General features: G+C 40.1%; 7 protein-coding genes and 1 non-coding gene across 14 annotated transcripts; 3 read left to right on the top strand and 5 right to left on the bottom strand.

Moving 5' to 3' along the window:
* Positions 1 to 5,642: 5,642 nt before the first annotated feature.
* Positions 5,643 to 16,735, bottom strand: LOC121357263 (translation initiation factor IF-2-like). Of its 3 annotated transcripts, none has more exons than XM_041474421.1 (3): positions 15,970 to 16,735; positions 15,696 to 15,866; positions 5,643 to 6,190 (listed from the first exon to the last, which is right to left on the bottom strand). In XM_041474421.1, exons 1-2 carry the CDS (start codon positions 16,733 to 16,735, stop codon positions 15,823 to 15,825), a joined length of 810 nt encoding a protein of 269 aa, XP_041330355.1. In that variant the 3' UTR covers positions 5,643 to 6,190; positions 15,696 to 15,822. The 3 variants fall into 3 exon arrangements, with proteins under 3 accessions (XP_041330355.1, XP_041330357.1, XP_041330356.1); XM_041474423.1 differs by lacking the exon at positions 5,643 to 6,190 and adding an exon at positions 7,442 to 7,551; XM_041474422.1 differs by lacking the exon at positions 5,643 to 6,190 and adding an exon at positions 14,790 to 15,306.
* CDK17 (cyclin dependent kinase 17) lies at positions 16,514 to 105,274 on the top strand. 4 transcript variants are annotated; one of them, XM_041474417.1, is made up of 18 exons: positions 16,514 to 16,925; positions 51,870 to 52,018; positions 56,578 to 56,616; positions 63,986 to 64,150; positions 70,169 to 70,302; positions 87,116 to 87,241; positions 91,187 to 91,243; positions 93,212 to 93,326; positions 93,858 to 93,952; positions 94,598 to 94,660; positions 97,339 to 97,462; positions 98,454 to 98,574; positions 98,983 to 99,080; positions 99,352 to 99,457; positions 100,235 to 100,277; positions 101,127 to 101,217; positions 101,452 to 101,529; positions 101,952 to 105,274. In XM_041474417.1, exons 2-18 carry the CDS (start codon positions 51,901 to 51,903, stop codon positions 101,987 to 101,989), a joined length of 1,611 nt encoding a protein of 536 aa, XP_041330351.1. In that variant the 5' UTR covers positions 16,514 to 16,925; positions 51,870 to 51,900; the 3' UTR covers positions 101,990 to 105,274. The 4 variants fall into 4 exon arrangements, with proteins under 4 accessions (XP_041330351.1, XP_041330354.1, XP_041330353.1 ...); XM_041474419.1 differs by lacking the exon at positions 16,514 to 16,925 and adding an exon at positions 16,971 to 17,662; XM_041474418.1 differs by lacking the exon at positions 16,514 to 16,925 and adding an exon at positions 25,707 to 25,776.
* Positions 105,275 to 107,932: 2,658 nt separating this feature from the next.
* Positions 107,933 to 145,024, bottom strand: ELK3 (ETS transcription factor ELK3). Its single transcript, XM_041474330.1, has 5 exons — positions 144,610 to 145,024; positions 127,527 to 127,735; positions 118,454 to 119,245; positions 113,442 to 113,564; positions 107,933 to 110,828 (listed from the first exon to the last, which is right to left on the bottom strand). Exons 2-5 carry the CDS (start codon positions 127,731 to 127,733, stop codon positions 110,730 to 110,732), a joined length of 1,221 nt encoding a protein of 406 aa, XP_041330264.1. The 5' UTR covers positions 127,734 to 127,735; positions 144,610 to 145,024; the 3' UTR covers positions 107,933 to 110,729.
* Positions 145,025 to 188,565: 43,541 nt separating this feature from the next.
* Positions 188,566 to 188,637, bottom strand: TRNAD-GUC. The gene has a single exon. It is a non-coding gene; the product is annotated as a tRNA-Asp (tRNA).
* Positions 188,638 to 188,823: 186 nt separating this feature from the next.
* Positions 188,824 to 204,130, top strand: LTA4H (leukotriene A4 hydrolase). The gene is made up of 19 exons (XM_041474429.1): positions 188,824 to 189,050; positions 190,198 to 190,328; positions 192,437 to 192,557; positions 193,022 to 193,090; positions 193,749 to 193,853; positions 196,130 to 196,182; positions 196,820 to 196,892; positions 197,209 to 197,349; positions 197,571 to 197,594; positions 198,482 to 198,552; positions 198,666 to 198,777; positions 199,657 to 199,801; positions 199,879 to 199,982; positions 200,334 to 200,404; positions 200,637 to 200,691; positions 201,526 to 201,621; positions 202,142 to 202,224; positions 202,931 to 203,035; positions 203,315 to 204,130. The coding sequence occupies exons 1-19, from the start codon at positions 188,904 to 188,906 to the stop codon at positions 203,433 to 203,435; spliced, it is 1,827 nt and encodes a 608-aa protein (XP_041330363.1). The 5' UTR covers positions 188,824 to 188,903; the 3' UTR covers positions 203,436 to 204,130.
* A 2,174-nt stretch (positions 204,131 to 206,304) lies between these two features.
* Positions 206,305 to 217,505, top strand: HAL (histidine ammonia-lyase). The gene is made up of 20 exons (XM_041474437.1): positions 206,305 to 206,566; positions 206,999 to 207,059; positions 207,229 to 207,256; positions 207,557 to 207,631; positions 207,736 to 207,808; positions 207,893 to 207,959; positions 208,145 to 208,182; positions 208,267 to 208,392; positions 208,651 to 208,790; positions 210,237 to 210,284; positions 210,874 to 211,021; positions 211,106 to 211,201; positions 211,317 to 211,375; positions 212,154 to 212,234; positions 212,915 to 212,980; positions 213,066 to 213,231; positions 215,350 to 215,484; positions 216,073 to 216,181; positions 216,275 to 216,344; positions 216,778 to 217,505. Exons 1-20 carry the CDS (start codon positions 206,320 to 206,322, stop codon positions 216,925 to 216,927), a joined length of 1,983 nt encoding a protein of 660 aa, XP_041330371.1. The 5' UTR covers positions 206,305 to 206,319; the 3' UTR covers positions 216,928 to 217,505.
* On the bottom strand, positions 215,349 to 228,662 carry AMDHD1 (amidohydrolase domain containing 1). 2 transcript variants are annotated; one of them, XM_041474439.1, is made up of 9 exons: positions 228,345 to 228,662; positions 227,696 to 227,802; positions 226,363 to 226,427; positions 225,502 to 225,779; positions 222,600 to 222,825; positions 221,560 to 221,684; positions 220,614 to 220,707; positions 220,057 to 220,217; positions 215,349 to 215,442 (listed from the first exon to the last, which is right to left on the bottom strand). In XM_041474439.1, exons 1-9 carry the CDS (start codon positions 228,485 to 228,487, stop codon positions 215,397 to 215,399), a joined length of 1,245 nt encoding a protein of 414 aa, XP_041330373.1. In that variant the 5' UTR covers positions 228,488 to 228,662; the 3' UTR covers positions 215,349 to 215,396. The 2 variants fall into 2 exon arrangements, with proteins under 2 accessions (XP_041330373.1, XP_041330372.1); XM_041474438.1 differs by lacking the exon at positions 215,349 to 215,442 and adding an exon at positions 219,424 to 219,680.
* A 5,664-nt stretch (positions 228,663 to 234,326) lies between these two features.
* On the bottom strand, positions 234,327 to 235,915 carry SNRPF (small nuclear ribonucleoprotein polypeptide F). The gene is made up of 4 exons (XM_041474354.1): positions 235,765 to 235,915; positions 235,428 to 235,568; positions 235,043 to 235,107; positions 234,327 to 234,441 (listed from the first exon to the last, which is right to left on the bottom strand). Exons 1-4 carry the CDS (start codon positions 235,765 to 235,767, stop codon positions 234,375 to 234,377), a joined length of 276 nt encoding a protein of 91 aa, XP_041330288.1. The 5' UTR covers positions 235,768 to 235,915; the 3' UTR covers positions 234,327 to 234,374.
* Between the last annotated feature and the right edge of the window lie 26,118 nt (positions 235,916 to 262,033).

Raw genomic sequence — 262,033 nt, forward strand, 5'->3', positions numbered from 1 at the left:
TAGGTAGAAATGATCCTGGGGAAATTACACTATTGTTTGTATATATAACTCCTGAGTAGCCAAATGCATCCTTATCATGACTCCTTCTCTGTTGTGCATTTGGTCTGGGAGTACTCACAGGATCAAAATAGACTCTTCTAGGAATAAACTATTGGCAACAAAAGGACACCTAAAATAAGCTCGTTATGCCCTTCAGTATTTTTAGATAAATGCATTTCTGTTCAGGCCTTTTCTTACTGCATTACAGTATGAATTTTGAAACTTTTTGACACCATTACTTCCATTTTCCATTCTTACTAGTTTCGCACTTGCTTGCAAGAATATTTCACTCCAAGGTCAAACTATCTGCTGATTGAGGTTTTTTCAAGCAGCTGACAGAAATTGTTTTGGACAATAGCCTGACCTTGGACTAGGAGATTTAGCAGCCTGGAGGGCAACAGTAGAAAATGACACAATGTGGAAGAGTAGTTTTGTTTTTTGTTATTAAACATTGCTTATTCAAGGAAGTAGAAAAAAATCTTTGTTTTTACATAGTTATTTGGATTTTTCATATTATTCAATACTTAAAAAAATATTCTATGTAATTATATTTTCTAGTTAATTCTTTAATAATATAAACAATTTGGATTTTTATATGTATTATTTCTAATAATGATATATGTAATTATGCAATTGTGAACTTTTATCTTAATACTTTAGAATTTTAGAAAATTAAGAACAAGTCATTGTTTTGCATATTAGATACATGTGAAAACTAAAACTGTAATCTTTACCCTTTTGCTCCCTCAGAATTTCAAATTAACAAAAGTGAACAATTATTTTTTCTCTACATGATGACACCTTAGGAAAAACAGAAATTGATGTTAGCACTTTACCATGTTTAATTAATGCAGTTATAAAAAGTGGCTAGATCTTGGCCTCGCAAATGTAGATGAAACCTTGGTAGCAAGTTTTGAAAATTTTACTAAAATGCTTTCAGGTGGACATATGGCTCTTCATCTGTTAGATATGGATTCATTAAAATAGCTGGTTTTTTACTCAGTGGATCCACTTGATATACTCTGGCATATTTATTACATTTAGAGACAAAATCATGGTATTTACCTTCGTAGAATCAAAGTAAATGGGTAGATTGTAGTCCTTCTTCTGTATTGTTAGCAATAGACTTGCTTCATATATTATCCTTAAAGAAGAAAATTTTGTTATGCTGTGCCTATATAATTCCATTATAAGGTTGACAGAATGGCTCCTTGAAGAAGGCAGAACTCCTCTGAAGTAAAGCATTATACATCCATCTAAGTTAGCACAGAAAATAACTTAGATATAATTTTGTCATCAGAAACATAATCACTAGATTTAAAAATTGAAATATTCCATGATAATTTGGAGGTGCATCTACATTAGCAGTTTGATTGTGATAAAGAGCAGACTTTTGTACTATTGTTCTTACAGAATGATCTTGAGTGCACAGGCTGGAGTCGCTCTGAATGAACCTAAGCTGAAGTGTGCACTCCACGAGCACATCTGACATCCTCCATCTGATAACAGACATTCAGTCTCCAGAAACAGACTAGGTAAAATCCCCAAAATGTGCATTATGTGAATATCTGGTCCCTGTGACTAGTTGTTTCACAGTACAGATCTGCTCTGATTACACTGTTTTTCTTTTATAGCCATAGACTACATTGCTAATTGGGAAAAAAAAATCTTTTGAAGCAGGATGAAAACCAATTATGTCATTTCTGGAGAGTTGTTTTTTAAAATATCTATACTTGAAGACAGCCTAAGACACCACTGCTATCTTCACTTTGTTGACAGAGGAGAGGGAAATTCTTACAAACTTTAAGCCACAAGTTAAACATTTTTTACTTGTTGCAGAACTACATCTTCTGTTTGTCTGCAGGAGGTGAAGATTTTCCTCAAGTGTCTCCTCAGTACCATTAACATGGAGGACAAAACTGCAGTGATTACAAATACCTTAGAAAACATGCCAGTGCATTGTGTAGGTACCATATCAGTTTCCACGTTAAAGTTTACAAATAGGGCCTTATGGCCTATTTTGTTCATCTCATTATTTTAGTTAAGAAAAAAGGATGACTTCATTAAGCTCTGCTACAAAAAATGTTCTCATCCTTTTCTTTACATCTTTGGTTTATTTCTTTAAAGTTATAAACTTAATGGATCATGTACTTTCCTTGCAGCCTCCATGTTTTCTAGACTACCCTCCATAGGCCATCTACATGGCAATGCTGTCCCTCAGCCAGAGACCACTGTGTCTGTGCAGCTTGGCTGGCAGGCAGCAGATCAGGCACTGACTGTAGGACTCAGTGTGATGGCTCTGTTCACACTGTTTCATTACAATCATTTTCAGAGGCTGAGATAACAGAGAGCCTGCCCTTAGCATGCAGCAGATATGCATGGTCCCTCAAGAAAACACATAATAACTTCCTTAAAACACATACTAAGATGCATGTCTGAGAGTAATGTTTATCCTACTGTAATAGTGTTCCTCCTGTTTGTTCAGCTGTCCCAGCAATACCTGCCAAGCCCTTTTCAGCATTTATATTATCTATAGTTTGTAGGAGTCTGATCATTCAGGGACAGTGAAAATAGGTGTGTTTTCAGGAAAGCATAAGAAGAAAAGAAAATTAGTTGATCAGAGCCATGATGCCAAATGCCCATTTCAGTGAGAGGTCAGATGACTCTCTTGCCAGTTCTGACCTGACACCAGATGCAGCATCTGAGCCAGCTCTAATCAGGCTTAGCCACTTGGCATAGCACTGATCACTGTGGAAATACCAAAACAATGTAAGTACAGCAGGATGTACCAGAACAGTCTGTTTCCAGACTCAGTGTATCTGGGACCATGCTGTGCATTTCTGATCGGGTGCTACTTTGCCTACTGTGGATGCACATTTAATGGCCAATATTCACAGGTGCACAGGTGCACAGAGTGAAGGATCTGGGAATGTACAGGCATGGAGATGACAGGAGGGCAGAGACTATTGTTAATGGGATGCAGAAACTGTGATTTGCCTTGGAAAGCTCAAGGGCTGTAAGATGTGGCATTTGGCATACAGGGGGAAGGAAGCATAGTAGATGATAGTACAACTTCTGTTATAGTTGTACAGGATGGAAAAGAGCATGTGACTGATACTCTCTTTTCAAGGCAGAAGAGGAGGGAGCCCAGACAGAGTACAGATATTCACAGAAAGCACAAGAGGCAAGAAGGCAAAGACAGAACAAAGGAGTGAAGGGACATGAAAGGAAAATGGTCTGCAGCATCCTAAGTGCCTGTGATATTTAAGAGTCCTCCAGAGGCCACTCTTCCCTTAAGAGGAAAAAAAATCATGCCTTTAACACTGGTGGCCGTAGGTCTCTCAAGTACATCTCCAGAGGTTGCTCAGGATAGTGACAGTCTGGACAGAAGATGAAAATACATGAAAAATTAAAAATAATACCTTCTTCAGAATCCTTCCTGAAAGAGATACTTTCACTTTCATATACGTTTGTTGTTGTCAGGGGTTTTGGGCCAAGAAAAGGATAAAGTTAGCTGTGGCAACTTTAGTCCCTAGCCTCTATTTCTCAGATCTAAAGTTGAATAAACTTACCTTTGATAACAGCAACACTGACTAGTATGTAGCTCCAGCTCCACGCCTCATAGTGATGCTGGCTGCCTTCAGACATTAAAAGGGGAGTTCCAGGCTCATTTTCTAGAGAAAAAAGTCTTCATTCTCAAGGTGTTTTTTTGGTGTTTTGGTGGGGAGGGGGATCTGGGAAGGAGCTGGTTGATTGGTTTGGGGATTTTTTTTTCTTATCTTTGGAAAAGCTTTTGCACTTGGAAGAGCAGTTTTTTAAAAACAAAAATTAAGACTTCTAGAAGAGGCAAGTGTGGTGGCTAACCTTACTGTTCCTTCAGTTTCCATTATCTGAGCTGTTCTTTGGAGCAGTAACTGAAATAGAAGGCAGAGAGTGGGAGTGCTGAATGGGAAGGTGAAGGGCCCTGGCAGATCTCTGCAGTGCAGGTGGAGCTCCCTCAAGCCTCTGACTTACATTTTCTGAGTCAGAGAATTAAGGGTTGATGGTGGCAATTATGTATGCTGGGTACAACAGAGATCTGAGATAAAGAGATAATGGTCCTGCTTATAATAAGAGAAAGGCAGTAGCTGAGAGCAATAGAAGAAGAAAGCAAGAAGAAAAGAAAAACATTAAGTGGGAGTCGGTCAAGGCATATATTTTAGCAATGGTGCTGGAATTTCAGGTCTTTAAACTCCTTCGACAGGTGATACTTCCTCCTTGGGACTCTGGAGCTATTAATATGGAAGTGAGACATTAAAAAGGAGAGAGACAGTCTGGCGCTTTGACCCTGAGAAGTTTGCAGACAGGGAGCTGTGGGAACCTTCCTCAAGGAACAGTGTTTTGCCCTGAGGCTACAAGTGCTGGAACGTATTTTCAGGGTTGTTCCTAAGCAGAGGGACCTTGGGAGGTTCAGACCAAAATGATCTTCTCTCCATAAGTGAGCTGTAAGAGGTCCCAGTGTGTTTTGGAAGGCTTGAAGATGTTGCTGTTTGTAAGTGTCATAGGATGACTTTTCAGGTTCACCCTGTTGGAGCCTGGGTGATTTGATAACACCTACACTACACTTCTCTTACAGCCCAGGGATGTCTGTGTACTTTATTAACTTTCTCAGTAATACATTTGTTACACAGCTTTGGCCTGGTGGCTGCATTTTGTGTTAATTTTTTTTTCATTATTTTATTTTACTTTTCTATTTTTTTTTTTTAATTTGCCATCTAATGTGAGGTGATTACTGCATTTTAATAACTGAAATTATTGTAGCATTTTGGAAGTAAACAGTTGATATCAGTAGTTAGGCTGAATCCAATTCCCTTTAAAGGCCAGTTACCCAATGACAGGTCACCTGTGGAGTTAAAGAATATTGTTGATATTATATATATAGCTATATATATAGCTTGAAGCTATTCAACACTATAGTGTTCAATGAGTAGATAATTTGTTAAACTTCAATACTAATAGTTCCTCAGGTATCATTATTATATAAATTCACTTTTTGTGGTTTTTTCTGTTCTGTGAATTCCTGTAGCACCTCTATTATAATAATTTGGTACATCTCTATCATTTACTTTGATTGTTATTTTCAAGTGGTAATACCTCAAAAGCAGACACAATTAGATTACTGAATAATGCAAACCACAAGAGATATTTATAGAGAGGAAAAATAAAATACAAGCTAATGACTAGTTCAACCTTCACTAAATACAAAATGTAACAATTATGGTAAGGTTTCCAAGTTCCTTAAGTGTCCTGTGTTGTCTAAGGCCTTTTTATCAACCTTAGAGCTATGCAGCCCTTGCATTTAATGTGCACAATAACTTTTCAGAGGAAAGGAAATTTTGGCATTTACAGGTGCATATGCATTAGGTAAAACAATCCCCAGTAAGTGGTGAGGAAAGTTCTCCAGATAATTTCCACCTCAGTAGGACCTGCAGGACTTAGAAATGCACTGACTTCTGAATGCCCTTGTAAAAGTCACTGTGATGTCAGAAAAAAATTTTATTTTATCTCTACTCAATTTACCCTGCTCAGCACCTCAGGCAGTTTTCTTTAGCAGTTATTTGACATCCACACTATCATTAGTGCACCCTATCAGGATATTCTAGTGCAAAGCACTAAAAAGCATCACGGTAAATGATTGCATCACTCCAGAAGACATTATCACTATAATTTAAAAAACTATTCACAGTGCCTGCCACATGAGTATGTCTTAACAGAATAAACTGATGCAAAACAAATACCTTAATTTTACTTCTCTAGTTTTTGAGAAACAGGAAATACAAAAGGAAATTAGAACATCCAGCACTCTTGGTAATAATTATCATAGGCATTTGAAAAACAGGCACACAGAAAAGGATATGTGCAGAGTCAGAGACTGCAGTGACCTCCCACACTGCCAAGTTCTTTAGAACTACTGAAATTATAAACAAAGTAAAAGCTCTTCTTTCCCAAACAGCCGCCTCGATGTCACTTGTTTCCACATTCCGGCTTCTGTCGTTGCAGCCCACACTTTCTCTGTTGCTAAGTGCTTTAGGCTTCTGCAATATGTTCCAGCAGCTCCCTGTTTCTCTCATATCTCCAAACTATCATCTGAGAGCAGAATGTCTAGGTTTATCTGACATGGCAAGAAAAAAAAAAAAGATTAAACTGTACAAATTACAGATTCTTAAAGAACACTAAAATTTTCCATATGAAAAAATATCTCCATAAACTTGCATGTAATTTCATAACATTTTGTTAGAACATGTTTTCAATTCACAGTAGGATATGTGAGGGATGAGGGCACATTATGGCTCCTGGGAGCAGCTGTAACTAAATCTTGACTGTAAGTGACAATAGCAGTACAGAGCACCGGGTACTTGCAGACGCTTATATCAGTGTTGCCACTGAGCTATGCAAATAAAGAACTTCATAAATGAATGAAAATCATAGGAAAAGTGGGGGGGAAAAAAGACAATACAACAGTTAAGAATTTATATAATTTTATAATTATATTGGTAAATGTAGACTGTTACATCTTTCATAATTCTGGCTTAAACACTGGTTTCTTCTACCCTTACAGCAGGCACATAGTAGTTTCCACTCAGGAGAGAATGACACTGTCACCATTATTCACCCAGCTATGTCTGCCTTTTTTGTTTTGGTGAGTAGGCATCTTACTGAGTGCAGTTTTCAGCCTATGTGCCTTTACCCATCCTGGAGTACAATTCCACAGCTCTCTCTGTATCCTTGGCTACAGTACCAGCATACCTACAATTGTGATTGCTGGCAGGTTTTGTTTTATGTCTTTCATTCAAGTTAAGATGAGCAACATTAGCTCTTTAATAGTGATTAGAGAGCTGTCTTTAGTGATTAAAGGGCTAACATATATAATTAAGTTGTGTGGGCATCCCTATTGCCAGATACAAGAAATGTTCTAGGTACATTTTTAGGTTAAATTTGGCATTTCCCAAAGCCAGCTCAAGGTACAGGAAAAAATAAGCAGTATTTTCAGAAGAAAGTAATTCAGCACATAAGGACTGGATTGGTAGAATGAAATAGTTGACACTAAGGCACCTCATTTTTTCCATCATATATGTTTTGGGGGTTTATTCTAGATTATATTTAGCCTGGTCACTAGAGCCAAACACCTCCGCTATACATGTGTTTCAAAGCTTTCTGAGAAGAAGTGTTAGGTATGTGCTAGAGGACCTTGTGATGATGCAGCTCACACGCTATTTTGGAACCTCTTGTCCCCATTAGCGCTAGGGTGCATGTGGAGCAGGTTGGAAGCAGAGCTTCTGTTTTCATTTCTTCTTGAAGGAATTTGGTTTGTATGCACCAAAACTATTTTGAGAACTGAAACACCACATGGTAAGTGGAGACAATGACAAGATTTTCCTCCAAACCACACTGTTGCTTTGAAACGAATTGCTAATGTGGACACAGCCTTCTTGGACAGCTGATGAGGGAGCAATCTGCAGGTTCTGCTAGGGCCTAGGAGAGAAGATGAGCTGCTTTAGACTGAATCCCTTCCCTCCACATAGACCACCTTTCAACATCACTGCAGGCCTTCTTGCTCTTCTCTCAGCACTCTGTGTTATTCTTTTTCCCACATCCATTCCCATGCTGGAAAAGGTCCCTGGCCTGCCCCATTCCCACCCATGTGAAGGTACAGGAAGTGACCTGTGGCTGCAGAAATTATGCAAGCTGTAGAATGAGGACCAACAGCTGCCTGAGACATGAGCATGGAGATGCCATAGCCAAAGAGAAGTGAGAAAAGAGTATCTCTAGGGTTAGGTGGGCATACATAGGTTGGTAGAGAGGGGGGTCAAAGCCCCCATGACTTCCAAAGCTCTGCTGCTTTTTTTTTTTTTTTACTTCATCCTCCTAAAAAATAACTGGCACTTCACAGTACCCTAACATTTCCCTGAAACATAAAAAAAGACCCCTCCCAGTGTCCCCATTTCATATTCCGAAATAGTTCGCTTGCTACTGCTGCAAATTTAGATTAACCACACAAATACAAAATTTCTAAAACCATGTTTCAGCAAGATGCTTTCCCTCTGCCTCCCCACACAGAGGGTAAGAGAAATTCTTGTTAAATCTGTCTGGTTTCTCTGGGTTCCTGGGCCTCTTTTTTGCCTCCAGACATGTTCTTTTAATAACTGTGTGCTGAAACAAGAGGTGTCTTGCCTCTGCCTTCATTCCCTCAGTTAGTCTGTGCCTGAGACCAAAGCTGATAACTACTCTTTTCCTTAATCAAAACCTGGGATAGGATGTTCTGTTATTTGACATCTTAAAAGCTTCTTGTGGAAGGCTGGGGTTCGCACACCCTCCACTCTACCCTAGTGTTAAATGGTCTGGTTTATTTTGAAGCAGAGAAGAGTACCAGTCAAGGCAGGGAATATGCAGCAAATAACGACTACAAAGCAGTGTAGGAATCATCTGAAAAGCATGTTTCATCCCATACCACCCAGACAAATTAATGGCACAGCCTCCACCAACCATGTAAGGAGCGACACACAGCCCCTGCATCACTCTACTTCCCACTTCTTTTCCCCTGAAGCACTGGTTAAACTAAGCAGATTTTACAAGGTAGTCATGTGCTCCACTTGCTAATAATCAGCTCAGTGTAAATATCAACACATTGCTGCAGAGAAGCTCAAATGTCATTGTAACCGTTCCCTTGGATTACTTCAGCTTTGTGAGGGACAGAGAGAACAAAGGTGCCAGAGGACAAACAGGCACCCTACAGCAAGCACAGGAAAAGCAGGAAGGAGAGAGGCAACACAATGAGAAGAGAGCTGGTAAAGCTAGAGTCATCTGGAGTCTAGAAAAGTAGTGTCCTACAGAGCAGCTACAGATCCACACAAGGTGATACCAGCAAAAAAAAAAAAAAATTCAAAATTTTTCTATGTAGAAGGACCTGGGACAGAAAAAACCCAAAACAAACAAACAGGGGCGATAGTAAAATAGTTTTGAATTTAGCTGACAAGGACCAAAAGCAAGAAGTGTTCACACACTTCATCAACTAGCATCCAATTAAAACAAAACCAAAAAAATAAAGCCCCAGCTGTAAGGGACAGCCATCTGTCATCTTTGCTGACATGCTCCTATCAAGGGCAAAGAGCAAGAGGCAGAAATGACCTATGTCTCATATTTAAGGAGATCAACCTAGGAAGCACTGAGATGTTGTATTGCAGTGCTGTGCTTTCTGCTAATTCCAGAAAGAGACTCTCACCTTCCCTTCTAACTAGAAATGGCTCTTTAAGGGCAGTATATACAGATGCAGTGTATTCCCTGAACTCTATTCTTGTTACGTTACTAAGATACAACTGTTTCTATGGAGAGCTTATTGGTGGACAAAATAAACTGTTTTGATGAATTATAAAAAAGGTAAATTAATTTTTCAAAACAAGATAATAAGATTAAAGCACACCAATATGGAATTTTGAGTACATAGTTACCTCCTCTTTTTTTTTCTTTTATTTTTTTTAATTTCTAGTAGACATTTATCCTAAATTCTGTATGGTCTATAAATTTATATAAATTACTATCTGTCCTGCAAAATACTTAACTAATTCTAAAGCCATGCATGTTGTTTGAGCTATAAAATCTCCACCTGAATTTTTGTTTGTTTTTAAAAGGTAAGTATAATTGTGCAGTATAAGTATCTGCATGGCCAGGAATATGCCACGTTGTGAAGAAAAGAGCCTTGAAATGAAGAACGGTAAAGAAGGAAAGAACAAATGAGTGTGTTAAATAAAGCTCACCATTTAACTTTAACATGGTTCTGGGTAACAGCTAGACTCTACAAATGACAACTAATAGATATGTGAGGGCATTCCTGCTTTTTTGGGGGGAGGTTGTTGAGGTCTTTTTGGGTTTTTTTTTTTATAGCTCTATTATTTTATACTGTGCTGAAACAGAACTTGAAATATGCTGTGCTTGACTTAGAGAATAGTTTAGTTGATCAATCAGCAATTTGGCAAAGCAAGCAGCTACACAAAAAGAAATTGGTGAGGAATTCCACACTTAAATCAATTGGAATTTATGAGTTACCTCTTCTTTTCTTATCCTTGTATCTTTAGAAATTGTTAACCTCATTTGAAGATGCACTTTGGTATTTTCAGTGTCAGAACAATTCTATAGGTTACATATCAGTTTAATCAATTGTCTTATCAACCTTAAATGCACACGTAGCTATGTAAAATTTCTCACTGGTACCTAAGAGGAAGCATTTCTTCCAATGAGCAGATAGGAGCTGCCATCTATATTCTTCTGGTTTTATGCCACACTTTTTTCTCTCTTACTTGGATGGAGTCTTGCAAATTTAGTACCAACATATAAATACACACATGGCTGCCTAAAGTAGGATTCATAGAACAGCAAAAATTAGTTAAGAAAAGCCTGACTGACCTAGCTGTTGCAATTTAAAAAGTTATTACAGACCTCAGCACTTTGTCCCTCCCATGTGCCAGAGGGTATCCTCCCTAGGAGGTGTGTCAGAAGAAACTACAGGCATCTGACTCACCTGCCTCTATGTCCTCACTGGTGGTTAATGCTACTTGCCACACTATACAGGGAAATAGGTATGGTTCTGTCTCCTCTCCCTCAGGGTGTAACAACTTTCTGCAGAAGGGTAGGGCAACTAGCTGGGGCAGTTAAAAAAATAACATCTTATTCTACCTATCTCCCCTGCATAGTTAGTGTTGTTAAGATTACAAAATGCCTTTGGCCTAGACTCACAGATAAAGCCCTACATCTACTTCCTTCCTTATTTCCTGAATTTACTTTCTGTTTCTTCTCTCTTGTATTCTCTTTCATCCATCCCAGCTCTCCTCCCATCCCCCTTATCTATCTGTAGTGCTTGTTTTGCAAAGCCTATCTCCTACTGACATCTCAAAAGCTGCCATGATAAATTTCAAAGCAGTCAGCCAACCAGCTGCCAGTGCACAAAAAACTCCAAAATGTAGTTGATCTGAGCATGCACATGGATCTCTAGAATATATAAGAAAGTCTCTGCACATGAACAATACATCATGTACTCTTGACCTGTGGCATGCAGAAAGCAAAGTGTGCAGTACTCAGTTCTCGCTGAGGTAGCCTATGTTTCCCTCAGCTCATTTCATTCTATTCCCAGATTTCCTGTGTCTCATTTTATTTCCAGCATTCACTATGCACACTGGTTCCATTTTCACGTGCCTTTTCTGATACTCCTCATATTCTCTACATTGGATTTTAGTTCTGCTCCCACTTCTTTTATTCCCGTGTCTCTCTACACCTTCCTGTCCAGAAATAAAAACAGAAATTTGAGAATGATCTGGTTTCATCTTCACTGGAACAGCTACCATCTTTGCTAGAACAAACTTAAGTTTTATGTAACAGTATTACAGGAAAGTAATCAGCTGTTATGACTGAAAGCAATATCATTTAAGTCCCAAAACACTCTGGGGAGAGCAACCATTACAATAAGGAAAGACCAAGATGTTTGACACCTATAGTCTTGTAACTGCAGGAGTCTCTGTGTATTTTGTGCTTTAATTTCAAATCCACTAAGTAGTTTGAATTGGCAATGATACAAAGGTTCTGAGACTCACTGATGGCATTTCTAATCAATTCAGTGAATAGTGACTGCAAATTTCTATGAAGCAATTAACTTGCCATGAAGAAGCTATTCGGTCTGAGACACTGAACCTGCATGAAAGAAACAGAGAAGAATAGGAGCCTTTTCCCCTGCCATTTCAGCTTTCTGTTTCACAAAGGGAGAATTGTATCTCTGAATGGTACCTGAAAGGGACAAGCAGCAGAGGTGTGCACATACAAGTGACCAATTTTCATTACCTGCAGATCTTCATTGTTTTGCTCAAATTCTTTTCCCCACCTTTAGTCTCCAACACAAAATGTAAACAAAATGTTAAGAATAAAATAATCTTTCTTTCACTAGGCTAGAGTTTTATAGTGATGTATTGTCCAAGGCACAAACCTAATTTTTAGACAATTACAGAAAATACGTCACCATTTTCTATCTGAGCATAGTAATTGACCTAGTTGAAGTAGGGTTAATATCTTTTGTTTTGAAAAGCAGGATGTCCTGTCTTTCAGAGCAGTAGTAGAAAAATAAAGGAGTGTCTAGTGTTTGTTTGCAAACCCAGGCAGAACTGTACAAAAAGAGTCTGTCTCCATGCTATTAACTTCATTCTACAAGGACTAAGCTGACTCTTGCTGAAGTCAATGGAAAGACTTCATTTACATTAGCTGGAGGAATCTCCATCTGGAAGCAGAAAACAGTCAAGAAAAAACAAGCAATTAAACTAGATTTTCCACTTAAGCAGTGCTCCAGATCAAAAAAATATACACAACTGGTAGATACTTTGTATGTACAAATACCACAAATGCCAGATATAAATAAAAGCATCAATTCTGATATTGTAAAGATACTGAAATCATTAGCTACATGACTGATAAATATTCTTCAAAATTTAGAGATGCAAGGTGTGAAGAAATGAGAAACAATATTTAAGTAGCATTGTGACAGGATATTGTGATGTTACATATAGGAACTAAAAGGTTTAGTAATATAAAGGAAGAAAACAGTGACAATATGTCATATGTATATGTCATGTCATATATTACACATATTTACATGCTAAAAAATTGTAATAGAGATAGGAACTAAGCACAGGTAATGTGCTTAGTCTTCTAGTAATTTCTACAGCAGTTAATCAGTCTCCAAACACCTGGATAGCTATGCAAATGAAAATCTCAAGTGTAGATAATGAACACCCCACTATTTTCACTTTGATAACTCTTTCCTGCTTGCCAAAAACAAGGTTTACAAGAACAAATAGTAACTTTCCACAATGTGCTTATGTGAAATATAGACAGCTAAAGCAAATTGCAACTAAAACAATGACCAGCTATCAGTTACAGAAATCATGGCAGAAATGGCTACAGCTCTTCTTAGCAGAAGTATAGCCCTTTTGCTTCTTTCAAGGGGTACCTCCTTCGTGTTACTACTTCCTGCTTCCATTCATCAGAAAGGAAGGGGTTTGGTTGTCCAGTGAGGTAATAGAATTGTACTGTATTTAGCCTAGAGGCCTTGTACTAAATCAAAGTAACCTGGAAAATGCTTTATATGAATATCAGCCTGATGTAAGAAAGCAAGAAATTATCTTAATTTGATTACTTTAAATGGATTCGAGCTTTGCATAGGTGGAAGACAATTATTTCAGAAAGGAGTGCTGCACAGACTAACATATAAATAGCTCGTGCTGTGAGGAGAACAATAGCCCTGTTTCTTTTCTCAGAGCACAGATACAATTAGTTAGAGGATATTGCATTCTTCAGAAATTTTTGGCATCCAATAGAAAAAAACAATTGCATTTCAAAACAGAATATTGTATTTGGAAATCATTTCCTCTTTTAATAACCTGCCAAGGCTTTCAGTCCTTCCCCTGCAAACGAACACATCCCTTGTAGTTTAGCACAATGCTTTCCCACACTGCTGCTGATTGCGAGGTCGCTGACTCCTGATGCAGTGACACAGAATCCTGAGCTTGCCTCTTGGCAGGGAAGTAACTGCTTTCCACATACATTGTGTTAAAAATGCATGTTTCTGTAGGGTTTCCATCTACCGTTACATGAACTCCACTGATTTAACTCCCATACTTTTACTGCCACAAAATAACTACATACTTTTCTTGAAGAAATGTAGAGGTAAAGCCAAAATGTTCATTTTCAAAGCAGAAAATCTCAGTCCCCTGACAGCACTGTATTCCTACTGCTGGATTTAGATTCTGATGGCTGATGTAAATTTCATCAGATTGTCCAGTGGCAATAATTCATTCCATGAAACCTGGGTGTATTCCATTCTAGCTGGATTAGAGAGAAGACCTATTGCACTCACCAGCCAATCCATCTTAAAACCAGTTTAAAATATTAATCATCATGGCTAGCTAGATGGAAATATGATTGATTGCTACATAATCCACTAAATAATAAAACAAATCAATAGCTATAGTTATAAAACTAGACCCATGGGATAAATCAATCAAAACCAGTGCCTACATTTCAAACTTAAGTCTATCACTCTGTCTTCCTTCTGCACTGTCTTTTGCCCAGATGTGAAAATCTTCATCTGAGGTCATGAGGTAGTGGCACATACAAAGGCCAAATGGGTATCAAGTGTTCTACCATTACAAATTCTTCCCTCTTAAAAATTCATAATTCTCTCCATTATAAGTGGAAACCCCTAAAATACTCTAATTACGCTGCAATCAGTGTTGACCCCTTATTTCTTGGGTGACTCATCCTAACTGCTCATTTTTTAAGTTTCATCCTTTATTTGCCATAATTACTTTTCCTGTAATAACAGAAGTATCAACAGCAGACTTTTGAATCAAGTAAAATGAGCATATTTTACTGATACTTTTAATATATAAAAACATGGCTTCATAAACTTCCAACCCACGTTCTCTCTGTACTTCATAGGTAGAACAGCATTTACTTGGATGTGCTGGAATAAATGGACATGCTGCACTCGTTACTGTGCTGTCTCAGAAGCTTGTTTTAAAAATCATGCACATAATAAACTTGCACACTATCATTTCTAATGTTACTACGTACCCAAAATAGCCTTCAAATTGAATAAGATAAAACAAAACATACATCATCTAGTTAGCATTCAAAGATCAGGAGAACTGGTAGGTCTAGCAGGAACTGGTAGGTCCTGAGCTTTAAAGGAGATCTGTAAGGGGTATCTTTGCATTACCAGAAAGTTCAAAGCTTGAGTGTCTGCTTTCTCTGTGTTATTAAAAATCCCACAAGTTTTGCAAATGTAAGGTAGCTATCCTACATCTTGAAAACATGCAAAAACACCGTGGTAATCATGTTTAGTCTGTATAAACAGAACGTTTGTTTCTGAGTCATATTTACTTCTTTTTATTGTAAACCGATTTCACTAGAAATTTACATCAGCATGGGCAACGCGAATTTCTGTGCATTTAAGAAGTGGTTTCATGCTTGCACTCCTTTTTTAGGCAAGAGCAATTGACTTCTGTTTACTGGGAAACATACTTGTCTGTATTCTGGTTTGCTTGTGCTGTTGGAAGGGTCAACAGAGCTGGAAGCAGGGGAATTTTCGGCTGGCACTGCTCCTGCAAAGGCAGCTCCCTCTTGGCCCTACTGTGGAGAAGGCCTAGCTTGAATAAGCTGCACACGGAGTTCCTCAAGCTCAGGGGCTTGCTTCTGCAAATTAAAATGTACTCTAGCCTCCACCTAGACACAGCATAGTACAGACCTGCCTGCAGAATGAAGCAGTTTTGGCCTCACTCAGCATTCACGGGAATGTGAGGAAGCTAAGACCCATAACCCTGGGCTGCATGAAGATGGAAAAGGCTCCATGACACCGAATTTGAACTGACAAAAGCAAGACAGCAGGTAGGCAGCAAGGATCAGCAGATGTCCAAAGGGAAAAAAAGCAAACCATTTTCCAAATTCTGGCCCAAGTTTACCTATGCCCTGGTACTTTAATTCAAAACCATGTCGCTAAAATCAGCTCAGACTTGGCCTTCCTGACAGATCTTGTTCTTTGTGATGGAAATGTGAAAAAACATAGCGCAGAGCAGCTGGCTCACCTTCTAGGTCTCCTTCACAAAGCCTAAGAAATTCAGGGCTGGAAAGGGCTGAGAAGTGAGGAAACACAGACTGGATCGCTGAGGGGAGAAGGATTCTAAGCGCAGGAAGGCAGCGCGGCTGGCGCTGTCAGAGCGACCACAAGGAGGACAAGGGGGATGGTGCGGGCACCGCTGAACGCACGAGACAAAGGAAAGAAAACACAAGAATAAATACGGAAAACATGAGTTAGAAATTGATCAAAAGAGACACCCAGCTTCCCTTAACTTTGCTTACTAATGTGCCAGCCGCAGGAAGGGGGAGCAGGGGGACGCCTCAGAGATGAGCTAAATCCCCCTGCAAACCCAAGAGGAAACGCTGCCAAGGAACCGGTAAAAATGAAGCGAGCAAACGCCACTTTTCTACCCTGCCCTACACGAAACGGCTCGGGGAGACCCCTCGGACGGCCAGCAGCACGCAGGGCCCCGGCTCGGCTTCCCGGGAGCCTCTGCCGACGAGACCCACTTCCTCCCGCGGGAGGAGGCGGCCGCGCACGGCCGCTGGAGGACCGGCGAACGGCAGCAGCGCCCCACTCGGCTCGGCGCGGCCGGGCTCCCCCGCAGCGGGGAGGGCGGCCCAGAGAAGCGCTGCGGCAGCCCCCGCTCCCCGCGCCGCCGCTCGGGGCATTCCCCGCGCTCCGCCCTGACCCCCCCGCTCCCCGCGCAGCCGCCGGCTCAGCCGGGGCCGCCTCGGCCGCCAGGTGTCGCCGGCGCACGGGCGTCCCCGCGGCCCCTCCTGCGCCCGGAGCCGGCGGGGCTGGCTCAGTGCGAGCGGGCGGAGGCGTCAGCCCGCAGCGGGGACGCGCAGCCCAGCCCGGCTCGCCTCGGCTCGCCCCTTCCTCGCACACCCCCGCGGCCCGACTCGGCTGACGCTCTCGGCACCGCCAGCGGCCGGCCGGGCGGCTCCCGAGCACGGCCTGCGGCCGCTCTCCGCTGGCGGCGGCGGGGAGCCGCGGCGAGGAGAAAGCTGCCGCTGCGGCGGCGGCGGCGGGGGGAGCAGCCATGTTGGAGCGGGGAATAAAGTGACTTTCCTCGGGGAGGGAGCGCGGCCGGCGGTCCGGCGAAGGCTCTCGGGCGGCGAGGGGAGGGGGGGTTCGGCTCCCGGCGGCCGGATACCGCTCCTAGGCGGAGGAGAAGGGGAAGGAGAAGGGGCAAAGGAACCGCCCCCGGACCCGCGAAGCTCCGGCGCTGCTGGTGAGTTGTGGCTGCTCATTGTCTCCCGGCCCAGGGGTGCGGGTCCGGCTCGCGGCGGGGTGTTGGCTCTCGGCCTGCGGTGCGTGGGACGTCGCGGGGGGTGAGGTGACAGCGCGGCCCCGGAGCAGGCGGGAAGTGATGGTGGTCGTGGGAGAGCTCCCCGCGAGAGGGCCGGGGGCTGCCGGAGAGCCCCGGGCGCGGGGAGCGCCGCTCGGCGCCCCCGGGCAGGGTCGGGCCGGGCTGCGGGGGATTTCCGCTGCCCGGTGGCGGCTGGGAGCGGCTCCGCGGGGGCTGGGGGGCAGCTCCGAGAGGCTGAGCCCTCTGCGAGGGGGGCCGAGCGAAGCCGGGCCGGAGGGGTGAGCCGGGGATGGCAGCCCCTGAGCACTGCCGGATTTTTTGGTGATCCTGCGTTCGTCACCGTCCTTTCCCCGCCGCCTCCTCCTCTTCAAGCGAGGCAGCGTTCTCCTGACAGCTCTTCTGCTCGCAGCCTCCGCACGTATGACACATCGCTCCTATTGCAGGTCTCCCCCCACACGCACACCCGAAATATGTAGGTTTTAGTGCGTGGCATAAGAGTTCTTCTGCTCTGAGCTTTGAGCTAGAAGGTGACAGGATACGTGAACATTGTCTGACCCTGAACTTCTGTGAACTCCTCCTTCCCCTTCCTCGCTCCCATATGTAATGGCTTGAGACCAGTGAGAGCAAAATGGTTCTCTCGAAAGGACGGGGAAAATCAGGTGGGATCATGTATATTTTATATTTCTTGCAAATGTATTACGCCCACCCGTGCCAATACCATGTTCATATGAGTGGATTAGCTGTTGCGCTAGAAGAATGCTGACCTTGATCCCCTTTGTCTCTCCTGCAGCAATTTTGGTAGCTGGCTCTAGTTGTTTTAAACTCATTGCTGTCTTTGGCACTTTGCTAATGGTTGTTAACAGTGTTATGAGTGTTATGAGCAAAACGGGGCTGACTTATAATCCAAACTCAGTGATATAAAAAGCATTCATTTCTTTTTTTCCTTTTTTTTTTTTTATTTTGGTGAATAATTTCTTTTGTAATTTAACAGAAGATCAATAGCAACTTGTAGGTATCACGGTATAGATACAAGAGCAAGCCTGGTTTGACGTTCTTCCATTACTTCTCTCCCCCCAACACTTTTTTATTGTATTAATTGAACTGGAAACCATATCACCAAAGGTTAAATACTGAGAAAAAAACACTCATTAAATTAGACTTAGTACCAAATTCAGATTTGTTTTTCAAATTAGAATTGGAAAAAAAAGTAGGTGATCTGGTATTTTATGTGCTTAAGATGTTAAAGAAATTGCCATATTGCTTTGTTATAAGAAATCTGTATATTCACACACAGCTCTTGTTATTTACATCTGCCCTTCCGTAAGTGACATGAGAGAGGCTTGTTTTGAATAATTAATGTAGAAGAAACAGATACGAAAACATAAAATCACATGTCTGAATACATGGTGAAAATTTTCCTTTAAAATTGTTTGTGCTTGAAAGAACAGGCTGAATTTAATTCTCCAACATAGATAAACCATTGTAATGTTAACTTGGCATTAAAAGGGCCACTTAAATTGGAAAGATGAAAGCTTTTTTTTTTTTTTTTTGCTGGCATAATTTAAATACTGCTTTGACAATAAAGAGTCTGACTTACAAAAATCTTTAGGAAGGATAACGCAATGAGGTTCATACCTTTTATTTGCATATTGTGCTGTGTAGCTGTGTGTTTACCCAGGATGGAGCTCTACACAAATCATGAGGTGGGTTCTGCCTACATCCGTACTGAAGAGTTTGCAAATTAGAGCCCATGTTGTCTGAAGCAAATTATAGTTTGAATGTGGGGAGTCATTTATTTTGGGCTTGGCTAAGAATGTCGTGCATTAATTGATCTTTTTAATATGTAAAATGCCACTAGCGTGTAGTGAAATACCTAATTTATAATTGCAAATATAATTTAAATTGAGAAACAGATCATGGCTGTGTATTTCCCCTGAATGGCTCTGGCTTCAATTTCTGCCTAACACTGCAGTGTGTAAATATGGTATAGCTTATGACAGGGATGTTAAGATGCTCATTCTGCATGTGTTACTGTCACAATGTGGAGCTCTTACAGTAAAAGGATGCAGAATATTTTGAATGGCCTAGTAACATACAAATCTTGTAATTTCTTAAATTACTACCTGCTGCTAGGGGAAAAAAAAAAAAAAGAATGTTATACTCATCTTAATAAGTTTCTGTCCAGCAATATGTTTGAGTAATTGCCCCTAAAAAGTGCAGTTGGGAAAGGCTTTGTTGAAGTCTTGTTCATTGAACAGTCTACGTTAAAATCTTTCCGTGAGTTTGCTCTTGACCCTCTTTTCGTGTTAAGTGGAAGCTGTTGATATTCGCCGTACAAATAATTTTTTATTTTTTTGTCCAAGAAAGCTAATGAGCTGTATTTTAAAAAGTTGTATGTACTAGTTGTGTCTTTATTGAATGCGTTATGTGTTATAATGTGAAAATGGACAAGATCATGTCTAAAAATCAAGATCAATTATTATAAAGCTTTTCTAGCATAAACTCACTAAATGTGGCTTACAGTTCTTAAGTTATCTTAACTTTTTACCTGCATGCTTTCTAATGCTTACTCTTTTTTTATTTCTTCAGCAAGCCTTTTGTAGCTATTGAGGCAGCTGGACACCACTGTGATCGTAGCAGTTCAGAACTTTATATAATACACTACAGCTTCAGCATGTAAAAATGCTTCTAAAATGCCAAGTGTTTATATGACAATTATGGTTCGCATCTAAAGAACAAACTAAAGGAGTGTATTGTTGGCCATCACTGCCTTATTTTGCAATGCACATAATTACAGCAATGGCTTTTGCCTTCTTAGTCTAAGAACTGGGATTTGGGGTTTTTTTTGGTGCCTGTTCACATACTGATGTAGCAACTTGGATGATAGAGGTAAAAGTATTTTCTATTTACTTATTTTAATCATTAGACAACAATTTGCTTGTTACAATAAGTCTAGGCCTAGGGGCCTTTTAAAACTTCCTGAATATTTTATATTCTGTTATTTATTCCTTTTGGGCCCTGATAATGTTTTTCCCCATGAAACAGAGCATTCTCCAGGAACACCCAGTAGTGGTGTGGGATGATTTTTTTTTTTTTCCTGTGTATTTTATGAAGAGTCATGATGCACTTTTGACAGCTTTTATCTGATAAAGAGTGAAAGTTAATGCTTGTTTGGATAAATGACTTTTTATAATTCTATACTGAATACAAATTCATAGATACTCATTCTTTACTAACTTGATGGATTGGCAATTCTTCCAGAGTTGTTGGTTTCCTGAACTTCTTTGAGCAGTGATGTCAACTGTCAAGAGTTTAGTAGAACTGGCTCGTTAGAACATGTACCAACAGCAGTTTGAACCACTGATAGTCATGAGGAATAGACAAGACCTGTACTTGAGCTGATTTGCCAACTTGGAACACAAGAACGTTGGAAAAGGAAAGAGTTCTTATAATTCTGTGATCGTGTAATATAGAAAACAATGAACATAATAAGTGCATAAATCAGGTAATTTTTGTTGAATCAGCTTTTGACACATCAGTCCTTGGATAGTAAGGCTTTAGCCACATCCTTGGAGACCATTATAGTCTGTACCTGGCTGTGTTATAAAACATCATGGACACATTGATACTGGAAATTGTTGCAGCCATGCTTTACGGGATATTTGGGCTTTTGTGGTGTAGTGCTTGCTTTTAAAGGATTAGAAATGTCATTCACTAGGAAACATCAGTTTATCAGGGGTGCTGTGCCTAAGCATGGATGGCGGAAAAAAAATAAATGTGATAAAGTAGCATTTGTAAGTGCATCAGTAGAGGAAACAGCTGTCAAGTCACATTTTAATTTTTCACATAGTAAGACAGAATTAGGCAAAATGATTTTAAGAAGACAGAAAAATACCAACTTTATAATGTTTTTAACTAAATGCTGAAAGGCTTCTCTGAATTTCAGGACAATTTTCTGCTTGCTTATTTCAGGAATACATTGAAAATGCAGTAAACTGAAGGACAGTTGTATCTTATGTTTTGATTATGACCTTTTTATATTCTTTTTTTATTTATAATCTCTGGAACAACTAGTTTTGCGTATATTATGATTATAATCATAATATATCAGGGCTGTGTTACTATACCAGAACAAAGAAATGACATGTCTTTCAGTTGCACTCCTAGCTACAGTTCTTGCCTATCTTTGATTTTAGGTTCAACTTCTTAGAGATTTTGCATAAGTGAAAATGTTACTCTGTGCCCTCCAATCATATTTCATTTAATTATTATCTGTACCTCATAATTGTACTCTCTTCTCTGACTGCTGCTGTTTTTAAAGGTTTGGTAGAGTTTCACAACGGTCTCTGATTTTTAACATCTGCATTTTGTCAGCTTCAGTAAGGACAGTTGGAAGTATCCTGGACTTTGAATTTGTGTTAAAGTTGTCAGAATCATGACATTCTCTTCTTTGCTTGGTTGATTAGAGCATTTTGCAGGCATGTAGCTGTACTGAGACAGTAATATCATAGTCAACTGTCCTAACCTGTATAGTCTTTCAGAAATGTCTTTTCTCAAGTATTTCTGACTTCCTGTCATCTTACAATATGGAAGTGTCTTTGTTTAGATGTTGTTCAGGTATGTGCAAGGTGTCTTTATACAGCAGTCATTGAAGTTAACATTTTATGAGGTTTGCAGTTACTTGGTGTTCACTGAAATAAGTATCTTTGCAAAATATGGATTACTAAGAATTATCAAAGGGGGATATTAGTCATCAGCAAAACCATTGTCCTCTAATTGGGAGAAAACTGGATTAAAAAGTTACGGTCTATAGGCTAGTTTACAAAAAGTGTAAAGAAGCCAGTTTACAAAAATAAAGAAATTGACACTGAGATCAATTAATATGATTGATAAGAAAGGCCAAAGTCTGTGATGAGGAAGGCCTATGCTGTCACCAGCTATTACAATTAGGTGTATTTGAGGATGAAATTGTATTCTAAGAGAGCCATTAGCCAATTAGAAAAGCTGAAGAAAATGTAAGCATTTGATATTCTTAGAATAAGTTGATGTTCATTAAATACTGCTATATTCATAAGTAAACCAGCTGATAGTCGTATGTGGTTCTCTGAGGCATTTCCTGAGTGAACCTGAAGGTGTTGAACAGCTGGCACTGAAGTTGTGAGGTAGGAGTTGTACAAGTTGGTAAGGCACTTTCTGGAGTGGAAATGCTGGTCATATCTCTCAGTATGTTTCAGAACACTGAGAAATTATGTGATTTTAGCACAACTAAGGTTTCTTTCAGTGGTTTTAGGAGCTAGTTATAAACATAGTAATGGGTATTGGTAGAGCAGGAGGTTAAGCAAAGAAAACAACTGTTGCTCAGCATATATTTATAGAGGACCAATCTTGTGAAACTAACGTCTGGTTCTCTTGATAAGATTAAATACTTCACGTGGTAGGTGGTTGATATTGCAGACAGGCGTCACTGAAACTTTTTACTTGGCTCTTACGTGGCATTTGGATTATGGAACTAAAATGATAGATCAAGTGACAATATATGAAATGGTTTAAAACCCACTGGATAATGTGATTCAAGTGGTTGCCTATAAATAGTTGCAGTTACGTAACTGTGTGTGATGAGGGCTCCTCATCGTCAAAGTGTCAAAGTACGTTGGTGAAGAAGCTCTGGGAAACCTGCTCAGTGTCAGCTGTTGGGCATTTCCACTAATAAAGTGAAAGTCTGTGAAAATTGCTCATTATTTCTGTAGCTCCAGAAAATTGGGAAAACAATAGATGCTGAAGAATGGGTCATTAGGGCAGGATGGATGATTGGAAAAGTGGCAGCTTCCTGTTTGTTTACTTTATGTGGTATTTTATATCAGGCTTTAAAAGATTGAATAAGTGTATTAACTTTTAAAATAAAATAGTTATGTTTGATAAGTAAATTAAACATATGCAGCTATTAATATTAGCTGTTAGTTTGGGTATTTTTTCTGTAAAGGTTTGGAATAGTTCCTCTTGTATAATACAGAACAGATATTAGGGGTTGATCTGCATTCAGTATGTGGGGTTTAGGGAGAGCTTTTATTTTGAAAATATAGTAATCAATAATATAATTAGTAGTACACAGGAGGAGGGAAAACAGTTATGAAGTAATTATATGTTATATTTCATCAGTTTTGTGTATGTCTTGAAACGAAGTTGAGTTTCTCAGTGTATCTTTCATAAATATTCTCTGTAGGCCAAAAAAGATGTGGCTGTATGTAATTTAACTGGGAAAAATGAAAAGGGATTTTTTCGGTCTGTCATTGGTTTATTTCCAGTGCATCTTCCTCTGTCCTTTTTCTTTGTCGAGATCTGGTTGTTATAAACAGCAGTAAGTTACCTACGTGTGCAGGGAGCTTATTGCCTGCTTAGCTGCTGTTTAGTCTTAAAGCTGTCTCATAAATATTGTACTAAATGGTTCAAGCATCTGCTTCTAAAGCAGGGGTCTATTTCATAATTCACCTTATTTATGTTTGCTCTGAAACCCAAATATAAAACTGAAGACTTCCAATATGACTATGAGAGACAAAGCCTGGGCTGCTGCTGCCCGTGAATTAACTTATTTGCTCCACAGAACAGTTCATCTTGGCATAACTCTGGCGCTCCCACTCAAAGCTGCAGTGATTTTCCTCTTTGCTGGCTGCTGCTCTCATCCCCACATTCCTGCCTTTGTACCAGCAGGTGTCTTGTGACTCTGTCAGGGAGCCCGTGCAGGTTACCTTGTGTGTTTGGCTTCAATGTTACTTTCATGTTTACAGGTAAATAATAGTCACTTTCTGCAGCATCAATGGAAAAACAGCAGTTTGTCATTATTTATTTTTTTAAATATCCTGAGCAGATGGGAGGGGAAACTTCCTGTGTACAGAGAGGAAAGGAGGTGCTCGGCTGCTAAATATATCAATCATATATTCTGCATTAAAGTCTTTTAAAAATCATGTTTAAAACAGCAGCTCAGAAACTTACTTTGGTACTGGGTAAGAAGGCACAGCGTGGAAACAATTACTGATACATCTTATAAAATATATTCTTTTTAGTATGAGTACATGTTTGAGATGAGAGTTATGAAATGAAATAGGATTTTTGGTGTAGAAATCATTATTGTTGGATGAAAGACATCTAAGGAAACTAAAAATTACATTTTTTTTCTTGCAAATAATATTTAAAAACTGAACTAAATAAGCTGAAAACGAACTACAGTAGGAGTTTGAAAATATTTGGAAGATGCAACAATAAAAAGATTACTTAACTATAGTATTCATATTTTAAAATGGGCCTAGTAGTAGAGTTGTGCAGGGTTCTTGTTTTGTTTCTGAAGATTTGAACCTCGGGAGAGATGAGATCGTTGGCATCACTGAAGCCACAGTTTGGATTTAAATCACTGAAATTTATAGTGAAATTTACAGTCACAGTGGTCTTGAGGATAATGACCTGTATAATACTCAGAAAAGCAATTTTAGAGGCAGTTCAAAAAATGTGAGATTTTCCATAATGTTTCGTTACCTTTGTACATGTGATTCAGTAGGTTATGGCAAAGAAGAAAAATATTTTGAAGCTTATGCTATTTACCTTCAGGATTAAACAAGATAAACAGCTTAACAGTGTTCCCATTTGCACAAGTCACAGTATTTTTAAACCTGCTGCTTGTAATTCTGGGTTGTTTATCAGGGAATACAGTTAACCTAAATGTCTTTTGGAGGCTTGTTTCTGATACATCTCAGTATAATTCTGAAAATCAAAAATGTTTGATCCATAAGCCAAAAAATAGCTTTAAAATGTATTTAGTCAGAAGGTGGCCTTTGGTTATTAAGCATAGTCTTTTTTTTTTTTTTCCTCTTGTAGGCTGCATGGGAGAAACGACATAATGGTGTATAGTAATTAGTTTCTTCAGTAGTTATATGCCTTTCTTCTTGAATTGTGCAATTTTAGTATTTTAGAAGCAATACAAAGCTGATTATGAGTTCTGAAGATAGGGATTTGATATGCTTTGGTAGTCATCTTAGTTACTAATACTTAGTATTTTAAAATGTGTTTGAGTATGGTTTGTGTATAAAGTGTTCAGTGCTGTTAATTAAGTGTTCTGAGCCTTTTTTCTTTAAAGGGACTTTTTTTTTTTTTTAATTGCTCCTGTAGGTCTTACATAATAAGTTTTGGCTTCCTGGTAGTTGTGAATATTTCTGGTAGTGGAAGAGGTAGACAATAGTTGAAGGATTTAAGTCATTAGTTGGTTGTCGCTGTTTAAAGTTAATTTGGGCATGAATGGATAGCTAGTGATAATTTTCACCTCTAGCTGCATCTTAGTAAAATACCTATATTCTTCTTAATCATCTGTTTCTAGTAGTGGGTAGATAAAACCTGAAATTTTTTTCAGCAAATATTCACATCTAAAATATGAATTATGCCAGATTGACTGATTTGCATTGTGCCTTCTTTTTAAATGCGTGTCTCTGTAACCAGTAGAGAGAAATGGTTCAGAGGGTAATCCAAAGATTTTAATGCAGGGCCACCTCTCTTTCCACATTTACCTTGGAGGGAGCCCATGAGAACCATTGTTTTTGTAATGCGGCATTACAGTTTGAGTTGAATTAAGCGCTTATTTCCAAATCGTTTTTGTTGCATCAGTGAACTGAAGAGGTTTTCACACCTGTCTGCATTACAAAGTTGATGGTGAAGAAAGAAGAGAGAGACTGGCTGGGGGATGGAGCCAAGCATGTTCTTACTGGTGGGAAACTGTAAGATGTCTCCAGCATTGGTATGATCTCTTAAGTGCTTCAGGTACCTAAAGATGATCAGTGTCAACTCACACCCCCTTCCGCCTCCCCCACTTATGCATTTAGGTCTTTCACTATGTAAGCAGTAAAACATGCAGATTTTTCTTTATTCATCACTCCTGCTGGCAAGTGTTTAGCATTTCAAAATTCTAGTCATGTGAGTAGTAGTGATAGTATATTTTAATATTGAAATAGGTTCCCGAATGAACTGTGTTAATGCTATGTCTTCTGGCAATTTCAGAAACTAGGATTGCAAGAAGAAATAAAAATGATCTGGTTTTTTGTAGCAGGAGAACCTTGTTCTTTGAATATGTGTGCTCTGTGATAAAGTAAGACAAGTAAAGATTTGAGCATATCTTACACCTGCAGTTGATGTTCATTCTTGACTTTTAAATTATACTATACTGCATTAAGTTAATGGTAAATTTACATCTTCACATGATTGGATTGTCATATCTGCTTTTGGTAACTGGAATTGTATCTTAGTTCGGAGTTTGTTGTTTGTTTTGTGTTTTTACTTGAAAGATAGGGTGTGAAATTTTCTTCTGGTTAAATTTTGAGAATGATTTCCTTGGATTGTTTGAAATTATATGCCAAGTTCTATGCTAGTTTAGATAACTTGTTGAAGATATTTTAAAATGTAACTAACAGGTTTTGTGTAGTGACATTAGACATGAAAAGTAGTGCATCACTAGCTAAAAAAGTATGTAGGGATGGGTTATGTCAATTTTTTGTTGTTTAGTTTGAGGCTTCTTTAAGATACTTTAAGATCTTAAGGGTATATGTGCTGAGAATGCTTTGAAAATCAGCCTTATTGGAGTTGTCTGCAGAGACCTGTCAATAGAAATAATACCCTGACAATGTCTGAAAACCTAGTAGCATAGATGTTAGTAAATATTTCCAAGAAGAAACTACAAGAGAAGCAAAGACAGTGTACGTATAGAATACTGCTAAGCCACCTTTATACTAACAGAATGGCCTAGTTTTTCCTGTTTCTATGGTTAGATGTTATCTTGCTCTCAGTCTGTTTATACCAATGTAAATGAATCTAACCTGGATTATTTCATCTACATTAATGCTTTTATGTCTCAGTGTAGTTAATTGCATGGGGCCTCTTCAGTCATATCTCATACAGAATTAACATAATATGTAACCTCACTGTTTCCAGCCTGATCTAAAACACAGACTTGGAAAACAGCCCCGTTAACTGTCTTATATAGGGAATATTTCCTCTTACCTACATTTGATATGCAAGGCTTCCAATAGTAGGCTGTTAAAAAACCCACCACAAAGGTCTTTGTCACTGAAGGAGGAAAAAAGCCTGAAACGTCTGATAAAGCACAGGAAGCAAAATTGTTGACAGAGAAAATTCCTTTTCAGTATAGTCATTTTTATGAGAAGTGCCACTCCCCAAAGGTAATATATTTAACTGTTAGTGGATCCTCATGACATAATAGATTTTTTTTTTCCTCTTATAATCAAAGGTTTGAAAGGGATTAAGAAAACTACGTGGGTTAATTTTCTTCCAAATTTTTTTGTGATGTTTGGCTCTGTTACTTGTGCTATGTTCTAGACTATAAATGTTTGCCTCTCTGTGATGATAAGAGGCTTTGGAAAAATAACATGTTCTGTTTTGTGCAGAAGTGGGAGACATTTATGATGGTCTTCTTATTTAACTCCTGTCAAAGCTCCTTCTACAGTGTGCACAAACCTTGCTTTTTCTGCTAGGCAGTAATATTCCAGTTGGATTGACTTATCATGGTTCTGTGTCAGAAAGTCTAGGAAGCTTTTTGATTAAGCAGTCTGAAATACAGAAAAGCTGCACTGTTTTACAGCATAGAGATACCATCTTTATTTTTAATAATATCCCTTTGCCCGCTTCAGATGAGTAGCTCTGTTGTATTTTTGAACCAAACCTTAGGGTTAGCAGTGGTTTTATTGGGTAGCAGAGGGGACAGAAGGTGTCAGAAATGGGGGAAGGAGTGCTTAACCAGGATCAAAAGAGAACTTTTCAGGTAGGGCATGATGTTCCGTGCACTCATCCAGAATCGGGTATTACTGGAGTGTGTTCACCCAGGTTTTCCTTACTCTTTTCTGGGTTTGGATACATATGTTGCACAGAAATTTATTTACTTAAATAAATCCATGAGATGAGCCATACAAATTTGTACTGTTATAATAAAGATGGAAACTTGTACCTTCTAATGAGGGGAAAGCTATGTGTGAAAACAGTACAAGATTGTCCTGCAGAATTACTTAATTCCGTGTCATTTGGAAGTGCTACTTAGGGACAGTCTAGCTATTACATTGAAGGGGGTTTTATCTTGAATTTTGCTTTTTAAATGGTGTTCTATCTAAATGTTAATTTCAAACCAAGTAAAAGGAGGAAATATGATTTATATTAAATGTTTATTAAATTAATAGAATAGAGAAAGGCAGATGGATAGAAAGACATTCTCACCTTGTAGAAGCAGAAAGTATTTAACATTATAGTAGGCATTAGTAGGCCTTTGTATGTTTCACATAAGGAGTCTGAAAGTAACTCCAGTAAATGTGGATTTTGGATTTTGGACTATTGAAAATCCTATTTATGATGTATTTGGAAGTGTCCTTACTTGAAAGGTGCAATGACAGTTTCAGGTATTTTCTTAGTGAAACTTTCATGCATATTGAGAGGAGGAGGCTTAAAGTTGCAATTTTATGCCTAGGTGAAATTTTTATATAGCAAATGAGATGTAAAGAAAGGCAACCACATATTCTTCACACATGCAAGAGCATGTTCTGTCAGCAGTTTCTGCAGTTACTTTTGTTGCACACTTCATGATTAGTTAATGTGTGTTGGGCATGTTATAAATGCATGTCTGGCATATCAGAATATGATTTATACTGTGTAAATCGTAAATACTTCATTCAGTATTTTTGCTGCTCATTACCCAGAATTGTCTAGCAGCACTTGAGAGAGTAAATGAATTCTCCTAAGGCCTAAATGCTGTCATCAGCAATATCTCCATGTTTACATTCTCAGCTGCATGGACCACTTTTTGAAATTACCTGCTGTGCGAATAAAGAATATTAAAGTCATTGTCACACTAAAGTAGAAGTTTAATGCAAGCACTAAATAAATTTAAAATACTGTTCTTTTCTGAAAGAAACTGATGTCTCAAATTTAGATATCCAGTCTCAAAACAGCAGTATTAACCATCTAATTGGGTTAAAGAGAAAGTTGCTTTTAAACAGCTTTTGGTCATTAGCAAAATCAATTCTTTATTTTAAAGGGGGGAAGTGAACTTTCTTTGTATGAAATGTTGAACAATGCTAAAATTAACGTCATCTGTACCATGTTTAACAAAATGCTGCACCTTAATTTAGTATCGTTTAAGAGAATAGCAATATCTTCTAGATGATTTTATTTATACAGTCAGATCGACAAAAATAATCTGAATTAAAATCCAAGTTTGAGTCTTTTTCACAAGAGGTTGTGTCTCTCCAGGAGTACAGGTATCTGGGAGTGGTATTCCTGTCCTGGAGGGTATGAGACTGACTGGGTCAGGGCATGGTGGGGACCAGGCTCTTTATAGCCTGGCTGTGCCATGGAGAGTGATGTGGCTACCATGGCTTCCCTTCTGTCATCTCATTTAACTCTCAAATAACTCATAACATGAGCTATTTGCTGCAGAGCTCTTTCCTGTATATGCTCATTGACTTAAGCACTAATGTGTCAGACTGCTGTTCATCACACCTATACATTCCAAAAATGGCACATTTTCAATTTGTCCTCCAAGATGCTCTGCAGAGTGCATGCAGTATTCTACAAAACAAGGGGAAATCCTTAGGTGTTTTAGTTGACTTGGTGATTAAATTAGGTAATTCTCACAGAGGATACTTTGACTCTGGTCATAAATGAAGTGAAAACCTGTTCATTACAAGCCTTATTAATAAAAACATTTATTCTACCTTTACACCTCATGCATAATCTCATCTTGTTTTAATAAATGTCAGCTAGTGTTGTACATAATTAAACTGTTTGAACCATTTCTCAATTATCATAATAAATTGTGAAATAAACTATGTCAATACTTTAAGTCATATCCAGAAAAGCTGGGTTTTGGGCCTATTGTGCCGTCTTAAGGAAATACATTCAATAAGAATTTTTGGTGGTGGTTTGTAAAACATGCATTGTGCGAGAAATCAAGCTTCAGAAGTACATTGAGCTGTAGATAGAGTAATACTGGTTTGATAGTAACAGACTCTGATCCCTATTCTTGCTTTTGTTTTATTGTGAAGTACCAGGGGTTCAGCATGGTATTTACAACTGGACTTGTCTGTTCACCTGAGAATGGAAAGTTTTGCTTTAGGTGTCTTGCCAGTGTCTGTGACAGGCAGTGTCTGTTTCAATTCTTTGCCACCTCTTAACTGTAAAGAAAATATAGTAATATTTATTTCAAAGGGCTGATACAAGCTATTTCAAGTGTTTATAAATCCTCAGGTTTGGCTTACAAAATTTTTTTGTTCTCTGCATATGCCAGCTGCAGCAGGATGCCACACATGTAGCTTAGTTACTAATCTTTGGATTCGGGGGTTTTATCTCAAAAGTCTTCTACCAAATGAAGGTTTACTACTGCTTTTTGATATTTTACATCATCTTTCTGGGGTACTCATGAGCCTTTATAAGGTTAATTTTCTTTATATTGGAATTTCTAATAAAGTAAAATTATTTCCTGCTTGTCTTTTGTACTTGTTTATAACTTTGTCATCTTTCAGTAATAAGCAAGAGTTAGTCTAGTGTGGAAGTAAGCAATATACCTGGTTTGTGTTGTTCTGTTGTAATAGATTTCCACAGCATGTATACGGTATGTGTAGCAAGAATAGGCTTGAGAGTTGGTTCCAACTTTACTTTGTAAATCAGATCTGAATATTTAAAATTCAAATTTAATGATAAATACATATTTCAAAAGCAAATTAATGGTACTTGTGTTAACCCTGTAGAGGGGAGATTCTTTGATAGAATTATAGAGTTTTTCATTTTAAAGTGGTTAGAGTGATAAAGAAGTGTGGAAGGTGGATGTGGGGGAAAGGGCAGCTCATATAGATCAGTCAGTCTTATTCCTAGGGCATTGTGGCTCTGTGTGTGGCACTGACTTGTGAACCCTGCTGGGTTTTTTTTCTGTGGATATTTAATTTGAGACAAGTAGCTAATTTTAATTTTTTGTTAAATCCAAAGCTTAAAGCTTTTTCTAGTAGGTTATCAGGTAGTTGTATGTTTAGTTACTTTACTTTGGAAGTTAACTATGTGACTTTTTAAATTGTTCCTTGTTGAAGGGGGAAGTTGCTCTTCAGGCATAGCTTTATCAGCTGCAGTATAAATGTATCTGCATGAGTGCTGTCCTCTACATGCATCAGAGATCTGCAAGCTGCATGTAATTAGGTTTGCAGGCTCAGTATTTTTTCCTAGTCTCTCATACTTAGTGAAGTTCTTCAAGCTTGCTGCAGGTACAGATTAATTCTCAGGAGGGTAATTGATCTATACCTACAGAATTTGTTGTATATGGGAGTCATACTGTCTTTGTTCCAAGGACCTGATTAAAGTTCATCATGGAAGCATATAATGGGGAATTAGGTGGTGAGAAAAGAGGTCCCTCTATGCTTGCTTTGTTTCAGATTTACTTTGGTAATGTTTGACTGTCTTTGCTTTTATGCTGTCAAAATTTCATTATTTGGATCTTTCCCAATGTTTTTATTCAAGTGATAGGAAACAGAAGGGAAGGAACTAATTGGGTTGAGTCTAGGAAACATGCTCTGAATACACGTACAGCATTTGTGCTTTCTTATCCAGATTTCCAGCATGTGAGATGTGTGATGGCAGAGGCATCATAGGGAGTCCAAAATGTATTTTCATCCCTACTGCCACTAAAGCAAAGTGTGTGTATTTCTCCTTGGTGAGGTTCTCTCAAATTCTTCTTTATGAAGAGGATCTTGTCTTGTTAGTTCATGAGTAATGGCTACCTCCTACTATCTCTTTTGTCAGCAGAGGGTGGGATTTCCTCCTACACACAGGGAAAAAAGAAAATTAGAAAGTGATAGAAGCTAAAATCAAAGTAAATGTGAGAACAAATAGGCCAGATTAATCACTGATTCTGGAAGACGGCAGTTTTTTCTTTAGGTGAGAAAATCACTCTCTTCTTGGTAGTGCTATCTTCAGGGGGCCAGGCAACACTTCTGTTGCTGGGCAGAGGGTACGTGCATGTATTGATGTTACACATTTGATTAAGGCATAATGGAAAACTACCTGCAGTTCTGAAGCACCTGATACCTTGGTTGCTTCATTGCAAGAGGCTAAGGCACTTAAAAACTTAGTAAAATCCTAAACTGTGAAAGCTTATAATTCTATTTGTGCCTCAGCATAATTGCGAGGGCAGTATAGGTGGCAACAATTTAAACAAAAGCACGAGGGGAAATAGTTTGTGGTGGATTGTATATATTTTTCATTGTTTTCTGTGTACTGCAGTCACTGCAGCAGTGATACCTGAGCTGGCCATGGAGTAATTGGTTATGCACATTGCTACTGGAAGAAGCCTTTCATTGGAAGTGGTTGCAGAAGATATTATAAAACTTTCTATGAAGTCTTAAAAGCCGCCTCCCTCCATGACTTGAAGTATTTTATTCCCTGCAGGTTAAAAACCTTTCACTTTTCAATGTTCCATTTAACTTCAGCATTTTGAGACTGGAGTCAATGGGTTTTTTCAACAATTAGTCTGTTTCATGATCTGTGACAGTAAGTGGTCAGTTTATTTCCCCCTCACCCCAACTATTTGTTATACGTTTTGACATACAGTCTAAATACACAGTAAAAATAGTCCATGTCACGCTGAAGTTGAGATGTTTGCTGAGGCTGTGCAAAACAAGGGCTTGTTTTAAAACTGTGTATTTTGTTAGATTGTCAGAGCCTGCTATCATATTACAAGTTTTCAAATCTAAAATGAAAGTATTCCACTGTCAGTCCTGAAATATGCAGTATCAAAATGTTACATGAGGAGAAATATTGGACAATCCTTTTGATACACCTTTCTCTCCACTGTTGTTACACTAGTAGGGTTTTTTTCTTGTGGGGGCAGACATCTTAAAACATCCTTATTAGGGAACTGTATGAGCTTAAGTGGTCACGATCTCCATTTGAATCATTGCTGAGAGTTATGTTAGAAAACAGTGTGGCATTGCTGACACTTTATTCTACTGAATGAGAAAATTGCTTACAACTTCTTGCCTGTAAACCAAGCCTTTTTTTTATTGTCTTCCGCCTCCCCCCCAGTCTGGAAAGCCAAGTAATTGGTTTTCAGGAAGCCACTTCTGCGTTTTTCTTCATTTATTTGTTAGCTTGTTATTTTGTTTTTCTCTAGACAACAGTGTCCACAAGCATAATGAGTTTTAGCTTTAGTTGACTTTGATATTGGCAGTCTAATGGCAAGATTTAGATGTAAGTTTATATAGAAAAGACAAAAAATACCAAAAATTGAGAGGGAAGAAAAAGTACTCCTTTTTGTCTTGTTTTTGGGGTATTTTTTTGGGGTTTTTTTTGTTTTGTTTGTTTTTTTGTTGTTGTTGGGGTTTTTTTGTTGTTTTTTTGTTTTGTTTTGGGTTTTTTTGGGAGGGGGTTTTGTATTTATTTAGATTCAGAAAACTCATATTTTTAAGGTTAAGGTGAAATATTAACACATTTCTGTTGATTTTCCTGTCTATATGATAATTATTGATTCTTGGGAATGAAGACTTGGGCTGAACTAATTTTGTTAGCTGATAAATTGATTCAATATTTCAGATTTGCTAAGTTACAATTTGTTAGATTTGCAAGTTGCATATTTTCACCAGAAAAACTAAATCAAATGTGATTTTTATTTTTCAAAAAAATTTGATTGTGTATATCTTTGCTAGGATCTCTGTTAATTTCTTCAGCTCTTTTTTACAATAACTTACCTGACTCAAGTTTGGGAACTTCAGAAAAATTATATGATTTCTTACATGTTTCCTATGTATCATGAAAAGGGTAAGATTTCCTACGTAATTCGCTTAGCATCTCTCAACGTTAAAAATAGATCTGTGAAATTCTTCCCATTTTTTGGCAAGTTTTCATTTGTAATTGTGCTATTTTGGTTACTTTTATTTCTAATAAAAATTTATAGCTGATATTTAAACAAACTAGGCTAGCATGAAAGTGGGAATTTTTAAAATCAAAGCTAAAAGTGGGAAAAAAGGCTAAAAATATTTGTCAAGATTTAAGCAGTAACGAGAGAGTAGTCAATTTCTGACGCTTTCGGTAAGAGCCTGTCACAGATTAGTATTTTGTTCTTTTTATTTCAAATCTTCATTGTAGCTTTGCTTATTTGACTACATCTATTTCTTTATATCCAGAAAGGTTACCTTCCTTGGTTCAGGAGAACTTAATCCCTCGCCTATCTGGTGCAATCAGAAATAAGCTTTGACACACAAGGAAGAGTAAGCTAAACAGCAGAAATGCATATTAAAGTACTCTTACATAAGGAGGGTATTTTTAAATGATGCTGGCTTAGTGGTATGGATTTTTTAAAGGCACTCATGGTACTGTAAACACATGCAGTTAAAAAACAAGACTGTCTTAAGCATGAGAATTTTTCTGTAGAGATCATGGAGGGCTGAGAGACTAAATCCATTGTCAGTCTTCTTCATTTTACTTGAAAGGTTGGAGGGTTATTCACTGGGGTTTTTTGTTGTAGTTGTTACTTCACAGCCAGATTCAACTTGCACACAAGTTTCAAGAGCCTTCACAATTTCCTTTTTTGATGCTTTTATTAAAATATAAAAAAAAAAAAGGAGAGACAAAGATGAAGACACAAAAAAACTTTGCTACCTCTAAGGTATACTCTAGATTCTGAAAATACTTTTCTGAGTGGTGTCCATCATAATGGAATCCAGATCAAACTAGGAGCACCTGTAAAAAGCATTTATTTTCTTCCTTTGTTATAACAGCAAGATGTGAACTTCAGCTGTGTCCTTAGGCTGCATCCAAAGGAGTGTGGCCAGCAGGACAAGGAAGGGGATTCTGCCTCTGCTGTGCTCTGGTGAGACTTCCCCTGCAGTGTTGCATCCAGCTCTAGGGTCCCAGCACAGGAAGGACACGGAGCTGTTGGAGGGAGTCCAGAGGAGGGACACCAAGCTGATCAAAGGGATGGGGCAGCTCTCCTGCGAGGAAAGGCTGAGAGAATTGGGATTGTTCAGCCTGGAAAAGAGGTTCTAAGGTGACCTGATTGCAGCCTTCCAGTACCTGAAGGGAGACATCAGGAAAGATGGAGAGATGTTTCCAAGGGCATGTAGTGACAGGTCAAGGGGGAATGGATTAAAATTGATAATAGTTTTAGATGAGATATGGGGATGAAAGTCTTTACTGTGGGGAGGGGTAGTTACTGGAACAGCTTGCCCAGAGCAGCTGTGAATGCCTCATTCCTAGAAGCGTTCAAAGTCAGGCTGGATGGGGCTTTGAGCAGCCTGGTCTAGTGAAAGGTATCCATTCCTGTGGCAGAGGAGTTGGAACTAGATAATTTTTAAGGTCTCTTCCAATCCAAACAATTGTAAGATTCATAGAATCATAGAATTGCTTGTTCTGTAGTTCTGAATATGTCTTTAATATTTGTCAATCCTATTAAAAAATAATAATAGATTATATAATGGGGGAAAAGACGGGAAAACTGGATTCTAAAAGGACATTCATATTTTATGCTTTGATGTTGGACAAGTAGCTGAATTTGTAGCTAGGTAAGCAATCCTGAAAATTGTCAGGAAAATGAGTATGTTTTTGTAGTGTTGAGTTATTGACCACTTTATACTGTTCTTTGTTTGATTTTGGTCTATTTTGAATGTGTTTCATGTTGCAGTTCCTGGAAAACTTTGATCCTAGCATTGGATCCCAATTTGTTTACTGGATGACTTAAATGATCCCTGCAGGGAACTGAAGATTGATACATACATTTATCCAGAGCAAATCCTTCTTTGAAGATTAGTTTATGGATACGTTGTTTACATTATTTTCTTTCCAGAAGTACTGTTTTGGTGGCATACATTTCAACAGTGGGCATCTAAGTACAGTGAATTTACAATTTTTTTCATACTAATATTTTTCTTGTTAAATTTATCCATTTGTGGCAAAATGGTGCAACTGTCCACTTCCAGGGATCAAGTAGTTGGTTAATGTGTCTATACTGCTACATATTTTTTCTATCTATTGTTTAGCCATACCTACTCTTATCTATTAGGATCAAATACTGCAAATGTTTCAAGTAACTGTACCTTCAGTAATAATGCATTTATGTCCAAGTAGTCTTGTTCCTTTGCTGAAGTTAAAATAGTTTTATAGAATGTGAAGCATTGTGAAAGTAAACAAAAAAATCATCAGTGATGGCCATACAGCCCTTTACTGAGTGTATTACCTTTCATAGTCAAGAAGAATCAATCTTGATTCCAAAAAATGAATTCCAGTATGTATACTTAAGCAGTGTGCTGTTGTACAACTGTTAGTGTATTCATATGTATATAATATTTTATGGAGTCAAACAAAAATTCCTTGCTGGTTGGTATCTTATTGTATCCGAAATTTTAGTTGTAGTTGCTTCAAAACCAGTTATAAATATGCATTGGGACAAGACTGAAATTATGGAAAATATCAAATGTTCCTTTCAAATTGGCTGAGTCATATTTGTCTCAGCTTTTCTCTTTTTGTTATTTTAAATTGAAGGAACTGTTTTGCAGCATACAAGACAATTAGAAATAATAACATACTTCAGTATTTTTACTTTGAGTAGTTTCTACTCCATGAAATTTAAGTTTGCCATCTAAACTAAAGGACTGGACAACAGATGGCAGAGTAATGTCTGGCTAGTGATCTACTTCATAGTTAAAAAGAGTGCATTAATTTTACAAGCAAGGAAGTCTAGTTTTAAAAACAGACTAGAAGAATTAATTTTTCAGAGCAAACTGTTTAAGAGCAAAATAATACATGATATTAAAACTGAGTAACTTTCAAGTGCTATGCCTTTGCTTTAAAATATATCTGAATTACCAAAACCAGTAGATTTATTTGCAGTACACATGGAAAATTTTACCTAGACAATGTAAGTAAGAGGTTTGCATACTTCTGTGCTTCTTACTCTGTGTAAGATTAGATTTTGGTTTTGTGCTGGCATCGTTATAAATCACAGCTCTGTCTTTTGCTCTTTCTGAAAAAGAACAAAATTGTTGTTGGTTTACCTGCAGGAGATGAGTTACAATTTTGTTAAAAAACCATTTTGAATATTACCTTATTTCTGAATAAAACAAGATTCCTCTTTGGGTTTTTAAGACTTTTGATAAATCTTTTTAGACTTTATTCTTTACTTCAATTTCCCAAGGCCTGACTTCTTGTTTCATCACATTTTGGGCTTTCCACCATTTTTGAGGATGGAATAAATGAAGACCATACCAAACTGGAGCTTGCTTAATATATTTGTGTCTCTGAGGAATGAGATCAGTTTCTGTGGTATCAGTAATCATCATTCCTTTGACTAAATGTTCAAATTATTTTTAGGAGATAATAACACTGCATTGACTTAAGGCTTCCTGTGCACAGTAAAGAAAACTAGAGATCTTTGAAGGACTGGAAATCTTGTGCGCCATTCCCTTTTATAGATTAAAACCTGACATAGGCACTTTAGGGTTCACTGATTAGATGAGGCAAACCATTAACATATTTTTCAATAGCATGAAGATATATTTTCACTTTTATTCTCTCTTGCATTATTTTTATAAGAAGGCTTCACAACTACAAACTAGCCTAGACTTTGTCCTTAAGTCTTTTGTGCCCTTCTTAGGAGTGATTTCTGAAGGAACAACCTCTTGAGGCTGGACACTTCATAGAGCTCTGACTCATTTTGTAAAGTTAAATAAAAAGCAAAAACTATGACACTGTTAGAGTAAAGAGGAAAATGGTTTCTTGACTGAACAATGCTTGTTCCTATGCAAGACAAAGGCTTAGTTTCAAGATGGTCTTGGTTCTTAAGCTTAGAAGTGATTATTGAACTTTTTTTTTTTTCTTAAAAACACTTGAGAAATGGGAAAGTAAAGATTTAGAAAACAGAATTTCATATTTTACAATAAAATTTCATGACCTGATGGAAACGTTTGAAAAGTTCCATTTGCAAATGAAATTTAAAGCAAGGCTTTTAGTCTGACGTGGTTTAGGTTTGTCTGATGGTTCTCAGGGAAGTTGATGGGAATTTTAATGACTTCAGTGGGAGAGTAATTAAGTCAACAATAGAAATAAAAAAGAGGAAAAAATTTTACTCGGTGGCAGAGAAGATTTTTTAAAACAACATACAAAATAAGAATGTGAACCCATAAGTGGACTTCTTGCAAATCCTTGTTTTTTTGATGTGTGAAATAAGGCTGCTTAGGGAGCCATAGGGTTTTGTGGTTTCTGTTTTACTCTGGAAAGCTGTCAGTACAGCTCTCTCTTTGTGGGCTCCTGTACCTCAGCTGCCAGCTGCACCTCCAGCAATAGTGGATTTGTTCATTACTCTCCCTGCAGGATCACCCATCGGTGCAAACTTGATCCAGATCAAGTGTAAGCAAATAATAACACTTCTGTTGACTTGATCAGAGCATGCAACAATGCTGCTTTTCAGCTTTGTGGTGGCTGTAGTAGCACAGTTGATCCTCTGTTCACCGTAGGTTTGAAACGGAGTTACGCTTGGAGTGTTTTGAACAAATTCATACAGAAAAGCTGGAAAACTCTAGTGCTATGCATCATGTGAATGTGTGGGCTTTTGATCTAGTAATTAAGCAGCCTAATACCCAGTTTACTGTCTTGAAATGTAGATCAGATCTTTGTCATTTTATGTCTTTATTGGTGAGAGAACTTGTTGCATACAGCTTACTCTAGTTCTTTCTCGCACTGCTTTTTGATACCTTATGAGGCTTCTCTCCACTTTCTCCTCACTTATCATTTCAGTCTGCATCTGTCTGTCGTTCATTGCCCGCTGCAGTTCCTTGCTCAAACTTCATTCTCCAGTGCTATAGTTGCTTTACCATGGAAGCATCAATATATGTTAAGCTTTAGAACTTGTTTTATTGCAGTTTTCTTAATTGTAGATTCCAGAGTAACTTTCCTAAAAATAAAAATTTGTGTGTACTGCTTCACAGTCTTTTTTAGTAAATGTTTAAATATTGGTATGATACTAACAATGAAAGTAGGTGATTCTTTTTTTCTTTTCCCTAAGACTGCATAGTGATAGGACATAATTTCTCTTCAGTAGCTTATATGCTGTGGTGGAATTGAAGATTGATAAACTGAAAAGACAATTGAAGTAGTTTATATATAAATTATAATGTGGACTGCAAAAAAGTACAGGTTGAGCTGTTAAGGTGGATGTCACAATGAGGTTAAGATTGTGTTGAGAACATTATAATCTGTGCAGTTCTTTTATGTTTACTTGGTTGCTTGCAACCTTCAAAGATTTTTGTTTGAGATTTTGCTCGGTTTCTTTTGTTTGGTTGGTTTCAGTAACAGTATACCAAGATTTTATTTTTTTTTATGTATATATATAATTATTTCTCGGAATTTTTTTTTTTTAGCAAGCCCTGTTTAATTTAGCAAATCTGGTCTTGTTTTTTGGGAATCATCTTCACTTTCATTAACTAGAGTATATTTTGTATTTTTTGTATCAAGCAAAGGTGATTATGCTTCTGCTGCAATTCATCGGACAGAAGGAACTTCATGCCTGCCACATGTGCTGCCATTATCAAATTTCTCCTACTGCTCTTTTCTTAATAAAACTAATGAATTCAGAAGGGAAATACTTCATAACCACATAACTATTTGTGTCTATTTTATCTTTATTCATGGTAAATAGCTTCATTTTGGACCCTATTTCCAACAGTAGCGGTAGCTAAGTTGTGAAGGTCCAAAGCTCTCTTGATTTTCTAGGATCATAGAATGGTTTGGGTTGGATGGGACCTTAAGGATCATCTAGTTCCAGCCCATGTGCCATGGGAAGGAACACCTTCTACTAGACCAGATTGCTCAAGGCCCTGTCCCACCTGGCCTTGAACGCTTCCAGAGGTGGTCCACAATTTCTCTGGACGACCACTGCCTCACCACCCTTAAAGAATTTCTTTGGACTGTTTAATCTAAATCTACCCTTCTTCAGCTATAAGGTCATTCTCCCTTGTCCTATCAATACACGCCACTGTTAAAAGTCACTTTCCAGCTCTCTTGTAGGTCACTTTTATGTACTGGAAGGCAGTAGACAGAAAATTCAGTTTATTTCCCTGTAGCATGGTTGCTATGACCCAGCCTTCCCTAAAACCACTCTTTCTTTGTAACTAGCAAGGTTTGCTTACTGTTAGTAAATACAAGCGTGAAATTTCCTAATTGTGCATGTATATTTTGTTTCTCTGTGAAACAGACCTATAGTTTTCTTCAGTAAACAGTTGTAGTGCCTCTACTAATGGAAGCCTCTGCCTTTTTGGTTTACCATTCAGCTGATGAGAAGTTTCATTCTCAAGTCTTGTTACAAAAATGTATTAAAAATATAGAGTCCAGGGAGATAAAAAATTAAGACTCACTCACAACAGTGCTGGCAGATTTTTATTCTTAAGTTTTCATCAGAATGTAAGAGTGAAATAATTGCATAATTAGAATCTTAAAGGCTTGGGCATTTTTAGTTAAGAAACCTTCTTTAAGAGCAAGTGTAGTTAGTTTTTCTTAATTAAAACACATAGATTGCTTTATTTACTTTAAAGATAGATGTGGTTATTAGGTGTTGTGCTGAAACTGTATTTAAGATGCACAACTTAAATTTCACTGTGGTAGCACCTGATTATTTTATGCTTTACTAACGAGACAGATGGCTGGTTCTTCTGAAGGTCTTGTCTTCTGTTAAATAGTAATGTAGACTAATTTTAAAGAGAGTAAAACTATAAATCTGAATTACAAGTACTACAAGTGAAAAGTAGAAGCTTCTTGGGCTGTTTGATTTCAAGATCATGGATCCTAGTTACCAAAAGGAAATAAACTGCAGTGGGAAGATTTCTGGGTACTCTTCAGCATGCTTTGGTATGTTGAAAGGCAGCATACCTGGGTGGTAATGCAAATACAAGCATTCCCTTAGAATGCATGTAATATTATTTTAAAGAATATTTTGGCAAAAGGATACTGTTTTCCAAGGCTGGTGAACTGTGTAATTCAAGATCAGCTCAAGTACTGGACATAGAAATAGTCGTTTGGTGAAAGAGTAGCATGTTCCAAACTTTTAAAGCAGCAGGCCCTCTGTTATATCAGTCAAAACATGATCTTTTACTCTATGAGATGACAGATGACATTAGTTGGACTTTGTATATTGAGAGTAAGTACTATATATTTAAGGGTTGAATACAGGGGGAAAAACCAACCAAGGTGTTCCAAAAGAGGCTAAGGAACAAAGAATCAAGTAGATTAAAAAAAAATAAAATTACTAAAGTAACATCTGTTGCTCTTACACATCTGTTGCTCTTGCCTTATTAGATTTGAATGTTAGTGCCGCTGTAGCGTGGATTGTCTTTGTGTCTCTTCTTCCCAGCATATAGATTGCAGAAAGAAAAAGCATTATGGGAACAAAATTGCTGAAAGAATGTAGTAGGAGAGAGAGGAAGGAATTGACCATCTCTGTCATTGTAGAATGGTAGTGGTCCAAATTGTCCTTGATCCTGTTGTGATAGGATAATGGATAATGGTTTTAAACTAAAAGAATTCAGATTTAGAATTGGATTAGATTATTAAATTCAGATTAGAATTTCAGAATCTTTTAAAGTAAAAGATTCAGACTGGATAAAAGAAAGAAATTTTTTGTGCTGAGAGTGGTCAAACACTGGAGCAGTTTGCCTGGGAGGTGGTAGATGCTCCATCCCTGGAAATGCACCGTCAGGTTGGTCAGGGCTCTGAGCAGCTTGGTCCAGTTGAAAACATCTCTCTTTATTGCAGGGATGTTAGCCTGGGTGACCTTTGCGGGTCTCTTCCAACCCGAGCCATTCTGTGATTCTTGCTCAACTGGACTAGTTTGAGAGTTATGCCATCTGGTGACATTATAATAACAGGGTTCTTTTTCCCTCCTGTAGAGTTTTACAGCAAAACTGCTCCAGTACTTCTCCAAGTGAAACATTTATTTTCAGTACTGATTTTTATTAGAGTATAAAATTATATGATACTGAAGTAAGATTCTGTAGGGAATTTTAGTCTATGTATTAAAATCTAGAGATTTTAAATTCAAAAATTTAAATTCACCTTTTTATAAAACATTTTCTGTTGGTGAGACAAATCTTAGAGTTTGGAAGCTTTATCCAGATCATTGACAGTAATAGCAGTATCAGCCTCTGCAACGCAATTAACACCCAGAATGGAAAGTAGTTTGCTATGCAAGGGTTTGGCTCACTGTTTGGCCTTGCCAGGATGAGACTCTGTAAGCATTAGGCTCTAACAGCAGAAGAATGATAGTGTTTATAGTTTGGAAGAAATTATTTTGAACATGAATATAAAATTTCACTGCTTTCTTCTGCCTGAGAAACAAAAGAGGGCAAATGTATCTGCCTAGCACAAATATATATTTGGAATATATATATTTGGATATACAGTATTCTGTATATCCTGTTTGATTATTTGACTGTTTCTTAACAGAAATTTTGTAGTAAAATATACATCTGTCCTTACTCTGCCTTTAAAATGTAGCTTACAGGAGGATCCTACGGAATTTCTGCTTTTGTTGATGGTATCAGTTGCTTGCCTGGCATTAGTTGCAGCTATTTTACCTTTTTATAATTATATTAAATTTGAAGACTACATGTCCTTCAGGTTGTGTTTCCTAACTATTCTGGTCAGGTTTAAGGTTATTGACTGGCATTAATACTTGTTACTTTCCAAGGTTTCCTATGTACTAATGCTGTTTTACTGGTCTGACATTTACTTGCAGATACACAATTTTCTATTTTAGTGGTTGCTGTTTGTCTCCTTTACTGAGTCAAGGTGGAAGTATTGTCACTGACTCAGTTCTGTATAACCTTTTGTTGTTTCTTAATCTTCCTCTGGTCTCTGTTCAAGGTCCAGAAGCCTTGCTTGGATCCCTTCAGGTAGGGAATTGTTTATACTGAAAGGAGGTAATGTGAAGTTTGAGCAAGCGTCCTTTGATGTGCTGGACTGTTTGCTCAGTCTGGGAGGGGAGTGGCCTCTCAAGCTGATTAACTGGAGTCGCCCAGATTACGTACTGGTAATTTCATTGTTCTGCTTAGTTTCAGAATCTGGGAACCTTTTTCTGGACAGCCTCAGTTACTTGGAGGAAGAGGAATATGCAAGATTGTGTGTAAAAGACATGCAGGGAAGAATGATCTGCTCTGGCAAAGAAAAGGAACATCAAGTGATACCAAGAGATCTTTAATCTTAATATCTGTTAGTCTGCATGTAGAGTTCTTGTTCTTTAGCCAACAGTGACAGTTCTGACAGCTTGATGTATGGCAGTCTCATTTTTTTGTATGTTTAAATTAAGTCATACCTTTTTTTTTTTCTTTTCCTTGGCTTCTTGAATCCCGAAAAATATCTGTTGTGAGGCTGTCACCTGTTGTAACTTAATTTGGGAGCAGTATGTTGGTGCAGGAGCAAGACAGAAGAGTCTGCATGTGGTTATTGTGGTGGGAGTCACAGTGGCCAGAACTTGTTGCAGAGGAAGAAGGCACTTCTGCTTTACTTTATTTCCTATCCATTTGTTCTTTTCCCCTGTCATCTTCCCTTAACAGCATTTGCTGCTGTCCTTTATTTTGTTCACAGATTGCTTTTATTTCAGATCCCAGGTTTTGTTTAGCTAAGCTAAATAGGCTTTAGGCAAAACTGCAGTTTTTCAGGCTATTTTTCTGGTACACCACCGTTCTATCATAGTGCTCCCTGAAAGGACAGTCTTACCTTGGATTTGATGTGCACTAATGATCAGTACTCTACTTCTATGGAGGTACTAAATTGGCTTAAGCAGCCGCATGCTTTCCTCTCTTGCTTTGTAGGGCATACTGCCACCACCTTGTTGCCAACACAGCTATTTACAAAGCTGCCTGGCAAAACATATGTTAAAACTTTCTTTCCCAGGTTGTCATCTAGACAATCAATTGCATTAGGAGTAGTGCCTTACATGTTTTGTATCCTTGGCAGTGAATACTGAAATGATCCGTATTCGGATGTGCATATTCGGTTGACCATTAAATGACAGCATGAACACTTCAGACAGACATTTGTCTGAATGCTATAAGAGAACAAATTAGTGCCGTGCTGGGAGAATCTTGACTGCTATGTAAAAATCAATGCAGCAGGGAAATACTGTAATTTACTAACTGTTCAGAGATTTTCTGTTACTGAGGAATCTCTGAAGTTGTACTGATGACAGGATTGGAGAAGGGAAGAAAAGACAATAATTCGTAAGTTTTTCAAAAATACCAAATCAGAGAAGTTTATAGGTTTGGGTAAAAGATGTTCATGTATTCATACAATTTTTTGAACCATAGTTCAAAGATTATTTATTGCAAGAATGAGTTTATTTACTGTTCCTGGAATTACCTTTGAAATACCTCAGTGGAGCTATTAAACTTACTCAGCCTGACTATAAGAAACTTTTAGCTGTTGTGTCTGTCAGTACTTACTTTCTTAGTTGTGGTGAAGTTATTCTATTTCTCTGTTATTTCGGGACTAGTAGATATATACTATTGACAGTATTATTATCATCAGAAATCTCTAGAAGAACAGAGTACAGAAGAGACTGATAAATCTTAGGCATTAAATGTCGCAAAAGTGTCCATTTTATCATACAATTGTTTTTCTTAATGTCGTGTTTTGTATCTCTATGTAATGCCTTCAGTGTATCAGATCTTCTATGTGGCCTGTTTTCTGTTAGAAAAATAGGTGTATATGTCATCAATACTATAGAATGTGTTCTGTACCATGATGCTTATCGGTCTTTAATTCACTAAGTGAAAACTCTTCCTCTGTTGCTATATCATTCTTCCTTAAGAAAAAATAATTCAAAAACAAACACTCAATTACTGTGAAAGAGTTTGGTTTTCCTAGCTTGGTTGTGGTTTTTTTGGTTTTTTTTGTCTTCTACATGTACTCAAAAGTGTAAGAGAAATGCATCCAAAGTTGTATGATTTTAAACTGTTCATGGTTCTTTGATACTATTCTTAGGCATAGAGCTGTACATGCAGTAGTTATGGAAGGGTTTGATTTGACATTTGCCTGATTGTCTTTACTGTCAGGACTTTCTGAGTTGATTGATGGGGTTTTTTTTGTGTTCACACTATACAGAACCTGTATAGAGGTTCAACAAGTAATAAACAAAAAGTTTGACATTTTGAAGAAAAATTGTGAGCTTGAAAACTAATTTTTTATATCAGTCTTCATTTTGTGTTCAGTCTTAACAATTACAATTTTTTTTTCCCGGGATGAGTTCTCACTTGGTGGTTAGTTTCCTTCATAAGGTTTCCTCAACGCCTTCCTCAGTGCAGTTAATTTCTGTTCTAGGAGAAAAAGGCCAAACTGGTTTTTTGTCTTGCTTAGAAACTTGTAGCCTTGTTCTTTGTTCATCCAAACAGGTGTGTCTTTAGTTTTTATCTCAAATTATACTACTCTGATGTCTTTGTCTCTTAGTGCGTGATTCAAGAACCTCAAAATAAGTTGAAAGCTTTTCATTGCCTTAGGTCTTGGGCTGTAAGTAAAACTTTTTTGTTAGCACGATAAGAAACAAATGTTGAAGGCTCTGGTGTGGGAGTTCAGATGCTTAGAGGACTGGTGGTTCTGGGCTGAGAGCTGCTGGATTTTGGGAGAAGGTTCCTTGGTGTGAGATCGTTTGATTTGGTGCCTGAACTGTGATGAAAAAAAAAAAAAACAAAGCAGCCTTGAAAGATGTGCCTTTTATTGACACAATTGCTCAGGCTCACAAAAGATTGCAGATGCTTTTCAGTCTTAGAACCAACATTGTCTTCTTGAACCTAGAAGGAATTCAGTGTTCTTCCAAAGACTTGCTTGTTTGCAAGACTGGGGAAGATTGTCTCAGAAGTGATAGTGCAATGTTGTCAATCTATTGCTAAAATAATCTGAGTATTAAGGAGCAGCAAGCTTTGTGTGCACAACTCTTTTTTAAAAATTTTTCTTTTTTTTTCCTGAGTGCTCTATTAAGACTTTATGATTATTAATCAAAGCTTAAAAAATTACAGATATTGCTTTTGGTTTCCAGTGCTCATTACATCTTTTGAAATCTGAAGTTCTGTGACTGGTAGTATTTATGTTACATCCATGTAACCTTTTAGTTTTTGCCTTCCCCTTCAATAGAAAAGAGCCTTTCAGTTTATGGGTCTGACAGCAAGTGTAGAAGCTTTGCCAGTCAGCTCATTTGTTTTCTTGGCTTAAATGTCAGCCAATTTAACCAGACTCATACTGTGTTTTTTCACTTGGCAGTTGAGAGAACAGAGCCTTTGATAATTAACAAGGAGTTATTAATCAGTATGACATATCTAATCCATGGAGATCTATCAAATTGTACATCTCTGTTGATTTTGCTGTTTCATATTGCTTGAATCTAGGTGGGGGCGAATACATCTCTACATTCTAAAGAATGTAAACTTGCTGTGGCTACCTAAGTAAATCTTTTTGAGTCCAGAGCATAGGGTATGAAAGAAGGACTGTAAAATTTGATCTTTTGGGCAAATTTGGTGGTTTTCAGAGTTTTAAATTCAGTACCAGTAGCATAGTTAAATATCCCTGTCCAATATATATATATTTTTTTACTTAAAAGATTAATTTAAAACAAGATACAAACCCCTTGTACTAATTTGTGTCCTTCATTATTCTTTAAGGGCAAAGGGATTGGGGGTGAGGGGCGTGAAGATAAGGAAAAGTATTCTTATTCAAAATTAAATTAGGACAGGATAATTTCCGTATGTTTCCTCTCTTTGGAGTGGTTCTTCCAGTTGATGATCTAGATCAGGAGCTGAATATAGATGCTCTCATTCACTTAGGGAGGAGCCTACTTGCCTATATTAACTAGTAAGACTATCTTCAGATAAGAAGTTAACCTTTGTAAATACCTTTGTACCTCCAATTTTGAGTAATTGTTTGCCTGTGATTCTGTAAGTACAGAAAAAAGGGCTTCACTGGGAAAGTTTAGTTCCATATCGAATATTGTTCATAAAGAAAAAAGCTGTGAGGGTCCTTTTGCCCTTTTTGCACTGGGGAGGTCAGACTAAGCTGAGGTATTTGACTTCTCAGTTTTCTTTCATCTGTAATAAAGGCCTTGTTTGTCAGGTGGCGCTTATATCTGTACAGTGTCAGTTCTTTGACTCAGTGCAGCATAAAGCTAGTAAATTTTTAAGTAACTGTGCTCCTGACAAGAGAGTCTAGTTGCTTCCAAAGGCCAAGTGTGGAAAAATGCTATAGAAATTTTTTTTTTTTGCTGATGTGAAGAAATGTGAGTTGAGACAGATGCAAAAAAATAGATGCAATGACTAAAATTTTCTTTTTGTAATCCATTCTTGTAGAGTAGAATTGTGATTGTAAGGAGGTACATCTGTACTATATGTGAATTTTATGAGTGCTCAAACTGGTTGTTTGTTTTTTTGGATAAATTATCCATATATTTCTCATCAGTGTAATTAATAGTTTCCCCTGTATTTGATGTGCAACATACTGATGTCAATGGTTATGTTTATTTTTTAAATTCATGTAGTTTGAGAACAGTTTAACATAGTGGAAAGCTGGTTTTCTTTTTAGAATAAGGGGACAGTATCCTTTACAGGTGTTTCCTATTTCTGTTTGTAATTAATACTGTTTGCAGCACTCTTGAGTTTTTCAGGCCTCTCTTTCTGACACAAGGAGTTCATATATAGTTCTGTTACCTGTTTTCTTTGATGTCTTGTGCCTGGGCTTTAGTTTGCTAACACATCTGTAAGGGTTGTGCTGCATCCATGCTGTTGCTCAGGCTGTTAGGGTTTCTGATCCTCTCATTTCCTCCCACTTCAGCTGCTGTCTTAGAGGTGAGTTTTCCAGAACAAGAACTGCCTTTAGATGTTTGGAAAATACCCTTTGTCTTGTAAAGCAGCCTGTAAAAACAGTCTGGCTGCAGCTTCAGTGTCTATCTAAGTGGAAAAGTAATTTTAAAATGCTTAATCTCTATGTAGATGGACCTCAATGCAATATAACTTAGGAAAAAGAAGAGTCAGCACTTAGACTGATCCAAAGCTAATTGAAGTTGAAGGACAGGTTCCCTTTGATTTCAAAAGGGCTTTGAAACACCAAAATCTTAGTGAGCTTTTGGGTATTTGTGGCCCTTGTGAAATAAACTGACTGAAATTTAAGTGTTAAATAGCTTTATTGGTTTTGAAAATTTTAACTGAATTACAAGGATTAAGAACACATAGTAATTGTGTATGATGATCTTAATGCATTACTTTTTTATCTTCCAAGAAACAAAGAGTCTGGGAAATTGAAGGAGCTGGAAGGGCTTTTGAGAATCTTAGCCATTGGCACTGTAAGACCTCTGAGTTTTGGTGACTGTATGAGTGCAGAATGTAGCTGAGTTACTGCTTTGGAAGCAAAGTGCTTTCATGTCTGTCTGCAGTACAGCTTGGGTATTGTGAACATATGTATGTGCTAAATGAGAAGTGCTGTCCTTCAGGCATCGTGGGAAGGATTGGTGTGAATCAGAGAAAGTGAACCAAAACACACCTGCACAAATCTAATCTTACCTGGATCATTTTAAAAAACTGAGATTGTTTTTAGAACTGTATTATAAAGATCACTTTTGAAAGGTGTTGGGTTCAAGACGGGTTTAAGACTAGTGAAGTGAACTGAGTTAATGACTGTGAATGTTGGAAAATAGAAGAGGTAGATTTTAGCATTGTTTTCAAGGATTAACCTACATTACTTTTAAAGACAAATAGAACAGTTTTTTCAGGGTTAGACTGCAGATTGTTTGTAAGAAGCAGCAGTTCCTTTAATATAGTGTTGCTTCCTTTATTTCATATCAGTATAAGGATTGAACAAATATGTCTCTGCCAGCTTTTGTAGGTTGTATCAGATAGTGTCATATCAGATTGCGTGTCCTCATTCTGTCTGCAGAAGACTAGAATTTGCATTAGTTGTATTCAAGTGTATGCATCTATCTACTGTGACATCTGAAATACTTGATTTGGGTATGACTTACTCAGAGTAGAGAATAGTCAAGCCTGTGGGTGCTGTTCTAGAACTAAATATAGGAATAACTGTATTCTTTTCACAGTCATTAAGAATTTGGGGAAACATTGCTTCTACATGTATATTACTAATCAAGTAACTTCATTTTGGATTTAAACTAGATTTACTGTTAAAGGGAGATAAGAAGTTTGCATCTGCTATTAACTGAAAGTGAAAATGAGTATGAGACAATTTGGACTTTTCTGTGAAAGTGCTGTAATTTTAGAGAAACAGTGTTAGTTTTGGATTGTACGGATCATATTTTCAAAGCTCTGTTCCCTGATGTCTTGTCTTAAACTTGCAAGATTGAGCAGGTTCTGCAACTTTGGCCATGAGAATAAAGAAGTTGAAAAGAGGACATTTCTAAGTGCTAGATAGTAGTCAGTACTTCCCCTTTTTTTTTTTTCTTTTCAATTCTGAACTAGCAAGAATACTGGTGCCTTAAGGGAGAAAGATTTGGTTTCATATGGGTGAGCATCTTTTCCTTTAAAAAACTGACATACATTTCAGTAGAAGAAAACATTCCGTCACATGTGGATTCCCACTCCTTATTCCTTTTTACTGTTAAATTATTTGAGAATCAAGCCATGGATTAATTCTGAATGTTAGCAGAAATGGTACTTCATTATTCTATGAAAGTGTGCCATAACAGCAGAAATGTTGTAATTATAGTTAACAAAATACTTTGAGATTTTTTTTAATAGCTTGAGATTTAGAATGTTTCCTGGATTTTCTAATCCATATATCTGATAATTTATATGTAATATTCTTCAGCAGTAGACCTTCTTTTTGATTAAAAAATTGTGTAGGTTTAAGTGCTTGCAGGATCAAAAGCCAGGAACAGCCTGTTTCCATTTAAAGGCACCTGTTTTTTCAGTTACTGCCCAAGTGGAAAATTGGAAAGAAATTGTTGTGCTGTCAGCTAGCTTTAGGGCATTACATAGCTAAAAATTGCATGTATCCTTTTTTTGAGAATAACACATGTAGGAAGATGCAGGTTTCAAAAAACATCATGGGAGAACTGAGTAAAACTACACATAAATGATGTGTCCTTCCAATTTTTGTACAAAATTGGCCTTTTTGCAGAAACATGGGCAGTGTCTTTTGAAGGAGTTTGAATGCAGGAATAAAACTGTTTCAAGTAAGATCTTTGTAGCCTGGTTCTGAACAGGAAAAGTTCCCTTTGGATTGCTATCTGACTGCAGTTTCTTAACAATAAGAATATCTTGCTTTTGACTTAGAGAGAGTAAAATTATTCATACTCAGGTGTGGATTTATTGCGCATACAGCAATGCATTAAAGGGGCAATTTAGACACTGCTGGCTTAACTGTATCTACAGCAGTATATTTTATTTCCTATGTATCTCTACCTAGTGCCTGACTAATTCTGCTTTATAGTAGCTGTGATTGTCTAAGATGTTAGTTAACCTGTTTTGTAATCCACCTCTTTCCCCTTGGATGCAGCTGTTGCTTTGCCAGTGATTTTACTGTTCGTCTCAGACTTTGGAGCTCGTATCCCAAAGGTCTTCTTTTATCCACCCCTAATGTGTTACTTGCTGTCCTAAACAATCTAATCTTGTGAAAGTTTAGCCTATGTAAGCTTTCTGCTACCACCAGCAGCCACTTTCAGATTTGTTCTACCAATTTGTTCTCCTTTTTATTATGAAGCAGCTTAAAAAAAAGTTTGTTGAAATGTGTATGCTGAATGGGATGCTGTCAATATAAAATTGTATTCACAATTTGTTATTAAATGTGGATCTTTGGCGTACTACTTGTTGCATTTTTCTGTTTAAATGAGAACATTAAGGAAAATTTGACTTTGTGTGTGAATTATGAATTTTGGAAGGCAAAGAAGCTCATGGGAGTGGGGAAAATATGTGAGCGTTTCAGACTTCAGTATGCTGTGCTTGTGTTGAACACTGCATATGTGATTCTTGGAGTCTATGAGCAGATGAACAAGTTATTGAGAAATAACATCAAGGGTGAACTGTCCATATGGAGTAAGGAAAGAGTAAGGAGAACTGTTACGCAAGGGCACACGTATGGCACACCACAAAGTTCACTTAACAGCTCAGACTTGTGGCATGTTTATTGACCTGGACCTTTGTTGTTATGGTTTGTTGCTTACAACTCTCCAGGGACAAAGTGCCTTCTGCTTTGTTCCTAGTTCCATCCTACTGCTTGGCTCTCAACAGAAACATCCATTCTAGCCATTGTTAACACACCCTGGCTGTCCTACTTCTCTAGGTGGGATGGGATTGAGAACTTCTTTTGTGTTTAAGACTTTCAGCATTGTCCCCTTCTTCTGTTTGTGAAAAGGGTAAAATATAGAGGAATTTAGTAAGCTTTCATAATAAAAAAATTTGGCTGAAAAAGAGAAAAGGTTAGTGTCCTTCTGCTTAGTGGGATTTGTGAAAGACACTGTGGAGGAGGCCACAGAGCACACACTGATCTAATTTTCAGATGAATGTTTCCTTTATTATTGGACTGTAAAATTGGTTATGAAGTTAGCTGTTTGTTGGTTGGTTTTTTTTAAACCCAAACAAACCCAAAGGTTCTTTTTTATCCAAATAAAAATAAAAAATGCAAAAGTGTATGGACATCAACCTCTCAAAGCATTCATCTTCAGTCCAATAAAGTAATCTTGCTTCAAGGATGTTGTTTTAAGTATAACTTGCATATTGTCCAAGTTTTCTGCAAGCCTTCCTGCGTTTTTATGTCAGTCAGTTAAACTTCATTTTCTGATTAACTAATTTTTTCTCACTTTTTGTTATTTATTTTTGTTTTCAGGCTTCCTTAAGCCAGACTCAATATCGATAGAATGAAAAAATTTAAGAGAAGACTTTCCTTAACCTTGCGAGGAAGCCAGACCATTGATGAATCGCTGTCTGAGCTAGCAGAACAAATGACAATTGAAGAAAACAGCAGCAAAGATAACGGTAAGCATGTCTTTCACTTTGTAGAAAATGCAAGAATTTTGTCAGGCTCTGATACTCAAGTGAGCAATGCTGGGGTTTATTTCAATTTTCACATTTCCAGGGATTTTCTCCTTAACTTTTTTTTTTTCTTATATTCCACTATCCTAGTTCTTTCAACAGGTTGATATGGTATTACATATTGGTTTGGTTTGCTTTGGTATTGAGCTGTTATGCATTTATTGAAAGCTACCTAAATTTATCTTTTTATGTCATGTGCACCAAGGCTTATAGATGCTCTTGCAGTATATTGAAATCCATTGTATGGATTTCGTGGGTCTCACATCAGCTTCATATGGCTTCAAATTCAGTCTCTTCTCAAAATCATTTAGTAATACTATTGACTAATTGCTTAAGCATTTCATATAAAACTGTTTACCTTACATTGGTGATGCAGTGCAGTAGTCTAAATTCTGTCATCTGTTCTTGTCTCTCAGAAGTACTTCTCTTCACCAATATGAGGGTAACTAGAAACATTCAGGATAACCAGCTTGTCTCTGTATTCTTACATAAGTCTTTGGCTGATCCCATAAATGTGTTGGCTTCTGTAAAGTCCACGTTAGTGACGATGCCGCTTTTGGACGCAATCTGCAGTAGTAATGAGTGGAAGAGGTTTTGTTGCTTGTTCTGTTTCCCAGGCTGCAGCATTTAAGTCATATTTCATCTTCAGTGCTGATTAGTGTTATTTTTTGCTTTGCTGGTATCTAAGATTTTTTTGTTTATCAAGAGATCCGAATTTTATTTTTGCCCCACTTCACAACAATAAAGGATTCTGAATTTTCCCATTGAAAACTGACAGGGCCAGGAAATTTGAGCAGAGGTAGAGACAATGGAATTTGCCCTGCAGATTTTTAAAACTCTGTTCAAGGTACACTGCATACCAAGATTTTGGAAGCAGAATTTACCTTTGGCAAAACAAAGCTAATAACATTTTTCATTTTTACCTTTAATCTGTGGTATATTCATTGCTGTTGTCCTGTTTTTAATATGGGCCATGCCTAGTAATTTGGGAGACAAGGTTTATTACAACTTTTTGTATGTTGATGTAACAGGTCTACTCTGCAGCAACAATTGCAGTATTTTTGCACTGATATCTCTTAAGTCGTTTTTGAGACACTGAGCTTGTCCCACATGATTTCACTTGTATTCGCCTTTGTTGCTGATGCATATTTTTTCAGACCTGTGTATACTTCTGCAAGATTGATTTCATTATGTAAATAAGTGCAAAGAATGTTACTTTCACGCTGAGAAATGAGCATAAAAAAATTTTTACCAGCATCAGTGAGTGTACTGAACTGGGTTGCTGAATTGATTCATTGAAACTGAATCCAGGAAGAATAAAAGGATTTTACCTTAAACTGGACCATGTGTGTCAACTCGAGGGACAGAGAACACAATATCTTGTTTACAGAAGCATGAGCTTATGCCATCTTAAACCATCTATAAAACCATTTGCAGCTTGTAATATTTATCTTGTAATATAATCCCAAAGAGTAATGTTGTATGTCTGCATGCTTGTCACCAAACTGTGATGAGCTTATCTTGTCAGTAGATTAAAGTGTTAAAATAAGTAAAAAATACAATTCAAGAAAATGTTCCTAATTGCAAGTTACTTTTAGTGCTCTTTTTATTTTACTTTCCATGGTAATTCATTGGCCAAAGGGAATCTTGCATTTTAAAATTATGATAATGATACATGCTATGCTTATACATGCAGAACATTGTTGATGCCTTAGTACAGTCTTCTTGGATACACTCAAGGTGTTGTAGAACCTCTTGAAAGAAGACAAAGAATATAAACTGTACTTTGCTATGCCTAATCTTTAACTCATCATTTCATGTCATTAAAAAAAGTTTTACTTACACTTGCTACCTTTTTTCAGATTTTTCCAGAATGCAGTTATTAGTACTTGTTCTATCTTTGATCTTGCAGATGTGAACAGGATACTACATTGTGGATTTTTGTTGTCCTTTGTTTTTCCTTTCCAACCCTACTTTTCTTAGAAAGTAGGGTTGGAAAATGCTTGTTGCTCTAGCTAGTCTTGCTTTTCTAAAGGATGCTCTGGCTTTCCCACAGATGAAGATATTTTGGAAAGAGTATTTTTCAGACAGACCACAGGGATTGGGCTTTGGGTAACAATGATTGTTGAAAAAACAGCCAAGAAATTATTTTTCTCTTTTGGTGAAAGATCAGTTTAGTAAAGAGCATTGCCCGGAAAAAATCTTTCAGTGGGCATTTTAAAAAATTTGCTTACAAAGGAGTGCTTTAATGAGAAAGGTTTTCATTGGCGTCTTACAAAATCACGGTTCTAAAAAGCCCGCACTAACTGTAATTACCCAACTGAGACACATGAGAGGATGTAGTCTCTTGAAGAATATTTTATAAGTGATAGCTGCATTAAGATCTTGAAAGTGCATCCTTTACTGTGGTGGTGCTGATCTCAGGAGGCAGGAGTAACCATCTCCTTAGTTCTGCTTTTAAGAATAAACAGCTCCTTTACCCTGTGGAACAGAGAAACAAATGTGCCCAGTTAAAAGGCTTTGAATCTGTTCCTAAAGAAACTTAAAAAGCACTGTCTAGTAAATCAAAGGCATGCCAGTACATTAATCTACGGAGAGTCAGAGTCAAGGATACAAATAATCTTCAGAAAGTGGTTCTTCATATATGCTTTATTTTCAAACATTACATGATGAACTTGGGAAGTAAGAGTTGAAGGGGATTGAAACTGTACATTTCGGGTCAGAAGGCAAGACTAGATCCTGAACACCGAAGGCCTTTACAGCAGAATTTAATTCCATTGTTATTGTCCAATTCTTTTGTTTTAAATTTTCCTTTCTAGCAAATCGCTCATCTTGTCTCCTGTCATTCCATGCTGATGGCTGTGTTTGCTGAGGGTTATTATTTTATACATGTTAGTTTTTTTCCTTCCTGGGAAACAGCTGTGTTACTGGGTTATGGAGATCATAGAGACCATGTCCATAGAAAACCACATGTGTTCTGACCTAGAATCCAGACTTCCCTCCATCTGATTTATATCCTGTGAAATACTTATATATATGAAAATGGATACAAATAAGTATATAGACTTATATATATATATAGATATATTCTGTAAAAATCTTTATTATGAGTTGCAGTTCAGCACTGCCATTCCAGATGTAGATCACTTGTACATAGTATTAGGGACCTTTCCTTATGGTCACCTTTTTGCAAGAACCTGTGTTGTTCAGCCCCCTGCCAAATGTTTTTTCTTCCAAAACAATTGCCTGTGATTTCAAGTTAACTCTAGCTCCCATCCAGAGGCCCACCTTGTCATTAGCTCCAGCTTTGAGTGGGTTGTTTCAAGACTCAAAGAACAGTACTCCTAATGCAGAACAAATTGTCCCATTTGTAGTTCACAGCCATAAAAATAGATCCATAACTTTTGATGTCTTTGCAGTGCATTGGTGCCACTGAATCAGCTCCCCTTTTGTATGCAGCCTCATTTAATACACAGCCTCCTTCATCGTGTGATGTCAGTACAATCTCAGTATGCATCACTCATCCATGAGCAGCAAAATGGGATTAGCAGGGCTCAACCCATATTGTTCAATGCAGTAGCACAGAGCTGTTGCACTGAATATGGAATAACCATTGGAATTGGGTTTTTTGGAACACAATCAAATTATTTAGTGACCAGAAACCTGTATATAATTTAATCTTTCATACAAATTATGTTCATCATAATTGGCTTCTGGGTGAGTAAGCACTGCCAAATCAGGTCATAAACCATAAAAATAGAGGGACCAGTGAAATACCTAATAATATATCTGAAGCCTTATGAACTGTGGACTGTGTGAAGTATACTTCGGGCTAGTCTTTCATCTAAGGACAAAAGCTTTTCTTCGTCTCTGGTGTTTCAACATGTAAAACCAATTAGGTGGATTTGTTGTTTATTTTTATTATTTTTCATTAACAATGCTTGCTTTTTTAATTCTAGATTTTACCTTAATATATGTATTGCAATTAATATTAACAATATTAAATGGCAATTTGTAGGAGTTGACAACTAAATTTGCCCATGCAATTTTTCTTTGGCAATGGCATACTAATGAAATTTGGCTAGAAGTAACATCCAAATCATGCATATTTAATGCCTAATTAAGTGTAAAATTTATGCTAATACTTCAAACGCATATGATCTCTAGTGAAAGCAAAAAATGTGGCTGTATTGGCTAATATTATGAAATGCACTATCACAAGCTCCAAGCATGCTTTTAAGAATAATTGCAAGACGCATTCCAAAATACAGCCACAGCTCTTGCATTAATTTGCAAGTAACTTGGAAAGCATTCTACTTTGTTGGTTTTTTTGGTACAGATAAATACACATGTGCATAATAAAAAAAGGTGACGTTCTGATAGAAATGGCTACATGAATTTGTAAAATAATACTTATCTCCATTTGGTCTCTTTTAGCTCAGTGATGTGATCATAGGATCCAGTCTCATGAACACTTGCATAATTTTTTTGTAATTTTACAGGTGTGAGTAATAATGGAAGGATCAGCTACGGTAAAGTGCGTAAGTGTTTTTTAGGTTTAAGGCATTAATGACTAGTTAATACTCTGATAAGAAGGATAAATGTTTATAAAAATTAACACATCGCGATACTGTCTCAGAACATCCAAATGCCTTTGTAGTTTTAATCATTTCATGTCATCTTCAACAGAGCTGAGAAATTCCCATTCCATCTGCTATGTGTAATTCCTTGAGTGTGGAAGGAAAACAGTGTGTTGCAACATATTTTCAAGACAGTGTTCTTGAATTGAAAATATGAGCACAGAAATGCTTACTGGTAATAAATTGGTAAAATTTCTCTGTTGATGTTGGAGGAAAGTATCAGTATGAAGATGTGGGTGGGTAGAGGGAGAAGAAATGTCCCGAACTGCTAGAGCTCATTCTAAGAGCTACAGATTACTGTGAGTAATTGGTAGCTGTCACAGCTAAACGCTGATCCTTGTACTGTCCCTTACACTGTACTGGCAATGTTTTGATTATAGTCTGTATGTACCCTTCTGTGCTGTGGTCTGCATCCTTTTTTGTTATTACTGTTCAGTATGGTTTCTCCATCCCACGTATGCTGCACAACATAGTGTTCTTTCTTCCCTTCTGTTTTAATTTGCTTCTTCCCACAATACCTAGAGGCTCTGTTCATATGTGGAAGTGCTTATAAAGTGAAATGAGCATGAAAATTCAGTGCCTGAAAGCATGCTGCAGAGACCCATAGTCTTGGAGGGCTGTGTGGGGGCTTTGTCCACTCATAAATGTTTCCTTAGAAGGAGAATACAAGTTTGGCAGGGAACATAATGTTTAGACGCAGAAGTGGACTCTCTAAATACACCAGATTCCTGTTAGTGTAGGCTCACTGATGAATATGCAGAGATGTTTTTCAAATGCTATTCAGGTGGAGTCGTTAAGTACAGAAAAGTAAAATACAGATAACTAGGCAACACTGTTTCTGAAAGTAGGGCAAAAAGGAGCCAGATCCTCTGTTCTCTCGTTTGGTTGGCAGCCTGGTCTCACAGATGTTTGCATTGGGAGTTGTCTGTGTGAATGCAAGGATAGAGGCCAGGGGTACTTGTATCTTGGCTGTGGTATTGACTTGCATTGAATTAAATTGTAGTTGAAACATTTTCCTGAAGGATTTGGTGTAGTGTGATGCCTTTTGCAGTTACAGTTTTAAACTGATGGTGTGTTATGCCTAATATGATTTGAGGTACAGAACTACCATGCTTACGTTCCAGTGTAGGTTCTGATGACCAAAAATATTATCTGAGAATTATCTTCTGAGCAGTATGAAATAAATAAATCTTCAAGGCAGGGTTTTGGTTTTGAATATATTTCACTTGATTGTGATCTTTATTGTTTTCATACCCAGACTGAAGGCAAAACCTCACTTTGCATGAAGTAACTTTGAAAGGCTTTCTATAATGTTTTTTAGATGTCTTGATCTCATTCTTTGCCTTGCGTATTTGTAGTTTGTTTTTGTAGTTCAAGCAGGCAGAAAAATTTCTGTCCTTTCTGTTGTGCAGGTGAAGAACTTTTGTTCTGGAATGACTGCTGTACTCAAATGGATTAATTTGAGCAATGGGAGTAATCCCTTGAAGTTTTGCCAAGTTTTTAAATTGTAATATTCAATAGTTTGATAATTTCATCTTTTTGTTTAATGAAAAATACTGGTTTAAATGGTATTGAGTGGGTGCTCTGTTTTTAGAGTGACTTAATATTTTCCTGGGTATCACATAACAGAATCCAAGGAAACAACCCTGTAAAATAATCTATAAATACACAGTATTTGTAGTGTTCCTCATCCAGCTCCTGGAGAGTACATATATAGCAAGCATATTGCTGCTTTGGGTTATTTAAATGTAGCTTCTATGGAAGCTGTCACCTGCAATCAACTAATTTTACTGAGTGGGTCTGACTGCCTTACAACAGTGTAATTAAATATTATACCATGCAGCATGCCAATTCTATAATATCAGAAATTCCCCTACTTACATTCTAGATCTTTTAAAGAAAAAAAGGGCTTCTTGACAACAGTTTCTTCAGCAGTTTGTTCAAAATATTTTATATTTCAAGTCCAAAAAAAATCAGGTTTTATTATGTAAAAACTGAATAATCATTAGCAGAGCCTAACATTCAGATCAGGTAAAGGAATGTGTAGTAGATGATGCTGAAATATGAGTAAGTTACATGACAGTAGCGTTTGAGGAGCCTACCTAAATAGTTTTAAGAGATTGTGATGATGCATTGAAAGCTTCATGAATGCAAAGCTGTTCAGAGAATGAATATTGAATTTCACATGTGTAGATTTTTACACTTTTCCGTTCCCTATCAAATTGGAAATTATTTAAAAAAAAAAAACAAAAACCCTTGGAAGTTTTCTGGAGCAAGAGTGAGGTCAAGGTGATGGAAAGAAAGTGCATTGAGTCCTGTCCTATAAAATCCAGTAGTGGATTCTCGAGACACTTAGTGAGATTTTGTTGCACTTGAGCCAGTCCAAAGTCAAGTTACAGCTAAAAGTGTCAAGTGAGGTTCTGCTTCATCCTTCTGCCAGCAGCTGTGCTCTATATACCCCATAGTGATCTAGTTCAAAAACCTAAACCAAAATTACATTACTTTCTTGTTGGGGGGCAGGGAGAAGAACCTTGATCCACATTTTTGGTAGAAGCAGTGACTTGTGGCAGGCACAAAGATTCATTCTTACTTAGAGTATGGAACATGCCTGAATTCAATCCCCATTCTGTACCAAAATCAGTAATCATACATGCTAAGTCTCCAGTATCTCTTACTTTGATTAGAAAATCTCCACATGTGTATTTTAACTTTATTTATGTGAATTTAAAATACATATTTATATGCTTTACATGTCCAGAATGGATAGTGATTGTGGAATCAAACATTTTTTTGCAGACATACTCAGCTCTGTCATGTTTGATTTAAGGGAAAATGTCACCTTGTATGGCTGGTAATATAATTCTTTATTAAAGCTAGTGTAAGAAAATACCATTGCAAAATTTAGGCAGTGAAATCTGAAAAACAGCTTGGTCTCTTTGTCACATAGTAGTGATACTCATGGGCCATAAAAAAAGAAAGACTTAGTTGAGTATGTGATAATATATATTCATAAGAAGTGTTTTAAAATGCATTTACATTCCTAATGAAAACACTTTCTCTCTTTAATCCACCAGCTGACTGACGTGTGACAGTATGTCAGTTGCTGAAGCTGTGCAAAGAAATGCCAGGCAATTCTGCAGGCTCTCTGGAGCTCAGCTTAAGTAAATCCAGTTAAGTAAATCCAGCACAGGAAAGAAAGTGGTAGTGTGGGTCTTTATTATCATAGATGGATGAGGAAAAGAAACATTGTGGATTAATTGAAAAATTGCTTAACTCAGTAATAATTTCAGGTCAAGGTTTTTGGTTAATTTAAATTGCAGTTAAAGGGAAAAGAGGAGGCATCTTTATAAAATTGTTGGGTGTAGTTAATTCCTTGGACAGGTTTCTTGGTTATATACACTGCTGTTCTACTTGACTCTGCCAGGTTTCATTATTATGAAGTAAGAAAAAATCAGTTCCACTTACATTGAAACATATATTTATGCCACTTCACAATTGAATTATTTCAGTGGTTCATTTGAGTTGTTTTCTGTTTTTGTATGTTTGTTAGCAGTGGTGTTGGCATTATTTCAAACTTAGTAAAGCAGTGGTACCTCACGGGGTACAATGTTTTCTTAAAAAAGGTGTGTGTATTCCAAAACATTTAATGATCTAGCAACTCTTCAACCATTATTAAGCCAGGCTGATTGTATTTTGAACAGTACTTTCTTTGAACACTGCTGTTGTATTTATTTTGGGTTATGGCAATAGCAATGAAGGTTTGAACGACAGAATGTGAGAAGTACAAGAAAATTATCCAAGTTGTATAAAGAGTTAGCTTAGCACTCACCAAACTTGAACATCAAGTAGTACAAGAGTGCACAGTCACCATTGCTCAATTTTAACCCTTGCTGAAGGTGCACACTTAAGCAAGATAAAATGGACGTGGCATTTAAAATAAGGGGTGTGCATTTTTGTAGATATAAAACTAATGTGGATATGTGGATGTTCTTTTTTAAAGGGTGTCTATTGCAAGAATTGTTCAGGGACAATGAAAAGAAAACTGGCATCCTGTACATTAGTATATTAACAAATATTCTCATTGAGAATGTTTTTTAACTTCTTTCACACTTAAAGAATAGATTTGCATGATAGCTTAGTAGGCTGCCTAAGAAATGAAAGCGTTGAAATGGTATTCCTTGGAAGATGAGTCTAAGATTACATGATGTTGTAGCCAAAATAAGAAGAGAATATAATAACAGCTGACAAAATACAGTTTAAGAAGAACCACTAAGAGAAGTCTCTGTTTCAGCTTGTTTTCCATATCAGTTTGGAGCTATGCATTATAGAGTAGGGTGAGGAAAGAGAGCTGGACATAAACAGTTAATAAGACCCTTACTGGAGTGGTTGTGCCAGTGACAGCCAACACAAGAGAAGTGCCCAGGTGCTGCAGAAGTCTTGTGCTGTAAGGACAGCTGGAGTTCTGCCTGTCTGTTCTCCAGTCTCTGAGGATGACATTTGAGGACAAGTACAAAGTACAGCATCATTTCCCCAGTGTACTGTATCAGTTTCTAGCTCAGAGACTTACTGAACTAGGCAAGTCTCTGTGTGGTTAGTAACCCTGAGCAGATTGCTTGTTCAGTCTCCCTTTTACTCTTGCAAGTTTGGGTAGTTTTAGCATCCTGTGGCGGGGACTTTCCACAGAAGAATCATTCTGTGTGCAGTATGCAACCTGCCATGGCTGGCTTTTTCACTCTTGTGCTGAAGGAGGTGCTGGATGCAGCGGATTCCTAGGTGCCCTCTTCAGCCCTTCAGTGAGTTTGTGGGTTATGTCATGCTTCTGCTGTTGTAATCTACATGAGAGAGGAATACCAGATTTGTGCATGATCTCAAAATGCAGTAGATCCACACACTTGCACAGTGAATTTTTTAGTGTTTTTTTTTCCTCGCCTTTTAATTTCCATCATTCATTTTGCCTGTAGCTGAGTATTAAACCAACAGCAGCATGAGGTTACTGAGTTATATTTACCGAGTACAGTGACACTGAAATAAGGTATGTTTATGAGTTTTATATAGGGGAAACATTTTTTAAAGATGAATCAAAGCTACAATCACAGAAATAAAAGAAGCAGTTTTTATAGGTATATGTAGTAAAGGCATATAACTTTTACAGTTTAGACACATTTTATTCAAGGCCAGACAGTTGACTAAACTTGCATCTTAAAGCTGCCATGTTGTAGTTTAAATACAGTGATTCGACATGTTAATAATTCTGGAAAAAATGGATGTGAACTAAATGAAATTGTAACTTCAAAAGAAGTACTTGTGAGTCTTTGGGGAGAGAGAGGGAGTTGAGTAGCTTTTTAAAAAGCACTTTTTTAACTCTTGTATCTCATAAATGCATGAAAACTGTAATAAACAGTTTCGTACATTAATTTCTAGCAAAGGTTTGCTTGATCATTTTCAATATTTGCTCCAGCTCTTGGCTATTACTGTCACATTTGCAGGGAGGAGGTAACATAATGCAGAATTCATGCAACTGTTTCTTTAGAAGCTCCTAGCATACAGCAATGCACACTGAATTGTTTATAACAAATATACTTTCCAAAATGTAAGCCCATGTGTTATACTGTCATATGCTGTGCAATCCCTCCTTTTTGTAAATTAACATGTATCAGGATTTTAAACCCCCCTTATAAACAAGTAGTATTAATACTTGTCTTAGTCAGAAATATAGTGTCATGTGGATGTTTCTGTAACCTTCACTTCATTGTCTGCCAGTGGTTCTGCCTGTCCTACTACTTGACCTAAATTGTTATTGCAAAGTTTTATAATGCACTCCATAATTTAGTATGGTACTTAGGACAGTAAAGGAAGGTAATAGTTGCCTATGATGACAAAAGTTATTTCTGTATAATTGGACCTTATATCAACCATTTATCTTTCATTTTTATATAAATTTATTTATTAATGTGATCTCTATTTATCCTTATATTTGAGCTGAACTTTACATATGTTAGGATATTTTAGGAATTTTGTTTTAGACTGAAAAATACATACAAATTTACCACTGCCCTGAGGAAAACAGATTTCTTTTCAATAATCATCTCTGTGCATCACACTGTCATGTTAGTAATGAACATAAAACTCAATTTCTACATAGATATTCAATGTATTCATAAATTCTGGCCTCTTTTGCATACTGCGCAGTTCATGAAAGCAGATTGCTTTTAGCATGAGTAGACAAAAGCCATAACATACAAGGTACTATTCATTTGTTCACCACTGCATGTAAACTCAATGTGAGGTGTTTAGACTAGAAACTTAATCAAATTCAATTCAAATTAACAAGAAAGTTGGAAAGCAAAAAGCAGACGTTAACTTATCCAAAGGAGTAGTTGTGCTGAATGTGAGCCTGTTTCCTGTCATGTGGAAGCAGTAATAGATCAATTAAAAATTGATCAAGAATTTGCTGCCTGCTGCCCTAGGATAAATCTGTTGTTAAAGGCATGCAGCAAAGAAGCTGGTACCACTCTTAAGTCAAAAGAGATTACAAGAGAAAGGAGCATTTGGGACAGAGATATGCAGAGGTTTGTAAATGAGATTGAAAAATTTCTAACACTTCATTCTTTTAGGAAGTGCTTATTGATGATAATAACTTTTTTTAAAAAAAAAATCTCTGTGAACCATCTGAAACACAAACCAGTAGAAAGCCACAACAAAAAATTGAATGCTTAATTTTTTCGATACCCTGTAAGTTAATAACCTGGATTATGGCATGACAGCTCTGGGAGGTATAGACAGGTATGATTATTTCTAAAGAGCTCCAGTGGCAAGGCTTTGGTATTAGTGACCCACAAGAATTTTGAGAGGGAGAATATTTTCGAAGGCTTATAGTTGGGTTTGCTCATCATAGTTGATCTAACAGCTGTCCTGTTTAAAAGTAAAGATGAAACATTGTGCAGTAAGACAGAAGAAAATAATAACAGTGTTCTGGTTTTATTGACATTCTAAGACTGTATATTCAGGGCATTTACTCGTCCAGCATCAGAGTGACAGGATTTAGTAAAATTAAGTTTGGGCAACACTTAATGCCATGTTTTGTACTTGTTTGTCAATAGAGAAATGGCCATAGTATGGTGGTCTGCTGTTAGCATGAAAGATAATTTTACCAGACTGGTGATTTCCTGTTTACTAACTGTTTTTCTTCTTTCTTTTTTTTTCTTCTGGCATGTTCCTGACAATCCTCCTTACTTGTGGCAATGAATATTTTGATCCTTGTGAACTGTAGAGCCCATTGTGAAGAATGGCAGGCCTCCAACGTCTCACAGCATGCACTCATTTCTCCACCAATACACGGGATCTTTCAAGAAGCCCCCTTTACGGAGACCACACAGCGTCATAGGGGGCAGCCTCGGCTCTTTCATGGCAATGCCCAGAAATGGGAGCAGATTAGGTAATTTACTACATTGTTTGTTTCAAAGAATTTTTCTGTGAAAAATAATGTTGGTATTGATTCATAGCAAGAGGTACAGATACTGCTTTAGTAAATGCCTGAGTGTGCAGTAATTTTTTCTGGAGTTCAAGAAATTTGTTCTTAAAGCACTGAATGTCTATTAAGATCTTCAGGAAGAAAGCAATTCGAAGAGAACACAGAAAACACCCATGAATTTTTTACAACTTTAAAAGTTACAAAAGTAACAAAATATTCTTTCTGAATACTTTGCAAGGAACCCATGTATCCACCTCAGTTAAGCACTGGCAAGAAGTACAATAACTGTACTATGAATAAAACAGAGGGTAATCATCGTATATGTGGAATTTTAAAAGAACTGCTGTATTATATTTCATTATTTTAGAAAAATTTTTTTTTTCAGTGACAAATTAAGGCAACTCAGCTGTAATTGTCTTTTTGTTGTGGTCCTGAGCTATATTTGTGCTTATTTGCTTCCATGAAGCAAATAAGTTATGAAATATTTTTTCTTCTTCAAGTAATTTGTCATGTTGCTGCCTCCAGTCACCATTAATGTTTTATCCTGCTTTTATGTTTTTTTAAATTATGCTTAATTAATTAATACTGGAAAATGAGAGCAAGTCGCAGCTTAATTAGAGTTTTTATTATTTTTTCAATCTCCTGCCCTCCTTTAGAAGTGTGATAAACTGATCTTTGAGATTAGGCTATGAATCTTCAAGGTAGTAGTCAAACGGCTTATATGCTCCTTTGGTGTAATACCACTCATCATGTTCAAAAAATCCATTTTTACTGCTTGAGTTACCATTCCACCTGAAACAAGATGTATATCCTTTTGACTTTACTCTAGCAGCTGTTGCTATCACACAAGAAAACAGGTTTTAAGTGTGCATGGTTTGACTACTGTATCAGTTTCTGATTTCACTCAAATACTGTAAACAGTATTTGCTTTTTCATTTTTGCCAAACCAAGCTCTAGTTAAGTTGCCAAGAATCTAGCAGAAAGAGAGAGTTTAAAAAAAATTTGTGTAGTTAGAGAAATGTGTTTATCTGAATATGTAGTCTTTATAGTTTATTTATTAAACTAGATATATGTAAACTAAGTACAGGAGCAGCAAAGATGTGTTTGAGTACAGAGTTGCCTGTACTGTCTCATTTGTGTTGCCCTTAACAACAGTTTGTAATTTTTTAAGTAGTATGGAATAGATGTACATGTAGAGTGTATAATGGAATCACAGGATGGTTTGGGTTGGAAGGGGCCTCAAAGATCACCTAGTTCCAACCTCTCTGCCATGGGCAGGGACACTTTCCACTGGGCCTGGTTGCTCTGTATGTCTATGTTAAACACATCTCTTCGCTTTGGGAAAGATAATGCCTTTTTTTAAAGTCCTTATTTGATGGAAATACAAGCTACTTGTGCATGTTATCTAGTGGTAAAAAACAAGTACAAGTATATGCAATCATAATTCCTTTTTCTGCTCCTTTTTCACATCTTTCTTTCTTTTGTTCCTGCCGTATGGGAATGGTTATTGCTCATCAGGAAGCTGAGGTTTTCCCTGTTGGGATAATGACATCAGAAACAAAATAGTCAAATATGCTACACTGCATGAGACTTCCCTTTGCTTTCTTCATCCACCCTCTTTTCTTTACAGTTTTTCCTCTATCATGTAGGTAGAAAAGTGGTATCAGAAATATATCCTTGAAATACAAAGTCATGGGAGGTAAAGGATGGTCATTTTGTTAAAGAAAGCCAGGTTAAATTGAGACCTGCCTGTTTGAGTGAGACTATCACTATAAAAATTGATTGAGAGGCCCAGGAGGAATTTGGAGTTTCATTTGCTTTTTGAGCATTGAACTTGAGTTTCTGCAGTTGTGATAATGTGTAAAATGCCAAAATACTTTAAAAATAATTTGTACTTGAAAATTCTCTGTTAGCTTTATGTTTTGTAAAATGCTGTGTAAGGGAAAAAATTTTGAGCTATGCTGTTAAAAAAATTTTTAGCAATTTTTAAATTCAGTATTCAGTTACCAGGATGATTTTAAATAATAGAGGTGATTTTCAGACTCTAGGTGATTCTACAGTCTGGTACCTCTGGAAACATCTAGCTGCTGCAGTCCATGATGAAGCCAGAGGAAATAAACTTTTTTTGGACCTGACCTGGCTGAATGCAGAATGAATCCAACTGTCCTTGTTCCATATTTATATTAACGTCACCTCTGGAGAGGCTTCTGAACATGCAGAGCTAGCTGTAGCTGGCCCTGCTGGTGAACTGCAGTAACAGCCAGGAGAGAGTTAATCCTTGCTTTTGCCAGTTGTGTTGATAAAGTTATGGAGAATTCATAGTGCAGTAATGGTAATGGCAAAGGCAATTTCTCACTCTGGTCTTCCTCAATTTGAATTATATTATCACTGAAATGAATCATACGGTGTAGCCACTGCATAGAAAAGTATGCCTTGGAAAAGTGCACCGTGGAAGAAATCCGTTATGCAAGTCACATGATTATTTCTGTAATAATTTGAAGTAAGGTGGAAAGATCATGCAGTCTGACTCAGTACTAATTAGTGACTTTGATTATGGCTCACTTGGAAGAGTTCTCATTTGCTGCACCACAGGTCCCCTGTATTAATTTCTTCTGTGGTGCGTTCCTCACAGCAAAAATGAGGACAGCCTTTTCCTTTAAATGTACTTCTGTAGTTTCCCTGTTATATTGTAGTCATCTACACCTAGCTTTTCATTACATGGCCATTCTGGATATTTAATAAGATATGTGGGGTACATTAAAATAAATACCTATATAAGTGAATGGCTTGGTATTGCAGTGAAAGCAATTCAATACATTATTGAATGATTAAAACCTCTGAAGGCTATGCAAGCAAGCTTTCATGCAGGTAAACTTGTCTATAGAAAGGCTTAGAGAAATTAGGGAAATATTTGCATGGTTTTCATCATTTCTTATTTAAGCATCATTGTGCACCTGTGTAAAAATGATTAAAATGTCTGGGTTAATGCCTTAGTCTGGGGTTTATGCCATTAAAATAATGAACATAAGGCTCTACTAATGCCTTTTTAATTGAATCAAATAAAAGGATGCATTTATATCAGATGACAGTACAGTCAAGTTATTTTTAAAAAGCTTAAAATTGTATCTGTTTAGAAAATAATTAAAACATCTGCAAACCCTTATAGATAGGAGCAGTTAGGTATTTAGCCCATTGGAAATGCCTGTGCTTAATGATAGATTTTTGCTTGCTGCAGCCAGTACCCTGCATAAACCTTCTTGGTTCTGGATATATAGCTTATCCAGACTTACCAGAATTAATCATATCACAGGAGTATTCAAATCATCATCTTATGTAAGTCTAAAATAATGCATTTTTAGACTTCAACGGTACAGACCCTCTTTGTCTTCACATTCCTGATTTATAAAGAAAAGAATCTCCTTGCAGCTACATTATCTGTCCCAGGTATATGGGTTTGTAGTACTGGTTCTTGAAATAGTGCTTAGTTGTGGGTTATTACATAGGCAATCTTCTAGTAGAAGAAGAATGATCTTTGTCAGCTAGGGTGCTCTATGTAGTTCTGAGCGTTGCATTTCCAATTGTCTTTTTTTACTAGTAATTTCATAATACAAATGCTTTTATAAATTAAATGTCAAAAATATGACGGTATCAGTCTCATAATTTCTTTATTGAAAGTGTCAGTCTCTCTAAAAAAGAAATATGTAATTGCACCATGGCTTAAAATGCAATACTGCTTTAATTCTGTTGGATTTTATTTTCTGAGATTGCTGAGATAACTGTGCCTTGCCTAGCTTCCATAAAGAAAGTAGACTTTGGGTCCCAACCAGTGGGCTGGTTTTAACATGAGGATAGATAGATTTGGGAACAATTTTCAGTAGCTGTTACACTTCATTTTACTAACAGAATCTAAAGAGCTGTAATTGCTAAATTGGATTACATGACCTCTCAGAAAAGTATTTTAAAAGAGGGTTTTTTTTGTAAAGAAACACTATGCTGAGTGTGCTATTATACCAGATATAACAGTGCTGGCATAACAGCTTGGCTGCAAGTAGTGTTTTCAGTAATGCTTTTATATTAATAAAATAAATTTTCCACAGTTTGTTAGAGATTTTTAAAAAGATAGCTGTCAAGTCACTACAGAGAATAAGACATTTCTTAGAGACTTAGAAAAAGTGAGTCACATTTTTTCTGCTTAGCTTCAAAGCTAAGGCTGATCTTTAGGAACCACTTTCTGAAAATTTTTTCCTGTGGGTCGGATTGCCCTGCTTTTAGAAGCACTCGTGAGTATTTAGCTTGTTTGAAATCATAAGTTTGCTTATTATATAAGGAGTGCCAGTTAATTTTTTTTTTTTTAATTTAGTCCAAATCTGAGTATGACTTGCAGGGAAAATTCTCATTCAGTGTGGATTTTTAATAGAAAGCCGATATAAATCTGCATCATTGCTGGAAAATTTGCTTTGTGCGTGAGATGCATGCTTTGTTTGTGTTTAATTACAGTATTCTGAGTTAAAATATGTGTTGCTAATAAACTACAAATTAATCTTTCTTTTTATATCCATTCTGTTTTCCATAAAAGGAAATTGTTTGTACTGAGGAAGAATTTGTTCCTTTGAAGTGTGCATGATTCTATGTGTGCCAAGCTAGACAAATATTTTAGAAGATGTGCAGATAACAAAACATAGCCCTAATGGTGCTTTTTTTTCCCAGAAAATCCAAAATTCTTGCTTGTTGATGGTGGTGGAACTTGCCATTTCTCTTTTTTGGGGGCTTTTTAAATTTGCTGTGCTGCTTTGCAAATGTTAAATACTTTCAGGTGTGTTGGTGGTAAGGCTGAATTGATCTCTGTGTGTTTAGTTAATATTATAATTTTTTAGGGATAGAGTTCTGGGATTTTTTAGTTGTTCCTCAGGTTCTTTTACGCCTTGTAGAAGATAATGATTTCCAACAAGGATCAGGAAACAGCAGGGAAACTGGTGTCTTTTGAAGAACCTACTTTATATGTATTTCATTTCTGGAGTAATTTTGGAGTTCGGGTAGTTTGACGTTGATGATGGAGCATTACTCATAGTGAATTGCTTGTATGACCACTTTTCCATGTGTGCTTTTGCAAATCATTTGGCTCTTTATGCTATAATGACACTGCCTTGATTTTCTTTTGTTCACTACAGTGTTTGTCTCCAAAGTCTAAAAAATCCTTTGGTTCTTCAAAGCAATGTATATATGTATGTGTACATAAAATATACATAAGATTTATGTGCATGAATCTTAATGATTGTGTAAAAATTAACAATTTCAGTTGACATGAAGGTCCTGCATCACATAACTCAAGCAGTTAGGTAAATTCCTTCATAAGGTCACCCATTTCACTTAATGGCTCTTAAAAGTCAAGTCTTTTACTGAATGCACTTGTATGTTGTGGACCTTGATTTAGATGGTTATAATATATCTGCCTTCACACATGGATGCCAGGGGATTTTCTGTTTGAAGCTTCTGTATTTGCCATTTCTGAAAATACTACTCTACCTCTTGGTAGGACTTTAAAGCTTTCTGAAGATTATACATTTGTACCAGCATTAGGTAGTCTGATTTGAAAATGTTAATTATTCTCAGCAATGTTGCATATCGAAGAACAGCTAGAAGAGAAGTGGTACTGAGGGATTTTAGGAACTGAAGCCGGGAGGGGGAGTTGGCTTTTTAGAATTACAGCTGGGGTTGGTATGTCTGCCTGTGGTTTTGGAAAATGGAGTTTTGCTGCAGTTCAAGTAAGTTTGTATGGAATTCCTACAAAGTGATCCTGTTCATTTTGTGGTTATTACCGAGTCATAAAAAGTATGTATCAAGACTGCCATTGCTGTGATGAGTCTTTGACTTCGCTGTGTAACTCAATGCACAGTAATGATTCAATTCTTTTCCATCTGTAAAAAAAGAGCTGTTTGAGGCATTGCTGTTTAACAATTTCCAATTATTTGGATTATTTTTAAGATATTGTTCATGAAAATTTGAAAATGGGGTCAGATGGGGAAAGTGACCAAGCTTCTGGAACGTCATCTGATGAAGTTCAGTCTCCCACAGGAGTTTGTCTCAGAAACCGGATACACAGACGAATCTCAATGGAGGTAATTCACTTTTCATACAAGGACCATTTATTTGACAATAGAGTTGGGGGTTGCTTTAATTGTTTGTTGTCACTGATTGTCTTCTCAATTAACTTTAACCAACCATTCTGCCATATATTTCATGCAGAGAGCATTATTTTCATACTATTTAAATTTGTCTGCATTTGTCACACAGAAGGATGGTTATCTTGCACTGTTTATGTAATTTTGTTAATTTTGAAAATACAAATATATTTTGAAACTTGAATTTTTGGGAGGAATTTCTTAAGTGTAGCATTTGAGCAGCTTTCTGTTGCATTGTGTGCGAGCCACTGAATGCATTCAAGATGATACATGGTTTAGACATTTTTTACTTAACACTGTTTTTCTAGTCTTTGCAAAACTAATGCTACAGCAGAAGCAATGGTCTTGACTGCTTCAGCCTTTTCCTCTCTTCCTGTTTTTTTTTCATGAACGGAACTTTACAGGATGGTAAACAAAAGGAGGAAAAGTACCTTATGAATAACTGTGCACATAATTTCCTTTATTTATGGGTGTCATTATGAATACTAGCCACCCTTGTGCTTGCTTTGTTGTCATTTCCCTTGGTGAACTAAAACAGAACACTTCCCTTTTTCTAGAGTGTATAAAAGTTACAGTTATAATGACGTCTTTGTTACAGAAGTGCGTAGAATTTTTTAGTTGCTGCTTTATAGTGTACATAGCAATAAGCATAGCTTAAGCTGTAAGATTCTCCATTCAAGGTTCATAGCAAATACTGGATTGGGAAACTGATTTGGATAAGTTACAGTAGGGAGTCCATGCCAAAAATGTTTTATTTGTGAGGCGTTCCGTTATGCTTGGAATTCCAAGCATATAGTGCAGATGTTATTTCAAAAATGTGTGAATTCGTTGTATTAATTATTTAGATAGTTTCTTGCACCTGGGAGGTTTTGTATTCAAATTCTTAAATTTCTATGTTATTTGTTCTCCTGGCTTTGCTTGCTGAAGTTTACTTGCTGAAGTGAGAGCAAAGGTGGTTTTACTGGTTTATGCAGGATACTTAAATTAGGGAAAAAACTAATTTGTGAAAACCTGCTTATCAGAATGTATGCTGGAGAAACTAAAAACCAAGGAAATTACTTAAAAGGATTATTTACTTTTTGTTCATTGTCTGTTTCTTCTCCATTTTGATATGCATATTTAGAACAGGAAAAATAAAAGAAATTAATGATTCATAATGAAACTAACAAACTGAAATGGAAATCCGTCAAGTCTTCCAGAGAGGGCTAAGAACCTTTAAAGGATTCTTTTTGTATTGGAATTCAAGAACTCCAAAAGAAATTAGTAAAGATCTCAGGAATAGTAAAGGTCAAGGAATTCCTGTGTAATTTTTCAGAATTTTTTTTTCAACTAAAAGCATCTTTTCATTTGCCTCTTCAATTTTAAAACAATTCTAATATTACTGTTTAAGAGGCTTTGGGAAGCTTTTAAGTTTTGTTTATGCAATGCTGATTTTCTCACTTTCCTCCAAATTCCAAATGCTTGCTTCTGACTGTTGAAATTAGCATTATTTCTTCATTGACTTGCTCAGCCAATGAGAGAGCAAATGGTTTTTTGGCGTCTATTCATCTATATTCTGTAAGAATTGTAATGTTTCCCTCACTGTTAGTATTGATACAGTGACTTTAGATTCCATGCTGTTGTGTGCAAACAAACTCAGTTCTGAATTTTAAGAATAAGATACGGTTTTGGTGGACTTAAGTTTGCTTTTTAGAAGTACTTTGTAGCAGATTAGGTTGGACTTGTACCTGTTTGTGCATTCCAGAGGGAGGAAAATGCAACAATCTCATAGCTTTGGTTAAAATACCTTTCTAATGATAATCTTTTCAGTCAACTTTCTCATTTCCTAAGTGAAAAGGCTTTACGTATTTACATTGTCTGCCTGTATTTTCCTCCTTCTGTTTATCCCATGGGTCATTTTCTGTCAGTTTTGACAGATGGCTAGAAATCTCAGATTCTGATTCTCTATTAATTTCTATGAAAAAATCTTTGCACTGGGAGACATTGCTAATGTATCAACTGCTAGTTAAAAACCACAATATCCATCGTGTTTTGAAAGATGTAAATCTACAGAAGACCCAGTTTTACTCATTTTGCTCTTTCTGGAATGGGATCACTTGCTTCCTTGACCTTTGAGGGAACCAAAGCAAGGTTTCTTTCCTCTTGTAAAGAGTTTTGCTTCTATGCCTTGTGGGATTTGTGCCGTGGAGCTGGCTGATTCGGTAGTAACAATGTGAATATATAAAGAGAAAGAAGCAATCTGTGTTGTGAAGTGAGTTTCTATTATTTCAGTTTTATTTTGATGGCGATCAGTTGTCTCTAGACATTGGGTAGCCTGAGGACGTACTCCCTTTATAGCCATTTATAATGACTTATAGCTGTATGCTTATACATTACAGGTTGGAGTAAATTAGTACATGTGTGACAGAATGTTTTTGCTGTAGTCTGCTGAAGTCATTAGCCCCAGCTGAAATCCAGTGTAGAATGTATTTGATTAAACATCCACAGTTGGATAACGGCGATAAAGCAATATTCGTTGTTCCTCCTCACTAAGATGAATGTGCCTGTCACACTATGGCTGGTCCTTTCTTGGGTTTAGTTTGACCAATATTTGCTGTATTTATTGTGGTTTCGTACATTATTTCTTGGTTATATAAGTTTGGTTATTTCTGCTGAGATGACAGAAGTCCTAATTCGTTTTGAAGATAACTAATCAGGTAAAGTTGAAACTTTGACACATCCTTTTTAGTTACAAGAATTTTGTGTATATAACCAAATTTTTTATGCTCAGCTTGAACTTCCTCTAGAACTCCGAAAATTAGCAACCCAATCAGATTTTATTAAATGCTTGCTAAAAAATTGCATACTGTACTCAAAGTGCTAATTAGCAAAAAAAAAAAAAAATTCCTGACACATTTTGTCCATTAGAATACACATTCTGATTTTAGTGCCCATCCACACTGCAGTTAAATAATGCATAGCTACAAATAAAATGTTGTCAAAGACCTGACGTATTCTCTGCTTCAGAATATATAAAAGATTCTGTTGGGAAATAAAACTTGATCTTTCCAAAATTTTCATATAGAGAAATACAAAATAGAGAGTGGAGAGAGAATTGAAAAATGTGTTTGTTAAAGCAGAATCTCCATAGCAATAGAAAGCAGAAATTTCATAACATTAAATTGTCCTGCTTTAGATAGGAAATCATCATACTGCAATGTAACCTAAGTATGAAACATGTTAAATATGAAGTGGTGATAGTGCAATGAGAAAGAACCCTGCTCTGCAGTGAAAAGTCTTCTGGGGTGAAAACTTTCCATGCACAGTCACAGCCATGGAAATACCAGCTTTCAGTCTGTTATATCCACCCCCCCATTCCCCCATCAGTTACAATTTAGGCCAGCGTGACAGAGAGATGATAATGTGGTTGCTTCTGAATTCAACAATGCTGCAGTTGTGGTTCGAGATTGGGGTTTTTTTTAATTATTGTTCCTTGTTATCATGTGCTTAGAAGACAGAGAAAATACCAGAGTCTCATTGTGTTGCCTAGATAAAGTTTATTTTGCTTGTAATCCACAGGCTACAAATTGTTGGTTAAAGCAGTTGCTTTTTCATTTTCTTTCTCCTTCCTGCCACTCGTTCAGGCGGGAACCATGCTGACAGTAGGTGTGAAGAGCTTGGCTTCTAACAGCTGTTAGGTTTTAATTTAAATGTCTTCTACTCTCCTGCTAATATTAATGATTGTGTACTAAGATTTGTTTTGTCAAAAAAAAAAAAAAGGATAGAATAATTTTTTTTGTGTCAATGATACAGTTTAAGAATATCTACATGTATATCTCTATTTTAAGTTTAGGTGCTTTCGTCATGCAATGAGAAACATTTTTCCAGATCATGGAACTATAGCTCAAAGCATTTTTTGTTTGATTTTGCTGGAAAAGAAGTAATGAATTATTATAAATAAAGAAGTAATGCATTAATGTAAAATCACGTTACAAGCTGTAAGTGTTCACTGGGGGCCCTGTGCCCATGCAGTGGATAGTGAGTGCATCATTAAGAGCTGTGGTGGATAAAAAATAAGGAGAAACAGTCTGTGCAAATTGAAACATCTGTTTCCCTTTCCCAGAAGTCCAAGGTCTGTTAGCTGTCTTAGCATGTGAACTGGCAGAGGGCCATAACCTACTGTTCACCAGCCTGTTTCCCAGATATTTTATCCTGAGAAACAGTTCTTATCCATCTGACTGTCACATTAGTGACAGAAGTGTGTTCCAGATCAGACTGCTCCTACCACACTGCTATAGGGGATAATTCTCACCTGAGAGGATTAGTTGCAGGGTTAGTACTTGTAGCTGAACAGAAGGAAATACAAAGGCTACAAATTGATGCTGTAGGCAGGTGTGTGTTGTGATGGTCACCTTCCAAAAGTGAGAATGTAGATGAAAAATAAGGTTTTTTTGAGCTTCACTCTTTACCAGGGTATAACTGCTTAGGGGGTCTTGACACACAGCCTGAGTAACTCAATGTGCTGTTGGTCCACCTGGGCAAGCGTACCTTCTTCTAAGAAAAATACACAAAATTAATTGATGTTTCAGCTGATAAAAGTGTTAAGAATTTGTTCATAGGCTTCAGATTAGAATGTGGTTTGTAGGTCCCCATTCTCACGTGCAGATAGGGCACTCTCAGCTCCATTCAATTGTTTAAATGCTTGAACTGCAGACTGGATGCAGTACTGATCCAGCCTTTTGGTCATGGGCAGTACAGTATTTTCTTCTGCCATTAGTTTTGGAAGGAGGAAGCCACTTTATCCAAGATAGCCTGAGCATTCAGCCCTAGGTACCTGGCCATCCAGGAGCCTTCCTTGTATATCAAGCAGGCATTACTACTTGTAGCCTTCTCTGAGCAAAGTTTCTTCCTTCCCCCTTCCTTCTGTGCTTGGCAGCAGCAGAGCTCTCTGTGCCATATTTACTGGGCTTTGTCTAACTTGCTTCTCTCTGACTCCTGAGAAGCAGTAGCTTTTCTTCTGATTGTCACGTCTATGAATCTAAGCACGTGATCACCTACCAGAAGATTTCGGTACTAGACAGAAAAAAAACAGAAGCTGAAGACAATCAGGAATTCTTTTGCTTTTCAGTGGTCACCGCACTATCTCCATTCAGTCCTGCTTGTATCATTTTTCTCAACCTTTTTCAAGGTTACTCTAGAAAATGTGTTACCCTTTTTGTAAACTCCTGCTTTCACATCTCCATGACCTTTGATGGTTTCAGAAGGCCCCTTCTAGAAACCCAGGTGCATATTCTAAATTACTAGTATGGTTTTGATTAAGCTGATGGACCTCCTTTTGATCTGTTCAATTGGCAGACTCATTTCTTTTACAGAACACTGACGCTACAACAAGTAAAAGAATTTCAGCTTAGGCAACAGATGAGTTTAACATGCTTTTTACTAGACTTTTTCAAAGGGTAACTACCTTTGTTATCAGCAGTTAATGCTTTTTTTTGGCCCTTTTGTTGGGAACCTGTGTCATTCTGGTGCTAAAGTTCTTGCATTCCACTTGCAAATACTCCTTTAGAAAAGTTACTGCACTAAGCAGTGTTCTTTCTGTAAGGATGGATTATATGCTTTTTTGGTTTTGTGTCTTGGTGTCTTGGGTTCCATTTAGGAATATCACATTGGATGTGTTCAGTCATCTATAAAACACATCTCTCATAATCAGAGAAGTGCATCAGATGAAAACTCAGTAATGGGGTGCAGTTTCATACCATGTACTCCACCACACTTTAATCCAGGAAGGTCAGATTTCTCATTTTCATATTCATATTTTTAATTAGCCACTTTTTTCATGGGACTTACTTTTTGGTACTTAAAGCGTTGTTGATGATGTAAATGCTAGTGTTAGTAATTAATACTACACAGAACTGTTTTAAAGGTCCAGGTTTGTGTTTTTGCAGTGGTGTGTTCTGTTTCTCTTTTTCCTGCCTCTTGGCCTCGTTTTTCTTACAACCTGGTAACCTACAGTACCTTTTTTCCTTTCAGCGCAGTTTCTCTTGTTACTGTGTTACAGAAACTGATGAAAACATACAGAAATCTATGTTTAAAAATCAGGAAGGTGTAGTAGTAAGTGAGGCAGAGCTTGCTTTCTTAGCTTCTGTTCCTGCGCAGCACCTGCAGCAGAGTCACACAGCCACCGACCCTGAACTCCAGCAGGGTTGATACTGAGGCTAATGCTACGGAGTGGTACCTTGATAGGTGGTCATTTAGCAGGCAGACAAAATCAGACATGATATCTTCATGGTTGTTACTGTTTTTTACATTCTTCCTTATATTCTCTAAGTTCACTTTGTGACAAGCTTTCTGATGGAATAAAATAATAACCAAAACAAACAAACAAAAGAAAAACCACACCAAAACCAAAGAGAAAAACCAACCAAAAAAAAAAAAAAAAACAGAAGAAGAATTTTCAAGTGTTTCTCTTATAATCTGTCACAAATTTCCTGTGTATTTATATACTTGCTGAAAGGAAAGTTAATGTCTCACATTTGATTTTCATTTCTCCTTTCTCATATTTTTCAAAACTGGTTTTCTGACACATGTATTTGTTTTGTTTGGTTTCATTGGATGTGAATAGAAGCTCCTGGAAGGCAGTTTGTGAACACTGTATTTGTCCTGAACAGTTTAAACCTTTCTCTGTAAAACTAATGGTAAAGTAAATAAAATAACAACCTGTGGGTTTTTTTTTAAAAATGTGCGAAAGAGCAGGTTTTTTTCAGCTAGTTGGTAGCCTAAACAGCATATCCATGAAATGGAAGTTCTCACTGAAAGTATTTTGACAAAGAAAGTGTTCAGAATTCGTATTTTTGCCTGCTTTAAAAAACCTATTGGCCTGTAATTCTAATTAGGTGCCTTCAAAAATAGTAATTGTTGCAAATACTACTGAAAAGACGCTTAGCACATTTCCTAAGTTTTTCATGGTGCTAAAATAAATAAAAACAAAGATATCTGTTTGCAATACTGGTTTCTATTATTTTAATTTTTATATTTATTATATTTCTGTAATTTTATTTTTCTCATTTTTATATTATTTATTTTACATTCTTATTTGAGGGCCATAGCTACTGTAGATATTGGCAATAACCTTCTTCAGCTACTGGCAGTCAAGTCCTTGCTTTGTTGATTGGTGATAGTAGATATTCTGGGAAAATGTGACACCTAGTCCCAAACCAGAGATTTAACCCTAGAATTTGTAATAATAATAATAATAATATTTCACTTATTGCACTTGGCTCCTTGTCTTTGCCTGGCATGTCAAAATCCAATCTGACAAGCTGTGTTATGTTGGGCAGGAGGCAGACAACATGCATTGTCTGTGGTCACTGGTATTTCTTCTGAGTCTGAAATGGCCTGTGGGCTCAGTCTCATGATAAAATCCCTGAAAGTGCTTTCTGTACTCGATTGGCATATTTGGAAAAAAACCTTTTGATTTAATTGATTAATGAATTCCACTGTATTTAGGGTCAATTCTGTCCCAAATGTAAAAAAGCCCCTTGGTTCAGTACTCAAAATTGATGCTTTCTTAAATTGTGCTGCATTTCAACAGACTTGCTGAAAACCCGCATGGATTTGTGGTGTGAGATCTAGCAGTGATCCTTTGTAGATGGATCTTAAGATTGTATTTTCATTATTGCTGCTAACAGAAGAAGTTTTTTGATTACCCTTTCCTCAAATTCAGCAGAAAAGTAATTGAATAATTGTGGTTTAATGTTTCCAGTAAAATTGTAACAATAACAACTTTCAAGTATAAAGGAAAAATCTAATATTCATATAGAAATCACGCTGCTAACGCAGAAAAAAATGCACTTTATGCATCATAATGAAATTATAGCTAAACCTGTCAGTTGTGTGGGGGAATGATGATGGCTTTATATACATATAAGGAATACCAGTATAGATAACTCATCCCAGCTGTTAAAATAGTCTTTTTGGCTACAGCAATTGAAGCCTATTTATAAAGGTATTAAAATAGAGTGCTGCAAGGATGCTATAGGTTTCTTTTGGTGCATGTGTATGCTGGTGTTTTTCTTAGAGACCTTGAAGGTCTACAGAGCTGTAACCAAATAATAGTTTTTTACAAAAATGTTCTCTGGTTTGGGGTTGGTTTTTTGGGGTTTTTTATATATTTATTTTTGCCTCTAGCAGTCTTTTATGTCATAATTCTGTAGAGGATCCAGTTGGCTTCAACTGCGCTGTCATTTGAAAAAAATGCACTGAAGTTTGATAAGGCGACCTTCAGAAAAAAACTCCACATGGTATCTGATACTAAAATGATTCAGTAAATACATGTTTAAGAGTTGTATATTAGAATGTTTAAATTCTTACTGGCACAAGCTAATGTCTTAAAATGAATTTGTTTGCTTTGTGTACCGTGAGGTAGCACATAATACGCATTCTTAGTTAAAATATGCAAGGAAAGAATAGTGTAAAAATTCAGTTGGTTTTGGAGGTTCTTTTACAGTAGGCATGTAGTGAAGTTGAATTGTGTTGCACAGAGGGTTATATGATGCAGTATCTTAGATGTCATTAAGCATTCTCCAGTGAACAAAAGCACAATGAGTTACTAGTGAGCAGCCTGTGGTTGCAGCTGAGATGTCTCACTGGTGCTCACTAAAGCTGGTGAGAAGACTAATTCAGACCCATGCTTATAAAAAGAGCATTTTCATTTGATCTACAGTGAATTGTTTGGCCTTCAGACTGATGTCTGTAGACTTAGAAGAACAATTGTTTTTCCTTTGTGGGGCTGTAACAAAATTTCATGGATGGAATTTAGCAGAATCAGCTCTTAAAAGATAAACTAAAATTTAAGGGAGGAGTGACCAGCAAGTTGTCTGTTGCCATGTAGTAAGTACATACCTAAGTAATGGTTGGTCTGGAAATGTAGCTCACCAATAAACGGAATAGCCAAAGCAATAAGGATTGGTGTATCATGATTGCAGCTTGGCAGTATAGTTTGTGTCATCCAGTGACAGAGACAGCTTCCTACTCCCCTTGGCTCCTTACCTTGTATCAGTGAATTATTAGTTCCTTTGTTTGGAAGGGGTAGTTATGAGACTTTCTTGCACCCAGCCCTTTCTCCTCCGAAAGCAATGGGAACATCTGGCCACAGGCAATGAAATAATGGCTTTGGAGATACTCAGCTGCTAGGTTTGCAAAATTAAACGTTCAGTAAGAGAGAACTGAGGCTGATGTTTATCAAGGCTTTCCCTTCAAGTTTTTCTGACAGGACACACAAACCTTCCTTCTCTTGCTGCAGTTGCAGTTGTGAGTGTGGTAACAGTCTGAAATGGCCTATCAGTTCAAAGATCAGCAGCACTAGTAGTCCAGTAGGTACAAGAGAGACTTACTGTTGGAGCAAGAAAGGAGCGCTCTGCAAACTGGCACATTTGTTACAGGTTAAAAATAAAAGTAGTCTGGTTTTCATTTTTTGCTTTTTGTAGTGTAGTTAAAATTGGACTGGGAAGACCTCAACAAAGCCTTCCTTGGGGCAATTTTCTGGTTATGTATTTTTTGTGTTTAACGATATTTTTTTCTGTTTCATCATAAATATTAGTGTTTCTTTTCTAAATGTGCTATGTAAGTCAAAGACATAATGACTTGCCAGAAGACAGACAAACTTCACATAAAAAATGTGAATGTTTCAAGTTACTTCTTTTTAGAGCAGTTTTAATATGTAAAGTTCAGAAATTGTCTATCCTGAGTTAGAATCATCTTTATCAACTTCAGTGAAATTAACTGAAATGTATAGTGCATCTTGGCCAAAAAAAAAGGTGAATTAACAAAACCCACAAGTTTTTTTGCTATGATACCTGATTTAAAGTGGAAGGTGTTAACAGTGTTCTTTCCACAAATAAAAATAAGTTTATTTTTTTGACAGGGTTGAAGAGGAGTGAAAATTATCTGTTGGTCAGGAATTAGACTTCCTGGAAAGTGTCACAGTGTGGCACTACGTAGTATTAAATGTTCAAGTCAGGCAATTATAAAAGGCAGTAGAGCTGGTAAGTGTGTATTATGGAAATAGGAAAAGAGGACAGGTAGCTAAGGAAAAAGTTGACAGTCAGAGGTGAAAAACAGAATGAGGTAACAAAATTCTAGTATTAAAGTCTTGTGAATGATTTACTATGGGTGGCAAGTGAAGAAGCTGATGTTTGCAGTAGTATTTTAGGCCATCCAGAAGATGACCAGAGGTAGTGAAATAAAAAAAATTAGGATTTTTGGAATTTACTTATATGTGTGGAAAACAGGCCAAGTTTGGGGGCAGGGTTGTATTTTGTTTGTTTGTTGTTCATTTAGAAGACAGGTTTGTTTACGTAAAATGTCAAATTCCTCAGCTCACAGAACCTGCACAATTTAAGTTGGAATTCCTGCCTCCTTTTCTTGTGCCTAAGCATAAGTAGTCAGTGGTAGACAGAACTTCCACATCAAGTTACAGCAACACAGTTGGATGTTAGCCAGATGAAAGAAAAGGCTGGACAAAGTGTGGCTCTTCTTAGAGCATTTGCTGTGGCTGGCATTAGAGATAGATGACAAAGATAAACACAAGTTAGGGTAGTTTATCTCCACGGAAAACAAAGTGGTGTTATTGTCACAAGTGCTTACATGTTTATCTGCCATGAGGCACAGTAGGACAGATGTGAAACTCACTTCAGACAAATTATAAAAATAGATGCATTTCTCTGCCAGTAATACCAGTAGTAAAGCAAAACTGAGAATAAGCATTGCATATGAGGGTAGAAAATGTGGTTTTAAGTTTAGAAGGAGGAGGAAAATGCCACAAGCATTCCAGTTCCCCTAACAAATCAAATGGTGGCTGAATATGTTCTCCAGAGTATAATCTGGAACTGGATCAAAAAATAGCTCATTAAATAACAAACAGTTAACCATAGGTATGTGATCATTTAGAGTAGCACATTTATTGAATACTGATGTATTTTTTTGCAAGTTGCCCCTAAAGCTAAGCATAAAAGAATTAACTAGAAAATGCTATGAATTGACAAAAGCTTTTTCATAAATTAGACCTCATTTGGAAAAATAAATCTTAAGTGAAATACAAGAAAATAATATAGTTTTAATTCTCTAAAAGATTATTTGTTTTACCTGAAGTATTTTGTTGCCCCTAAAAGCTAAGGTTTTGCATTCCAGTAAACCCTTGCTTCTTAAGAGTTATAAGTAGTGTACCCAGATTCTCTCTCTTAAGAGTTGATGGTCTGTGTACACCGCTTACAGATCTGTTGTTCTTAAAAAAGGATATATAAAATAACATAGGGAGTTGCTCTAATTTACTACCTTCAAAAATTTAGAAGATTTATGAAGGGATGCAAAATTAGTGTTAAAAAAGGACTTTTAACTTTGTAGTGTTGACAGTCTCAAAGAGCATAGGGAAAATTCAGTGCTGCCATTAATTTTACATCTTTCCTTGTGACTTCTTTAAACAGCATTGTAGCAAGGTATTTTATACCTTGGTTTAAGTTTTTTAGTTTTTTCTTTTCTATGGGAAGTGCTAGCAGGTCATTATATTCAGTTGATCATTGAAATAAGTGTGAACAAAGTCCTCTGTCCAGAAAGTCTCTCATTGCTTCACAGAATTCCACAGAGATTTAAGACAATTGGAAATTCTTAAAAATCTCTTTCCTGCTGTTGCTGGCCCTCCAGCCTGGTGTGACACCAAAACAGCAGCAAGCCATGTGGTTTAGAGGAGCAGGTTTTGCTGCTGGTGAAGCAGCCATGGCAGGGTTGCCTGGGGTGGCTGCAGGAGCAGCAGAGGGAGCGGAGATGGCAACTTCATGGAACGGGCAGGCCCAGGCTTCCTACACCAAGGCCAGACTCGCCCTAAAGGCTGCTCAGCACCAGCAGGGAAACAGGTTCATTCCCCTGGGCTTGACAGCTGACCCAGCTGGCCAAAGGGCTATTCTGTGCCATCTGGCATGGCACTCGGCAAAAAATAAAAGCTGGAGCAGGAGGGAGGAAGGAGGACATTTGTGGCTGTGGCATTTGTCTTCCACTTCTTGAGCCATGTGCATGCTGAAGCCCGGCTTTCTGGGAAGCCGTTGGACACCTGCGTGCTGAGAGGAGCCTGTGAATCAGTTCCTTTTCCCATTCTGCTAGGGCATGCAGCTTTTGCTTTCCGTGTTAAACTGCTGTTACCTACACTCACAAGTCTCCTCGCCATCCTTCAGTCTTCTCTGCGTTTCGTGGGAGCAGAAAGTGAGCGCTCCACTGGGTGAAGACTGGTCACCAGGGTCGGCCCACAGTGGGAGAGCAGGTGTCCTGCTGCCGTTGTTGGATGACCAGGCTGCCCGAGTGTCAGCAGGCTGCCTGGTCTTGAGCAGTTAAGGCTCAAAATTGGTGGGTGTGTGGTAGGTTCTTGCTTTTCTTTTAACATTATCTCAGTTAATTTAACTGGGTTTTTCAACTGTGTCAGACTGATGTAATTTTAGTTTCCAGTTTTTCTATTTAGCCACTAGGAAACGTTCTGCTTATTCCTCTCATGCACATCTAATGAATCCCCTTTCGTGTTACTGTATAGCATTTAATTATAATTGCTTGCTTTTCCCAAGAGGTGGTTGCTTCAATTATTGCAAAAACTGGGAGAAATTAAGCGGGTACAGACAAATACAATATAATAATTTCCTTCTTTCAGGTATTTGGGTTTGTAGTCTAAATTACTTTCTTCTATTTTGTCTATTTTAGGGAGTTAGGTAAAGGAAAATTGTAATACAAAGAAGACTTATTATATGTAATTCCATAATCTTTCAAATATTGGTGTCATAAAAGGTTTCTGGCTGGTAGATAGCAATTTTAATGTATGGTTTTAAAAAGGCAATCTTGGCTTGGTTGACATTGTGACATAGCCAAATAAGCATGAGTTTTGGAAGTATTGTAGTGTAAATCATTAGGAGGAAAAATCTATAAACTACCTACTGCAGTTTCCATGAAATCATTATGGTTTTCTCACAGAAAAGAGCCTTTCTTTGGCTCAAGAAAGTTAAGGAGAATAGGTACTGTTTTGATTTTATTTATAGCATGGCAAAAATTTAGGCTTTCAGCACTTAGTACTCTTTTTTTTTTTTTTTCTGAGGGGAGAAAAAAAGAGCAGTTGCTGTCATATATTGTCTACTACATTACAAATGTGGGGAAATAAATATTACAAACATCAGGCATTCTAATTCTAAAAAAATGTCTCCTTTTTAAGTTGGAGTGTGTTGATCAGGGTTTTTTTAAAGAAAGACATTGCAGAGGATGGAGATGAGGGTTGTTGTTTTATGTAAAAGTGGATTACTGGTTTTGGGGGTTTACCCAAATTGGAACAGATTTTGGCCTTTGCAGCAGTAAGTACTTGGACTCAGACTGTACTACCTGCTGTGGAGCACCAAATGGAAGTGTGCAGCTGAAGGTCTTGGTTTATAACTGAGGATGTCACATGAATCTCTGAAGTAAAGTCATAGGGCCTGTTGCAAAAATGGCATAGGCAGAGGTTTTGAGAATGAAGGAATAGAAATTCTTTGAGAATGAAGGAATAGGAATTCACTAATAGAATTACATCTACCTCGCAACATCATATTTTCCATGTCTAAAATATTTGTATCTTGTTTCTTTGATAGCTGGGCTTCAAAGTAAGGGATTCTTTGCAACTGTGTGGAATCTTAGACTTGCTTTGTTTCCCTCGCATTCCATGTGAAAAGGTGCATGTTCACTGATGGCAGGCACAGTGCACACTAAATGGCATTATTTTCAAATAGCCATTGCAGCCCTAAAGGCTTCCTTTGCTTCCTTCTTCTTATATACCCATCAACTTTGTATGCTTGAGAATGCTTCTTTGGAGGCTATGAAGGTGAGTTTGAAGCACCAATTCAGCTGTGCCAGCCATGAGTGCTGTGAGTGGAGAGAGCATGCATATGGAGAGCTCTGGGACACTATCAGGTCAGTATTTCTTGAGGCTTTGAGTTGAGGTCCGTAACTTCAACATCCCTGTAAACATTTTCTGTTAAAATCCCTATAAACACTCCTGTTAACAAGGACAGTGGGACTATGTCACAGTGAGAGCACTAGAACAGGTTTCTGTGCCACAAGAGTTAGTAGGTAAGAGTAGGTAAAAGCTATTTTGTCACAGAGATTATAGTATAGTGGTGGTATCTGTTTAGTTCAGGAAGTTACATTGAAAAACTCAGCTCACTTTTATTTTCTTTTGTTCTTTTGGTGTTTTTCAAATTGTTCTTGAGCCATCAGAATAAAAGCAAAAAGCCACTATATTGGCCCAGTGCTGATGTGGGATTACATTAGGAAGGTGAGATAGAGACTGATGCTGATCCTTTTCCTGTCATCCCTGTCTTGTTCCAGCAGTTTCATGGTTTTACTCTCCAAGAGATGTCAAAGCTGCTTTCTTTAAGTCAACATGGCATGCCTTCCTTTGTGCTTAACTGTTGTGAACAGCTACCAGAATTTTCTGAAGAATGCTGTAGATTATAGGATATATTGGGCTTTTTTCCGTGACCTGAAACCCTCTTCAGTGGGAGAGAGGCATTAGCAGAGCCTGGCAAAAAGAAGGAAAATACTGTAGTGGAAAATACTAAAAGGAAAAGGAACTGTTTTACTCTAGGGAATGCCTACAGGTCCTATTTGTTGCTTCTACCACTCTCCCAAAAACCACACAGGCAGTTTTACAATTGCCAGTGTTTTAAAAAATTTAAAATATGCAAGTTGAAAATGAGTTAATAAACCAGAAAGTATGCCAGAATGGAGCCATACTCTGTTTTCTTTTAATTTAGTTTCAAAATGTTGGTCAAAGCTGCCGTTCTGTGAACAGCACTTTTTTTGTTTAAAGACAGTTTAAAAATTCTGTACTAGGTAAAAAATTGACACCGATTTTTCCAGTTGTGCAAAGAAGCTCATGTTGGGCAGCAAAGCAGAAGCTAACAGGCTTTGTGCTCTGTACCTAAGGACGTGTGAGAAGCAAAAGGAGAGCAGGAGGATCAGCTGCCAGAAATTCGTGCTTTGCTGGCCTCTATTCAAAAATTTCTGCCTGTATGGGGTAGCCATCGTGAATAGCATATGTAAATCATCCAGGGAGATATATATTAGCACTTCAGTCCTGCCTGAGATTCAAGTGATTCCCAAATTACCTAGGTATTTCAAAGTCTGTCTCTTTAACGGCTGTTTTCTGCTCAGCCTTTGCTCCAGGTATGTGTACAGGTCATGTATATACACGGTTCAAATACATTCTCATCACTGAAAGCTTAGCAAGTTGTTCACCAAGATCTCAAGTCTTGAAAAGTCTGAAGATCCAGTTCTTTGTCAACCTAAGCCAATTTAGCTGCCGGCTTCCCGGGCTTGTCCTGCTGTGCCTCCCTTGCCCTGCATTCAGGCTGTGAGCTTGTCTGACCTTACACTGAACCTGGTTGGAGCACAAAGCTGGCAGGAAGCTATGCACTTTGCCTGAGAGTTTCTTGATTATTTAGCATGCTGAAATAGTTCAAAGCTGCTGCAGACATGAGTAGAAGCACATGGTCAAGCCTGAGGGGAACCAAACAGGGATGTAGCTGCCAACATTTGTGTTAGCTCAGGATGCCCAGCTGGAGGTGATAGGTAAGACACAAGAGTACCTTCAAGAAGGGTTTACTGCCCCCAGGTCTTTATTGATTAAATCTCAGGTCTACCAGCAGAAATACAGAGTTACTCTTGTGCTGGAGAAAAGTGTGAAAACAGTGGTGCCTCCAGAGATGTCCTCAGCTTCAGGGTATGATCTCTGGGGGTGGATTGTGCACTTTGATGTTGAGCATGACTTTCTTTACTTGGATAAACTACCTACACTGAAAAACAATTCCTGCTGTTTCAGAAATGACTTACTTACATTTCTTGTGAGTCTCGTGAGATGGTGACTGGCCATTTTGAGACAATATTTAATATTTGTGTTTCTTGCCATGTTTGAGATTTAAGCCAAACTGAAAATAAAAACAATGTGCAGAAACAAATCTTCTTTCACCCCCTCCCATTTGGTAAAAAAATGAAGTGATTTTGTTTCCCTCTTGTCTTAGAAATAATGTATGTTTTTGCTGGAAAACTTTACTAGGGAAAAACAGAAAGTGATGCAGAGAAAATAGCTTTCATGTAATAGCATTTTCATTTTAGAAAGATCCTGTAGTAAAGAGTCACAAATATACGAATATAATAATGTAATATTTTAACATCATTTTTACATAATTTACAAATTACATAAATTTAAAAATGCAATAATATTTGTAATAATTGGCTCTAATAATGAAGTGATTCTGTTTTGTTAGACTGGAAAAAATAGACTAAGTTTGTAGCTTTTTTGGAGTTGAGAGAAAGAGAGGGTGATACATTTTGAATTATGGAAACCTCTTCTTATACTAAAGTAACTGCTGTATGAAAAGAAATGCATCCACAAGTCTCTGAATTCTTAGTTTCTGATATTCCAGGTCTCTATAACTATTTGAGTAAACTCAATACATTTACCCACAATGTAGTTATTTGCATTTTAATATTTCATTCCTCTGTCAGAGTAATAAGTTTGCACAGGTTTTTTAACCTGTTATGTAAGCAAGTTGAGGTATTTTAAGAAGAGAATATGCTTTTAAAACCATTTTTGTGAGATTATTTTTCATTGTATAAATATTTCAGTTTTCTATAGTAACATTGCAGATGTTACATGTTTTGGGAAATTCTGAATTCGACTTGTCCCTTCTCTTTCTAACATTATTTGCTGCAGGATTTGAACAAGCGCTTGTCGCTGCCTGCTGACATCCGGATACCCGATGGCTACCTGGAGAAGCTGCAGATTAACAGCCCGCCCTTCGACCAGCCCATGAGCCGGCGTTCTCGTCGGGCATCCCTAGTAAGTGTGATGCGCCTGCCTTTCTAGCCAGCCTCTCAGGGCTTCAGAATCCACTGAACACACAGCCCAGTATTCCATAGGTGTATTTCAGCTTCATTTCCGCTTGGACTTTTTATTCCTGATCATCAGCATGTATTTGTCAAAATCCAGTTAAGAACTTCACATTTTGAATAATTTTTCTTCTGCTAACTCTTTGCTCTCGTATTTCTCAGTGAAGGTCTTGGCCTATTAAAATCAGTGGCTAAACTCAACTCCCAAAGTACATGCTTAAATCCTTCTGCTTTTTAGAGCAGGGATGATCTGTTTGAGCAAATAGGCCACACAGTCTTAGGTCAAGGCTGGGTCCCCTCGTGATTTGGTAGGAAGGCCCTAAGCAGCATAATATAAAGGCAGGTCCTCCTCACTGCTCTTTTTGCATTTGTTAGCAATTTTTTTCTCAGAATTGCTGTGAAGACAATTGTGGGTGTTTTGTGAAGTGGTTTTTTTTTTTTTTTTGGGTTTTTTTTTTTTTTTTTTTTTTTTGGGGTTTTTGTTTTTTTGTTTTTTTGTTTTCTTTTTTAAAGCACATGTTATTTCTTAAAAGAATGAAGGAATAAATTCACACATACCTTTCTGGATTAATGGTTACTTGAAAAAATAAGTCTTTTCCTTGGAGGTGACAGAATGAGTATTCCTATACTATAATTAGAGTATAAGTGCTAGAAAACTTGGATATTTGTACATATAAATCATGCACATCCCTGGAATAATAAAAAAACATTGTCTCATTTTTTTAAAAATTGATGTGTTTCAGTCATAGTTTCAGCTATCAGTGTTCTTTAGTGTTGAGATCTTAAAGAACTGCTAGACTGGTACTGACATACTGAGTAAATTCATTGGTGACAAATTCGTCACAGAAATTCTGAATAGGTTTATGAAGTGCACATTGTTGTTTCCTTGATTTAATTACTTATTTACTGAAAAAGAAATAGGAAAGTGCATATAGTGAAATAGGTTTATTGACTGTAAAATATCTTTATTCATTGTGAATAAGGTATATAACAAAGCAGTGTTTGAGTATTTTACCCTGAAAGAAAAAAAAATAGTGTGCTGGACTAATAAAGCTCTGATCTGCATGCCACCTTTTGCAAAAACAGTATTTTAAAAATAGAAAATATTTGAGTGAATCTCTGGAAGTAATGATAATGTGTCAGGCTTAAATACTTGTGCCAGAATTTTGTTGCTCATTCACCACTTAGTTGCTGCTGTAGCATGGAACTGAGGAATAGACTTCCCTAAACCTCTCTTCAGATGCTGGGCACAATACCTTTTCAGTAGAACCTTGCCAGTATAGTTAAGTATTTGGGAGAAGTTTTCCTGTAAATCTGAATTCCCTTGCTCATTTAACGGTGACCCCTGAGAGCAGTTGAAGTTCTCTCTTCTTTACCTCTGAGAAGACTGACAGAAAAACAGTGCCCTCTAATGAATGTGGTGTGTGCTTGGAATCAGCTTCCCATCACAAGGTTGTTTTGTTTCGCCTTTTAAAATTATTTCATTTTTAAAGGCTTTAAAGTCCAAAATGAAACCTGCCAGCACTGCTGTGGAATGCAGGTATGCATTTGCTATGATTTCAAGCTAAGCTTTCAAAAATGAAAGCCAAGGACTCACTGTTCTTAAACTGTTGTTGCCTGCTAGCAGTGTTCTACTTACAATAGATGAGTATTGTGCTCTGCTTCAAAGGCATGTCTCTTTTCAAGACTTAATAGGGATCAAAGGGAAAAGGCTATCAAAAGTACCAGGTGAGGACTTGTTATACTTTAGGTTTGGTGTTTTTCTTTGAAATACAAGCGAAAAATTAGTTTTTACAGTGATTCCTTTTTCTGTATACATGTACAGTATTGCATGCACAGTCACTAGAAGTAAAAGACCATAAATACTGTGCATCAGTCTTTCTGTGTAAGGCAAGATAGATGCATATTGCAGAAAAAGATGAAACAGTTCCAAAAGTATTTTGAACTAAAAATGAAATTGATCTTAGTTTGAGGAATTTAAACCTTTTTTTTCTTAATAGTGACAAGGAACCAAGATGTGATCAAAAATTTAAACACATTGTAAAGCAGATCTTGAAGAATATCTGTCTTCTGTATGTAGGAAATACTGTATGATTTTTCCTATTAAACAGATAATAAGTTTGTGAGTCTTAATGAAAAACACTGAGGTTTCTTAGAAATCTGGCTTTTAAATTCCAGACTGTCTGGTGGTAGCAAGACCAATGGCTATGAATTCTTCTTTAGTTTCTCCAATAAACTAAGCCGCCTGTCTTTTTAATTCTAATACCATCTAATACTCACTTCAAGATATATTTGTTTAACTAGGTCAAAATGCACTTTGGAAACATAATATTTATTTTGCTAACATTGTACCTATATCAGTGGTATGTTTAAAATCTCACGGCAGCTACAAGGGTAGCAAATATCAACTTTGATTGTATTTTGAGATAAAGGGTTTGTCTTTGACAAGCTCCTAAATGTGTGTGATGCTAAAGTCTCCTTATACAGTTCTAAAACATTTCGGTTCTAACACTAGTTTAATGAAGCAGAATTGCTCTTAATGTTATATGAATGTAATTATGCACCCATTTTTTCCCCCTAGATATATGAAGACAAGATCTTACTCTTAGTTCAGATGTATTTTCATACATTTGTTCTGAAAACAAAGTATTAATTAAACATTTCTTCTCATCATATTATATTGTTCTCAAATCTTAATATAGTCAACCGTATTTATGTTACCTTGTGTTACCATGAAATAGTAGAAAATTTTAAAATCCATCAGATTTTTAGGAGCAAATCAGCGTGTGACCTCTGGATCTAGGTGCTGAAGACAGCTTAGGGTCAAAGGATTGTTCCTTGGAAAGAAATAGCCAGTGAAGAGCTATGAAATGAAGGGAGAGGGTGCTGCTGGGGAGAAAACCTGGCTCTTGTTGCAGTGTGTGTTCAGTTGTCAGTAAAGCATGACCCCGTGAAGCCTGTAAGTTTGGGGGTTTGGCAGGGTACAGGCTATATGTGTTCTGTAAATTGTTTCAAGAATTCACATTTGCATGTTTACTTTTAGCATTCAGGAGTTTCAGCACTGCAGGAACAATAGAAAGCTTTGGTGTAATTCACAGTGGTCTTAGGAGAAAATAATTGTAAGAGATAACTGTGTTATATGAGAGTAGCAGTGGATTTGAACAGGAAAAGAGTAATGATCTTACAGTGTTCAGAAGTAAATGTGTTACATAAGCAGGCACACCCTTCTGGCTTGCATTGAAGAGCTAAGTTGGTGACAGAAAAAGAGAGGATGAATAAATAAATCCAAGTAAAGTACACAAAGATTTGGAGTTAACAGGTTAACAGGTACGAATTGCAAACTGCTGAGACAAAGCTGAAGCTTGCTGAGGAATGATGCTTAGGGATTTTCTTGCTGAAGTTTCAGTCCAAAAGGCATTGGCAAGTCAGAATGGAAGAGGAAACTTGAAGCTAAGATCTTGAATGTAGCAAACAAATAAGATTGCTTTGAAAAAATCAGCAGCATGGTTATGCTGAGCTAGAGAAAGGATGGCCTAGTTTGAGATTACTTCCATGCTTTAAGCTGTAACAACCTCAGTAGTAGTAATCACATCAGAAGAGCGGAGAAAACCCAAGTAGGAGGTGGGTTAAAGTGGGATTTTGGTCTAAGCGTAACTCAGTTCACAATCCCTCCAGGATACGCAGTAGACTGGCCAACAGGCTGAGCACTGGGCTTGGATGCTGGGATGCATTTATATCAAAATGTGCTAATTTGTTTTCAAAATACTGGAGTTGTGTAGTGTTAGTCAAGTATTGTCAGGTAATTTTCTGAAATTAAATTTAGCTTGTTCATTAAATGATGTACAAATGAAGTGTTTGGTTTCAGTGATCAATTTACCATTTCTTTTCATTGCAGTCAGAAATTGGATTTGGAAAAATGGAAACCTATATCAAGTTAGAAAAGCTTGGAGAGGTACGTATAGCTTTCTTTTGGAATGATGACAATGTCCTATGTAAAATTTTGTGCAAGTTTAACTGAAATTTTCCAGATCCTGAAAATACCTGTTAAATTTACTTTTTCAGTAAACCAAACATATTCAACATGTGTAACAATGTCACAATTATACAAATGTTTATGCATAAAAAGCAAGCAAAAGAAAAAATAAAGCAGGAAAGCTGTCAGAGCTGGGGAAGAGCAAGACTCCATTAGCAAGTGTGCTGTGACCACCTTCTGTAGGCTGGCTTTTTTTCCAGATAGACAAAATCATTCTCTTGATGGTAACAGTGTGTTTTTGATGATAACACTAAGTCTGGTGTCCTCTTGCCATGACTTAGCTGTTGGAACATTCATGATGGATTAGAGACCAGTGCTTGGAAGGTGCAGGCAGTAGCAGTGTGCATGTTCTGGTAAAGACGCCTTCACACCTGAGCTGGGCAGCCAGCCAGGTGCTGCCAAGGGAAGTACATAACACTTGGAGGGGGCAGCAGCTTTCCCCCTCCAGTCATCCTCTGACTTCCAGAGAAACAGTTCCGTTCAGGAGGGACCAAGCGTCATTCCTGTCCGGTTTGATTGAGGTTGACCAACAGAATTGAGAATGGACAAGGGGCACTGAAATGGGATGCAGTGAACATTGCAGAAAGAAGCAGGGCTGGTCAGCATCTCTGCTGTGAATATTGCAGTCAGTCCTCCATTTAAAACATTTTAATTTCCTGTTATCAAATCTGAGCCTGCCTGAAGCAACGTGAAGCCTATTCCTGTTGTCCTATCACTTGTTACCTGGGAGGAGAGGCTGATGCCCACTTTTCTGTAACCTCCTTTCAGGCATTTGTAGAGAGCAGTAAGATCCCCTGGAGCTTCCTTTTCTTCAGGCTGAATGCCCCCAGCTCCCTTAGCTTCACCTTATAGGACTTGTGCTCCAGACCCTTCACCAGCTCCATTACCCTTCCCTGGACACTCCAGCACATCAGTGTCCTTCTTGCAGTGAGGGGCCCAGGACTGGGCACAGCATTCATTCGAGGAGTCACCTCACAAGTACTGAGCACTGTCACTTCCCTGGCCCTGCTGACCACACTGTTGCTGACACAGGCCAGGGTGCCATTGTCCCTTTTAGCCACCAGGGCACACGCTGGCTCATGTTCAGCTGCTGTCAGCCAGCACCCCCAGATCTTTTTCTTCCGATCATCTTCCCAGTCACTTCCCCAAGCCCACAGCACTGCCTGGGATTGTTGTGACCCAAGTGCAGGACCTGGTGCTCAGTCTTCTTATACCTCATAAAGTTGTCGTCAGCCCATGGATCCAACCTGTGCAGATCCTCTGCAGAGTCTTACAGTACCATAGTGATCCAGGGCAGATTCTGCACCTTCGTTGCTTTTTCGTGGCATTTGCAGGGATTAATTTTGCCTACTGTACTGTCAGCATTTTTTGTCTTAATTTAATATGCTTCTAGAGTTTTGTATCCCTTGCTGTCTGAAAATGTATAATGAAGACAAGAAGCTGTCCAAAGGAGTTACATATTTTCTTTGAGTTTGTGGAAAACTATGTCTGCAGCCTTTGGAAACATAACTGCAGCATAGTGTAGAGATACCCGAGCTAGGTATCTGTAGTGAGATAGAGACTTTGAGGAGTGTAAATGATCCCAGCAGTGAACTTAGTGAACTTAGTGCTACCTGATCTGACTTCTTTGGTAGCTCTGTGGTATTTAGGTTTCCATGTAATTTTCAGAGCAGTTAGGCATATACATCCCTTGTGGTTTCTGTGAGTTCTGTGCTTAAAAGAACACTTCTGTACTTTTACATATGTCAAAAGAATATAATGTAAAAACTGTTCATATCCAGAATGAAATCTATTAGATCCTCAATCAGAATTTAATATTTTCTTATTTAACTAATGTTTTGATAAAGGAACAACTTGTAAAAATTCCCTTCTTTTTCCATTTTATAGGGTACTTATGCCACAGTTTATAAGGGGAGGAGTAAATTGACAGAGAATCTGGTAGCTCTGAAAGAAATCCGCCTGGAACATGAAGAGGGAGCACCATGCACAGCCATAAGAGAAGGTTGTAACTTTTTTTTTAGTTCTTAGAATTTCAGATGCTTCTGGATTTCTTTTTGACCAAATCACCATCAGTACTTGGAAATACATAGGCTACATGGGACATTAGTGAAATTGCTATTAATACTGATGAGGAAAGTTACAGTTCAGGCATATTCAGAGTTTTGTTTCAAATTTATTTACTTTTTTGGGGGTGGTTGTGATCTCAAATGCAGTATTACATGTGGATGATTAAATACTTAATTAGACTGCTGTTAGTGAGTAACTTTCAGGAACTCAGAATACATTTTACAGAATTACTTCTGTCTGAATTGTATAGTTTAAGAAATACAAGCTTGTTACTCAAGTGTGTGTTTGTTGTTTTGATTAAATACCTTTTTTATTAACTTGATCTGTATGAGTTTTATGTTCTTAAAAATAGCTCTTTAATTTAAGAACCTCAGATAGCTTATATGGATAGTCTTAACTAGAAGTTGCATTTATTCCTCATGTGTTTTGCACTTACTTATTTTGTTCTTCCTGTTCTCTCTTGCAGTGTCATTATTAAAAGATCTGAAACATGCAAATATTGTTACGTTACATGATATTGTGCACACAGACAAGTCTTTGACTCTTGTTTTTGAATACCTGGTAAGTGCTTAAACAATTAATGAGCTTTACATTTGATTTATTGTTTCTAAGAAGCAGAAACACAGCAAAATTCTGTACTCTTTTTTAAACTTCTAGGACTATTTGAGTTTTCTCCTGCATTTACAGTCGTTCAACTAAAAATGAGAACAGTGTATTCAGTTCTTAAATGGCTGTAAATTAGTAAATACTGTTGTGATATTTTCAGAGTTTCCTTAATAGCAGATACTGGTGGTCTGCCTGATCAGACTGTCTGCTTGTCCAAAATCATGACCTGTATAAAATGGTAATCACACTATTTTCCAATGATATTTTTCTGTTCCTATGATATTATTCTGTTGTGACATAGCTGACTTCCATTATAATTGGAGAATATACCAATTCTGTAAAATACTGTGTCTCACATAGATGGAGGAGAAGGCAATGGCAAGTAGTGTTGCCTGAGACAGTACAGCTTGCTGGGAAAAGGGTATTTCTGTCCTCTGGAAAACCATGGGTATTTGTCTCCAGGCTTTAGGGTTTTTATCATTTAGTGTCTTCTGCAGAAATCTCTTTTTTTGGTGAATCGTTTCAGTTCCAACAATAAGTAATATTTGTGTGATTTGTTGTGCACAATTTTACTGAACCATGATGATGGTGTTTTGATAGGACAAGGACCTGAAGCAGTACATGGATGACTGTGGTAACATCATGAGTATGCACAATGTAAAGGTGAGTGTTTTGAGTGACAGTGGCCACCTTCCAGCTTTGTCCTAAGAATTTCAGAGAACTTTATAATCAGGATCTAGAAGGTTTAGTCTCTTTAAAAATAAAATAAAGAAACTTAACTTCCTTTTTAGCCTGGCAGCTACATTGACATCAGATGATGTCTTTGTTTTAAATGTTTAAAACATTGAAAAGAAGAGATTATATAATTTCATGTGTTTTAATTCAATTTGAAGTTCCATATCTAAAATTTTAAAATTCCTAAAAAAAAATACATTCATAACTCTTTTGACTTATTGTCCTTCCATTATTTTATGCTCTTTTACTAAGTCTTTAATTTGATATAGCCTCAGATTTTTATATGGACACTGAGGAAAATGTGGCCTCAATCATGAATGTGTTTTTGGGTGCCACTGCCCACCACATGAGTAAGAAATCAAAAATATGTGTTTAAGAATGAGTAATTTTCATCTTTCCATTAGTAAGAAAATGGAAATAAATTTTTCCTTAGGGCCTGATTTGCTTTTTCTTCTAGTTATGGTTGTGGCCAGGTCAAGTGACTCAAGTCTCCAATCTGGCCTGCTGAAACTAAGTCAGGGTCAGGTGCTATTTCTCTTGTAAAAACCAGACTTTTATTTGGAAAACTGGCAGAACTCTTAGTGTTCTTTAATACTTAGGGCTTTAGAAACAAGCTTCCAAACAGAGTACAGTACTGTTGTGAAATGAGTGATTTGGCACACAGGCTAGATATTGATTACTGTTTGGAGACCTTTCCCTTTCATTCTGTTGTCACATTACTGTAAGTACCTCCAGGGAAAGACATCTGCCCATAACCTGCTCTGTTGCTTCCTCTGAGAGTCTGTAAAGGGAAATTCTTTCATTTGTTTCTACTTCAGAGAGACAACCAAAAATCATAATTACGCTTGTGTTTTTAATCATCTGCAAGTTCATAACCAGTGCTTTAAGCTTAAAAAAATAAGGGAAAGCTGTAAGTGGGAACCTGACTTTTATAAGTGCAGTTAGCGAACAAGCCAGAATCTGAGCTAAGCAGAGGAATTGTTTTTCCTTGTTTGCCTGTGGTGTAAGATATGCTCAGAGATCAAATTTATATGGTCAGTACCTTTGGCACTGGGAAACCAGAACAGCTGCTTAGCTGCGGTAGCTTACCTTACAATAACTGTGGGGGTTTGAGTCATCATTAACGTTTGAGAGACCTCCCTGACATCACTTCCTCACACCCCTCGGCTAATTTTAGGTTTCTGTGTTTTGACAAAATGAAGGTGTGTGTGATCTCTGTAGGTATTAGTGTTTTAACCAAAATTTTGAGCTAATAGGTGGCATCCTGTGCGTTTCCAAAAGGATCCCCGCCAACTGTGGTGAAGCTTCACAATTTCTGTAATCTGCTTTGCATTCTCAATTAATCCTTGCAATCCCAGTGTACATTAGGGAGGGCCATTTACTTCTGTTCAAGTCGTGCTAATAAAACTTGGAACTGACTACCCCTGCAACAGTATAGGCCTGAGTAGATGGAACAAGACTTGTTGCTTCTCATTCTGCTCTTCAGAAAGGAAAGCAAAGAGAAAGAAATTAATCCCAGTTCCTATTTTTCTAGCACAGATGAATCCCATGTCAGCACACTGAGAACAGATGGATGTAACTACACCTGCTGTGTATTTGTCCAGTTTATGAAAAAGAATTTGGTAGTATCACTTGGTGCAAAAATAAATGGATTTATCAGAATATGATCATATAAAAACATTTCAGTGTTTTTCCTCAGAAGTCCTGTTACATGATGAATTTGTCACATTGCTTTCTGCAATGCTTCGTATTTTTTCATTGCACATTCGATTACTAATGCTGACTGAGTACTGCTGTGTGGTAAATGCCAGCAATAGCTACCCAAAAGTCCCATGTTTGAGATTAGACCTTTATACATACAGAAACTGCAAAGTATTAGTCCTTAATGCAGTGATGCATTAAACTTGCTTGGCTGCCCACTGCTAAACCTTTCTTTGCCCGATACTAATTTTATATCTGTATATGTGCACCATTGACATGCATGACTGAAGTTGTTTGCTTGGCTTGCTATTCCAGAGGATTAAAATAAACCTATGTGTGTCAAGGTGAGGGGATGAATATAAATACCAGAGGCAGTTGGGCTGCTTTAATAATCCTCATTTACCCATTTCTCTATCTTCTCTAAGCTTGTGAATCTATGTGTATTTTTCCAGTAGCGTGCCAAGACATTCTTTACGTAGTTCAGCACAGTTGGATGGAAACGCTGCTGAGCTGCATTTCCAGAAGGGGCTCTGTGGCCAAAGGCAACTTGAGTATGTAGTCAGAGACAGTTATCTTTAAAGACATTAGTGTGGGGAAGAGCAGTGGTAAATAAACATAAAATTAAAAATAAACAGCCCTGTGTTTGTCTTCAGTTAAACAGAACAAATTACTCTCAATGTCTTTGTTGTAAAGTATGATGTTAAGGCAGTGCATTAGCATAAAATGATTTTAAATCTCAGAACAATAATGATGATGTCCAGAATTTGCTCATAAGGAAAGTAACTCACTTTTTAGAGAAGTCATTTTGTCCTGCTTGCAATACATAACTCTCCATTGCCCAACTAGTCATGCAATGTGTAGATTACAATTTTTTGTCTAATTTATATAAATGTTGTCTTTTGTAGCTATTTTTATATCAGATTCTTCGTGGTTTGGCGTACTGTCATAGGAGAAAGGTGTTACATCGAGATTTGAAGCCACAAAATCTACTAATTAATGAGAAAGGAGAACTGAAGCTTGCAGACTTTGGTATGGCCTGAAATTACTCTGTAATAACTATTCTTTTCTCTCAGCAAAGGAAAATAAGTTTTCCTTAAAAGTAGAAATGAGTGGATTGGGTCTGTAGTGAATTTGGATGTTCTCAAGTGGACAATGAAGGTCAGCCTTTTACAGAGCATAAGTAATCAGTGTAATCCCTCTGTAGGTAACACTGGCTCTCCACTTGCAATTTGGAAGTAGTCTTACAGCTTCCTGTGAAACTGATAGTTAGTCAGATCCTTAAGGTGGAGCTCATGTTGCTTCTCCTAACACTCCACAGTCACTCTATAGCAGGGTAACCATACCAGGAGAGAGGAAGGGTTTGTTCATGTGCTAAATTGTCAGGTGTTGCACTATCACTGATACACCAAATGCCTTGGGATTTACAGTAGAAGGGGGCATCCACATTTCCCTGTTACCTTCTGTGTCTGGAAGATCCTTTGAAAGTTGTGCTCTGTGCCTCTGATTTTACCCCTTCTGTGTGAATGAAAGTTGCTCAGAAGATTGCATCTAACATGATAGACCTGAATTTTATTGAAGATATTGCTGACAAATTGACAATGCTAGGATGGAAAACCCCTGCTGATGCAACACTGGTTTGGTCTGTTTCCACCATTTGGTTAATAGTTTGTTAGGCCTTCTGCCTTTTGCGATGTAATTTTCCAGAAACAGTGCAGAAGGTTTTCACAACAGGGAGGTGTCATATCAATCTAATGCTATTTAATGAAATATACAGGATTAGTCCAGGTTTTGATCTGTTTACCTTTCTCCTCTGCTTAAAAATGCTGACCGTGAGATTGCCATAAATACTAAAAGGCAATAGAAATCTCTTCATTAGGGCATTAAATAACATTAAGAGATGGCAAGTATAATAATGATGGTATTTAGCAAGTATAATGAGGTCCTAAAAATAGTTTGTCAATTTCATACAAAAAGAATTTCAGCAAGCTGTGCATGACTCTTCATTTCCCTTTTTATCAAGGATTGGCAAGAGCGAAGTCTGTTCCTACAAAGACTTATTCCAATGAAGTTGTCACATTATGGTACAGACCACCTGATGTTCTCCTTGGATCTTCAGAGTATTCAACTCAAATTGACATGTGGTTTGTATAGCTTTATCTAACTCAAATTTTTGTTCTGAGTCAAGCTGAAAAAATGTCAGCTTTGCTGTTAAACAGTAACATTCAAATACACAGCCTTTGAATTTTTGCATTTAGGGAAAAAAGCAAGTCTTCTTCTCCTAATGACAGGGTAACATGGTATTTTACCGTGAACTTTAACAAAATTCATTAACTCAACATCTGAAGGAAGAGGATATAATATAGCTATGACACAGGTTTTATTTAGTCTTTGACAGCTGTTCTGTTAATATAAATCTTTCTAAATATTTTAATAGTAGTGTGTGGCTAACAACCAATAATTTGTTTTAATTGAAGAATAATCTCGGAAGCCTTTACATGCTGAAATTAAAAGATTATTTCTGCTTTATCTTTTTCTCTGTCTTTATAAAGGGGCGTCGGATGCATATTTTTTGAAATGGCATCAGGAAGACCTCTTTTTCCTGGTTCAACTGTTGAAGATGAACTGCACTTAATTTTCAGACTTCTTGGTAAATGGATACTTTTAGTAATGTTAATGTTAACGCACAAGATTTGTATGAGAACTTTGGATCTTTATCTCAGAACAGTAGTATATATTGCATTGTAATCAAGGTGATAAGAAATTATTCAGCTGACTGTACAGCTGAGTTTGCACAACATAGGCATATTGAATGGGTTTTTTCCCTTTTCTCCTTTAAATTACAGGATTAAATGCTTTTTTATGTCAAAGTTGTTTGTTTACATTTTTGGAGTTGAATTTGTTACTGTTTCTGAATGCAGGAACTCCATGTCAGGAAACATGGCCAGGCATTTCTTCCAGTGATGAATTTAGAAACTACAACTTTCCTAAGTATAAACCACAACCTCTCATCAACCATGCACCAAGGTACTTTGTGTTTTATTAATAGAACATATGCATCCCTGTGGCTTTGCATATTCCTAAGTGGGAATGCATTTCCGAGTACAATCTGCCACTGAATGGTCTAAAACTATTCATCAGTTGTGTTAGTGTGGGCAGATGATAATGGAAAGCAGAACCTGGTACTATGTGATTACTTCCTCTAATACCATTCTAGGTACCACAGCTCCTTAATGACCTGTGGAACGATAAACTCCGATTAATGGTGTCTCCACAGCTGGAGAATTCACACAGCATTTCCTGAAGAACACAAATTCTCTTCTGGTTATATACTAGATCCAGGCCATTTGTTAAAATGGTTTCCTTGAGCAGTTTTTTGTAATGATTTTAAAACCATAATGAGGAAGGTGAAGGGTCTGTGCAGTTATTATAAATAAACTTAATAACAAAGACGTTTGTTGTCTACTTTGAGGAAGATCTAACATTGTATCCCTCTAGTAAATGAGTAGTATTAATCTTAAACAATTTAAAATATTCAAATAAATTATCCAGGTCAATCTAGTAAATGACAATCCGAACTAAGGATTTGTGTGTCTCCAGTCTTTTCCAAATAGTCTTGTTCTGAGATGTTAGGACTCATATGTATTCACATTACCATGAATTAATGTTGTTTAGGTGAAAGCATTTCTATGTTTAGATACAATTTTCACGTTTGATATAATTTAATTCAGTTCCTCTGCAGTTTTACTTTCGTAAATGCAATTCAATAACTGTTTTAACTTTTAAAAATGTCTTTATTTTTAGGCTAGACACGGAAGGAATTGAATTGATAGCGAAGTTCCTTCAAGTAAGATGTGTTTTGTGGCGTTGCTTCATAAAAGCGCAAGTTTCAAGTTGTAATATATGACATACAAAACGTATTAGAAACCAAAGTGTTTAGTTCTGTCTCAGAGTGGAATGTGCAGCTAAGTCTGTAGTGGATGACAGATGTGATAAGTCTGTAGTGTGAGAATTAAAAAACTAATGCTTGCTGGTTTTTTTCCCCCAGAACTGATTTCTTATCTTACTGCCTTTTGTAAAAATAGAATTATTCTATGTTAGCCCTGAAAAAACTAAATCTCTTGTGAAATATGGTATTAAACCAGAACTTTTAAATACAAATGCTAAATTTCTTTAATGATTAACTGAGCTTGGTGCTAGAGAATGAGTTAGTAAGGTGTAATATTACGCCTTGATCAGTCAAAGCTGAAGTGGTATGTAGCTTTTATCTTTAAATCTGTATTAAAAATGAGCTGGAAGCAAGATGCCAACTCCTGCATCTCTGAGTAGATGCAGCACTAACTTATTTGTGTGCAGCTTTTTAAACATCTGCACCCTTGCCTAGAATTGCACAGATGCCAAGCAGGAGGTACCTAATCATTGTACCATTCATAAATAAAGATTAGGTGTAGTTTTGACCTGTATCCAATTGCAGAAGTTATTTTTACTATTTTAGCAATCTTGTTATGTGTTGACAGTACTGATTTTGATAAACCATTAGATAGTCATGTGTGAAATGAAAGTAATGAAAAAAATTGTCCTAGTGAATTATGGGAAATGTTGAGCAGATAGAACTCTTTCTCCCTTTGATGAAATCACTTGATGCAAAGAGATTTTTAATGGAAACCAACACACTTGTATGCTTTTCTATTAATAGTATGAATCAAAGAAGAGAATTTCAGCAGAAGAGGCCATGAAACATGCATACTTCAGAAGTCTCGGAACAAGAATACACACTCTGCCTGAAAGTAAGAGGAGCAGTAAAGTAGCAGAGTACTGTTAAGATAGTGCATTAAAAATAAGTACATTGTGAAAGGAAAAGCCTTCTAATGTATTAAAGAAGTCTGATATCTAGTGGCTTAAATATTTGTGAATTGGAATTTATTTTTTTTTATCTAAACTATATAATTAAGAATATAATTTTGGTCAATAAAACATAGTTTTACATTTGTATATGAATTAATTTCTTTGTTACATTCCAGGTGTTTCAATATTCAGTCTAAAAGAGATTCAATTGCAAAAAGACCCTGGCTTTCGAAATTCCACTTACCCAGAGACCGGTATGGAAAGCTTGATATTTTCTCATGCTTGCTAAACGAATGCTGTGCCAGAGGCATTTGGAATTGAAAAATGCTTTGTTAAATTGATTTATGTGAATATACTGAAAAATAAAATCCAGAATTATTTACTGAGATTCCTGTAGAGACACACAAGCTAAGTGCACAGAAAAATGTGAGTTTTACTAGGGACGGGCAGAGACTGTGAAGGTGAGAACATTTTGGAGTTTCATGCCAGTACTGTATGGGGGTTAGAAGTGGCCAAGTGAAAAACCAATGCAGTGAGTGCAGTTGAAAGAAAGATGCTGATGCTGATTGAAGCACAAGGGGTGTTGCCTTGAAGAAGGATGAAGATGTGGATAATAACTTAATGCTCCATTGTGCAAATGCTTCGGTTTCTTACCATGGTCCATGTTGTGTTGCAGGACATGGGAAGAACAGAAGGCAGAGCATGCTTTTCTAAAGGGGGCAGTGCAGAGTCAAGCCCAAGCCTATCCTGTCGATCAAGGACTCGGATCCAAAGGCAGTGCTTTCTGTTGGTGGACTTGGAATCGCAGTTTGTCTACACTGTCCTCTTAACAGTGGAGTCTTTTTATTTCCAACCTGCAAATTATGTTTTTATATTTGTTGTCACAGTGTGACAATTTTTTGTACAGTTGGTTTTAAGGTCTCCTCTGCCACTAGAGCCAGTAGGTTACAGCTGTTGATGTAACTGTAGCTGCAATTTTTGTGCAGGACTGAGAAACACAGTGCATTATTTATTGCGGAATCATTGCTGCTAAATAACTACTGTCTGTATAGTTAACACAACAGTTCCATGCCTGAAGAAGTTGCAATGGCTTTATAATATGTGAATGCATCTGTTTCTCTTGATAAAATGTTCTACTGCTGCGGGGTTTTTTTGTATTTCTTAAACTGCAGTGTTTCCTGGAATGTAAACATAGCTTTGCTTGGCTATAGGTGAGCCATCTTTAATGCTCTAAGTTCTTGGCACTTAATTCCTTATTTAACATTGGAAGTATGTGTTGAAATAGTTGAAAAATTATAATGCATATTATGTTTTTGAAAAGCACATAGTGTGAAGGTTGATTCAAACAAGTGAAAAGTAACTTTGATTTGCTCTCAGATCCTATGTTACTTATTGATAAATTAGAGCATGGAGGCTGGACGTTTTGTCAGGCTTACTCCAGCATAACATATTTGCACATTGTTGTGCATATGGGGCCTGCAGAAACAATAACTTTTTTACCTTCTTTTTAACTTAGAAATACAAATAGTAAAAGGACAATTCATATATGTTGGACCCTGGCTTACTTTTCATTACAGAGGAACAGGACAACTAATTACACAAATATGGGAATAATGTCACACTTTTCCTACTTTGTTCCTCTCCCATTTATGCATTATTCACTTGAAATCAACTGGAAAGATGCAAGTTTGTACTTGAGAAGAACTCACTATGCTACAGAGCTTTTACAATGGGAACTTAGAGAGTTTTTCAGATCTTAGATGTTACCTGTTTTCCAGAGATAGTAAACATATTACTACTATGCTTATGCATCTCAGTGAGTATCATAAGTACACCTTTGGTGATGGTTACAGTATTTTTAAGCATTTTGTGTTCACCTTTATGAACCTATTTGTTTAGTGCATCTTAAAGAGACTGTAAATCTTTATTGGTATATTTTGAAATGGTCATGTAAATCTTTGGCTGGTATATCATGAAAATAGTCATAGGTAACTTAATTTTTCCTGACATTCACTGTAAAACGTTCAGGGGTCCTACCATTTCTGTTCAGGAAATCTTGTAGTTTATTGTTATTTAACAGTATTAAGTGAATTTTTGTATATTTCATTTTAACTTTATTTGTGAATAGTGATTGTGGCATGTTTGGGGGTGTTTTATTAATATTTCATTGATACTAGTAAATTTGAATTGGGATTTTTTTTTTTTAATTTTATTTTCTGGAAGAGAGAAATTCATGTGTAACGGTGACTATTGGACCACTACTGCTTTTCAGCATTTGTAAACCGGTTTTACGTTAAATCTTGTAGACCTAACAAACTGCTGTTATTTCTAACTGACCGACCTGTATTAATATTGTACTTTTGAAAGTATAAATATTATGTGGAATTCTTTGGTTTTGTTTTGAAATTTATAATAACAAAAGCCCTGTGTTGTTAAAAATACAGACTAAGTGAACTTGCGGTTCTTGGGGCATTGTTGGCAGCATTTAGCGAGGTCCGTGTGCTGTGCGAGCCCCCAGGGTCACCTCTGGCCGCTCCTTTGGTGCAGAGGCAGTGGCAGTGACGTGGCTCATCCGTGGCTGAGGCTGCTCAGGACCATCTCAGTGGCGTGGTCCAGTCTCACTGCTGGTGAGCCAGCCCTGCGTGTCACACGGCCTGGGAGCGCAACGTCAGGCTCGGACGCGCGCGGAGCTCCCCTGATCCCAGTGCGAGCGCTACGGGTGTGGCAGAGGCACCGCTGGCACTGATGAAAAACCTTGTCCTGAAATAGTTGTTATATATATTTTTATAGTTGCTATGGATCTGATCTAGATTTTATACCGATGAACTTTGTAGGAAATACGTTGTAGACGTGACAGTGTTGAAGAAAGAAGTGTCAGAAAAACATCTTTTTTTACAGAAGTAGTGAAGATAGACTAAGTGTTCACTGTGGATAAATGTGGGATTTAGCATTTCTAGAACAGTAGTACTCCATAGGTCATAAAAGAACGAGTAATAATGTGACACTAATGAGTAAAGGACTTAAAGGTTTACCTGGTAAAATGAAGTGCATTAATAAACTTAGAAAGGGATCAGACGCAGCTAACAAAAGGATGTTCCATTTTAAGTAGGAGTTCAGCTTTTTTGTTACAGATTAAAAGATCTTCCGTAAAATTAAAGCAGTCTGTTTATAAAGAAATTTTTTCTAAGGACCTACAAGTGAATCTGTGTTGTTCATTAGGAGGTAGCTTTAAAGAACATATTTAAGAAACTTGGCATCTGTTGTCAAGCCAGTTTGAGGCTTTTTAAAATTGTCTGTTACTGAAATTCGTGCATCAGCAGAGACAGTTCTGTGGCAGTTGCCTGTTTGGGGCAGTAATCAGCAAGTCTGAGGTTGCTGGGCATCTCTGACATTCTTTCTATGGAATTCTGTGCTCTGCCTCCCATCTGGCAGAGTCAGGTACTACGGACTTGGTTTCACTGTCCCCAAAAACTGTAGGAGTGTTGGCCTTTTTGGGAGAAGACCTCAAGAGTGTCAAAAACCAAGCAGAGAGTCGCTAAAAATTGATGACTTTCAGCATTTGGTGTGACCACCTTTGCTTGACGATGAGTGATGAGTTAATGAGAAATGGCCTGCATGTCGTGGCTGATTTTAGGTAGTTACTTTTAGGAGATAACTGGTGTGTCCTGCCTAGCCCAGGGTAGGGCTGGCAAGGTGTGGGTGTAGGTGTGTGTCAGAGTCAGGTGGGCTGGAAGCCAGGGCAGAGGCAGGTGCTGGTGAGGTGCTTGCATTCACGTGCAGGTGAAGGTTGAAGGGGAGAGAGGGTGGGTGGAGGATGGGGATGGACAGGAAGGGTGGGAGATGGAAGGGGCAAACCAACAGCTCAGCAATGCTCTAGTGGAACGTGCTTCTCAACATGGCTGTGTTATTTTTGTGCTGCTTTACCACAGCATTAAGTAGCCAGAGTGTATCCCTGAATTGGGCAATAAAAGTTAAAATAAACAATTATTAAAGAATCAACATACTTTGTATTTGCAAATCATTTGAAAAACTGCAAGGTAGCATTCTTTGAGCTGCTTGCTTGTTGTTTGTGTGTGAGTTTTGCAGTGTAATAAAGGTACATTGTTTCTGTTCTACAATGTTAAAATGGAATTAAGGTTAAGAATACATTCTGTTGTTGAGGACAAAATATATTGAAGGTATGTTGTAAATATCCGCAGGCTAAGTATCATAAACCCGGGAAATACTCGGAATTAAGGTCAGACTTTAAAAAATCCGAACAAATCAGGGTATGGAAATAGAGAGCTACAACACATGATGACACTGAAGAGAAATCAGAACTTACCTTGCCTGTGACATGATTGTTTTGTCTGATGAACAGAGTTGAAGTAATTCTTGCACCTTGTTAGCAAATTTCAGTACGTTATTTACCTTCAGAAATTTTGGCTTTAAAACAAATGTAACATCTCTGTGAAGTGCCTTAATTTTGAGAAGGAACTTGAATGCTTACTTTATGCCGTTTGGGGGTTTTTATATTTTCAGAGATGGGGCTGTTAAAGATTTAATGCTCTCATTTGGCCTTTGTGCACATCCATGTATGTCACCAGTATCCATGTCATACCAGTTGAGGAGACTGGCAAGGTAACAAGTACCGTTAGGAAACATAAAGGAAGTATGTAGCAGCTGGAAAATTGTAGGTAAACTCTGTACGGGTGGGATGATCATGGAAAGTATAAAAGCCAAGCAGGTACATGGGCTTTGAAATTTCTGCCATGCACCTTCTTTCATCTGTGGAGCTCAGCTGCACAAAAATCATAGTCCTGTTCTCAGCCATAGTGGGAACCTGTTGTCAGAACTGGGATTAGAGTTCATATATTCTAGATTGGTTTTTTTAATCTATTGTACGTGACTTCTACTGAGCGGTCCCTGTCTAACTAACTGAGTAAAATTGATGTCAGCCGAAAGCATGCACAATTTCCGATTATTTTTGCATGTTTTCTGAAATCCCTTAAACTCTGTTCTGTAACTTTAGAGCAAACTAAAACTGAATGCACACATACACACGTACTACTGTGGTAAAGAACTGCTGAATTTCTTGTGCTGGCTGCATCCTCCAAGCTCAAAGAAGCAGGCCTGCCTGAGCGCATCACTTTCACGGTCCTCCTAATGAAATATGAGTCTTACTTGGCTCAGATGCCCTGCCTTGGAATACATTTTTCCCCAGAGAGCTGTGAAGTTCCTTCATTTGTTGCAGTGGGATCTTTCTGCTGATGGAATTACCACGGCTGTGGATTGCAAACCAGGGAAAATGCTCTTCCCTGTCTCTTCTCCAATGTGCTCCTCTAGAGCGCCTCCCTCCAAGCCTTGCATGGTAACGTCGGCGCTGTCACCTGCCCCTCCTCTTTCACACCCTGAGCTTGTTTTTTTCAAAGACTGTTTTTTCCTTTCTTTGCTGTCTTGTTATTTGATATGCAGGAGGGATAGCTGGCCTGGAGCTGTGTTAGGAATAATTAAGTTTACATTTATGCATTTGCGCTTCTTGCAGAATGAATGTGAACTGATGGGAATCTTTCACAAAAGAACTCCAGCACATCCTAGAATCCTCTCTCCTAGGAATCTTTCTTCAAATACCAGCCCCTGCCTACATCAAGGCAGGCCATGATGCTGATTGCTTCAGAGTCCTTGCTTGAGGTTCATTCTGCTTTTTTCATTTAAATAAATTCACACTGCTTCTCATTCGTGCTGTCAGTCTCTTTGCCCTCAAGAAATAGGTTTGTACTCCATCTGTGCCGAGCACTCGCGCATTAATTGGTAAGAGCAGTTACAGTTTGGGGCTAAAACAGATTTTAAAAGTTGTAGTTTTCTGATGACTTTGGAGGGTTATGCTTAAATCTGAGGCCTGTGTTTGTTTATCCTACAGGATATACAGACAGTCTGAAGATCAGAAGGGAATAGAAATGCCCTTACATAAAAGACTACCTGTACTTACTGTGCCTTTTCTAAATTCATTTGGGTGTCATGATGGCTTCTGAAGATGTTTCCCATAGGCACGAGATCACACAGCCTTTTTATGCAGAGGGTTGTTCTGTTAAAATTAACCCTGTAGTCTTGTTGGAAAGGACCACCTTCCCTTTAAACAGAAACCTTATTGACAGTTCTTCACTTCTGTGGTAGGTATTTCCAGATGGGTAATGAGCCTGTCTGCTGAGACCAGACAAAACAAATCATTCTTTCTTGACATCATGGATGTGTGTCAGGTCTTTTGCTATAGTTTATCACCTATCACTGTTTTCTCCACCTTGGAAGTTTTCTTTAGAACTGAAGCTACTTACCTGTGCCAAGTCCAAAGGTGTGTACAAGCTCTTGGCACAGCTGCCCTGTTGCAGAGGCCCTTCTGGAGGATACCTGCTTTCCTGAAGAAACAAGGTGCAGGTAAGCCAAACATACCCTAATTGTGCACCCAGCCTGTGTAGTAACTGGGAACTTCTTGTGTATTGCTGAAGCACGAATGAAGTGCAAATCTTGTAATAAATCCCCCAAGTATGATCAAATTGTAATTACTACCAAGAATATTGAAAAGACAATAACTCCCATTTTGTTGCCCGAGATTGTTGGCTTTGAGCTCTCCCTGCCACAGAAATATTGACACTGCCACAGTATTTATTTAAAAACATTTATTTGATTTTTCTCTACACTTAAAAAGATACCTGTTAATAAAATTCAGTAATTACCAATAGAGTATTTTCTTCAAAGCATAAGGCATAACAGTCAAGTGTTTCTTGTAAGTGTTAGACTTGAGAGGCTGGACTGTATTTGTATAAATACCTCCCAATAGCAAAAATTGTTCCACATTATTGACCAATCTAGAAGGCAGATTTTGACAGCCTATTTATTTCAGCTGAAAAGACAACTAGCAGAAGATGTGTTCTCTTGCTATTTTTATTCTCTCAGAGATGAGAAGACAGCACTTCTTCCCACTTTCTGTCTTCCATTGTTTTACTGGATTCTCTCAGATCCTTTCCAGTAATTTTTTCAAATAGGATTTTGTCCCAGAATTATTGTTTTCTGCTGTCTTTAAAAAAGGTCCAAAATCATTTAAGGGCTGGATGGTGGGAGGGAAGCTGTGGGTGTGTTGAGCCTTTTGAGAAGAAAAAAAATCTGTCTTAGGAAAACCTTGGAAGAAATAAAATCATAGGAATCTGGGTACTTCTAAGAATCTCTTCTCTGTCACATACTCCCTCCTCTCATGGTCACTGTTTTGTTTTTTTTTGCAGTGTAATGTTCCATATTAGTATGTTTTCATCTTTTTAAACTCGTACTCAGTGTCGGGTTCTCCCATTAGCCACAGTGGCACAGTGGTACAAGTGGTCCAAGACAAGTCTCTGTGCTGCTGTTCATGCCTTACAGGTGTACGTAGATATTCATGGGTTTTTAAAAATGAGGCAGGAGTCAGCTCTCTATGTGAAATAATTGCCTCTCTGTAACTTACTGAAAAATATTCCATGTACCTGGGAGGAATGCACTGGAAGAGAAATGTTCAGTCTGCAAGCCCTTGTGATTTATTTCCACTAACCTCGTCAATCCCATCAGTTACACGCTGCCCTTTGTTCCGACCTATTCTGATTTTACTGTGTATAAAATTTGCATTCACTCATAAATTTAGCGTAGGTTCATCCTCTCTTTTTGACTCCGTGGGGTGGCACATCTTGAGCTCTTGAAACGCTGAGTCGAGCAAATGATGTCCCAAGTGCTTCATTGTTCTCCTCATGTCTGGCATTCAATTGCTGTCTTTATCAGCTGGTACCTACAGGCTACAGCAGGTTTTTATCACTGCAAGGGGAACTGTTGAGTAGTTTTTGGTTGTGCAACCCAGGAGCCTGAGGAAAATTCCTGCTGTCTTTTGTCAACCACCTCTGCCCCAAAAATGGTTTTTCAACATCAGAACTGCATTAATAAAATGTTTATTTAGCACCTTTAAGGTTGAAGGATCCAAAAGCACTTTACAAATAACTACACACATCATCACTGAAATGCATCCAAGCAGAAAATCAGCAGACAACTCACTGCATACATTTCAAAGAGAACAGACCGTGGCCAGCTGCTTGGCCAGAAAGCAAAGTTGAGGTTTGAATGACCTGTCACAAACAGGGATCGGATTTGGGGTTGGCTTTTAAGATCTCATCTGAAAAACCGACACGGTAAAGCTGCATTCAAGCCAATTTAGCCACATCAGGAAACTGAAAATTTGCATCAGCCCTGCCAGGATTAGAGTCTGTGGTGCCAGGGAGTCTGGCCTAGTCCCAACCTGACATTTAGATGACTAAACCATCCCCTCAAGGTAGAGGACATACCGAGTAAATTCAAGTTGCAAGTATACAGTAACACAGCGCTGTTTTTTCATCCAGAATTCAGCTGTTTATACATAAACATCCCACATGTAGAGTCTCTGCCTCTTTGCAAGCACCAGGCATCAATTTACAGACCTGTAACTTTTCCAGCTTTGGGGGAAGGGGAAATGTGACCTTCAGAGTTTGAATAGCTACAATAGTCTTTCCAGGGAAGTAGTAGAAGGCACTTGGCACAGCTGAACAAAGCACCTGGAAATTATCGGGAATGATCCTCATTCCTTGGGAGGACAAAGATTACCTGCACTCTTTCCAGACATAATGCTGACAGTTCATAAGAAGTATAGGCCAAATAAATTCTGAGCAAGGTCTCCTTTTCTACAGAAGTACTCTCAAATCCTGGAAACATCTGATGAACGTACACAGCCCAGTTCATCCTTGTTGCAACTTGACAGAAGAACTTGGGCATGAAAGTGTAAATGTGGCTTTGTTACTCTGAACTACATCTCCTGGCTGTAACAAGGATTATGTTTTCCACTTCAGCAAAGGAAAATTATAAGGCTATTTTTATACAATTTGAAAGCACTTAATATAAAGTTACATTAATACACTGCATCATATGGCCTATCTGTGGAGAAAATACTGAAATACTACCATAGGGCTGTTCAATACTATTTTTTTTTCTTTCAACTTTTTATCTTAATACTAGAAAATATATAAATCATTTACATGACTTTATGCAAAAGAAGGCACAGCCGGTTATAGTTTACACAAGCGCAATGCATAATATGCAGAAAAAGGGATTAAAAAGAAGCTTCACATCCCTAATAGATACATTGTTGCAATCCATTAAGAAAAGTACTTCATCAACAACAGAAGTGTTCAACACTTGAGAGCTATGATATAAAAAAATTATAATTCATTTAATGCATAACAGATTTATATATACTTTTATATATAAACACTGTTGAAAAATGCTAACATAATAAAAGTAGATTATCCATGTAATGAAAAGTGCAAACCAAAGTAATAAAGGGTTTCACAATGTCCTTCTCATGACACAGGAAAAACTAGCCCATAGGAATGAAGTGTTAAATCCACCAATACATCCTTGGTGTGATGAGGCATCATCAGGATTTCTGAGCATTTGGAGAAAGCAGTATTGGTGAAGAGGCTCTGTCCAGACTGGGGAGTGGCACTGGTATGTGACCATTTAGCAGAGTTGGAAACTGTAAGAGGCCAAAAGGTAGAAATGAGTGTTCATCTCAAAACATTCAGCCCAAGAAGCCACCTGGCTTTAGCATTAGCAACTGGCTCCAGATGGCTTCAAGAGTTGTGATGTCTATACAGTAAGACATCTACCAAATGCCTGCATCAGCTGTTAGGAATGCAAGATAGAGGACAAAACCTGAATAATCTGTAAATGCACGAGGATATAAAAATCTGTTATTGGCTATTTTTTATATAAAAGTTCACGTAATACATTTATCATCACCCTGGAAAAGTAAACACTACAAAACAATCTTTGCCGTCCATTCTGTTTCCAAAAATATTTTTTCAGTCTACACATTATTAATTACAATACATTGGTTTTGTCTTTCTTTTATGCAGGAAAGAGTTTGGCAAAAGTGAAACTTCAGATGTAGTTTTAGGGCAGAAAAAGTACAACTGGGGATACAAAGTTTGGGGAAAATTACTCTCAAGTAATTACAGTTTCTGTATTTACTCAGAAACTACAAACTAGCTACACCATTCAGCATGCAAAGCAGAACGTGTAGTCATTTATTGTCACCTGCTGCTTCAGAAGTGCTGTGCAAAAAACTTATCCACTACAGAAGCTGTATAGTCGTAGTTCATGATGGCATGGTGACTGCACCTTGCCTGCAGGGTGGGTATTGACTAGTTCTTAACATCTGACCTGAGAAAAAGTAAAGCAAGTAGGTGGTATAAACTTGCTGCAGCATGAGGCAGGAATTATCCCAGTGGTAGATACTGATCTGGCCTCGAGGCCCAGCTCCATGAGCTCTGCTGGGTTTCTGCTGGCTTGAAGACAGAGCTGAACAACTTCAAGCATCTGGTGTATTTTTGCCCCTTATCAGATCAGTCCTTGGACAGCCAGCTGTGGTGTGACCACGCCCTCCACATGCATATAATGACGTGCTCCTAACAAGTTTCCTCTTCCACCCAGATGGTACTTGGTGATACCTGTCTTCCACCACTCCGCGTAAAGCCGGGCCGGGCAGCGCGGTGCTGCAGGGCACCATGCTCCTGGTGGGGCCCAAACTGGCTGATGCCTCTGCTTTAACCACACCAAACCCCAGGAAATACTTCCATCACTTCTGCCAAGATTCATTAAAATGCAGAACCTGATTACAAGCTCTTCCCTGGGTATGCATGGAGTGTGGGCTGGCCTGTGCAGGCAGCCTGAGGAGAGCTTTACCCTGACGCCTACACTGGCTGACCCATCAGTTCTAGGTGGGCTTGGCCAGAATTCAGCTGTGGTTTTCGTTTCCTGTTTCTGTTAAAACAAGGCTTTGTGCTCTACAACATGTCATCATGGCCTTTGCTTGAATCAAACATCATTTATAAGGCCCTTTGGGTCTCTCAGCAGGGAAAGCCAAGGCCACTCCTCTCTTTCAGTTCCCCCAGGGAACGGCCAACGTGTCAAGCTCATTCCAGGTCTCGGCACAGGCACTTCTCAGGTGAAATGTCTGGCTGTTTCTAACCGTGTGTGCAAATCTAAGGTCCAATAGGGATTAATGAGCTTCTTGAAAACACAAATAAGGAGTCCTGAGCTCCATGTGCAGCTGGAGTTAGAAAGACTGACTATCCCAGTACCTGAGCCACTACTTGAGCTGAAGCCCAGCTCTGAATTTGAGCAGTCAGCCTTCCTGTAGGTTCAGAGACTAATACAGGGTCCCTGTCTAGCAGTAGCCTTCTCCTCTGTTAGTGCTGGCCCTCCACAGCTGTCAGGGTGTTCATTCCAAGGGTGTCCATTCCAGGGGTGTCCTTGCGCCTTCAGCTGTGCAGATGGCCACTGGGTTCCTTGCCAATCAGCAGATCAACATAATTCCTTCTGTGACTTAATGAATCAGCTGTTCTGCAGCAGCTACAGCTGGAGCTGCAAATACCCACTGTCTTCTTCCTGAGCTTCAAGCAAATGCTGCAGCTGACTGCTGTGGCCATTGTGGGTTATTTAGTAACTTTTGTATTTACCACATCTCTATAAAACTTTGAGAATTTTATTCTGCCAACACTCAGGAGAGAGTGGGCACAATGCTGCCTTTCTGCTGTTACATATGGCAAGGTCATGCTCAGAGGTGTGTCCTTGGTTGAGGACACATGGGTAATTGGCAGGAGAACTGGAAATAGAGCCTCCAGGTTCAGAGAGCCTTGTCTCTCTGAGTGAGAAGTAGCTCATTAGGACAAAGGATAAACCTACACCCACCTCACTGGGTGAAAACCAAACTGTCTTGGTTTTCCCAGAGTCCGTGTTCCAGCCCTCTCCTGGCAGGTCACTGAGTGGTCTGCACTCTTCCTGCAGCTCTGAGCTCTGTTACCTGCTTTCTCCAGGTCCAGCATTTACTTCTCTTTCCTTCACATGTGTGAAGGAAATATATGTGTGCTTTCTGCAGCAGACACTGCCCTGCAGGTTCTGACTGTGCTGCCAAGAATTGGAAGAGGGTACAAGAAAGCAGACCTCTGTAAAAGTGCCTGTTAATGCCTGTATTTTCTTGATCTGTTTGAAAAGCTCCAGATTGATGTGAAGAGATGTTCCCACCATGTCTCTTCCATATGTGTGCGTTTAGCAATGAATGAACCTGTGCATTGGGAAGACCTACCTGGAACAGAGTGTTTGGTCCCTGCAGCCTGGCAGGACTCAGGGGAGCAACAGGACTCAGGCTGCTCCAGAAGTGAATGCTGGACAGCAGCGGGCTGGGGGTCAGCAATAATCCATTGGGGGTCTGCAAGACAAAAAACACTCCATGATGCACAACTCAGAGTTACAGCACCATGCAGCACTCACCACCCCTAAAGCCTTACACAGCAGCTACTGGCTGTATTTTCCAGTGAATGCATACAGCGTGATACACAGCGTGTATATACATACAGATACACAGCGTGGTCAGCAGCAGCAGCCCATCCAGCCCTGCATCCTGTCTCTGGATACCTGCACATTTTGTATTCCTTCATATGCAAATTGATTTAATTTCTGTTTGCTTAATGAGATGCACAGTTATTGAACCACACTCATGCAACTATGTAACATAGAGAATAATACCTTGTGTGCCCCAGTGCCTGCCAACACCACCTAGTCTCCTTCAAAATCAGTTTTTACCTTTCGAAGGGCAGCAGTTCCTTGACCTGACTGCAGCTTTTGAAGCATTACTACAATTGTGTGTGGAGCTGGAAGAATCACTGCTGGCCTTTGACATTCACTCCCCTGATGGCACCTCTTTGTAATGGAAGAGGGTTCAACAGGGAGAGAGTCAGGTGTATGGGCTGGGTGCCCAGGGGGACAGCAGAGAGCACAGCTAATTGTTTGAGAAGAACCAAAATGGCAAGAACCTAGAATCCAAGGCTTTTCCCAGCTCAGAGGTGCCTCCTTTCAGTGCCACGAGGCACAAGAATTGCTGGGATTGCCCACAGCATTCTTAAAGCACAATTAGAGGGGAGGTAGCGTTAGAGCACATGCAAATCTTCATTCAGATGAAGAATTATGTTAATTATTCTGTATCCAGAATATCTTTTATCATGCCAAAAAAAGAACATGTGACACTTTTGAAAAAAGTATTTGGCATAATGAGTTAATCTTGCCAGTAATCTTGATGCCAATTATCAAAATCAGTCCTATTTAGCAAAGCACTTAATGGAATTTGAGTACACACTTAGCAAGCAAGCATGTGCTTTGCAGTCTCAGTGCTCTGCTGAACTGGGGCATCCTTTTGTCCTGATTTTAAAATATGTAAAGAGAAGACCAAAGACAGAGAGTACCTGCATCTCCCTGTAGCAACCAGCAGGTCATGTATTCTGGTGCTCCCCACCAGGCCAGAAATACAAACTCCCACGCAGGGCAATTGCAGCCGGGGGTCTCCCTTAGCAGCTGCTGACAGCAGGGCCCATCACCCCCGCTCTCTGGCAGACCCTGCAGGCAGCAGGCTCACCCAGGCACTGCCATGGCTCCCGTGCATTTGGGGTGTCAGATTCCTCTGCCGAGCGGTGCCCGAGGCATCGGCTGCGGTGTTTGGGGCTCAGTGCAGGCGCGCGGGAACACAGACCTGCTGTGACGGGACTGCACTGCAGCTCACAACAGGGTCAAACTGCTCGTTTGGCACCAGCACAAGAGACGGGAAAGACAAGGAGCAGCAAATATTAGTTATCCTCGTGATTCTGAAAGGCTCGTTAATACAAAGACCTTGGCTGCTCTTGAATGGTTTTGCTAAGGAATCTCAGATGAAGTGGGTTTCGTGGAGAAATGTGCAGGGAAAGGACCCTGCCACCTTCACTGTGCTGTTTTTGGATCAAAAACACCAAACCCCATGGCAGAATAAATAAGTATTACCCCAAGGAGTAATAAACCTGTGCTATCACCTGGAAAGCAAAAGGTGGTGATGCAGTAAATCAGCTGGTCACAGGAGTACTCCAGTCAGGGTTGGGATATATCTGCATGCCAACAAAAGGGGCAAAGAGTGGATGGAGGCCTGGCAAGGAGAATATGTCAGTCTTGATCTCATCAAGTGACAGCGCTTGTCAAAAAACCACTTGACAAGTGAGCACTTGTCAAGAGTCCTTTACAAACACGCTCTTCCCAGGGGCATGGTGCTTTCATGGGGAAGGAAATCAGCAGCACCAGCAAGAGCCTCTTTCCTGTGCCACATTTCAAGCTGATGCTGCATTGGCAGGCGGATACTGGTGGAGATTTATGAGACTGACAACACACTGATTTAGGTCAGGATAAATACTCAGATCTACTTACAGAAGAGCCTACTAACCTTAAAACCAAAGATATAAGTAGCTAGACCCAACAACATTCAACTAAGGACACAGTACTGTGGCAACTGTACCAAGAACTCCCGTGGTTAGCCTCCATTCTTTATTTTTTCCTCTAAGAAGTTGCAGTTATCCAGAACTCCAAGTGCAGTTCTTGAGGGGGTCTTCTGAAAATAATGAGTAAGACTTGGAAATGTTTATTCCTTCGTAGATGCAGCCAAAGCAAGTCCTCAGAGACACCTGAAAAACTGAGTTGCCCTCCATTCATCCCTGGAAGCACGCTAACATGCCTAAAACAGTGCTAAGCAAAAGCTCATATCCTTTGATGAGCAGGGCACTAATGTCTGCAAGTTCTGCCAGAACCAAGAGCCAGCCAAATGAAGCCTCCAAATCTGTTTAATATTTAATGCAAAAAGAGCACAGGGCATCCCAGGCTTGTTCTCAGTATTGCCATCAGCCAAGTATCAAAACCACCCAGAGGAAACCTAAGTGTAAACACCACCACAGGACAGGCTATCCCTAAATTACACGCAGAAATTGATGTGTCACTTCATTTTCTGCCCACATGCAGCCATGCATCTGGTATTAGATGTGGAACCCATTGGGAAGTGCCTACTGTGAAACATCATCGTAATCTAAGCACAGTTTAAATAGAAATAATTCATTGCACAGAGAGGAATATGTTAAGCACTGATGCTCATGGTTCCTGACTTCTGTGACAATGTGTGTAAGTACAATCTTGTCACTTCTAGCTGTTAGAAAGCACACAAGTGCTGTCACACATGCATTTCTGTTCTAATATTGATTGTGTGTATCAAGTGCCCTTTCACAGCATTCCACCTGAGGATAATCCTCATGACCAGCAGGCACAGTGGAAAGCCATTTGAAATATCCTCTCAGGCAGCAGGACCTTCTCAGAACATACATCATTCCTGGAGCAGACATCCTGTTCTGCACCTGCCCCTGGCAGCAGGTATTTCACACTGGGATCTGGTAAAGCAGAGAATGTTTGAGATATGATGCATGTTCTTCCTTGGATAATGGGATGAGCAGCAGATTTCCTGTCTAAATTATGGCTTTAGCTATTCTGCATTGTGATATTACAGGTATATGAATAGAGCTGCTATGTAGTTTTTATTTTATATTCACTAGGATGAGTGTTTAGGATGCAGGGTGCTTCTTATCCATACTAGAAAAAGAAGGCTAAAGGAGAGGATAAAAGCTATGTTGCTATATAGTCAAAAGTTTAAATAATTAGACCCAGAAACTACCCTACACAGATGCCATATGCCTCTTCTGTGATAGGACAATCTGTGAAAAAGATTTGTGATGGCTTTAAGTTGGGTAACATCACAGCCTTAGCTATCCCTCCTGCTAAAGCAGTGCCACAATCCTCAATATAATTCCTTTCTACATCTTTCAGGGCAGGAAGTACACCAGTTCATAGGTGCATGGGAAAGTTAAATATACAAAGAAATAATTACAAAACCAGGAAACAAATCTCTGTTCATCCTGTGGTTTGGGGGCAGCAGCAGATTAAAGTGGGTTTGAAATAACTCACACTTTGTGTCTGTTTGGCATCTGATATTGTCAGATATGCTCCCTACGAAAAAAATACTGTGGTTATACCACAGTTAGAGGTTGTAAGTTTGTCAATGCATCTCAGTTTTGGTTTGCCACACTTCTTCCTGCCAAACATAACTTCACTTAAAGGCTTTATGATGTCAAAAATGGCAGCCCACAAACTGCTCTTCTTGGTGGCACAGCTTTGTATCTTGGTGGCTTACAGGTGTGCCTGAGCTGCACAGACTCGCTCTGCAGCCAGCTGACAAGCTCAGGAGAGCAAGTGCTGTGCTGGCTGAGAGCACTTGCCAACACTCCCTTCTGCCAGGCCCTTGTGCCGTGCAGGCACACAGTGCTGCCCACATCAAACACCTCCAACGCCTTCCAACAGGGAAGAGGTGATGGGATTCTGGATACCATGGGTCTTCTAGGCAGTCTGAAGTGAGAGAGGGCTTGTAACACACCTTTGTCCTCATTTATTTATTGCCCAGTTTGCTACATTCAATGCCAGTATTTGCATCAACTGATACTTCAGGGCTGGGGATCTTGGGAGATATTCTACATTGAGATAATTTTATTCTTGGATTTTTTTTGGTCTAATTTTGAGGTGGTATTGTAAGACAAAACTCACCAATGAACATACTGAGTCGTATGTATATGATTTTACTCTTCTGCTCTGAACTTCTAGGCTTTTTTTCACAGACTAGCTTGGAAATGAGAACTCGCTGCTGACATTACCACAAATATGTTATTAAAAAGAACAAAATAACCTTCTGGTTATTCAGTAGTTCTCTGCTGAAGGGAAGCTCTGGCAAGTATTCTGTGAATTTGTACAACTTCAGAAATTAAAACTGACTTCAGAGCCTGTCTTAGAAACCACTTAATTTGCTCTGTATTTGGAAATTAACAAAAAGGGCACACTGAATGGATGCAACACCTAGTAGAGAAATCTAACCAAGCATCTTACATTATCAAGTTGTGACTTAAAAAACCCCTGTGGTTTTCTTTTTGGCTTTTTCCTGTTTGTTTTGTAGATCTGGAGGCTGGTTTGAACTGATAAACAATTCACTAATGGTTGCCCATCTCCTTATTCTTTCAGGCAGTCTGTGAACTGTGATGGCTCTTCCCACTCAATTAGGAACAAACCCCAGGAGAAACCTACTTTCCACCCCTTGTTCAGAGCACTGCTGTGTATCCCTCTTTCCTGTATGTTGGGGTTTTTTCCCACCAGATGGTGACAGACCCACAGAACTAACACTTGGCCACAATGAGGGAATGCCTGGAGACAGGCAGGTCTTACCTGTGCAGTGAAGAAAGCTGGAGTCAGGGATCCCGAAGGAAGCGCGGGGCTGTTGAGGGCGATGGAACCGATGTCAGTGCTGGAGAGAATCATAGGTGGGGCAGAGATTTCCAAGCCTTTGGGTTTTTTAGCCTTTGGGGGAAGAGATGGGGATTTGGCCTTGGAGCCTGAGGAGAGGTTCAGAGGCTCAAGGGAATCTGAGTCGTGGCAACTGGAGTCAAGGAAGAAGCTCTTGTGCTCTGTAGGGAGGGGTGAGGTGGGCGACAGAGACGGTGATCTGGAGGAGGACGATGATGGAGATGAAATGCTGGCACTGTTGGGTAGCATTAAGGAAGATATTTTAGCTGATACTGAAGAGTTGAGGAAAGCAGAGGCAGTTGCTGTTTCAGAAGTAGAAGGCAACGACACCACGGGCCTCGTAACTTGTTTGTCTGTTTTGTTTGTCACAAATCTGATAACAGTTCGGACTTCTTCAACTGGTGTGTTTCCTTCTGACTTCTCCAGTTTTTCTGTTTTGATGGTCTTGTAAGGGTCTGGCTGGTTCTGCAGAGAGTTGATAGTGAAAGAGGAGTACAGGCCAGAGTGGATATATTCATTACGGCTTGTGCTTTTCAGTGCTGACAAGCTGTGCTTGTGCTGATCCCTGCCCTCCAAAGGCATCTTACAGTCGCTGTCCTGCAGCAAAAGGCTCTCTCTGCTGATTTCCACAGCATGTGGATCCATTTTTAAAATCTCAGGAAAAGAGACAAACTTGTATACAAATTTTTGTCCGATCACTTTCTTGATGATGTTCTGCAAATACAAAGAAGGTGCTAGAAAGATCAGCGTTTCAGAGGCACCCAGTACTGCACACACAAGGGCACTGCTCCCTCATAAAGCTATGCAGGTCGTTTTGTGGGCCTCCAAATGCTGATCACCCTTGGCTTATTCCAATACCTCTCTCTGCTCAGCCAGGGAGTTCACTCCTCGCTCCTCATGGTTTCCAACAAAACCATCATCATTTGGTGACAAAGACCTACTGGTGGCCTCTTTGACTTCTGCTTCCCCTGAAGCAGCTTGGGAATAATTTCTTTCCAGTAAAAGCAATTCTGCTGCCTTGTGGATTCAAGCCATGCCACCACTTGCATTCTGCAATAAATGCTAACTCCTTCATTCATGCCTCCTAAAACTGACACCAACACCTGAGGATGAAGTACTCTCAGAATGCCTGCAAGGGACAAATCCACCTCAGCCTCCTGGCACCAGCTATTTACCCCATGTTCCTTACCACATGAGGAAAGGACTGAGCTAAACTTACAGTGACTGTCTTTCTGTCAATGATCATGAGCTTACGTCTGTGAAAAATGCAACCCCTTGCAGGGGCTGGAAATGTACTTGTGTCCTGCAATATCCCATGCACCATCTCCAGGCTGGCATTAGGCCCAGGATGCTCAGTGGTGCTGGCAGAAGGCTTTCATCAGTCTAAACTGACTGTGGAAATTAATTACTGAAAGAGTCACAAACCTCTCAAAGGTTTGTAGAACTGTTTTGTTTTGTTTTAAGTGTCCCTTTATGTAAAGAACTGATTCCTTTTGAGACTTTTTAAGAGCATCCTGTTTCTAGTCCTAGTGCTCCTCCTGCAAACCCAGGCTGGCTGCCTGCTCTAACACAATTCCTAAGGATATGTGAGCTCCTCCACAAAGGCATTTCATGGCACAGCCTGGCTTAGGGACTGGAACATTTACCACCCTAAGCCAAGTGCTGCAGAACAAAACAATATATATATCCTGAGGTTTTCGTGCTAATTTCTCTCTTCTTGAAACCCCTGGTGGAGAGTTTGTTAAGTCGCCTCTGAAAAACCCTTTCCAAGAGGCTTCCCTTTAGTCCAGCACATCTGCTGTACCTCCAGCTGGTATTCTGCAGACATCTGCTTTGCTGTACATATGGGAATGTAAATATTTACAAATTTCCTAAAAATCTAATTGGTTTTTCATTCTACCACAGTTTCTGACACCAATAGTGGAAACATTTGTTAAACTGACTGAAAATGAAAGAGAAAATTAAGGAAAAGGAAAAGAGACATCATATTTCTCTATATATAGAAAACAAGTAGTGCTGGGTGCTTGTACTGCCTGCACTACACCTTGCTCAGTCACAAAAGCAAGGATCATTTTGTGAAAGAAGAATCTGCAGATTCTTCTATCAGAATATCAGAACCTCTTCTCTCTTTCAGCTGAGCTACTTCACTCTGTAATTCATCTGTCTGAATGTCTTGGCATTTAATTCAGGCACCTTCTTGAATACAAAACTAACCCCACAAAGAACCCTGGGATGCAGCTTTGCATACAGGTCAGGAGCTGTGGCACAAATAGAGAATGTTGTTTCCCAAGATGATAACAGGGATCTGTAGCAAAGAGAAGAATTAAATTCAGCAAGTTCAGACTAAAGGCATAAACTGCCCTCTTTCATGCTAAATTGTACACACATCTACCCACCTGGCAGATGCTGCAGTGTCCTTTTTTGGCCTCCAGAGGTTCAGGACAAACAGTTAGCCCACAGAACCTCAATCTGCATGAGCTTTAATTCCTATGGCTTTGGGCTTGGCCTAGATTTTTTTTTTTTTTCATTGCTAATTAGGTGCAACATTGGATGATTGCACTTTTTCTGCACTCTTGATATTGCATTCTCTTTCCAAAGAGCAAAATCTCCAACTACTCACATATGAAAAAAAAAAAAAAAAACACCATCCCAACTGGATTTTTTTTTCTTTCTTTTCTATATATATATATATTTATATTTTAATTTAAAATAATGCCTCCCCTCTGCTCCTGGCTACTTTGAATTATTATTAAATCAAGCACTAGCAACTGAGATTCTCCTTGGAAAATGTGACTCCCAGAAGAACAAGATTCAATTTATTTAAGGATTGCACTTTTACATTGATGCAGGCTTGAAACGGGGGAACATTACTATAAAAAGCAACTGAACGGACTGGTGAGTTTATACTTCCTTTGTTATTATTAAATACAGTTATATTTTAAGAACATTGCAGTGCTGCTCCTCCAACTCTGTCAGCCTGCAGCAAAGGCCCACTTAACGATGGCTGGAGATGAAAAGATTCAAGTGCAGATCCCTCAAGCACTCTGCAGGCTTCTCTTAAATGTGTAGCCTGAGGAAATCTCCACCGGCATGCAAGAGAAAATAAGGACAGAAATTAATGAAGTGCCTCAGAAAGGCACTGACTTTTCCATATTCTTTTGACAAATAATTGAAGGTAAAAAGCAGCATATTTTTACCATCACCACAGTGATCTGTCAGAATCATTCTGAGCTATGACAGTTCAAACCACAGAAGACAGTGACAGGCAGCACAACAAGCAGTTTGAAAGGGCAAAGAATTGTGCCTTCCTGCATCTGCAGGAAGACTAGACCACTTGCTTGGTAGCAGGAAAGTAATTGTATGTGAACATTTAGCCCTCTTTTATTGTTGTTGCTTGAATTTTCTGTGTAAATTCCCTCATGAACAGGCTTGCAATGAGTGCTAGTGGCTACTGGCCAGGGCTGCAGGGAGCCAGGGTAGGACTAGGTCCATGCAGCTGCTGCAGAGAAGAAATGAGCAACAGGGACAAGAGCAGGGGCTGAAGTCCAAGAGCTTAAAAAAAAACTTACCAATAGACAGCACTCTCTGACACTCAGAGAGAGGGCAGGCAGCAGGGAATGCCCCTCTTCTATTGTCTTCCTGAACACTTTCCACTTCCTCTCCTCTGCCCCAGAGTACAAAACGGTGACTGCAGCAAACGTGCCCACCCCAGCCTGCCCTGTTGAGAAGTGCTTGGAAAGCTGCAGCACCTGCTGCCTGCTCCAGCACAGCGGCCGTGCTAGGGAGCTCTGGCTCATTCACACCCCAGCACTTCAGGAACTCGCTTTATGAGCCCTTCCAGAAGCAGCCTCACCCAAGAGCTCTGAATCACCAGCTGCAGGGACGGTTCTCCTCTGTTGTCCCTGCAGCTTCAACTAGACTATACTGGGGAGGGGTTGTGGCAACTATGCATATGCACCACTAAAATCAACCATGTGTTCATGTCTTGTTTTTATCGGCTCTGACTCCTGCTCAGTGTTTGAGCCATTTACAGCAAACTAGGATGACCGAAGCATTTTAGTGGCTTGGCCCAAACCTCTTTGCTAGCAAGTTTGCTGGCTGCAGGAGCCACTTGGGAGACTGATCTGGGAGACAGGATTCACTTCCTAGTCAAATTTCAGACTAAAGAGGGATCTCAGGAGCAGGAAAACCATTTTTCCCTCTTTCCAGGAAGTGACCTATAATCAGGATGCCCGAGATGTCAAAATTTATGACAGAGCAGAATGAACTTGTCTGTAGGCACTAAACATCCCTGGTCAGAAAAGAAGAAAGACCAGAGCTGTACCTGCTGCTCCTATGTCCCACCTGGATGTGTTGCAAGTTCTCTGGCTCTAAGAGTACTGAGGGGTGTAACACATGTAAGAACACAGGTTATGAATTCCTCCCAGAACTCTATCCAGGCTGCTTCCAGCTACTGGGACACCTACCCAGACAGAGGGCTGCTCACACTCCAGTGTCTGAAGTACATATGCTGGCAGGAGGTACCTGTGGCATGATGGTCTGCTCTGAAAAATGGGAGTGTGTCCTCATCAGCATGTGCAGGCAGGCAGATTCTGCCAGCATCACAGGTTATGCAGTAATGCTTTGTACACTGTGTGTGCAGAAGCCAGATTCTGTAACATTTTTGATGCAGGCACAGGTGCTACTGCACTGTGCACTTGTACTGACCTTCGGAAGATCAAGGCTCCCATTTAGCAGGATTTCAGTCTTTCTTCACTTACCTCCAGCTGGAAGATAAAGGCTATTTCTCTGGCTAGCACCTAAGACCAGGTTCTCCACTCTCTTTACTGCGGGTTACTGAACATCCCTTTCCTCTCACATCAAACATGAACAATTTTATGTTTCTTTTTGAGGCAGGTGTTCTTGGGCTTTCTCCTCTACCCATCACCTCTTACTGAGTATCAAATCCTTTACTCCCATCTTTCAGTATGGATAGCACTATATAACCATTTATGCCATTTCAGCCAAGCACCTTCTTGACTTCCACAAATCACTCTTGGATGAAGCTCCTTCCAGTTTTCTATAAAGGTTCTTTCTAATGTCCCTTAAAGTATTTCCTTGTAACACCTCTGACCTGCACCACTACATAATGTATAGTTGGTACTCCAGCACAATCACACTGCTGTTGTTTCATTGTAGGATTCTTTTTCCCCTGAGATGTCTTACAGAAGACCTTTCCAAAAGTAAAATAATATTTTTCATTATCCTGAAGTATATCCTCATTTATATCCTGAAGTTCAGAAAGCACCCAAGCAAGGGACCTGCGCCCAAAACAATTCTTCCATGCTTCCACCCTACTTCCATGCTTCCACCTACACTTGGACATTAAAAATACAAACTAGTAACCAGGTTACAGGGTTTGACCTGTTATGGGAGGGAGTGAATGCACTGGCACCTCTGAATCCTGAGAGCACCTGAGAAGCCCTGTCCCTGCACTGCAATGAGCACAAAGCAGCCCATATTATTTTAATACTATAAATCATACTGCTAAACCATCTAAACAAGTGGGCAGCCATTAACTGAAACTAAAACTGAAAGAGACTGAATAGCACTCACTGAGTAAAGCCTCGGGCCACGTACTGTTCAGAGAAGATGCAAAAATATTCTCTGCTGCTCATCACAACATTATGTGACTGTGTAATTAAAAATGCAGCATAACTCATGCAAACATTGGCATTATCCAGGGAACTGTGACTCTTTTATTTCCTAACTTCTGAGGACTTGAATTCAACAACTTCTACATCCTATTAATGTCAGTATCAGCATGTAATTTCTTGGATTCACCCTCCTTCCCTCAGAAAAAAAACCTCACGGGAAAAAATCACTAGCTTCTCTCTTGTGGTGTCATCGTGAAATATTCATAGGGACTTTCAGTAGTCTTGAAACCCCTGGTGACTTCCAAAAGATATGTGCCATTACAGCTACCATAAAAACAAAATAACTGGATAACCTGAGGAAAAAAAGAAACTTACTAACCCTACTTTCATAGGTATTTTACTTCAAGCTGAACTGCTCTGTATGGGAATAGTGCTCAAGCATTTCCTAGCCTGAAAGCATTACAAGAGATTTCTGACAGGCAAAAGTGTGTGACATGATGAACACAAACCATAGGTAGAGGGCAGGATGCCTTTCCTCAGTGTTATCTGTCATCTGTGCTGCTGCTCTGTTGAGGCAATAGGGGAAATGCATTAAATAAAATAAGGGGGAGGGGGGAAGAATTTGGGGAACAAATGAAACAGGAAATGGAGTCTTCAGATTATCTACAAACATTTAGAAACTATAATCATGGCAGCAAATTATAATCAAGACATGCCATACTTTACATTTCCTGGGGTGCCTTTTATGTGAATTTAACATAAATCTAGCCATCAGCCTCAAACAGCATGTCATGCTTGCTTTCAAAGCCAGGCTAAGAAACTTGTCCTAATTGTGTTATTTTTCTCCAGTACTGGAATTAATTTACTTTTAAGTTCAGATGAATCAGATGATGAATTTTAACAAGCCAGTGTTCCCCCCAGCAAAAGGCAGAGCTCATAAACCCCCATTTATCCAGCAATCAGACTTTATTTCTCCATGGTGAATAATTTCAAAGATAGACCATGAAACATTAGTTCAGTGTCAACTGTATGCAGTAAGAGCAGAGGGCAGTCCAAGAACGGAAGGTCCAGCCCATGTGCCACCATAATTTCTATAAAATCACTGACCCTTGTCTCAAACTCACATGCTGCCAGATCACTTAGGTTATAGGAAGATAAATTCCTGTCAATAATTCCATAGTGCAAGTGAAGTCTTGTCCAGAGTTCTGCCTCATCCTTCCTGCTGCCACTCCCCCATTTGCAGCTCAGTGTTTGTCACATTTGTTCAGTGTGCATCCCATTTGCCCCAGCACCCCCAGCTGCCAACACATCCATCATTGCACACAAGCAGAGAGGGGACAAGGATCTCAGAAGGCTCCTTAAAGCTACCTCAGAGTCTAGACTGCTTTTAGGTTTATCTCACAAATTGGTGAATGGTCTAAAGGAAAAGAGCACTAAAGGCTGAGAGAGGCTTTTTCACCTCCCTAGTCCTTCCCCTTTTGTTCTGCAGGGGGGAAGGAAGAATGTCAAGGAGCCCTTCCTCCCTTTCTTGACTTCTTCCCCCCTGTGCTATGCAGTATAGACTGAACTGAAGGCAGAGGAAGCGTTCAGGACTGAACCCACTGCTGAGCACACCCTGCCACTCCACAAGGATTCACTGTCTGTTATCTTACACCATTCTCTCTCACACTTCGAAACCTGCAGCCAGTTGCTCTGTCCCTCTGCACTCTCCCAATAATCCAGCTTTCTCCAGTGCCTGGAACCTACATGTCATGAAACACTATATCCACAGAGTGAGAAGCTCCCACTTTTTTGTTCTAAAGGAGTTACTCTTTTAATTTAAATAGAAATAGCCATAGGTTTGGGTTGGGGTTCAAACCCTGATTGCAGTACATGGGGAAGAAAGAACTTATCCTTCTTTCATCTAGGAGCTATGACCTCCACTGCAGAACACCTGAAAAAATGGACATAATCCCTGTGCCACACTTAGATAAAACTGTCAGACAGAAGACCATCTCTACAAACAGCAAGCAGCTGCCTCAGCCAGAACCGTGATGAAGAAACTCTACAGCCACTCTGGCAGATGCTGCTTGAGCAGAGACAAAACAGATGACAAAGGTGTGTGTGTGTGTGCTAGGGGCAGGGAACTGAAAACAGAACAGGGGTTAAAAAAAAAAGGTTAAGGGATAAAAGAAGCAAGAGAGTCTCAGGTAAGGAGCCATTATATTCTATTACTTCAAAGAGATCAGAGAGATCTCAAAGCATAAGTGCTACAAATATCTTGTTCCTTGTTTTGAAGCAATGTCTGTTCAGTCACTAACAGCATATTTGGGCTCTGCCCGGCTATGCTCTTCATGCACCAGTAGGCACTCTGTCTCCATTGATCCCAGTCAAGATTATAACCAGAGGGGCTGGAGTCAAATAATGAAGCAAGCTTCCCCATGCTGAGCAGAAGCCTTTTTAGCACTTAGCTAAGGGGATGCATCACACCAACTGCTCGGAACAGGCACTGCACTGTCCTCACCGAATCCTTTCAGGCCTTCTCCGTCAGGCCACCTTTGAAACATATCAAGTGGGAAAATCTGACTTCTAGTGGACAAAACACTAACATCTCTAAATCTGAAACTGAAATGTTTTTCAGGAGAAGAAGCCCCTGTGGGTCATGGAAAGTCTGATCATCCAATTGTTCATTGTTAATTTGCAGTCACCATGGTTTTTGATCGCTGTGTTAGATTGACTGCATAGCACTGTGCCCTGCAAGAATTAGTGCACTACAAATAATAGGTGACAACAGCACTCTAAGGTCAGTCCAGAAACAGTATCTACTTTCCTCTGCCTTGTGCAGGCAGCAAACATGGCCTAATTGTGCTGAACACTGGCATAACTCACTGTATAATCTCATCTCACCCCTCTTCCTGAAAATCAAGAGGAAAACAGGCCACTAAGCACAGCTATGACGTTCTTCTTTTTAATATACAAAACCTATAACAGTCTTTTTTAAATTAATATTTAATCTTCAATAATTTAGGAAAGAGTAAAACCTAATAAATTGGAATTTATATATCTTATTGAAAAATATCCATTTAAGGAGAACTAATCCTGAGAAGATTTAATATCGATTAGTAAAAACAATATAATACTTATCAAAAATGTGCGAGGAAACAGTTTGGAAACTCCTTGAATTTACTGGAGTCTAAAATCAAGAAATGTGAATACACAAGAATTGTGTTCCATAATATTTGTATATTTGTGTTCTACAATCTTTTCCTTCTAGTATCTTGACTAGTTAGAGGAACTTCTAAGTAGCTTCCACAGAGAGGAGAAATATTATCTGGTAGCATTTCTATTGTCTTAGTCTGCATGAGAATAACAAAATTTACCTTGTCATAATAGTATCTGAGCGCCCGGCTCAGCTTGTCATAATTCATATTAGTTTTGTTTTTTCTGAGTCCCCACAGCTTAGCCACTTCTTCTGCCTTGAGTAGCTTGAATTCGCCATCATTAGACGTCCAGCAAATGAGGTGCTCGTGTTTCTGGTCTAGCAGCAACTGCAAAAGGAACTGCCACAGAGTGATTGCACTCTCCATACCTAGAAGGGACAAAGGAGAGAAATGTTTTTCAAACAAGTGTGAAAAACATTTGGGAGCAGGTGTTCCACCCAACGCTCATTTCAGTAATAAGTTCTTTACAGGAGTCATCCTACATAATTGAGAAAAGGAAGCTACCACATCATTCATAAGCAAACATCCACAAGACCTACAGGTCTTCCACTGCTTTTCCAGTATTCTTCCCACTGCTGTTCTCTGAAGGGTCACATAAAATAGAGGAAGCATTTAGAAAAGCACTGCCCACAAAGTTCACATTATACAAGGTCACTGCCAGTTCTGGCATCTTGCATTCATTGTAAGCAATCACTCCTCAAAGGAACACATAAGGCAGGGACAAAAGGACTTAATATGACTATCCACTGAAATGATACTTATAACCTGCTGTTTACTGTCAGGAGGAGTTTACTGGACTTCTTCAGATACGTCACTGTGAAAAAGGGGAGGACAAGAGAAGACCAGAGCAATTGCCTTTGATTACAGGACAAGAAGCTACATTCCTCCCACCACCAGACAGCCTGTGCCTATTTTGTTTTTTTCCAGGGCCTCAAATTAATCTTACTGCTTCTGTTTGCCAATTCAAATAGCTCAAAAGACATTCTTCATTTTTTAGAAAAGCTGGAAGTTCAGTACACTTAAGCACAGTAAAGTAAGTGATGTTTACCCAGAACCTCTCTTTAACAGGGATCTTTTCTTTCATTATTGTACATACTACTGAGAATTAGGAATATTTTTAACAGTGCCTGAGTCTCACATCTGAGGTTGGTTGAATTTTTTTTCTCTGCTAAAGGTTTTTTAAGTATCGTTTTCCTCTGCTAACTGCCTGTGCTACTGAGCCCTCCCTAGAAGAGGCCTTTTGTTCAGGCACTGCAATAAAAGGATAAACTGAAGGCTGGCTGTATTCCAACTCAGCACAGGTATATACACATAAAAATTGGGAGCATTACAGCTGCTAACAACTTGTCATTTTAATGCACTCAGCACAGGTATATACACAACTTAAAAATTGGGAGCATTACAGCTGCTAACAACTTGTCATTTTAATGAAGATGCAGCTCAAGTTGACCTTTTAAACTACAGAATCATTAAATGAGATTTTCACCCACTTTCAAAAACATTCCCAGCCTTAGCATGTTAACACTGGATCAAATAATCTTTTTGGCCTCTTCTGATTCTTAACTTGGATGTGTTGTGTCACAGAGATTTATTGCTGGTATTGATTAATTTACTATGGTGCTAATGGGACTAATTACTACCTGACTTACCTCTGTGCATGAAACAATAGGTATTTTTGTCTTTATCTAGACAAGCTCACGATTTTTAGCATCCTCGTTCATTTTGTTTCCCAATACACTGTTGTTTGTGCCCTAGCAGGTGACACGGACAGGATGGCAGGCTTGCTGCCTGCCGCTTCCCGGGATGTGCGTACCACAAGAGGGCACAAGACTTCCAGCTATCCCCGGCAGGGAACGGGACACAGGGACGCTGCGGGAACAGCTGCCTCTTCAGGTCTGCCCCAGCAGGAAGGAAATCACCGTGCATAAGGCTCACGAGTATAAAGAAAAACAAATTGCATGAACTACACTAGTGTAAAGCAAGTTAATGGTACTAGAGAACGCCGTCAATAGTTGTGTGGAAAAACAGGGTTTGGAGCTATGTTTTGGTCCAAGTAATTTTTTAAGTAAGCTGGCCAACAAGGGTTGGCAGAATCAATGACGATTTTACTATCTCTTCAAAATCCTCATTTCTCTAATTAACTGAGAGTCCCGTCTGAAGGACAAAGACAAAACCACTGATGCCCAGCTGAGTGACACCATGACTACGCAGCACTTTCAGAGGTCATTTGAGGCTCCTAGGACTGTTAGGGATGCTGGAAACAGAACTGCCTATATGGAAGGTCTGGCACTTTCAAACTGGCACTTTTTGCATTTGCTTCATCGCAATTTTATACAAATGCTTTTCCACATAAAATAAGGCAAGAAAAAAATTTCAGAGCTAGGATTAAATATACCTGACAGTTATTCGCTTTACAGCCTGTAAAAGTTCCTTTAAACTACACCCTCTTTGCAGACATTAGCATCTTTAACAGATTATTTATCTATAACTTCATAGATAATAAAGTGTCCCTATTAATCTGGTATCATAAATATACAGATACACATCATATATGTATATACTTTCTAATACTTGTAAGTTTTGCAATTTACTTTGCAAAAAATGTGTATTTATATACAATCATATTCCTCTTAAATAATTCTATTTTCTCTACATCACATATTTTGCAGCCATACCCTGCATTATTTCAACTTGCATCATACAACTCTTCCTAACAAGAAATCACAAACAGAACTTTTGTTGCTCTGGAAAATTTTAAGTACCATATAAATATCTTTCTTCAAAATTGTACTAAAATGTATCCCATGCTACAAAGACCTGTCAGCAGAACTTCAGCTGAGGAAAGTAAAGAGGGTTCAGAATTATAGAAGAACCAATACAAACTTCACCACCATATCATCACCCAAAACAGTGTAATACCCCCGAGAAACAATTCTCTCACCCAGATCTTAAACTACAGGTTCAGCACTCATGGCTCTGAAGAGAGGTTAGGTGGAACTCAACACCAAGCAAAGAACATTTTGCTGCAGCCTGCTCCATCCCCATTCACCTCTGCCCATGAAAACTCACAGAGTAATCTACAGCTAACTTTGTACGACACTTTCCATTATGAATCTGTTTTCTGCTGTGTATCATCTGTAAAATGTAAATAGTTTTGGATTCCATTTTATCTACTCAAGGTGCACTCAAGGTGACTCAGCCATAGGCATAATGTAAAATGTATGAACAGCACAAGCCTGGGCAAGAGAATCCTACAGGAACACTCACTCCACAAACCAGAGGTCCCGGTGAGCAAGGAGGGGTGACTCCCATCGGGTTATTACAGAAAAGGTTACTGCCACCTTTTTGGAAGTGGCTCAGTTATTCCAGCTGAGATCCATGGATAATCTCTGGGGGTCACTTCAGGTGCTGGACCCAGGGCAGATGGCTGTGGTGGGATTAGATTTAGGCAGCTCCTCACAACCTATCTTGCCTGACCACAAACTCTCCCAAGCCTGAGGCTCTGAACAGGCTTTATAAAGGACCTGTGTACCTCAGACTTCAGCATCAATGTGCTCAGTTGGTACATGGATAAATCTTCTACTGGTATGACCCAAGTCTGCCCCTACAGAAATGAGATTAAAACAGCTCAATGCTGCATTGTGCCTCATCCCTCCATCTGCCACTGAGTTCCTGTATCAAGCTTCCCATACTGCTTGTACAGCAACTCTGTGTATGATTCCTACATGAGGCAAATCATGCTAATTACATTTTCAGCTGATCATTAATTATATGGTCCTACACTTCTAACCACCCAACTTGAGGTGTGCAGGTCCGAGCTGCACTGAATATTCACAGCTGTAACTACCTATAACAGAAGCCTTGGTGTAAGTATATATGGTGAAGTAAAATCTCAGATTTCTTGAATTTGGTAAACTGGTATCAATCTCATTTCCGTTCTGTAAAATGTGATTTGCAGGGAAACAGTTGTAGGAGGATCCTCTGCCTGGACTCCTCTCTGAGAAGGAGTTTGGAAAGCAAAGGGGTCCCTTCTGCACCCCATGACTCAGAGGGAAGGCTTCTCTAACAAACTTTGTCTGAAGCTCCCATTCTGCCCATGGCAAATTCCCATTCTGCCCACAACAATAGAAAAATCTAAGACTCTGCAGTGACAGGATTTTTTTAAGTGATACAAAATATGTAATTTCCAAACAGGCCAACAGAAGTATTAACCTGCCTTTCTCAATGGGAACTGTTTTGAATTCCACAAGGTACTAACTGTCCCCTTGGGAGGACAGAATGGCCACACAGGGCTTAACTTGTGCCTCATTTGAGTGGTCAAGCAAGAGAATAACTACAGATGTATTGGATTTATTAGAAGACATGTAATTCAACCAAAAACCTGGTACCTGTATTAAAAGTCATAATAAATTATGACTGTGAGGAGTTGGAGATCTTCAGAAAACATTGTATTTCATGTATGTATTCTCTAAATCTTTTGAATTTTTACTGACTCAAAGGGAATTCAGTGTCTTGCCTTACTTTGACAGAAAGGGTTGTTAGGATGTGGTCACTTCCTACAGTGACCACATTTCATTCAACTCTTTATTAATATTAAATAGTAATAATAAATATTCCTCTTACTTCTGTGCTCAGTACAAGATTTGAATGCAGAGCAATAAATAATACATGGAACCACATACTGAATTACATGGATTAGCAGAAAAAATAGTTTTATAAAACCCCTTATTTAGATAGGCACATGTATCAATGGTACAGCATGAGAAACAGAACCTATGTTAGAAACATATATCCTGTGTCATGGAAAGCCTAATCAAAATTCATACAGACAAAAGAGTCAATTTTTTAATCCATTAACTCTGACATATCTGATTTTGCCATCTTATTTAAATGGCAATTTTTAAAATTTTTTAAATATCTGTACAATGCATTTGACAGTCAAAGATGCTTTCTAAGCTATGAAACAAAATTTGCTAGTTTGACCTGACTTAGATAGCCTAGTAATTTTACTTTCTGATCACTTCCATTACTGCTGATGCAAATAATCACAAGCATAGTTAGAAGAAATTATACTTGGAAATGCTGTGTTAAACAGCAAAATGGTATTTCAGGACTGAAAATTTTTCTGAAAATCCATTTCTCTGGCAGCTGTGACAGGGAACCACACTGACACCATCTGCATTAGCAATTTACATTCGTTGCAATGTGCTTCAACCCATACAAACCCTAGCAAATGCAAGGTCAGTGTGATACAACATGCCCTCCATACACCAAATTTTAAGTTTAGGTCTGATGCCAGAAGGCAGCAAATCAGAGTATCTGTGCTGATAATTCTGCTCCTATTTCAACCAAACTGAGGGACTAACAGACGTGACTAAACCTGGAGCAGCAGCAGAGTCAACACCATAAGCTCTCCCTGAAGAGGACAATGGAAATGGACAGAGACATCCATAGAGCAAAGTGTCTCATCTGAGAGATATTCCTGTCAAGGGTCTACCCAAATTCCTCACTTAGGCAAAGGGCCTACATGCCAAATACTCTCTCTTCCTTTAGCATATGAGGACTGGCTTCAACCAGCATGAAAATAACACTATAAAAACATTACACAAGTTACACTAGAAATAGTAAAGACGTGATCATATATGTGCTGATGAGCTGTATAAGCTTTTTCATTTTTTAACAACACAATACAAATGAAATTCCATGTGATAAAATGTCAGTCAGTAAGGTAGCATTAAGATCCAAAAATCCAGTTATTAACCTGCTGGACAAAATAAAACAAATAAGCAAGGCATCTTAAGTCGAAGCAGTAGAACACCAGGAGGCTCAGAGACAAATCTAGCTAACCAAAATCTCAGTATCGGAAAGATTTATGACACGAACTGTGAGATAAGCAGGACAGTCCTGGAAGCATCAAGTTTTGTAGGACTCTTGCATAGGAAAAGCCACATAAAAAGCTGGAAAGCAGCTCTGTAGCAATTCAGGACTTCTGCAGAGGTCCTTAGCTTTCACACAACTATGTTACAGCTGTAACACAGCTCTGCTCTCCCAAGTAGTCCAGGTTTCCTACTTGGATTTTTTTCTCCATGTTAGCTCCCCTACAGCCTTTCTAAAATAGAGAGAAACTGCTGATCCTGTACAATCAACATTGATTGAACAAGTTTTGAAGGCTAAAAGTAGGAATGCCTCCAGGCACTAGGATCAAAACCAGTCCCTTTTGCTTTAGAGGGTCTGCAAAGGAACAACATCTGGGAGCCTGAGCTATAAACCAGGTCGGGGGACTTGGGGCAGAGGAGGCACAGCTGAGTGGGACAGACTGGCTGGGGTGCCCAGAGGCTGAAAAAAACCAGCTGGTGACCAATTAAATCAGGAAGACATAAAAGGTGTTAGCCAGCATTACGCCATGTAGGTAGTCACACAAAGATGGTGATCAGACATGTACATGAAAAGGATTAAGAGGCTGAGTCAGGGCAGGGAAATTAATTTCCCTTAGCATATGAAGAAACTTCTGATTCCTTCTGTAGCCAAAGCAGCTGCAGAACATCCAGCTCCTTTTTGTATGCCCCATCACAGCAGGCACACACCTCCACTTACATTTCCCTTACAGGCACGTGTGTGCTTTTGCAAGCACACAGCATTTCTCAGTAACAGATGCCTTTTTTTACCATTTCAGCTACTCTAGAAAACGTGTGTACAATTTTTGTACGTCCATTTTCTGCTTTTGTATCCTAATTCTGTCCAGCACGTTTCTCCGAGCAGCGTGACGTGGGGCATTGTTAGTTTCTCATTCACGTTAGCATTTGGCTTCCTTTATTTCTGCAGGTTGCAGCCAGGAAACTGGAAAATGGGCCACAGGAAACCTGGCCTCCTACATCTGTCCCAGTTTGTAATAGCAGCTCTGGTTTTATTTTTCTAAGTGTCTCAGGTTCATTTTAACCCTTGAGATGACTGCTGTAATGCCATGTGCAAGAATGTGACTGTTTTGCCATTATTTTTTAACCACCATTTCTCAATAATAGAAATGGAGATTTTTTTACTTAACTAAATTAATTTTAAAGTCCATTAATACTTAGAAAATAAACAGTTACAAACTGATTTTTAAAAAAACTCTTGCTGGAAATTGGCCAAACAATTCCATATATAAATTCCATGCTATATAAGATGTCAAAGAGTATATGCGGACAAAAACACAGAACAAGTTAGTGTCTATATCCTAAACACAGTTCTAAAGTGAATGTCAATATGAAAAGTTTAAGAGCTTATAAATCCTCTAGGACAATTTTTCTGGTTTTCATTTTAGTTTCTATTAAAAAATTGTAGCACATGTGTTTTTTTGTCTAATTACAGAAGCAAGAGTGTCAGTAAACAAAAGGAACTTTCCTAAAATAATTTAAAAATTAGTCAGCCATAACATTTTTCACTGAAAATTCATCTGTATAACTATGACTATATCATGAGAGGTTAAAGACAATTGCCAAATCTGCCCAAATGTTTGCTCAGAACTATTTGAAAGAAAAAGCTGAGTCAGTCCTAACACTTTATTTCTCAACAGAGATGCTTCAAGGGTGATAAATAGGATGTGGTTGGTGAGGAGTTAGTGATTCTGCCAGAAAAGAGGAAAAACAAATATCAATTTGTTTACTCAGAAAGCTTTCATATATTCATTAAAGGAGATCTTACTGCTAATTTAATTTGGCTTGAAAAAATAAGCTCTGAACTAACTGTGTAAATATACCTGGTTTTATTTGATGCAGAACTTTCTCTATTAAAGGTAATAAATCAAACTAGATGTGCAATCCATACCCAGGACACTTTAGGGAACCGACTGTGTGTATGATACAGAATGCTGGTAATTTTTCCACATCCAGCAACCAGGACATTTCCTGTCAGAGCATCCTCCAAGTCCTTCCATTGTGTTGAAACTGCAAAAACTTTCTAAATCAGGACTTCCTCCTATTATATTTTAGAGGCGTCTTTCTGGGAAATACAGATTCAAGCAAAAAAAAAAAAAAAAAAAAGGAATTCCTGCAGCACCACCCAGTGGAAACATTAGAGAAAGCCACAGGGGTGCCCCAGCGCACAAGTTCCAATTTACTGCAAAACTACAGTAATATTGCCACACAAACACAGACTGGTTTAAGGATGTGCCAAAAAAACACAGAGATCTAATTTAAAAGATTATTTACAGTAAAAATTTACAAGGTCTCCTTCTCAAGCAAGAATACCCACTGTTATGGCCGAGCATGTTTAAAAAAAATAAACAGTCTCCTGTGGTTAAGAGCAACACAAAAGAGACAGCAGCAAATTCTCGCAAAATATTAAGGGATAACATCGAGTTCCACCACAGAGAAGAAAGCACTCACACATATGTCCAGTAATGCTTCAAGTAGGTATGTTTGGTAATACAGTGTTTGCAGTTTTTAATTTTTTTACCTAAGTCAAAGAAAAGCGGAGGCAGATGTCCAAAGGAAGAAAGTTCTGCAATCTCCAAACTAATAAAACAAAGGACTGGTTGCCTGCCAAGCAGAGGTGTGATGACACCGCCTCTACAACACGAGTGTTTTCACATTTTCTGTAAGGATGCAGTTCAAGAAAGAGTTTTAATCCCACTGGAGTAAAAGCCCTTAGCAGGAGGAAACATGGCTAGCTGCTTCCCTGTGAAGGCTTAAAAAATAACCTGCTCAATTATTTCTAAAGCTAGCCATAAACAAAACTACATAAATCTGTAATGGCTCCAACCCTTCACCTTGGGACAGACATAAAATGAGTGCAGACTCCTCACACTGCTTTCTGTCTGCTCATGTGGTGCACATCTGTGGCACGCTGGCAACATGCTACACTGCAATCTGAGGGACTCCTGCTTTCAAAACCAGTCCTATATGTTTATTTTTCCCATATGACTTCCTCTTATAGTTTTGTCAGCATCAGACACAGTAGGACACAGATCATGATTACCTGACTGTCCTATATAAAATTTCTGATGCTTCCAGAGCTGAAGAAGGCAGAGGTTCCAACCTCCAGGAACAGCAGCTATTCTGAAAGTTTACTTAATATATCAAGAGATGATTACTCCCAAATGTAAACGCTTTATCTGTATTTCCTTCTTTAAACGAAGTATTAAAATTTTCCATTTTGCAACAACAGACCTAATTCTTTGTAACTTATTCAGTGGCTCTAAAATGTTAAATTGTGTACTATTACTATCTGCTGTCTCAAATGCTGCTTTAATACATTTCATATTCAGATGTTTAAACTAATCTCCCCCTTGCCACTGATTTTTCCTAGACTAAAACTCAGATAAAAAAGCAGGTCTTTTTCACGCTGTGAGCAGAGAGGAAACTGGCCAAAAGGACAGGAAACAGTCCTTGGAGTTCTGTTAGGGAAAACCAAGGTGGCTGGCAATTTTCATGAAACCTGAAGCACAGCAAGATCATTGTAGCATAGACTGGCAGTCAGACTTGCCTTACCATGCAAACTGGATTTTCAGAATTTGCTGGATTAGCAAAATGAGCCATTGAACTATTAAATAACATTCAGGCTTACCTGCATATTGTCATCTTGCAAGGGGAGTCAGTTACAGCATTATACCAAAAATGGTGTAAAACAATTCAGCAGATAGTAACCTACAAATATGGAATCATTTTACTTGGACAGTTTCTTCCCAAAACATTAGCCCTATTGCAGTAGGTTTTGGAGCACAAGCCAGAGTGTAAGTTCCTTAGCCACAAAAAATGAGCAACGAGTCACAGCACTAGTCAAGGTCTATATTTTTATTATCTCATAGTAAAAACATAAATTAAGAACTATTCTTACACATAAAAATCTCAAAGATCTGCTATTCTTCTCAGTGCTAATGAAACTTCTGTGTGTTTATCATGCACTAAGCTAAACCAAAACCCAAGTAAAATATTTTAATCTTCTGACATTATTCACTTGCCTACTACACCAACAAGGCCCTGCACATCACACCTACATGTGTCACCTAACTTCATTCGTTAAACACTGGAATACCCCACAGAATGTATCGTAGAGTACCTGAGATCTCAGCCAGGAGAAGATCTGTTTGTCACTCCCCTGTATTGTGTCCTGTGTGCTTAAACTAATTTGCACATCTGCTGCAAACTATGAATGAGAGGGAAATGAGACACTATTTCAATGATTACAGCAAACTTTGCTGTATGCAGAGTGCTCAGATTGCACATGTTTAGAAGTGACATCAATGCACTAACTGGTTTGTCAATGTCTCTGCTGCTCAGAGTCACTGTTTCGACTTGTGTCCTATTGAATTCTGTATAAGATTACACATTTAAATAAAATGCAAAGACTCTATTCCCTCTTCTCAGCTTGGATGAGACTGCACAGTCAGCATTATTGTGCCCTGCTCCCAGGGAATCAAACTGCTCTGTTCTGTAAGGGTTTTTATCACTGAAGTGGCAGTACTGAAGGAGTCTGCAGTCATACTTTCTATGCCAGCCCCATTCCACACTCACAGTTTGCTAAACTGACCACACACGCCACTTACTCTGAGTCTGCTCTGAGTCACCAGACTTCACAGAGGTCTATATCCAGAATCTAAACCCACATTCCCATCTCAGCTATGTTAGTGTAGCATGAAAGAAATTCTCTGAAGGTAGTCAACTTTCTCCACATTTAACTAAATGAGCTGCAAAAGGAATTTGTTCTTATTTTCTAAATGCTTTTTAAAGATTGTTTCTTCACATGAATTACTGTTAATCGCTGGGAAGAGAGAATGGTGGTACTTCAGTCTACAATTTTTTTTGTTTGTGCTGTATTGTGACTTGATACAGCAAAGGCCATTCAACACTACCACAACATAAACATTTAAAAACAATAACACACATTAGCATCCTTCTCAAAAAGCCTAAACTGAAACACATATCTGATCAATTTTCATTAAAAAAACAACAACAAAAAAGAAGAAATATACAGAGACGTAGTAAAGAGGTGCTGTCACCACATTAGAGGCAAATGGATGCGGAATAGAAATCTGTTTTCCAGATGAACTATCAGTCGTGTTGCAAAATAAGGATGGGAAACTTACAGGAGGACATTTGATTAAAAACATTTAGATCCTTTAGATGAAGGATATAATCCAAGTCTACGCTTTTGTGTACAACTGCAAAGGCATGTTTTACACAAACATTTTTGCTCATTCACTAATGTTTTCAGAAAAAGACCCATCATGTAAAATAGTATTAATGGGACTTTGGACTTAATACTTAAGTTAGAGCCTAGAAATCTTTTACCAATTTTGCATGGTTGGCAATATTAATAAAAATTATGTATTATTCATTACATAATTTAATAACAATGACAAATAAAAGACAATGTGTGAGACATGAGTTTTCCCCTCATAGTACTTCAAATGATCTTCAAGTTAGGAGCCACTAACAAAGATAAGAAAATTGTATACTTTAAAGCTCAAAAAACTAAGACAGTATTGCTTGCACAAGAGCCAAAACACATTAATGTAGTAAACTGGTATCTGCAAAGATCATCCAAGTTACATTCTGAATCTTCAAATACTGGGTAGTAAATTGGAAAGCAGAGACACAGACGTGACTGAAATGACTCTCTGAAACAGGTCTGGGGTAGCCATGGAATGGGCAGTATCATTCACAGTACATCCTGACACTGCAAAATTCAGAGCTGTGGAAGATTAGGAGGACCCTTCACAGAGCAAGCAAGAGCCACTGCAGTGCCTTAGTGACATTTAACATGCAGCTAGGCTTAGTGCATTAACAGAAGTGCTGACACACTCAAAAGTAAATACATGCCTAAGTGCTTTAAAAAAATCAAAACAAAGTAAGTTTGTGGCTTCCTACAGAGACTCTTGTCCTGAAGATCCTGAGCTGTATCTAACTGCTCAGATGTGGACAGATCACATGCTATAGTCTTCAAAAACGTTTCTTTACACAGTTGATTGATGTTTATGTTGAAAGTCCATAGGTGCCATGTCAATAACTGCCACATACAGTTGAACAGTTCCCAACACTTGGCCCATGAATGTGGGGTCAGTGGCCCTTCCTCCTGCCAGTGAGGCAGAAGCACTGCAGCACCACCACTGTGTGCACAACCGCTCAGAAATAACCATGGATCCACAGATACAAGAAGGACAAACCCACTGCTGAAGACAATCACAGCAATGCTACCTGAGCAAGCAGCTGAAAATCAGACATGGTGGTGAGAACTCCATAAGAGTAAAAAAATCCCCTATGATTTTCAGCTGAGTTGTACCTGCCTAAGGCATGGCAAAATTAGCCGCCTACATTCTTAGCTGCCATATAACTTTAAAATGTTACTTAAATATTTATTTGTCTGGTATAATATGAGATACTACCCAGGAATTGCACCTATCAAGAAGATCAACAGCTCCAGGGTACATTTTGGTAGTGCAAAAAAACTACCACAGTATTAATAAAAAAATTAAAACGCAGAGCTGACTGTACAATTGTTAACTGGCATTGAATCAGCTGCCAAGTAGTGTTTTCGTTATATTTTTGTATCCATGCTTGTGGGCAGGTGTTTTCTTTAGTTCTTGCTTTTGGAAAAGCAGAACGTCTCCTTCAAAGAGCTTTTGAATTAAAATCCACTCTTAACAACAAACCCATAAGAACCTGAAATCTGATATAATTGCTGGCACATAAAATCACAATATGTTAAAGAAAGTTTTAAGGACAAGGATGAATTTCTTTTTCTGAAGTGCATAGCTGAGAGGCACTTCATGCTTCATCTGCTTTGTTTCCATCCACGTAGCCTTGTATTTTGGGTGCTGTGAGGTGGACTTCCTGTGCCTACACCTTGACATTCTCCTCAAAATCATGACTAAATCTTTAATCATTCATTATTCAACAAAATACTTCAACATGAGAACGGACACATTCGGTCTTTCAAGAGCTCTCAACAGCCTCCAGAATACTCATTGATTCATTTAACAAGCCACAGATGAAGTAAACATCTGTCTAATGATTCAAGATGATGAGATTCCCTATTGTGGGAAACACCGAGGAGAAAGCCACGGTGAATCAATCCAAGGATACACGGCACAACACGACTTCCGCAGGCCCGTCAGTGACAGCCTGTGGCATGAGCCATTGGGTGTGGTTACCAAGCACAGACAGCAGCTCAAAACCAACAGTGCTCTTTGAAACTGGCCCAGGATAACTGTCCTATAATCAGTGCCACGGCTCCAAAATGGATTCCAGCAGCAGCATCCAGGCATGCCATGCACTGGAGCCACCTCCACCAGAAGAAAGCCATGGACTGATAAATCACCTCACTGCACAAAGGAGTCCAGTCTGCCATATCTTTATGGGAAGTAGTAGCTAATTTATCAGTTCTTTATTATCTTAGATTATTTGGCATTATGGCAGAGAACCACTCAGAGAGATAATGGTAACTACATGAATTTACAAATTTTAAATGATGTCACCGACACACTAGTTAAAATCCTTTTTAATAAATACATGCATCACAAGTAACTATGTATTGGCGCTCCCGCCCTTATCCCACACTCCCTTATCTTTAGTTGCCGAATGTCTGTTTGGTACCTATTTCTTTTTTCTGAAGCAAAATGTTGTCATGTGATTGCATTCCCAAGGCTAAGGTTTGTATTTTCTGTACAGCTCATGGACCCCCATGTCTGTGTTGCACATAGCTACCTTCCTACATGCAAACATATGAGCCTCAGAGCAAGCAACAAGCTCTGTGCACCTTGGTGAACCTGAAAATTTACTTTCATTCTGTGCCAAGTCTTTCAGAACCAATTTTTGACCAATATTTGTGTTCACTCGACCAGTAATAGCTGCCCCTAAGAATAACTCTGTCATGAATACCTCCATCCCAAGAAGGGCACCACAAGAAGAAGGCAAAGTTTACATAATTGGATTTTATGCACAGCAAACGGGAAACACTTCAGTCTTTGGAATGATATACTTGATTTCTTCCCGTGGCTTAAGTTTAATGAAATAACATTAAGTAGCAGGAGCAAAGAACCACTGTGAATCAGTAAGCCCTGAAAACCAATAATGAATAAAACAAAATACACTTTTGTTTCTACATATGAAAGTGTCCATGTGTGTGGAGTTATAAACAGTTACAAGGAAGGCTGTAGCTGAGTTTCTCCCCTGAGTCTGAGTTGCTTATTTCAGCTGTTGCATCTAGGTGGAGTCGGTGATATCAGAAAGGATATAAGCCTGTGGGTTTTTTTCTTTTTAGGAACAACTCACAGAGTTGATTAGGAAAAATCAGGATGTAAGCAATGATTGTAATACTGAGCAGACAATATATACTCCTAATACATTTTTAGACCGGTGAAGAATAAAATTCTATGTACAATAAAAGCATCTTTACTACTTTTTTTATTATTTGAGTGGAAACTATAATGCATTACATAATATTTGGATTTCTTTTCTAGTCCAGACTTGTTGTGTTTTTAACACATCTATGGATAACTTCTCATTCAGCCTTTCAAATTCACAGAACACACAACACAAAGTACACTATTACTACATCTGTTTTCCTGAGGGCATCAAGATGTTTCACACTTATCTCGAACAAACACAACGTACAAAATTTATATATTGTGGATGAACTACATATATGTATGTGTATGTAAGTATGTATGAATGTGTGTGCTTCATCTACTCCGATTCAGTAGACAGGACACAAAATTCCAGGCATATTTAACACAATAAGTGAACAATTTATTGTCCATATTTCAGAGAGAGATAGTGAGAGCCAGGAAACACTCCTCAGTAAGTTTTGGTGCTGTACACCACACTAACTGCTCCATAACGTATTCAACAGGTTTTTGAATGCTATGTCCAGTATTGCACTTCTTTCTCTAAAACTGAGGATTTTACAAAAGAAATAGACCTCCAAAACTGAAAAATAATCCCTCGCTTCCTGATGGCTGCATTTGATTGAGACAGAGATTAGGCATTGTCTGGTTTGTACACTATTCTAAAAATTCTTCACTGCCCCGCTAGAAAATCAAGAGACATCTGTGTCTGGAGATTGTGTCACTAATCCACTAATAGAAGTCCTCTGTGAAGTGATGTTAATGAAGAACTTTTCTGTGCCACTTGGACATAGGAAGTGCAGGAAACACTGCAGATCCTCAGAGGTAAACACGTGATATACTGCAAGCACTGTTTTTCTGCATAATATTTGCAAATTAGTTTAATGCTATCACATGATAATTCAAGTAAGTAGCTAAGTGTTACTTCCTAATGCATACAATTTTATTCTCATTTATTGACAATTCCTTTAGCTAAAATCCACTTGCAAGCAAGAATCCATTTTCTTTGTTTGCTCCACCGCAAAAAGTTGTTGCTTCTAATTTAAAGATTGGTGGGGCATGGCAAAAATCTTTGTCATTCTGAACACAGACTTCTTTCATGACCATTACGAAAGCAAATCATCATAAAGTAATTACACAAACCACTAAATCAAAACTGGTATGTATAAAATCACTTGAAAACTACATACGTAAAGCACCACCACAGGAAGGCTATGTGGGTGAATATATTTTTCAAATATGGCCATCACCTCAGTATCTTGCCTCAAAATTTTTTAACTTTGCAATTACATGCAATTGTCAGACATGCATAGAACATGTTTGTCATATCAGAGACATCTTGCTACCCCATTTATATGCTTCACCCTATGGAAATATTTATGCATAAATTAATCTGAAATAATTGAAAAGTCTGTATGAGCAAAATACGAGACGAATCACGACTTTCGGCTTGAAATGAAATGCAGCGATTGACTTTTGGAGTCCTCATGACCTAAAAGATGCTACATTATATAAAATTGTCATAGCACTACACTCCTAAGTAAATAAAGATGTAACTTGTCTCCCTTTCAACTGCAACGTTAGAAAGGCTGACAGGGCTTCACAAAACCCTCCTGTGTTAGGGAACGGAAACTCCTAATGAGATTAGTTGGTGTGTGTGCAGACATTACTTAGCCATGACTAAATGGGCTCTCTTCCTGCAGCCAGTGGAAAATTCAGGGAACTTTTTCCCCCTGCAGCATCAGAGTCCCTCTAACCTTCAGCAAAGCCAGATCCAACAACAACTCTCCACTTTCTCTCCCTTTCTCCCTCTCTCTCTCTCTTTTTTTTTTTTTTTTTCCTTTCCCTTACAAACATTTTTTGTGTTTTTCTTTTTTTCATTTGGTGGTGGAAACTATCCACGTCGGCCAAGGGGGTCTGGGGGCAGGGGGTGGCTAAGAAAAGAGGGTGGGGGGAGGTCCGGGGAGAAGGCAGAAGACTACAAAGGAAACAGTAAAAAGGAGCAAATACATAAACCTGAGAGGAAAAAACCACAGAGTTTCTTTGTGAGCTGCAGTGACTCATTTTCAAGATGTTGTCTGCTGCCAGTTTCAAACCGGAAGCGCATGGCAATTAGTCTTGCTGTTTCCAGACAAGCCAGAAACTCTCCCGACACTTTTTTTTTTTTTCTTTTTTTAAAGCCCCTTCTGCAGTTTCTGCAGGAGCCTTCCCTTCCCTCCCCCCGCGCCCTCCACGGCCCCGCTCGGCCTCGCAGCGCCGCCGGGGACCCCGCGGCGCCCCCGCCGCCCTCACAGGCAGCGGGCGGCCCCCGCCGCCCCGAGCGCCGTACCCGGGATGCCGCTGGGAGGGGGCGGCCCCCCGGCACCGCCAGCCGGCACCGCCGGGGAGCAGGACGCGAAACGCCCCGGCACCGCCGAGGGGCTGCGGGCGGAGCGGGGTCCCGGGGTTCCCCTTGACCCCCGGCGCCTCCTTCCCGGCCCTGCCGCTCCTCACCCTCCGGCTCCTTCTCCCGCATCTGCCCCCCCCCCGCCACCGTCCGTCCCCTCACCTGCACCCGCAGTTCCCGGGAGGCGGCAGGGCCCCCGGGGAAACCCTCCACCGGGCCGGGGGGCCCCTGCGGCGGCGGGAGCCTCCTCGGGCATCCCGCCCCCCCGGCGGCCGCCCTCTGCCTCGTTACCGCCGCGCTGCCCGGGCCCGACCCCGGGGCAGGACCCCTGGGCTCCCCGGCCCCGTGCGGGGCTCCGAGCCCCCTCCCCGCGGTGCCCGGCACCTCACCTCCCTCCCGCGGGCTGTCCCCGCTGCCACCGCACCGGCGAGCGGAGCGCGGCCCCGCAGCAGCCGCCGGCCTCCCCTTCTCCTGCCCGCAGCCCCCCGAAACTTTGCGGGAGCCGGGGCGGGCGCAGCAGCACTTGTACCTACCCAGCGGCTGAGAGACTTTTCCGCTCTCTCCTGGTAGTCTAGAGGGAGCTGAGTAAAATTCCCTGATTCTCCATGCTGACAGTCTTCTGCAGGCTCTCTGTTGCTCTAGTAATGAGATCCTGATTTTGTTTTCCCTTTTTCCTTTTTTTTTTTCTTTTCCCCTCGGGCCGGTGTGTGTGTGTGTGTGTGTGTGTGAGCGCCTGCCCGTGAGAGGGAGCGAGCAGGAAGCCGGGGCAGTCAGACAGCGGCCCGGCTCACTTCCTCTCCCGCACTATTCCCCGGGCGGTTTGCAGTCTGTGTAAACAGCCTTTTCCTCCCCGCGCCCCTCGCTCTGGCCGCCGATGTGCAGCATGGCTGTAACACAAGACACACGCATAGTACAGCGGGCAGCGGTGACTCCGCCGGCTCGCAGGGAGCTCCGCGACTCCCCCGACCGCCACCCCTTCCTGTGCTACACCCCCAGGGAGGAGCTTCCCGCCGGCCGCCCCGGCTGCTCGGGCCAAAATGCACCCGCGTTTCCCCGGGGGACACCGGGGAGATGCTTATGAACCCCGTACGAGCGGTGCTTCGCCGTCCCGGAGGATGGTGACGGCTTTGGCCCTGGAGAGACGGCCGCCCTCGTCCCACCGTGCTGGGGCTGAGGTCACCGTGGAGGGGAGCGTTGGGCACCTCTGGTGGGGTCACTGCGGGCTGAGGGGCTGGTGGGATGCCGTAGCTCACTGGATGCTCGCTGGCCACCCTGCCAAGCTGAACCTCGAAGGGACGGCAAAGTACAGAAGCGGAGCAACACGGTACGACAACTTAAATCGAGGGAAATAACGTTAAAAATCAAGGAGCACTCAAATCATAACATCACGGAATAACGGGTTTGTTTGGTTTGGAAGGGACCTTTGATGGTCGTCCTGTCCAATTCCCTAGCAATGAGCATCATCAACTTGATCAGGTTGTTCAGAGCTACTGCTCCAACCTAACTTTGAATGTTTCCAGGAATGGAGCACCTCCACGTCTCTGAACAACCTGTGCCAGTGTCTTACCACTGGTATTGTAGAAAACATCTTCCTTATATCCAGTCTGAACCTATCCTCTTTTAGTTTAAAATTATTTCCCCTTTTCCTATTGCAAATCATCAAATACAAGCTGCATCTTGGAACTCCGCATCATATCTCAAGAGTCAGACCAGTGGTAGTTAGGTGACTGAGGTTTAGGTTTTGACCTTCAAGCTCAGATATAAACTGTTTGGTTTAATTTATTAAAAGGGACACATTTCCAGTATTAGGAGTTTATGTAAATTTTGTGTATTCTTGTGTCTCGTATATCAGCATTTCTAACTTTATTTGGAAATTTTCAGAGTGAGTGACATTATCTTCTGTCTGCTAGAACATCAGTGATGTTCAAGGCATAATACTTCAAAACCAAAACCGCTATTTCTTTTAATAGTAATGAGATTTATCATTCCAGCACTGTAACTGCTATTCAGACTGTTTTTGATGAGCACTGACATAGAAGCTGTGATTATTTTTTATCACTCTACTGGTTTGTTGCTTGCAATGTCATTGGGAACACAAGTATGTTTTGATGGAGTCAAAGAGATTGTCACAGTTGGCCACTAAGCAACAGTCAATAGCATCTGAACAGAGGTATAGGATCAAATTCAGTCTCTTGAGGAAGTCCATCAGGTTTCTTCCTTCTTCTCTTCTAACATGCCATAGAGAAGCAAGAATAACTTGGTACCAGCCCACCAAATAATGGAACTTTATTATTTTTCTTAAATCATTCCTTTCTAGAAGTAATTTTGAATTTCAGAATAGAGATATGAGGTCTGATAAATCATCATTTTGTGTTTTCTAAATAAAGAAGCATTAAGATCTTTAATTTCAGATAGTATATTTCCTAGATTAAGTGTACAGTGGATAAAGTCCTTGCTGTTAGCACTAGTTTAAATTATGAGGATTTTTAGGGAACTACAGCTGAAGACCCAGTTTTGCAAACAGGGCAGTCAGAGAAGTTTTTATGGTATCAAAATGAAGTGCTGGACTGACAGCTAGGAGTACCAGTATTCACCTTCTACATTTATCTTTTATTGTCTTTCTGACCAAGAGGGGAAGCAGATATACCACAGTTGCCTTGATCAGGTATTGGTGTGGAGATCTGAAAGAACAAACTCTCAAAAACAGTACAAGTCCTTTTCTTCTACAAATAACACTATGTCTCTAGAAACGTCTAAAACTTTTTTTTCCTCCAATTTCCTATGCTGTAACTGTTTACAGCACCATTTTTTTGTGGTTTTTTGCAACACAAATCTTTTTTTTTTTTTTTGTCTAATGAGGTAGAAACCTAAATAGGGCTGCCATGCTGGAGGTCAGATGACTACTGGATGAGGGCTCTTCATAATCACCCTACAAAAGCTGGAGTAAGAAGTGCGGAACTCATTTAACAGAATGAAGACACCAGGATGTGTTGGAAAAGAAGCAATTCAGAAAGCTCTGCAGGAAGTGGAAGAAAATGGGAGCTTTTGGCCAGGGCTACTGATCGTAGCACTATGGATGTCATAGGAAAAGTATTTTTGGAAGCTACATCTATGTCTTGATAAAAACACAGTGCTTTACAAATTATTGCTGAAACTCTCCTCTGCAATATCTGCCTGACTTGATTAATCTACACTTTGAGTTAACCTTAAGAATTATCTGATGCAAAAATACAAGATGATGAATGAGAAAAACAGTGTGTTTGTGTTGTGTAGGAGCTTTCTTCTGTTTTTCAAAAAACCTGTCAGTTGACATAGTTATTAAAATGCTGGTTATATTTTTAGCAGAGTCACTAGTCAGCTTCTGTGTCTCATTTCACATCCATTCATCAGCACATGATATCATTACAACTGTTAACTGTGAAGCCTTAGTTCTGTCCTCAAGCTATGAAGATCTGAGGGTTTAGCTTTGGAAATTGTTGTTCCTTGCTCAGATTTGGTCCAGACAGCAGCTGTTGTACTCATAAAGGACTAAGTTTAACTGAGACGGCTCCCCTTCGACCAGTAAGGCAGGTTACTGCTGCTGAGAGTCCTAATCTGATGGGTTCAGACAATCCTTGAACAAACATATGCACCCAGGATGTCTCTGTTTACCTAGAGACAGAGTGATTTGTAAAGGAGCCTGTATTTATAAACCACTCCTGCTGAAAAAATTGCCCCAAAGCATTCCTAAGAATAGTGACTATAATTCTGCCTCATTTTATTAGATTACATCAATTAAGAAACCAGGCTTTGTCTGTCTTTTCAGATTGTTTCTCCTGCATTTTTAAACTGCTCATAAATCTCATGTGCTGCTGTAATTAAACAATCTAAGAGAAGGAAACAAAAAAGTACAGGTAGATTTGCTGTCCTCTAGATCTCTGTTTAAAGCTCTTCAGGCTGAGACTCATAAATGGGTTGGTCTAGGTTTTAGTGTAATTTCAATCTGAGCCTTGAGTCCCTCCATAATTAAATTATTAAATTAAATTATATAATTGTAATGTCACTTTTTGGTATACTATTTCCCTTAAGTGTACGTAGATGCTTATAATCGCATGTAATTATCAAGAACAAAGTTGAAAGCAGTTGGAAATAATTGTTGTTTCATTTAATATTTTAAGTGCTAATATATTTAATGAATGCATACATTGTTTCATCTTCTCTAATAATTTTTTTATTTCTTTCTAGATTACAGGCTCTGCAGTGAAGAGGCAGATTTGTGTCTGCCTTTAGGACAATGAACACAATATTTCTGTGGGAGAAACACTCCTAACCATTCTCCTCTCCTATTTTCTAGCAATTCTACCTTGAATAACCACCTGACAGGTTACAGGAGAATGTCCAGGGAATTTTGGAAACTGGGTAAATGAAAACTAATTGCCTGAGCTAAAATGACAATCTAATTCATGTAAGATTCTTGGTTGCCATTCACAACATATTATTTAAATATCTTGCAAATGTTGCATCCATACTGATGAATGTGATGAAAGTTGCTCCAGGAGCTTTGGCTTTTCTCTTTCACACTCTCCTGTAGCTGAACCAGCACAAGTTTTAGAGCCAACAGCTTCATTATTGCAAAAAGCCCTGGGGGATCCACACTGCTCACAAAATGGTCAGGTCCTGAGTTTTATCTCATCTCACTGGCAACTTCCCTGGCAAGAAAAGTGCCGTGTGCAATGCCGTAGCTCCAGCATATAACACTGACTCTAAATCCATGGAAACTCAAGGGACCAGGTTGCACAGTGCTTCCCACAAGCATTTCTTCCCGGGCTTTTTGCTGGGCTATCCACAGTAAAATTGTGAACTTTAGAAGAGGGATGGCAGATGCCAATAGAACTGTGTTTGCTCTTGAGAAACTTCTTGTTCAAAGTTGGTTCAGATTAGTGGGAAAAAATTGCATGTTGCCATCAAAAGCTTCTAAACTTAATGTCACATTTTCTGAAACAAAGAAATTCTGCAAGTTTTAACCTAAAATATTTCCTGTCAGAGGCAGGAGAAGGGGAAAGTGCTTCTTCACACCATGAAACAAGTATACTGTACAGATGGTAGGACTTTGGCAGGGAAGCAGGAGCCTCTTCTGCCTTCCCAGGGACTTCTTTTTCCCTTAGGGAGCATGTTCTAGTCTCTCGTGACTGTCTGTGAATAAGATTTGTTGTTGAGTTGCAGTTAGAAATCTGCCTTCAGTCTTAAGAGAATGATGTTTTAGAGACCCCAAGGTTTTCCTCATCTCCCCTATCCAGCCCCGGAAGGCTGTGGTGCTTGATCAGGAAGGAGTGTTTGAGGGAAATGACTGCTTTTACACTCCTCTTCCTCTGGCACATTTTGCTTTCCTGAATGTTTTGCTTTCCCTGTGTGCTGTGGAAGACAGCACATGACCCAACATGTTTCAAGTAAAAGCATCATTGCGTGTACAATTTCATTAGGTTTGCCTTCTTAGTGAAAGGTTTATAAGGAATTACATCTTGTGTGCAGTATAATTGCCGATGATGGTTTTTTTGTCGTTTAAGGAATGTGGTGTCACTCTGTATTGAAGGAGCCTAGAGCATCTAATGAGCAACCCATGAAAACAGCGAAAGAGGATTCCATGAATCTCTGACTAACCATGAAGTCTAATCTAACTGCAAAGATTAACTATTTCAGGTTTCTCTCAAATGTTCCAATCTGTTCTACAGCAATTCCTTTTCCAAGCTAATTAATTAAAGGTCTGAGCTGGAACTATAGCTGGATTTTATTGGTCTCTTCCCCCTGCCATTTCCCATCTGTCTATTTTATCCTAACCTAATCTCTAAATATAAGTGATCCAAGGTAATTGTACTGACAAATATCACCATAGCATCTGAACATAATTAAACTGCTTTTACTGTTCTCAAATGCCTTTGGTCAAGTGGAGCACGACTCACTGCCACTTCTGCTTAGCCCACACTAATTCTAAAATTTTTAAATGGTGAATGAAATCAAACATATTTTACCTTCAACATGTGACCTTAGTTTTTATGTTTCCCAGTATGACACACATTTTGGGACACAGGCCTACTTAAAAATTTTCAGATAGGTGAAAATGACAATATTTTTTCTCTTCTAATTACTGTGTATTTTATTATAATGTTCCAATTAATGTATTTATTTTATTTTATAGTTACAAAGTTAATTATGCATGTTCTTGGTGATGTGCATTTTTTAATAAAATAACTGATGTTTTCTTAAAGCCCTTCCTGTTCTCATACTCTATAGCCATAATTATAAACCTCATATAAAAGACACTTTGGAAAAGCAAAGTCTTCAAAATGTTCAGTTTTTAGAAGTCAAAACTAACCCTTTAGCCAGTCATTGGTGCAGACCATAAAGTACACAGATTATCTGTTTCTTATGGGAAATGACGGCTATTAGCATAATTGTAGCTCCATTCTGCTTGCTAGAAAATCCTTTTTTCTAAGTCATGTTACACAAAAAAGTATTTCAAAATTAATGTGTCTTAGTACCTTTACTTTGCATGTTCATGTGCACTCCTTTTTCTTGAATGGTAATGGAGAAAGATTTTGGAAAATAATTCAAGGCATGTAATTTAGGACCCTGGTATGAATGATCCAGAGGAGCCTACTTCTCCCTGCTGACCATGCAGGAATCCTGGGAAGCTTCTCTAGATAACTCAGCCACCCTAACTGTGTGCTTAGGGTTAGAAGACATAGGTATGTCTTTGTTTCATATTCTGCCTTCTGTACAGCTAAAATGTGGAATCACTTTTCAGCTGCTAATGAGGAGATTTTATTTCCTATACATTTTAACTACAAGTACGAAAGGTTTTCAGTGTAGACAAACTCACACCTAAGTAATTTTAAAGTGACAGCATTTTGATCCCTCTAAAAACTCACGTGAAGTAGGCTTGCAATGCAAACTTGATCTTGTTCCTCAAAAAAATTTCCAGTTTATACATCTTTTATATACTCCCTTGCTGTGTAATAGAACATGACTACTGTCCTACCTGTACCTGAAACAGGCAAACTGAAAAGCTGATACCCATTATCCCAGCTGATACCCTATCATCACATGCTTGTGGTAGTTGATGTTCTAAGAGAAATGAGGATGTGCAACCAAATCTACTGTTGTGTGAATATTGCCTTGGCTCTTTTGTGCTCCTGACTGGGCGCTGTCCAAAGATGCCACATTTATATGGAAAGTTATTTTGATGCAAACCACAGGCTCCTTCATAGCCAGACTTAGCAAAAGGCCATAAACACAAGCTGAAGTCCATTATTACTAAACAAATTCTTAGGAGCTTACCATGTGCTCTGTGTTTTGCTTAACAAGAAATGTCTTCAAGCAACAACATGTTGAGGAATGCATTTAAGGCAGGTGGCTCAGGGTGCAGCTGCAGTAGGGCTGCGGGTTGAGCTCTGGGTGGCTGGAGCCCCAGGCAGGGGGCTGTGAAGTGCATAACAAAGGGCCCAGGCACCTGTGGCGCAGGACCAGATGCTCAGAGATGCGGCAGAAACCGAAGACCCTCAGACTTGCTGGCGCTTAGGCCGTGAGCAGATAAAAGCAAAGGGGCTCCTTTTCTGGGGTCCCTCCTCAGAGACGCCAGATCAGGTAGGTGTTTTGTTAATTAGTTATTGCACCAAGATGAAATTATTTTAAGGATCGTCTGAGACTCTGCTCAAGGAAACGTGGGGTTGAGCTGGTGCGCGTGTGGAGAGCGCGGCTGGGAAGGGGCTTCAGTCCCAGCGCAGGAGCTATGAGTGTGACTGCCAGAGTGGCGCCTGGATGCTCACACAGGGACATTCCTTTTTGTACAAGCCCATGGGAACAGCTAACATGGATGTATCCCACCACTGGCACATCCCACCTTGGCTGCTGTGATAGGACAGGTCTTTGGCTAAACCTTCCCAAACATATTTCAGCCACCTGCAACACTAGATTGAAGCATGCTCTTAAGCTTTGCTGAAGAAAGATCTTCCATCCTTCTGTAAAAGGTGTAGAAGTTATTTTAGGTTTCTTTTGGCTGTGGTGGATTCCAGAGGTCTGTTGAGGAAGTGTTCTTCAGGGGTACTTTGGTTAAATACCAAGTTTCTTCAAAGTTCTACATAGATTGTATTATAAACTTGTTAGTCTGACACTTGCTCATTCTGTTAAAAGGAGGATGCTATCCCAAATAGATTATTGCATATGTTACTCTTATAAAGTTTTCACAATTCATCTTAAAAATTGCTTTGAGATATTATTGCAATTAATATAATAAGAGAAATTGTAAAAATACTTAGACATAGAAATGTGTAGTAAACTATGCTGTAATGTAACTGTCCTTAAACATTTAAAAATAAAAAGGAAATGTTATAAAGTGTTAGTAAATTTTTTGGATACTGTTTATGTTTGAACTTTTCTCTGTTTTCCTGTAGAAACTTCCGTATCCTCTTCCTGTGTCCCTACAAAGTTTTGTACAATGCAGAACAAGAAATGCTACAGGGATTGTGCTCCACCTTTCTCCTTCCTGCTGGGATATCCTTTCTGTAGAGAAATGTAAAGTATGTAATATTCAAGTAAAAAATGTTATATAATTCTTTATCTCAGTAATTTTCTGTAATCTACAACATATCAAGCTGAGTGGCAGAAGTGCACCGCTATTTTTATGTTTTATGACATATGAATTTGTCAGTCAAAGGTAGCTAAAATCTATTACAAAGTTTCTTGTTTTCCAGAGTCTTATCAAGGGTTCATGTCTAAGCCAAACAAGACAAGGGTGGGTTGGGTTTTTCTCTTCATTGTTTCGACTGAATTAACAGGAAGGGGGGAGTGCTTTACCTGTCTGACACTGGAGCAATATTCATTAGCTCCCACTTTTCACTTGTCTGTCTGTCCAGACTGTCTGCATCCTTGGGGGAATTGTAGGGGAATTTCCTAACTCCCAGTAATAAATAAAGAAATTAGTAAAGGCCTTTATCCAAGTTCCAGCTCTAATTCATTCTAAAAGTTAATACTTAAAATAAAATAAAGGAACTGGACTTTAAAAGTGTAGGCAATGCTAATGGATGATGTTCCTGAGCAGTCAGCATAGGCTTTAACCATTTTACTCTTCCTCTGCATGTTGGAAGCCTGTTTTATAACCCTATGCACATATAAATGCAGATGTATATATTTGTGTTTCTCATTTGTATTATTCAGCAGTTGTTTCCTACCCATAGCAATAAGGCATGTTGCTGGGTATGATGATTGAAGAGAATTATTCCATCATCTGACAGGCAGGGAAGATCAGAAAACAAGCATTTTAACTGAAGTACATGTATGCTAAATAATAAAAAAATCCATGGGGCTGCCAAGCTAAAAACAATGTAAAAAGGCATAAACTTTAAAAGATATGTTGAGGTTTCAGACAATTTGTCGAAACACATAGCAAACAGTAAGTAGATGGTTTACAATTTACTTTTAAAATAATCCAGAACAAAACTCCTGCCTCTGCATGGATAAGATCTGCTGAGTTAAGTTCCCTATAGTTTTTTATTTTCCCTCTACCTTTTCTGATAATGTTTATATTTTATTGGGGTGGTTATCTTTCTTTTTGTGCTAAATACAAAAACCAAACAGAAAAAAGGGAAATGTTTTGACTTGCAGGAAATAATTAGCATGAAGAGCAAAATAACAATGCAACCAGCAAAATTCATTATTTCATGTTTGTGTCCTCACTGATTACCACATGATTAAGAAGTATACATCAATTTAACCTTTATTTTATTTATCATACCTATTTATATGATAATGTTCTTGTCTGGTCTTTACTTCTATAAAAATTATGCCTTTAATAATAGGCAATTTAGCACAAGGATAATACATGGCAAGGAATGGTCCCTAAAAAACCCTTGTGTTTAAAACTGATAAAATGAAACTGTAAATTAGGGAGTGGGTTTTTTTCTAATCAAATCACAAGATCACAGTTAGCAGTGGGAAGTGTAGTTTTGCATGTAGCAAATATTTATGATTGTGTTAGAGCATTCTGCTTCTGTGGTTAATGGATTTGATTCCAACTCCTGTTCTGCTCAGGCTCCCTCTTGTCTAAATTAACAGAACACTACTGAAATCATTGGTGTTACTCTGAATTTTCATTGGGCTAATTATGAAAAATTTCAGAGCCCTGTTGATGTTTCAGAAATAAATACTGGCTTCCCAATCCCAAAGAGACTGAAATAACTTTAACCCATTTTTTTAAAAAATTAGTCTTCTCTGAACACAGACCATGCAAGTGCGAGTTAGAGAACCAATGTGTGTGACTGATTTGCATACAGTTTGCATGGCGTCTGTCAGCTCTCCCTGCTAGCAGGCTCTCCCAGGTTTCCCACTTCGGCCAAACTGACCAACTTTAGATTCATAGAATCATAGAATGGTTTGAGTTGGAGGGGACCTAAAGATCATGTGGTTCCAATTTCCTGCCAAAGGCAGGGACACCTCCCACTAGACCACGTTGCTCAAAGCCCCATCCAGCCTGGCCTTGAACACTTCCAGGGATGGGGCATCCACAGCTTCTCTGGGCAACCTGTGCTAGTGTCTTACTGCCCTCACAGTAAATTCTTAGTAAAGAATCTTTTTCTAACATCTAATCTAAAGCTACTTTCTGTTTGAAGCCATTCCCCCTTGTCCTGTCACTGCAGCTGTGAACAAAGATTACCTCTCTAGCTTCCCCAAAGGCCCCCTTTAGAGAGTGAAAAGTTGTTATGAGGTCTCCTCCACTCAATCTTTTCTTCTCCAGACTGCACAGCCCCAATTTTCTCAGCCTATCTTCATAGGGAAGGTGTTCTGGTCCCCTTATCATCTTCTTTCCTTCCTCTGGACTTTCTCCAACAATTCATGTTCTTCTTATGTGAGAGGCCCAGAGCTGTGTGCAGCACTTCAGATGAGGTCTCACCACAGTGGAGCAGAGGGGCAGAATCACCTTCCCTCACCTGCTGGCCATGCTCCTTTTGATGCAGTCCAGGATTCCATTGGCTTTCTGGGCTGCAAGTTCACAATACTCAGTCATGCTGAGTTTTTTGGCAGCCATCATCCTCCTCTGCAGGGCTGCTCTCAATCATTTCTCCATGCAACCTGCAGTTTCTCTGGGATTGCCCCAACACACCTAGAGATTGGGTAGAGATGAACATTACTTTAAACTCCACAAAAAATCTGTGAAAATTAGCTTTTAGGAAGAAGACCCTGTTAATGCTACAATCAGGAGGAAGTGTAACTGAACTCAACAAGTCACAGACACCAATGAGTCCACATGATGATAAGGTATAAATGCCTTCATCATGAGTAGAGTCAATTGGAGTTTGCACTTATTAGGCAACAAAGAACTCCAGTCAGAAAAGGTAAAGCCATATGAAGCCAGACTTCACTTTCTCTTCCTTTCTGGAACAACTTGGTTTTTTGCACAGCTCCACAGAGATATAAATTCCTCTCTTCTTGTCTAACCCACACAAGAGGCTACTAGGCAAGACCAGACTGTCCTCAGGACCAGTGTTAGGCCAGTTAAACATAGACAGTCTTTAACCACCCTCTTCTTTGGTCTCTCTGGCTGTCCTGATAATCTTGGTTTGCCTATCAGAGCCTCAGGAAACCATATATCAGAGAGTTTACATAATTTTGTTCTGCTCTCTGGATTAACCCCAAAACCAGTGCAAACTGATCAATATCTTCCCCTAGAGGTTGCAGGCATCTTTTTTCCTTGAGAGCACCAGTGTAAAATCCCATCGTGATTCTAATGAGAAAAAAGTTTTATTTAAAATAGGTGAAAACTTGAAGAAATGTGTATTTTACCCTAATTTATTAGTTACATTTCTGATCAGTTTTATTAGATGAGACAGATAAGACCTGGGCTCCATGGAAATAGAAAGGGGCTGCTCTAGTGGAAAACTCATTAAAGGTAAAGAACAGTGTCTTGAATGTTTAATAGCTATTTCAGAGGCTGCATTTTCAGGTGTGTTTGTTTGTTTGAACCTCATTATAAGCATTCCTGAACAATTATTTCTTCACTCCAGAAAAACTGTTTCATTTCATTCAATTAAAAAAAAAAATGTGTGTGTTTCTGTGAGGAGCTTATTGAGGTAAAGACACAAAGAAAAGATGAGTGCCCTGTGTAGTTCTGAAAACTGTGAAGTCAGAATCATGACCTGTGTCTCCTGTGCAAGGTGTCCAAGTTGGGCATTTACCATGATGCTGAGAGAGTTCCTTTCCCCTTCCCTGTGCTTTCCCAATTAGTATGGTCAGCACGACCTCCATGCACTCAAGTGCCACTTCATTAAATCATGGCTCTAAGTCATATTTAGAGCAGGGCTACATCTGCCCCTTCAAGTTCCACAGTCTTCACTTCTCTCCCACAGCACAAACCTTCCTTTGAGGTCTGATACTTTCCCTGCTAGAGCAGAACAGCTGCCAAGTGAGTTTATGTTTGTGAAAAAACAAAAATGAGTCACAGGCAGAAGATTAATTTAATAATCTAGAAACAGATGCCCTCAAGGATGTGTGGTATAGAAGAGGAAACAGCAACTTCTATGATGCCTGTCTTTCTTCCAGCAAGAATCACCTCTGTCTTTCCTCACTGCAGCTTTGCTAGCTACTTTTAAGGTAGGACTTGTAGCTTAGAGATGTCTACACACAAAACAAATCTGGAATTGTAGCATTTTGGCCCTTCTTAATGAGTTTTTCCTCTCACAAGACTGCTTCATTTCCGTGGAACTGTACGGAAACAGAGGTGGTGTCTTTTTTCCAAGATGCTTGTTTGATGGCCTCTCTTCAAAGTTCTGCCTAATGTTTGAGTGGGTTCAAACAGGAAACTGAGATGTTCTGGGTCTCTTGGCAAGGGTTCCAGGAAGTGATGAGCAGTTATTGATAATGGTCCTTTGCTTCAGAAAAGGAGAACTTAGCTGTTTTAAGGTCTTTGCCGAATTGTGAGAGTATTTTTTATCTTTCAGGGGATATTACCTTGCATTGATTTGCATTGTCAACCTTCTCAGGTCTGGAGAAAAAGGTACATCATCTGTCTGGAAAATATCTGTTTGAGAAGGTAGAGCCCCAGATGTTGAAGCTAAGGCTTCTGGTGTTATCTGGGGGTTTTTTTCGGTGAAATTGCTTAGAAAAGGATAGGCAAACTCTGCAGGTAAAATATCAATCACACTGTCACTCTGCAACAGGTATTTGCCATTTGAGTGACTTCAAGCAAGACTTACACTGAGTCATCTGTCTGCAGATGACAAGGAGTCGTCTGTCTGTGAGATGAGGATGGGATTCTTCCAGAGCGTAGAAGAGAAAAAATAACAGGTGGAAAGGAGACTAAAGACATCTCATCTAGTATCACCAGCATCCTCAAATGCAGAATGAAAAATGTCTACTCCAGAGAGCTGTAAAGCAAACAGGGGAGGGGAGGGGAGGGGAGGGGAGAGGAGATTTAAACTGTGTTCAGTTATATTTAACAGTTTACACTACGTATACAAATATACTCATTTGAGACTTGTACCATCAAATATTTGTGAGTTATACACCCAGTGGATATTCTATGGGTTCACTAACATTAATGCTCATGCACAGGGTTGCTCTGTACTGATTGTGCTATTGTATGAGATTACAGTGCATTACTGCATCCAACATTAGAGGTTGCAGAAAATTATTGGTCTGTCAGATATGAACTGAAGAAATTTTAGAAATGTCTTTTTTGGGCTGTCATCATTGCTTAGGAAGTTTCATAAAGACCTTGTACTGGTGTCCTAATTTTAAAAGTTTGGGTTTTTGTTTTTTTTTTTTGTTTTTTTTTTTTTGTCAATGGTACTAATAAGATTTCTGCAAGTAAAATGATAACTGTTGTCACTTTTTTTTCCATTTTTTGACATCTTGCATATTATAAACGAAATTAATTTGAAGAATTAGAATCTGTACCTGTGTGCACAACATCTCACATATCTTAAAATTATGAAGAAGAAAATCAACCAAATCTCTGTTTTCTGTCAGACACATACTTGAGATTTTTGAGTGAGCCTGTATTTTGAACATCAAAATTCACTGAGAATGAGGATTCATTTCCTAGAGGGAATAAGAATTGTAGCTGTTTGTGCTAAGTGTTCAACAGATACGAATGAAGCCTCTAACCCCACAATTTTTCAGGTGTGGCTTTTACTGTTCTTCCTCAAAATAGTGAGAAAAAGAACAGTTTGTGTTATTATATTAAATTGATTAACTTACAGAACTGCCTGGGATGAATTTTCTCTTTAGGAGTTCAGTAGTACATCTTTCTAAACCTTTCAGCCTGGAAACAACTCACACACTGCAAGGGAGTCTATGTGGTGTTACTGTCTGGAAACTTCAAAGTACCCTCGGCCTCTGATTTATAGAAAATAAACAAACATCCTTTTAAGTAGCATGCTGATCAGCTGCAGAAATTATTTACTACAGCCTGTTTAGGGTAAGAATTTAGGAAATTCCTGATGAAGATAGCGGATCATCTTTTGAAGTGTCATCTTTCCAATTTTTTTTCAGCTATCATGCAGAGAATACCCTTCCCTAGGTAGGATTATTTTATTTGCTCTCCCCCAGTCCCATCAGCATTTATTTGGCTCGTCCAAATCCTCAGTCACTTTGCTCTTTTCATTTATTTTGGGTTTTTAGGCCTATGACGCTGTATTTTCACCTTACTTTTCACTTTTCCAAGTGAGTTGTTTCCATATTTTGAGGATACGTTAAAAAAAAAAAAAAGTATTACAGGTCTGGCTTTTATTTTATTTTATATTCATATTTAGGTTTTTTCACATGTGCAAGTATTCTGAGGGAATACTTGGGGGTTTCTTTTTTCATTAAAAAATATCTCCAATTCTGTTCCTGTGGATTTTAAATATTTTCATGTTCAGTTATCTGCAAAATAAAATTAATCTTCAACTCAATATTTTTTCAAAATAAAAAAGACTGGCTTTAGGAGGCAGACAGGAAGTTATGCCTTTTTGACCCAAAGAACTAAGAGGAAGGTTGGGAGGAAGATGATAAAGAAAAAGCAAAGGAGAATACAATTTGTATGCACTGGTCATGGATGTCAAAAGTTTTGAATTATCCCAGTAGGAGGTACTTGGGGAGCAATCCCAGGCAGAATGTGGAAACATGTTGTAGTGCACCACACTTTATTGACTTTTTCTCCTTGTTCCCTGGAAATGTAACTTGGATATAGCTATTTCCAGACACCTCACAGAAGACTGGGTCTTTGTGATCCTTTCAACTGGTTATTTGTGAAATCAATGTTTATGGGGACAGATTACTCCTGCACAGTATTGTCAATCTAGGAAGTGTACATTACTGTGGAAGTGAAAGCCTCAGCTATGCAAATACTTGGGATCATGATTTCTTTTCTGTGCCTTTGTTTTTTTCTCTTTCTTATTTCATACTTTTTTTCTTTTTTCTTTTCTTTTTTTTTTTTTTCCCTCCCTGTATTCTCTGGTTTGTGGGTTTTTATCTTTTGTTTTTGATCTGTTTATCCTAAACTATTTATATTTATGCTTTTTTACATCCCCCAGCCCTCCTCATAATTTTTCAGTGCCTATGGGAAAGGAAAATGGGGCAAAGCTTGTCTTTTTCCATTCTGCAGATGAAAATCCAGAGGTTGCACACAGAGAGATTCAGAGAGATAGGGGAAGGAGTGCTGTTGCTATGGGAGTCTTCTTTGCTTCCTCTCTTCTGCAAGAGCTTATCCTTAGTGAGTCCAGGGGACTCGAGACAGGAAAAGGCTCTGAAATTCTTGCCAGAAGTAGAAAACAGGTAACTTGATCCTCCTTTTATCCCACAGAAACCTGAGGACAAATGCGTGTGCCCAGTAAGTGTGACAGCAAGGCAAGAAATTAGAAACAGTCCCGTGGATAAGCAGGCTAAAAGAGAAGAATGGGCAGAGATGCCAGGACTGCAAATTTGACATCTCCTTGGCATGTCAAAGGACAGGGAAAGGCAAAGAATTGTGCTGACCCCCTGTTGCAACATGTACAGGGGGATGGTGACATAAAGCCAAAATGTACAGGTGGATGGTGAGAAAAATTTTTCCCAGAGCCAGGGAGCTGAGTCTCACTGTCAGTGTGCCCCAGTGCTCCTCCTGGCCTGGGGCAGCTGAATGCAGAGTCCTCCTGGGACCTTGGATCAGGCAGAAGGGTGTAACTAGTAAAGCAAAGTGGTAAATGTAGATGGACATTTCTGGTAAACTTGGCAATATTTTCAAAGTCTATGTCGTGACAGTTTATGCTTTGCCATAGATACGTGTCAAACTCATCTTTGATTTGCACTGTGCAGCAGCTAATGATTTGCTTGTACTAGCAAATCCTTAGCTTCTGCATAGTGCAAAGCTCATCTTTAATTAAAAGATAATCCACACATACTGAACATTTGAATTTGTGACCCTTACAGTTATTAAAACAAACATTCTTACATCTGTTGTGTTCGAGTGTTATTGGAGCTTTTGTTTTCAGGCACTTACACCAGGCAAATCTGAGCTTAATAAATGTCTGAAGACTGATGAAATTGTGATAGAGAGGAATTTGGTTCAGTCTCTTCAAAATCAGGATATAGATGGGTGTAATAGCCCTACTTCATATTTGCATGGAGAGATGTACACGAGTTTCTCTTATATTTAATTACTTCATTGTTTTTATAATATTTGACAACTTTTACATACACTTGTCCTCTTAATATCTTCCCAGTACATCTAAAAATCAGTAAGATGTAAAGCTGCTGATAATCTGAATTGCGTGTTTCCACTTAAAATCTGCATTCCTTTTTGAGATCTTTTGATTTTTTTTCTTTAGAAATGTCCCACCACATTTCCAGTATACCTGTACTTAATGCTCTTTCATTTCCTTTGTCTAGCACAAGATGCTGTTATTCCACAAAGTCCCATGGAGAGTAGGGGGAAACAAAGAGAGAGAAAAAAATGTTAATTTAGGAAGTAAATCACTCAGTGCTTTATCCCAGCATCCTGTCCTCCTACTGCTTTTCATATGACCTTTTTCACTGCTCAGAATTCATTACTATTGTAAAAACCATGGTTATGTTTCTTTAAAATTTTCAAGAAATCCATGCCCTGTTTTAAAATAGATGGCATTCACAAATGACAAATCATGCTCTCTTTGAAATCCTTTTCCTTCAGGAGCAAGTCCAGAAGTTTGCTAATTAGACCCACAAAACCAAAACACCACAGCAATAATGCTGTGCAGAAGGAAAGGAGAAGACATCATTATCACTCTTTTATTTACCATTTCACTTCAGGACAGCACAGGAACCCTAATCAGCTCACAACTACGTTGTGTCAGGTGTTGTACACTATAAACAGCAGTTCCAGCTTCAGGAAATGTGAAATTTGTGAATATATTTATATCCAGGTTTGTGACCTCCTGGTAACTCCTTTCATGGTTACCTGTACAAACATTAGTGTAGGAATCCAGAAATGTTTGCTGCAGGATACAAACACCTGTGGTTTTCTTCGGGCTGGAGCCCAGTATAGTTTCACTTCCATAGAGTAATAGCACCTTAGTGTAAACAGAGTGGAAAAAAACCCAAGACACTTTGTGCTCTTTAAATTAAAGATGCTTTATACATAGATATGCTTACTGAAAGGCGTTCCAATGAGGCATAATTACGTGGGTATCTTTGTAATATACCTGGGTCAATGCTAGTGTTAGAAAGTTCTTATTCTGTGGGTCAGCACTGCTGCTGTTTGCAGCCTGACCTGCCAGTCTGTAATGAATCAACCTGCAGAAGAGCCAGACTAACCTGTATCTGTCTCAGCTTTCTTAATTGCAGACCGCAAGCACTGATAGAACCTAACATGTTTGCTCAGTCTAGACTGAGCAGGGAAATGAAGGAGCACATTGAATGTGCCCTTTGGGAGCACCTTCAGATCCTTTTAAGGAGGTAAAGTCTACATATGGCATCAGAAATTCAGACTGCATACAAAAGCAACACGTGCTAATAAATGACTCCTTAAAAGAATTTAAATTAATACCAAATAATCAGATTTGTGTGTGTTAAAGTTTGGGAACACATTTAGCATCTCTGGAAAGTGCTGGCTAGACTGTCCACCACAAATACGAGCAGCAGGTGAGACACTTCCACCTCCCTTGTCCTGTCCTGGAGGGGACAGGTGGTTTGCTTGCTGAAATGAAACCAGAGCTGCAAAGGGTGGAATCAGTGACACACCAAGTCATCCTGTCCCCAGTGTCCCTTCCTGCACCTCCAGCTGCTGCAAGCAGAGGCATGCAGGAAGAGCCATCCCAGCTGACTGGCCAACAGAGGTGAACCCACGACCTGAACCTGTGATCACATCACCACCACGAGGAATGTTCAGGCAGACAGGCAGGAATGTGAGCCCACTCCTCCAGAGAATAGGGTGAGAAGAGCCCTCTGGGCTGCGGTGGGACAGGGCTGTGGCTTCTCTCTGCTGGGAAGCTGGGCACTCCATTTTACTACAGCTACATTAAAAATGGCAGCCAAGGCCAAGTGCTGGGATATATTCACAATCCAGGCAGTGGAAAGTGTGCTGCCTTGTGGAATGAGGCGTGCCTGGAGCTGAGGTTGCTCATGGTTTTGCCTGGCATCCAACTTGGGCACATATTTTGGGCATGGAGACACACCTGTCCTTTTTCCTGTGATTTCCACAGGGGGACCTTGAAGGTCTTTCAAAGAGTCCTCAGAGCAGTTGTTTCAGGGCAGCACCAGCAGCTGTGGGAAAGCACCTTGATGGGAGCATTCCACTCAAAGCAGGAAGCCTGGAAGAAGGATCTTTGCAGCCCTGGTGCGCCCATCTGTGCCAGCCACCAGCACTAGCCACTATGGGGCCCCTCATGCTGCAGTGAAGCTGGAAGCCAAAGGAAGGAATTCCTGACTTGTCCTGAATCCAAAAATCTGAGATTTTAAATAAAAATAAAAAAAAACTTTAAAAAGCAGTTAGCTACTCTCAATTGAGTTAATAATTGATGCATTTTCCAGGCTTGTCTCGTCTGCCAGAGAAGAGGAAGCAATGTCCCTGAAAAACTTCAATTTTCACGTGTTACCTTGGCCCATGGGGTTACAGAAACAGCCTTCCACCTGGGATAACCCAGGGCTGCTCATCCTGTGAAAACACGAGCAGCCAACTCCCCTGTGTCCCTCTCCAGCGCCTGGGCTCCATAGGCATCACTCTGGAGGAGGCTTTAAAGGGTTACCAGGCTCTGAGAGGGAAGGGTGGGGAGCGGAAGGAGCAGGAAGGCGCAGGGGAACCGCAGTTCTCTTACAATCATCAGATCAAGTCACAGGGTGGAGGAGGATTTTCCAGATCCTCTGACCTTAAGGTTGGGGAGTGAAAGGAAGAGGAAGCACATTTGCACAGATCCTCTGTCAGAGCTTCCTCAGGGAGGGGCTCGGCCCTTCTGGCCCTTTGCTACATGCAGGGCCATGCACACACATACGCACAGCTAAATAAACATGGGAGTGAAGTTCAAAGTAGGCCCATGAGAGAAAACATAATCTGTGGGAACCTGTAATTAACCCTTGTGCTCACCAGCCCATCATATCTTAAACATTCAGTGTGTAACCAGACATAAAAGAAGATTTTTGCTGGGTAGCGGGAGCACCTTGCAGGCTTATGAGCCATTAAGCCTGACTATGCCTTTGGGCAGGAACTTGAGCAGAAAAGTAGGGAAACTGAGGCATAAAGCATAAATTAATTGCTAGGATCACCTGGAAGTCCTGTGGTGGAGTTAGACAGGTGGCAGAAACCCCATAGTTCCCCACCACCAACTTTGTGCCTGATTCAATGCCTGTTGAAAACACAAGGAGATTTTTATTGACTTTGATATGTTTGGCTTAATCTCTTCAGCCACAAAGACATGATCATTTGTATTTCATTAGTACTTTGTGCCTGATTCAATGTCTGTTGAAAACACGAGATTTTTATTGACTTTAATATGTTTGGCTTAATCTCTTCAGCCACAAAGACATGATCATTTGTATTTCATTAGGCACCTGTCCTGCAGATATCTGAATCCTCATCATGGGTTTCTAAGACAGTAAGACATACTAGAAATAGGCCTGAGAAAATATTTTTTTCTCAAAAAGTGATTGTCAAAAACAGCAATTCAAAGGCTTGTTAATAATACAACCAAATCTCTCCTATGTTTTTCTCCTTTTTCTCCTCTTGGTCATGTTTTATTTTTTTTCCCCGCTTCATTTTGTTTTCAAGCTACAGGAAGTTTTAGTATGGACCATTTTAGATTAGATGCAGGATTCAGTGGGTGAGACCTTCCCTTCAGCAGATTTCAAAAATGTTATCACTGTGAAGAGGCTGTCAGAGCTGCAAAATTGACCAGTAGTTTTTGTTTCCTAATTCTAAATAATTCCCCTCCTGAAGAACATTAAAAAGAATAACCAAGCATGCAAGCAATTAATCTTCTTACAGTGGCAGATGAGCTGCCCAAAGTGTGAAATTCAGTAAGAGCTCTTTTCGACAAGTATATTTTTTCTGTTGCACACACCACAATTGTGTGTGAGTGTCTGCAGCAGTGTGGTCTGCTGGAAAATGAGCCAGCTGAAGGCAGCTGAAATGTTTTCTGGACTCACTAAGGTAGCTTGTCAAGGGTAGCAGCCATGCTGCCATCTCCACTGATTCTGTGGCTGGATTTTCATCTTAAGTGGGAAGGCAGTTCAATGTCCTTCGCTGTTAGTCTGATCACTTCTCAGCACTTGTTCATTGGTTGTCAGTCTTTTTTTGACACCTCTAAGCCATTTTTTCCCTATCCACCTGTACTCCTGCATCGCTTTCTTTTATTGCTCCTATGATGGTGGTACATAAAAATAATGAAACTCTTCTAATGACCACACATTTTAATCTTTTGGCACTGGGTGATGTTTACACAGCATTCTGTTCACCATAACAGGGAAGAAACAGACCCTTTAAACAGCGATTTACAAACCCTTCAATCTGTCATTTTTATATCCAAGAATCACTGGGTCTGACAAATGAGCCAACACATCTGAACATTGGTACATTCTGTATTTTTGATGTTTCTTTTCTTCCAATCATCAGCTTTGATTTAGACTATGTATTTTTTCCTCATTCGTTTGAGTACTTCACTCCTGTGAAACAGATAGTGATATCTGTCGACTATTACCTTCTGGAAGTGTAAACTTTATTCCTGCAAGCTAAAAAAAATGGCAAAACCCAGTTCTGATTACATATCACCTCTTCCCATTAGAAAAAATGCACAACTTGCACAGATAAGGGGACCTAGACAGAAGGAGGGCATTTAATGCTGTCTCCTTCAGAGACAACTAAAATCTCTTGCCTTTCTGGTTGAGAGCTGAAAGGGCTTTGCCATTAGGAGGTCTGCTGGTACTGAAACCCAGGTGCCAGCACACCCTGCTCACAAGTGGATTTCTGTGAGACATGGTATAAATACAGCACTTGAAATCCTGGTGAGTGGCCTCTTCCAGGTCATCCCCATCCAGCCCTATCTTGCAGGAAGTCTCCAGGGTGTTCAGTACAGGTCTCCTTCAGGAGGCTCCAGAGTGAGGAAAAAATGGCAGGAATTGGCTGTCTTAGACTGAACTCAATGCATGAATGGTGACATTCACACAATCTTTCTGGAATATGCAGCACAAAAATTCAGCATCATCTCCCAATGTATCATTAATCAAGATGGCATCAAGGCATCGTCCCAGTGCCTTGATGCCATCTTGATAAATGTTACACATATGACCTAAGTATCTATTATTGAATGTTGACCTATTTAGACTCCTGGATTCTTCTGAATAACCCCAATATTCAAGACAGCTAAAACTTCATGTTCACTTTGTAGCTGCTGAGAAAATTGTAACCCTGTTAAATCCTGCCAGCTGGACTTCTGGACACAGTGTCAGAATATCTTTAGCACCAGCAATTCATCCAGTAGCTGCAATTTGTTGTAGGTGTACCTGTACTTCCACACTGGTAAAAAAGCTCCCTTTAGTCCTTCCTGACCAGGTCATGCCTTTCTGTCTGTAACATCACCTGGCTTTAAAATTTGCATCCTCTTGGAGCACCAATGTTATTTCCAAGAGGAGGAAAGAGCCAGGACTAGATTAAACCATAGCCCTTACTACACCAGAGACAGGAACAACTGCAGGGCTTGCAGGAGGAAACCAAAGGCAAATCTAATTTCTTTAACTCAGCATTCCTTTAGTGGCATTTTGGGCATATAACAGGAAATTTCAAGCAGTAATACCCCATTGCCTACTCCAAAGCTTAGTCCTACGGGTGAGGGGAGGAGGAGGACAGATAGTCTCTTTTTTCTGGAGGCTGGTATCCCTCCTGCCTTCTCCTGGGGAGGCTTTCCTGAACCTGGTGTCACAGGCTGTCCCATCAGCAGCCTCTGCAATCATGCTGGATTTCCTCTCCCATCTCCATTCCCACCTGGAAGGGGGCACAGCAGGATGGGATTCCCACAGGAGGACTATGTGATGTGAATGATCTACTGTGAAAAGCAAGAACTTAAATTTTTAAATGCAAAGCTAAAATGAGCTCGGTGCTTTCTCCACAAGGTGAGGAAGAAAAGATTCCAACTTGTCAGTTGCATGTTTTTGCTCTGCCTTGTGTGAATAGAGTAGTCATATTGGTCTTGCTCAAAGGCTCCCAAGAGAGGCCAAAACTAAGTTACAACCAATTTTTACATTTCAGGAAGGACAGGTGGTCTTTCAAGCAAAAGAATAAACAGTGCTGCTGTTCCCATCTTGAGCTGCCACTGGAGCAACATGGCAATGTCTTTTCATAAACCATCCTCTCTTTACTTACTAAATGGACCAGTGCTCTCACAGGAAATCAGACAGCTTGTGCATTGGGCTCTGTGAAGCTTGCACACCTACCCTATCTTGTCACCTGGCAAAAGCACTCCACTGAATATGATCACAGTTCCTCTGCATGGGGTCCTTTACTTTCTGCCAGTTCATGAAGTTTTTAATGCTATGCAGGCAGATATTTGAGGCAAAATCCCATATCACATTTTAGAAATTATTTGTTTGCCACTCCAGGGTCAGATGTCTGCTGCTACCTGAGCATTTTGAGTTACAAAAAGTGGTGGACATGGCTTAGAGGCCTTGTGTTCTTAAATAATTAGCAAAAATACTATTATGGTATTGAAATTTTTTTTTTTTTTTGCAATGCTTTCTGCTTTCCACTTGATTTCATATGACCTATCTCAGAAGGGTACAGAGCAATCTTCTAATTGTGAGGTAAAATTCTAATAGTATGGTCAAATCTTCTAGTAGTCCAAGCTCTGTCATAGTGGTGTCATAGTACAATCAGTTATAGCTATCAATCTGGATATCTGAGATAAGCCTTAACATCTATTTGGGCATAATTTCTGAGAGGAAGAGGGAAGTGTCTGGGGAAATCCATCTCTGTGAATCCTCATTGCTCCTAGATTTTCTATTCTTCTTATAAAAAAGTATTGTGACCCAGACTTGACTACAAAATTTCCATTCCTAGTGGAACACCTGGCTAGCAGCTTACTTCTCAGGAGCGGCTGAAGCATTTAAAGCTGCTCCTGATGAAGGAGCAGTGCCTGGCACCCATGTCAGTGGGTAGAACTGGCTGGGGGTGCCAGCAGGGCTGCAGAGGAGGGACACAGGCCAGCCCCCCGCTCAGGCTCACTGGTGAGTGCACTCACACCGAGGCAGGAGAAGGCAGCAGCAGCCCCAAACTGGGAGTGTGCTGGCAGACTGTCTTCCTGCCCAGCTGCTGGAAAGGTGGATGTGATGAAGCAAACTGTCCTGCCCATTAAACCCACTGGTACAGCAATTGCAGAGTGAAGGTCAGCCTGAGCCACAAAGGTGGGACACTAGGATGCCATGGGTTTATTTATCTCGTCACAGGAGTGGAGGATAATGTTAAAATTTGAACTGTACTGGTCTCTGCAAACACTATGGTTCTTAGCTTGTGATTTCCATAAAAAATATCTTTCATCTTCCTATTGTTGGTTTGTTGATTTGGGTTTTTTTTAACAGATGGGAACACTTGTATATTGGCATCAGAAAGGATGGGGAATTACTCTGTAGCAAGAGCCAATAATTAATGAATTGATCAATTTTTGTTTTACAGGGTAGGGAAACAGGGGAGGAAGTGCTATATGTTCAATTAATCAAATGAACTAGCAGGTTCAACTTTGGGGAGTGTTTTATAGTATACATTACCATTTAATTAAATGGCACTAAGGTGTGTTTCAGATTACATCAAATTCAATTTAATTTCCTGCAAGCAGTCATGATGAAAATGAAGGCAAAATCTGATTCTATTGATATCTCTTGCTCTAACCTACTGGACAGCTCCTCAGTGGATAAATGACAGTTTTCCTTAGGATAGCTGTATGTGAACATCATCTAAACTTACACACTGTGAGGTAATGTCTTGCTCATGTAAATGGCTTGACTGCATGCCTTTGGGACATGTTTAGGACGTCATCTGAGTGCATGCACAGTGTGTATAGCTTACTATGTGATGCTGAATTTTTGTTGCTCTTCGGTTTTGTTCTTCTTTTCTTTCAGTATTGCCAAAATCCATGATGATGACTGATATTTTTCCAAAAGCAGAAGTGAGTCACTTTTTAAAGTGGTTGAAAACTAAAGATGGGGTGGGGGTGTATGTGGGTGTGGGGGCAGGAGAAATTAGTTCTGCAGGCTTAAGCAGGTTCATTTTGCCACTTTGTATCAGTGTTCAGTCACTAACACGCCCTTCATCTAAGGACTGAATCTTACAATCACATTCCCCTAAAGCATAAACAATTAATATGGCTGTGTGAATGAGGGGGCTTGAACTAACGTAGGAATGCATTGCAAAGTAGGGATGTACCTAAGTATATTCTAAAGTGCTCACAGCTTTAATGAAATTCTTGATTGTTGGCCAGCCACTACAGCACTGAATTATTATTATTTCATATTCCTCTCATTATAAGAAACTCGAGTGGGTTCACTTGCCTTAAATTACACAAAGTGAGTAGTTCTTCAGTTCTTGTAGTATCTGCAGTTTCTGTAGTGCACCACCCCCGTCAGTCTGGAAAGGAGCATAATCTGTAGAAGGGAAGGAGCACAGCAGGTCAGGGCCAAGCTGAAAAGAGCTAGGACAAAAACTACTCAAGATACGCTGAGACCATGTTAGCTCCTACTTGCTGATGTTAATTTGTAATTTTCATGAGCGCTATGATCAAATAAACTCGCAAAAACATAATCCAGATTGCTGGGGCAGAGGAACACTGAACACAGGGCTTTTCAAACATCCTGTGTATTATTGGCCCAGAGCCATTGCCAGCTGCAACATTTTTCTGTTACAGAGATGAAATTGCTGCTCCTGAATGCACACAAATATTTAAACAACCAACAAAATGTAAGGATGTAAAAGTAAATCAGCCTTTTGGCAATATATCTTGACAGGAGAGCAACAACCTAGTAAATCCCATCTAACTTTTGGCAGAGCCTTAGTCCTAATGCTGGCCTTTAAAAATACATTTATGTATAGATTTGATAGCAATCCCAACATCTTGGGTCTTGGTTTTCCTTTCACCAAGTTATTACTAACACAGCACATTTGACATTACTGTTCCGCTTCATCCAAGATGTGCAAAATAAATATTCTCTTTCATTTACATTGAGTAATACCTAGAAATAATTTGCATTTACAGCACCTTCTCTTGAAAACTGAAAGCACTTCATAAGTAGGAGGATCGGAGCCCTTTAATACTTCTGAGAGGCAGTGTATTATTTTCCCTATTCAAAACTACAGAAGCTATTGCAGAGAAAGTGTCACATTTGGTGTTATGGCTGAAAGAGAAAGGCAGAGCCTTGAGGAAATGTTGAGCCCCTTGAGTGCTTTTGCCGCAAAACCACCCAGCAGTAGATGAGAAAACTGCGTGCACCATAAAAAGCATAGTCACTCTGAGTGAAGTCAGGAGCAGTACCTCTGAGATACTAAGCCATTTTAGAGTCAAAGGATTTTTATGGAACCTGTTCATTTGAAGTACTTCTCATTACGCATTTTGAGTCAGATTCAGCCTGCTAAATAGAGGGGGAAAGTGCTAACTCACATTAAGGGAAAGGTCAAAACAGCACAGAGTAGCAAATGTGGGAAATAACCAGGCTGTCTACAGCTCAGCCCAAGGAATGCTGATAACTGGAGACCGCAGTCCTCCCACCCCGTGTGCCTCAGCAGACTCCTGCTGACTTGATGCTCCTCACGGCGGCAAAGATCTTCTCTCACAAAGGCACTTTATGGCCCCAAAGTGTTCACAAGGCTCCCTCTTCTGCACCGCGAGGGTGGAGGGAGCTGGGCTGGTACGAAGCCGGGTTTGTGCCATCTCTGTGTCTTGTGACAGGAACCACAGCAATACGTTGCCTAGTAATGATCTTTCCAGGGACTCAAAAGGCTTTATAAATTTTTAATGCTCCAAATTCATTTTCTGATAGCCTTAATACAGGTTTATGATTTCAGTCTGTGAAACAATAGCTGGTGCATGTTCCCAGTTATTAAGGCCCTACATTTTTTTTTTTTGTTTAATTTTCAGTAGTATCTTTATTTTATGTGAAGTTGCTTTATGAGCAAGAGACCTGGCAAGTTTTCTCAATCTCAGCTCACTGTTCTGTGCTGTCCACAACACAGGGTGATTCAGCACATTTGACATTACTGTTCCGCTTCATCCAAGATGTGCAAAATAAATATTCTCTTTCATTTACATTGAGTAATACCTAGAAATAATTTGCATTTACAGCACCTTCTCTTGAAAACTGAAAGCACTTCATAAGTAGGAGGATCGGAGCCCTTTAATACTTCTGAGAGGCAGTGTATTCTTTTCCCTATTCAAAACTACAGAAGCTATTGCAGAGAAAGTGTCACATTTGGTGTTATGGCTGAAAGAGAAAGGCAGAGCCTTGAGGAAATGTTGAGCCCCTTGAGTGCTTTTGCCGCAAAACCACCCAGCAGTAGATGAGAAAACTGCGTGCACCATAAAAAGCATAGTCACTCTGAGTGAAGTCAGGAGCAGTACCTCTGAGATACTAAGCCATTTTAGAGTCAAAGGATTTTTATGGAACCTGTTCATTTGAAGTACTTCTCATTAAGCCAGAGTCAGATTCAGCCTGCTAAATAGAGGGGGAAAGTGCTAACTCACATTAAGGGAAAGGTCAAAACAGCACAGAGTAGCAAATGTGGGAAATAACCAGGCTGTCTACAGCTCAGCCCAAGGAATGCTGATAACTGGAGACCACAGTCCTCCCACCCCGTGTGCCTCAGCAGACTCCTGCTGACTTGATGCTCCTCACGGCGGCAAAGATCTTCTCTCACAAAGGCACTTTATGGCCCCAAAGTGTTCACAAGGCTCCCTCTTCTGCACCGCGAGGGTGGAGGGAGCTGGGCTGGTACGAAGCCGGGTTTGTGCCATCTCTGTGTCTTGTGACAGGAACCACAGCAATACGTTGCCTAGTAATGATCTTTCCAGGGACTCAAAAGGCTTTATAAATTTTTAATGCTCCAAATTCATTTTCTGATAGCCTTAATACAGGTTTATGATTTCAGTCTGTGAAACAATAGCTGGTGCATGTTCCCAGTTATTAAGGCCCTACATTTTTTTTTTTTGTTTAATTTTCAGTAGTATCTTTATTTTATGTGAAGTTGCTTTATGAGCAAGAGACTTGGCAAGTTTTGTCAATCTCAGCTCACTGTTCTGTGCTGTCCACAACACAGGGTGATTCAGGTCTTGTGCAAATGAATTTTAGAGTGGGTTTAACTTCTGAGCTCACTGTGAAGTGGCTCCTCCTTTACACCACGGTAAGTGCAGGACAAGGATCAGGCTATTGATATTTACAGTTTATATTCCCTAGGAACAGTGTACCAGAGTCTAGCTCTGTGATATGGGTAGTGAATATATCCATTCTGCTCTGCTCACAGGCATTAATTTCCTGTAATATAATTTTTAAAGTAGTTCAGTGAAAAGAGATTTTTTTATTTTCTTTTTGATCTTTCTTAAAGCCCTATTACTACTTTTAGTTACTGCTGTTTTACTTTTAAGGACAGAAGGCAGACTGCTTGAGCTGCTTAAGTCTCTTTTTTATCACTCCAAGTTAGCACAGCTTGTGTCAGCTGAGATCCTAATGCAGAAGAGGGCACCAGAGGCAGGCACCAGGCACCCACCCCCGTCTCTTTGTGGCATGGTTGTTCCTGCTCTTCCCAGGTTTTTTGTAATTTTAGCCCTGCTCCAATTCCATCATGGACTCACTGGCACCATAAGGTCTGCAAAATCAAGAGTCTTTGCCTCTGCCTGTGGCACGTCAAGACTCCAGGCCCCACCATGACCAACATGGGTCAAGTGAGCAAAGTTAGATACAGTGCCAGAGAACAGAGTACACAGGAGCAACAGAGTACACAGGTGGGGAAAAAGAGCTTGTCTTCATCTGCCTGGCTGCAGCAAGCTGTGAAGAGGGTAAGAACACAGGGAGAACATTGGTGCTGCATGTCTGCAGCACAGCAGGTTTGCTCCTGCCTCCTACACAAATCACATGTGGTGGCAGTTTTCCCTCTGTCACCGACAACCTCTGGTCATCATGGATGAAAACTCCTTCTATTCCCCAAGGAGGAGCAGTTTGGATACTCTGCCATGGGCACTAAAATGTTCATGGAGATGGTTGGTCTTCTCCTATCTGAAGGTCCTACATTGGGGTGCCCTCTGCAGCTTTCCCTTTCCTTTACCCTTCTTTCTTTACATCTCTTCCTTTCTCTTCATAAGAAAACTTTACAGAGGAAAATGCATGTGTTAGGCAACTGCTCATTTCCATCAGTGCTTCTGGAAGAGCTCATGATTCCTTGTTATTTATCTAGTTTGTGTCAATTAGAATGTGGCACTTGTGTTTGAATGGAGAGAACAAAATAAGTAATGGTATGATGTGTTAGGCAGTTTGTCCTCTTGAAGACATAAGGAGGCTGGTTACTGCTGGGTCATTGTTTCTTCCTGCAAGCTCTTTTGTAAAACCTCTTGCTGCCACCATCAGGACATCAAAATATAAAATGTTTCTTTTTTTTTTTTAGTACATTTACAGCATCAAATAAGTCAGTAGAACCAATAAAAATGTCACTGAAATATGAATCTTTGAATGTACACAACATGTACTGGATTGTTGTCTCTCTGGGGAGACATCCATAAGGAAAAGTGTATGGGTCTCAGGGGCATGTCTATAATTTGTGCAATATTCATCTGGTAAATAAAATTATAATAAAAATAACTTGCATCGCACATATTTATGGACTTTAATTAAAGGGATATTTAATTATAACATTGTAAAAATATTAAGAATATTTTGCCTGTACTTCAGTACACCATTTATGACTCACTGAATACTGTCTTCTTTGCATGTTGATGCCAACAGCATTCATAAATAATCAGAGAGCTTTTGCCTATAACCCAGAAACCTAAATTCCTAAAACCTTCTTTCTGCCACTTTGCAAATCCAGTCACCATTTTCTATGAAGTATTCAACTATCTGACCCCAAATATAGCCAGAAAGTACCATGTCTACATGGGATCACATGTCTATCATCAGGAAGTGTTGCTGGAGGCTGGACTGGGCAGGGAGTCAGGAGATGGAAATGGTCTCCTTCTAACATGATGCATTTAGCAGAGAATGTGGTATTCTCTGGATAGGCTTCTATAGTAGCTTTGTATAGTCCAAACAAAGAACCACTAATACAACAATAAATAGTAAAGGCATTTCTGAGAACATTGCAATGCAACACACCAGACAGCTTTTGCAGCCAAGCATGTGGAACAGCATGTGCTCTGCTGCTCCATCTGCATTAAATTTTTGTTTACTCCTATTCACTAATAAATTATATCCCAATCCATGTGAATATGGTTTGGATGTGTTCAATTACTATTATTATCAGCAGAAAATCAAACTGTCTTTCCTGAAGAAGTTAAGCTATTGTCCTTCAATGCCAATAGCTCTCTACCTACCATGCAGTTGCTCCAGTCCACTGCTGTGCTCTTGCTACTGTGGCTAAGGACTCCAGGACCCCCATGGGTGTACAAGCAAAGCAAATACATAAAGAATTTATAGGTACACTAAAGGTAAGTAGATATTTACTGTCAGCAATTATGTGCATATCTGCATCCTCCTTGTCTGATGACATCACAGATGTTCTAAGGAAAGCCCTTGTGACTTGACTGCTTTAATGCTTTAATCCAACACTGAAAAATTTGTAGGAAGAACCTTTGCTTTCCTGAATGAAGAGGACCTAGTCTTAGATAGCAAGTTATTTTGGGACAAGTTCGTTTTTTGATGGCTGCCTCAAAAAGAACTTTCTGTAATTCTCAGTAATTCCTTTAAAAGGAGAGGTGCATTAAAGCAGAAAGCAGTGAGAGTGGAAGAGCCAGGAGAGTGAAGAGCCACTGACAGAGGTCTTCCAGTTTTAGGAATGGAGCAGGAAGGTTCCTGGGTGGGGGACTCTTATAGCAGAATCCTAACTTTGGAAGAACATTATACCAAAGGAGCACAAAGCACAACGGCAACTTCCCAGCCTGCTTAGGACAGCTGATTCAAACATGGAATCAAGGCATGGTATCAGGTAGGTATGTGTTATGCACACCAGCAGGGACCATCAGGCTGCTGGGAGGGTGGTGTTGCACAGCTGCAGTCATGCTGAAATTTACTTGTGTTCTGGATGAACATTTACAGACTTTCAGGAAAAATACTTCCAATTATCTGAGTTTCCATGGAGGTCTGTGGAGGAAGACGTGGTCCTTCAAGACCAGTCTCTAAACCATTTACCATCCATCCAGTTTTATACAGTGCTAACAGCTTAGATTACATCCAGATGGGGAAATAGTGTGGCTATGCCATTCCTTCAGCCAGTTCTCCCCGCTGTGGAAACATGCTCTGCTCATGCTCTCTGCTGGAGTAGGTGAGTGGCTTTGCTGTATTGTCACTTACACTTGCACCAGACATGGTCCGTTCAGTAATTAAATGCAGGAGGAGTAGTTTTGTGTGAGATGGAACTATGAAGGTCTGGTACTGTCTCATGTTTGAATTATCTGGAACCTAAGGAGACATGAACTCTAGCAAATTATTTTCCTCTACTTGAGAAGAAACAGTTCATAATGTTTCTCCTCCATTATGCCTAAAGAGGGCAAAATGTCACAGCCTTGCCCTCAAGAGAGGCACTAGCAGGATTTTTCTTCCCTCCCCAGTTACTTATTTTCATTTAATTATACTAAGCATCGTTTTTTCAACTCACAGCAGCTGGTTTAAGCATAGTTGGTTGTTACTCCCTTGCTTGTGACCAGTCTCAGACACACTGAGAGTGGTTTTATCTTGTAGGTGCTCACCTCCAAAACAAACAATTAAATCTGTCTAGCTGCACCAGCAGAGCATCTGCTAGCCTTCCAGCAAAGACAGAGAAGTCAAAATTAGAAGTATGCTGCATTCCTGATATAGCTGAGTAACAAGAGCTGGAAGCAGGTGTTTGTGACCCTCCAAGGATGCTCTTTGCAGGAAAAGGTACCCAAGTAATCAGAGTACTGGGGGTCCTACTCTCAGCTCTAGAGAACATGTTGGGAGCATACTGAGAGTAAGGCTGTGGAAAGCTGCTATTCTCTGCACCAAGAGGAATACAGGACAGTCTGAAACAAAATTTTACTGGGAACAACCACTCTTTTGCTTTTGAAAACCAGAGGAAATAATGCCTCCTTCTTTTATTAATGCACTGGGTATGTGGATAGTTCCCTTTGCTCTCTTTCCACATTTCAGGTATGTTTGCAGTTTATATTACAAATACATGAAAATGGATTTGATAGGGACAGATTCCAGACCTGAATATTTAAATAGTCAGGCTGGATTGTTGTGTATCTTTGTGCAGAGATTCTCTTTTTTTTTTCATGGAAAGGCACAGATGGGCAGGGGGGGAAAGTAAAGGGGAATGTGGGAAAGGCATGAAAAATGAGGAAAAAGGCACCTGGAAAGGGCAAAGGGAAATGGAAAGTGCTCCACACACAAGCCTTCTTTGGCTCATGAATTTAACATGTGTGTAATGCTTCTTATGAGGAGTCATGTGAGCAATTTAAACCAGCCCCTAGGCAAGTCTAATCTGAACAAGCTGCTCTGAGACAAGCTACAAATTGCAGGATTTAATAAAAAGGGTTAGTAGAACAGAGGATAACACAGGAGGGGAAAGGCTAGTATAATATCAGGACTAGAAATGAAGTCTCTATGAGCAGATCTTAAAAATACATTACATGGAGGTAGCCAAGGCTGGAAAGGAGATATTACATCAAAATCCTACACAATTGGAGGCATAAATTGCATTAAGTATCCTGCCATTGAGTTCCTGTCCACGAAGAGTGACACAGTTCTTTTATCTCATTTTCATCCCTGCTGTGTTCTTGTCTTAGATTGTGTCACTACCATTAGGTGTCACCACTCCACAGCACCAGATTTCTGAGGAGGTAAACCAGAAACTCTCATCTAACCTGACAGATGCAGTCTTTCTTTCTTAAGGGTTCCTCTACTCCTACAAAAGGATTTTCCTGGCTAACGAGCAGAGACTGAGCAGATCCTGGAAGTCCCTGGCATTGTTGGAACAGTTTGGTTTCAGGCTCCTAATATTGAGGTTCAACTTCTGTGTAGGTTCAGCCTCAACACTGCAAAGCAAGGCTCCCACCTGGCATTCACAATGCCTCGCTTGCATTGCTGGGGACTGGTTTGGCTGGAATGAGCTGGGTCTGAGCCTTTGCCACTGCACGTGGTGCACCCGGGCTTCACATCACCCATGCTTGTCCAGCAGGCCAAGAGTCTGTCTGGGGGTTCACAGCAGCCACGGTGGCAGTGGGGCTAAGGTGGCTAATTGTGTTTCATGAGGAAAACAGAGCTGGAAATGTGTTCTTTCCTCTCTGCCTCACGTATCATAATGCCCTACACCTTCCCCATGAGAAGAGATTGTACAAAAGGGGATTGGACAATGGTACAACACTGCTCCTGGGACATACATGTGTCATCTGCTTGGCACAACAGATTTTGGAAATACCAAAATTATTTGTTAACTGGTCACAATTACAGGGATAGCCAGTAAACCTCACTGAAGTTTTCACGGAGTTAACTCTTTAAGCAGAAGTTTTCATAATAAGCTGTTAACAGTGGCTGAAATGTCTGTTTCAACCAGCTTAGGTATGTGCAAGCTTGGCTTCCAAGCAAATCCTCAAGCAAAGACAGTAAGTTTTTGGCTCCTAGAGCTGCTCCTTGACACCACTCCTTGAATAGTGGGAAGACTCCAGACCCCCAAGCACAGCGACCACAGCAGGGCATGAATTGCCAGACTGCAACCAGCAACATCTTGCCAATTAATTCAATACCTTCAAAAAACCAAGAATTGTTTTGGAAATTGAAAGTTCATTTTTTCTCCTGTAACTGATACTTACTTAGCAACATAAACAAGGGACTAAATGACAGAACATGAGTCACAATGTGAAATTAATACCATTTGTAATTTTTGCTGATAGGTGAGTGCTCTGTTACGCTGACTGCCGCTGCCAAGTTCATTTTGGCTGGAGACTCTGCAGCCCCATTTCTTGGATGTGACAACCTCTTCTGTTCTATTGGGAGGGTAACACCAACTGAGCCAGGTGTGAGGGCCCCATGGTAGTAATCTTCTCTTCCTACCTTTCATCCTTCCCCCAGCAGGGGAGAAAGCTAGAAGGGTTTCTTTCCTTTCCATGTTCTCTTGCTCCTTTATTAAGTTTCATCCAAAGAGGTTACAGAAACTCTATGATGATAGACCCTGCAACCATATACCTTCCCCAAAAAATCTTTGTAGTCAAAATCACAAGCGAGATGAAGAGAAAACTACTACCATTTAGCAAAACTTTTGAAATTAGTCACTCAAAGAGCCTGTGGCAGAGCCCAGATGAGCATGATATGATGTTCTCTGAAATCCCAGTCAGTGTCTGTGGCAAGATCCACACAGAGCAGTCAGATACTACACTCCTGAACGGGATATATGGCTTGCCAGGGGCAAAAACAATATATCTAATTAGGAATACAATTGATTAAGAAAGTCCAGAAGCAGGCTGGACCAAGGACTCACCTCACACATCTTGTTTAAGGAGAACAGCATAAGATGTATGGAGCGATTTTTGCTATAATCTCCCAGGCCGTGGAAACCTGCACTTTATAGATTTCAGGAGTTGGAAGCTGCATCGACTCAGAAGTGTTTTAAAACTCTGTTAGATCTAGATTTCACAAGTGTTCTTTTGAATCTGTTTATAGTCCTAGTGTCCACAACATCCTGTGACAATGAGTTTCATTGTTTAAATGGCTGCATTTAACTGAACTGCATGGAAGAACTGGGGTTTTTTTCTTACCTGCTTGCCAAAAATTTCATTGTATGCCTCCTAGTTCTCCTTTTATGAGGAATAATAAATAACTATTCCCAGTTCATCTTCCCCAGACCACTTGTGATTTTATAGACATCTATTTTAAAAATGTTTAAAAATACATTCCCTGAGCTTTCATCAGTGTCTTCACAGAAATATAAGACCTGGGTTCAAGCTTGCTGTGGCTATTGTCCAGCTACATATTTTAGCAACAAAAGTAAATATGTTCAGCTCAGCCTCTTGCATCATTTTGTGTATTTGTCTGGCAATACTGCTTCCTCCCTTTCGGGGTTGGTGGGAAGTATTTATTTAAAAGCAAGACTGGATGAATATGTCCTTCACTGGACTGTCTCAGACACTCAAGGGTACTCCAGAGATCAACTGGAGGAAAACTTGGGGGACAGGGGGAATCCCACTGGATACTGGCAGTGGAAGAAGGGCAAGCACTGCAGTTCCCATGAGCTGGACTGATGGCTGAAAAATATTACCTCTCAGTGGGCACGAGTCCCCAAAGGGTGACTTAACTTCCAGTATCTCTTTGTGTGCATGGGGATCCATCTCATGGTTTCAAGTTTGCCATCAGCTGGGAATATGAATGTGGTGCAATTATGCATTAAATTCAAGCAGAAGTCAAAACTGGGTGTAGCTGCTTACTTCTAACAAAATTTGAGAGAGAGGCTGGGCCATGTGAAAGGTCATTCATATACAGGATTTCCTTTCCTTTCCTTTCCTTTCCTTTCCTTTCCTTTCCTTTCCTTTCCTTTCCTTTCCTTTCCTTTCCTTTCCTTTCCTTTCCTTTCCTTTCCTTTCCTTTCCTTTCCTCCCTAGTGGAAAGAGAGACTGCCCAGCACGTCTGTCCTTGCTTGTTTGTTCATTTCTTTGAGGTGCTTGGCACACTTTTAGCCTCCTTCTGGCAGCCCATACACTGGTATAAAATTTACCCTGCCAGGAGATACTGGTAAGTTAATGAGGGCAATCAGACAGGAAACAAAAGTTAAAAATAAATAAATAAATATCCCATAACTGAAAAGAGAAATCTATTGATTCCTGGTAGAAATGGTGCTTTCATATTCTGTGAGTGGGATGATGTTGAAAAGGCTTTATGCTGTGCTTTGTGAAAAGCAGGAGAGAAGGGATGTTGGGAAGATTTAAGCTGCTATACCTGCACCAGACCACCTGTGATCTGTCTGCACTGCTTCTGAGAACCGTGTTGGTGAGGATGGCCAAGACTCCATGGACTCCTTGGAAAGTGGCTGGGTTATCCCATCAGCCTTGTACAGTGCTCCTTACAGCCCAGCCCTGGCTAATGGGGGGCAAGAGGGTGAAAGGCATCAGTCTGGGAAGGTGGGGTGCTGTATTCCTCACAAAATCACAAATCCTTCATCCCTGAGTGTTGGCTCTCCTGGCTTAGAGAGGCTGAAGGAAGGTCTTACCACTGATCCTGTCAAATGCCAATTCCCAGAACTACCAAGGGGATGCAGCCCCCTTGGCCACCACGGAGTGCATGAAAACAGATCCCAGACAGCTAAGTGTGCTCCCTGGGACTTCGACCAGAAACCTGCAGAGGTCAGGCTCTTGCAAAATAAATGTATTTGAACATGTCTTCTGCCGAAGCCTTTCAGACATTTTATTTCCCCTTAATAACATTTGAGCCAAAATTACTTCAGCTTCTGCTAAAGAGAGCTACCTATGCTATTTCTTCAGTCCAGGCTGCAGTGTTTACCCAAGCACCATGGTGTGTATTCAGAATGAGAGGATCCCACTCCTCTGAGGAGCTCCAGCAGTTACAGGAAGTATTTCTCAACATGCCTGAGGGACTGCCAGTATCGCAGTGCAATACTTGCTCAGGCAGACTTTTCAGCTCTGGCCTCCTGGGCTTTCTTGAACCTCTGTCTCTGCTGAAGATGGCCTTGGACAACTCAGCATAGACTTTCCTTGAGGTCGTGGGATGAGTAAAGTGAAAAATCCACCCCTGGTTATCTAAACTCAATCAGACTCAGGGAGTAAGGATGCAGCCCCAAAGTTTTCCCTTGCACTGGGGATATCCCCACCTATTTCAGCAGAAAGGGGGAGAAGTGGAATGGTCTGCAGTTCATGGCCCTGAATGAAACCTGCACAGGACCTTTCCTCTTGGTCTTAGGCCTTTCCCAAGAAGGTCCTGCTTCCCAGTCTGGAGCTCTCTGTGCACAGAAAGGGCTGCAGGCATCATGCTGTAGCAATGTCACGTGGCTGAGGTTATGCACAGTGGGCCAAAAAGAGTAGATCAGTGACTTCACTGAGAGCACCACATGAGTGGAAACCTGGATCTGTGGCATGTTTTACAGGTTTTTAGAGGAGAGACTTCCACCTGAATAGCACATTTAATCAATTCATGTATTATATTCCATGTTATGAAATAAATTGTGAGAGAAGTAGGAAGACACTTTTGCCTTGTGAAATGACCATGGCAAAAAATAGCTATGCAAGAAATATGGAAATTACTTCCTCTGTTGTGAACAGCTGGCTGTGCCTGTGGTAAGGGTCTCCAGTTTTTCTCAGACTTGGGACATCCACACACAGACAAAGGGGGAAGTCTACTAGTGAATCTATTTAGGGACACTTCACTTTATGGCCAGAACACTGGGGGCTTTGTGGGTATTTCTGCAAAGGAGCTGAGATATCCGGAGCAAAGAAAAAGCAGAGACAACTAATGACAGCATTGCAGGGAGCAGCTCATGCAGAGTAAACAGTGGTACTTCTTGACCAGCAACTGAAATGAGGATAAGGAAAGGCTTGCCTGGGTTTGAGGAATGGAAGACAACAAACTGTGAACAAGCAGCTGCTTTCACACCCTTACAGCGCTTCACTGAGGAGTCATAAAGATTCCCATTATCATTCAGTGATTTTGGAGAAAGCATTTGTCTTTAATTCTTTTACTTCATTTCTCTTTTTTTTTTTTTTCTTTCTTCTCCTCTATAATATTGTTTGATCAAACTTCTTTCATTGCTTATTGTGGAAAAGCAGAGTTTGATAAGCACTGGCATAGAATAACTCCATTTTTTCAGCTTTAACTCTACAAACTGAGGCCAGTGCTGCTGCCAGGCAAAACCCAGCAGAAAAATCACAGAGGGAAATTCACGCTTAAAAATATTAAATTCTTATGTATCTGACACAGAGGATTTGAAATTTGGAGAGACTGACAACATCACATAAGGCTGCATGGTAACATAGACTTGTTCTAATGTCTAGTAGGCTGCTGCTCACACTCCAAGTCTATGCATAAGAAGGGGCAGAAATATAATACCAAATGGTTTGCAAAAATTTCCATTGGTGGTGCTACAGCAACAGCAGAATTCTGCAGATGGTGTGACTGTAGTAAACTAGGCAGAAGAAATAAGCAATGCCTCTGCAGCCTCAAAGGTTACAGAGATACTATTGCCCTAACTGAAAAGAGGAAAGACTGAACTTTTCCTACAGAATTGTAATAGAAGCTTTTGCTGTTTAGCACATTTCTTCTCTGCTCCCACTCTTTAATAAGGACCTCTCTAATTGAGATGTATAAGACTTCTGCTTTTTGGTTAAGTCTTTGAGTAATGAAGTATTTTTTCTGCACAATTCTTTTGTTTCTACTTGTGTTTTTGCTGGTTTGCATTCCTGCTCTGAATATGGATATGGGGGACAAATATCCAAATAATTACTTGCACTGCTTCCCTGAAGAATCAAAGAAAGGTTCCAAGAAGTCAATCTAAAGGAAAAAAAAAAAAAAAACAAAAAAAAACAAAGGTAGTTAAGAGAAGTCCATGATACTGATTTACAGAAGGAGGCCTGACAATGAGCCCAAGAGCAGCCCAATTGCTGCATGTTACAGTGACCAGATGGCATGGCCTGGTGTAGAAGGAGGAGATGGTGGATGCCCTGCTGGTGAAAGTCAGCACCAGATCTAGGTGCAATTCCATAGCACTCCTGTTAAACGAGAAATCACTGCCTGAGCACTCTCACACCTTTCCAGGAGCTGCACACACCACCTGAGATTGTAACTCCTGGGGCTGGAGTGCCATGACAGTGAGCAGTTCTGTGAGCAATGGGTGGGTGTCCCTTTCAACTCATCGCTCACACATCCCCCACCCTCAGACGCACTTCCTCCTCCTTTGGGCTGGACCCTAAGTTTCTCATGGAAGAGTCTCAGCCATCAGAATTTATAAAAATAAACAATTTCATAGAATGGTACAGCAGCAGATCAGCTTGAGCTGGATACCTTCAGAGACACCCCCTGCCCCCTCATGCTCGTCACACGCCTTTCTTGGTCCAATTGTAATTTTTGGTCTGGGGTCTTCTAACACTTTACTGGATTCTTTCTCTGTGTCAATGCAGGCAGGCCATTCACTACTCTTATATTGTCAAGTTGTGGCTTCTGCTGAGAGGTGTAGCCTCCTTATCTTGTGGTTTACACTTCTGGGGCGTCTGCTCACTGTCAGAGCATGAGAAACAAAAAAGTCCTACACATAGAATACACATTACTTAGCAACAACCAAAATATCAGTGTGTTATCAATACTTTTCTCATACTAAAGACAAAACACAGCACAGTACCAGCTACTAGCAAAATAACTAATAAAATTATCAACAATTGGTATCTTTCAATGCTCCCAACTCTAAAACAATATCCCAAATTTATCCAGAGGCCAGTTTCTATTCATCTCCAGAGTAAAGGTCTCTCAAAGCTGAAATCTCAGTAAAGAAGCATTAAATCTCCTCTTGGAAAGCTTTAGATATTAAACAACAGAAAAAAACATCCTTTTTGTGATTATTGAGTTTATTCTGAATGAAGATGAGTGGCTGCAAACTACTCAAAGGAGCATGCTTTGTGTGAAACCTATATACCATCTCTTTTGTTTCAGTGTTAGATCTTGGATGCTTAAAATTTTGTATGAGCTTGTTTGTTTGGTACCTCAGGGAACAAAAAGGACCCAATCATCCAGAAGCAGAAGTTTTTTTAACTGACGACTGAGAAGATTATGAAGATAGTAATAGCTAGAGAAAAACTGATATGATTTCTTCATATACCACAATTCTGTCTGTATAAAAACTTTTGTATGCACTAGGGTTTTCAGATAAGGATATTGGGTTTTCAGAGAAGGATATTGTAACTAACTGCTGCTAAATGCAAGTAACATGACCAGAAAGAGGAAGTGTTGTCATCCATGGTGTTTCAAAATATTTAACGAAGGAAAAATATGAGACAAAGCAAAATCCTGAGTAGGCAAAATAGAGTAACAGACATTTAGCATCAAATTAGCAGAAGAGTTAACCATGCATCATCTAGATTTTTGGGTTTGGGGCAGGAATTATCCTTACTTGAGCCAGTCATGATGGCATCCTGAGGCTGCCAGATCTCCATGCACAGTTAAATAATGTCCTCTGGAGAAGAAAACACACTGTATATCCTGAAGTGGTAAAAAGGAATTGTGCCATAACTGTGTAAAAATATAAATATAGTCAGTTCATGTAGCAATTTTTTAGTTACTTAATAGTGTATTCCAAAGCTGTAGGTTAATGTTATCAAATGAGTATCCTGATTTTTGGATGCTTTCCTTTTGAAATAATATGAGTGAATCTGAACATCAGATGTCTCTAGTAGCTTAAACACATCCTAAAAAACATAGCCTAATTGCAGAGGCTAATTTTTCTGGTGGTGTAATCTGTGTGCATATCTAGCAACACGGAAATTATGTTTAACAGACCATCTGACAGGTAGAGATAGAACTGTAAGCAGTGTTCATTCACTTCTACAAAGAAGACAGCACTGAGGAACAGTCTTGCTCAGGAAAAATAAAAGAAATAGAATGGACATTCTCAGGCAGTGTAAAAAATAAATAAATGGAGAAGAAACTACTACTAAGATATTGCTTTAAAATATTTTCCATCTATCTGTCCCAGGAAACTGGATTCATTAATGGTCATTCACGTACAAAATGGAACAGCTCCTTGTACATCATTATGCTCAAGTGTTGAGTGCTCAAGGTGTTAAGAGCTGCTGGAGAAAAAGTGGACATCTAATTTACCCTTCTTGTAAGTGAATGTGGAAAAATGCCAGGGTAGTCTGGAGGAGCCGTAAGACCACAATGCATTGGGGTTGAATGCCTGATGGTGGCCTGGGTATATTTTAATTGACAGGTAGGTCAGCATCCCATCTAGTTTATGTTATCATTGTTCCAGTGACCCAAGGGGAGCTGCAGGAACACGCAGCACCTGAATGCCCAGATCTGCGTGAAGATGCTGGAAGTTCTCAATGAGAGGACTCAACTGCCAGCTCCTTGGAGGCATTCTGTGTTCACAGCCCCACACGCTGCCCTGTGACTGTTGGTGTGCCAGGGAGCTGCAGGAGTGGGCACTGGGGGCACTGGGGCTGGGCTGCCACCAGCAAGGGCACAGACCACAGCACCTGCACAGGGTGAATGGGGCAGGGATGGCAGCAGAGACTGGGGACAGCCATGGCCCAGCTGTCACCCTCACACAGCTCTTTTGCCAGGAGCTGATCCAAGGCTGGCACCATCACAGAGCTGGCCAGGGCCGCTGGCAGCCAGACTCCTCAGTGGAGAGAGAAGACTGCAGAGCAAATTGGGGTTCTTGCGGCCAACTAGATACTTGTGGATACTAATGGTGACAAGCCAAAACTTCTCCAATGAAGATTAAATTCTTTTACATTGCTTATCTTATTTATATGAGCCCCTGGTTCACCCTACGCAGAGATCAGAAGCAAACAGCAACTACTAACGGGCCAAGATTCCCCTCTTCTCTTAGCAGCCAAAAGGTTTAGCACTGGCAGTCTCTGTAGAAGAACCAAGGTGGAGTAAAGGACTTATATCCTCCTAAATGGCCAGTTCATTATGTTTACATTGGATGGCCTGACCTGCAAGAAAGCTTGCAAACAATTTGTCATTGTCTGTTCCTGCTATTACCCCTAGATGAGCATTTATAGTGACATTTTCTAATCTGTTCTTCCTTATCTTCCTACTTGCTGATTAGTTTACTTTCAAGTGATATGCAATTAACATGAGTTACTAAGTTTGAGAAAGGGTCCTATCTTCTTTTCCTTGTCCTTAGAGTAATCACAAATACAAAACTTCCAAGATACTCTGTTCTCCTAAGTTTGTGTTTCATCATTACTAATGACATAAGGTGGTCTTTTAACATTTGCAAGAAATATTTTGCCTTTCAAAAATCACCTTGAAAAAGGTTAATTGAAATATTTGGCAGAGTTAAGGGTACATAAAATGGACTTAGTTAAATACACCTATGAATACAACCCTCAGAGGACAAAATGCTAGAGATTACACAGTCCCCAGGGCTTGAACACACTTCAAACAGATTCTTTAACATGCTTATGCTGACACTCCAGCCCACACCTCCCCACAGCGTTGCTTTGCTACCAGCCTATGAATTCAGCAAGACTGGACCTGGTAATTTGCTCTCCAACTTGCTCTTGTCTTGCTGGTTTGGCCACTGACCAGCTGTAATACTGGTTCTCCATGAGCTTTTGATAAATTGAGGGCAACAAATCACACACACAAGATGGCAAGCTGAGTGGCAGGACTAGAAGCATCAAAAGAGATGAAGGTTAAAGCTGGGTGTGGATAATTAAAGAGGCATTTGAGAAAGAATTCTACTATCAATATGGAATTGTTTGCTCCTCCAGATTTCATTAGTGCTCATTCAAATTGTGCTTCTGCAAATAACTGCAGAAGTCTTCCAGCCAAGAGATCCCTCACCTTGTGCCTGCTGTGGACATTGCCTGTGAGGAAGCCATCCTGGACTGCACTAGCATTCTCAGGAAGGTCTGAAACATGTGGGGAGCTGTGTCTGGGCCTGCTGGCATTCCAGCTGTCCTGGCTCCACACTGCCAGCTGGGGAACAACAGCACCGTGGGGGTGCGTGGGAAGGATTTGGTAGCACAGAGAAGGGAAAGAGGTTGAGCTGACCTGGGTGACTCAGGTGAGAACAAAGTACCCTGCAGGAGGAGAGAGGCTGACCTTGTAAAACCCTGCTCAGTGCTCTGAGCTCCTTGTTCCTTTTCCTTTCACCTTTGCCCACGCACCAATGAGAATGCCTTTCTGGGACTTCAGAAGCTGTGGGTTTATAGCAAAACTTTGCCTCTTGAGTAGTAGCTTGAGCACTGTGAAAGCTAAATCTGAAAACAAGAACCACGACTAAGCAGGTATGAAATTGCTTACAAGGCTCTTTTTTTATGACTAAAAACGCTGTCAGCAGAGTTCTGTTTTGAATTAATTGCTTTTCTTATCCCTTATTGTTTTATGACAGCTGAAATTGCCTGACTGGATGTCAACACACATGAACAACTAAATGGTTCTTGCATCTTATTTTATGGTCTGATCTCTGTTTTGAAATAAACTGCCTACTAAACAAATTAAGTTCCCTTGATTTTCTGATGACATATATATGTGGATTTTGAGAAAGGGAAGTGAGCATGGCTGGCAGGAAATTCAGAAATCACGAAAGGGAAAATGTTATGGTTATTTTTTCTCCCTTCTATAGTACAGACCTACTGAAACTCCTTCCTAGTTCTGCCCTAGTTTGTCTGGGCATGTGGCTGTAGCCTAGGAGTTTATACAGAGCTCCAGAATATCACTGTGGATGGTGCTCACATCCCCTCTTCTTCATGTACTTCTCACGTTGCCATCTCAGATTCACCTCCAGATGGGACAGCTGGGGTGGTGGGATGCTCTCGAGAGGCCCATGGGCTTTGCCATCAGCTGGTGAGCACAGAAACCATCTCTTGGTCTTGCACAGTACATCAACCCTAGTGCTCCTCCTGTGCCCTCAGCTCCCCACAGCTCTTGGTGTGCTGCTCCCATGGCTGTCCACACTTGGGTGGAAACCAATTTCTGAGGGTGACAGGGGTTAGATTCTGCATCTGACATTACATGCCCATGGTTTCCAGCAATGCTGTGTTAACAGTAATTGCCCTTTGTTGACAAACTTTTCTGTCAAGTTGCCTCTTAGCTCTTATTACACAGAGAAAATTTCTCTTGTGAATATTGTCACTTGAGTGCTTGCTGCTGGTTGGGTGGTTGATGCAAGGTTGCTCATGGTACAGAACTATCTGCTTTCAGTGTGCAGTTCAGGGCATCAAATTAGTTTTAGTGAAACTGTCAGAGTGCACAAAGCCAGGGCCAGAGCGGGGCTGCCAGCCTCCTGCTCTGAACACCAGACACATGCATCCTCACAGCTGGCTGTCTTGGCCTTTTGCCTTGGGTCCTAATTCCTTACTCCTTTTATGTGCAATTGGCCATGGAGCTATTTCCTGTCTTGGAAAAAGAGAAATTTGGGCGATCGTATTTACTGCTCAGCGTCTGCTGACCTCCCACAGACAGGAGGAGATCTCTCCTAGTATCTTTGTGCTGAATTGTGTAATAAATAGATAGATAAATAAATTTCTGGCAAAAGGATTAAAAAAAGAGGGAGTGCCTAACAAAGCATTTTCAGTGATACTAAGTCAAGGTAAGCAGGGATGCTGGAGTCTCGCAGCTGTTCTGCAAACTACTCTTAGCTAGTGCACATAGCTAAGGGTGCTCCGGGCAGGATGCAGTGAAGCCTCAGGGCTTTCCAATCGCTGAAGTTCTCACTTTGAGGACAAAAATGCCAGGCTGCATTACTGCAAGCCAGGACATGGCCTCTGGCCTTCCACCTTCCCTCCTCTGTGCCTGTTTGACTGGTCCCCCTTCCCATTGTTTCTGACTCAGGTGAGAAGGCTGAGTTAGGTTTTTTCCATCTCGGTTTAAGAAAAAGGGTGAATGTTTTTGAAAGGTTTAACCCTCTTGTTCAGCTGTTTGAGCCATTAAAATATGAAAACACTTTCCCTGTGCCTGTTCTCAGCTCTGCAGCTGATCTTTTGAGCTGCTGCCACTACCTCAGCCCCGGAGCATGTGGGCAGCCTGACGCGGACAGGTTTGTCTCAGTTCTCCCTGTTTCAGAGTGGGAACACTTTTACTGCAGCTGTCTGGGGACAGCTTGGATTTCCAAAATCTTTATTATGCCTTTACAGTACAGCTAGGGAGAAAGGAAAAATTTTTTGTACCTCCCCGTCGGGGAATCGAACCCCGGTCTCCCGCGTGACAGGCGGGGATACTTACCACTATACTAACGAGGAACTGTACAACTACGATCCGTTCAGTACTGCTCACATTCTGTTTGGCCATTCACACGCCAGTGAGGGCCAACCATGCGTCTTACTTCACCCACTCCCCTTCTCTCGCAATGCACCATGGGTTTTGGAGTTCTCACGCCGTTCCCCCGCCCTCTCCGCGCGGAGGGCGGCACTACACCTCCCAGGGGCCTCCCCTGCCCCCCCCGCGGCGGGCTCTGTGCTGCACGGGGTGGCACGGCCGGGCAGGGCGAGCAGACGGCGCGCGAGCGATGGCGGACCCGAGCTCGTTCGCGTCTCCCGCGTGCTGCCTCACGCGGCACCTCCACCTGCGCTGCCGCGCGGACTTCGGCGCGCGGGTGCTGCGGGGCACGGCCGCCCTCACGGCGCGCGCGGAGCGCGAGGCGCTGCGCTGCCTGGTAACGGCGGGGGGGGGGGGGGGGGGGGGGGGAGGGGTTTTTTTTTTTTTTTTTTTTAAGCCCTGTGACAGCTTCTGTTAACCTGACTTAAGACAGACCTGGTGTTTGTAGTCATCTGTTTGACTGATAAGTCAAAGACCACATCTGTTGTTGAAGGATTTCCAAGACTTGCTGCAGGTTGAAGACAGGGGCGGTGAGGGCGGGGGGCGCGAGGGGACCGCGCGGACCGTGAGGGGCGAGCCCGGAGCCCGCGCCGCTGCCGCCTTCCTAATCCTCCCCGTCCTTCCCTCGGCCCGTCCTTCCCCGTCCCGCTCCGTCCTTCCTTCCTTCCTTCCCCGCCGCTTGGCCCTCCTCGGACCCGCCGCCCCTGCCTGCTGCTCGGCTGGAGCCTGACAGCGCCTCGCAGCCCCCGGTTCCCGCTTAGCCCCCCAGAGCCGGCGCGGTGCGCAAGGGAACGGCAAGATTGTCTCTTCCCTTTAAAGCGGCGAAGAGCAGGCTGCCGAAAAGATGGGCATAAATCACTGGAAATCTAGATTTAGATCTCTTTTTCGCCTGTGTGTTTCGTTATGCCGACTGCTTTCTCTGTTATCTCTGGAAATAGGCAAGGGAGCCTCCTAAACTTCGCATTATATTCGAAATTCGGGGGTTCTGGCCTTTTGTCATGCTGACTCCATAAGATCCTTTTGTGCTTGGCTCTTATTTATTTAGGGTAAAAGCCCAGTCCTAATAGTAATAAAGACTATCGCCTCATTCGTGCTAAAAATGAGTACTGCACTATTCAATTCACCTTCCATTGCATGAAGGTCTGGATTTGCAGTGGCGCGTTCCAGGACTGAAGCCTTAGCAGGGGCTTTTATACCGTTCTCCTCACTCCCTAGCAGTACTGTGGAGTTGTTACCTTTGTAGTTTTTCTTAATAAACTCGCTTCTATGGTTAGAAGTTGGTTTTCTTCCTCTTTTCCCTCCGGCTTTCCCAGTTCAGTGCTGCTCTCTTAAAATGCTGGTTCCAGGTAGTCAACACAGTCAGCTTTTCTGGTTTTACTTAGAAAATACTTTTTCCTTCAGAGGGACTTGTGTTTAAGATTTCATAGTGCTGCATTTATTATTTTACACTATTTAACTGGTATGCAATATGTTCTTTATCACAGGTCCTGGATACAAAAGACGTACAGGTATTCAAAGTGACTGTAAATGGACAGGATGCACAATTTGCTTTTGGAGAAAAGCACAGTTTCAAGGGGACCCCTCTAGAAATCACATTTCCAAATGAACTAAGAAGGTACACACTTTTGCCTGCTCCTTTAGGTGGTTTTGAAAATGCACTGTATAAGCTGCTTGTCTGCCTGTAGGGTTGTTGAGTAAAGCTTGCAAAGGGACTTACAAATTAGAATCAGGGTATTGCATTCATTTGGTAGGATCTTATAGATTAGTGTCACATTTGGCTTTCAGTAGTCAAAACTTTGGAAGTGTTTGTACCTGTCCCCAGACCTTGTATCACGTACAAAATTAGGACCTAAACTGAGTAGCAAAATTATATGAAATGTATCACAATTTTTCCAGTGCTTCTCATCAGTAATATTGTTTCTGCTTTAACTACCTGGTTTAGAATTGCTACAGTGTGGAGCACGTGGAGCAATAGCCCCAGTTGGACCTTCTTTTATACAAGGGCTGGTTCTGCATTTCTGTAGAACTTCAGGTTACCACTATGATTAGATAGGAGCATGTTTTCAAATAATCAAAGTTTTATTTTGTTGGAACTTGAGTTTCAGCAGCATGATAGAGAGTGAACTAACCATGGTCTACCTCTTAAGGTGCATGAATTAAAAAGGTGTTGCCAAATTACAGTATGTTTTTTGGCAGTTTGCTTTGTATGTTGTAATTCAGTGGTATCTCAGTCCTCCATGGTGCCAAAGCTGAAAGCTGTGATTGTATAAGGAAGTTCCCTTGTTTGAATACACTTGAATATCAAGTTGCTTCTTACTTCTTATTGTTTGGTTTTTAGAACTCGTTGCTACCTCTAAAAACTCTTGAAAACTCTTTCAGTTTAGTCTGGTTTCCAAGCTTTTTTTCTTTTTAATGTTGTACACTGAATTAGTGCAGTTAAGAAACACAAATAATGAGGAAGAGAAAGGAATGTCATAAAATAGTTAACACTTCTGGTCTCTTATGAAATTGAACAAATTAAGTACTTGAGCAAACAGACCACATCAGAAATATAGGCCCGTTTCTTTTATTTGACTTTCAGCTGCCTTTTTTTTTAAGTGCTAAATTTCCTGCTAAGAAAAAAAAGAGGGAGGTGTGAGTTGTGACCCTAAGAGTTCATAATCTAGTGTGAGACATAGTCCCCCATGTAACTATCAATAAAACAATGATAGGAAAGGGTGGGAGTTACAACTGGAAGTCTGATTGTTCAGAAAGCAAGGTGCCTTATGGTAATAGCAGTTATTTTCTCTTTTCTTGTCTAATATGTACTTTGGAATAAGTTATAAACCAGGAATCTGGTTATAAACCATATGTGTACACCTGGTCAGCTTATCTAGTGTCCAACTCCTCTGATTAGCTGAAGTTTGTTCTGATTTATGGCTGGATTATTTTTTCCAAGACTGTATGTATAATCTGGAACTTTCTGAGAACAGAAGCAAGTACTTCCATGTGCTTTGGGTGTCAGTGATGGTTAAGACATGTTTTTAATAAATAAGAGTATGAGTGTGTCAGGTTGGTGTGTGCTCTCTCGTTAGCAAACTGACACCTGTCTTACACATAACTGTTAGTTTTTACTTGACACCAGCTCTGAAACCCTGAATAAAATCTGAGCATTATTTCTTTTTCTTGTTAACTCCAACTGTTAATAGAATTAATTCTGTAATTACTAATAATTTTCAGGGTGTTTTTTTCTTCTTAAGGATAATACTTACAGAACATTAATGTCAGACACAAAATCTAAAATTTTTTATGTACAGAATGCTTATTCTGTGTTATTCAGTCATGTATCTTCTTATGCATGGCTTTGTACTTTTTTCTTTGTGTATTGCAGAGGGTTTTTTACACTTACATGTACAAGGTTACTTAGCTGTGAAAAAACTATGTACATGTAGCTGGCCCAAATAGTTTAAAGAAAAGGTCTGTTCTCTCCTTGAAGAGAGAAGAGGAAAAGTTTCTGGTTAGTAAAACAATAATAAAAGTATTGGAATGTAAAAAATGAAATCAGCTAGCAATTTTTAATACCCTAATTGAAAGGGAATTACTGCTTTTAGTATGATACTTGTTCTCATTTTTAATGCTTTTGAGACAGTGCTGCAGACCTGTTTTTCAGACATCTTTGCAGAGGAATTTCAGTGTGATCAGGATTTATGTCAAAACAGTCTGACTGTGTTCTTTATTACACAGGGGACAAGAAGCAATTGTTGAAATCTCTTTTGAAAGCTCTCCACAGTCTTCAGCTCTCCAGTGGTTTACTCCAGAGCAAACTTCTGGAAAGAAACACCCATTCCTCTTCAGCCAGTGCCAGGTTGAGTTCATTTTTTCCAAACTTCTTGACATACCACTGTAATTTCCCTTGGTTTCTAAAGAACTGGAGAGAAAGGCTAGAAAGGGGAAGAGCAGCAGCCTGTAACTTCTAGCTGTGTGTGTCAAAGGTGCTAAATGAAAACACTTATTGTCAGGATGTTGTTGAGATTTTATTATATGTTTACAGTTTGGTAATTCTGGAACTGCTTAACCACTCCAGTACCCTTGTTGAAGAGCATATGGCCCTTTACAACCAATACTTGTGTCTATTATCTGCCTTACCCAGTATTATTCCTTTTACAAAGGCCTGTAAGCTCTAAGTGATAGAAGTACTGGATTATAGATAATGAATTCTCTGGAGGAGCTGTACAGACTTGCACTATAGTGTATTAATTGATTTATTTCTAGTCCTCTGCATTAGAAAGACAGTTTTGTTTTATCTTCTTTTCCTTTCTCCCTCTCTAGGCTATCCACTGCAGAGCCATTTTTCCATGCCAAGACACACCTGCTGTGAAACTAACCTACTATGCAGAGGTAGATGAACCTAAGTCATGTGTCTTAACTGAAGACAATTGCTACAGTGGGTGAATTTATATTGGTCAGGGGTTTTTGGTAGCTGCTAGCATGTGGCCTAATACAAAACCAGAATATTAATTTTCAGCTTAATGTGAGAGGAAGGAACTGATCGTCGCTGTGGCAGTTCTCTAACTTTACCATTTCCTTTTTGTATATGTCAACTCTTTTTTCATTGTTATGTATCTATTTGCAAAAGGAAGTAAAAATGCAGTAGTAAGAAAGAAAGATGCTCTAAAATCAGGAAAAGCTGACAGTAAGACAGCAAAGCATGCTGTGAAATAAAAAACACTTGAAAAGGCTCTTATGTATGCCATAAGTAATATATTCTGGTATATAGCTAGGGGATATTTGCAGTCCTGGTGTAAATAGTTTTAAGGAAGCAAAAAGCAAGATAGATGTGCACTGTGACATTACAATTCAGTTGTCTGAATTCTGTTGGAGGTACTCCTCTGATTAATTCAATATTGCCTGTCTTCATGACAACATTTTCCATATGCCTTATGTTCTACTTGACAGAGATGACCTAACAACAGAACAAATCTGGGCTGCTTTTTGTTATCAGCTGCTTGTAGTAGGGAGTGCCAGCTGCGTTGCTTATGGTTGGGTGCCCTTTCAGATTTCCGTCCCAAAGGAGCTGGTGGCTCTGATGAGCGCCAACCGCGATGGAGAGGCGCCCGACCCAGAGGACAGCGCTCACAAGGTTTACCGCTTCAGCCAGAACGTGAGTGCTCGGGCTGGGAAATGGCTGCACAGGGTCTGCTTCCTGACCTGTGCAGCTCACAAGCGCCTCAGGTGTGGTTTTGATGTCTTGGATAAATCATGTGACTCACTAGGTCTTTGCCACTCCAGAAATGTGAGGCATTATGGAACTCCACCTCTGAGAAGACAACCAGTAATTGCTGGTGCTGGTGGTGTTTACTGGTCTTTTTTGGCATTCCCAGAAAAGCCAAATTCGAGTTTTGAAAATGTTTCAATACTCAAAACTAGTCCTGTCACAATCCTTTCTGTCTGCACTGATTTTTAGAAAATAGTGCAGATGCAAATAATATGGGAGGAAGTTTTGGAAAAGAGACCCTGCAAATTTTAAGCTCACCAAGATCTAAGCAGTGAAACTCAGCATCAGAACCAATTTTTAGCTTGAAGTTAAGCAATTCTGACAAGAAATTTTTAAAATTTTTTTTGGAATGCGAAAACTTTGGTTTCTATGGAAAGAAAGTATTTCCAGCCAATCAAAGATTACTATTCTCTGGAAGTTTTAGTAAGTGTTGCAGCTTGTCTAATAATTCCACTGCTCATAAAGCAGCAGTCCTGATTTACTATTCTAGCATTTTTGTCTCACAGTTTTTGGTGTTTATGACCTCTTCTGGTGAGCCCAGTTCATTTTGCTGAACAAGCAGATAAAATTAGCATAAGATCTGGGCTGTTGACACTGAATAACTGCAAGGAGGAATGGTATGATGTGACTGGAGGAGAGGAGGGGGTCAGAGTACTCGGAACTGCAGCAGCTGTCGGGTTTGATTTGGCTGCTGCGTGAAACCTGAGAGAGGGGAAAAAACAGTTCCCTTATCTGTGAGCTCATCAGTAGGCAGTGCTCTGCCCTCTCTGTGGAGCCAAAACATTTGCCACTCTCAGTCTAGTACAGAAGACTTCTATGTTGTCTGTGTAATCCAGAGATGAATGTTATCTAGGAATACACTGTTGATAAGCATGATGGACCTATACAAGAAATAACATTTGGTGTCATTGAAATTATGCTACACTTTCTGATACAGAAAACCATTACTTTAAAAAAAAAATACATGCTTTTCTTTAAAGAAAACACATTAAACACAAAATACATAAATGAAAAAAGACATGAAAAAGGACACACACATCACCTGATGTTGACACTGATTTGTTAGAAGAGGTGTCTGTTTCCTCAGATGAAAAAGGCAAATGCATCAAGCTCTTGGATATATATGTGTGCTGAGGCTTACCTAAAACTACTTTTTCTGCTCCTGCATAGCCAGGCTGGAAAGAAGGGTAGTGGAGAGCAACCTCTGTAAAAAAGAGTTTACAGTCGTTGACATTTGAATTTCAAAAGTCAAATTAACAAATTGGACATCAAAATGTGAAGGTGTATTGACAGTTTTTTCTTAACTCATCTATAACATAAGTCAAGGGACTTTGTTCTTTTCAATAATATGTTCTGTGGGTTAATAGGTAAAATTAAAACACAGATGATGATATGGGTATTTTAATATACAATATTTAAATGGTTTGTGGATAATAGAATAAAATTTTTTGAAATTGTGTCTCCAACTAATTATGATTTAAAGTCTTACTTATTTTACATTGTTTAAATTCAGATGAAGTGGAACTTTTACAGGGATGGCTGTATTATCCCCTTTTCTTTCCAGAGCACTTGAAGAAAGCAGTTCTCTATAAAGATACTTCAGTTAGGAGTTTTTTTCATTGAAATAAAAAAACATTTAGAGTTTTTTTAATTCCAAACATGGAAATCAAATATATACATTTAGATTTTTCCTGAATCTTTTGTCTTTAATATATTTATATCCATAAATATTCTTGTTTACTTCATTAAAGCTCTTCCTGCATCCTTCTGTGTGATAAAACTGCCCTTTATCTGAGCAGTATCTCTTAACTTCTCCTTCCGTAAAATTTAGTGGAACTGAAATGAATATGGAGAACTGACTTTCTTTTGAAGAGAAACCAAACCAGCAGGAATTTTGTATGCAGATTTTTTCAAACAGAGATGATACTTACAGTTTTGTGGGTTTTGCCTGAAACATCTGTGAAGCAAGTACATCCTGTAGATAAAGGAGTATCATTTGGGGAGAAAGAACAATGTTTTTGAAAAAACAGTGCCTGCCTTTAAGGCAGGAAACTCTGGAGGAAAACTTCTTTATTTATATACTTTTGTACTTCTCTCAGTCAGTAGTCTGATAACTGACATTACAAATAAGATTTCTTTCTTTTTCCTGTGTTCTCCACTAGGTTCCCGTACCTTGCTACTTGTTTGCTTTAGTGGTTGGAGCTTTAGAAAGTAGGTGAGTGAATCTGTACAATGTATAAATATTAATAACCACAAGAAATATTTAGAGCTTTTTAAAAAATTGTTTCTTGGTCTTATGTCTAAATTTAAAGGGTCTTAGATATTCAGTTAACCAGTTTATTTGTATCAAACTGCATGTATGTTGATTTGCTCTTGAATAATTTTTTTACTTGTGCTGTAAATTAGAGAAACAGCATAAGGAGTTCGGACCTGAAAAAGCCCTTAGTGTTTAAAATTTAGCACAGGGAATAGATCTTCTTTACTAGTTAACAGATAAGCCTTTTCTGTCAAAGGCAGAAAAGTATTGCTTCAGCTTCATTTCTCATTGGCACAAGGTTGTGTTAATCTAGGCCACAGTAATGCTTTTATATTAGGGCTTGATAGTGTTTAAAAATCTGCAAGTGGTTTTCCTGTTCCTTTGTGCTGAATAATGCATGCGTGTTGTTTGTTTTGTTTTCTAAGGCTTTGCTTCAGCAATGGGGAGGAAAAGCAGACAAAGATTCTCTAATGAGTTGCCTCTGCAACGTGGCTTACTCAAGAGCACAGTTACACATGTGCTGTCTGTATTAGTTTCCCACAGAATTACTTCTGGTTCGTACTGTCTTATTGGCATTTATTTTTACTTTCAACAGAAAGATTGGCCCAAGGACACTGGTGTGGGCTGAAAAGGAACTAGTGGATAAATCAGCCTATGAATTTTCTGAGGTGAGTAATTAACAACAACGAAAAACAGTGTTGTAAGATAACTATTTCACATAGTATTGGAAAAGAAACAGACTACAGTTCACTGTTTTGGTCATCTTTAGTTCTCCTTTCTCTACCTCCCATCCCACAAAATGCTACTATTCTATTGCAGTACAAACTTAGTACTGAAAATACATATTGATACAGTCCCATACTTGTCTTATATGTGGGACTTGCCAAGGTGAAAGGGAATGGAACATGGGATCAATAGCATATTATTTGTTCAGTGTTTGTAGTCAGAAATCATCTTAGAAACTAATGTGAATTCTTTTTTCAGGCTGAAGCTATGCTGAAAACAGCAGAAGATTTGGCAGGACCTTATGTGTGGGGACAGTATGATTTATTAGTCTTACCACCTTCTTTTCCTTATGGTGGTATGGAGAATCCTTGTCTTACTTTTGTAACTCCAACACTGCTGGTAAGTATAGCTGTGATAAAAATCAGCTTTTCCTTAGGGATTGCATATCAATTAGGTGATGGACATTAATACACAAGTTGGATTAGTCTTCTTCCTAGAAAGACCTGTAAATGTTCCTGCCTCCTTTGGAGTTAGGGAACATACAAGAAATTGCATGAAGTGATCTATTTTGAGGCTGACTTGAACCTAACAACTAACTTGTCTTTCCCTTTTCTTTTTAGGCAGGTGATCGATCTCTATCAAACGTAAGTCAAAAATAGCTTCATCTCTTTAAGTACAACACAACTTGAAGATGTATCTGAATTCCTTTATAATAAATACCTAAAAATTTGGTCTTTTTTCCTTGGGAAAATGAAAAGTTAAGGCAGTAAGTCAAGAATTCTTACAAAAGTGAGTGTTAATTTTAAGTAAACTCTGTAAAGTATCTATTTTGTAGATATAGATACAAAACCGACAGACGGAAATAATATGGGTGCCTGTATACACAGGGGGCTGCCTGAGGTTAGCTGCTCCATAACTCTTTTCCTGTCCTGTTAAACCACAACATCTGTGTACAGATATGTTTGAAAATCTCAACTGAACTGGCCTCATCAAAATGGTTAGGAGATAACTTCTTCCTCTATGTGTCTTTTTTTTCTGCGAAGTTGAATACTCTGAATGCAATTTTATTGCCTTTGTCTTTTTACTAGACTGATGTACTGCTAAACTTTAAAAAAAAAGGTTGTCTTAAACAAAGAATACTGAAATATTTGACATGGATACTTTTTAATGTATCATGCATCATTAGCTTTCCCACTGCAGAAGTTGCTTAGGTGAGAAAGCAGTATTAGTCCATCACTTGGTATTCTGTATTCTGAAATGTGATTTCATAAACAAGTTACCTACACCAAGCTGTTGATCAGTTTGGCTCTGTGGCTTGCAGGCTGGACGTTGAAAATTGTTTCTGTCAGCTAGGGTAGCATGAGTCCTCTGCTCAAAATTCATATGGATAGGTCTACAGAACTGTGAATGCTAACTGACTTGTGAACATAACATAGCAAATGAGATCCCACCAACATTTTATTCTTTCTGTTGGAATCTGATGTTTTTTTTCCAGAGGAGTCTAAATGGTGGATCTGTTTTTGTGTTTTAGGTTATTGCGCATGAAATCTCTCATAGCTGGACAGGAAACTTGGTAACCAACAAAACATGGGAGCATTTTTGGTGGGTATGATGTTCAATGCAATGCAAATCATATTTTAAGTTTAATCTGTAAAGAGACTAGCTAAATTCATCTTACCATCCTACCAGTGCTGACTTCATCAATGTCTTCCCAGGCTGAATGAGGGTCATACTGTGTACCTGGAACGCAGGATCGGTGGTCGGTTGTTTGGTGAGCAGTTCAGGCACTTCCAGGCCCTAGGAGGTTGGCGAGAGCTGCAGAATACAGTAAATAGTTTTAAAGTCATCATACGTGTTTCCCACAAATAAAATTTGTCTTGTCAGCTTTCCTAATGCTTTCTTATTAGACGATGAACAACTTTGATTCCAAGGTGTTTGATTGCTACCCAAGGTAATAGCTTCATATACTCAGATTAGATAAAGCTTTTTGAATTGTTTTAAGCTTTTCTGTAAGGACGAACATCTTTACAGCCTCTTCTGGTTGTCCTGGGTATAACTAAATTGCAGTATTACCTGTTAGCATGCTGGTAAGCAGCTGAAAGTTAATTGCAGTATTACCTGTTAGCATGCTGGTAAGCAGCTGAAAGTTAATCAAAATTGTCTGCAGCCGTAACCATCAGAATTTCCAGTGCCTCATGCCAACAACTAATTTCTTGCTGTCTAAGAGGGTTGTTTAGTTTTGTGTTTTGGTAGCATAATCAAACTTTAGTTTTCAGATATCTAGTCTGTGATATCCTACTAGTTCCCTGAGCAGCCTGAAATCTGTTCTGCCCCTGTTCAGAGCTGAAGTTTTCCTGGCACTTCTCCTTCTGTCAACAGAGGTTTTAAATTCAAAGGCTTAATGATGTAGTTCAAATAGTTTGTTAATAAGTGGATAAATATAGCCAGACTAATAGGTGCTCATGGTTAGACAGACATGATAGTAATTAACTGCTTTGAGACAGCTGGAGCACAGTGTGGTTGATTCTAAATTTTAGTAATTTAAGGTTTGTGAAGATTCAGAACTTCAGAAAAAAGAAGGAGAATGCTTTGAAATGAAGCTGTCTCAGTTTTGGATGGTTTATACCTTTATAAAAAGAATTAGTGCAGATCTGCAGGAGTGCCAGTTTTCCTAGACTGATATCTGTTCTTGTGTCTTTGACACAGATAAATACACTTGGAGATAAAAATCCTGTAACTAACCTCGTCATTAATCTGGATGAAGTTGATCCTGATGTTGCCTATTCCTCTGTGCCATACGAGAAAGGCTTTGCTTTGCTTTTTTACCTCGAACAGCTCCTTGGAGGACCAGGTAAGCATTAGTCAGATTTTATATGTTTTTGTTTTCCACCTTAATTTCAAACACTAAAATGTTTTCTGTTTTGTTAGATGTCTTCATAGGCTTCTTGAAGGCTTATGTTCAGAAGTTTGCTTATAAGAGCATAGTGACGGAGGACTGGAAAAAGTTCTTGTACTCCTACTTCAAGGATAAGGTTGGGTAGTATTTAAAACTGATTGCTTGAAACCTTTGAATTATGTGAAATTCTGACTTAGGTCAGAACTTATTTAAAGACAAGTTCTTTGTATTTCTTTTCTTTATTTCAAGAACTTAATATGTTGTAATCTGAAGCCTTGTGAAGATGGGTTTGCATTAAGATGCCTTTTTTTTTTTTTTCTTTTTGTAGAGGGGAATGCTTTGTTTTAAAGTAATCTGTATAGCATTCTTTGGGGTAATTGGAGGAATGTTATCAAAACAAATAAAAAGACTGAAAATATATATGTTTTTCTCAAAAAAAATCCTAAATTAGATTTAAAATTTAATAAGGTTTTGTGTTGCTTTGTAGGTAGATATTCTTGATAAAGTTGACTGGAACTCGTGGTTTCATGCTCCAGGAATGCCACCAGTGAAGCCTACGTAAGCTGCACTCTTCTGTAGTTCATCTTTTCCTTCTCCAGATTGCACGTGATTTTCCTAAAAGTCATGAAGCAGTTTGTAAACAGGGTGAAAGTCTTATAAATGTTTTATTGGGAAATGCCCTAGTACTATGTAGGTGCATATAGCAGTAAAAATAGTCACTCTTAATGTTTTCAGTCTTTTATTCTGTGGTTATTTATTTATGTGGGCCTTTGTTTGTAATATTTGACAGGTATGATATTACACTATCAAATGCTTGCATTGCCTTGAGCCAAAGATGGATCCAAGTGAGTGGTTAAAGAATGCTGAAGTGTCTCTATTTTGAAAAACTAATATTTTGTTACACAAAGTGAGCCATTCTCTTCTAAAATCTCTCATTTGTTGAGAGTGTGTGTATTTATAGTTACAGTATGGCTGCCAGGGATTGATTTTGCATTTCCTAGACTAGACCTTCATTGTAGAGTCAAGGGATTAGCTGTGACTTCTCTCTGTGAAGTGCAGTCCATATTTTAACAAGGCACAGAGCCAACTTCTTGTTATGCATATGTAGTAACCAAAGGGAAAATACTCTTTTTGAAACCCTGATATTATGGCTTGATTTAAAAACAAATGCCAGGGTACCTCTGCATTACTGATTATATTGTATTAGCAGTAGTTCCTCTATGGTATACTGGAGTTAGTATGCATTTCCCATCAAAAACTGGTACCTAAAGTATATTAATTAATACCACATAATTTTCTCCTAGTTTGAAGCATAAAAGTCATACAACTAATAGAGAATTCAGTGTACCCTCCTTTTGTTACTTTTGTAGCTTTTCACTGTACTTGCATCCTATCTTTTAATTTTCTTTATCTGAATCTTGCTTTTTATAGAAAAGTATTTGATTTTTCACTTAACTAACAGAAAGTCAGTGGGGATAAAAAGATCAGTGAAGAGAAAGTAAGTGAAGTGTACAAACATCAGACAGCAGCTTAAGTCCCTCCCTTCCCCTTATTGCACAGATACAAATCAGTATCTTTTTAAAGTGAAATGGCTCAAAAGAGTGGATATCAAAACAGAAAATTACACCTGATTGTATTTTGAAATACCTATTAAAAATTAAGTACCTATTCTCTTTTAGGCAAAAGAAAGTGATTTGGGCTCATTCAGCTCAGCAGACCTGAAGGAAATGTCATCTCATCAGTTAATTGAGTTCCTGGCACTGTTGCTTCTGGAGGTAAATGCACACCTGGGATGACTTGATTCTGGTATCACAAAAGCAGACATAGAAGCTCTAACGTGCTTTGAAATTAAGCTACTCTTTTTCTTTTATGTTTGCTAAATTAATTTGCTCTCAGCATGCATAGTAATTGAAAACTTCAGCCTTGCCTCCCTTATGTCTGCCTCTTCAGCTAATGAACAACAACCAAGTGTTTTGGATTGAAAGCTAAAAACAAAACCATGAGGTGTTTGAATCTGTCTGTATCAGATGTTATAGCAAATAAGCTATAAATAAAATTGAACAAAAATACTTTGTCTTGAATGTTTCAATAGTACAGAATATGGGAATTAGGTAATATTTATTCCTTGCCCCTTTCCATACACTGAAAAGATAAAAGGAACAAATGAAATATTTGTCATGGTAGGATTTCAGTTCCTTTATAGCACCAATCATCTTGAATTACTCTGTTTATTACTGAAATTCCTGGCTTGAAGTCTTCCTCTGGCTTATTTTGACTGTGCAATTTCTTTTTCAGGCACCTCTTCCATTGTCACATGTCCAACGCATGCAGGAAGTATATGACTTCAATGCTATAAACAACTCTGAAATAAGATTCAGGTTTGTTCTAGTATGGGCACTTTTAAAATATGAAATGTTTTCATAAGACAAGTTGTCCTGCTTCACCTGAGACATCCTGTTTTACAGAACTGGGGCAGGGTTTGGGTTTGGGGTTTTTGTTGTTGTTTTGTAAATGTATGTGCAGGTATCGTGCTTACTAGAGTGGTATCTTGTTATTCATGAATTGGACAAACACAGTCTAGTAGAAGAACTCAGTGGACAGCAGATAAGCTGTTCTTTATTTTAATCTGGCATGCTAGCAAAGGAACCTGATAACAAAGTATTTTAAACATATTGTATGGTTTCTACTTGTAACAAGATCAATTTATTTTTAAAACAAAATAATAGCTGGTGACATTTCATTTGGTTGGTTGGTTGTTTTATCCATTGGTCAAATGGGACAAGTGCTGTATAATTCAGTTCTGAGTGATGCAACTGGACACTCTTGTAATATAAAAAATACATAGCTGCAGAAAATAATCCTCCATTTTGGAGGAACTTGGCTGCAATCTTTTCCTGTTGTACAGAAAAGTTGATGTATGTAGTGTGCTAATAAAACACTAAATATTTGATGTTGAGCTAGAATCTCATTCCCATGATGACACAGCAGTGCTCAAAGCATTTATGGGAACAGAATCATTAGATAACCAACCACTATGCTACCACAAATGAAAATGTAAGTGCAAACTTTGTCTTCCACATCCAGATGGCTGCGTCTCTGTATCAGGTCCAAATGGGAAGAAGCTATTCCTCTGGCTTTAAAAATGGCAACAGATCAGGGCAGGATGAAGTTTACTCGACCATTGTTCAGGTAAAAGTAATCTCCAAATTGCAGGAGCTATAATGGAATGAATAATACTTGAAATGCATTTATTGTGCATGTTGAATAATACAGAATTCTCTGTATACTGTGAACAAGATTATCTTCAGAGGAACTTTCCACTTGCTGACATTTTTTTGCATAGAAAAAAGCTTAGGATGCACATTAAGGCAGGGCTTTTGAGGGAAAAGTAAAACCTTGGGAAAATTCCTGTTGTATTATTTTCCTGGTTTTTTGTAATGGTGCCTCCCCCCACTCCTTTATTTACAGGGATCTTTACAGTTTTGACAAGAGTCGTGATCTGGCTGTCAAGACATTTCTGGAGCATAGGGCCTCTATGCACCCCGTCACTTCAATGCTTGTGGGCAAAGACTTGAAGCAGGACCAGTGACAAATGTACCTATTTCTTTGAGATTTTTGTGTTGCTGAAAGAAGAGACTGATTGCCCAAACCGTTGATATGCGTGCTTGATTATACCATAAAATGCTCTGCTGCTTTGGTACTTATGTAACTTAAAATTAATTTTCCAAATCAAGTTCAGTACTGTTGCAGTAGATAGCGCTGCCAGCAGGCTCCAACTACTCCCAGACTCTGACTCCAGCAGGCTCCAACAACAGCCCCTCACAGCAGGGCCAGCAAAAAAAGCTCTTCCTTTTCTGTCTCTCTCCTTCTTTGTGTCTCCTCCTCGACCAGCTAACCTACTCTTTTATAACATTCATCCTCATTGGACACAGCCTTGTCCCATTAAGGGCAAGGCAGTTCCTCCTCTTTGATAATTAGCACAGCTGTAATTCATCAGGGGCAAGGTTGCTTGCAGTCCATTCTCCTACACTTTCTATTTTGCATTTCTGACTAAAGCAGCAAAATTTCTACATCTCTGGAATTGAGAGAATGTCTTGATTACAAGCAATTTTTAGAATAAACAAAAACTGTTCTGAGATGTGGTCATTTGTCAGTGATAGAATTGAAGAACTTGGAAAATTAATTGGTGGATGGTATGGCTCTTTGTGCACAGCATTCTTTTCCGTAGCACAGTGGTTGAAACTTCAAGTACCAAAATAATAAAAAATAAATCTTTTCATTCCCTATTTGTCTGTCTTGTCTGTGTATTGATCTATCAAAAAGTTTTGATTTAATAGTTTTGTTTTATTTATTCTACTTTGTTGTGGGAGAAATTTTTATTATGAGTCCAAGAGGACAATGAAGACCAAAATGGTTTTTCAACCCACTATTTATTTTTCTAAACTTATTATTGTAGCGGGGGCTAAGGCCCAAGACTTTTCTTGCCCAGTTTGAGTCTTTCAATATTTGGATTTTTTAACTAGTTCTGGGCACCACCCCTCATGCTCATATAACAAATGGAGATAAGTTCAAAAACAATGGGAGAGCTGGTTTTGCTGTATTTGTTAGAGCAGTTGCAGCCAATGGTTTAGATGATGCTGTGGCAAATGCTGCCATCTCTAGGCTGTCTTGCAGCGAGTTTGATAAGAACAGTTTGATAAGAAATTAAATCTGTTGGCATAGAGGTATGTCACTCCATATCAAGGAGTGACAAACAAAACCAAAAAGTGCTGGCTTAGGGGAGGAGAGTGGCAGTATAATCTGGCAAAAGGCTTGGTTTAAGTCTAGCACTTAGGACGAGAGGGAGCCTGTCAGCTGGTTTACTTCAGAGTTTTGATCCATATAAGCTTTCAACTTGTGGTTTAAACCCAGGCAGTGACTAATCCCCACACAGCCACTCACTCTCTCCCCCATCGCATGGGATGGGGGAGAGAATTGAAAGAGTAAAAGTGAGTAAACTCATGGGTTGAGATAAAGAAAGACAGTTTAACAGATAAAGCAAAAGCTGCACACACAAGCAAAGCCAAACAAGGAATTAATTCAGTGCTTCCCATGGGCAGGCAGGTGTTCAGGTATCTCCAGGAGAGCAGGATTACTCGGGGAGACAAATGCCATCATCCCAAACATCCCCCTGCTTCCTCCTTCTTCCCCAAGTTCTGTATATGAGCATGAGCTCTGGTCAGAGGAGGGGATATCTGATGTTAACAGGCTCTGGTTTGAGTTACCAGATTGCAATGAAAACTGTCCTTTGTTTATAAATGCTTTATGTCACTAGTTTTGGGGTAACTTGCATTTTGTTGTAAAAGCCCATGTATCATATACAGTGCTTTGGCAGTTAGAGTTCCTGCTGCCAGATAATCCTGGTTTCTTGTTGTCAGAGTCAGAAAAAATAAAACTGTGTCAGGCATGGCTTTCTCTGGTATGGTCCTGGGTAGCTCTGCTGGGACAGTGTCTCCGACTGATGGATCCCAAGATAACATTCCCTGCAATAATTAAACCCTTGGTAGTCTCTTTGTTTAGGAGCACTAGTGTGGGAAGCGTGGACTGTGAGTCTTGTTACCCTTTTGCTTTTAAAACCAGAGGTATTTTCAAATTCTGTGTGTAGATGATTATTGTTAAACTTTTTTTAGCACCATCTCGACAGCTATTGCCGTATCTTTTCTTCTTTGCATCTTCTGCCTGCAAAAGAAGCATGACACAGCAGCACCAGGCTTGATAGTGTGCAGCTGTGGCCTAGTGTTTGTTGATACCTGTTCTTGTAACATCTTCCACAGCATAAGGGAAAAGGTTGTAGAAATTAATCTTTTTCTTACCTACAATAAAAAAATATGTTTTCCAGTTAAGCATGGGACCGATTAAAGCAGGCTTGCTACCTCTACTACCTGCTTTTATCCTGCTCTGGATAGAGCTGTAAAAGAATAATAGAATCTTCTTGCAGTCCTAGCAGCCATGAGCAACCCATATCCCCAAGGTGCTTCCCTTGCAGCCCTGTCCCTCAGTTTTTGTTAGTGTGATTTGCTGCTGGGCAACAGCTGTTAACTCTTGTTAAACCCTTACATTTTTAGAAAAGTTGCACTGCATCTTAGTCTGACTTATCTATTCCTGGTACATGAGCTTCAGTCCTGGTTTTTAATTTCTGTATTCCTGATGTGATCTTTGGAATAACATTCCTGTGGCAATAGCTGGGGGGGGGTGCCATTTCTGTGAAAAGGGTGTGTTCCCTGGGTTTGGTTTGATTGGACAAAGTCAGCCAAACACATTGATCTTGTTTATTTACAAAGGTGAGGATTTTGAGGGTGGGCTTTTGCCTCTATCTGATTGCAACACTGGGCTCTAGATAGGCACAGCTCTTCAGGCCATCATCACATGGTAAACGTGAGGCTGCTGCACGCTGCAGCCCTTCTTGGTCAAGAAACAATTTTTGGAGAGAAAGCATGCCGAGGTACACAGTGCACGTCCGAGGAGAATGGCTGGCAGTGCCGTGCCTAAGCTCCACAAACACCATCGAGTGGCTGGGAAAGGAAGCTGTGAGACGGTACATGAAAAACAAACCTGACAATGGGGGATTTGCCTCGGTGGAGGAAGTAAAGTTTTACATTCGAAGGTGCAAGGGACTTGGCTTGCTGGATCTTGATGATACCGTGGGGGATGCTCTAGAAGACAATGAATTTGTTGAAGTTGGTAAGCAAAGCCTTAAGCATTGCATTGTAGAGTGACTGTGTTGTCATCTGTGTCAGCAAACTGTGGCTTTATCTAGATTCATCTAAAATTGCACCTGAGAGATTTCTACAGTTTTTAATGGAAAAATACTCAATAATTTAAGAATATTTAATTTTTAGGGACAGAACTACATAAAAGCTAGAAGGTACAGGATTCTATATACATCTTCTGTATCTGCTGTCATATATAGCGTAAGCTGTTCTGCCTTAGCCTTTGGAATACCTTAAATAAATACATAGTTCCTTGTTACTTTCCCAGAAGCATGCAAGTATGTTCAGGGCTGATAACTGGAAATTAGAATTCTTATTGCTGTGAATTGTAATAAATAACAAATTAGCTTATGTAAAAATGCAATTTAATCCTGTAAATTCTTATTCTACATATGTCTTCTAGTTATAGAAGGAGATATAATGTCTCCAGATTTCATACCATCTCAGCCAGAAGGAGTTCATTTGTATCCTTTTTGAGTGCTTTGTGAAGTTTTTACAATTACAGATTTATAATTTTCTAGATTGCCTGCATTTTTTAGAGTTCCTTCATTCTTAAAACACATTGCCAGCGGTAACTGAGTGGTCACTGCCTGTGAAATCCTGTCTGCCCTTTTTCCTTTACAAAACTTTCAGATACAGCAAATACCGAGAACCAGATCAGGTAAGAATCACCAATGATTTCACAACTCAGTAAGAAATCCTACTACACACCAGAAAATGCTGAGAGTTCAGCCAGTGCAGCATTCACAAAAGCAGGGGCTATTAGATTTGGCTAGGTCTAGGAAACTAAACTACAATGTGCTTATTATGTTTTTTGTTACCTGGATTCCTGTCTTACGGATAAGCATGAAGAAGCTTCCTGTCATTGCTGAGTTGTGACTGTATTTTTTTATTTATAGTGATTATTAAGCAATTTTGTATGTATCCATGTCCCAAACTAAAAGGTGATTCTTTGGTGTAGTATATTTCTTTAGATGGCAACAGCTTAACAACAGAGGACTTGGTCAATTTAGGAAAAGGACTCTACAAGATAAAGGTAAAAATTCTGAACAAATGCATCTAAAAATTAGATGTTTATTTTTCTACAGCTAAATAATGACATTAAATAAAAAACTAATATTTAAACTACTTATGTTTTAGCTCACACCTGAAGCTGAAACTAAAGTCAAAAAATCTCGAGAAGTGATTGAAAGGATTGTAAAGGAACAGACAGGTAAATATTTTTGCTTTTAACTACTAATTGTTTAGAAGACTTCATCAGGTTCCCTCCTTAACCAGCAGTGTACATTTCTTGCAGTTGTTTATGGAATCACCACGGGTTTTGGAAAGTTTGCCAGGACTGTCATCCCAAACAGTAATCTGAGGTATGTTGTGTGTGCAGCCTTCTCTGTCCTTTCTTTTCAGAAAAGGAAGAAGAAGGAGCAGTTTGACCCTGTAGTTATTACCCTGGGGTAATATGAGAGAGCTGCTTCAGAAATTCCTTGTTTTGTGCAAAATCAAACCTCATGAGACTTTTTGTGAGGTTTAACATATTTTCTTTTTTCTGTAGGGAGCTTCAAGTGATCTTGGTTCGTTCACATTCTGCAGGTAATGAGAGATTGCTCGGTGTTTCCCTTTTCTGCCCTTGTTGGTAGCGGGTGAGTAACCCAGAGGGTTCTGTTACTGTTTCAGGTGTGGGGAAACCTTTGACCCCAGAGAGAACTCGCATGCTGTTGGCACTGAGAATCAATGTCCTAGCCAAAGGATACAGTGGAATATCCCTAGAAACCCTCGAGCAAGTCATTGAAGTGTTTAATGGTAAAAAGATGTTTATAGAAAATCTTCCTTTCCCTTTTTTCCCCTTTTAACTACACCCTTTTTATTAAAGGGTGTAGCTCAATGGGTCAAGATGCAGGTGTTGGTCTTTCAACTTGGTAGTTGTGAGAGATCAGGACTAGAGCTGCAACAATGATTGTAGGCTGTTATTGTGGCCACACTTATGATCTGGCTTCTCTGTTTTCCAAGGAGTTTGTCAAGGGAAGGCTCTAAAATTAGTGATTTTTGTTTTCTTTCTAGCATCCTGCCTTCCTTATATCCCAGAGAAAGGGACAGTTGGAGCCAGCGGAGACTTGGCCCCTCTCTCTCATCTTGCTCTGGGATTAATTGGAGAGGGAAAGATGTGGTCCCCGAAGAGTGGCTGGGCTGATGCTAAATATGTAAGATTTGTGCAGCTGATAGTTTATTTTATTTTAGCTTGCTGACTCATTTTTCAAATTGCATGTAGCTTTGATTTGGTCAGATTAGTAACATGTACAAGTCATTGGATTTTCTCTACCAGTTTGAATTGGGACTAGGTTGCCTTTAGCTACTCATCCTCTAATTTGAGGAAGATGGATCCATGGAGAATGCAAGAACTGACCCACATGTCACTGGAGCAGACAACATGTTATTGAGCCCTAAAGAAATATCATGCCACAGTACTACTATACAAGATACCACAGTGACATCATTTCTGAACTGGAGAAATTGAGAGGATATGATACCAACTATGAAGAACTATTACTGTATCTTCAGCTCCATGAGCATCAATACTTTTCTAAAAAATCCAACATCACCTCTCAAATGCTGAGCATACCTGGAGGTTTACTGGAGGCAAGATCTTTGCAGCAAAATTTCTACTGATTTTATAGTGGCTTTAAGTAAATACACAGGTTTGGATATTTCATTTTTGATAAATTAGCTAGGGTTACAAGGAGCCTTTATATTCCATCACAAGATGGAAATGTTACAATGAAATTAGTTTCTAATCCATTGTTATTCTGCCACTAACACACCAGCAGATTGATCTTGTGTTAAATATCTCCAAGTCCAGCCCCTCCAAAGTCTTTCATGATAGTTTGTTCTGCTACACCTATAACTCCTATCCATGAATATTTGAATACCAGACTCATTCATGGATTGATAGGTGTACATCACTATAGACTGGAGAAAGATTAGGACTACACAGGGAGAGGAGTAAGGAGGAAGCAGACCAGTGTGTCCTGGATCTTCAAGACAAGAATTTATAGCTGTACACTTCTGAGATGCATTACCTCTTCCATTGGACAGGGTGAGAGGATTAAATGAGAAATAGATTATGCTGTTTCTCCATTTCCTGCAAGAGCAATTGCCCTATAGAATAGACATGTACAGAATAAACTGGATAGGACTCCTCCTGTCATTAGAGATTTTCTATAGAAAGGATTAGGGATCATTTAAAAAGGAATAATTTATGCCAAGCCAAAATGCTATGAGGCAGGGTGTAGGCAGAACTGCCTTCCCAAGAGGCTTCCAGCCCTCTTTTCTATTGCCCTCTCCCATCATCTAGAACATGGTAGATGTTGATGGGCTGTGACAGTGACATATATCTTGCTTCAGTGCTCCTGCTACCTTCTTGTATTGGCACTACAAAGTGAGGTGCTAGTTTGGAAGCCCTTTATTTAGCCCAGCAGAAAAAAATATGTGATATGTTTGTGATATAAAGCTCTTTTTCTTCCATCACTTAAGAAATTTGTTAATATTTCTGTTCATGGAAACATTTAAGTTTTAGTGACTTCATTTTGTGACTTCAGTGACTGAAAAGTATTTTTCATTAACTGCCTTGGCATTTAACTACTTCACAGGTCCTGGAAGCCCATGGACTGAAACCAATTACCTTGAAACCAAAAGAGGTAATAAAGTATAATGATGTCAGCTGATGAAAAAGAGCATAGTCAATGCTTTATATGTACAGTAAAAGCATTACATGAATTAATAATAATTTTAAATCAAATTTTAGAAAGATAATGATGAAATGTTGTCAGGAGTGGGATTCACCACTCCTAGTGTCACCCTACTTGACTTGAAATGTCAGACCCAAGCTTGGTGTTCAGCTTGGCTCTGTGGTCAGTGGAGACAGAGAGGTCCCTTTTGAAAGCACTTTATACCATCCTAAAACAGCTGTCTAAGAGGCACCTTCAAGGTACCTATGTGCCCTTTGGCCATAACAGGAGGTCAGATGACTGACTTGAAGCAGGTATATGACTTGCTTGGAACTACTGGTGCTCCAAGGGTGTCTGCAGGGACTTAATAGGGTCATGAGCATTAACACTTTATGTAGCAGATGCTCAGTCAAGCTGTGCATTTTGTGATTTCAAGATGGTCCAAAAAGCTAGGCAAAGACCTTTAACTCCTTCATGTGAGAAGGAGAATTGTCACAGACATGGGGAATTGTCACAGTGTGTGGAATGAATTTGCTTAACATCTGCTCTCCCTTTGAAGGGTCTGGCCCTCATCAATGGGACACAGATGATCACCTCGCTAGGATGTGAGGCGGTGGAAAGAGCCGGAGCTATAGCAAGGCAAGCTGACATCATCGCTGCCCTTACACTGGAAGTTCTGAAGGGTACAACGAGGGCCTTTGACACTGGTGGGTACTGGGCACTCCCTGTTTGTTTGCTAAACAGCTCCTGACAGGAGAGGCACAGCCTGACAGTCTGACTTGTCTTACTAGATATCCATGCAGTGCGCCCGCATCGAGGGCAGGCTGAAGTGGCCTTTCGATTCAGGTCCCTTCTAGATTCTGACCATCATCCATCAGAAATAGCAGGTGAACAATCTAAACCTTCATCCTCTCAGGTTACCAGGACAGGCTGGGTCCTGCAACAGGACACAGTGCTTTTGTGTAAGCAATATTTGGGGTTTGCCCTCCTTGTGTCTTCTAGAGAGCCATAGATTCTGTGACCGAGTTCAGGACGCGTACACAATGCGCTGCTGCCCTCAGGTAAAGACTGACTTTTAGATCCTTCTGTAACAATAGATAAATGATGGTGATATTTTCACCTCAGAAATACAGTCAGTTATGTGCTGTCTAACGCTGTTAGAGGAAGAGGCTTTATTTTTCATCTTCTTCGCTTCACAGTAGTGTTAATGGAGACATGCAATTTGTTGATCACCTGCTTGTACACATCAGGCAGCATCTAACAAAGCTGTGCCCAGATCTGGCAGAGGCCAGAGGTTGGAAGCAGAGGGAAAGTGCTGGTTTCCATGCTTGCAGATTTTGTAGGGATTTTCTTCTGCATTGGTGTTAATAACATGAACTGGGTGTTTCCAGAAGCCAACAGAATGTAGTATCTCAGACATATTGGAAGTGCTCAATCCTATGCATTTTAACAGGAGCAAAGCTATTAAATTAGTGAAATTAATGAAAGTTAATTAATTAATGAGGTTTTGTTTTCTGTGAGTGTAAGGCTACTTCTTCCCTTACAAAACTTCTGCCACTGAATAAATACCTTCCATTTAGGTAAACCAACCCAAATAAGTAAAGAATGTCATATTCAGATTACTCTTCGGGCAAAGCTGCCATAATAATGGTAATTACCATCTTTGAAGTGTCTAGGATTGGCAGTGATGCTCCTGATGTTAAAAGCAAATCCAAGACCCTATTCCATGTGTGAAAGTTGAATGAGATAGTGGGAAGAGGGTCCCTGCAGTTCAGTCAGCATCCTGAAGGTGAACTAAGTACAGATAATAAGCTCAGGCACTAATGACTTTTGTTGTAGGTCCATGGAATTGTAAATGATACAATTGCTTTTGTGAAGGACATAATAACGACGGAAATCAACAGTGCCACGGACAACCCTGTATCTTTTTAATTACTTTATTACTATATAAAATTCTTCTTTTTTATTCTTTTCTTTTGTATAGTTACTCACACTGGAGGCAAAAAGTCATAATTGGTTTTGGTCAATAACTGCCATTGTTTGCAACAGCAATCTCTCTTCCTTTAGACAGCATTGAAGGATTTTTGTCAGCTCTGTAATTCATTGAAGGATTTCTGTCACCACTATAATGATGCTGTACATAGCATATCATTTGCTGATAAGCATTATTGCTTCTAATCTTCTAAACATCTTTTTACCTTTAATTAGAATCTAATCCAATTCTTCTTATTGGAAGTAGTCCAATTCTAATTTGGACTCATTAAGTGCCAAAATTGTAACTGTCATGGAGAGAATCTATCAAGGAACTGAAAACCTATGCTAGGATCTGAACAGCTGGGGGTTTTTTGCACCCTCGATCAAAGACCTCTCTTTATGTAGCTTATTTGAAAATATACATGTCAAAATTGTACCTACAAATTTGAAGAACTGAGATTGGGTCTTCATTTCCTGAAAAGTGGGAGTGTGGATGCAATATAATGTGCTTGTAAATAGAAGCCTATTGGCACAAACACTCCTTCAGTTAAGATATTCTGATTACTGGCAGATATCACTCATGTAAACTGTATTTCACTCATGTGGGCCTTAACTTCTCCTTAAAGATGGTATTTGCTGAAAGAGAAGAGACCATTTCTGGAGGAAATTTTCATGGTGAATATCCTGCAAAGGTAATTCAGCATTTGAAGAAAGGAAAAAAAAAAACTTTTTCTGGTTTGTTTTTTTCATCTGGTTTAATGAGATCTTCTTTTGTAGGCTCTGGACTATTTAGCAATTGGTGTGCATGAACTCGCTGCAATTAGTGAAAGAAGAATTGAGAGGCTCTGCAACCCCTCACTCAGTGAACTGCCTGCATTTTTAGTCACTGAAGGAGGTCTGAACTCAGGCTTCATGATTGCACACTGCACAGCAGCTGCCCTGGGTGAGTGCTTGAGCAATACAATAGAAAGAGCAAGCTAGAAAGACTGATTTTTTTCAAGGCAGATGCAATCTAATAGCAGACACAAAGGTATCTGGCTCCTGTTTTCCATCTCCCCTCCATGTCTTCTGTGCTGTCTTGTAAAGTATGAGCATTGGGTGTGGCTGCAATTATTTCAGTTCAGGCTTCCTTATTCTGCACCAACCCCTGGGAATGTTCGTGCTCTGAGCATGCAAACTCTGAGTGGACTTTGGTGGGAAGGCTTGTCTCAAAGGTGGCCTGATGCCCTCAGTAGTGACTGTCTCCATTTGGCACATCAGTGTCAGACCCCACAGTCCTCAGAAGACCCGAGTTTGCAGTCCTGGCTATTGGGAGAGCACTGAAATTAAACATCACTTCAGTTTTTCCTCTAGTACTCATGGCTAAGGCAACAAGAAGCCTGCTGGCTGCTGGCGTACTACAGTTCATAGGTTCAGGGAAGCATGAGCCAATATAAAGATAAACATGCTATGAGAAGAGAGTAAATTTTAAAAGTTACAAACAAACCCAGCAACAGAGGATATCAGTAAAATGTGTAGATAAACATTCAGCAGAAAAACAAATGAATTAACTAAATCAGTGGGCTAAAGGAACCGTGTCTAGAGGCTAGTTTGGGAATCGGGTCTGGAAGAGGATCTGAAATGCTCATCCCCTGGTTTAAGGGCTGGAAGCTTTACCTTTTGGCTGGGGAGAGTTTAGGACGGCTCCAGGCTTCAGCTGGTTGCATGACTTCAGGTTGCACTGCACACTTCTGCAATCTGGAGTGACATATTCTGGAGTGTTTGTGATTTCTGCTGTGGGAAATGAAAATTACAGCCCAGCATCTGCTGACACTAGAAGTCCATGGGTCAAAATAATCTCATCCTGATCAAAAAAGTGAGGATTTTACCTGAATTTTTATCTGAAGTTTGAGTTCCTTTTATTTTTCTTCTTTTTTAATCACCAATATTTTTCAAATCACTCTGCCAGTTTCTGGGTTGTTTGTGTACCAGCTAATGTTTTTCACTCCCAGGGTTAATAGATAAATCTGAAAAAAAATTGCAGATATTTTGCAAGACCACTGGATGTGTCTGTCTGGCCCTGCTCCAGCAGCTCTGTGCCTGCCAGACCGAGCTGTTTGCAGTGATCACATGCAGCCTCTCTGGGACCTGCCATCACCTGCCTGAATGTGCCAGCTGGGCTCTGGTCCTAGACTGTCACTCCAGCCTATTTGCAATTGGTGTCACCACCTCTCTGTTGCTCCTGTTGCTTTTCTGAAGCCGCTAATTTGGCGAGAGCATTACACAGCATCCCGCTGGGCTTCAGAAAGAAAAGGCCAAGTGCAGCCAGAGTGCTGTGAATGCAGACTTCATTTTTTCTCTTTTAAAGAGCAGTTCTCAACCTCAAATGGTCATTGAATGGTGCCTAAGGCCTCTCCTGCAACCATTTGCCTGTTGCTTTTGGATGCAGCATGAGAATTTACTCCAGACCTTGCAGCTGGCTTTCAAAGCTGGAGTGTGTCACCCTTAGGGATGTGGGCAGCCTCGTAATGAGGTGAGGGAGGGAGACAGTTTGCATTGTATGGCATTCCCCCATCTTTCTAGAGGAAGTTCTGAAAGTGCCTCAGCTGCAATGAGCAGACCAGATGCTGATCTCTAGCTGTACTCTTGAAAGCAGGGGAGGGGTGATCTTCCTGACCAAAACCAGAGGGAGCCAATGCTCTTTACAGAGAGTTGCCCTAGAGCAACAGGCAGAACCAGGCTTGTGTTTCAGTTATGCTGCCTGCTCTTCTGCTTCACTTTCCTCCAGGCCTTCGAGCCCCAGCAACTCAAACTGGAGATAAGGGAGTGAAGAGTGAGCCCTCGTTCTGTATTTGGTTAATATTTGCATCTAAAGACTGCTGTTGGTTAGTGTTTTCAGAGGCAATGGTAGTTTTCAAGGCTATTACAAATTTCTCAGTCCAGGTAAAATACTGATGCATCCTCGAAAGAGGAGCAGTAGTTGGACCCAAGGTGGTGGACAGGTTCTTACCTCCATGTTGCCCATTGCTTCTGCTGTCTTATGCCTATTTGGTCCTTCATTCATTCTGCTGGGTTTTTGCAGTGTCTGAGAACAAAGCCTTGTGCCACCCCTCTTCTGTGGATTCTCTCTCAACCAGTGCTGCTACAGAGGATCACGTGTCCATGGGAGGATGGGCTGCAAGAAAAGCTTTGAGAGTTATTGAACATGTGGAACAAGGTAAAATTAAATTCTGATTTCCAGACAGACCTCGAATCATGAAAATGAGGGGCTAATACCACTAATGATCAGGTGTAAGGTAGGCAGATACAATGCAAACTTCTCCAGATGGAAGACTCCCTTCCAAAGCACTGTCATTTTCCTGGTGTTTTCATGTGAGGTCTGGCATGCTTCAGAGGGAGAACTTTAATTTTTAGCTCAGGCTCCTCTTTTCTAAAGAAGATTTAGCACTTTTCTAAAGTGCTAAATAAGATTTATGATTTATGATGGACATTAATTTGAGTATTCAAGTTACCCTGGAAGAGATTCCTAGGGATTTAAGACTCTGGTGACCAGAAGTTCCTGGTGCACTTGAAAGGTCTGAACAACAGCACCCAAAATCTGCTTGCTGGGGCTGGCACTGCCCCCAGCATCACCCATGAAATGATCCTGCCACTGGGCTGGCTCCCTGAGGGGTGTGGATCCACTGGTTTTTCACATTGCCTGAACCATATCGTATGAGAACAAAGGCCAGGGGGAGCTTTAGACAGGAAACCTCACCTTGAGCTGTACCTGCCAAACATCCCCTTGGCTGCTCTGGTTTCCTAGTTCTGGCCATTGAGCTGCTCGCCGCCTGCCAGGGCATTGAATTCCTCCGCCCTCTGAGAACGACAACCCCATTGGAGAAGGTCTACGACCTTGTGCGCTCCGTGGTGAGGTAAGAGCAGACAAACACATTCCCCGGAGGCTGCCTGCCTGGAGAGCAGCTGCTGGCAGTGGGGGTTAATGTTTGCCCAATGTCTCATTACAGGCCCTGGATAAAGGATCGCTTCATGGCCCCAGACATTGAAGCAGCTCACAGGCTGCTCGTGGAGCAGAAGGTGAGTGCTGTCTTTTGGCTTCTGTGTAGGATTGTCTAGAACCCTTTTTCTTTGTCCACGCCATCTACTGTTTTTGCTGCCCAATCCTCTTCATGGTCAAGTAGTTTTGCAGCAAGTGGCAGTGACCCTCTCCCAACTATTGCACAGAGAGCATTAGCCTGGTAACAAGGCAAGACAAAGTATTGTTGCCTTGAATCCTTGCACCTTGTCCCCTTGGAGCTGTTATCCTTTCCCATCCATTGTCAACTCCCTCCACATGCTCTTCCCTAAACCTTGCTCTATCTGCCTCTCTGGTTCTGCTTGTCCCATACAGCATATCCCACCCAATAACTTTTCTTCAGGGTTTTCTGAACTCATTTAGAAGTATGCATTGATGTCTTAGCTGACCTTTTCTTTGCCTCTGACTCTGCTGTTTCACATTCTTGCTTGGCAGGTGTGGGAAGTGGCTAAACCTTACATTGAAAAGTACAGGAGGGAACACATCCCTGAATCAAGACCCATTTCACCTACAGCTTTCTCCCTGGGATCGCTGAGAATGAGTGCAGATGACAGTCATGACCACAGGCATCAGAATGAACTTTGAGTTGTGATCCTCTGGAAGAGAGCAGATCCTTTCCAGAGCCTTACCTGAGTATGGCCATTCTACTCATGCTCAATGTGGCTTCTCCAGGCGACCTAGAGGACCTGTCTAGCTCAGAAGCACAAATAGATAGTAAAGAAAAGTCTCACTGCTTTCCTCATGTGTAAAAGACAATTTTGTCGTGACAGTGTGGTTTTGACTGAATTTCATGAACTTCTGAATACAAATCATTCAGACTCCTGATGAAACCAGTATTTGTTTTGTCAACATTTTGTTTGTTTTCTCTCCATCTGTGCCAATGATACCAAACAGCCTAAATTTGATATTCTTACCTTTTTTCTCCCCCTTTGGGTAACTGCTGTGATCCCCTTCATTTTGCCACAAGCAAGATTATCTTTACACTTAGTATAACAGGAGCATTTTTACAGCAGGTGCTTCACTAATCAGGAAAGCTGTGTGCACAGGAGTGTGCTATGGAGATCATTGCTCCAGAACAAATATTTTATGTTCTGGTGATGGACTACATTTAATGCAAGAGCTATGGGCTCACACCTGCGATCAATAAACTGAGGCTTCACATACGGTTGTAGCAATCTATTTTCCTCTCATGTGTGAGATGATGAAAATGTAAAGCAAAAGCTTAATTTGGAAGTAAGTAGGACAGGTGACACAGGGGCCAGAAAAGGGGGAAGAGGGGATGTAGGACTAGTGCACGTGAACCAGTGTTGAGGCAACAGCACCAAGACCCACACTCCCATGGCTCTCCAGGTCTCTGCCTGTCTGCCAGGGGCCCTGTCCCCACAGATGGGATCATGAGTGAGTGTGCTCTGTGTCACAGCACTGACCTCTGGCACAGGCTTTATTTTGCAAGGAAAGAGTCAGGACATGGATTTCACCTGATGGTGCAGTGGTGACAGGGCAGTACTGATCTGCCTGAGGGGCATTCAGCACAAGCTGAAATCCTCCCCAGGCTGTTGGCTACGCTGCAAGGGGCAGCGAAAGCACCAGTGTGGGGCTGCCTTTGAGTGTCTGACACCTGCCATGTTAAAGGTGCCCTGAGGAGAAGGCTCATGCCTGCTGGCAACCTAGCAGGTTGCCAAATGCACAAGGCAATGCCTTGGGCATTCAGAGAATAGATTCTGGGCCCTGCTTCCCACTCACTTCTGCTTTTGGCTGCCTGGGACCAAGGGATCCCCGGCACACACTGCAGCACTCTGGACTCAGGTTTTGCACCGTGCCTGTGCAGAGCTGAGAGGCCTGCACCCTGCTTTTAAGAAATGCCTGTGCTCCTTCCCTGACAGCCTTCCCAAATCCCTGTATAAACATTATTTATGAAGGCTGTCTTGGGCAGAATGGACTGTGCAATCACATACTTGGGATGTTCTTTCAAGCTTCATAGAAACAAAGTTCCACACCCACATCTGGTAAAACATCTGCTTGCAGGAAAACACGTCAGGTGGCAGGAATGCTATTACATTGTTTTAAAAACTGATTTGGTTGGCTAGCCTGGATCAAATAAAGCATGAAGAAAGATACTACAGGGTATGGCTTGCAGATTTTGGGAGTTAACAGATGTGCTCAAGGCTCAGGGAGATCAGAAGGTCATAATAATGCTCATACATGTTCGTGATGGCTTTCAAATATCTGTTAATCAGAATGAGAGCATTGTCCTTCCTCAAGGGTCTGGTTCACTACAGCACTCTGCTCTATATCACAGGTTATGTCACTTGCTTATATCAAAAACTATTTTTGATGTGAAGTTCTTCAGGTGCTTGTCAGGTGCAATTTTATGACTTCACCTTCAGAAAGTAAATCCCTTTTGCTTCTGCAGCCACCATCCACTTGAAAATTTGAAGAAAAGACAGTCCATGGGTATTCAGAGACCCTCCTACCCCAGACCCTCTGCTTAAATACTGCAAAAGCTTAAATTCTCCTGAGCTGTATCATCCTTTTTTTCTACATACTGCATTCCTAAATGATGTTACAAGCCGGGGGGGCGGGGGGGGGAAAGCAGTAGTTGAAAGATAAATGAAAGAGCACTTTTTAAAAGTTAGGCTCCTAAGTTTCAACATGGCTTTGAGTAAAAGTTATCATACTTAATTTATCAGGATCACATTCAAACTTCCACAAGCAAATGTATCTCATGTTATTTCAGATTCAACCTAGAATAAACAAAATTAGGTCTTTTCTGGAACATCTGTATGACACTGCATGTGATCTTCTCCCTACACAGCCAAGGGCCATCCCAAATGTGCATGCCTGAGCCCCTGACCCTCTGTCACAGGTCACTTAACATCACACTACCCAGTAAATCTTACCTGGATCCAAACTGTTTAGTCATTGCCAGTTTGTTTGGGTTACTTTCAAATATTATAATATTATAGATTAATTGTACAGCAAAACATATTTGGAAACTGTCTTATTTAAGATGGATACAATTAGAAATTATTTTATTGTGCTGGAGAGAAGGACAATGGACATGGAGATACACCAAATGGGTAATGCTTGGTAAGGTTTATTTGAATAAGAGTAAGGTGAGCAGGCAAACAATTTACCAGTAAATACAAATCTGATTTGTCTGTTGCTTTGAAATACTCCATGCTAATTTGATTTTAGTAGCTCACTAAACTACTTCCTTCTCTCAGTAACTGCCCACTGTCTCACACCTCTCATTTTCATAGATGACTTTTCCTTTAACTATAACGTAGTTGATCAGTGATTCATGTCCACCAAACTGGTAAATCAAGTGCTCCCACCTAAAAAGATAAGATGTTTAAGAAAATTTAAACTTGCATAAGAGCAGGTCACATGCCCAGCACACCTGGCAATTTTATAAGATTTGCTTGAAAAGGGGAAAACACTATTCCACATCTACATGTTGTCTCTTGCTGCATGAATACAGCGAGTCTATCAGTAGAGAATTTATTCCACAAAATAAATACATATTATCTCTAGGTAATTTGTAGTTAGGCATGGATTACTTGTAATAACAGCCCCAAAAGTCTTAGGCTTTATTTTCCACTGGAGTAATTAAGGAAAATGAAAGTGGGTCTGAAATGTTACCAGTGTCCCTTTATTCAGTGAAGTTAACTAAGGCTAAAGCACATTTCAAATGCCAATGGAAGAACAAACCTTGATGAGTTTATGACAAGAAGATCCCCCTGCTTGCCGACCTCCAAGGAGCCATGTGTGTCTGATTTGCCCAGAGCATAAGCTGCATTAATGGTGGCAGCTGCCAGTGCTTCATTCATTGACATCTTCATGTTTACACAGGCCAGATGCATCACCATAGGCTAGTAGGCAAGGAAGGGGACAATGGGAGTTACCAGGAACACAAAGCTGTTTATGCTTCAAATCCCTAAGCACTCTCCTTTTTCCTTGCACAACAGAAGGAGCTGTTTTGTACAACATAAATTTTGCCAAATCCAAAACGAGAACTCTAAAATCAGTAGCTTTGAGAGCATTTTGCACAGGTCTCTCAGTGCATATGAAGGATGGAACCCATTCTGGTTTCAAGAATTTCTGGCAAAAACTACCAGTCCACACAAACAAACACAGACAGCTGTCTGCATGGGGCAGGCAGCTCCCCTTGTGCACTTGAAACCACTTTGAAGTGTGCAAGACCTATACACAAGTTGTACTAGTAAGAACTTCATAATTCTATGCTTTCAGTATGAGGATTATCTTACCATTGAAAAACAGTATGCATTAGGATTAAAGTCACTGCCAAGAGCAACTATAACACCTTCTTCCAACATTTTTCTAGCTTGAGGTTGCTTCAGTCTAGTGGGAAAAATAAATTTATCAGTACAATTTGCTTAGTTATCATACAATGATTTACAAAGGCAAAAGTCATCTCTCAGTTTGGCTGCATTCATGCATTCAGTTACAATGATCCTTATGGTGATGAAAACCCTAATTCTCCTCTTGCATCCCTACCTATCATCCTATAGACAACATAAATGGAAAGTGTGAGACACCACTTTTGCAGCAACTGCATGTAGCACCAGCCAGTGTCAACCATCAGGTTCCAAACCACTGAAATTCTGGTATTTACCCAGACCTCAGTCACTTAAGAATTTACAAGATAAAAATCTTCATTTCTGAAAAATACTAATTTTCTAGTTCTTACAGCTACAAAGACAGGATCAAAAATACGAGCAGTGGCACACGCAATGCAATAGCCCCTTTCCTGATTTTTGAGTCTGTGAGCTTAGTCTGCATACATTAGATATCTTTTCACTTAGCAATTATAATGCAAAAGATGTTTTCAATAACTTCAGTATCTGGAAGAGCCATTTCAAAATTGTTCAGCCCTTGGATTAATCTGTGTAGGTGTTTGCAGGGTGGGCACTTGGAAATACACTCTCTAGGAAGTTTTAGCCATAGTTGCCGTAAAGCCACCCTGAATCTACTGTGAGACTTCTCAGCACTCTCACAGATTTTTGAGGATTTCTGGCAGAAATAAGACACAAGGAGGGAGGCTCATCCAGTTCTCAGTACGTGTGACTGCCTTCACTGACCCAGACTGACCCTTAAGGCATAGATACACACTTATGCTTTTAGATTAAAAGTCCCTCAAAGCACACACATGGATTTGCAGTTTCAGAAGTTTCCCTTCATCTAGTGCCTTACCTTAGCATGTAGGCTGTTGTTGGCAGAAGGACAGCAGCACACTTAGCTCTTGCCATCGCCACAATACCTTCATCACTAACTTCTTCCAGGTGGCTGATGGCCCGGGCTCCCAGCTCAGCTCCAAGCTGAGGAAATTTTCAAGAAAATTACTCACTATTCTCAATTAATTCAGTTAAAAAGTTGTTTCTAAACAACTGGAAGAAACAATTCACTATTAATGCAAAATATACCAGAAGAGAAATAGCAAAGAATGCTTGAAAGAATAATCAGACTACAGAGACAAAGTATTTGTTCATTTACTGCAGGAAAAGCTGATCACTTTATCCACCCATGAAGCAGAAGCACACCTTCAGTGGTGTTTTTAACAGCCTAACACACAAATTATGTGAGAGCCATGGATGAAAACATTATCAACTCCTGCTCATAAAGAATCCATCAGAAAATAGTTCACAAAACTGAATGCTGCCTTCAATGGGGAAGTCAAAAATCAACCAAGTTTTTGGTTTGGTTTGGTTTGTTTGGTTTTTTTTATATACAGCTTGGGCAGACCCCTAGGCTTTTATAATCAACCAAGTTTTTGGTTTGGTTGGTTTTTTTATATACAGCTTGGGCAGACCCCACATGAAGGAAGCAATATTTAAATGATGGTGAAATATGGTGTCAAAGGGACTTTCTTTATCAAGATATTTGGGAACCTAGTCTTGACTAAACCACCTATTTTTCAAGTTGCACAGAAACCATGTTTTTGTCATCCTTGGGTGCATGGATATCCACCTTCCCGATCTGCATCCCATGTGGAAGATAAGCAAAGTCAATGTTTGGTTAGTCAGTGCACGTTAGTCCCAGAGGTCAAGGCTTCCTCCCATGTCCTCACCTCCAAAGCTGCACATGGACTGCTCTTCCTGGCATCTGCTTCTATCAGATGGTCTATTGCATGAAGTCTTAGAAAAGACAACCTCAGTTTTGAAAACTGCAATTCTTTGGGCTCTCACAGGATTGGGCTCTCACAGGAGCAAAAAGTAATGTTAAGAAAGACGTACCTCAGCAGATTTCATCGGATGCAGTTCATCACCATGGAAGTTAATCTGTAACCCTATATCCTTTCCAGCTTGAAGTATTCTCCTTGTAGACTCCAGATCAAAGACTCCCTTCTCACAGAACACATCTATATTGTTAATGTGTATCTCACCACTCAGTTTGAGTTCTTTCAGTTTAGGAAGGTGGTTATTGATAATGTCATCTGTGGCTTCAGCAGCAGTTTTCCCCCTAACGAAAAGAAATGTTACAGAGCCCTATAAGTAACATCCTTGAAGTCTGGCACACTCAAGCCATACATGCAATTACTGAATTACTTAGGAAATGATGTAAACATGAATCCCTCAAAAAAACCTTCAAATTAAAAAAATAAGCCCCATTGTAATTCATGTACTCTCCAACATGAGTTACTTTCCATTCAAAGAATATTAGATTGTATTACTAAATGATTTTAATAAGGTTGGCATCTTGGATGCTAACAAAGATATGGGATACTTTAAAACAAATTTTTCTGCTTTCTTATTCATATATTCTGATCTCTTCATACTGTATCCTAAAATGTAAGTATTTAAAATACATAAGTAAGCATCTGAATATGTTAAATGGTATTCATACAATATTTTTATGCAAGTATCAAAGCTCAAAGGGGATATGCAGTATAAGTCATTATTATTCATTCACCTCTCCTCCTTTTACATCATTCAGAGTGATGGACAGATAACTGTTTCTAATCAGAGGGGCTACCCAAGGTTTGATTTGCCAAAGTCAGAACCATTTATGAATCCTCTATTACATAAAGATAACCTAGGAGAGATCACTAAATGCCTTAGAAAGAGCAAATAATCCCAAAACATGCAGTTGAGTTAGCATTCTCCAATTTTAATGTCTAAGGACGAGGGATGTACAGCAGGTAAATGCCAGAGAATCTGAATGCTCATTTCAGGCACTGTAAGGCATGCAGACACTGGCACTACGGAGTGCCACACGAGGCTGAGTCAGGAACCATGCAATGGAGTCAATTCAAGAAGCCAAATTCTGCCTGAATTTATAAACCAGGTTATAAAACAGAGCGCCTCTACCATTCCCTTTTCACTGAAGCAGGCATCAGGGTTGCTCAGCCTCTGACCCTGCCAAGGCTTCTCCCTTTTCTCTTTCTACTCAGCAGCCTTTGGAGGAATTCAGGCTGAAAGATTAGGGCCAGAGCCAAGACAAAACAGAGGGAAACACTAAGAAATGGTTTCACTTTTTGAGGGATATAATGCCCCAAAATGCAAAACAAAACTGCTGTTGTTTTAATGCAGAAGATTTCTATCCAGGAAAACACTTTGAAAATTTCTTGATAAAGTGGGAAATGGCTCAGTAATCACTTACTAATAAAAAAATAATGATTTTTAAAATTCAGACATTCCCCAAATCATGAGTTTGATTCAAAATGATGACTGGAGAGACCAAGGAAGAACTGCAGATTTCCTCCTGGTCAAAATGACAACCCAAACCAGAGTCTAAGTTTGAGGGGTAGCATAAAGTTCAGGCAAAGTAGTCCAGACACAAACATTTGATTGAAAATAGACAAGATTATTTAAAAAGACCCAAACTGAAAAATACAGATAACTCAGGATTCCTTCAGGAAATTCTCTCAAATCCCCAACTACCTTTTCTCCTTACTTAAAATACAGTATCCTTACTACTACTACATGTTGTTATGCTTGATGTGCATCAGTGGGGACAGAAGTGTGCAGAGAATGAGAAATCATACCTGTCTTTCTAACATGTGAGAGTTAGCATGTTTGTAAAAACACTGGAAACTATTTCACTGGTTTACAGAAATGCTCAAAACATTTTGGTGGGAAAGACAATTTATCAGGATTTTGGCTGAGATCCTGCCAAGGCTTTTTAGCGGAAAGAGAAAGGAAGGGTTAAGAAATATATAGTTTGGGGTGAAAGGTCAATTTTATTTTACCATTAAGTCATCTAAATTTTAGTAGAACTTCCTGAAAGAAGTAGTTGCTGCCTTCAGCTGATTTTAGTTACTTTATTCTTAACCATCTCCCAGTTACTGAAGATGACACAGGATTCATTTTCCACAGTTAGACTGACAAAAGATAATTTACCATCCTCCTCCAAATACAGAAGAATTAGATTGCAAAAAATACTTTCTGGGTCATGTTTTCTTGAATGTTAGAAAAGGTTGGGGTTGTTTTGGTTGTGGTTTGGTTTTTGGTTTTTTTTTTTTTTTTTTTTTTTTTTTTTTAATGAACATCTCTTGAATACTGCCACATAATAAGCCTGCCTCCATCTCTCATGCCTTGTCTTGCAGCAGCCTAACACTTAGTATGTCAAAATATCCAGCTAAAACTCATCATTAGTTCCTTCACACACTGATATCAGGTAACATTAAGATGTTAATTCCACCACAGTGAAATCAACATCAGAAATGAGAAAGGATTTTTATGATATGTCTACTTAAACCATCAGAATAATTGATTAAAAACATTTTAATCTTCATCTCATAGCTATAAGATGTATGCAAGTCTTCATTGCACGGAAGCGTAATTAAACTTTGTTTATGGAGCTATACAATGATTAAATATGGCAATTTTTTTGTTATTTGACCAAAATAAAATCTCATGGCATAGACCAAGCTTGAAGGATAGCAGCAAATGCAAGCAGAAGACTTTTCTGTGTTATGTCCAGTGTGAGCATCAGCTGGAGGCAGGGGTTCTGAGCATTTAGGAGTCACTAAATATGCTGCCCTGCCTTCCTTCAAATTAAAATTTAGGAGAGCTTCCTGTAAATATTGGCTGCTGTTTTGCAAGCATGCTGTATTTTAGGAGTGAGGCAGAAGAAACCAGTTTTCAATGCAAAGCAGCAGCACTTCAGAAGAGAAAGGAAAGTCAATGCAATTACTTGGGCACGGCGTGAGCCCCGCAGTAGGTTGAGGAGATGCCGATATCCGCGGATTTCCGCGCGCGCTCGATCACCCGGAGCATTTTGAGCTCGGTTTCCAGGCTGAGCCCGTAGCCACTCTTGCACTCCACCAGCGTGGATCCTGCTCTCAGCATGCGGCCCAGGCGCTGCTGCAGCGTGGCCAGCAGCTCGTCCTCCGTGGCCTTCCGAGTGTGCTCCACGGTAAAGTGGATCCCTCCCCCAGCCTGGTGGATCTCCATGTAGGATGCACCTGCCAGCTTGGGTTAAAGCAAAGGAAACAAAAACCACCCCCATACAATTAGCTATGAACAGTGTGTTTTCCATCCAAGAGATACTGGAAAGTGCCTTGAGGTCTCTTTGCAGTGAGAGAGACAAAGAGTGAGAAAAAAATCCCCATTCATTCTTCCTCCCTCCCCCTTTTCTTCTCTCTCCCTTCCACTTAAGTGAAGAAATGTTGTAAGAAGCGGCATAAAGAGAATTACTCTGAAGATTTGCTTTCCCCCAAGTCCAAGGGGAAAACCAATCTCCAGCTCGAAATTCCTTTATGTGGAAAAGAACAAGGAAGGAAAAAATCAAGACTTAGATGGTAATAGAAGGTGGCACTCCTGTATTGCTTCAGTTAATGCAGAAATATATCAATGGTGGCTGCAAAGAATGCAGGTACACCCCTCTCTCAGTATTCAAAAATCATCCCTCCTCCCCCAGGTAGATAATCTGACAGAAATTATGTATTTTTCTATAAAAGAAAGATGAGAGTCACTCAGAAGTGGAAACAGTTATGCATTTAAAATTTTCAAAAAGGTGGAAGAAAAATCCATCTGTGTAATTTCATGCTGTTACCTTCATTGCAAACTCATGAACCCTATCACCAGCCCACACTGGATGTGTATGTGCATCTACCAGGCCTAAAGAAAACAAAGTAAATGTACACTTGAGTTAATTCACTGTGTAAGAGTAAATATTATGAACATGCAAGCAAATTAAATAGAAAGCAGAAGCTCCCCTAAAAAGTCTCTATTGGTTAGAGGAAAAAAAAATCCAACCAGCCAAATATCTATGATTTTCTTCAGAGGCTATTCATTTTCTTTACATTTTTTTTAGGTCTGACACCTTAGGCAAAATGTCTCCAGGTAAATGCATCTCTTGCTGAGTTTAATATTTTGGTAAAGTTTTCAAACTGTGGAAGAAAGGATAAATAACAGACTTTGAAAGAGTTCATTAGACTTTAAGCCTGTACTCTTTCAAAAAAGGCAAACTGCTTAGGCTGGGCTTAGCACACTACACTTCCTCTAGCAAGACTGACAACAGTGGGAGCCTTTTCTACAAGCTCTGAAACTGCCACTGCTGAATGGCAAGGCCACCGTAAGAGAAACAGGTCTGACAGCTCATGTACTAACACCACTTGGATAATTTAACACCAATAGACTTGCTCATCTTTTGGGGATTTTTTATCAGACAAAGTTGCAGAATTTGTGACTTAAATCCCTTTTGCCTCCAAACAGCTGTGGGCAGGATGGACAGACTGTGGCTAAATGGCTGATGGGCTGAGAGAGTACAGAAAAGAGCAGTGAATCTGAAGAGTCACTCTGTGGGTCAGCTACATTCCTGTTGTGATCTACGATACAGAGGAACAGATCTACAGACAAAACAAGAGAAGAAAGAGCTCCACCATGAAGCCCAAAAGAACCCTTGAATATCTCCAGTGAGGGAGACTCCACGGCCTCTCTGGGCAGCCTGTTCCAGTGCTAAGTCACCTGCACAGTAAAGAAGTTTTTCCTCATGTTTAGGTGGAGCTTCCTGTGCATCAGTTTCTGCCCATTGTCTTTTGTCCTATTGCTTGGCAGCACTGAGCAGAGCCTGGAAACATCCTCTTGTCATCCCCCACTTCAGATTTTGATGAGGTCCCCTTTCAGTTGCCTCTTCTTGAGGTTGAACAGACCAAACTCTCTCAGTCTCTCCTCATAAGAGAGATGCTTTGAACCCTTCATAATCTCTATAGCCCTCCACTGGACCCACTCCAGCAGCTCCATGTCTCTCTTGTACTGTGAAGCCCAGAAGTGGACACAGCATTCCAGATGTGTCTCACCAGGGCTGAGCAGAGTACCAGGATCATGTCCCTTGACCTGCATGTCCCTGGCAGTGCTGTTCCTTTGTATCACAAAAATACACCTACCTGGCAACACGCACTTCCCAGAGCAGTCAATTATCCTTTCAAACGTTGCTTCTGAAAACTGATTGCGAATAACATCTGCCTGGCCCACAGCTTTGATACAACCATCCCTGCAAAACACAGACAATGAACAAAGAACGTGTGAGCCTGTTTAAAAGTCAAGTGCTCGACGACAGAGCTCCCGGAACAATAGCGGCAGGACCTTCAGGAGGACTGAAGATGCACATGTGGAGGTGGTTCGCTCATGTTACAGATACACAGCAAACACTGGGGTAATGCCATGTGTTTCAAGCTGTTTGCCGTAACGCTTTTCCTCTGCTTAGATCCCTCTGGATGACACCTTGGTACTGTTCTGCTCTAATTCCCGCTAGGTAACACCGCTTTCCTTCTGCGGATCAGCGAGCACACAGCACCTACCGCAGGGCACTCGTCCCCTCACTCAAATCCAAATGCCATCGCCTGGACCTGGATCACGCCCCGGGAAGCCACAGCCCCTTTGGGACTGTTCTCCCAGTGGAGTGTGAGGATGGTACCGGGAAGCCTGGACTGCGCTTGGGGGATGCCTCCCACCCTGCCCCCGGACCCCAGCCGTGCCAAGGCAGAGCCCCGTGCCGAAGCCGAGCCCGCCGGGCCCCGCCGGCCCCTCACTCACAGCCCCACCACCAGGCTGGCGGCCCGCAGCACGCCCAGGCTGGCAGCGCCGTCCCGCCGCAGGAAGGGCTCTCGCCGGCCGCAGACCAGCACCAGCTGCTCGGCGTTCTCCAGCAGCAGCCGGTGCCGCTGCCGGCCCGCCATGGCCGCGGCCCCCGACTGCCGGGCCCGCTGGGCTCAAAGTCCCGGGGCGGCGCGGCCCTCCCGCCCCCCGGCCTGCCCCGCCCGCCGGCTCCGAGCCGGCCCCGGCCCTGCCCGCCGGCTCTGCCCTGACTGCCGCAGCCCGCTCCAGGCGCGGGATGCTCCGCTGGATTCGGTCCAGGATAACGTGACAACTCCCAAGCACTGGGTTTTCCAGCTGGGGCTTCCCGGAGATCTCAATCCTCACAGCACCACCTGGAGATTTCCCTTTGCCAAGAAAATAAGAGCCAATGGTTTGGGAGCGCCTGTTTGCCCACCGGCGCCCTCCCCGGCGTCCATCCCCTCTCCAGCATCCATCATTTTGCCCGCGCCAACCACCTTGCCCGCATCCCAGCAACAACCCCCGAGGGACCACAGCACCTCCCACCGCGCCAGATGTTCAGGCACACATTCCTTTATCCAGGCCGATATTAATTTATCCGATTCCAACAACGAAATGTTCGTGCGATTCTGCTGCCCCCTGCAGAACGAGGGATGGGAGAATCAGAGAGGAAATACTTGCTCCCAACAGGGATTTTTTTGTTTTCTTCTCTTCGCAGATTCACAGCATCTATAGGACTCCAGTATTCCCCAGCTGGAAAATGGAGTGTCTTTCTAAACAAGTGGTCCATCAAACACTTCTCCCAGGGTGGCAATCTTCTTTAGACACCTTCTTTTCTTTTAGAAAGAGAATCTTCTAAATCTCTTACAAGAGATTGTAAATGCTTGTAACACATCTATGTGCATATACACATATACACATTCAGCAGAAACAGTTGGTTATGTTGGCTCTTTGAATGAGCCTTTCTGATGAGGTCTTGTTTGCAAATGAGGCAAGATTTGCATCTAAAGGCCAGTAATTTGTATTTAATAACAAACCTGAAAAGTGAGTAAAGCTACAATAGAGTTGGGTGTTACCTTGTGATGCTTCTCCACTGGCATAATGCTGCACCATGACACAGCCTTCGTCTTCCTCCTGAACTCTCACTTAGGCCTAAACGCAGAGAAGATTGACAGGAGAGCTGGTAGAGGATGCTTTACCACTCCCAGGAGTTCCTGCTGCTGACCGTGGTGCTCCCCAGCAGTATCACAATATGTTTGAAAGCAGAAATCACAGAAAAACCTGGCAACAGCATCATAACAAGCGCAGAAGGACATCCCGTTGTGGGGAATGCCTAAGCAGCGGTGGTGGGCTGAGAGCTGCTGTGTCAGGAATGAAACACAGCATGTTGCAGTGGAGGAGGGAAAAGGAAAGATCAACACACCTGTGAGCTGTGTTGTTACACTTTAAAAGAAAAAAAAAAACAGTTTTGTGCTCTAGGCTTCTCCAAGATTCAAGGTTACATCCTGATTTAAAACCTGAGAATTGGTGAAGATTTTATGATTAGTAAGCTAGGAGTGTATTTTGTTCTAAGACTAAAATTCTGTTTGCAGAAAAATTACAGATGTGCTTGTGTATTTCTATATGCCCTGGTTCTTTTCTGGTGAAGAATGTAATAGATCAGTATAAGAAAAAAGGTCAATCCACTGCAGTCAGGTTTCTGACATGCTGTGCCCCATCTATTTTTAAGAATACTGCCTAGAAAAGTAAGTGCAGGAATGGTTTCCAGGTTGCATCCTCAGGAAATTCTAGAGTTTGATTCACACAGTACAGATTCTAAATACTCGGCTGTATTTTTAAAATGTTAGCAGAATTCACTGGATGTAAACAGAGGACTCGAGGGTGCTAAAGGAACCCTGCAAAAATTTCTTAAATTTAGAGCTTTTAAACCACCTTAAAGTTCCAGTGAAAGTTCTTTTTGAAAATCATTTTTAAATGTGGCATTTTCAATGGGAGAAAAATATCCCAGGAAAAGTAGAGATAAAAAAGTTGAGTATCAGGTTATTGATTTAAGGGATTTCATCTCTTCTTGCTGGTGCTTTACATGAGAATGAAATGCTTATTCCTCCAGGACACATTTCCAAATACACTGTCAGAGCTACATTAGAATGTCTGTTCTTGTAAACTACTTGTAATTAAAAATTAAAAGCCCAAATCTAGAGATGAGTCTCAAATCAAATATTGGCTACATTTTCCTTATATTTGTAGATTAGTTTTTTTCATCCACTAACCAGATCTTTCCAATAATACACATAGCATGATGAAGTGTCCTGAAAGGGGACACTATGCATGCCTTAACACAAGTTAATTACAAGTGAAATTTACTGATTGCTATTTCCCTGTTTACAAAAGCAGCAGAGGTCAGTAAACCCTCAGGATCTAACACAGAAAATGCATCACTTGGATGAAAGTGACTTGCAAATGTGGACTAGATCCAAACTAAATTGCCAATCTGTTACGTACCTTTGACTTCCCTCATGTCGGATTGAGCTTAACATCACATTTGCAAATACTTCTTGCATAGTTTTACCAAAGTAAAAGTGAATTCTGCATTTTATTTTTTCTGTGTAGAACCTTGCACCTCTCAAACCATGGAAACACTGCATTTGCTCAGATGAGCTTTCTGAATCTTCTGTTCCCAGATCTGTCTTTGGCAAACTCCACAGCGGCCCAGGGAGGGGGAGACCTTTTGGAGGGACACCACCATTTGCCTCAGGGGACAGTTTGGTTCTCCCTGAGCACTCTCCCTGAGTGCAACCTTGCCAACCTATGTGCCTTGGTTGCCTTTTCATAAACTGCAGCTAAGGAAAAGGAGAGCTTGTGTGCACCTGGTACAATTCCAGCATCGGGGCTTATGGCCAAAGCTTGTCCTTCTTCGCAGACTGTGAGCTGCACAATACAGAACTGGAGTTTGCAGCATTTTTTCTCTTAGCAATGATGAGGATTTAGGGTCTTCTCAGGTAGGTTGTGTACTCTTTTTTTGCATACACCTAGGAATGGGAAAGTTTCCAAGTAAAAAATAAACAGCGAACAACCTAATACCCAAACGAGAAACACAAAAATAAGCTCAAAACTACATGTGGTATGTCATGCCTTACTACTTCTAGGCTCTTTTTGACCACCTTTTCACCATATTTAATAAGTGGCTTTGCAGGATGTAGTCTTTTCCCGAGTGTCCTGCTACTTTATCTCTAATTTCTTTTATCCTATAAACAATTGGAACAAATTAAACACGTGAAAGCAATTTTTCTTTTTAGTTACTTTATGTACCTTGTATTTAACACGTAAAATCCCAAGCCCTTTTATTTTTGTCTTTAATACACACCTAAGTGAATGTTCCCAGTTCTTTTGCCTTTTGGACTTTCTCCAGGGATGAAAAAAATCTGTAATCATGGGGTTTACTCCATATGAACTAAGAACCAGCTCCAATTACTCTGATATTCTCAGAGCACCTTATCTTCACCTGCACTGCAATTCTTTCCCCATCATTTAGGACAAGGATCTAAGTTAAGCACATGTTTAAGTTGTCTGATTATCTGCATGGGTTCTTCCACTGAAATGAATGGAACACTTGATGGTAGCAAAGAGAAACACATGGCTCCATTTTTGCAGTGTAACTAAACTAAGATTAGTTATCAAGTTATGCACCAAGGTATTATTCAGTTAAAGTCTTTGATGCCTGGTGGTGCTATGCAAAAGTAAAATGGTCTGAGTTTGAAGTCTAAACTGTCAAAAAAACCAAATATAACAAAACATCTACAAAGAATATGAAGCTGTGTGAAAGGATCACACCTTTATTGAGGATGAAAACTCAAGACACTCTAAAGCAGCTTATTTGTCTGAAAGATGAGATAAATTACATGAGAAAAACATCTTTGTTTTCTCAGTTCTGAGTTCCTGATTTTCCAAAATTAAGTCCACTTGTCTTCCCTATTATTCATCTTACTGGAGATTTCCAGTTTGGTGTTTCGTGTCGTCTTTTTTTTTTTTGTTACTTTTTTCTAGATAGTGGTTTAATCTAGATATTCACCAGCTGTGTCTGTCTCCTTTGATTCATTTCTAACAGCCCCCAGCAAAACAGATGTGGCTCCTTTCCTGATGATGGGTGCAGGCCGTCTGTCCTGGAATACCAACAGCCCATTTTTAGGAAGTTAGGAAGTATCTGCCACATTAAGGTCATCATGCACAAAATGCTCCCTTGCTTCTTTTCTGCTTTGGCTTGGTTGTTTTTTGGTTTGTTGTTTTTTTTTTTTTTTTTCTTAAAAAGGTTTCTGCTAATTTTAAACTGCTACAGGACTTTCCTTGTGTGAGGATTCTTCCTAGCACAAAAATCAACATTTCACCAACCACCGGTGTCCTACACTGATGAATTCTCACCCTGCAGGAAGGGAATCAGAGGGACTGCTATGAATTATAGGAGGCAGCTCTCTCTCCAAGGCCAAAACATTTTCTTTACCCTCAGGAAAGGAAGTAAGCACCCTGGCTGTACAGCACAACTCCACGCATCCTTCTATAGACACGCCTGTTTAGCTGAGGAACAGTCACATCCATCTCTGCACACAGAAGGGGTTCAGCATAAGCTTGGTCTTCCCAGTTACTCTGAAAAGCTGAAGCTTGGGGAGCTGCCAGTGATGGCCCTCTGCTGATCCAGTGCTCAGGTAATACAAGACAAACACCTCCAGTCCCACTCCCTCACGAGCAAGAGCAGCTTTCAGATCAGTGCCAGCCCACTGCAGACAAGGAGCTGACTTAGACACCAAGGTGACAGTCACAGCTGTTCCTCCCCTGACACGGATCACAGCACTGTGGCACAGTGGCAGCACGGGAAGGGCACTGTTCTGCACCGTGCAGTCCTTAACAGGACCTGCTGCATCGCAAACCAGGGGAGGTGCTTCTTTGCCTTTCATTCCTGCCGCCCCTCAGAACACATCTAGCTGTTCTGAGGTTTCCTAGGCTCGTTGCCAATTTTAAAGTACTCATTTATCTGTACTTTAGCTTAAATAGCTCTTTTCTGCTATTTAAGTACTGATTTTAGCTTAAATAGTAAAGTACTGGTTTTAGCTTAAATAGCTCTTTTCTCTTTCCCAGTGGGACTGCAGGGAAGTTCAGCAGAGCTGTGAAGTTGCCAAAAAGGGTCTGGTTTAAGCAATGAAACACCTGCACAGGTACATCCAAAATGATTTTCACTCTTTATGGAAACTTACATACGTAAATATTAAAGGAACACATGGATAGCTCCAGGGATGACTTCCAACATGAAACAGGGAGGCATTTCTCTGCAGGATTGATCCTGACAGCCACAACCTGTGCAGCTTTTAGACAGAACATGTCTTCACAACCTGCTGAGGAGGACCACAGCACCCTTTCCACTCTTCAGCAGAGATTCACAAAGCACACTCCCACCCTGCAGTCTCTTGTCTCAACTCTATTGATCACTCAAGCCTGTGGATCTCTGCAGCTGCTTTTGCCTGTGTGGCTGCTGGCTGCTAAGCTGATACACGTTTGTCCTTCCTTAATGACCATGCAGCCACGCTTCAAGCTTCCTGACTCCAAGCAGGAGAATATTTCTGAGAGAAACTGGGGTATAACAGATCTCCACACCTCACCTGCAGTGAAATCTTCCCAGCTAATTCCAAATGTTTTATAAACAGTTTTAAAGATGGAATGTATTTAAATAGTCATGACATACATACTGCAAAATATAGATACTGCCAAGTCTTCCTGTACTTCAGGTGGGAACATAACTGGTATTTTTAAATACTCGCTTTTCATTTCAATATTTACAACATTAAATTGAAATAATTACCTGCTGTTCCTCCACCATTAGTTTTTCAAACACCAGTAAAATATTAAAGATCTTTTAAAGGGTTAAGTTTCCCCATACTAACACACAATGGAAATAAACATCTTACTACAAAAGTATGAAAAACAGAAAAGAAAAAAAAGTTTATTTCCAGAAATACAAAACACCTATTCTCTCATTTCTCCATCTTCTTCCTCTTCTTCCACACCTCTGATGTACAAAACATTATTGCACCTGTAAACAGAACCAAGAGTTCCTTTAGATATAAACATTATCATTTTCCCCACATAAAACATGCTTTAAACATTTTTCTGCTTGAATGTAGACTGGCAACAGCCAAATTCTACAGAACAAAATGCTGCTGTTGACCTTGTGCACCTTTTCCACACAGTACATTAAACTGTGCAACTTCATAAATGTAATAGCTGCTTGACAATGCTGTATAAAAATTTTTACTTTAGGGTGAACAGCTACGGTCAAATTTAACTTCCAAGCACGCAAAATGTTTCCAGTTGCAATGCGCTAGCTCACAATGCCAAAGGACTCCCAGATACACAATAATGTGAAAAACAAAAGCATTTAGTCACCACAAAGGGGATAATAAGTACTTCTTAAAATATACTCAAAAATTCTTTTTTTCTCCTCTCAGAAGGGACTTTGATACAAAAGACACATTCATAGCCTTCCTGTAAGAGCATCTTAATTGGCAATCTTAATTGGCATTACATTTGGCATCTTAATTACACAAGAAACACAACATCAACCTGTATAAGCTTTAAGGCAAGTGGTGAGGCGATTTAGAGCTTTCCTCCACCATAACCAATGCCCCAATTACCTTATCAAAACTTCACCCAGGTGTCCAGACAATGCACCGTCTATGTACTCCTCTGTGTTTGCAAGCTTGACAGGAAAACGAGAAAAAAAATCTGAATGACAGCAATAAAAGCGGCTCTGCAAAGCACATCACGGTTCCGCCCCCGCCCAGGGCTGCGGCGACCGGGGATGGCCGCGCTCCCGCTCGGCACCGCATCCCACCGGGACACCGCCCGTCTCCGGCTGCGGGCAAGGAAGTGCCTCGGGCATCAGCGTCTGACTGCGAGCCCCGCCACGGGCACACACCGCCCACCGCACCAGGCTGCCCAGAGCCCGCCCGGCCTGGCCCGGCCGCTCCCAGGGATGGGGCGGCCACAGAGGGTCCGTGCACGGCCCGGGCGCGGCACGGCCCGGGCGCAGGATCGTGTCCTCATGTAGCCGTCCACGGAGACCAGGTAGCCCTTGTACTCCATGCCCCACTTCAGCTTCACCATCACCGGCTTCCCCGTCAGCCCGTTCAGGAACGGCTTGGGGTTGAGGGGCAGGCTCTGCCGGGGGAAGCACACGGTCAGCGCCGCCCGCCTCCCGCTCCGCCCCGCCCGGCCCGGCCGCCTGGCGCCGGTAACGGAGCGCCTCCCGCCCCTCCCGGCTCCCGGGCTTCCCGGCTCCCGGCCCGCCGCCTGGGGCCGCTACTGGCCCGGCTCCCGCCCCTCGCGGCTCCCGCGCCTCCCGGCTGCCGCTCACCATGGCGGGAGAAGCGCAGGCCCGCGCGGGAACCCCTCGTGCGCGCCGCGGGACAACGGGAGGCGCCGGGCACCGCTCCGCTTCCCGTTCCGGGGGCGCCGCTCTCCCACCTCCGACCTCTCACCCGCGCCGCGCTCCCATTGGCTGCGGGGCCCCGACGCGCCGAGCCTCAAGCGCGGCTGCCCATTGGCTCGCCGGTGCTGCGGGCCTCTTTCATTGGCCGGTCAGTTTCCCCCCACCCCAGTCCCAACCAATCGCTGTTGCCGCGGGGCGCGCCGTGGTCGCGCGGCCGTGGGCGGTGCGGGGGTGCGAGCCTGTGCCCGATGCGCATGCCCGCGCGCTGTGCCCGCTCCCGCGCCCGCGCCCGTGCCCCTCGCTGCGCCCCCCGGGCCGGTCCCCTCGGGGCGGCGGCGCCTGAGCGGGGCGGCGGCCGTGGCACCGGCGGGACGGCGGCCGTGGCACCGGCGGGACGGCTCTCTCAGCCTCTCCTGGCGGTGCCGGCCAGCCCCGCGGGCGGCCAGAGCCCGGCGGCGTCCGTCCGTCTGCGAAAAGAAACCCGCCGGCCAGCGCCTTTTCGGATTGCGCACTCAAGGATAGAAAATCTCACCCTTTATAGGACACGTTAAGTGCGAATTCCCTGCCCGTGTCTTTTGACTCCCAAGAAAAGATGTTCTTGGGTGTAGACAGAGAGATGAAACATCAGTGCCAATACCTTGAACCAGCGCCTGTACCTGTACCAGTTTGTCACGTCCTCACTAATGCTTTCTACTGCTCGATACATGAATTCATCACATGCCACAACCTGTATTTCTGTTCTGCATTCAGCGTATTCCCTTGATCTCCAGCGTATTGGGTGCTGAATGTGGAAAGCACATTCAGGAAACATAACCTTTCAGTAACAGAGCTGTCATGGGGTTTGTGCGTTCCACCTTCCAAAAGTGACTCCAGTGCCCTGGTATCGAAGGCAAAACCATTCTCACCGCCTCAAATCTGCCCATTTAAAGCTGTTGATGCAGCAAGCCATCTTCTCCAGGTCCGGACTGTCCTTACACACCGTGGATGCATATGAGGGAAACAGATGGAATTGTAATTCCTGTTCACTAGCATGCATCACAAGTGCAGTTACAGAGCCACGGAATTGTTAGGGCTGGAAGGGACCTCTGAAGGTCATCCAGTCACCCCTCCTGCCAGGGCAGGGTCACCTGCAGCAGGTGACACAGGATCGTGTCCAGGTGGGTTTGGAATGTCTCCAGAGAGGGACACTCCACGACCTCCCTGGGCAGCCTGTTCCAGTGCTCTGCCACTTCCAACATGAAGAAATCCTTCCTCATGTTGAGGTGGAACTTCTTGTGAAGATATCTAGACACGCATTCCCATGACCATTAGGAATAAGTGTGGTTTTCTTTTAGGGTATAGTGGATGGACAACAGAAGCAACAGCAAAATAATGCTAATTATCTTTCTGGTAGCAGGACTCACTATAGGCCAGCTGAAAGAGTAACTAACTTATAAGATTTTTTGTAAGGAAGTCTTGTTTAGACAATGAAGGAAAAATATTAACACAATGGGAAATGGTATATATATATATATTTTTTTTTTTTTCATGCCATTTGCAGTATAGAACAGCTGATTTCACATGATACCATGTATAATGTGGCAGAATGCAATGAGCTTAGAGTGAGTGTCTTGAATAAAATCATACTGTAAGAGCAATTTTTGCACTGTTCTGACAAGGATAAACATGTATGTCTGTGAATGGCAATATAACAGTTTTGGTATGTTATCTGTAAATAGCACTAGTTAATTTTACATGTGAAACTAATTTTGACCACAATGTTTCCTACTCATGTTGGGAAAACTTTTTGTGTACCGAAAAATAAGAGCATTTATGTTTCTCTTTTAGTACACTCAGTTCTTCAGGTGAATAAATATTCCAGCCCTGTTGTTACAATAAACAAGCATTTCTCAGGGTTGTGGATCTCAGTTAGAGATCGAGTGCTTGACTTCTCCTTTCACAATTGGTCCATGAATTCACATGTCAGTAATCTCATCAGCTGGAGACTGGGCCTGCAGCAATTTTGTGTGCTGGTAGGGTAGGAAGAAGAAAGCACAGAATGCATGACTACCTCTGATGTAGTTAACTGGGTAAGTCAGATAATCAGGAAATTAAATAGCTGATGTTTTTCTTTCGCCCTTATGAGGAATTTGCTGTTTACCTTGTTGACTGAATCATTCTGACTCAGAGACAGTCTTCTTACGGTGCTCTTCAGACCTTCAGCACAGGGGTGAACTTCACCTTTTGTCTTCTTTGTATTTCCCATGTAATAGGGGAAGTAATAATTTACATTCTTTTCTGCCTTTGGGTCAGGGTATTTAGGCTGTTGCTCAACAGGAAATGAACAGGAAAGAGTTGTTGTAACAGATGAATCCAAACCTTAGCTCCTGGGTGGATGGATAGGATTTTCTCTTACAGCTCGGGGGTGGGAATTTAACACAAATGCCTGTGCTCTGTTCCTAAGGAAACACGTCATGCAGCTGGACATTCAAGGGCAGCAGCATTTCTGGTGGAGGGGCTGGTTGGATGGCATTGTCTGTGTAGGTGCAATTGCTCACTGATGTCACTAATGCACTGTGTTGGTGTAAAACCAGGCTGAGAGGGCCCCTGTACCATCACACTGCTGAGAGAAACCTCAGCAGCGCAGAACTCCTTCCTGATTCAGCCAAGTTTGCTGGGACACAAGCTCCCTGCCATAACCTGTTTCTGCCTGCCATAAACACATTATTAAGGAAACTTTCAGAGCTGCCCCATGTTCCAGCTTCTAGGCTGTACATTTTGTGACCATCCCGTGCCTTTTCCTAGTGATATGCCACTGTCAGTGGGAGTTTCTTCCACAGCATTCTTACTCCACATCAGGCAAACTACTTCTGATACCACTCAGTCATGCCCACCAGAGCAGTGAGAGCAGCAGCTTTGCCATCACCATGTCATGGGCACCAGCTGCAGTCAAAGAACTTAAAGCAGCCATGAAAGCACAGCCCTGAACTGCAAGGGGGCACAGCTAACAAAATGGAAGCTCCATCAGAAGACAGCACCTTCAAAGGAGAGGTTTACATCAAAAAGGATCCAGAGTAGCAGCATGGAATTAGCCCTGCTATGTGGCAGATGAATTTCTGCTCCTGTTGGGTTCGTAACTGACAAAGCCATGTAAGAACCTCCCCATCCAGCCTGTCCCAGGTAAAAACATGCCACCCTCCTTCCCTTCTTGCCAGACTCCCAGACCGAGTCTGGTCCTTGAAACTGTGAGGTGATGTGATACCTCAGTCTAAGGTTGGCAGTGCTTAAGTAGGCTTAAGTGGCTGATTCCTGACAAGCTCTCTGTCCTCACTTCTTGGGGGTGCAGTGGTTATGACTCTTGTGCACCCGGGAGGATTTTGAAGCTCTGTGCACCCTTGGGGAGTTTTCCTGTTGCAGCAATGCTGTTAAAACATGAAGAGGACCTAGGACTCAGGAAGAGTATTGACAGGAAGAATATCTACTTTTCCTTCAGGAATAGGCATAATGGAAGATTTTCCATTAGATAAATGGAAAATACTGGAATGAAAAATCATATCTTGCCCACAACTTGTCTGTAGAGAGTATCTTGTCTAAAAATCTTTTTCAATAAGTAACACAAGATTTTCCCTATGTGCAGAAAATCTGTATCATTTATCAGCTCTTGGTGACTTGGGAACTGCTGTAGCAGTATTGTGTGGACTGTTGGCAGGACTGTACCTCACATGAGGTATAGTCCTGACTTTATGGGGCTTTGCCAGAGTAAAACAGTTTTGCTTCAAGCAGTGTTTTTTTTTCAGAAATGTCTACCAGTGAAACCCCTTTCCTCTCTACTGATTGTCATTTTAATTACAGCATCTTTGATCAAATCTCCACGTGAGGCCATAACCATCCACCACAGACCTTCACTACAGATTGTGACTGGGAGTTGGGAGGTGGTGACATCAGACTTAAGAAGAACAGAGGGCTGTAATTTCTCTCTGAAATGCTCATCAACCAAAGAAAAGGCACACTGTGCTACAAGGGTGGATATACAGGATCCAAGTACTAGGAGGCACAAAACTGCTTCGCCTGTTTCAGCTTCATCCAAGCAACATGCCTTTTTCCACATGCTGGCAGACTTTGATCTCAGTGTAAGGCTGTAGCCCAGAACAGAAGCTCAGTCTTGCTGGACAGCACTTGGAAACAGCCAAAGGGACACAGGGGAACCACAAAAACCAGGGGATTTTCCAATGGCCCTGCATGCCTGGCTGTGGCTAGCAACAGTAATGTGAGGGAGCACAAACAAAATGCAAAAGTCTTTTGGGATGGACTTGCCCAGTAAGCAGAGATCATGCTGTGAACGACTGCCAGGGCAGGAGGCAGAGGTGAGCCTGGGAAGACAGAAATGAGGGGTTTCTTCTTGGGTAGAGGATTTGTGTGCCATTTCAGGTTAGTACAATGTCTTTTTTATGCAATGATATCAGTATAAAATGAGACTGAGGGTGGAGGTGGGGGGCAGGTACATGCTAACAAAAGCCCAGATCTTTTGTCCACACCATCAAAGATCTGCCAGAGTGGCTCTTCTGTGCCAGAGTGGCTCTTCTGTGAACCTGTCACAAGGCCAGGCTGTGCCAACAAGAAGGGGCATGGGATGGGTATTGTACAGAAATTATGGGCACATTAAAGCCTCCTTTTATCCATATTGAAAACCTTTATTTTTCTGTGCAAATAGAGTTCATGCAAATTATGCAGCTACACTAAAGAGAGGCCCTTTAAGAATGTGTCTCTGAAAACACAGTCTCCTTTGCCAAGAAATAATGGGACTTCCTTAATTATCAGCTGTTATCTTCTGGGTTTAGCAAACTTTTGTTGCTTCATATGCGGTTGCTTCTTTTATGCTTCTTTTATGCTTTGACATTAATGAATTGGAACTGAAATTATGTACTGAGGAAAACAAAGTGATCTGTACAAATAATAAAATGGTGTACTTGTGTGTGTCAAAAAGAAGGAGATCAAGTATTGTGCAGAAGGAGTTTGGAAACCGTGCTTTCACACAAACATCTTAATAGATATTAATAACTGGCTCCAAATCACAGAAGTTGTTTAGGGTTGGTGTTTTGAGAAATCTGTCTGATCAGAGCTCAGAAAGTCTGGCTGGTGGAGGCTCTCTGTGTAAGGTGGCAAGCTCTGCCACAACAGAGGACCTCATCTGCTGCCATTTTTAACAGTGAATTTTGTGGGGAGGGAGGAGAGAAAGGAGTTATTAGGCAACAGGCATGTAGGTCAACAGTCCTGCTGGTCGAGAGAGACTAGGTATTGTACAGATTCCCTCACCATTTCAGAGAGAGAAGGAAACTAGCTGGATAGGAGAAAGTCAGAGGCATAAATGATGCTGAGTTAAAAGGAGCAGCTGAATCTAGGATTCCTGAATTTCTTGGAAAACTCTGTCTGAGCCCAAGCAATATTCTGGAGAGATGAGGCAGAGAAATAGGAGCCCAGATCCCAAAGAAACCAACCTGAGTCATCAAGGTCGACTGGCAGCTGCCGGGACAGATATGTCCGGACCCTCTTCCATTACACAGAGAGGCTTTAATGTGCTGTGGTTCCATTAATTTGTTCAGATACATCTGCTCTTCTGATAGCCAGAGGGAAGAGTGATTTGGGGTTGGAGCCTCTGCAAAGTCTACTAGGTTATTTGCCCCCCTCCCAGGAAAGCCAGTGCTGGTCCTCAGGCGGCTGGAGCAGAGAGTCTCATTTCCAGGAAGGATCTGCAGACAGAAGAAATCCCCAGCCTCCTGTGCTCTGGAAATGCCGGAGGTGACGTCTGCGATTCGTGTTTGACTTGAACCTGAGCCCAAGGCCCACATCTCGTCTTGGAGGCAGCACTCACTGCCTTGCATCTGAGACCAGTGGCTTCCAGTGGCTTCTGCCTCTGTGCTGAGCTGCTGTTCCTTTGTTAGGACCTCTCTGGGTGAGGGACTGCCAAGGGCCCACTGTAAAGGCAAATCTGTGTGTACAACCTTCCCCGTGGAGCAGAGTGGAGGAGAAGCTTCCATGCAGCCAGTTTGTGGTCAGCTACCAGAACCCTGGAGTATCTCATTGCCTGTCTGAAACAAGCAGGAGTCCGAGCTTGTGTAGGTGGACAGGCTGTTCTCAAACCCTGCGACCCCAGAGGCTGAGCCTGCCCAGGACAGGAAGGACTAGAGGAACCAGGAATTAACTGTGGGGATGGTCAGTTAATTAGGACCAAATGGCCAAGGCACACAGCACAAAAGACTGCAGTATGCTCATAACTCAAAATCCCATGGTTCAGCACACATCATCTGTTACAACTCCAGGAGAGAGAGCATGGCTTTAGCTGTTTACACTGGTTATATGCCAGCCCTCCCCAAATTACCACTGCCCTGACTTTCATACTTCTTGGGGCAGTGCCCAGCTGTATGTGCTGAGTGCAGTGTGGAATCACAGAAATGCCTTTTTTGAGAGTTGTCTAAGAGCTCAGTAAGTTGGAGTTTTGGCCAGTGAAGTTTCCACTGCATTATGTCAATGACAGCTCACAGAGACCAGCTCTATCCGGCTCATTTTTAGTCAGGAGTCCACTGATGTGCTGGTGTTCCCTTGACACAACTGCTTCCTGTAAAGCTGCAAGTTGCCATTTAGTTTGGCATTTCTGCTTTTGCTTTGCTGAGTACTCTGTGAGATCAATTATAGGTTTTTTCCCAAAGTGCACAGAGGATGAGAGCTGGCTTCTCTTTGCCCAGCAGGTGTTTCTGAGGAGGCAGCTGATGTGCCCTGGGCTTCCCTGCTTGGACCAAAAGCCTGGAGAGATACTATGAGCAGAGCAGTGCCTTCTCTGTGGCAGTTTGCACTGCAGGTAATGAGGAGGCCCAGGTGGTGGAGCAGTGTGTGTTCCAGAGGTGGCCAGAAGGGACCCACTCTTCTGCCCAGGAGCGCAGTGATGAGCACACTTGCACTAATAGGTGCTGACCAGGCCAGTAAATGGAAGATCCTGCCCTGATTGCACTGTTTACTGCAATGCAGGATAGAGACACTTAGCTAGTTTGGGTGATGAAAACAATTGGAAAAAGCCTGCTTCTCTGCCAGCAGACGTTGTGGTGTGCGAGCTGGCTCTCTCCAGCCACTGCGTGCAAGCTGGGATGATTTGGAGGATTAGGGCATGTTCAAGGGTTAGACCATGGCTGCACCTCACAAGCACAGCAATTAACAAAGACTATTTACTGCAACACTCTTCTTTGCTCCAAAACATTTTCTCCAGAAGAAACTTTTTTTTTTTTTTTTTTTTTTTTTTTTTAAGTGCAGGGAAAGGAACCTATGTTTTTCCCAAGCACCATTCTTGGAAATGACCTTCTGAAATTTTCTTGAAACGTATCAGCTTGGAGCAGATATTTCCTGCTTCCAGGAAAGCTTTTCTAGAGATCTGCCTCCTGTAAATGTTTATACAAACAATTAAAGACTGCAAAGACCGAGTAGCTTAGGATGGAAAACATTGAAATCTCAATAATACCACTGTCAACTGCACTTAATAAACAGATGCATTTGATATGGATTTTGTATAACAAACGCTAGCTTTGACATTAAACTTTTGTACCCATTTTTTTTTGCTGCGCAGCAAGCAAAAATGTAGCATAGCCTTACACAGTGTTGAGTATTTTCTGGTAAATGATGCATTTTTAAAACAATTCTTAAGGCTGTTTGATCAGTTGTGGGTTGCAATGGACTGATATTGGTGTTCCTTTCCTATGACACTTCACGTAAGGCAAGTGAGTGCTTGTTTTGACAGGCTGTAAAAGATATGTAATTATAAGGGGGAAAGGGCTAGTTCAGTCCTGTGACACTTTATGGATTTACATACTTCTGTGCATTGGACATAAAACACATCAGCTCATCTGTGGTTTTGTGGGGTTTTATGTTAAATGCTCAGGAAGAAGCTCTTATCATGTTTTATCTCAGGGAAAGGAGATCTAGAGGATTAAATGTCACAATTAAAGATTTATTTAAAAACAGGCACAAAGTCCAATGCTAAACAGTCTTGTTTAAGCTTGATTCACAATAGTGCCATGTTGAGACACCAAGAATTTTAATGGAGCCATGACTTTACTTTGAGTGTTTGATAAGATAATTCTCAGTAGAGTGAAGTGGGTGGCAGCTCCCACTGACACTGCTCCTGTCCCAGCATCCCCACACCAGCTCCCACTGGAAGACCCTGGCAGACACTTTACCAATCCATAAGGTAAAGAGTGGCTGGAAACCTGATGCTTTGTCACCATTTTTTAATGATCTGAATTTAGGCCTGTGGAGGGCCTTTTCCACAGGCTATGTCAGCAAAGGTCTTTATTATAAAGCTCTACTTTTTTTGTGGTGTTTGGACAACATTTACCAGACTTAAGAACCTGTGTTTTTTGAGGCTACTTGTGAATAAACCCCATTCCTCTAATACACAATTCATACAATATGTTTTCTTTATGGGCCACATAAGAATTTCAGGGAGTTTATTCTGAAAATTTGCATGAAATTGGATTTTTTTCCATGAGTAGTCAACATCAGAAAGCTAAGTATAGATGGAAAATACTGCAGATCAGTGTTTCTGGTGCTGAGCAAATATATGAATATATAATTGCTTACAAATGAAAAAGATATATACATATCTTTTATGTATATATATATCTTTTATATGTTATATATAATATGAATAGTCTATTATATTATTATATATAATATTATTATATTATATATTATTTTATGTTATATCATATATGAATATATAATTGTTTCTGGTGCTGAGCAAATATATGAATATATAATTGCTTACAAATGAAAAAGACAACTTTTTTGATGTTGCCAAGTTGACTCCAACCTCAGATAATGGACTAAAAGGTGCAAGCTCAGCACATTGCTTGGAGCTGTAATGTCTTTAGCAAATGAGGGAAGTTTAATACCCTTTGCCTACATAACCTTTGCCTTTACTGGTTTTGCCTTATTCATGTTTGGAAGTACACATCATCCTCTAGTGTGTTTAAATAGCAGCAGGATGGAGGTAATGACTGTGCTTTCAAGGGCAGAGTGCTCCTGAGTTCCATGGGAACTGGATGCTAAATTATACCAAACAGTCGTAGAGCACACACAACTCAGACCTGAGCTGCACATCTGAAATGTTGCTGTAATGAAAAGCATCATTTAATTTTTTTTTTTTATTTATAGCACAAGCAAACTTATTTTATATTTTTTTAAAATATGTTTTGCTTTCCATATTTTGTGGGGTTAATTCTCATATGTGTGTGTATATATATATATATATGTGACACCACAGAATGTGTGCAGACAGTACCATGCATATTAATATGTATTTGTGTGCTGGACATTATATGTACATATACTCTGTATTATTTACTAACAACCATTTTATTTCAGACATCAGAAAAATGTGGGATTTCACTGTGTCTGAGAGCACTCTTTACATTCACAATGGTGAACAGATTAACCATTTAGTTGCAGGTATCAAGGTTGTCACTCAAACTGGCAGCACCTCAGAATAGCTAAAGCTTATCAAAAATTGTCTGGATTGGAAATGACAGCCATACATGCATGAATGCGTCTGTATGGCTGGAAGATTGTTGAAGTGTGAAGTGAAGAAGTTCACTTTGGTTTATTTTTTATCATAATTACTGTATTTCATGGAGAAACACTGACTTGCCACATGATAAATACAAGGGGAAACAGAAAGAAACTTCATTCTCTTATCATCTTATTTCCCAAAGGTCACCACATTTGAACAAAGCATATTTATTTCATTCCTTATGCATTTATGTAGCCATTTACTGTACTCTGTATAAGTGAAGCAGAATAATTTTTTGCGAGACTAATTAAAAGTCGCATGGTAGAAAATGTTTTTGTGATCACACCACCGTAACGAAATTGAGCTGTCTTTACTGACGTGTGCTCCATTTACTGGGTTTTTTAAAACATATTTCCCACACTTCCAGCAGATCATTATTTTTTGAAAGCAAAAACATAGCAAAGCCTTTCCTTGTAAGTAAATTAATATCCTTAATGAACATATTTAGAAAAATAAAGTGGCAATTTATCTCATCTTTTTTTTATATATTGTATGGCTTTATTCTGCTCCCGAGCTCTATAGTGTCTTACAAAACTTCCATGTCAAATCAAGAGCAATGAAATGACCTCTAAGTCAAGAGGATTGATGTGTAAAGTTTATTTGTCTCCAGCCTGGTGGTGTTGCAGTCTCTTTCAGTCCCAGCACGAAGTACCAACCAGGCAATTTTACCATGTTCTACATTTTGGATCCCATGTAGAATAAGCCTTTAATAAGTGGAAAAAGCTAGTAATTTAGTCACATGATTTCATCACATACTGTTAACAGAGTTGAGGATTGCACTGAGCAAGTCTGGAGGTTTTGCCATGACAAGTGGACAAACTGAAGTTTTATTTAAAAAAAAAATACATATATATTTTTTTAAATCCCCCAGGTCGGTTCAAACCACTGTTAACTCTTCCCAAACACTGCCATAGGTGGGGAGGGGACAGGACCTAGATCTGTGGTTGATGCTTTTGAGGAGAAAATGGTCTACTGAAGAAAGGGGAGGATCCAATTTTATCTGGCACATCACCGAAAAGTACCCATTTAGCTTCCTCACAGAACCTGGGAAACTTTCTTCTTCAGGTGTTATGTGCCAGATTAAATTGGAAGCATTAATACTCGGTGTACACTCAAATACAACTGCTGTATCCGAACAAGACAGTGGATAAAGTGTTGAGTAGCAGAAGTTCATGTCATGCTTGTAAAAGTTAAAACACATGACCCCTTCGATGCACTTTATCGTTCTAGGCCTGGGGTCAGGGATCAGTCTTACCCCTACTACCAGTCCAGCAGGTGGCCTTTAGCAAGTTGTGAAAGTCCTGTTTGCAGAGCAGGGCTGTTTTGGGTCATTCTGGCCCTTGAGGTTATGACGGCACCCAGAAGACTCGTGCTCGATGGAGTCTCTGTGCTGTGGGGCAGCCGACGGTCATAAAAGGGTGCCCTGCAGAGATATCGAGCCACGGGTAGGGGGAAGGAAGCATCGTTTAAAAAACTGGAGAATGAAGGTAAGAAAGATAGCCCTTACTTCTCTACCTGCCATTAAGTAAGTGAAAAAGCCATTGCCAGGTTATATCAGTTTTTTTTGCAAATCTGTGACTGCCTGAAGCAGAAAGCCGTACATACATTATTTTCCCTTCCCGGTGGCTGACCACATGAGCGAAGACGAAATGCCTCCCTTTCCAACTGTGCGCAAATGGCTCTGAGATATGGATAGATATGGGATTGTCAACTCCAATTAGTTGGAGAAATGACCTACTGTACTTCTCTTCTATAGGTATTACAAAAGCCGTTCCGCCCATGAATTAGACATCGGTGAGAAGCTGAATTTAAGCCCACTATTGTATGGGAATGTCCACTCCGCTTTGCCACACTAAAGACATTCAGGCAGGCAGAACACCCTCCGCTGACTCATTAGGGCATACATTAGAGGCGAGCTCGCCGCGCTCGCCATGAACCCACAGTGCTCTCTTGAATGGTAGCCCTTGGTGGACGCTTGCGGGGCAGGCCGGTTCCCACAGCACCCCGCTGATCCCCTGTGAACAGATTCGCAGCTCCCCGCTGGCTGCAGAAATGGATTGCTTGCCCCATCCTCACCCGCCACTGACAGCCCTCATAATAATAACCTGCCCGGGAGGCGAGGCACGGGGACGGGTTTCTGACAACTCATTAGCCCGGGATACGCTCGGTTCCTGCCAGGGACCGTCACCACCGCTGCACAGGGAGCAGGACAGGGCAACACCGGCCGGGCCCTTTCGAGGCCTTCCTCTCCCAAAAAACATTACTTTCATCCCCAGAAAGGAGTGCCTGCAGGAGGTGACACCTTGGAGATCCCCGAGGAGGGAGAAACCAGGAAAACTGGAATGCCAGAAGTGCTGAGGAGAAAAATGAGGCCAGCAGGGGGTCGTATGATTCCACAGTGAAGCTACAGCTGCTCAGAGGGATGGGAGGCAGCCCTGGGCAGGCACACATCAGCTGATTTCGAGACAGCAGTTCAGCTCTGAGGTCCTGGGTCTGATTTCTCAAGTGCTGTCTCTCTTCCTCCGTTGGCTTCCTCATGACATCTTGATCAAGGCATCAGCCCGGGAAAAGAAATCAAGAAAAGGACTGGGAATACTATTAATTGTTGCTTTTCACTGTTCTCTGCAGTTTGTCTTTTAAAATCCAGTTGCACTGAATTGTCTCGTGACTTTTGTTCCTGTCAGGAACCACACGTGAAATCCTGTCCACTCCCCCATGTCACAGGAGTGCTGGACAGGGAACCTCTGGGTCTGGCAGAAATGCTCTGGGTGTAACTCATCTGTGTGTGAAAATCAGCAGCTGGAAGTTCCTCAGCCTGGTTTGGCAGGAGGGATGTGGAGGGCTGTCCATGATGAGCTGTTCTTTTCTGGCAGTCACGGAATGCTGTTACCTTACCTCCAGCTTGGACAGTGGTGCTTACAAAGAAGAGATCTTCAATCAAAGCCCCCTACAAGAGCAATGTTGAGTAGATTGGTCCCTGCAGGCAACAGATGCCCCTGCTTCTAATGAGACAGGAACAAGATTTGGGGAATCTTATTTCACCTTTGCTGCATATATCTTACGTGATATCTGACAGAATTTTCTATGCAAACTGAAGCCCTGAACTGTATGTCCTCTAGGTGATGCTTTCAGATTTAATCATTTGACTCAAAAAGAGCAAAACCATTTATTTGTAAGGTCTTTGACTGGCTGCTTACTGGTAGACAATGAAAATTTAATGAGGCTTTTTGCAAATTTTAATGTGGAAACATGAAATGGTTTCATTCAGAGAAACAATTTTCAGCACTACTGCAGAGAAATGCCACCTATCAAGACTGGAAACAGTCACTCTAAAGCAAATGCCAGCAAGACCTAATGTGACAGCAAAGAAAGAAAAAACAACCCAGACCATACATAAGTAAATAAATAATAAGAATCATCAGAGTTTGCTGTTCCCATAGCTCAGCTGCTTTAGAAATAAGAAAGAAGACTTTCTGAACCACAGCTCTCTAAGTACTCAAGTGTTGTGGTCAGGAAAAGCTCACTGCTATTGCTAAAGTATTGAGAAGTATGTAAAATCACAAAGAAGCAACTTCTGTTTCAGAAGGGAGGAAATGGCCATGGTCTAAAACTGTGTTATTATATTGTTTCTATCTTCTAAGCAGCTTGTCTTGCAGGCAGGACTTCAACTATGGAGACACAGAAAGTTCCAGGCACACTGGCGATGTTCCAGACCCACTAATAGCCCCCCTTAGTCATGAGCAGCAGCAACACATAGTAAATCACGCTGAGGACCAACAAAAGCTTTCTAACAGCTTTGTTAATGAGCTGGAGGTAAGAGTATGTCATTGACATTAGCAGAAAATGTTAAATTTGGATCTGATGCAGGCAGAAAAATTGCTCCAAGACAAATGTGAAGATTAAAATGATCTGGGCAGAACTGACAGTAAATCGGTCCATTTCAGGAACTACAGCTGTTGAAAAGAAGGTCAAATATATTGCTCTAGGTTTCAGATGCACTCTAAGCCATGTGGTCTGTCTAGAGATCCAGAGGAACTTACCTCTTGTGAAAACAGAGGCCCAGCAGGTGTATGTGACAGTGACATCAGCTGCTGACAAGTGACAGCTGGTTCTGTCCCAGTGGCCTCAAACAGAGCTATTGATGGGAGAAGGTACAAAGAGAGAGAAAGAAACGAAATTAATCCAAATTAAAAGACTGTCTGACATGGTCTATGGCTGCAGTAAGATACTGCTAAGTAAACAAGGCACATGTTTGCTCCCAAGCTGTCTTGAGAATTTTGTGAAAAAATCCCTAGATGCAGAACTTCATGGGAGACTAAAACAGCAGAGGAATGAAATGGGTATGGTGTAGATGTGTGCTTTGTCAAAGACAAGGAGAATCAGAGTCTGCTGTTGGGATAAACCACAGAAGTGTCTTGTCCTTCCCACAAGGAAAGTTCTGTTGCTGAGGGAGAAACTCTGACTTTATGAAGAAGGAGTTATGAGTGGTGGTGTAGATAGGAGTGCAGCTGGGGTTTTGTTTTTAAACAACCCTGGGTGGAGGCAGCCACATATGGCCCTTCCTCTGGGAGATCCACCAGTGGCACCAGGGCCCAGTTTTTTAGACCAGGTTCATATTCCTGAATTGCTTTAAGCACGCAGTACATAGCAGGGAACAAGGTTTATTATCTGTTTTTAAGGAACCCTGGACTACCAAACTAATATTAAAGAAGATTTCCTCAACTACAAAAAAAAAAAAAAAAAAAAAAAAAAAAAAAAAAATTTTCAGAACTTAAAAATAACATTTACAGAGTCTGCTGTTGGGATAAACCACAGAAGTGTCTTGTCCTTCCCACAAGGAAAGTTCTGTTGCTGAGGGAGAAACTCTGACTTTATGAAGAAGGAGTTATGAGTGGTGGTGTAGATAGGAGTGCAGCTGGGGTTTTGTTTTTAAACAACCCTGGGTGGAGGCAGCCACATATGGCTCTTCCTCTGGGAGATCCACCAGTGGCACCAGGGCCCAGTTTTTTAGACCAGGTTCATATTCCTGAATTGCTTTAAGCACGCAGTACATAGCAGGGAACAAGGTTTATTATCTGTTTTTAAGGAACCCTGGACTACCAAACTAATATTAAAGAAGCTTTCCTCAACTACCAAAAAAAAAAAAAAATTGCATGACTGTGAAAATGCACATTCTTTTTACTTTCTTCCAAGTTAATTTTCAGCACTGAAATTGAATTGGACTCAGCAAGACTAAGAAAAAAGGAAGATAAATCTGGACTGGGCCAAAAGAAACATAGTCCAAAGGAGCAAAGGTTTCAGTGTTGCATCTCAGAGCCACTGACAGAGCTGTGTTGGTCATAGCCCCCAGTGACAATTCTTAAAATCTCAAATAAATATCTGCATCAGGGTTCTCCTAAGTGTGGTCCAGACCAGGTTTTGGTTTGCAAGTGAGGTGAAGTCTGATGTTTGAAGATAAAAGTGACTGGTAAAACGCAGGAGTCTGGAAGGAGGTGAGTGAGGAGGAATTCAGAGAGGAGTTCAGGAACCTTTAGAGGAGACTGATGCTTAAGGACCATCACCTCTGCAAATAGAACAAACAGCTGCTTATCTGATATTCCTTGGGGCAAAGGAAGGTGCTGCTGTTATTTTTCCTAGCATGTGAAGAGCTCTGGTTTCTGTGTATGTGTTCATTTGGAAATATTTAAGACAAGGAAAAAATGGTTTCAGAAGATGTGTTTTTCCACTTTATGATATAGAGGCTATATATAAAGTATTTCATAATGTTTGGAACAACTTCACAGCAAGCCATTTTGATATATTCCACTGAAACTACTTTTCAATGGGAAAACAAATACATAAAGAAGAACAGAGGATGTTTTTCAAAGTCTCCAGAAGATGTTTATGGCTTTAGTACACTTCCTTTGAAGCCCACTAAATACACTTTCCAAAAGTCAAAGCACTTCTTTTGCTGCAGCAGGCTAAATAAGTCCAGAAAAGCAGCCAGTCCTGAGTTCTCAGTGCCATTTCTGACCCTCTTACAATATTTTAGATATTGCAGATATTTCTTCTTCAAGCTCTCTGAAGGCAAAGGCTGTTAAATCACATCTGTAAACTGAAGCATGGAGAATTCTTTACATGTGTAAAATTCCTTCTCATTATATAGAGAGAAACAGTTTACAGACTGCTCTAAGTACAAGGCAAATAATTCACCAGAACAGCACTGAGCCTCTTAGCCTTGATGATCTTGTTAGGCTACAAACGTCTGAATGGCTTGCCTGGTTTACTTGAAAGTGACTAAATTAAATGCTGTCTTTTGTTCATTAGGTGGGAGATTTTTTCCTAAGCACTTTACTCTAATTCTGAAACATCTGCACATAAATGAGAAAAAGAAAAGAGGTCAAAACAGCACATAAAGGGGATTTAATTCTCTCTTAAACAGAAATGCAAATTAAGGAATTCTAGCTAGCCTGGGAGATTCCCTACTCAGGGATGCTGGATATTGGATGGGAACAATATGAACATACATTTCTCAGAGCATTCATGTTACCCAGAGCTCCAAAACTGGGGTTCATCCATGGTCATATTCACAAGACATGATAAATTACTGTTTAATACTTTGGGAAATGTCGAGAGATCAGACCAGAATCTGTATTTCACTGGTCTAGACTGAATTTACACACATGAAGATGTTTGTCTGGAAAGTTACCATGCTCCCTAGAGCTTGAATTCCCCTCATGGAGCTGTGCTTCAGATATGTGAAACATGCTGAGTTGCATACATCCATCAGCACAAGGGTTTCAGTGCCATCTGACATATTTTCAAACATATCAAGCTCCATGTATTCTTTGTGCACTCCTGCTGAGACTGCAAATCCCCAGATAAATGCCTGCACCACAACACTGAGGGGAAGGCTTTCATATTTTATTTCCTTCAGTGCTCACTGTGTCAGCGCTGTACCCTGGCTGGAGGCAGTGGTTGCCTGGTCCGTGGTCTCTGCAGCTCAGCAATAGAAAATTTGGATTCAGGGAACAACCTGAGTGCTGTGTTGCAGCCATAGGGTGAACCTTACAAGGTTCTTTTTCTGGACACTTTCTTTGTTTTCTGCCTGGAAGTTTTGCTCAGGTGGCTTTTGCCAGCTCCCCATAAGGTCCGTGGATGTCCGGATATCCCTGTCAGCAGGGAGGCTGGATCACGGCGTGCCTCCACAGGCTGCTCCATAGCACTGTCAGCCGCAGTGCAGTCAGGGCAGATGTGCAGCACCATCCCATGGGATGTGCTTCCTGACGGCACAGCCAGGCCTGTGCTCTGGGGGCTGTGGGCAGAGTGCCCTCCCCGCTGCTGCAGAGTGCCCCTGCTTTCCCAGGCACATGGTCCCACCTGCCAGCACTGACACCCATCACAGGACCCCAGGCACACCCTGCTCTTGCATGCTCAGAGGCAGATGTTGAAAGGTGTGTTTTTAGAGTTGCTAGTCACTTTTGTCTGAAGCATCTGCTCTACTGCATGCTTTCTTGCTGTCTCTTATTCCCTCAAACAAGGAAGAAGGCAAGGTTTTGGGAGCCAAGTCTAATCCTGTTTACATGATGCCTTTAATTCCTGTATTACTAGTTCAAAGCGTGTGTCCAAATTTAGAAGCAAGACTAATACAACCTCAGGCTTAGCACTCATCAGATCTCACTAATTAAGCATGTTCAGGCCTGGTCAGTACTAGATGGAAAGTTGTCAAAAAATTGTGTGCCTTATCTAGGAGTGGTGTCAGAGGCTGCAGGTGATGCACTTCTCTCAGTAAACAGCCACTCTCCCAGCCACACTTAGCCTGGCAGTCCGGAACATCCAGAGCAAAGTTTGATTTCATTACAGGCATAGCACTTCACACCCATTTTTCTATGAGGAGAGAGAAAAGCAGCCTGATTTTGAAGACCAGCACGGAACTACTTGGCATTTAAATCCTGAAATTCCTATTCAGAGAACAAAGAGGCACTTTGATGCTGCAGAGCACGTGTGCTGGCCATCAGCATGGCGCTATCTCCTAGTGCCATCCCCTGGGTATGTGTAATCAAAATGAGGGTGGTTTGGTCTGGAGTCCTGCAGGTGCTCATTTATCATCAGTAAAATATTGAAATTTTTTCTTTTTGTTGGAGATAGGACATTGAGTATCAAGCTCCAAAGAGGAGAACAAATCTCTTTTTTCCTGCATTCTTTGTCCTGCTTATCCATCTGATTCCTGCACTCATCTGGCTATGCTGCTGTTATAAACTTTTCACATATGAGTGAAACTCAGTTTAAAAGTCTAGCATGGGACTTTGTAAGACTTCAGTATCAACCAGATTTATCATTATATACCTGAGAGCTGAGTGTAGCCCTAAAGAAGGCTTTGCAAAAGCCTAGGGATGGTCATTATGACACAAGGGGTTGTAATAAACCACTTTACATAGAAGACACAATTTTGCCAGTGGCAAATGCTCTACAGCCTGAGAGTTACTACATATACGTGCAAAGTTTCACAGCAGACTTTCTCCTACACACCCTTTAACTCCATATCTATATTGCAAAAACAAAGCTTAGCCCATAAGGTGACAGAAGTGCCCACACGGTTCATCATATTTGCCACAAAACTCATGTGTGTTCCAAAGCAAGCTGGGATCAATACTTTGAAGCAATAGTGTCTTTCTGATTTCACATGAATTGTCAAGAAGAAATGGAAGGTAAAAGGGCAATTTACAGATTTAAACATAAGGCAGATTCCTGCCTACAACATAGTATGATCTTTTAACTCTATGTTTAGAAACATTCCCACATTCATCATGCATTTTGAAAGTGTAAACCAGCTTGGCCTTTCAATAGCCAGCAAAAGCAAAAAAACACAAAGTGAAAATCAAGGGTTTTTGCAAACAGTGTCTAATTCTGTTTATACAGTGCTGTCAGGTTTAGAAATATCACTGCTTCCCTTGCAGCCCATCTCTGTGGGATGCCACCAGCACTGTGGGATTCCCCCAGCTCCGTGGAATGCCCCTGGCACCCTTTTGACCCACAGGAGGGGCACACATGGAAAGGTCCCTGCGCCCCAGTCCTTGCCCAATCCCCTCACCCCTCAGGTGGACTCCCCTGGCCTCTGGAGCAGCCACACATGCTGTCTCCTTTTGTAGACCCGTCAGTCAGGATAACGTCCTTGACCAGGCAAATCACAGCCACTTTTCAGCTGGAAACAATGCTGGAGCCACAACACGGCATTGTGCTCAAAGCGGATTACACAGGCAGGGCTGTCTGCCTGGCATGATATTATTATATCAATAGGACTTTTCTTTCTCCCGGAAAACGTAAGCTCTGTTATCTTTTAACAAAGAAACCCAATGCCAACCTGCTGCCAGCCGGCACATTTAGCACAACGCTGCTGCCTTTCTTGGAACGCACGAACAGCTACGGCTTTTTGTGACAAAAGAGTCAGGGGCTCTGGTGGGGAGAGAGGGGAGAACTTCATCAGTGGTCTAGATTCCTCTTTTCAAATCTGGCAGTGAGCAAACCATAAAACAGAGGTCACACGATTAAAGCTCTGCCCTGATACGAAAGCCTGCTCCAATGCAAAGCCCCTGTCAGTGGAAAGGCCCCAGCGAGTGAGTGCATGCAGTGGACACAGCCCATGGATGGTGGGGTCCCTGTGGTATCAGTGGGGTCTGCATCTGGAGCTGATGGTGAGGCAGGAGCAGGAAGAGTAGGCCAGTGGAGGTAGCAGTGGAAAGGTGGCACTTGCCAAGAAAACCCTTTTGCTGTGTTTTTCACTGCTCCTGAATGATGTAGAGACCTCATCGCTGGCCTATGAAGAGTCAGTGACAGCTGAAACATTCCCTCAGGTCAGCTGATTCCTCTCAGTCCTTGGGTTTGTTACATTCAATGATTTCTGGATGCATTTTTCCCCTTAAGCAATTTTGCACCACCATTGCCTTACACTCTCTGTTATCTCTGGCTCCAGCTGGGCTATTTATTTCTCATGATGTAATTCCAGTCAAGTTTCAGAGCACTTGGTTCCTGTAAAGCAGCATTAAAAGGCTGTCACTGCTGTGCCCACTGATTGTGGATAAAAACAAACATTATTCCATCTGCCTACATCAATCTGTCATGTTCTCCCATCTGTGGTTTTGCCTGGTCTGTGGTTTTTGCCTTAAATTAACTTATCATTAGAATAAATCCCTTTCAAAAAAAAAAAAAAAAAAGGGAAAGGAAAAGTGAGGCCATGTGTTGGGTTGAGTTTAGTTTAATTTGAGATATCTGCTTGAATATATCAAAGGAAATTTGTGAATAACATTCCCAGTCCATGCTGGGAAATATGCCTGTTTTCACATATACTGGATGTGTCTGTTTGCAAGGAAGACAAGCCAGATACGTGCCCAGCTATCACAGGAACATTGTCCAAGGTATGGTTTGGTCATGTTTGTCTCTGTGCATGCCAAAAAGAACCCTACGAAATCAGTGCAGGGCTTTGGCATAAATCTAGCATTAAAAGGTGACCCAGTAGAAGACACCAGTTTACTGGTGCCTGTCAGCCTCTGTAAATACATATGTTTGTGGCATAGAATCCATGCTCTTCAGCATAGGTTTTCCCCATCCTTCTCTATTGTTCATCTGTGGGTTGTATTTCCAGAGAATAATCTTCTTTCCAGTTTGAAATTATCTAATCCCAAATCATTCCACCCCTGCAGGCCTGGCAGTCATTCCAACTCCTTCATCAGCTTCAGTCTTTACTGCACTGCTTCTTGTACAAGATGAAACATTTCCTAATTTAATGCTCAGTCTCCTTCTTCCCAGAAGTATTTACTCTGCCTGGGTCAGTATTTGTAGAGCTGCTTGTGCACCTTGCCTTGCAGATAGGAAGGGGCTTGGAGCCCTCACACAAGCCAGAAGTCCTGGTTGCCTTGAGATGGAGCGTGTGTGCAATGCAAACGAGCAAACCCACCCCATTCCCTGCAGTGCCTGTAGCACCCCGAGGCACACACCACCTTCCACACAGGAAAAGGTGACCCAGAACTGGGTCAGAGGTGCTGAATGTACACTGGAATAAATAAATCCCTGAGCCTCTGAACATGAATGAGCCGGTCAGCTGTAGTTCATTACCACCTTAGTCATTACTTTGCAAATATTTGGACTTCTGCCAGAATTCATCAACATATTTCTGGATTCCAGGAGTGTCAGGAATTCATACCAGCTGTTCATTAGTCACTGCTAACCACTCAACTTACTCATGTTAGGGAATGTCGGTGTTTGCTTAGAGAATTAGAAACCTGGCTCATCCACAAGGCACCCCACTCACAAGGTTCATTAGTGTAGCGTGCTAGTCAACTTTTTGTAGGACACCCATAGGCGGAAAATTATTTGCCCAGACAGTCAGCTAATGTTTAAAAAAAATACCCCAAATGCTTCAGACTCATTTCCCAAAACTCCATACTCCCTGCTGCGTGACTGCCCTGAGTGGCTCTGACCAGGGGATCTACAGGGGGCTGGTGCTAGGCTTCTGCCTGTCACTTAATTGCTGCTCAAAGCTTTTTTGAGTGTCTGCTTGTCATTTCAGGGGTACTTCAGGCCTAAAGTCCACATTGCACAAGGTCCTGGAGCGGAGCCCAGAATCATCTCCTGCCTCATTGCACTGCTGCATCCAGCTCTGTCTCATGAGGTGACCCGACAGCCTCACTCAGGTTCACTCGTCCCTCCTGGAAGTGAAGCTCAAACACGGAGGTGGCTCTGAGCAGGATCCAGCTGCTTCTCCATGAGGACAGGCTCCCCAGGGAAGTGGTCACAGCACAAGTCTGACAGAGTTCAAGAAGCTTTTGGATAATACTCTCAGGCATGTGGTGAGGCTCTTGGGGATGGTACTGCTCAGGGGTTGGAGTAGGTGGTCCTTGTTGGTCCCTTCCAGCTGGGCATATTCCATGATTCTGTGGCTTCCAATGTATGGGAGCAGCCTCAAAGCTTACCATCACCCAGTGATGGGGCCAGTGCCCTTTGAAAGGAGAAGGGAGAAGAGATGAAGCAACATGATGAGAACAGGGTCCTCAGTTCACCACAGAAACATTGAGTCCCCAGTGTGGGACTCAATGTTTCTCAAAGACTTGCACGCTCCTGCAAGGCTTCTTTTGGAACTGAAGAGGTTGAAGCAGCTGCTCCTTTCATGATTTGGTCTGAAGCAAATAAGTGGCAATATCTCAGTGACTCTGCTCCGTGCAGCTTAGCCAAAACTGCTGCCTGAGTGACTGAAGGGTGGAAATGTCAGCTCCCAGGGGCACAACCTCTCCCATCAGCTGGTCCTAGGTGGGCTCCCTCATCAAAGACAGCCCTTTGCTGGCTTTGTTTAGTGCCAGCATCATCTTTCATCTGTTTGCTCCCTCAGGATGAGAGTGCACAACCTGGCTTATCAATGAGCACTGCCCAGGGGAATAAACTTTTGAAAATGGGCATGTGGCCCAACTCAGCTTCTCTCCCTTTGCTCTGGACATCCTGGTGCCAGTGGAAGAGCATCTTCTGCCCTGGGCCTCCTAAGGATATGCAAGGAGAGTGACATCCAGGAGATCTCTTTATGTTAGGACTATCTGGTCCAACAGGCAGCATTACCTGGTTATGGTATTTGGGGCTGGATGATTGTAGGTGTTGCTCATTTACAAGAGATGAGTTTGGCTCTAAACCAAATGTTCCCAGAATGTAGAAGTCTTTCTCATAAACTCACTTATGTCCATCTTTGCTAAAAGTTCTCAAGTGGAAAATTACTGAGGAGAAACTGAATGGTGAATGCGGAGTCCAGTGTACCAAATATTTGTGCAGATGAAAGGAAATTGCCTCTATTACAGGGAGATAAAGAAGGTACAAACACAGAATTTAACTAAATGGTTGATTTTCTCCAGTTAGTCCAAAGGAAAGCTCTAATTTCCCTAGAAAGGACAAAAGAAAGAAAAAAGCACAGCCCAGGGGAAGGGAGGAAAAAAAGACATTAAAAAGCATAAGACAGTATTTCCCATTTTGAAAGGGGCTTTTTGGAGACATAATGCTCAGACCTACACTATTACAAGATTTTTTGTGATTTATGACAAATCTTATGGCTGACAGAAAATACTTGACATAATTCAGTTAATATTACAAAAGGTCTTTGGAACAAGCTAGCACAAGCTTTAAACTTTCAACTTTGGATAAATTAAAATTCTTACATGAAGAGCCCATAAAGACAGCACGTGTCCCAGCAACACCATAAATGTTATGGTTGTTATGTGGACATACACAAAACAGTTGCCGGGTTTGTGAGATTGTCCTTTAGTCTACTAAAGTTTCAGAATAATCTTGAAAATTAACTGAGGGAAATAAACCCGAAATTTGTATGCATTCTTACTTTCAAAAATATAAGCAGTCGTGGCTACTCACTGAACACTAAGATCTGCAGTCAGACAATTCAGTGTCAATCCCACTGGATATTGCTTTTCTCAAAATAGAGAGTTTCTGTGCGGAGGAGGCCACAAACAAACCCACACAATTACTCACCAAAAAAAAAAAAAATTGTCCCAAGATAGAAAATATAGATCACTGTTCCTTTGCAACTGTGATCTGAGTCACTGCTGGCTTTTCTCCAATCTCTGTTTTGAATGTGTGCTTTTGGGTCGATCTCTGTCTTCCTTGGCAGGCTGGGATAGTTTGATTAATTTCATTATGTCTCTATTCCTGTTCAATAAATGTATAAAAAAAATGTGTTCCACATCTCCTTGCCTTTCAAAGAATAGTGAAGTTTTCTCAGATTTAGTGATGTGTTGCTGCAGCAATGAGGAACATACTATATGTTGAATAAAGCAGGAGACGAAAATTAGTATTACTTTCTGTGGAGCATTTTAGAACAGAATTTTTAGTGGAATGACTTTTAAAAAGTGGTTTCATAATAGTATGAAAATTCTTTTATTTAAGTCCTGATAGAAAAAAACCCAAGCCACTTACATTTTTGCTTTTTTCTTTTCTCTGGCCTTTCTACACTAGAAAGGAGAAATAAAGATCACAGGGTAAGGGAGAAACTTCAGTTTAGATCAGTGAACATGAGTGTAATACTGCTTTATGCATTGGAGGATGGGTAGAGAAAGAAAAATGACCCCTGTAATTAATTTTAAACCATATCAAATCCCAGAACTTGTTCTGTATCTGTCTAGTCTGGAAAGAGAATTCATGTCTTGAAATGTGCTTAGAAATCAGGAATTATTTTCTTAGTTGAGTAAGAGACATTTCAAGCACATCAACAGGCTTTTATGGAACCAAATATCCCTTGTTAGCTGACCTCACTAGACACTTGTGCTTACATGGCAGACCTCTGCTAGATACATGTATTGAGCTGGTGAATTCATGCTTTTTTCCATTTACCCTTTCGTCTCCTACTTCTGTCCTTTGTTCTTCAGTGACTTTCTGAATGGCAGCTTGTTTTTCTTGGCTGCCTCTCAAGAACATCAGTCGACATCGGATCAATGGATCTCATCTTCTTTGATTTCAAACCAATTTTAAACCTATTAAAAATCTGAGGCATTTGTCCTGTAGTGTTCCCACTCCTGCTTGGCCTCCAGAAGCTCAGATGTCTTACCTATGCAAGGGCAGTAAGGTGCCAAAACACCTCCCAGCCTGTGGTCTGAGCTTTGTCCTGGCTGTCCCCTCTGCGGCAGGGCACAGTGCTGCAGTGCTCTGGTTACACAAGGCTGCTGCAGCCCATGGTCTGACCCTGGCGTGGAAAAGGGACCTGGGGGCAGCCCATGTCCCTGCCAGTGTTCTCAGAAACCCTCTCCCCAAAGCAGCATTTTTCTGTGGTGCATTGGGGGTGGGTGGGATTCAGACCGCAGATTGCAGATTTCAGTCTCTAACCTCCTGCAGACATTTCTGAGCCAGGGGTCTGTAGGGGGTTTAGGATGTCACTGACCTACAGAAGCAGTAGAAGTTCATTCCCACTACCCAGATCTGCAGTGGTCTCTTCAGGACATAAGGAAAATTTTGTTACCTCCTCAAATCCCCTTGCACTTGGAAAATCCTCCCCATGCCAATGATGAAGTGAAACCCCATTCTTCAGCCTGGCTATCAGTCCGTTTCCTTGCTGAACTTCTGGGAGTTTACATCCATGGCCCTGCCCAAGTCTCACAGTCACTCCAGCTGTTAGAAATGTCTAAATTTATCCTGTATGAAATGTGAGTAAGTGGCTTTGTATCAGCTCATATCTCTCCAGATGTTTCAGCGTCTCATCTGTCAGGAATGTATTTAAAATTTTGTCCAATGCCAAAATCACAAAGCTATAAAAATATTTCCATCCTTAATAACTCCTGAATCTTTCTGAAATTTCCTCTTGAGCATTGCTTATCTCTCTTTATCCTTTTCCAGTGATTTCTTCTTTCAAACCAAGGAGAACATTATCTCAGTCATAATTCAATCATTCAATGTCCCATCTCTGAGAATGGTCAAGATCTGGTGAAGAGCCAAGAAATCTCAGAATGGAAAACTATGAAATTAAATTATTTGACCATAACTAGAGATATTCCCCAGAGCTTAGTGTCTGCTATGTGTCTTAAAAATGTTTTTGGTCCTGTCTATTGCTACAGACTCTTCATTCATATGCAGCTATGTGTGTGTTTATTTGCTTCTTTCAAAAATCTTAGCTCTGCAGGGCAGCACATTCTGTTTTATGGTCTGTAAAGATATAGAAACTGGACATGGGAAAAGAAATCTCTCATATGTCTCACTCTTACAGTGCTGTGATATCCTTGTATTATCCATTATTATGTTTTAATGGAGTTAGAAATCCCCTAAACTTCTTTAATTTGTTCTTTAATTCAATATTTAATTTAATTTTTTCCTGGCATTCAGTCATGATTTTCTTTTCTGTGCACAGCTGCACACTATACTGCCTTGAACAACCATACCATGATTCATTTACTATCAGTATTTCTCTCCAGTCCTTGTTCAGCCAGATGAGCCTTCATTGTCTGTGCTTCTAGCAGAGGTCTGTCCTCCCTCTTTGTTTCCTCCTGTTCCTGCATGAATCCCATCAGCACGTCAGCATCTTTCCAACAGTGGGGTTCCCAGGTTGGTGAACAGACCTCTAGGCCTTTCTAAGGAGTTTTTCTGTTACAGAAGAGGTCATAGGGCAAAAGGAACATTAATTCAATGCCTGGGTTATTGGAGGGCAGTCAGCCTAATCCCCCTTGCATCATAAAACTCAAGCTAAAGGACTGGGGTTGACCACGGTTTAGCAATGCCTAAATAAGTAGGAATGCAGTTTCCACTGGGACTGGGGCCACAAGCAGACAGAAGTTTTGCAAATCAAAGTATCCTGTCATCTTCTTTTAGGCATCCTGCCACCTTCTTGTCCATATTTTTTCCTGAGTGAGCTGTTTGTCCGCACTGTAAGGAGATGGAGAAAGCTGGGTGCCCAGGAATGGGACTACAGGGTTCGGGATGTCGGAGGTCCAGGACATGAGTAGGTAATTCATCATGCTGGATGGATCTCTGTGCCAAATCAGCATCTACCATATCTGTGCAAGGGGTTTTCTTTGGCCTGTAATGTCCCTACCATGCATATGGCTTACAGGACCCTAGTGGCCTGACCTGAAGGAGAGGTCACTCGTGTGATCCTGT

The sequence above is a fragment of the Pyrgilauda ruficollis genome, unplaced genomic scaffold, assembly GCF_017590135.1.
Source record: "Pyrgilauda ruficollis isolate IOZ18807 unplaced genomic scaffold, ASM1759013v1 scaffold32, whole genome shotgun sequence".
In the NCBI taxonomy this organism is placed as follows: domain Eukaryota; kingdom Metazoa; phylum Chordata; class Aves; order Passeriformes; family Passeridae; genus Pyrgilauda; species Pyrgilauda ruficollis.

Bases quoted from the DNA above. Each gene is read 5' to 3' on its own strand.
- AMDHD1 (XM_041474438.1), bottom strand. From the start codon at position 228,487: ATGGCGGGCCGGCAGCGGCACCGGCTGCTGCTGGAGAACGCCGAGCAG. The intron at 226,428-227,695 runs GTAGGTGTATTT...TGTTTTCTTTAG, and splicing joins TGGGAAGTGCGTGTTGCCAG to GCCTGGTAGATGCACATACA. The intron at 225,780-226,362 runs GTAACAGCATGA...CTTTAACCCAAG, and splicing joins TTCATGAGTTTGCAATGAAG to CTGGCAGGTGCATCCTACAT.
- LTA4H (XM_041474429.1), top strand. From the start codon at position 188,904: ATGGCGGACCCGAGCTCGTTCGCGTCTCCCGCGTGCTGCCTCACGCGG. The intron at 197,595-198,481 runs GTAAGTCAAAAA...TTTGTGTTTTAG, and splicing joins GTGATCGATCTCTATCAAAC to GTTATTGCGCATGAAATCTC. The intron at 201,622-202,141 runs GTAAATGCACAC...TTTCTTTTTCAG, and splicing joins TGGCACTGTTGCTTCTGGAG to GCACCTCTTCCATTGTCACA.
- ELK3 (XM_041474330.1), bottom strand. From the start codon at position 127,733: ATGGAGAGTGCAATCACTCTGTGGCAGTTCCTTTTGCAGTTGCTGCTA. The intron at 119,246-127,526 runs GTAAATTTTGTT...TTGTATTTGCAG, and splicing joins TCAGATACTATTATGACAAG to AACATCATCAAGAAAGTGAT. The intron at 113,565-118,453 runs GTAAGACCTGCC...TTTGTCTTGCAG, and splicing joins CAGCTTTCTTCACTGCACAG to ACCCCCAATGGATTATTGCT.
- SNRPF (XM_041474354.1), bottom strand. The intron at 235,108-235,427 runs GTGCCGCGCCCG...TTTCCTGTCAAG, and splicing joins CACGATCCTGCGCCCGGGCC to CTTGCAAACACAGAGGAGTA. The intron at 234,442-235,042 runs GTAATTGGGGCA...TTCTGTTTACAG, and splicing joins CTGGGTGAAGTTTTGATAAG to GTGCAATAATGTTTTGTACA.
- CDK17 (XM_041474417.1), top strand. From the start codon at position 51,901: ATGAAAAAATTTAAGAGAAGACTTTCCTTAACCTTGCGAGGAAGCCAG. The intron at 52,019-56,577 runs GTAAGCATGTCT...GTAATTTTACAG, and splicing joins AAACAGCAGCAAAGATAACG to GTGTGAGTAATAATGGAAGG. The intron at 93,953-94,597 runs GTAAGTGCTTAA...GTGTTTTGATAG, and splicing joins CTCTTGTTTTTGAATACCTG to GACAAGGACCTGAAGCAGTA.
- HAL (XM_041474437.1), top strand. From the start codon at position 206,320: ATGCCGAGGTACACAGTGCACGTCCGAGGAGAATGGCTGGCAGTGCCG. The intron at 206,567-206,998 runs GTAAGCAAAGCC...TATGTCTTCTAG, and splicing joins CAATGAATTTGTTGAAGTTG to TTATAGAAGGAGATATAATG. The intron at 216,182-216,274 runs GTAAGAGCAGAC...GTCTCATTACAG, and splicing joins CTTGTGCGCTCCGTGGTGAG to GCCCTGGATAAAGGATCGCT.
- LOC121357263 (XM_041474421.1), bottom strand. From the start codon at position 16,735: ATGGCTGCTCCCCCCGCCGCCGCCGCCGCAGCGGCAGCTTTCTCCTCG. The intron at 15,867-15,969 runs GTAAGCAAAGTT...TCGTGCGTTCAG, and splicing joins TTCCTGCGGCTGGCACATTA to CGGTGCCCGCACCATCCCCC.